The sequence below is a fragment of the Lepidochelys kempii genome, chromosome 7, assembly GCF_965140285.1.
Source record: "Lepidochelys kempii isolate rLepKem1 chromosome 7, rLepKem1.hap1, whole genome shotgun sequence".
In the NCBI taxonomy this organism is placed as follows: domain Eukaryota; kingdom Metazoa; phylum Chordata; order Testudines; family Cheloniidae; genus Lepidochelys; species Lepidochelys kempii.
This window is the reverse complement of record NC_136386.1, coordinates 18,494,233-18,782,590: the sequence shown is the minus strand read 5'-3', so window position 1 is coordinate 18,782,590 and position 288,358 is coordinate 18,494,233. Positions and strand designations below refer to the sequence as shown.

At 43.7% G+C, this 288,358-nt stretch overlaps 1 protein-coding gene across 3 annotated transcripts; it reads left to right on the top strand.

Annotated features, from left to right (window-relative positions):
• Positions 1 to 58,692: 58,692 nt before the first annotated feature.
• Positions 58,693 to 285,273, top strand: SRGAP3 (SLIT-ROBO Rho GTPase activating protein 3). 3 transcript variants are annotated; one of them, XM_073351215.2, is made up of 22 exons: positions 58,693 to 59,356; positions 179,717 to 179,912; positions 197,826 to 197,988; positions 212,414 to 212,476; positions 223,471 to 223,656; positions 225,310 to 225,438; positions 245,666 to 245,887; positions 246,383 to 246,484; positions 246,780 to 246,977; positions 248,652 to 248,736; positions 253,411 to 253,438; positions 260,471 to 260,501; positions 261,183 to 261,243; positions 262,252 to 262,329; positions 263,560 to 263,694; positions 267,717 to 267,822; positions 268,061 to 268,288; positions 270,228 to 270,307; positions 273,523 to 273,703; positions 277,098 to 277,247; positions 277,639 to 277,966; positions 280,941 to 285,273. In XM_073351215.2, exons 1-22 carry the CDS (start codon positions 59,290 to 59,292, stop codon positions 281,355 to 281,357), a joined length of 3,234 nt encoding a protein of 1,077 aa, XP_073207316.1. In that variant the 5' UTR covers positions 58,693 to 59,289; the 3' UTR covers positions 281,358 to 285,273. The 3 variants fall into 3 exon arrangements, with proteins under 3 accessions (XP_073207316.1, XP_073207315.1, XP_078709701.1); XM_073351214.2 differs by lacking the exon at positions 260,471 to 260,501 and adding an exon at positions 257,777 to 257,879; XM_078853575.1 differs by lacking the exons at positions 179,717 to 179,912; positions 260,471 to 260,501 and adding an exon at positions 257,777 to 257,879 and having other exon boundaries at positions 59,341 to 59,356.
• Positions 285,274 to 288,358: the final 3,085 nt, after the last annotated feature.

Below are 288,358 nucleotides of genomic sequence, written 5' to 3'. Positions count from 1 at the left end.
GTCAGAGCCCTTGTTGGAGGTGGGGTGATCTCTGGTAAGCTTGTTGGCATGCATATAAGTTCCTTTGTTGTTTTTAGTATGTTTTCTCTCTGCTTTCACCTTAAGAATAAATGTGCTTGCTTAGAAAGAGCTGTGGAATAATTTAATTGTGGAGAATTATGCTGTTTATAGCCTCTCAGGAAGGCTGAGCCAGTCTGCATTGCTGAGGAATTCACGTGTAGGCAGGGAACAGTGCAGCCTAGAAATACTCCGATCAGGAGGGGGAAAGATGCGTGTCTCCATGCAAGAGAGGTGATGGCTGGGAGCTGGAAGGTGAGAGTGGGTACCCTTGATGGGCCATGGAGGGGGAATTCAGGAGCCATTGCCCTGAACTGTGAAAACCCTCATCCCACTTTATTTCTTTCAATTTAGCAGATTGCCTCCTACATAAACTGCTCCCTCCCCCACAAAAAACTGAAAACACCAGTGGGTCTAACATGACATTGCTACTATCACTCTGTTCACTCTGCTTCTGTGTTATACCCCTTCTCCCACCCTGTGTGTGTCCTGTCTCTTCAGATTGTGAGCTCTTTGGGGCAGGGACCATTTACTACTCTGTTTGCACAGCACCTTGCACAACGACTGGAGTGCCTAGATGCTACAACAATACAAATATGACTCTCCGTCGTTAGTCAAGAGTCTGTTAGCTTAGTCAGATCCTTACTGCATCACTCAAAACTTCCTTTCCTCCTCTCTCAAATCTCCGTAGCAGGAAAAAACCAGTGTGGGCTAAGTGCATTTCTAAAGACTGAATTCAGATAAATGCTAGTGGTAAGAAGGGGGGCAGCACTCAAGGCTTATTAACCACTCCATGTAAAATTCTTGATTCCTCAGTTAAGAGCTTTACCAATTCACATTAGCTGGTGCTGTGTATATATAATGAAGGACTGTAGTAATAACCCCCCAAAGTCTCTGAGTGTGGCTGTGCTCCGAGTATAAGCCAGGGCACCTCTTGATATAAAAGTGAATGCGATGTGCTGGTGAGCACTTCCAGGAGGCTATGGTCTGAGTTTCATTCCAGTGTGGAACACTATATAGATCAGCTTGGGTGTGCTGTGGGTAGCAGTGTGTTTCACATTTAACTAAGTGGAACCAAATGGAACTATCTCTGAGCCAGCATGATGACTGCAGCCAAACCCAGACTTCAGGAACACGTACCATAAAACATATCCTGTTGTTTACATGTTATGAAGCCTGCATCATCTAATGGTGCCATAGGATTGTCTGTACCACCTCCTCCCCCTGCCCTTGTCTGCTTTAAGCCCTCTGTAAGTACACTGACCTGTGAATAGGGGAGTTTGAGAGTATGGAGTGCTGTCACAAACTCCGCAGGTGCAAATGCTTTAGCGGCCTCTCAAGTAAAGGAAACTGAGCGACCTCTGCTCAAGTGAGACTGACTTATTCCTTGAGAAACTGATTTCAGTTTATTTTACATCTAGCTCTTTACCATTCTTTTGTCCAGTTGATTATAAAGCACTTTACATTGGTGGGTTAAAATAGTTATGCCTATGTTATAGACATGGAAACTTAGGTACCCAGAGGTGAAGTGACTTGCCTAAGTTCGCAAAATCATGGGAAGGCTGAGACTAGAAGTGGAGTCTCCTGAGTTTAAATCTAATGAGATCCTTCCCTTGGACCTCACTTCTCCTTTCTGAGAGTCTGGTGTGACAGAACATGACCAGTGGTTGGATGCTTAGCATTTCAGTTGCCATCAAACAGAGCTTGAAGTTAAGACCAGTTGACCCTACGCAGGTACTTCAGAGGCTGCAGAGAGCCATTCCCATCCCACAGCCAGCAGACAAGTGTCGGGGGCAGCACTGGTTTGGCTTAAATCACTGGGGAGCAAACTAGGGAGGAGGCAAATAGTACTGTTGGGAATTAGATTGGGGTGTGTATATGTGTTTCTGGGTGGAATGGGGGCAGGATCATGATCCTTCCCCTCTCAGGCCAGCTGGGCAGCCCTACCAGAGTACTGGCTATACCTTTTAGAAAAGACATTAGACCTGTTCCTCAGCATCTTATCCCCCTTCTTCTGGAGGCCTCCAGATATCATTGCACATGTGGAGCTCCTCCTCCTAGTCCCCAGTGCGCCTCCACTTCTGTAGTGGCATAATTTGGTCCTTCACATCCAGTGATTTTCATGCAGTGGACCACCTCTGTATAATAAAACTATCATGCTCTACAGAGAAAGCGTTCAAGTCAGAGCCACTCTTCAACATCCTCTCCGTGTTGAGTGAAGGTGCTGGTGTAGTTGCCCAAAGGGAAAAATAATCCTTGAAAACAAACTACACTGTACACATGTGTGTGTTAAATGTTACAGCCTGCTCAAGTAGACCTGCACAGGAGCAAGGACTGCAGAATCAGACCATTAACTTGACAACAAAGGGAAGCAAAAGCTTCTGTTTTTCTCTTTACCACTTTAAGAATGTTGCTCAAGTGGAGGGTAATCATAGTAATGGAAACTAAGAATGGAGTCTTGCTTTTGCCCCAGTTAATGCTGTTCAGATTGCAGTGTCTAGCTGTTTGATTAATGCATTAACTATCACTTGTCATGTGCACTTCTGAATCCTAAATCTGCTTCACTCTTTTGTGGCTCTTGGCAGCTCTGACAGGAAGGTTTCCATTGCTGGCCCTCACAGCTGGTGTATAATATTTGTTGCTTAGATTACAAAGGACTGTAAATAAAATGCAACACAACCAGAGTTAAATTATATTCTTTACATTTGGTGCTTCCAACTTGGCCTACTGTAGGAGGAAGGCTTTTTCAGCACTGCTTTTCTCCAGCAGACTAGAGGATTACTTCACTGGAAAATAGGGATTGCCAGCCTGGATCACACCCAAGGTCCATCAAGTCCAGTATCCTGTCTCCAGCAGTGGCCAGCACCAGATGCTTCAGAAAAAAGTGCAAAAAAAAAAATCCTAATCCCTTATAATTAGAGCCCGGTTTAAGCCCTGAAGCATGAGCTTTAATATCTCTTAAATTTGTTAGCATCAATTATTGTAACTCGGGTTATTCTTGTTAGTTGTACAAATGTCCAATCCCTTTTGGAATCTTGCTGAGTTTCTACCCTAAATGAACCTTTTGTGGCACAGTGAGTTCCACAGTCTAATTACATGTTGAGTGAAAAACTATTTTATCATCACTGAATTTGTCATCTTTCAATTTCATTGAATGTCCCTTTTTGTTCTTCTATTATAAGATAGGGAGACAGAAGCTCCTGATCTCCTTTCTCTAGTCCAGTCATTAATTCTATATACTTTTATCGTGTCCCTTCTTATTCATTTGCTTTTGAAGGTAAACAACCCCAATCTTTCTTCATGGGAGTTTTTTATTGCCCTTGATTATACTCTTCATCCTTCTCTGAATCTCCTCTAATTCTGCAATGTCCTTTTTAAGATGGGGTGACCAGTATTGTACACAGTAATCTCGTGAAGCCACACCATTGATTTTATTTTCTGTATTCTCTATCCCATTTCTAGTGCATCTTAACATCTTATTTGCTCTTTTCACTGCAGCTGCACACTTTGTCAAGGCCCATAATGAAGCCCTGGACCCTTTCTTGAGTTGATAGGGTTAATTTAGAACCCTGCAAGGTAGATAATGAATAACTTAATTTTTTCCCCTCCAATGTGCATTATTTTGCATTTTATCAACAATTAACTTCATTTGCCATCATGTTGCCAAGTCACCTAGCTTGTTTTGGGACCTAACCAGTTGCAAAGGGCAACTGAGCACAACAGAAATTATTGAAGAAGATTCAGCTTTCTATTTTCTTATGTGTATTAATGAGTGTAAATGCTCTGCATGTATATTAGAGTAGTGCCTTTCATCTGAGGTGCTCAAATAACTTTACAAATTATTTTACTGAGTAAATTGACAGATACAAATTAAGTGACTTGGCTAAGGCCCAGTGGAATCAATGGTAGAGTCAAGAATTGAACTTGGCTTTATGAAAAAGCCTGTAGAATTTTATAGTTATATCATCTTCTCTACGAGATTTTTAAACCATCCAATAAAGTTTCATAGACACCTTATAGAATTCCCCTCCTCCCCCCCCCCCCATTTCAGACTCTCATCTCTAGGACCAGTATCTAGTACACAAAGTGATGGAATGTCTATCTGTGCCTTGACCTCTTTCCATCTCTAAAAAGTCGTAATAAGCACCTGTGAATAAAACTGCACATAAAAGTTGTTTGAGATCTCTCATCATAGTTAATTATTTCCAACTCATCATTAGTCATTTGTACTGTAGAAAAAGGCAAATGTCTCTGATGCAGTTCAAATGCATAACTACAACACTTGGGGTGCTTTGTATATTTAGGATTAATAAATAGTGATTACTGTATACAATGGTGTGGGAAACATTCACTGAACATTTGGAAACTGAGGGCCTAATCCTCAGCTGGAGCATTTTGATTGACATCACATCAATTGGCTACTTCAACTCCTTATACATGTCCAGTCACCTCATACTACTGAGTCATTACAATCAATAGAATCATTGCATTCAAATTAGCTGTAAAGGAAGAGTGGTGATAAATGGAGCTATTGTGACTTCAGAAGTAACTAAAATTAAGAGTTACCTGAGCCTGTCAATAGCCTATATAGTCATATCAATGAGTTACAATAGTTAATAGCTTTGCTTAACTATAACATGATTTCTTCACATGTGGCCGATGCACAAGACTTCAATTTTTAATTATATGGAAATTTTGAAGTGATTGCATTATTCTGTTAAAATAATTTCAGACAAAGAAAAGACTGACAGATGCTAAACTTCTTAAAGGATCCAGGTTTTTAATTAATTTAAACTAATTTGATTTACTTGTAAATTCTCAGAGAATTAATTTCGTTCTTGAAGAGCTTTAAGTTGAGGGAAGATTTGTTCTATATTTTTATACATAACAGAGGTTGAATCCCTGCTTTAAGTGCAAAATGGAACTCATGTTTATTTATGGAATTGCAACCACAGCCTCCATGATATGAAATCAAAAAGTATACACAAAGCATACAAGTGACTGAAACTATAACTCACATTGACCAGAAAGCTGGTTTTGCTGAGATTCATGTGGAAAGGGAGTTTCAATGCAAAAAGCTTCCTACTTTTTATCATGATCTACATCACTGGTTCTCAGACTAGGGCTGCCGCTTGTTCAGGGAAAGCCCCTGGCGGGCCGGGCCGGTTTGTTTACCTGCCGCATCCACAGGTTTGGCCGATCGCAGCTCCCACTGGCCGCAGTTCGCCGCTCCAGGCCAATGGGGGGCTGCAGGAAGTGGCAGCCAGCACATCCCTTGGCCCATGCCACTTCCTGCAGCCCCCATTGGCCTGGAGCGGCGAACTGCGGCCAGTGGGAGCTGCGATCGGCCAAACCTGTGGATGCGGCAGGTAAACAAACCGGCCCAGCCCGCCAGGGGCTTTCCCTGAACAAGCGGCAGCCCTAGTTTGAGAACCACTGATCTACATAACTTATGTAGAACTGCAAGATAATAGGATATAGCATTTACAGTCTAATATCTATCCAAAATGCATATATGGAATGTAGTGGAATATATAATTTAAAAAATATGGAATACACTTTTTAAAAAAGCCACTCTGATGAGCTATGTACACTTACTAACAAATTGTGTTGACGCTAAAAGCACCAGAGGCCACACATCAGATTAGTTTAGGAAGCTGGATTCCAAATTGCAAAACCTTCTGAAAAAGAGACATTGAACTTGTTTAACCAGAACGGCACAAATGTATGAAAAAGAATAACTTTGCTGTGAATAGGGTTGCCAGTTTTGGTTGGACATGTTCCTGGAGGCTTCATCACATGCAGTAATCTTTAATTAAAGATTATTCTTTCATTCCTGGAGACTCCAGGACAATCCTGGAGGGTTGGCAAAACTAGCTGTGAAACCAGCACCAAGGAATTTCTGAAATGACTTGCATGGGAAATGCATCAGGAATAACTGTCCAAAGGATCCAGTTGTCTTACTGTTTTGAGATCTCTGGATGAAAACCTCTGTATCAGTGCAAAGAATTATTACTGGGTAAATGGATGAGGGAGCTATGAAAGATAACCTGGATCAGATGTGCAAAGTTGCCCCAACCTAGCCTCTAAATCTGCATGGCCAAAAATGCACATCCAAGTTTTTGCATGCAGGGAGGAGAAATTTGGATTTGGGGGGTACAAGCCAAATATTTTGTGTCTGCATAACTGAGATTTAGAGTGGGCAAAAATTGGTCACCCAAACTAGTGCATCCACAAACATTGAGAGTGAAATTCTGAGCATTCAAACTGACAGGTCATTTTCAAAGTTTGTCTCAGTATATTTAGGAATCCACCAAGTTTCCTTCCCAATTCCAGATAGCATAAAAAGAGAAATAAATGAGGGGCATTGCTAAGTTTGAGACTGTTACTGGAGTGAAAAGGCGAGTAGAAACCATCTACAGCTCAAGTCACTTAAATTCAGTTGGGAAAAGCACAATGGGGAACAATCCTGACCGAGGGAATATGTTGTATAATAAGATGAGTGGGACTGGAGAAAAAGGGTCAGATTTCATGCGTGACGGAGATAGGTATGACACAAGGCACAATGGAATGCAACCAGAGGCCAAACTGCCATCTCTGCCATGCCACTCAGCATATTTAATAACCACTGCTAATACCAGGCTGTTGTATCTCACTTTTCATCATCCGATCTCATTGTTTCACAAAGGAGGTCAGTATCATTATTCCCATTTTACAGATAGCTGATTAATAATTAAGTATATAGTAAAAAATAATTTCCCTACAACTCTGCCTGCTTGTTACTTTACTTATTACTAATGAAACAAGTTAGATGACACATCTCTAATGTCTCTGATTCTATATTTCACTCCACCTGCACCTCCCCCATAATCTTATTCTAATCCATCTAACTGCAATATCCATCTCATTCTTGTGGGGTTTTTTAAATCTGATCATTTTGCTCTCCCAGTTCGCATTTTACATTAGCCGTGTCAGATTTGCTACTGTGTAAACTCTGGCTTGACAAAGACACAATTTAAAAAACAAACAAGCATTGCCTTCTTGCTTATCTCCTCTTGAGTGCTTGATAGTAAACGGAAAAGAATGGATGCCTGAACAAATTGCATCCAGGAAGTTACTATTCAACCTCCCTGCAAAATAAATAAAAAAATAAAATAAATAATGTTCCATAGTCCTGCTGGATCACATGACCAATATCTGCAGGCCAGATGAGAGCTACTTACAGGGCCCAGCTGGAAAGCTATCTGAGAAAAATTTGTGACTTTTCCCCCCCCTCCCATTCCCTCTCAGTTGTGCTTATTTTAAGATTCTGGCAACTAATGCCTGAATCTACTGCCAGACTGTGCATATGTGCCCTGCTACTTGACTCTTTTCCCAGAGCAAGCAACCCTTTTGTCAATCCTATCTGGTTATATTTTTATCAGGCAAGTGCCTGTCTAAGTGGTAGGACTCTCTCTCTTGTAAGTGCTGGAAAAGAGAGAATTATGTGCCTATATGACTAGAAATGGCCATGTGCAAAAGTGATGTTTACGCCCTGTTTATTTTACTAAATGCAACATTTCCTTAGATACTCAGTGAAATGTAAAAAAGTCAGGTAAGTCACAGACAAGTATGTGCGTGTTACACTCTGATCTGCCAATCAGTGTATCTTCTCCCTTCAGGCAGGTACACGCAGTAACTCATAACCCACAAATACAGTCACATATCCTAAATCTACCCTTTGCCTCCCAGTTCAGTAAGCATAGAGGAAGTCAGTAATAAATGAGGTGAAGACTCAGAAACTTGTGCCTACATCCACACAGGTATCTAGGCTCCTAACTGTGATGGGTTGGATCACAGGAACCCCCTTGGGACTGCCAACTGATGTGCCGAGACTACCTCTAAGCCTGTTTTCTCTGGCATCTTGGGACTTCAGAACCCTGCCTGGTTGTGCCAGATATGCTAGCCTGCTACAAACACAGACCCAGGTCTGAACTACGTCCCCGACAAACTGCAGGCTTAACTGAAAACAGCTTAAGAAGTGTTCCTGTCTCCAACACTCGGGTACCCAGCTCCCAATGGGGTCCAAACTCCACATAAATCCATTTTATCCTGTATAAAGCTTATACAGGGTAAAATCATAAATTGTTCACCCTCTACAACACTGACAGAGAGATATGCACAGCTGTTTGCCCTCTCAGGTATTAATACATACTCTGGATTAATTAATAAGAAAAAAGTGTTTTTATTAAATACAAAAAGTAGGATTTAAGTGGTCCCAAGTAATAACAGACAGAACAAAGTGAATTACCAAGCAAAATAAAACAAAACACGCAAGTCTAAGCCTAATACAGTAAGAAAACTGAATACAGATAAGAACAGGAGTACTTGTGGCACCATAGAGACTAACAAATTTATTTGAGCATAAGCTTAGTCTCTAAGGTTCCACAAGTATTCCTGTTCTTTTTGTGGATACACACTAACACGGCTGCTACTCTGAAACCTGAATACAGATAAAATCTCACCCTCAGATGTTTCAATAAACTGCTATCACAGACTGGCCGCCTTCCTAGTCTGGGCACTGTCCTTTCCCCTGGTCCAGTCTTTGTTCCAGCTGAGGTGGTAGCTAGGGGATTTCTCATGACTGCCACCCCTTTTGTTCTGTTCCATCCCCTTATACATCTTTTGCACAAGGTGGGAATCTTTTGTCCCTCTCTGGGTTCCCACCCTTCTTTCTAAATGGAAAAGCACCAGGTTAAAGATGGATTCCAGTTCAGCTGACATGATCACATATCACCGTAAGACTTCATTACTCACTTGTCAGCACACAGGTATACAGGAAGACTTACAAGTAAACAGAGCCATCTACAGTCAATTGTTCTGGTTAATGGGAGCCATCAAAGTTCCAAACTACCATTAATGGCCCACACTTTGCATAATTACAATAGGCCCTCAGAGTTATATTTCATGTTTCTAGTTTCAGATACAAGAGTGATACATTTATATAGATAGAATGACCACACTCAGTAGATTATAAGCTTTGTAATGATACCTTACAAGAGAACTTTTGCATGAAGCATATTCCAGTTACATTATATTCACACTCATTACCATATTTTCATAAAATCATATAGAGTGCAACATCACACTAACTTCCATTGAAATCCATGGAAATACCCCTGGGCCTTAATGACTAAGATGAAAACTTTTAGTTTGAGGTTTGACCTGTGGCCACAAAGCAACAGCTGATGACATTTAATTTTTTTCATGTCCACAAACTTTGGCAAACTTGGATATAAACTTTTAGCACATACAGGCTATGAACACATCAGGGCTGTGGCTCACTGCTGCTTACTGAGTCTGAACCATGTTTGCTGGAAAAGATCTATGAACTACTTAGCACACTTTGGGGCATTTAAAAATACCATATTTTAAACTACAGGGGAAAACTCAAATTGTATCTACCAATCTGACCATTAACCTCTGAACCAGGCCAGTGGGTTAACAATTAAATTCAACCATGAGAAATCTAGGGTCCTTTTGAACTAACACCATTTCTGACATTAAATAAATTAGATGTGAAGCCATTTTGAACTGAGATTGGAAGGAGTTGTATAACTCTACTGGGAGCTGTTTTTAGAACTGAGGCCTGGACTACATTTAAAATGTAGGTTGACCTAGTTACACCACTCAGGGATGTGAAAAAATTCACAACCTGAGCACTGTAGTTAAGCTGACCTAAAACTTGGTGTAGACACAGCTAGGTCAAAAGAAGAATTCTTCTGTTACTTTAGCTACTACCACTCAGGGAGGTGGATTACCTACATCAATGGAAAAACCTCCATTGTGTAGTGTAGCCGTAGCCTGTCTCAAGGTTTAAATTCACGCCCTTGTTCATTCTGTCCTGATGAATGCATAATTGTTAGAAGTAGATTTTTGTCATCCAATACTGATCATTTGAGTCTTCACTGTAAATCCTGGCTTGACAGTCTTGATCACTGGCAATCTCTTATTAATCCCTCTGCAAAGACATCTAGCATTCTAGCTTCCCAACTCTGCCCTACCACTACGCCTCATGCAATTTCCTTTAGGTCCAAGATGGTAATTTAGCCTTGGTCATAACATACTAAGCTCTTGGCTGCCCTCTGATCAGACTGTCACCAAGGGTGCTTGCTAGCTATGGTTATGACTTGAGCCCTGCAAATCTGTGAATATCCGCGGACCATGTTTGCAGGTAGCAGATTGGATGTGGATACAAATTTTGTATCTGTGCCGGGCTCTACTTATGACTTGTTCTGTGGAGATTGGTGATCTTGGTGCAAATTCCAAACTTTTTCACACTGGTCAATGAACTGCCATCACATTGTGACAGTTTTGATTCACTACTCGTGTAGATCGAGAGTTGGACAAGTGACCTAAAAGCTTTTGTATCTTATCCTGTATCCCCAGAGCCACCCTTCACCTGCTGTTTTTGTCTAGGTAGCTGCTTACACTTCTAATGGTGTTTAATGGTGTCTATACTTGGCAGAGCTGAGAAGTTTCTCTCATATATGCTAATGAAGAAGGACTACTCATTACCTTTTTGTCGTCATGTAATTTAATGGAAGAGGAAGGACTAGATTTCAAGGGAATGATCCTGTATCTCATAGATGAACAGTTTTCCTCTAAGCTATTAAACAGTATCATAGCCATACAGGGAACAAAATTGCTCGTTTGTTTTAATACCCAAGGATTTTGTGAAGATTAAAGAATTAATATTTGTGAAGCAACTTGAGATCCTTGGATGGAAGGTGCTACAGAAACACAAAGCATTAATTATCATTAGTGCAAGTATTGAATGAATTCGCTAGAAGGAAAGAAATCTGACAATATAGCCGCCTTTTTTTTTAAAAAAAGCAAGAATTATATTTGATTTTTTTGGTTATAATTTTATTGATCTTGTTTTCCACTCATTGATGCAGTACTTAATGGTGCACTCATAAAATGTCTTAGAATTAACAAACTGTATATTCCCATTTTGTAGTTCTCTTTCAACATTTGATTTAATTGTATTTTTGTAATTAAAAAAAATAACCTAGACGAGAAAACAATTTTAAAACTGTCCATAGAGATAAAGCCCAGGCAAGTCAAAATTTAACAAACACTAATAGGAGAAACCATATTTTCACCACCTAAAACCAACTGTGACTACCTCATTTCCTGTTCAGCAGCTCTTTTCCAGGTGAAACTGTTCTGACGGGCAGGCTGTATATCTGATTCAGATATCCCACCATGCTCCATATGCTTAAAAGCATAGTAATAACTTCTCATTTTGAGCACTTGGAAGAAGTGTTCATATAATCATGTCACTCTCTGTGATGGTAACAAAAAATTTTATTTATCCACTTTTCAGGAAAGAAAATAGGGGGGGAAATGACAAACAAGTAGTGAGAGGAATCTGGAGAAAGATTTTACTCATACAAGGTAAATGGTTTGATATTAAATGTTACCAAACAGAGTTAAAACAAGTATGTCCCATGGTTTTTTGGTGTCATGGTCTATAACATTATGTTAACCACTTTTCAAAGACTATCAGAAATTTTATACAAAGTATGCCTTGTGAGATATCATTTGAAAGCGCATAATCTGCCGAACATTATTGTCTTGGTAAAGTCAAGTGGGCTATCTCTTACTTAAGCAGCTATTCTCCAGCAAAGGGAAGGTGTGAATGAGACATTTACATTTCATCACAGGGATGGTACAATCCTCATGTCCGCAAGAGACTATTTGCGCATATACCCCAGCTGGGGGTAATCTCAAAGAATGGAGAGTGGTATAAGAATGAGAGACAGTTTCTGATCATGACATCAATGAAACCTGAAGGACACTGAACAAAGGGGGAAGGGTCACAGGCTGAAAGGAGACCCAGCCTGTGAAATTTACTGCAATGTGTGCTAAGACAAAACTTTTTGCTGTTAAGTTCACTTAACTTGTTAAGTTAGGTATTAGCTTGTATTTTACCCTTTTATTTTCTTTTGTAACCAATCCTGACTTTTATGCATCATCAATTGTAATCACTTAAGTTTATTAACCACAGAAAGATAGATTTTTATCTTTCTTACCCAGTGTGTTTGAATTGGAGGGCATGTGGAAACTCCATTTGGGATAACAAGGCTGGTGCATTATCATTTTCCTTTGATGAAATGATGGACTTTCTATGTGCTTGTAGTGTTCAGAAGGGTACTGAGCAGTACCCGACTGTGAGGGGGCTCCTGCCCCACATTGGGCTCTAAGGGGTTAATAGAGCCCTAGGGATGCTGAGCAGGAGGCAGCCAATCAGAGAAGGGCTGAAGGGAGCAGCCAAGCAGGGCCAAGCAGGCCCATATGTAAAAGGAGCTGCAGGCCAGAGGAGGGCAGTTCTCTGCTGGGATTCTAGGGAGGAAGGATTGTGTCTCTGGAGGGCTGAGAGAACTGCCAGCATCCTGGAGAGGGCATTGCTGCCATCAGGGACTGGGGGAGCAAGAGACAGCTCCTGGCTGCCTGCTGGGGTTTTCAGGCTGAGGCAATGGTAAAGAGGATGCTGGGACCATGAGGAAGTGGCCAGCCAATTCACTGCAGTTGCCACTAAGGGAAATGTCTGTGAACAGTGGACTGCAAGTCCCCTGGAAGGGAAGAGCATGGCATGGACGGAGGGCTGTGTTGCTGAAGAGGATGCCATGGTCCTTGGAGAGACATGGGTTCTACAGCAGGAGTGATGGTGGTCAGACACCACCTGAAGAGGGCGCTGAGCTAATTCCCAAGACAGCCAACAGGAGGCACCACAGTAATGAGTGAACCCTGTTACACAGATGCACATTTTTAGGGGAAGAAAGCTGAGACTAAGAATTTGCAGATGTCGGCCTGTATGTAATTTATGAGTGAGTGGTCAGAGTGCTCATGTCTTTAGCTGGGAATGAATTTGCATGCTAAAGGCTGTGTGAACAGGAAAGGAGTCAATGTTCTGACAACAAAGCAGTGTAAAAGGCACCCCAGGCTACAAAATTAAGGGGACACAGCTGTTCAATGGTCCAGACTGTACCCTGGGTAATGTCACATAGGGGTTCTTAGAGAACCCCTTCCCCAAGGAGGAAAAAGAGCTAGAGCCTATTCCAGGAACTTCACTTGTACAGATTAAAAAAAAAACAAATGATGTCATAAATTTGTGAGTGCTTGAGCCACAGCTTAATGGGCCTATAAGTTAGCTCTCACCTTTATTTTCTCCGACAAAATTAAGGAAAGGGAGCGTACCTGGTTTCTCCAGCTTCTGCTCTCAGAATGCTCTGTACGGATCTTTCAGCCCAGAAGACTATTCATTTCTACCAAAGTCATCCTTTTATTTCTGTTTTCCTTCAGTGCCCTATCTTCTTTCCTGGGCTCTGTGGCTTTCTTCCTGAAGATTTAATGGCAGCCACAAGCATCTCCCTTAACAATGGACCAGCCCTGATTTGCTTTTTTAACCAGCTGCGTTCAATATTAATGTTGCATGACCTCCTAAGATTTATACTTCATTCATTTAGCAATCGGAAGAGTCACTCTGTTTGCTTTGTGCCTTGTAGCTGCAGACTACTTTACTTTTCCAGTGCTTGGGAAATATTCTTCCACTAATTCTTGGATCTCTTCTGTGGTCAGCTTGCTTTGGAGCCTTCCCATTTGGCACATTCATCATACTTCTTTTACTCTGCTACTCTGTGAACTACAACCCATTGCCTGTTCCCTATGGGCTTTTCTCCTGACTGTTTTGAGGCGGGATTGTTGTACAACTAATGATCATGAACCAAAAGAAGGTGGGTTTTTAGCCATAAAAAAATCCAAAATATGAGATTTCATACCTGACTACAGCACAAGCTCCAGCTGCATCCAACATGACAAACCTGAAAAAGTAAAATCTGAGACAAATCCTAGAATGGAGCATCGCTTTCCTCTGAACACTGAATCACCTTCCCTGACTTTCCAGCATTTGAATGACCGATGTGGGTGGAAAGGAGAAATGATGCAAGGTCAGTTCTAGTCTTTCTCCCAGTGGGAGGAGATCTATTGCAGGGACTCTGCTTCCAGAAGCAGGGCTAAAAAGGGCAGTGAGAGCTCATCAGTTCTAGTACTGTTGTCCCAGTAAAATGTGCATAATCTGTCCTCCTAATATAGTTTGGAGCTGAGGGTTATCAAGGGGCAATATCGGAAATTAAAGGAACACATTCAACGTGAAATCTAGTTAGTTTTAGAAACCAAAAGTGGTTCCAAGTTCCCCATCTGCTCTTGAGTCTTGTTGCCAAAGACATTTACAATCACATTTTTATCTCTAGATCTCTCTTTTTTTTTTAATGCTTGTGTCTGTCTCCTGTTACTGTACAATAAATTTACAAAAGCAGGGGAAACTGACTTACAAGGAAAACAATGAAATTAACTATTGCAAAATGCTGTCAAATTCATGAGTTAAACAAGCTGTAGGAAATAAAAAAACATTTCCCCCTCTAATCACTCAATATGCTCTTCCAGCTTGACTGAATCACTGATAACTACTCTCTGGGAACAGTTTTCCAACCAGTTATGCACCCACCTTTTAGTAGCTCCATCTAGGTTGTATTTCCCTAGTTTGTTTATGAGAAGGTCATGCAAGAAGGTATCAAAAGTCTTACTAAACTCAAGATACACCACATCTATCACTTCCCCCTATCCACAAGACTTGTTAGCCTGTCAAAGAAAGCTATTAGGTTAGTATGACACAACTTGTTCTTGACAAATCCATGCTGACTGTACTTATCACCTCATTATCTTCTAAGTGTCTGCAAATTGATTGCTTAATTATTTGCTCATTATCTTTCCTTTAAGCTGCCGTTAAGCTGATGGGTTGTAACTGTTTCCTCCTCTCCCTCACCCCCTTCTCCCAAGCTGTTTTAGGGCTAGATATCTAAACTCTCAACCCTCTGTTGCTGCGAATCCTGCCAACATAGTAGCATGTATATTGAAAACACCACCAATCCTACCAAAACACTGCAATCCACACACAGTTCTCCACATGCAGATGAGAGGAAATCAACCCCACACGACAGATGTTAGTCATGTCACTTAATGCAGTACTGAGAGAGACTCATACTACAGTAACAAGGTGGTGTCTTGTACTGAACAGAACTGTACTGCTGCCCTCAGTCAGGATACTGTCAAACTCAAAGCCCTAGAGAAGCCAGAGGTGACCAGATGTCTACTAGTGTTGTGAAATGAAAGATGTGACTTGAGTAGTCTTTGTAGTTTCATATGGCTGAGGTTTTTCAACATCAGGACTGTGTTTGTTAAAATGCATAACATTCACCTGAGCAGGTGCCTCTTCCAACCTGTTCTCAAATGCTGTCCACCCTGTAGTGTCTAAAGGCATACTTTACCTGGGGTTTGGCTCTATTAACAATAAAATAACAAAATGCATCTCAAACCTTCTCCTCAGGCTTGGCTGCTCAGAGGGTGTGAGCAGCCCTAAGGGAGGAACCCTATACCTTCTCCAGAAAGCTACTCCCACTTCCCTTTTAATTGGGTGCGGAATTATTAATTATTGTGAATCATGACAGGTATAAGGTGAGTGGGAAGTCATGGCTGCACAGCCCAAGAAACATGGGAAAAGCAGTTACAGAAGGCTCCTGAAAATGCTGCCAACAATATTGAAAGCCTACATGGATGCCTTATGTACCAAAACAAAACCCCATACTCTGCAATATTTATTACCTTTTTAGATATATTAAAAAGCAAGCCTTGCCTTTAGTTCTAGCTGACCAGTTCCTGACTGGCAAGCTAATTGCAGCAACCAGTACATGCATAGAAATATTTTTGGTGAAGTGAGCGGCTTTCTCTGTAGTGAGAGCAAAGCAGGACTTCTTAGAAGAACATGGAAGTCTGGGAAGAATATTGGGCCAGATGCTCAGCTGATGTGAATGGATGCATTGACTTCATCAAAGCTCTCTCATTTACACTAGTTGAAGACCTGACCCATTGTGCTTATGTTCTATGGCTTTCTTCCCTTTGGAGAGAAAAATATTAAATTAAAAATCATCTTTGGAGGCAAGGCTGGGGAAGGGTTTGAATTACTAATAGATCAATTAGGGAAGTTTTCGGGGCCTCAGACTTTGCTGAGTTTGACTGTCTCTAGTGAGTGAAATTCATTTCAACCACACAAGGAACAGTCAGACTCAATGCAGCTAATAGGTATACCCACAGCCAAGACCCAAGACTGCATTTACCCTCTTTCTGAGCCACTACATCAGCCTTTGTGTATGGCCATAGCCCTCTCCGCATCACTTGAGGATCCCATAGACCAGGGGTGGGCAAACATTTTGGCCTGAGGGCCATATTGGGTTTCTGAAATTGTAGGGAGGGCTGGTTAGGGGAGGCTGTTTCTCCCTAAACAGTCAGTCGTGGCCCGGCCCCTGCATCCTAGCTGACCCCCCCCCGCTTCTCGCCCCCTGACAGCCCCCCCCAACCTCCCCAGGACTCCTGCCCCGTCCAACCCTCCCTGTCCCCTGACAGCCCCCGGAACCTCCACCCCTGACTGCCCCCTGCCACCCCATCCAACGCCCCTCCTTCCTGACTGCCCCCCCCGGGACCCCGTCCCATCCGACCGCCCCCGGAACCCCTGCCCCTGACTGCCCCCCGCCGTCCCATCGAACCCCCCGCCCTCTCCTTCCTGACTGCCCCCCCGCTCCCATTCAACCCGCCTGTTCCCTGCCCTCTGACCGCCCCAACCCCTATCCACATCCCCGCCCCCTGACCACCACCCCAAACTCCCCTGCCCTCTCTCCAACGCCCCCTGCTCCCTGCCCTCTTACTGCGCTGCGTGGAGCACCGGTGGCTGGGGGCGCTACAGCTGCCCCGCCCAGAGCACCAGGACAGGCAGCTGCGGCTCTGCAGCCCCGCCGCCCAGAGCATTGCCGCGGCCGTGCAGTGAGCTGAGGCTGCGGGGGAGGGGCTGGGGGCGAGCCTCCCAGGCCAGGAGCTCGGGAGCCAGGAGCCGGATGTGGCTCACGGGCCGTAGCTTGCCCACCTCTGCCATAGACCTTCCCTACATCATTTCCTAGTGCTGCCCTTCCCACCGAGCTTTGCAGGGCCAGCTCAGAGGCTGCAGGCGGCACCCTGTGTGGCAATTCTGTGGGTTCCTCACACCACTCCAGCCTACAACACAAGGCTTACGTTATGGGGAGGGCCTTGCACCTCTGGGTGAAATTCACCTGTACAGAGCACGTGATGCTGTGGTATAAAGCTTTTAGCAGTGTGAGGTTTGGGACGCTCGCATTACATTCCAAGGGTGAAACCACAGGTGAGACATGATGCAGGCAGAGTGCCACCAGTAAATCTTATGGAAGGCACCACACCACGCCACCTGTTTCTGTTCCATTTGATATGAAAATTATTTCAGAAAGGATCGAGACTATTTTCACAAAGATTCCTTGGTACTATTTTTCATATCCCTCCCCCCATAATGCAAAGATATTTTTTTTAATGCCAAGTGTTTAACTATAAAGGCTTTGGCGAGAGAGGAAAATTATAATGAGGTCTGTGCTTGGGTGGCTAGCCTGAGCCACCACAAAGTCCACATTTCTGTTTTTAGAGCTCAAGCTCCAGCAGAGCTAATGCACATCTGTCTACCTGGCTGAGAGGCCTGCTCCCAGCTGCAGTGGCGACGTATCGGGTGAGTGTTCACTTGCGCTTGGGGGAGCGTGGCCACTGTCCCTCCTCTTCAGAGGCTGCAGCATGTACTGTCCTTTGCAAATGACTAGTCACCCTGCTCAGTTAGATGGATATAGCGGGCAACCGCTCACTCAGAGGCCGGGTGGAGTCTAGCCCAATATTTCTGTGGTCTGCAAACACTTTGGGATGAAAGATAACCAAGCATGAGTTATTTCACTATTGTAGACCTGTCTCTGGCAGGCCTGTCAGGGAACGCATTCTTTGCTCTGGGTGCCAAACTAAATACAGAGTTTAAATGGCTAGTTTTTCCTAGCAGCCAGGTGTCACAGCCATTTCCTCTTCATTTGAAGTTGTAAAATCTTGTCGTTTTAAAATAAAAATAAAGAGAAGGTGCTGGCTGTTGCTTGGATACCTTGTCAAACCCTCAGCTGCAGCATTTGCAAAGGTGGGATATAAATTGTCCCATACTGCCAGGATTCCTTCCCCACTCTGAACTCTAGGGTACAGAGTGGGGACCCGCATGAAAGACCCCCTAAGCTTATTCTTACCAGCTTAGGTTAAAAACTTCCCCAAGGTACAAACTTTGCCTTGTCCTTGAACAGTATTCTGCCTCCACCAAGCGTTTTAAACAAAGAACAGGAAAGAGACCACTTGGAGACGTCTTCCCCCCCAAAATATCCCCCCCAAGCCACACACCCCCTTTCCTGGGGAGGCTTGAGAATAGTATCCTAACCAATTGGTTACAAAATTATCGAAGACCTAAACCCCTGGATCTTGGAACAATAGAAAAATCAGTCAGGTTCTTAAAAGAAGGATTTTATTAAAAAAAAAAAGAGAGGTAAAAATCATCTCTGTAAAATCAGGATGGAAAATACTTTACAGTGTATTTAGATTCAAAACACAGAGGATCCCCCTCTGGGCAAAACCTTAAAGTTGGAGAAAACAGGAATAAACCTCCCTCTTAACACAGGGAAAATTCACATAAAACAAAAGGTTTCAGAGTAACAGCCGTGTTAGTCTGTATTCGCAAAAAGAAAAGGAGTACTTGTGGCACCTTAGAGACTAACCAATTTATTTGAGCATGAGCTTTCGTGAGCTACAGCTCACTTCATCGGATGCATACCGTGGAAACTGCAGCAGACTTTATATACACACAGAGAATATGAAACAATACCTCCTCCCACCCCACTGTCCTGCTGGTAATAGCTTATCTAAAGTGATCATCAGGTGGGCCAATTCCAGCACAAATCCAGGTTTTCTCACCCTCCACCCCCCCACACAAATTCACTCTCCTGCTGGTGATAGCCCATCCAAAGTGACAACTCTCTACACAATAAGAAAAGGAGTACTTGTGGCACCTTAGAGACTAACCAATTTATTTGACACAATGTGCATGATAATCAAGTTGGGCCATTTCCTGCACAAATCCAGGTTCTCTCACCCCCTCACCCCCCTCCCAAAAACCACACACACAAACTCACTATCCTGCTGGTAATAGCTCATCCAAAGTGACCACTCTCCCTACAATGTGCATGATAATCAAGGTGGGCCATTTCCAGCACAAATCCAGGTTTTCTCACCCCCCCCCCATACACACACAAACTCACTTTCCTGCTGGTAATAGCTCATCCAAACTGACCACTCTCCAAGTTTAAATCCAAGTTAAACCAGAACATCTGGGGGGGGGGGAGTAGGAAAAAACAAGGAGAAATAGGCTACCTTGCATAATGACTTAGCCACTCCCAGTCTCTATTTAAGCCTAAATTAATAGTATCCAATTTGCAAATGAATTCCAATTCAGCAGTTTCTCGCTGGAGTCTGGATTTGAAGTTTTTTTGTTTTAAGATAGCGACCTTCATGTCTGTGATTGCGTGACCAGAGAGATTGAAGTGTTCTCCGACTGGTTTATGAATGTTATAATTCTTGACATCTGATTTGTGTCCATTTATTCTTTTACGTAGAGACTGTCCAGTTTGACCAATGTAAATGGCAGAGGGGCATTGCTGGCACATGATGTGCTGGAAATGGCCCACCTTGATTGCTCACGAAAGCTCATGCTCAAATAAATTGGTTAGTCTCTAAGGTGCCACAAGTACTCCTTTTCTTTTTATAAAACAAAAGATAAACTAATCCGCCTTGCCTGGTTTACCTATACTGGTTGCAATATTGGAGACTTGGATTAGGATGGGTTGGAGAAGATGGATTTCTGTCTGGCCTCTCTCAGTCCCAATAGAGAAAAACACCTAAAAAAAGAGCACAACAAAAAAACCTTCCCCCCCTGCAAGATTTGAAAGTATCTTGTCCCCTTATTGGTCCTTTGGGTCAGGTGCCAGCCAGGTTAGCTGAGCTGCTTAACCCTTTACAGGTAACGGGATGTTGCCTCTGGCCGGGGGGGATTTTATAGCACTGTATACAGAAAGGTGGTTACCCTTCCCTTTATATTTATGACACATACCATATGATATTGTGAGCAAATGGCAATGTAATGTAACGATCTCAGCCTTTTTAACTTCCTTGGAAGCTCAGAGTGTAATGTGTAAAACGTGTTTATATTACTGGACGTTTTGCCTAAGCACACACTACAGAGGGCCCTAGTATTCGGTGCACAGTTCAGTACGATCTATCCTGGGGTTTTCTGTAGAGACTAAGCCAATGTCTATGCTACAGTGACACAGCACAAAATTTTTCACACCTCTGAGCAAGTAGCTAGGTCAGGGGTCTCAATCACGTGGCCCGCTGAGTTATTTCCTGCACCCTGCCATAGCTCCCTTCACCCCCACCTTCGCCCCCATCTCACCCCCCCGAGCGTGCCACGTCCCTGCTCCTCTGCCTACCTCCCAGCGCTTCCCACTGCCAAACAGCTGTTTGGTGGCACTTAGCACTTTCCAGGAGGGAAAGGGGAGGAGCGGGGAAGTGGCACACTCAAGGGAGGAGGCGGAGAAGAGGCAGGGCCAGCGTGGGGATTTGGGGAAGGGGTTGGAATAGGGGCAGGAAAGGGGCAGAGTTGGGGCGGGGACTTTGGGGAAGGGGTTGGAATGGGGGCAGGGCCTCATGGAGGGGATGGAGTGCGGGCGGGGCCGGGGGCAGAGGCGGGGGCTTTTGTATCTTTGTATGAAAAGGTGTCAGTGATGCGGCCCTCGGGCCAATGTACTAGCCCTCATGTGTCCCTCATGGTGGTATGAGTTTGAGATCCCTGAGCTAGGCTGATCTAATTTTTAAGTATAGACCAGGCCTGAAGCCTGAATCATCTCTCACTAATAATGATTGCACATTGCTGCAACTTGCATGACTTCAGTGGAGCTATGTCTAAATAGAGAAATCCACCAACATTGGTCAAAATCAAAATGCTTCATTCGATCTGAACTGAAATCTTTCTCGAATCACCGACAATTTTTGTTTTCAGTTCAATCCAAAACTTACTTTTTTTTTTAGTTTTTAGTTTTTAAAATTGCTAATGAATCACACGGTCTGTTATCTACACAGCTCTACTCTCAGTCTGTATACAGAAAATGCACTGGTTTTAACTAAATGAGTTCCTACGTCGAGCTAGTTAAATCTGTGCAACCCTTGTGTGTGAGCACTGGGTTTAAGACTGCCTTATATTGATTTAGCTTAATTCTGTAACAAACTGATATTCACCTCCAAGCCAATTTAAGCGACTCAGGGTGGCATGTGACTCTGGACTGGGAATCTGAAGTTCTGGGTTCTATTCCTGATTCTGCTACTGATCTGCTGTATGACCTCAAGCAAGTCACTTCACTTCCGTGGGCTTCTGTATCCACTTCCATTTTCTGTCTGTCTGGCCTGCTTTGTTTGTCATTTCTTCCTGACAGGGACTGTCTCTCACTGTGTGTTGGTAGAGTGTGTATCACAAGGGGGCCCGGATCTCAGTTGGTGCTGCTAGGAACTATCCTCATAATAATAATTAATAAGGCACATCAGGAAAGCAGCCTGTGGAAGTTTGCACTGCTGCTGCCTATGCTGGTCTTGCTCAGTAGACCAAGGACATCAGCCTCCAAGGCTGTCAGTTCACCGTTTTCCTGTGTGCGCATTGTCATGCAACCCTCACAAAATGTCACCTTCTCAACCCAGTGGCATTGGACCTGATTCCTTGTTGTCCTACAGCTTGTGTTGCCATTTACATGAGTGCAAAGTGGGCGTAGAAATGCTGCCATTATCACTGGATAGCATTTTACACCCTCTTTATCCTAGTGTGAGCAACTTCACAAGTGACAAGGCAATGAGAATTGGGCCCACTGTTTTCAGGCACACCTTGGGCCAGATCCTCAGCTGGCGTCAATTAGTATAGCTACAGTCAAAGAAGCTAATTGACACCCATTGAGGATCTGGCTCTTTGTCTTAAAAGCCAATGTTTTGTGATGACTGCCCGATTTAACGAATGCTAGTCGCTTGGGCTATATCTTCACCGATAAAAACGTGAGGGTATTATAATACTCTGATAGCTAATTCGAGTTAGCAATCTCGCTGTGAAATCCTAATGAAGACAAGGCACAGGTGGTTTTTTATTTTTATGTAGTCAAAGGTCAAGGTCAACACTCCCCCCCTCCCCCCCGCCACCTGGGGTTTATTGTTATGAGTTTGTAGTGGGGCAGTCACCCTGCTCCGGTGTGGAATGGGTAAAAAACAGCCCTGGGAAAGGGCTGCCCCGGGGCAGCCAATCAGGAGTGGGCTGGGAGTATAAGAAGGCCTAAGGGAGGAGCTGGCATAGAGTCTCTCTCCAGCTGCCTGGGAGAAAAGGATACCTGAAGCGGAGCAGGGCTGGGGAAAGGCAAGAGGAGCTGGGGAGCTCCAACCTGGCAACTCCCCAGGCTGCAGGCCTTGTTAAAGGCCCAAGGCAGGTACTTGGGCTAAAGAGGTGCAGCCCGGGGATAGGCAGAGGCAGCTGGTCCAACCCCCTTGCCGATGATGAATAGCCATTACAGACTGCAGTTTGCCCCAGTGAGGGGGGCTAGATGACAACTGCCAGTAGCCACTGAGGCAAGGTGGGTATAGGGGGAGGGGGTTCCCCTGGGAGGGGACACCCAGAGTAAGGGGTACTGCGATGGGCAGAACCCCAGGGTAAGGGGCACTGGGGTCTGGGAGGGACACAGGGGCCTGAGGCAGGCGAGACATGGGCTAGCAGAGGGCGCTCCGAGGCTGGAAAAGTGCTAATTCCCAGACGACCAGCAGGAGGCACTGGGCCAGTGAGTCTCACGTTGCTACAGAGCTATATTGAGGTTAAAAAACGCTTGTTTCCACTCAGATTTAACAGCAAGAACGCCAGTTAACTGTCCATCTCAATGTAAAAACACTCCCAATTTTTTTGCAATGAAGACGTAGCCTTGATTTCAAATAGAGAAGTCTACATTTTGGAAACTCTAAGTAAACTGAGACTTTTTTTCCCTGTTAGAAGCATTGGAAACGCTTCTGTGCCTTGGGAACGCACCGTCTGTTGTGTTTTATGTAGTGAGTTATTTTTAAATTCCAGGGATTTTTATACTTTTTTTTTTTTTGTCTAGGGGAAAAAAGTAGCGTCACTTTTATGAAGGAATTTTCAGAAACGTTCAATTCCTTTCTCACTGCTCCCACTGGAGTCACTGACTTCAATGGGAGCAGACTTAGCGTAACACTGAGCTTTTGAAAATACCATTTGGAACTCAAAGGTGATGATGACTCTTTGACAAAGAGTCAGTGGCAAAGCTGGGATGAGAATTCCAGAATTTCTGATCCCAGTCCCATGCTCAGATCATGGGTGGTATTGGTCAGCTGACTGTGATGTCTCATTTGTCTATATAGCAGCTTTATGTGGATTGTAAACTCCTTAGAGGTCAGGGATCTGGCTGGTGTACATTTGTTAAGCACTCATTTAGTGCTACAGAAATAATTAATAATCAAGTTTGAAATCCCCATGCTCCTGGATCCAGATGTTCGAATCCCAGCAGGCCTGACTTGGCCTTTCATTCTTCCAAGGTCGATAAACCGAATACCATGCAGTTTACTTTGTGAGCTTGACCATTCATCTTAGGCCTTCAAAACCAGGATCCTGTCTCTCTTCCATGGACACTAAAGGTGCGTGGCCCTTTTTGTAGGAGCAGGGTTTTGCCCTAATGTTGTTTGCCCAAACGTGCCTTCCCGCTGCTGTGTGCTGTGAAACATCTTTTGTCTTCCTCCCCAGAGGTAACTGTTGTGACATTCTATACCTTGGGGGAGCGTAGTGTAACCCCCATATTCCTCAGTTTCATATAATCATGATTTCACATATAAAGCGTGCCTTGTAAGGTATCAGGGGAAAGGTTATGATCTGCTGAAAGTCATTTCTCTATCTGTATATGTATATCATTAATGAATATGAAGTTATGAGAATTGTGTTGTATGGTGGTCACTAAAACATGCTGTAAATTAAAGTGGGGAATCAGCCAGATATTAGCTCCCCAGAGGCAACAGCAAGGAAAATAACTAATGCCCGGGCGGGGTGTCAAATAGCCCATCAACAGCCATTGTCCAGCAAGGGAGCTACAATGCAATGACTCACTTGCATGAGGCCACACCATGGGAATTGCTCAACCTTGCTGGGTGACTAGCAATGCCCCCCAGACATGCCTGGACTTGTGCTCTCCAAGCACCTGGACTGAGGGTATAAAACAGACAGAGTGGACACATGCTGGGCCCTTCTCCTCCCCCCTCCTATACTGCAAGCAACCAAGACACCGAGAAGAAGACAAGACTCCAACAGAGGAGATTGGCCAAGGTTTAAGGAACAAACCTGTATATTAAGGACTGCAATATCCAGTGGGGTGAGAAAAACTGCTTAATCTAGATATTGCCCAGTCTAATAGGGTTGAGAGTTTAGACTGCGTGTTTTATTTTTATTTTTATTTTTGGTAACTACTCTGACTTTTTGCCTATCACTTAATATCACTTAAAATCTATTTTGGTAGTTAATAAATTTGTTTGTTCTACCTGAAGCAGTGGGTTTGGTTTGAAACGTGTCAGAGACTCCCCTTGGGATAATTTCTTCGTTAAATTGACGAACTCATATAAGCTTGCAGTGTCCAGCGGGCACAACTGGACACTGCAAGGCAGAGGTTCCTAGGGTTGTGTCTGGGACTGGAGATATTGGCTAGTGTCATTCAGTTGCACAATCGAAGGAGCAGCTTACGTGCCAGAGGATGTGCGTGAACAGCCCAGGAGTGGGGATTCTCACAGCAGAGCAGGGTAAGGCTGACTCCCAGATTCAAGAATTGGAGTGATCTTGCAGATCACTGGTCCAGATAACACCAGGGGAATATCACAACTGTATCTATAAAAATTTAAGTGATTTCAGTGGAGAGGCCCTAAATAAGTGTGAAAATATTAAAGCACATACTGCTATCAACATTCCTTTCTGTACCAAGCCCAAGTGGGAAAAGGCTACTTGATCCTGAATGCCACAATGCTGGCATGCTAGAAATGCCCAGGCAGATTCCAGTGCTAACCAAAACTAGGGCAGCTCTTTTTTTTAAAATCTCTAGCTAGATCGTTACCAAGCAGTTACAGTCACACCTTCAACACACTAGAGCACATTCTTAGCTGGTGTAAATCGATGTAGTTCTACTGAAAATGTTGATTGACATCATCTAAGGATCTGGCATACTCTATGTAAATGAAGCGAGAGTGCATTTCTAGCTGTTTAGAAAAAATATATAATGCATTTCAGACGACTGTTGGAACAGATCTTCAGGGACATAAATAATAGCGCTGATTCTCAGCCCCACTTACATTTGACGGAGTTGCAAAAGCAGCACAGTCAGTTGACACATGGCAAATATTAAAAAAAAAAAAAAAGAGAGAGAGAGAAAAAGAAAAGATGCCATGGGTCTAGGGTGTAACTGAGCAACAGAAGTGTTGCTATTTTTGATGGAAATCTTTGAGCCTTTCTGATACGAATCCCACACAGTTGCATGTCTTGAGTAAACACAATGTTCCTTCTTTGCACAATTGAGATCTACTACTAAAAGGAACTGATTTGAAATAATATTGTTGGCAGTGCTACTGGTAAAAGGCCCTGCCTCCCTGTGAGTCTCAACGTTGTGAAAAGCTTCCTTAGTTTATAGATAAAATACCTTGTACATGACACTGTGTCTTTAATCTGGAGTTCTGCTAGCCGCTGGTAAGCATGTCACTCACATCGCAGCAAAAATCTTCCTTTAGCGGGGTTGGAACAAAAGCCTAACATAGTGTTCAAAAAAGTGTGGGGTGGGGGAGAAGGGAGACAATGATGACAATTAAATTGGATTTGCTGTGTGTACAAATTCTCAAACCAGAAGTGGGCTGTTGCTGGGAATAATGGGAGCAAATAGGATTTTTAAAAAGAGCACAACTTTCCTTTTTCATTTCTTCTGGACTGCCTCAAAGTCATCTTTGCATCACTGGTGTTCACAGCCATATCACCACTGTCATATGTCTCAACACTTGCTGTATAGCAGAGGTTGACTTACACGCTCCATTTGAAGAGGGAAATTAGCTTTCTTAGAGGAATTGTATCTGCCAGGACTACTGAAAATCTCTGCTTAATTTTTGTATAATAGATCAGTCCACAGCATTTGTCATGTGCTAATACAACAGAGTCACAGCAGTGGTGTTTTGTAGCATATATTGCAATGTATCACTAGAGAGGGATGTCAAATGTGTACCTGCCATAGGTTAATTTTGGAGTTGGGTGGGAGCTTGCTTTTTCCAGCTGTGCCCAACACCTGTGGGCTTGAGGGAGCATGTTAGGCCTTGATGAAAATTTTCCCAGTGCACGCTGAGGCTGGTTCAGAGCTGATTGAAATCTGCAAGAAGATCCATAGAATTCATTGGGTTTTCCATCCAACCCCTAAAGCTGGCCTAAAAAAGAGGTTGAACTTGTCATTGTAAGACTCCACTGCTACTATCACTGAAAGAACGTTATGCTACACGGTTTGGTGTTGCCTGGTTGTTGTGATTCTGGATTCTCCTTGGCCTTTTACTATGTTCCTTCTCACAATTGCCCCTATATATTTTTTCCAATCCACTTTTGCAGATGCTGACCCAGAATGAGGAAGGGTGTGGATAGGAAACAGGCAGACATTCCCAAAGCTGACACAGATTCTGCTTTATAGATCAATTCTTCATCAACCACTGTCATTGCCATCCAGAACCAGTGGAAAAGCATGAAGGAAACATGGTCACACCCAAGGATCGGTTATTATTTGAAGGACATAAGTCCACACTGTATAGAGGTCAAGCACAGGAGTTTATTACGTACAGCGTTGACGGAGTGTCACCTCGCTTATTAGGCTCAGAGACGCTGTCAATCAATTGATTTACAATGGAATATATGGATCTTCCATGGGCGGGGGAAAGTGACGGGGTAGGCAGTCCCACACCCCTGGATAGGTTTAGCTGCAAGACATGATAGCACAGTAGCCAATGGTTACATAATGTTTCCGCCCATGGTCTCAAGTTGACAAATTAACATTTAAGTAGTACTTTAATAAATGTATTAGTATAAAATATATATATTGAATTCTGATTTGGGGTCCATAGGAATGAAGTAGCTCCTTTGATTGTTCAACAGATACGTATCTAGGGGTAAAAGCAAAGAAACAGTGAAAGTACATGGCAATAAAGATTGTCTTTCAAGTTGTTCATCTGTGTTTTAAGGCAGGCATTGGTCCCTGGGAAAGGGAGGTGGGAGGAGTCCATATCTTATACTGACATGCTTGAACCTTTCATAAACTCAAGGTTGGATGTGGGAAGAACATCTCCCTACAGAAGAAACTGACACAACAGAAACAGGGCTTCTTTGTTCTATTTGCAACTTTTGAATAAGACACAATTATTGCCCCCAACATCTGGTGTTTGCTCACCAGGCATATCTTAGCAAAAGCAAGGTTATCTTTGGTTATTCTGCTTGCTCTTAGCTATTGCTAGGCCTCTGACCTCTTGACCAAACTCTGGACTTTGGGCCTGTACACAAATCCATATACCAGGTTATTACATCAGCAATGAATTTTAACCCTTCAGTCCCTCCTCTTGACCCTAGAGTTACCTAACCCGCCAGGTCAAATATACCAATTTAAATGTACCCAATTTATTTCAGAGTCGCCGGTAAAGCACCAATACTATTAGGAATGTTAGACTAGACACTCCCCACATAACTTGACAAAATAGCACCCAGATCCATCCCCAGGGGACCTTATCACCTGAGATGGCATTGCCCATGATCATCGCTTTAACCTCCACTGCCTGGTTCCGCGCCTTTGAGTACTTCACATTGTCCTGGTCCACAGTTTCCCCTATCAGGGTGTACAGCCTTCCCCAATACGCCTCTGGGCCTCGGTCACCAACTCCTCGATCTTTGCCTGCAGGGCCTGTAGACCTTCCTCTAGATACTTACTGCCGTAGTGCCATTCCGGATCCCATGTTAGGTTACCCGTCATTGGCGGAGTACGGTGGAGCCTCGTCCCGTCAACAGTCAGGGTCGCCCTTCGAGGAACTGTCATGCATGCGGATGGATGCCTTGAGGGGCAGGGCTTTCCATTTAGCTCAATGGAGTGGTTCTGGGCAGTCACACACCAGTAAGTACCGTTCATCTGGACCAGCTCCATGTGCGCCAGTTTCTCAGTGATGGCCACTTCGAACCTAGACAGATTCATTAGAATATTATATGGGCGTGTACTCAGAATTTCCTTATCAGAGTGGGTGCAGCATTCACTAGGATACAATGCTCTCTCAGTGACTCGGAGTATGCAACGCCTTCTATCTTAATAACATGACCCCTCCTCCATACTGGCAGGGAGGTCACCACCCTGGCTCGCTGTAAATGAGGGATGCCCAGAGGTACCAAAAGGTTAAAGAGTATACTGTGACCTGTCCAAAGTGGTCTTTGGACTCTCATTGATTCTCTGTTTCCCCATGCGCACGGATGGGTACTAGGGAGATAGGGTCCCACCACTTCCATAAGGGCTGCGTGGATCCAGCCATCATTATTAAATGTATCACTTGAGCAGTTTCTGTCTATAATCTGCCTGCATTTTGTTTTTGGAAGCAGCTGCCTTATTCAGTCAAAAGAACAGCTTTAATTCCATATAGTTATAAGGAGAACCTGCGGATAGACAATGTTAAGGGTCTAGGTCTATTGAGGGTCTCTCTGTCCTGTACTTGCCATGTTGTGCCAGAGTAGGTGTGATACTTTAGTCGTAGCTAGATTTGCTTGTTTGGGTGAAGGCTGTATATAAATGTAAAAGTAACACTATTATTTATTATTATGGACTAAGGGTGTAGTTAGTGAATTTGAAGTTTTGCATAAAAATCTTTGCCTTTAAGCTTAGGACAATTTCCCACCTCCTCTAAATTCTGCAAAATTTGACAGACTGCTTATTTTTGCCTCGAAAACATTCGCAACTCCATATTTATAAGCAAGATTTTTTGATGCCTTTTTCTCAAAATGGGTCTGGCTTTCTCCAAAAAGGGCCCATTTCCAAGTAGAAAAATTTGTAAAATATGGTAGATTGGACTCATTTGAGAATTAATAGTCAAATGCAAAACCAACAGCCTGGTATACACCTATGTTACTCCAATTTCATACTGGTGTAACCCCACTAAGGCCAACAGTCACTCCAGTTGTACACTGGTGTAACACGGGTGGGTACCAGGCCCTGTATTAGTTGAGTTTTGCATTTCACTACAAACTTCCATATGGATGGTCAATCAGACCTGCGCTGGTTGGCTGTTTGCTCCAGCCCTTTTCCCCCCCTTTACCTCGCAGTCTCTTAATCCCGGCCTCACTCCACACCTGCCCCTCCTACCCTCTTCTCCCAGCCCTGTTCCCCTCTCCACTCTTCCCTTCAAAATTTCCTTTCCCTTCACTTATCTTTCCATTTAGCTGATCCCCCTCCCAACTAATTCCATCTCTATAATCATGGAACTAACATGACATTTTTTGCTGCCATCACATTGTTCACTCCACTTGTGTGTTCTGCCCGTTCCCCTACCTTGTGTCTGTCTTGTCTGTTTACATGTAAGTTCTTTGGGGCAGGCACTGACTGCTACGCTGTGTCTGTACTGTTCCTAGCACGGTGGGGCCGCAGTCTTGGCTGGCCCTTAGGCACTGCCATAATAAACATGATTAATAAGAATTTAAAGTATTTTAATCTTTCACTGCTACTTTTCTGCTCACCCCTATTTGTAAAAATATACATGACACCGTCTAGTTTGTCCAGAGGGCCAGCTTTTCCATACTTGCCAATGGTCTAAGCCCTTGTGGTAGTGAATATTTTGGATAACAAAACATTTAACAATTGTTTTTTTTGCAACACAGGGCCTTTGGGATCAAGACACTTCCTAGTTTGCCTATGTAACAAACCTCTTCTGTGAGCCCTAAATGGACAGTATATTCTCCTTTTTAGACTGGTCCTACAGTAACACAAGCTGGAATTGTGTGGGATAATCACTACTTCACATTCAACTGAGCTAGTGAAGAAACTAATGCCTGGAAAATTAAACAGTGAGGCAATAATGCTGGGGTGCAGCTGAAAACTGGCAGTGTTGCAATTTTATTATTATGGAAATCTAATCACATGTAATCCACAGTATGAAACATTAATGAATAACTCAGCAATTTCAAGCCTTTCCTTAGTCCTCAAAAGCTTATTCCTCCAGGTAGGCTACCTACTGTGCTGGTCAAATTTCATGTGCTATAATCAACAACAGTGCTTAGATTTGTAGCAGTAGAAACATGTGGGTCAGATTCTCTGTTTCCCTGTACCTTGTTTAGTCATTTCCATCAGTGCAAAGTGAGTGTCAAATGCTACTCTCCTTATCTGGTAGTGTTTTACATCCACTTTGCTCATTGATGTCAATGACTATGTAAAATGCAGAGCCATGGATAATCAGGCCCTTTGTGTGCAAAACACTCACGCAGTTGTTGACCTGATATGAAACCAGTTTTGATTATTTAGGTTGAGCCGTTTTATAAGCTATACTCGTGTGTGCTACAATTTCCTGCTATACATATGGCCAATACCCCTCCGTCTACCCCATCCAGTTTGCCAAATTCTTTTGGATACCTTCAAACCTAGTAGTGTTTGCCATGATCAAATGCAATGTGTGACAGATGGCTGAAATGTGGAACACCTTTGTTCAGTTGTGTCTCATTCAGCAATTGACAGATTATATGACTAGTCATGATAAAACCTCTTGTTAAGGATGGTTCTTCTCACTGTTTGAACTAAATATACGATTTAAACCCCTCCCTACTCTCCCGGAAAAACAAATTTGATCAAGGGCCATCAAAAAGAACCCTCACATGGATCAACAGGAGGGTTTAAACTATGCACCTTCATATCAACAAAAGAAACCTGTAGAGTTAAAGGAGTAACTATTATGATCTATGTGGACCAGCCGCTAGGGGGGGGATGTGGCACACTCTTTGCTAGTGGACTTCCCAACTGTTTGGTAGGCAGAAGCAAAATGTTGGGGACTGGGACTCCGGGGAACAGAGAGAATAACTCCTTCACCTAGATCTGGCATCTTTGTTCTGAAGGGCAGTGTGGCTGGGTCTTGAATCTTACTTATCAGGTTGGACCCAGGGTCTCCCAGAAGTCACCTTGTGCGGCCTCTCAGTTATCTTATTTGTAATGGGAACAGGAAAATAGTTGCCTGCCTCTTAGGATAATTAACGTTAATGGATTTTAGCCCACAAACTCTGCACTGCTGTAAAAATCTCCATTCTACTTTCCAGGAGAGCTTTGACGGTGCTTGGTCACTGCTGCCTGGGAGACTGTTCAGAGACAAAAGAAAGTGGAGAGACAAAGGAGCGGTCTGGAATGAAGTTTGGGTGGAGCACAGGGAGAGGGCGTAGGAAGAAGTGAGGCCATAGGTGTTATTTATACGTACCTGTATAATTTTAGTGATGTGAGTGCAATTGTGCTTATCCCACTTCCTCGAGGGGCTGCAGGGTGGGGGAGTGGGGAGGGGGGACACTGAAATGTCTGGCAGGCTCCTTTGATCCCATTTTTCCCGTTCACTAGATCCTAGTTTAACCTAGTCACTCTGTCCCATCACCCTCCAACCCCAGTGTCACAAATTTGCTGCTATGAGCAGTGCACAGAACTGTGAGGAGAACAGAGTCTCTTTTACTTTAACAGAGGCAAAATGTAACAAGAACAAAGGAGGGAAAAAAACCCTAAGTGACCAGCCACTCCAAAGAGCAGTGAACATCTGCCCCTGCCTGTTGTAGGAACTCTGAAGGGTAAGGGGTGTGTGTGTGAAAGGGAGGGAGGGCTTCCAAGACAGACCTATTTCACCGGGGGGAGAGAGAAAAGTTTCCACTTTGTGTTTCAGGAAATGACATTGTCGTGCTGGAATTTACAATTAAGTTGTGAATGTGGCTGAAGCCTCTAGATTTTGCCATGAGAAGGCCCCTTTCACTGGCTTCATTTGGCTCTAATGAGCGAACTAAATTCTCATTGAAAAGCGTGTCTTCCATTCGGCCCCCTTTTCTTCTTCAGCTGCTGTCACTCCAAAGAAGACCCCCGCGTGTAGCTTCCCTTCAGTTTGTGTGCGTCTCTTTGGCAGAACTGAGCAAAGGGTACACTGTGGCCTACTAAAAGGAATCGCTGAACCCCTGGAACAATAGAGCTTTGTGCGTTTAAAAACAGTGAAGTCACAGTTTCCCAGGCTTTCTTTTTTTGTACTTTCCTCTCCCTCGCCTGGAGATGCCTAGCAATGAGGGGAGCAGGGGGGTGGGTTGCAAGGACTTACTGGTAGACAAAAGGGACAGAGGCCTTCCAAGGGATTCAGAGGCCATCCTGAGGTCTGCAGCCAGATTGCACTACGTTCCCCGCCCCCAACAGCTGGGTTTGGTTGCAGGTGCTTGAAAGTCATCAGGCTGAAATGTACCAGAAAGGATAATTTCACCAAGAGATGAAAACCAGGGTGAAAGCAGGTTTCATCTGACAACTTGGAAAGCTTTCTAGGAACATGTGGCTTTTATAAAAGCAGGAAAGATTACTAGAATGCACACAATTGATTCTGGGCCATTGCAAGGACTAGTGATGCAGTGCATTTTGGGTCTCTTCTGTTGAGAGGTTCAATGCTTCCCGCAGCATGCGGTGCACTCCCTAATTTCCACGGGAGTCAATGGGGCCCCAAGGACCCCTGGCACTTTGCCAAAATCAGACCCAGTTTCTAAGTTTTATCAACGCTTTTTCTATAGCTATTATTTGGCATTTAATGTTTGGGGTGGTTCAAGGGGCTTAGAACTAGGAGTACTGGGGCAAAATGAAGGGAAGGAAAATGTAAATTGGATCCAAGAAAACTTCCTGCTGGTGAAGATCTGTTCAATTGTAAAACAGTCTCACAAGTAAAGGAGTGGAAGCCCCATCACTTGAGATATTTAGAAGCGAGGAGAGACAGAACTGGAGAACAGACTGTTGAAAAGAACCCTGCACTTGCCAAGAATGGAATAGATGTAGTAGGTCTTTATCATCTCTAATTTCTATGCAATGTAACCAAATGAGAAAAAGTGCAATGGTGAAAATGTGTGAATAAGGTAACAAATCTGTGGCTACTGAGTAGCTCATTATTGTTTCTTTGCTGCAAGCCACGGCAGTTTTGGAGTTTTGTGGTGGCAATAGGCCTGCTTCCAAAGCCCTGGCCCCTGCCACTTGAGTGTAAGGAGAATTGCAAGAGTGTAATGTCAGAGAAGCATTTGAGTAGTTTTGATTCTCTCCCGTGGAAGAGGCCAGTAGCACACATTACACACTTGCCAGCTCACTACAGTAATAATAATAGGATACATCCTTAAGTTCTTACCCTGTGCTTATGCAGACCAAGCTCCCATTGAAATTGATGGGAGTTTAGCCTGCGTAAAGACCAGAATATGACCCAGTCATACTTGCCACTTGTGGATCTCAAAGCACTTAAATATGGTTAGTACCATTATCCCCATTTTCCCATCAGGGAAACTGAGACAGGATGGTTAAGTGACTTGCCCGCACGTGTGCTGCAAAGCACTGGGTTGGGACCCGATTCAGGAAAGCACTGTAAGTCCTCCTGATGTTTTTAAGACTTTCTCTGACTTCAGTGGGACTTAAGCACATGCTTCAAAGTTAAGCACATGCTGTCCTGAATAGGGATGCTTTCCTAAATTAGGGCCAGAATCCTCAGGCTTCCATTCCCATGCTGTCTCCTCTGGCCCATCCTGCTGCATCTTCATTGCTGGTAAAGAAAGCTGGAGGAGAATGTGCCTTTATTTATAGGATGTTCAGTGCAAAACAATCATAATTTGCATATGCAGATAAGTCCCTGACTCTGCAAGGTGGAGAGTGCCTGGGGATGTAAATAGGAATCAAGGGACAGGAGCACCTGGCAGGATCAGGCTCACTATCTACATATACAAAACAAAATTGCTTATCCATATCTGATAGATAATGGAACATCCTCCTAGACGCAGTGGGAGTTGAGGGTGCTTAGCAGCTTGCAGAAATAGGTCACTCCTTACATCAGATTATTTAGTTCTGTAATATATAGTCCACAGATGATCGAATATTCTCCTATACAAAGGGGGAATTAAGGGTATTTAGTTCTTTTCATGATTTGCTTCCTCCTTTGCAGGATTGGGCTCAACATCTGCAGTCAATGATATTGCCACATCTGATCAATTGCCCATAAATAGTCATTCAGAAATGATTAAAGTGGCCTGGTTAAAGGAACAGTGAGCTCCTCCTACTCTAGTGCAAGTTGTTTGTTTGTTTGTTTGTTTTGGTCTGTTGCTACAGCAACTATGTACTAAGAACAAAGATGACAGCAAGATACTAATTTTTGCAGCAATTCAATTTTCTACTGATTTCTTTGTCTTCAGTAACTGAACCCTACTCCACTAATTGTGTTAGATTTCAGACAGAACTATGTGGCGTGAGCTCTGTGTTGCTTTCTCCTCCTCCCTTTAGAAACCAGTTACATGAAATTGCCTTCTTCAATGTCTATAATTGCCCATTGGATCTAACTATCTTGGATGGCTTTTATCGGGATATCACATATTTTTAACCCAAACTGATATTATGTGCTAGAAACCAATTTCCTTTAGTATTCTTTAAATAGAAACAAACGCTTTCTGCACATTTCCGTTTGTGCCAATAGTACAGAAGCAAAATCATTGTAATGGAAGATCCCATTTGATTATGAAGCAGTAAACATATTTTGTAAAGGAATACTGGTTTGGGGTGCCACTGTTATCTTTCTGCTCTGTTGGATTTTATAGGCCATGTCATCAGAGGGCTAACTCATGTCTGCCAGACTTGCAGGTTCATCTGTTTTGCACATGCAAATGTAACAAACTGTGGTTGCACACAGCATGTCAGTGCAGTACTTGACAGGGACTCACCAAACCTGGAAGGGTCACAGTGAATACCACAGGCCCCTACTACTTGAGCTAAAGGAGAACTCCTGTGTGTAGGAGACTGTAAAAGTTCAGCCACTAGAGGGAGACATGTTCACACCTTAACCATGAGTATTGCATGAACACCATATATCTGTGTGCCTCTACGGTCATTGCACATTCAGCGGCTGAGCTGTTCATGTCATTTGCACTAATTATGGATCACTTTCTACTGACTTTGATAGGAGTAGGATTAGCTGCTTTGCCACTCTTGCACGTGCAAAATGGATGTGCCCATACATTTTGGGGTGGCAGAGGCCCGTTGAGAAAATGGCCTCTTAGTGATGAGGGGGAAGCTACCTTGGCAGGATGAGGCATACAGTACTTAAATTTCTGGGACTCCACTTCTCAGTGTATGCTTACAATCTTCTCCACCTGCTCGTTTCATATGACTGCCCCCTCCTACACACATACACACCTATGTCTTGGAAGATGAATCCTGCTTGCTTGGTGACAAATACTGTGATCTAATTCCTTACTCCCCCTGGCTGATAAAATCCGCTCTGCTCCCCCACATACCAGTGACCAAGCATCTCAATTCATACTTCCCATTGGGTGAGCAGAGTTATTATATATCATGCTGCAATAGGGGCATCGACCAATGCAAATAGCAGTGGTATTTCTCATAAAGCTTAAGGCACAACTATTTTTGCTTTTCTGTTTCCTTTGTTTAAGTCTCTCAAGGTGTTTGGAGTGTGCAAGAAATCTGACCATGTGGCATGGTTCTGCCACAAGACAGCCTTCTCAGGTCAAATTTACAATGGCTACTGACAGCAAAAGGCATGCCAACTGCTCTCTTAAATTATAAAGCCCTCACAGAATTGTCACAGCAGCTACTGAAAAGGAGGCGATGTCCACAGGAAAACAAGAGCAAATGAGAAATAAGTACTCAACCTGTAAGCCTTCAGATGGGTTGAAATTATTAAGGTAAATAATACCAGAAGAGTCACTATATCTCTCTCCAGCTCCAAGGTTGGATAAAGAAACCCAGCCAAGCCAAACAAATGCATGCCTAGACCCTGAAGGAAGCACTCAGTTGGGGCACTTTTTGAACAGATCGTCTTTTCTGGTGAGATTTTCCCTACAATAAAGCCACAAGAAAAATCAGTGAAGAAACACAATTCAGTGGGCTCAGAGGCAAGTTATGGAGAGATTGGATGGTAGACTGTATAAGCTGGATGGGACTAAATAATGAAATTATGTATTTAATGTATAAATGTACTCATCTTTGTGTCTTGTGGGTGTACTGAATATAAAAAAAGGCCTTGATGTGTAAACATAGAAGGGAAGATGAGAGCAGATTTGCCTTAGATGCACCCTTCTTGGGAAGGTAACAAACTTGTGCTTTAATGGACCCTCAGGAGTGGGTCCCGTTGCTGTGGACCTTCCACTAACACACCCTTCCTTGAGTCCTCAAGAGCAAACAGATAGGGACCACCAGTAAAAGTATCTAAGCCTTTGTAAAAGTGAAAAGAGGAGAGAGGCAGGCTTCTGAGGTAGTCAGGTCCAAACCCCTTACGTCTTTATAGGTTCAAACCCACACCTTGAATCGAATGGGAAGGCAGAACAGTATGTGGAGCACAGGTATCATACTCATATCAGGCATCCCCTCTAAGCAGGTGGACCACTGCATTCTGGATTAGCTGCATCTTCAGAGAGTCTTTCCAGAGCAGCCTCAGACAGAACTCATTGCTAAAGTCCATTTATGAGGTGACAAAGGAATGGATGGCTGGAGACATCCAAGATCAGCCAGGACAGGCCGCCACCTCCTAGCTAACAGGAGACACCACTGAAGTATGGAGATGCAAGGATCCAAAAGCATTCTCAGACTGCTCACCTCTTTCGCGACAGCTGCGCCCTCTGCAGTGGCTGGTGGGGTCAGATTCATAACTTCAACCTAATGGGAGTTAAGAGACATTGTTTGAATGTTTATTTATGTACTTAAAGTTACCTGACAGGATGATAAAGACAATATGTGGGCTCTAAGGAGCTATTGTTTCTAAATGCAGTTGAAATGAAGACTATCAATTTGGACTGCTCAAAATCCTTATGATCTGCAAATAGTCCATCCATGGCTTACAATTTTAATGTGAGATTGATGAAAGTAAAGGACTGACTGCAGGGCCAGAAGCAGAGATAGGCTGGCAGGTGTTGTGTAGTCTTCCCCAATACTGCTAACATGCTCCTCGCTGTCCTGATTTTAGATAAGTAGTGTAAGTCTATGGTGACACGCCTGGGGATACTACAGTTATCAGCTAAACCACAAACACACAGCACAGAGAAAACAACTTGAGGCATTTGTGTTGAAAACATGGATTTTTAATCAGCTGAGCTGAAAGACTATCTGCATTGTCTAGGTTCCACTGGTGCCTAGATACCATAATAATGGGTGCATTATAAAGGCCTAAAATAGATTAGCTGTCACTGGGAGTGGGCTTGTAGCCTTTTTATAGGCTGTTAGCCGCTAGAGAGAGACAATTACAAACACTTGAGCAGATCTGATGTGCTACCAAAGAGAGTGCAGTGATGTATACACATGTGAAAGCCAGTATATCATCCTTTTCTCATTAATTCAGTGCTGGCCTCCATAGAACAGAGGCTGCCAATTGTACTAGTAAACCGTATGGTGTTTTTTTCTGGAATCCTCCCCATTTGGATCAAACTTATCAAAGTCTTTTGACTTGTGACCTAAGCAAGCTTTGAACTATGTTGTTCAGCAAGCCTAATGCACAACCACTACCTCCTGGCCTTGAGTATAACCATCTTGAGGAAAAGAGAGTGATAGCAAACATTCCTGCTCTGAAGGCAAAATGCAGTGTTTTCAAGGTGGATATAGAAATAAGTTTTTTCTGTGGGGGATGTTATAAGGCCAAGGAGATAAAAACCCCAGCTTGGGGCAGACAGTAAACTCATCCCCCGGCCGAGAAAACAGCTATAGTTAACTGAAATCTCCTTGCCACAGCAAGGAAAAATACTGAGGAGGAGACCTTAGATGCTGATGGCCTGTGTTCTACCCAGGATCTGATAGCTGGGAAATGAACAGATATGACATGCCTGCAGACCTAATAAACAGCACCTTTGCAACCTCAGTGCAAGACAAGCAGCAGCTTGTTTTGCTTTGTGATGCTCCCTCTGGCCCGTGTTGGAGTGAGGTTCAGGGCCTCCAGAGTTAATCCTAACCAGTCTCAGACTGGATCTAAGTTGGCCATGATGGGAAGAATAGAGGCTAAGGGTGACATCCCAGAGGTCTTTCTCTCAACCCACTTCATAGAACAGGGGTGGGCAAACTTTTTGGCCCGAGGGCCACATCTGGGAATAGAAATTGTATGATGGGCCATGAATGCTTACAAAATTGGGGTTGGGGTGCAGAAGGGGGTAAGGGCTCCGGCTGGGGATGTGGGCTCTGGGGTGGGGCTGGGGATGAGGGGTTTGGGGTGCAGGAGAGTGCTCTGGGCTGGGATTGAGGGGTTTGGAGGGTGGGAGGGCGATCAGGGCTGGGGCAGGGGGTTGGAGCATGGGGAGAGGCTCAAGGGTGCAGGCTCAAAGCAGCGCATACCTCAAGTGGCTCCCGGAGGCAGTGGCATATCCCTTCTCCAGCTCCTACGCGGAGGCGCAGCCAGGCAGCTCTGCACACTGCCCCATCCACAGGCACCGCCCTTGGAGCTCCCATTGGAGTGCGTAGGAGCTGAAGCAGGACTATGCCGTGGCTTCCGGTCTATAGTTTGCCCACCCCTGTCACAGAAGGCAAAAAACTCTACTATTCTATCCAGGAAATGAAAAGGTAGATTCCTCCAACCAGTGCACTTCCAACTGGCTGAGCTGAGAGTTGGGAATATTTTAAAATCTGTGTTTGCATCTTCACTGGAAATATGAGCTGTGGCCCCCCACCCATTCTGGGTGAAGTACTCAAGGTGAGATCCTAGTTTGGAATGTAAAAAAGAGACCTTGCTGTTTGGATCAAGATGGGTCACTGCATGGTAGGAGCTGTAGTCTCCACAAGCTGCACCTTCCTCTTAAAGATGAGCCTTGAAATCTGCTTCATTGTATGATGTGTATCCCTTGGGCTCCTTTCAAACTGCAAATCCAGCCCATGAACGGGCAAAGTTTGAGTGTTTGGAAATCAGCCTAGAAATGAGTAAAACTGAAGGGGAACAAAGGCCTGAATGGATCTGCTGGGAAAGGGTAAAGGTCCCCTGTCAAGACACACAACTGTGTAAGACATTGGGCCGAATTCTGCCCTCACCTTGGTGTGACTCCACTGAAATCAGTGACGTTGCACTAGTATAACTGAGAGCAGAATCCGGTGCATTGCCTGGGGCAGAGCTGTCTGTCCCAGGAATGCTAAAATATTCCATCCCCTGGCAAGCAAGAGAGCCAGAAAGAGACAGACAACAAGAGAGAACGGGCCAAGGGAGAGAGAAGAGAGAGTGACCATCTGGGTGGCTAATTATTTTCAGGGCAAGGATGGGGAATTAGGGAACTAGCTCTCTTTTTTACGGTATGCTCCTTCAGCGCTGTGATGCAGAAATGCTGGCTCTGGGGGTTCAGCAGTGCAGTGGGGGATCACTCCAACCTCTTTGTGGATGGGTCTTGAGTAGCTACTTGGATTTCCAGGGCAAACCTTGGATATTAATATGCAGATGGTGGATGCACAGGATATATACTTTCCAAAGAGCCTGGAAAAGCAGCTTTCCTCTCTACCTTGCTTAAGAGCAGCTGTAGATATTCCATTCTGCTTGTTTACCTTGAGAGCAGAGATAGGAATTGGTCTGGGGTGTTTCCTTGCTAAAGAACTATACTTTTAATCACCTTTTTGTTATTTACTTGGTTTCTCCAGCCTCCGTGCAATTAGAATTTGGATCCATTTCCTTGGAGAATAAGCTATAGGTACAAACAGTAATTTTAAACATAAGGTTGTATCCGAGTAATGAGAGCCTGAGTTTGACAGCATGGTCTTTGTAACCTCCCCAGGAAAATAAAAGGGAAACAATAAACATGAGACAATAAACATAATCTTTAACAGGAAACAATAAACATGAGATTTCTCAGAAGCACTTAAGCAGCATGTACAATATCAACAGTCATTTTGACCTGCAAACCTAACCTTGGTTTTGCATATAATTATACCAAACTCAATAGACAGTGACCCTTAACAGGCTGTAATGAAGTGTGTGTGGGTACCTCTGTCAACTACTGGAAGGAACTGTTCAACTGTGTGTCATACACACTGTACTGCTAACGCCAAGTGAAAAATCACCTGTAGATTCTCCTTTGGTGGTAGAGACTTGTATTACTGGACCAGGTGAGGCTGCTCTATCCCTGCTGTTACTGTAATGTTCTGAGAGGCTATAGTGATAACCGTGAGAGATCAGGCTGGTGAAACCCTCCCAGTTTTTTCTGGTATAGTTTTTTTTTTTTAATATTAAAGGAAATATCTTGGGAACCTTCATGCTTTTAAAAGACACTGACATTGCTCTGCTTATGGGTATCCTGCTAGAAAGCACAAGGGAATATATAATTCAGGAGACTTCAACTGAGGTGTGAACACAGTCCAAATCACCTCCAGCCAAACAGTTTGCCTAGGAGGCAAAAAGGCCCTCTTTGTAAAGAGTTTGCAGTAGGATTATGTCCAGCTGGGCATCAGTGGGAAGATAAAAACGCAGGACTACACAGTGGAACATGCTTACAGAGAACTTGGCCACTGTCAAATTGCTTTTAATCATGGCTACGTTGGAGAATTGTGTCAAACTATCCCCAGTGTTGCTAACCCATTGATTCTGCTCCAGTGGCATTGGGAGCCCTCGTGCAGATGGATTTCTGACTCCTTTTCAGCAGTGTGCTAGTTAAACCTTCTCTGAGCAGTGTTAATTGACACGGAGCTGAAACTGGCTACGAAAGCCAGAGCGTGGTCTGTTCTGAAGCTGCCAAAGTTGCTAACACTGGTGATGCTGAGTTGAGGTTCTCCAAGGTAGGAGTATTTTGAAAAGCTCCTTAATGTAGAGAAGGCTTTAGAGTGAAGTGGAGTCAATATCCCAGATTGTTTCAGGGGAGTGCAGCTTCACGCTGCTTATGAGGAAAGTCCCCCTCTTCGGTCTACCAATATTGCTTTCTCCCATGCTTATGGATAGCATGGTCTAGTGTCCAATTCTTATAATGCAGCAATTATTGCCTCCCAAATAAGTAGTAAGTGCTGCACTCAAAGGAGCATGTCACCTCCCCCTCCTCTAGTGTTCTGGCTGGCTGGAGAAGGACTGGGAAGTTTCCACTCTTTCACTAGGAGAAGGGTAGAAGGAATCCTAAGGTCTTGTCTACTCTGGGATTTTAGCCACTGGTGCAAATTCCTAGTTTAGACATGCTTTTCACTGGGTGAGTTTACCTTGAGTTAGGTCTTGTTGTAGCGGCTATCAGGAGAGGAGAGAAGAAAAATTAGTCTGTTTTCTCTGTATTGGCTCTTGACTCCATTCCCCCAGCTTCCAATGTCTCTAGAAACGGCAGGGGGGTAAGGAGAGAGCTGACAACCACAGCACTTTGCAGTTATATAGAACTTTTCATCTGAACATCTCAAATAGTTTAAGAAACCTTAAGTAAGCCTCTCAACATGTCTGTGAGGCAGGCAAATATTATCATCTGCATTTTGCAGATAAGGAACCTAAAGCACAGAGAGATTTAGAGCTTGTCTGTGCTTTGGGGTGTGTTTTTTGTTTTGTTTTGCACAAGTGTAGCTACACTGACATAGCTGCACAAGTGCAAACCCTTGTAAATTTACTGCACCAGAATAAAAAAGGCATGGAGATATAGCTGTGTCTGTATAGATCGTTAAAAGTGTGCCATCTACTAGCACAAAAGAATATGTAACGTTCATAAATGTGTAGAACCAATAAAGTTGCTGTTGTGCACTGCAACTGGCTTCTGTATTACACATCTTGTACCAGCATACTTTCTACCCTGGTGCAGTGTGTCTAAAGGAGGGGATTTCACCAGTATAAATACATTGGTGTAGTGCAAAAATCCCCAATGTAGACAAGCCCTTTCGGCTAGATTCTGATTCCCTTACTGACCCTGAGCAGCACTTTTCATATGACCCTACTGAAGTCAAGTGCTATTCTGCATGTGTAAAGGAATCAGAATCTGGCTTTTAGTGATTTACCTCTGGTCACACAACAAGTCCGTGGCAGAACCCAGATCTCCTGACTCCCAGTCCAGGGCTGGACTAGAACACTGTCATGCAGTGGGTAAAGGTAACTTCAAGATGGATGGCAAAGGTTGGAAAGCACATCAAAAATAGAGATTAAAAAAATGAAGCCAGCACAAGACTAGAACCGGGAAGTTCCTAGCTTGTGAGACTACTAGAAGAGAGAGAGAGAGCAAGGAAGATTAGGGTGACCTAGCGTGAACTGTCATATTCTGAGACTGAGAGTGATAACCAGCAGCAATGCTGCTAGCTGTTAATATTTGCATAAAGATGTGAAGAGATTTCACAAATAGTTGAATGTCTGTGTCAGTTGAGGCTTGACATGACCATCAAGCATGCCTTTGGGCCTGCTCTACCAACCCAGTCAGTGCAGGAGTTGGCATGACTGGAGGGTTGACCTGATGTGCGTCTGTATGCATGCAAACAGCATCTGCATGCTATTCTGAGGCAATAGCATGTATGTTAAGCAAATCATGAAATACTTACAGTCTGAAGTCATAAACAAAGTGTGCAAGACAGCTACTGCCTAAGGAATTTTCCTTAATTTAGGAATTGCTTTGAGCAAACATTATCTCTGCTTCCTGAACACAAGCAAGGCTACTGCCCTGGAAGTAATCTGTATTAGCCTTACTGGAGTGACCACGTTGCCATAGTTACTGTTGGTTTCTGTATACCTAAAGCTTTAAATATTTATTATAATTAAATGTTTTCTTCCCACCACACCCCTCATTTAAAAATTCTCTGTGAGATGTGACATGAATTGTAATCCTCTTTCCCACCCCCTTTTTTATTGTTTTGTTTTGTGGAATCTCTACCTATCTTAGATTCTGAAATATTTAGCCAAGATCACTGATTCACGCAGAGATTTGTTCTTCGGATGTTGCTGCTTCTTTTTTTTTTAGTGACGTCTGAATAACAGCCAGTCTTGACCATATTATATAACCCTAACTTCACTTTGTTTTTATTTTGTTCTGTTTTATTCTGAGTGTAATCACATATACGATGGAAGATGCTGACTATTCTCAGATATTTAACTTTGCACAGAGAGAGGATCTTACCTGTTTGAACTAATCTGTCAAAGCAATCAAAATCTGGGCGGTGACACAGCTTGTTATCTGGGGAATTTGACACTCATTCTCACAACCTTGATGAATGTTGAAATGAAAAGCAGCTGCCTTTAGAACTTGTATTTTTCAATTTGGTCATATTCTGGAAATGTAACAAATGCCATTGGGATGAATCTGTTTAAAAATGGCTTTTGCTGCTTTTTTATTTCAGTTGGAGTAAAATGAGTTAATCTATTTGTAAGTTTGTTCTGGACTTTCTAAAAACTTCCAAAGTCATCTGGTTGGATTTTTATTTATTTATTAGGGTATGTCTACACTTACATTTTATAGCGCTCTAACTTGCTTCACCCCCCTGAGTGCAGCAAGTCAGAGCGCTTTAAAGCGCTAGTGTAAATAGGCTCCAAGCGCTGGGAGCTAATCCCCTCCTGGAGGTGGATTACCAGGAGCACTGGGAAAGGTCTCTCCCAGGGCTGGCGCGCGACCACACTCGCACTTCAAAGAGCTGCCATGGGAGCGTTCCCTCGACAGCGCTTTGAAGTTTCCAGTGTAGCCATGTCCTCAAGGCTGTCAACTGCACTTAATTCACATGATTAACCCCAAAAAATTAATTGTGATAAACAAATTAATCGCTATTAATCACACTTATAACAATAGAATACCAATTGAAATTTATTAAATATTTTTGGATGTTTTTCTACATTTTCAATATTGATTTCAATTACAACACAGAATACAAAGTTCACCGTGCTCGCTTTATATTATTATTTTTGATTACAAATATATGCACTGTAAAAATGATAAACAAAAGAAATAGAATTTTTCAACTCACCTCATACAAGTACTGAAGTGCAATCTCTTTATCATGAAAGTGTAACTTACAAATGCAGAATTTTTTTGGTTACATAACTGCACTCAAAAAAAAACCAGTGGAAAACTTTAGAGCCTACAAGTCCACTCAGTCCTACTTCTTATTCTGCCAATCGCTAAGACAAACAAGTTTGTTTACATTGATGGGAGATACTGCTGCCTGCTTTTTATTTATAATGTCATCTGAAAGTGAGAACAGGCATTTGCATATCACTTCTGTAGCTGCTATTGCAAGGTATTTACATGCCAGATATGCTAAACATTCGTTTGCCCCTTCATGCTTCGGCCACCATTCCAGAGGACATGCTTCCATACTGATGATGCTCATTTAAAAAAAAAAACGCATCAATTAAATTTGTGACTGTACTTCTTGGGGGGAGAATTGTATGTCTCCTGCTCTGTTTTACCCACATTCTGCCATATATTTCATGTTATAGCAGTCTTGGATGATGACCAGCATACGTTCATTTTCAGAGCACTTTCACAGCAGATATGACAGAATGCAAAGAAGGTACCGATGTGAGATTTCTAAAAATAGCTACAGCACTCAACCCAAAGTTTAAGAATCTGAAGTACCATCCAAAATCTGAGAGGGACGAGGTGTGAAACATGCTTTTTAGAAGTCTTAAAAGAGCAACACTCTGATGCAGAAACTACAGAACCCAAACCACCAGAAAAGAAAATCAACCTTCTGCTGGTGGCATCTGACTCAGATAATGAAAATGAAAATGTGTCAGTCCGCCCTGCTTTGGATCATTATCAAGCAGAACCCATCATCAGCATGGAAGCATGTCCTCTGGAATGGTGGTTGAAGCATTAAGGGACATATGAATCTTTAGTGCATCTGGCACGTAAATATCTTGCAGAGCCAGCTACAACAGTGCCATGCAAATGCATGGTGACATTGTAAACAAGAAGCAGGCAGCATTATCTCCTGAAAATTGTAACCAACCTTGTTTGTCTGAGTGATTGGCTGACCAAGAAGTAGGACTGAGTGGACTTGTAGGCTCTAAAGTTTTACATTGTTTTATTTTTGAATGCAGTTTTTTTGTACATAATTCTACATTTGTAAGTTCAACTTTCATGATAAAGAGATTGCATTACAGTACTTGTATGAGGTGAATTGAAAAATACAATTTTTTGTTTTTTGCAGTGCAAATATTTGCAATCAAAAATAAATATAAAGTGTGCACTTTATAATAAATGGTATTCTATTGTTTAACAGCGTGATTAATCATGCAATTAAGTTTTTTAATCACTTGACAGACCTACTATTCATTCATACATATTCATACATTCATGCCAGTTCCTTTCGTCTCCATATGTCCAACCACTTATGGCATCTTGACTGATGTCTCAAAGTAGTAGCACAATGTAGTTACATATTTTAAAATGGTTATATGTACAGAATGCGTAAGGACACAGTGGGATTTAAAGATTTCATCAGCCTGACTTGGATGATCATGTTGCTGACTCATGCCAAAACCATGGATGAATTAAGCATGTCATCCCACATGAGTGCCAAAAAGCTGTATCACATCACACCATTATGTATTTGATCTGTGGCACATATATTACAGAAAAACTATGTTACATGTTTCAAAGAGTTCCTAATTTATTTTTACTAGAACTATTTTTTGTATCCCTCCACCTTGTGCTCCAAGCTCCATTAGTACCATGAGATCAGCCATACAGGACTTTGTTGGAGAGAGAAATTATAATTACTACTTTTTAGAAACCTTTAATTATTATTTAAATTAGCTTTCTTTGCCTTGAGAAAGTATATATCAGCATCTGTTTCATTTGTCTGAGCTGCTATGCAGACTGTCAGAAAAATCTCCACCATTGTGTAGGGACTTACCAAGGAGAGGCAGTGTGGTCTAGTTGACAGAACACAGGCCTGGGATCTAGGAAGTCTTTGGTTCTATTCCTAGCTTTGCTACAGGCCTGCTAGCTGACCTTGTGCAAGTCACTGCTCTGTGCCTCAGTTTCCCCTTTTTACAAACAGGGATACTGATATTGCTCTCCTTTGTAAAGTACTATCAGATCTACTGATTAAAAGAGAAAAGTATTATTATATGTATTGCAGTAGAATCTAGAGGGCTGAGCTGAGCGAGGGACTCTGCTCTGCTAAGCATTGTACATACACACAGCGAAAGTCCTTGTGATGAAGAGCTTACAATCTAAATTGACAAGCCAGACAATGTCTGGGAGAAAGGAAGTATTACTTGTCCAGAAGGGGAATTGGGGCACAAAGAGATTCTGGCTCCATTGAAGTCAATGGGAGTTCCACCATTGACTTAACTGGGCGAGGGTTTTACCCAGAGAGTCTGACTTTCACAAAGCATCACAGGAAGCCTATAAAGCAAGGAATTGAACCCAGCTTTCCTGGGTGTCTGTCCAGTGCCTTAATGACAGGTCCTTCCTTCCTCTCAAGCCCTGAGCTATGGATACTTTTCTTCTCCTTGCAGTGTGGTCTCATTGGTTTATTTGCGTGGTTCAGTGGGTTGGTGAGCAGTAACTTTCTTGAGTTGCTAATATTCTTGAATTCAGCTTTTTGTTCTGATGCTGGAGAGGGAGCCTCTCTGTGCCATCACTTTCCACTCTATGCACTTCCTCTACAAACAAAAAATGTGATCCGGACCAGACAAGAATTCACAGGCAGAGTCACTGGCAGATTCCACAATGTCCAAGCTATAAGAAACAGCTGCAAGGTTGGTTGGATGAGTTGCTAAGTGCTCAGTATTAGCTCTGCTTTGTCACTGGAGTAATTCTGCCAGACATTAAATTTTTATATAGAGCAGAATTTACTCTACCCCCTTGTTGCTCCTGATGCTGCAACTAAATGCCTGGACTAAATGGCACAAACAAGCAACAGATTAACCAACAGAGCAGGGTCTGCAGAGATTTTTAAGAACGGACTGGTATTTTTCTGAGCTAAGGGGGTTGAGGTAATATCTTTTATTGGACCAATTTCTGTTGGTGAGAGAGACAAGCTGGCAAGCTTACACAGAGCTCTTCTTCAGGTGACCTGAAGAAGAGCTGAGGAAGAGCTCTGTGTAAGCTTGAAAGCTTCTCTCTCTTGCCAACAGAAGTTGGTTCAATAAAAGATATTTCTTCACCTACCTTGTCTCTCTAATATCCTGGGAGCAACACAGCTATAACAAGACTGCATACTGTAATGGAAGATAATGTATTTCTCTGAACATTTTGTTTTGTTGGCAGCAGACACAGATAACCCCTATGTATTGCTTTGTGTGTTCCTTACCTCCGCAATTGCATGGTCCAGCCAGGGGGTTTCAGCAACTAAGCAACTACTCCGGTTGGAAATGGGAAGACAATTTCATGTCCAGCTAGTTCCCTGTGTGCTTTCTCCCAGATGGTCTCTATCTACCAGTGACAAGGCTGGGCTGATTTCTGTTGCTTCTGTCTGTGCTGCAAGCTCCTTCAAGGAGTCTTTTGGAATAGTAATTCCCTTGTCTTGCGTCAGTGAAAGGCTCAGGCATTCAACTTTCCTGTTAACCTTTAGGCAGAGCTGAGATGTAAAACAAGCAGTCTGGTAACTGCTTAGCAAAAGTTTAAAGCATGATCTACCTGCAGGTTTTTAAAAGGTATGTAAGCACTGAGCAGTGGGATGCAGAAAGCTCAAATTAGCTCCTCCCCATGAGCACTGAATGTTTGCCCACTCCTATCCCCTCTCCTACACATCCTGGACATCTGTTCCAAGGGTTAGGCTGACCAAGACATGGGCCCTCCCAGCTATCAGTCCCTCATTATGAAACAGGTGGAAAGCTCATGAGAAGTTTGTAAATTCCCATGCTCAGTTGGAACGTGGGGGCCTTACAATACTCTGTGTAGAACGCCAGGCTTGCGATGATGCCAGAATACCAGGTTAGTCCTGGTCGCTTACATGTTAACTGATGATTTATTATGACCAGCACAATGCTCAAGACAGCCCTGTTTTCTCATTTCTTTAACTACAGTGTCTTGCTACTCTTTTTTACTCCACAATTGCATCTGTCCACAGTATAATCAATTCTACCTTTCCATCTTCTATCTTTCCCCCAGTTCTTTGCCTATCTGCAGCATACCACCACATTTGAACTTACTGATGGAGTCCAGTCTACAAACCCCCCCATCTCTTTCCGTGTCCCCATGCTATGCTATCTCATTTAACCATCGCTCTCCACTCTAGCTCCATTTACCATAATGAGCCATCATCTGGCTCCTTAATTATTGGCATCATCCCCCATTTCCGCCCCCTCCCTACAGTTGTCACATTACTCATCAAAAAGTCCTCTTTGATGTAAGCACCCTCAGCAGCTACTGCCCCATATTCAGCTTGCAATTTCTAAGCAAATTGCTGGAGACAGAATAATCTCTCCAACTGTCTCCATTTCCACAGTATTCTTGACTCATTCTTAGCTGCTTTGTGCATCGCTGTGAGACTTACTAAATGATGTGAGCTGAGTGATAGTTGATTTATTGAAAGAAGTCAGTTGCCTTTTCCAGTTTGCTGAAGGCCTTGGAGTTGCTCAGGCCAAGGTAAATTTTGTGTTGAAGTATCTTTAGCAAATGATAATGCAAATCATGAAAAACAGAGAGAAGCAAGAACAACATGCTTCCTGCCTGGAATGTCATAGAATATTTACAGTCAGCAACAGACGGTTTAGAGTAGGCACATTCTTTTGTCTCCCCCATCCAAATATATGGCTAGTAGTTCACAGGGTATCCTCATTGGTCTCAGTTCTGTGCATGACACTACTTTTATCTTCTGTCACCTTGAACACTTTGTTGGTGTCTCTGGATCCCTTCTTCTCTGATTTGCCTATAACCTGTTAACTGTTCTTTCTGTGTCTCTGGTGCCTGTTGCACCTGGGCCTCTCAATCGCTCCTCTCTGGAGAGACCTAGAGCTATTCTCAGACCCTTTCCTTCTACATCTACCTCCTCCCAACTGAATGCATCACTTCACAGCACCCAGCTCTCTCCTTAAAATCCTCCCCATCCCAGACTCTGGCCTACCAGCTCTCTCTGTGCATAAGTGCCTGTCTCCATCTGAACTGGCATGTCACAAGTACTTTTTTTGTTTCCCCTCAGGTATGTCTAGCTGTCCTATAACACTTCTCATCTCAGACCTCCCTTTCACCTCTCCGGTCTGTAATGATGGAGGCCTCTCAACCCTATGCTCTCCTTTGCACCTTGGTGTGCTACACTCTGCAACTCTGCCTGCTGTCACTGTCACAACATGGCTTCCTTTGAGTTAGCTCTACTGAATCACTCATTCACGCAGCTGTCACTTGGCTCCTTGATTGCTGCCATTCCCTGCTTGGTGACCTCTCAAAGCCACCTGTCTCGCCAAACTCCTGACTGCTCAGGACAGCAGCACAGCTTCACCATCACGGCACCTCCATTCTCAGAGACCACAGCTGGCTCTCTATCCACTCCTGTATCTGCCACAAAAGTGCTCTCATCATCCTCAAGGCCATTCATATGGACACCCTCTTCTATCTCATGATCACTTCACCCTCTACCAACTTGACTTTATCTTCTGACTTCTCTGTTCCCTCATTCCCTTTTCTTCGTTGGCCACAGTTCCCTAGCTGCTGCTGTACCAGCTATCTGAAATTATTCACTGCCTTCCCTCTGCCTTGCAAACGACCCAATCTTGCAAGGCTGAAGTCAGAGGGAGTTGTGGGTGCTTAACCTCTTACAGTCTGAGGCCCTAATTCCCTACTCTCCATAAAAAATCACCTCCACCCAAGGCCCCGTCTCATTTCACCATCAGTCTCCACTCTGGCTCCTCTTACAACTGCTCAAAACTCACCTCTCCAATGTTGTCCACTAGGGCTGGGTGAGTAACATGCAATGAGTAACTTACTCAGTGTTTAGCCTCTTTTTCTGCTTGCAGAATATCTGTGAGTAGATTACAATCTCCTTCAATGTATTCTACAGAGAATCTAATGAAGGGATCAACTGTGAAGAGTCAAAATTTGAGTTCAGTTGGGATTGGGCATATAAACCATCTCTTCCCAAACCCCCATGCTGTGCTATCTCATTTCATCAGACCTCTCCACGGGAGCTCTGTTTGTCGCAGCCATCACAAACAGTTCCTCCAGCACAAATACTTGCACATATGACTTTAAAAATGTGGAGTTAGTGAATGTGTTTTTTTTGTTTGTTTGTTTTCTGCAACCCAGGGATGCTAATTGTCAATATTATTTGACTCAAAAACGGGAGAAAAAAGCCTGAAAAGGAACTGTTCACTCCAATATAAAATAGCATTTTTACACAAGTCTATTTATTGTGTATATTAAATATGAATTAAATATTTTAAAGTATAGTATGTATTCAGAATCATCTTCCACTGGAATCAGTGGAAAAATAAACAATAGAAGGAGGACCAGTCCTTTAGCATGCCAACACCGTTTCTCTCCTGTGTATTTCCTTACCAGTCACCTGTCGAGTTAATACCCTGATCCTGTAATGAACTCCATGTAATGGACCCTTGAACCCATACAGTGCCCAGCTGATTGATTAGCCAATCAGGAGCAGGGCTCTGCCTATGCAGAGCTCATTATGGGATTGGAGCCTAAATTTGTAAAATGGTTTTGCTTATTTCTGGATTTTATTTGCTTTGGATGATAGGCTAGTGAATTCTACTTTGGTTTATAGTGAGTTTCACTTACCGGACATAACTCAGCACAAGGTCTGAGTTGCAAACACTGCAGGGGAATGTTTAATGCCAAACAAACAACTATTTTCATTGGTATGTTTTTAGAAAAGCACGGAAATGGTTTATTGACATTTAGGTTTTGTAAAACCCTACATTTAGGGTCAGTCTTGACCAGAGTATATCCTCTTACATCACACATTTACCAAACTTTATTTTCCCAAATTACACTTATTGCATGAAATGATACGAATCAATATGGCAAAGGACAATTATTATTGATGAATTAACAGAAATTGTGACAATGCATTGTAAAGGGACATATCTGTAATTTAGATTAGTGATGCTATGTCATGATTTTCAATGTAAAGAGGGAAGGTAAGGTCTAGGCAAGGCAGTGAGCTTTGGGACAGAGCTGAACTGAAACTCAGGAACTCCTGACTTCTAATTACAGTGCTGCAAAATGTAGGGTATAATTTTTTCAGAGCTGTGTTTCTGTGCCTGTAAGACCTGGAACATTCGGGATGTGCGGTTCAGAAGAGATTGCTGGGTGGAAGTTGTTGGAGCTAGAGCCAAATGGTGTGTGAACATGAGTGAGCTGGTGCTGGATGTTGCCTGTACATTTTTTTTTTTTATTCTACTAACTTGATTCATTTTTATTGTTGTGTCCCAAGGAATACATTGGGCCTGATTCTGGTCACTTTAGATAAGCTACTACCAGCAGGAGAGTGAGTTTGTGTGTGCGTGGGGGTGGTGGTGGTGAGAAAACCTGGATTTGTGCTGGAAATGGCCCAACTTGATTATCATACACATTGTAAGGAGAGTGATCACTTTAGATAAGCTATTACCAGCAGGAGAGTGGGGTGGGAGGAGGTATTTTTTCATGCTTTGTGTGTATATAATAAGATCTTCTAAACTTTCCACAGTATGCATCCGATGAAGTGAGCTGTAGCTCACGAAAGCTTATGCTCAAATAAATTGGTTAGTCTCTAAGGTGCCACTCCTTCTCCTTGCACAACTGTAACTTGATAAAGGTAAATGGAATTACACTGGTGTAAGGGGAAGGTGAATCAGGTCCATTGTAGTTTATTTAAGGCATGAGTGGGATTTTGGGTTCTGGAGAGACAATGCCAAGGAACACTTCTGTGGCCTTGAGCATGTAACACTGATGCTTCTGTTCCTGTGTTGCATAATTTCATGATTTGATCACCAGTCTCACAATATTTATAAAGTTTTTCATAAAGTGCCAACTGCTGGAGTCATGTGATCATATGAAAACCTCAGCTTTTTTTGCTCTGCATGGTGGTGGAGAAAGGCTTGAAAATATGATTACCAAACAGTTTAAAACCCCAAAGATACACAAACAGACTGTGATGCTGTATGGAATATGGGAGACACTTTATGATATTGTTGATACCAATATTACAAAATTGCAAGGAATCTTACCAGATATGCTATGTAAGGTATCTTTGACAATGTTATGCTTTGCCAAGTATGATGATCTTGTTTATGTGTCTGTATCACCTTTATATTGTGAGTTATAGATATGTATGGTATTTCTGTATTTCCAAACTTGTGCTGTGTTTCTGGGTGACACCCCCAGACTGCCTAGCCTTTTCGATGGCCCATCAAGGGTCATCAGCTGTAAAATGAAACCATTGAAAGGAGCTAGGGGATACACCTGCTGAGTCAGCAAGACATGTAGGGACATGCCAATGAACAGAACTCTAAGGCCCTGTCTACACTGGCAGGTTTCTGCGCAGTAAAGCAGCTTTCTGTGCTGTAACTCCCGAGGTGGACACGCTGCCAAGCCACTTAATGCGCAGAAACTGCACAGTTACAGCACTTTAAAATAACCACCCCAAGGAGAGGTGTACATCTTTCTGCGCTGGGGCTACAGTGCTGCGGTGCCAGTGGAGACACCCTGGGCGATTACAGCGCACCGATTGGCCTCCGGGAGGTGTCCCACAATGCCTGTTCTCGCCTCTCAGGTCATCGGTTTGAACTCTATTGCCCTGCCCTCAGGTGACCAACTGTCACCCCCGCCCCGTAAATTACTTTGGAATTTCGAAAGTTCCCTTCCTGTTTGCTCGGTGATGCGAGCAGTGGTCTCAGTGCATCTTTCCAGGTGGCCAGGCCGGCTCCACGCACCAGGCGATCCCCTGCTTGGAGCGATGCTGAGCTGCTGGACCTCATCAGCATTTGGGGAGAGGAGGCTGTCCAGTCCCAGCTGCGCTCCAGCTGTAGGATTATGATACCTATGGACAGATTTCACGGTGCATGACAGAAAGGGGCCATGACCAGGACACACTGCAGTGCAGGGTCAAAGGGAAGGAGCTGTGGAACGCGCACCACAAGGGATGGGAGGCAAACCGCTGCTCTGGTGCTGCGCCCACGAAGAGCTGGACATGATACTCGGCGGCGACCCCACCTCCGCTGTGGATACTTTGGTGCCTCGCATGCCACTCAAGAGTGGACCGAGCCAGGAGGAGGAAATCTTGGATGAGGATATGGAGGGGGAGGGGGACCCAAGGGCAGAGGATGACTTGGAGGTCAGAGATGCAGGCAGCCAGGAGCTCTTTCCTACCCTGGAGGAGCCTAGCCAGTCACAGTAGTCAGAGCTTGGCGAAGCGCAAACAGGAGAGGAAGCCCCTGGTAAGTGGATTTGATTTTGGGAATCGCTGAAGTGAGTTGTTGGGGGCAGGAGGGTTGCAGAAAGCAGGCTTGTCTGCCATCTCATGCCTAGTCTGAGCAGTGGAACAGGCTGTTGTTTGATTCCCTCACTTCATGGGAATCTCCCTCTGAGATCTCCAGGAAACTCTCATGGCAATACTGGACAATCTGCTCCCACAAGTTCCTTGGCAGAGCTGCTTTGTTTCTTGCCCCATTAAGGGTAACTTTCCTGACCCACTGTGCCGTCACGGCAGGGGACACCATTGCTGCACACAGGTGAGCCACATAGGGGCCAGGGCGGAAGCTGCAGTCTTGGAGAAGACCCTCCCTTGATTCCCTGCTCACCCTCAGCGGTGAGATATCTTCCATACTGATCACATCCGGTGGAAAATGTGGAGACAGGAATGATTATCAGCCCCCACCCTCCAGTGCTGGCTCTCCCCAAGAGCCACGTGCCCAGTGTACAGCAGGGTCTGGGAAGAGTGATTTACCCTGCTGCTGTGGCTACTCACCATTTTGGGGGTCTTGTGGCTCATGTGTGCTTGCCTGGGGTCAGCGAAGTTAGTGACAAGTGTATGAGTACTGGCTGTGTTTTAAATCACGGAATCAGTGTTCTGTGTGTTGCGAACAATACTGCCTCTGTAAAATGTTGCATTTAAACTTTACAGAGATGACCTTGGGAGCCCAGCCTCCCTCTTTGTTATCGGCAGCTAAATGGCTGTACAGAATTAGAAAGCGGCCAAGAAGAACTAAGAGGACTTTCTGCGTGATGTTATGATGCACTCTGCCACTGAGAAACAGGAATTGAAAGAGTGGTGGGACAATGAGAAGAGGGACCAAAAGGAGAACGCGGTATGCCAGAATGAAGCTATGGAGTGGCTCTTAACAGTTATGGAGCGCCAAGCAGACATGCTCCAGGTGATACTAGCTCTGCAAACTGAGCAGCTCTGTGCCTGCCCTCCCCTGCAGCCGCTGTCACAAAACTCTTTCCTATCCACACCCTCCACACCACCAACACACTCTTATCAACCTCCTGGCTCCAGCCTATACCCGCGGCATTCCACTCCTCCCCCATCACAGTGCAGCACTACAGACTTCCAGTACCCACTGCACTCAACACCCGTCCCTTTGCAGTTTGGCCCTGCTGAAGTACAGTACCCGCTGCATTGTATTCCAAAGGAGAAGGTTGGATATGATCCTTGGACATACACAAATCTTTAGCCATCTTGGGACCCCACCTCCTCCTGGGACCTTCCCTTCCCCCATCCCCTGCACTGCTGATGGGTTTTTTTGTTTGACTCTCTCCTCCGGTTGTTGTTTTTTAATAAAAGAATTGTGTTGGTTTGAAAGCAATCTTTATTCTATTAACTGAAAGCAAAAAGAGCCCTGTAAAGCAGACTAGCCTGTGTTAATGTCTGTGAAATGCCCACAGTGATCCACAAGCGCCCGGAGAACCATTGAGAAATGAACCCTTGCAATTAACGTATTCGGTGGCTAGGTTATTTGGTGCCAGAATTGGAATATGCGTGCCATCTATCACCCCTTCGCAGTTAGGGAAGCCCATTTGTGCAAAGCCATCTACAATGTCATGCACATTGCCCAGAGTCATGGTCTTTTGGAGCAGGATGCGATTAATGGCCCTGCAGACTTCCGTCAACGTGAGTCCAACAGTAGACTTTCCCACACCGAACTGGTTAGCTACCTATCGGTAGCAGTCTGGAGTAGCCAGCTTCCATAGTGCAGTCACCATGTGCTTTTCCAACGGCAGGGCAGCTCTCATTCTCATGTACTTGCACCGTAGGACTGGGGCGAGCTCATCACATAGTCCCATGAATGGTTTCAGAGTATGGTTTCATGAATGTGGCTTTCCTCATCTGAAAGTTCTGTAGCCACTGCTCATCATCCCAGACATGCATCACAATGTGATCCCACCATTCAGTGCTTGTTTCTCGAGCCCAAAAGCAGTGTTCCACTCTGGTCAGCACCTCTGTGAATGCCACAAGGAATCTCATGTTGTAACTAGTACGCGTGGTGAGATCAATGTTGTACACCTCTTGCCTTTGTAGTTTAAGGAATAACTCCACTGTCACTCATGATGTGTTGGTCCGAGCGAGCAGCATACTGGTCAACAGTTCGGGATCCATTCCTGCAGCCCGAAGAGGCAAGGTGCGCAGTACACAAACCTTTGAAAGATGGTGCCAAATGCGGACCGAAGCACAGGGATTTCTGGGATGCGAAGTAATCCATCACAGGGCATTGGGACAGGATCCAGAATGCCCCATGACCCCCCTCCATCTTCCCATAACTCTTAGCAGCAGAAGAGGAAGAGATGCTCTGTGGGATATCTGCCCAGAGTGCACCGCTCCGAATATCGCTGCAAGTGCCACAAGGGTGAACACGCTATTGCGCAGGCAGCCGACAGTGTGAACACACAACAGCGGTTTCCCTTCTGCGCGTTCTGAGCGGCGCTGTAACTCCACCAGTGTAGACATACCCTAAGGCTTTTCCATTCCATGTGCTGTGCAGCTTGAGTTTGGGACAAAGGAAGTACAAGCTCCATGTCAAAAGAATATAAAAGGCAGCAGCGTCATCTCCATTTTGTCTTCATTCCTGCTTCTTACCTCTGGAGTAACTTTTCTACAAACGAAGCTCGGAACAAAGGAAAGAATGACCCATCCAAGCTGTGGATGTGTTCCAGAGGGACTTCCAAGCCAGCAAACTCTCCAATACTGTTAAGAACCTGATATATGGGCTTTGAAGTCTCTGTATGTATCTCAATGCTTTATCATTTAACAACTCTCTTCTTGTTCTTTCTTTTTCCTTATAATAAACCTTTAGTTTTAGACACTATAGCATTGGCTGGCAGTGTGGTATTTTGGGTAAGATCCAAACTAATATTGACCTGGTAATGTAGCTGACCTTTTGGGGTCAGGAGAACATTTTGTATATGTGAGCAGAGTTTTTAAATAACTTCTCACTGTACTGGACCTAGGTGCTGATTGGGAGTCAGAGAACTGGAACGCAAGAAAGGGAACTGTGTGATTTCTTTTTTCAGCTTCTCTATAACCAGTGTGGGGGATCAGAAGCACAATTTGTAACTGGTTGGTGAGTTTAACTTCAGTGTTAACTACTAGTTTTGGGAGTATCTGCTCTCCCTTTTGCAGCCTGTCCTGACCGTGGCATTTTCATTGAGGGCTGCCCCAGGAACCCCACATCAAACAGACCCAAAGCTTATTATTTTAAAAACTATTGAATTTAATATTTAAAGATATTGAAGCCAGTCTAAAAATTTTGAATGCTTGGGATTGGCAATGCTGAAGTTTTTCATTTGTAATATGGGGACAGTAATGCTCACCAATGTCATAGGGTATTGTAAGCATTAATTAATTAATATTTGCAAAGTACTTTGAGTAGGCAAAATGCTTGGTAAGAGCCAATTATTAAGTTATCAAACACCACATTAAAATTAGGAATGTAAAATGTTAACCAGTTAAGCGGTAAGCAGTAGTCTTACCAGTTAACCAGCTGTAACTGTTCACCTCGGGTTGGCTGGCCCCAGTGGCCCCACGCCACCCGGCCGGAGCGGGTCCAGCTGCGCCGCCTGGCTGGAGCAGGCCCAGCCCCAGTCCCAGCTGAGCCGGCTGGATGGGCCCTAGCTGCCTAATCAGTTAACCATTTAAACAAAATATTTTTAATAGTTTAAACAGTTAACTTTTAAAACGGTATTTACATCCCTAATTCAAATGTTCCATGTATCAGAGAAGCCCATTAGGGGAAGAGCAATCAACAGAATTATTAGGAACAAGACAATGCCATTTACCATTGTTTTTGTAGAGCTCTTTAAGCCTTTGATGTTGGGCTCTTTTACATCTAGCAGTGAATTTCCTTGCTTGGATGGGCTTTTATGAGGCAGTGTTATTTTCTTGCTCTCTTTGGTTTTAAACATTTAATATAATATCTGTGTGCACAAGACAGGGGGTGGGGTGATGGAATTATAAATATGACTATTTGTGTATATAAACAGATCCTATAGGGAGGGACACATTAGAAATGCATGGAGTGATATTGTATAGATCAGTAATGTTGCCATCTGTGTTCTATATAGGCTATGACAGTATATACTCTACCTGCTTGTTAGGAGATTGCTATTTTCGCATTTGGGGTTGGGAGGGAAATGTGTAGGAGGACTGAAGTGTTCCTTTTGGTTAGTCATAAGAGTGAGCTAGGACTCCTATGTCTTAGTCTTAAGTCCGCCACTTGCTCACTGTTTGACCTTTAGCTAATTACTGTGGCCCTGATCCTGCAGTCTTCTCAGTCTAGGCAAACTCTTGCACCCCCTTGAAGCCATAGGTCTTGTTTGGGGGGTATGCAGGGTGTTGCTGCAGGCAGGCATGAAATTTGGTCCCCATCTGTAGCCCCGTTGGCTTGGATGGAGATGCCCCAACAGAAGTCAAACTACACCGACGCTGGAAGCCCTATTGATTTCGAGGATGTAAGGTTCTGCCTGTGCATAGGGGCATTATCGGGGTTTTTTATACCTCACTTTACCCAGCTCTAAAAGGGGTACCCTAGTCCTCACTCCCAGAGGATGGAATGAAGTTTTAACAAATGGCTGCACAAGCAAAGCCCCTCTTCATCAGTGGATCTCAAGGCACTGCAATTGATTTTTGCGACAACAAAATCCTTTTTCGAGGCTAATATGGAGATAAAAATACTGGCGTCAATACTACAGTCAAGGCAAACAAAAATCTCTGTGTTATCTGTCCGATCTTTTCTGCTCAGCCCTTCAATTCTCTTTACCAATAGCATTTAATTAAACGAGCAGAGGAGACTTTTCCCAGCGCTGTTGTCCAAGGCAAATGCGTGCCTCTCCCGCTGCAGAGTGGCTCCATTCAACAGAGCGAAGTTCTGCTTTACACCTTTTTTGCAGAGCTCATCGCCGCCTCTTACAGTGAGTTATGCGCTCCTGTAGGCTACAATGTGTCAGTTGTTATAAAAGCTGGGGGGAGGAGCCAGCCTGCGTGACGTGAGGAGAGCTCAATTCAAGCCTGCAGTAAAAAGCAGGGCTGTGCACAAGCTCCAGGGGAGTGAGCAAATGCATTTCCCGCGGGCAAACTTCTATCTCTGGGTTTTAATCCTCTCGGCTCGTCAGACGTGCTGAGGGGTGGGGGTATGAGGAAGCGAAATGAGAGCCCCTTTTGCAACCTGACCTTCTTGGATTAAAGCCAGGGCTTTCCTTGCTTGCTTTGGGTTTGACTACATGCTGCGAAGGAGGAGTCCTTGCGTGTGTGTGTTGTTGTGCTAGGCTGCTGCTAAACTGTGATTAATATATATATTTTTAAATCGCTCTGAAGATTTGGGTGCAGCTCAGATTCCCCCACCCCCACTCCCACCTTTTAGTATTGTTTCCACAAGGGCAAGCTCCCAAGGTTCCTTTCTGGTGCTGCAGCCCCTGGGTTGTTGCAAATGAAGGGAATTCTTTTTGCAAAGGGAGAGAAGGAGGGATTTTTATCTTTGCAGCAAAGTGAAGCACACACGCTTGAAAAGCTGCGAAACTGACTCTCTGTGATCAAATTGAGCGGAGCAGACGGGGGGACTTAAAAAAAAAAAAAGAGAGAGAGAAAGGATCCTGGGATCTTTTAGATCTTTCAAAAGATGTCATCTCAAACTAAGTTCAAGAAAGACAAAGAGATCATAGCAGAATATGAAACTCAAGTAAAAGGTTAGTGAACGCTTTACCTTTTTGACTCCCTCCCCGCCCTTCCCTCCTGTTTCTCATTGTCAAATCTTCTTATGCATCAATAATCTTATTGTGAAAATCCTGGATAAGCAGCCCAAGCCCGGATTGTTTTATTTTCTGCTTTTGGCCATACAGAGAGAACGAGTGGTTTGGAGTGTGGATTATCCGATGGATGGGTAGTAAAAGCTGCATTGCAGTTGTAGGAAAGCTATATGGCTGGCTTTAGGAGTGTCAGTTTTAGTAAGATCCATACTTCCTCTTCTTGATGGTGATAAATCATTCTAAAGCCATTTTGATAAATTTCACCTGCCTCAGATAAAGTAAAGTCCTTTTCTAGGTGGCTATGAATATGTTTTCTAGGTGGCTATGAATATGTATGCATCAATCTGTTATATACATAAAGTAGTTGACATTTAGTATGTATTCTGTAGGCAAAGATGTATACCTCCCACATACAGCATTTTCACAGATATTCAGCATATTCATATTAACAAATATTGAGGTATAAGAATACTATCTATTCCATGCAGTAATATTTAGGATATATCTTAATGCTGCTAAAACCAAGGATGTTTAAATGTAGGACTAGCACTCCATCCTTAGCTCCCAGGTCACACAATATTATGCCTAGGCATCGTGGTAGAACATATGTTGCACACACCCTCTGCTGTGAAACCTCTGCAATAATAGGGTGGGTTCTGCGTGGAATTTCTGGCATCAATGTATGTATTTATTCCTGATTCAGTAGCTCTGCGTTAATGTAATGTTGTTTGTGTCCTTCCTCCCTTCTTTTAAACAAATATTTAAAAAAATAATAATTCTCATTGAGAAATTAAGGCCCAGTGCCTGGGTGACCTTTTAATCTGCAGATTATTGACACGATACATTGTGCTGTCTGGTGTGGAACCAATATCAATGTCTACTTATGGCTTTCTTTAATCTGTGGATTATTGACAGGATAATCCAAAGATCTGTTACGGTCTGTTGTGTTTGCATGCTCTCACCATCTGCTGATAGGCACCAATTCTGTGGACTGTTGACAGAAATAAAATCACTGGGAAATTTTGGATGCGAAGTCGATAGTGAGCAAGTGCTATGCATTAAAACGGAATGGTCACCTTCATTGTTTTTTTTTAAAGTGATAACTTTCCCATGAAATTAACAGTTGAGACCCAGATCCTGCAAACACTTAATTCATGTTCTTAAGTTTATGGGCATGAGTATTCCTTTTGAGTTCAAGGGGGCTACTTGCACGCATAGGGTTAAACACAAGTGCAAGTGTTTTGCAGGATCAGGATCTTAAAGGGTAAATGAGATTATTGATGTATTTTTGGAAGTAAATAAATAAAGTGTACCTTATTTTTTTACATTCTGGTAATGTAGGCCCTGATCCTGCAAATACTTTTGCAAGTGACTTTATGCCTATGTGTAATTCCATTTAATTCAGTGGACTACTTGTGGACATAACAATTGTGAGTAAGTGTTTTGCAGGATTGGGTCCTTTAAGGCAGACTGCTCTATTTCTAAATTTTACAGATAAAATGCAATAAAAAATTCCTGAGTTGAGACTACTGAATGCCAAATTTCAGACACTGAGCTTATTTTTATTACAGCTGGATTTATAATGGAAAAGTTGGCATCTTCTAGTCTAATGAGAGTACAAATGGCTCTGGTGTAGTGAAAGGAGGGGTGGATGGCTGTGTGTGTTTATAATTGCACATGAATAATGTGTGTTTTGTGTATGGTTTTATTCTGATTGTTAAAAATGTGATTTCTAATACTGGGCCTCATAATTGCTCTATTAATTGTTCTTGGATATTCTGGAATTCTGTCAGAGAACTCCTTAATTTTGTTCATAGTACCATCATTATAATAATCTGTAACTTGGATTATTTTTGTTGATGGCAAAAAATTCTTGCGCTTGTAATTTTAAACTATTCATTGTTAATGTGTTTCCATTTAAAGAAAATCCAGATTATATAGGTGGAAGATTATATGGAACAGCTCCCATGACCCTATAATAATTTTTTGTTATATAGAAATTCCATATTTCGCTGTTTCTAAATCTCTGGTTAAAGGAGAAGCCTTGTGTAGACCCTTTATATTAGCAGAGTTAAAAAATGTAAAACTGTGTGAAATGCCTCAATGAGGGAAGACTTGTGAACACTTAAAGTTAAAACTTTATTTATTTTATTCTCACTAAGGGTCAATTAGCTTGTGTCAGTTTCTTCCTGAATTCAGCCATATCTCCCTCCCCAGATACATCATTTAAATTGAACTGCTGCTTGGATGGCTCAAACCAGTGCCAGATGGGAAGGATTTTGAGGAGGGGGTTGTCAGTTGATTTTGTGCCATTGTTTACTCTCTTTTGCATTTCAGCCTTTTGTAGCCAGTTTTGAAGAATGATAGAACAGTCACAACATATACTGCTCGGTGCCAATTACCTTTCTCCTCATGTATAATTTGGGCAAAGTGATGTTATTGCACCCTGCAGTTAAGCAGATGAAATACTCTCTTAGCCTACGAAATCTCTCTGCTTTAAAAGGGAGAGAAGGGTTTGCTTTTATTCCTAAAGACTGACCCATGCTTATACAGTATTTTTTTTTTTAAAGATGGATTGGGCCAAATGTGGCCCGTGCTTCTACCCCTCCACCGCTGACATCACTAGGGCTGTGGGAGGATTAACTGAAGATGGGGTAATGGGTTACTCTTTCCAACAAGTTTTTCCATGAATATCTCCATACCCTTTTGTGGTGTCTGATTAGGTTCAAAATATTAATTTGCCATGATTGTTCATTGTCTGACTTCAACAAAATGGAAATGTTGAAGCTGTAGGATCACTGGCACTGGGGCGGTACTCATGGAATGTATTCACCTTTGATGCCCTGTTTCATCAGAGCAATTGGGACTTGGGCCAGGCCACTTTTCTGGGTGGCAGCAACAAAGAACGGAGGCTCATTTTACCCATTGAGTTGGGATAATTTTCTTAAGGTTATTCCATTCTTATGGTGCCTTTTGTAGTAACAGAAAAGTCTGTTTTCTGTTACAACCACCTGATCTATCCTTTAATCTGACTGTATGTTAATTTATGCGTTGCTGAAGATTGCAAACAGTGAGGAGAGAGGATTTGTTTAGGACGATGCCAAAGCATATGACTAGGACTAACAAGATGAAATTAAGAAAAGGGGAATGTGCACAGTGGGTCTGGTTCTGGTTCACCGCTGCCCCACTGCAGGTTTATGCTGGCATGATTCCTGTGAAATCAGTGGAGTTACCTCTGTATAAAACTGGGGCTAGGATGACCAAATCAGGGCCAGAATTTTGTATCAGCAGAAACTTCCTAGTAGATGCATTTTGGCTGGTGAGTCGTCTCCACAGGTAGTGGTGGGAGCTCCCCTGGTTGAGACATTTAAAGAAAAAAAAATCTCATAGATTGGGCAAAACACTAGAAAGTGTACTGTAGGGAATAATTGTGCACTGATGGCTTTCCCCACTCTGGCAGGATGGATGTTCTCAACTTTGGGGGTCACGACCTCCTCTCCTTCCTCTCTTCCCCAGTCTCAGGTGGTTGGGGTCACTCTGCCCTTCACATGTTGCTCAGTGGTCAAACTAGGCGTACAATCCTGGCTTTATTGAAATCCGTGGCAGAACTCCTGCCAAATGCATTGTGGCAAGGACTTCTCCTATAGAATCAGAGCGGTCCCTTCTGGCCTCTAAAATCTGTGAAATGTATGGGTCCAGTACGGAAAAGTCTGGGAACTCCTGGAATAGATAAACCAGTCCGTCTTTCTCTTAGCCGCTGTGGTTCCATGAACAGAATGGCTACTTGCATTGAATGGCAGTGCTCGCAAGGCTTAGCTTTAAAACGAAGCCAACCTTTAAGAGGGAAAAATTATGCTTGCGCAGGAAAGTTTATTTAATTGTCTTTGATCATGTTTCATAACTGTGCACCCAAATGGTGATGTAGTTTAGAGCTCCAGATGTTGAGCACCACTGTGCAGAATACAGGAAGGCCTGTATAGGGAAGCCTGAGTTTGTCCTTCAAGGGAGGGCATGTTCTGTGAAAATCATGCACCTCCTACGTGAACAGAACGGAGTGAGGTGCTTTGGATTCCAGCAAATGGTGCTCTAATGTGCAGGATTTATCAGTGTACATTTATGGTGCAAACAAGTTCCTTCACTAAAGCCATGATGGCAGCCTTCCAACATCTGTTTTCTCTGTCTCTTTCTCCTTCCCCTTTGTGACGATCAGGTCTGTAACCAAACTTCCCCCATGTCTTAGTGTATTTAGATCCATGTATTTGGTTCAGGCCTATCTATATCTGACATATAATCTTTGCAGTTATTAATCCAATTTGGCTCTCCTCCAAACCTGCACTACCCTTTTGAAGGCAATGGGTTGCATGGATGTAAGCTTGAGGAGAACTGGCCTTCTGTTTTTCCTTCCAGCTAGCCTAGGTCTTGTCTACAAAATCTCCAACGAATGACTAAAATGGAGAAAACTAGTAAGAGAAAGAGACTAATGGAAACAAAATTCTGGCATTGGAACAGCTGGCACATGACTATAACAGGAGAAAATTGAAGAAGCATGTCTTATTATGGAGAAGAGGCTGAATTCTGAACACAGGGCTACAAAGTGTTCCAAAAGGCTAGATGAAAAAAGTGGGGGAGAGCAGAAAAAATTCACACATTTATTTCCACCTGGGGAGAGAGAAAAGGAGTTTGCTGTAGTGGTATGTTAAAATTCCACCTCCCAAGAAAAGACCCATGATCCATTCAGGGACGGTGATTACTGGCACGTACAACATCAGTTTATTATAGAGGAAGTTTCTGAGACTTGTAATACAATGGTGACCAAAATTATGGCTATATTAACTGGTAGTTTTCTCATCCAATGTGTCAGAGGCCAGAATGGAGAGAATCTAATTCCCACCTCTTTAACCCATTAACAAGATGGGGATAACTAGGCTAGAAACAGCAACCCCTCTTGGAGAAGAGACCACCATGTGATTATATATGGTATCTCAAAAATCAGAACGGTTTACTTCCAAAAACAAAACCCATGATTCCAGACAGGTCATTGCATGTTGCATGCATGTTAATGTGCGTGGATGTTGCTGCTAACAGCAGTCATTTTAGTAGTCTAGATGCATATCATGGAAGCTGCCTTTAGCGGAGATGAGAGAAAGGGACGAATATTAAAACACTAAAATTGACTTGGTGGGGAAAATATGTGATCTAAACATCGCAACACAATACATCAGGGAAAAGCTAGGTGCAATAAAGAAAAACAAAAATGCTTACCAGAAAAAAAAATCACCGGCATACTGAAAGAGATAGAGGTTGGAGAAACACAATGAATTTTAACAGTAACCCTAGCTAGCAATAGTAGAAACAATGTAGATGAAAGCCAAACTGTACTTCCAGTGAGGTTACTAGGGAATTTTGCCTTTGATTTCAATGAGAGTGGGTTCAAATCCAAAGCTTTCTAAGGTGTGCAGTTAGTTGAAGAGGAACTGAAAGAATAAAAGATCGGAATAGGTGTGGAAGTGACGCAAGATGTAAACAAACTGGAAAGAGCTCAGAGAAGAGGGACAAATGGTTAGTGTGCTGGCTGGTTTGATTTGAGGAAAGATTAAAAGAGCTGAATGCCAACTAAAGGGAGTATGGGGGGGATGTGATCATATTTCTAACTAGAAGGTAATAAAGCTCTGAAATAAGCTCCCCCCCATTTCCCTCTACCCCCACAGGGGTTGTGGAATCCCTCATCACCAGAGGTTTTTAACAACAGGTTGGATATCAAGGATGGTCTAGGTTTACTTGGTCCTTTCTCAGTCTGCGGCCTGCACTTGATGACTTGTCCAGGTCCCTTCCGCCCTTCATTTCTGTGATTTCGGTCTACAAATACCTGACGGGTAATAAACACAGAGGATGGAGAGGAATTATTTAATGGAGTTTGAGATGGTTGGACTATGGATAATGGGAGGAAACAAAGGAAAAAGAGCATTTAGGCTGAATATCAGGAACCTTTTCCTGACTGTGAGATTTCAGTTGTCCAAAGCCCCACTACTGTGCCATTTCAAAAATAGACTGGACAGAACACTAGATAATATACTGAACTGTGTGTGCGGTCTGACGAACTGAGCTCTGCCTCGATTTTGGTCTTGAGCAATTTGCTTGCAGTGACAATCAGCTCTGCCCAGTCTCCAAATAAGGAATATGCATCACTTATGTCCCATTTGAGGCTGAAATGGGATTAAAGTGATATGTAGTCCTTGGATGCAGGGTGATTTTTCACCCCTAATGTCTGTGTGTGGCTGGCTGTCTCTCTCTGGAGAATGAGGATAGTTATATTTACTTACCTCATGGTGGAAAGGGGGTGGTTGTGAAGATTAGTCAATACTTGTTCCACACTGTTGAAGGTATAAGGTAGTTATATGCATATACAGATTATTATTAGTGGGGGTGATGCAGGGGGTTAGGACTAGGTGACCTAAAAGCTCTTTTCCATTAGTAATGTCTATGCAGTTGGATAAAATGGACATACTGGATGATGATATATGGCTTGTATTTCTATGATGCCCATAGCTGAAGGGTCCCAGTCTGTTGGGGAAATTGCTCGTAGATCCTTAGGGCTCTCTTGTTTTCTGTGCAAGAAGAGGCATAATCTGTAGTGCTTTCAGTATGCTGATGAAACTCAGCTTTGTCCATATCTTGACTGGTTCAGGAGAAGCAGTGGGGTCCTTTACCTAGTGTCATCTGAAGACTGGAGCATGGCTGAGAGTGAGCTGTCAGTAGCTCGATCCAGATAAAATGGATGTGATGCTGTTAGGCTGGGAGAATACAAAGATACAGCAGAGATTACATTGACCCCCCATGACTGATGGTGTGTGCCTGCTGGGTATTGCCAAGGTTCATAATTTGTGTGTCTAGTTAGACAGACAGCTGCTGCTGAACAATAAAGTAGCAGTTGTGGCCAGGGTGGCGCACTTCCATCTGCACTTGGCTGGAAAGCTTTGGGCTCTTCCCTTCAGATTCAGATCTCACTACCCTTGTCCATACTTTTTGTCATTTCACGATTAGACACTGCAATGACGTTGCATCTTAAATCTCCTTGGCACATCTGGATGAGGGGAATGTCTTAGCAAGAGCATGACACAGCACTCACTGATCTGCACTGCTTTGCCATTTGACTTCTGGCTAGGACTTAAGATGTTGGTTTTGATCTGAAAAGCCTAAATGGCCTGGAACTCTCCCTACCTGAATGACCACCTCTCTCCATGTGCCACAGTGCCCCAGCTATAATCCACAGAGACATTCAAGCTAGAACTCCCTCCATATACAAGAGAGCGGTCTGCATGTTCTCCATGAGGTGCTCTCACGGGGGCCACTTGACTATGGAATTTACTCCCAGCTGGTTCAAAATAAGCAGACTTTGTTGAGCTCTTGGAGAGGAAGGGAGGGTAGAGAAAATAGGAGAGGGTGTGTGGCTGAATGGGGTATTGGTTAGTTTGTGATTGCTTGGTTCCCACTGGGTATCATTAAGGAGGGGGTGAGGCTGATTTGGAGGCTCTGTTATGATGTGTATATGATCATCAGTGATGGCAGGGCACGTAGAGCTATGGATAGGTGCCCTTTTATTTTAGAAATAAATAAATAAATTCTGTTTGTCTGCCTTTTGTCAGACCTTGCTGTCCATAATGGTCTGTATCTGCTTTCAGGACCTTTCTTTCTCACCTCTCTGGAACGCTCATCACTACTGTCAGGCCATTTTCTCTCTTTGTGTCCTCTGCTGTCAGTTAATGGGTCTGAGGCCCTTACTTTTTACATTCTGCTGCTGCCCTACATCCCTTTTCAGTTGCCAGAATATGAGAGATGGGCCTAGAAATAGCGCCAGGAAGCTTCTGCTGGTATTCTTCAGACTTGTTTTCTGGATACACATTTCAGGATGCAAGCTTTCTTCTTTGCATTTCCCAGATTTTTCAGAGGCAAGAATGGATGCATTAAAAATAAATGCTAATCCAGCTATAGGCGCATATTTATTACATTCCTGTTAAAGCTGCTTGTACAATACAGGAGATCCTCCGATGCACAGTTTAAAATGAGCATTTTCAGACATAAAATTTTAATTGGTCTGTCTGGCCAGAAAGATAAATAAATGTCTCTTCAGCCTCATTACTGTCAAATGAATGATTTGTTGTTTTAAATGTGGCAAAACTAACTACTTTTAATTATATAAATGCAAACGTGGATGATTCAGTGTTATAAATCTTGCAGGGAATTAGGCATCCTGGTGATAGCACTGTTTAATTTGAAACTGCTTGCTGGGGCTTCTGCTAACCCTGGCAAAATACAGGTCAGCAATACCCTGTTGGTCACTGTTGAAGCTGAGACCCCACAATGCTCTTTCATCTCCTTGTTCTGCTGTCTGTCTGGAAGCTGAAGAGCATCCTCCTTGACCCATGGCTATGGGAGATCTCCTTTCACTGGTGGCTTTGGCTCCATTGTGGAAGAATTGCTTGGGGCTCATCTCTTGTACATTGAGGGCTCTTAACAATTACTATATGAATTGGGGGTAAAACCAGCATTTTAGTGGCATTAGCACATGAAAGTGATTTCTGCGTGAAGAGGGCCTGCAGAATCCAGGGCCGCCAAGAACCAAAGCATCCTCTTAATTTTCACTGGAGAACTGCACTTAAATTTTACATTGTAGCAGCTAATCCCTTCCCATTGGTCCCACTTTGCTCAGGAAATGTAGAGTATTTCGATATGAAAAGATTCTCATTGTCAGCAGCCATAGTTGAGAAATGGCACGTTGCCCTAAACCCAGCACCTGCTCAGAAGGCCAGGCCTAAATTCATCCTGCCAAACTCTGGCATGTTAATGTGTATGGATACCACCATCCTATTGCCAAACCTGACTTTGGGTGTTGTAGATACTCCGGCTGCAATTTGTACTGATTTGTAAACTAAAGTGAAATGGGAAGGGGCCAACAATTGTCTGCCTGGATGGAACCAAGAGATCTCACATGGTGAGCTTCTCTGATGTGACTGAATGAAAGTTTGCTCCCTCATATAGGCTGGTGGGAACTATTTTATTTATGGGGCCAAATTCTGCTTTTGGATACACATATGCAATTCCCATTGATTTAACTGCCTTATGTTACCAATTTTGCTGTAAAATCTAAGGGCCACAGCCCCCATTGGCCTGGGACAGCGAACCGCGACCAGTGGGAGCTGTGATTGGCCGAACCTGTGGACGTGGCAGGTAAACAAACCAGCCCAGCTCACCGGGGGGCTTACCCTGGTGGATAGCAGGCCAAAGGTTGCCGATCCCCGGTATATAGGATCCTTTGACTTCAAGAGAGCTTTGCTGATGTGTACCAGCTGAGACCCAGGCCCTGAGTCTGGTGTGAGAGCAGACTTTGTGAATCCGATCCAGGTTGTGAGGCCTGGCATTCAGACATCAAAATGGACAAACAGTGTCTCCTTTTCAGTTAATACTTTTTCTTGTGGGGTGTGGATTATTATTTTTTTTTAATCTAGGTCTGATGACTTGGTCCAGGCACATGGGTTTTGCATGAGAGAAAAATCTACCGACTGAGAAGGCTGTGTGTGCAGAGCAAAGCACTGCTCAGAGACTGAAAGAGAGTGGTGCACTTCTGTGATTATAATAAAGATTAATTGATGCTCTCTAATGGAAACAAATTGAATCTATTATAGATGCTTCCTGTTAAACTAACATCTAGAACACTTGTGCATGAAGGCCAGGATAGTTCAACTAAATCAGCAAGTTCTTGGAAACAATTGACCATCAGAAGCCATTTATGTTTATCTTCAGGATAGAGGCTAAATGGACACCCAGTGAAATACCCTTGGAGCGGGCTTCTTTCATTTAGCCACTGGGAGGAGTTGGACAGGGCAGCTGGCATCCTACAGGAAACGACGGGAAGAGTAGTGCGTGTGCGCATGCGGGAGAATTTGTGGGAGAGTGGGCTTTGGGAACAAAATTGTGCATGTTTCATCTTGTTGCCAACGGGGTGCTGTTTGCACAGGGGCATGGAGTGTTTGTCTCAGAACCACGTTATTCAGTTGTCTTGTAGACCAGTGGTTTTCCACCTGTGGTCCACAGACCCCCTGGGGGTCCGCACAGTCTGTCAGATTTCCAAAGGGGTCTGCACCTCCACTCAAAATATTTTAGTGGTCTGCAAATGGCAAAAAGGTTGAAAACCACGGTGGTAGGCTAACCTGAGGCATAGTCTAAGGCTCCCCTGCACAGCAACTCTTATTTGGCCAGGACACCCTGGGTTATAGGCAAGATCATGTCCTCACCATGGTTCAGTTTGCCTGCGTGTGATGGGATCAAGCCCCGATTCAGCCATGACTGTAATACAGTTATAAAAGTTTGGCCCAATGAGCACAGGGAAGACCCAAAAAGTATTATAACACGGCCCAGTCACTACCATGTTATACACGGTGACCAGTAAATTTTGCTAAGCCATCATGGCTCAGACTTCAAAAAATGGGAGCCTAAAGTTAATCTCCTTAAGGCCATATTTAGGCTTTTGGCTAAGAGGCCTGATTTTCAAGAGGGCAAAGCACTCCACTGGGAGCTGCTGGGTGCCAGGATGCCTGTCTGTACCTGATTTCCAAAAGGTTGCGATTTAATTTATTTGTGGAAAAAAAATGGCTGTTTTTTAAAATACCTCCTGCCTATCATATGTATTTCTTTAGTTCTTTCCATTCCAGGATCGTCAGACACTTCACAAACGATAGTGAATGAAGCCTCCCATATTGCTGTAAGGTTGGGAAGTGTTACCTTCATTTTCACAGATGAAGAAACCGAGGCACAGAAATAGGTTAAGTGACTCGCCTGGGGGCACACGAGTCTGCTATGGAGCTGAGACAGAACTCGGCTCTCCTGACTCCCAGTCCTGTGCTTCAGCCTTTGCTGCTTCTCCCTGTGACATGCAGTGCATTTGTGCTGGTTGGCTCTGGGTGCCATATTTGAGGTCGTGATGCTCTTCAGCCCGTGATGAAGGAGAAAGAAACCAAAGCCACACAGAGGTTTAAAATGGAATGCCACCAAATTCAAAGCCCGTTAGTATAACCTTACCGGCCAGAGTAATGGCAGAGGCAGCATTTGAACAGAACTGTACTTTAATCCCTTGGGTGCATATGGAAGCATTTTGTTAAGACCAAAGCAGCTACTTCTCCAGCTGATGACCCTGAGGGAGTGCCTGCTGACGGATGCTGACTCAGTGGTCTTTCCTTCTCAACCCTTCCTTCCCCATTGAGCTGTTAAAGCAATGAAAGGTTCCTATTTTCATATTCCTCAGCCCCTGCTGCATAGCTGTGAGGTAGAAGATTCCCCCCCCCCCCCCCGGCCCAAGACTCAAAAAAGGCCAGGATTTTGTTTTCCCCTTAGGTAAAAATCCAAGTGCTCCTATTTACTACAATATGCAGTTTAAATCACCACAAGCATTTCTTTCTCTAGCTTGCCTTTAAACTTGGACTTGAAGGTTTTGCTTTGCTCTAGGTTGAGAAGCTTTTTGTCCCTGAGCTGAGGGACTGTAGTTAGGAGTGGTACACCACAAATATATAACCAGTGTAATCTGTGTATAGACATGCATTGATCCCTGTGGGGCTCTGAGCTGGCCTTAAACCCAGCAGGTCCAATTCTCCCCATGTTGATTTCAGTGGGAGTTTCTTGGACCCTGGCCCAAGAAATGCAGGTTACTGCTTGTGATACCAGGGAAACCAACCCGATTTCCCTCTCTGATGCTTGGGCAGGAGAGAGAAGCTACTGTGTTCTAGGTTCTGTTTCCTACCCTCTGCAGTACTGGGATCCTGATCTGACCTTTTCTCCCACCCCTGCTCCCCTTCCCAGAGCTTGCGGCGGGGCATGTCATAAGACCAGTCCTAACGAGATTTGATCTGCCTGAAAACAGATTCTGTTTACAAAGTCCTGGTTTTCCAGATCTGGGAGGGTTTCACTGGCTTGCTAGTTGTTCTAAACCTGCCTGCCCTTTGTGTCTATGCTGTGAGGTGGCTGAAGCTGAAGTGTCTGGGGCAATCTGTTCCCCTTGAGGCACTGCAGGGATAAACCCTTGATTACAAGGGTAGTAACTCTCATTTTGCAGTTGTGTATTTTCTGCTGGGAAGGTTGGAAAAAGAAGGGCAAATACCCGGGCTTAATTTTTTTTTTTCTTTTTCAAAATCCCGTTCTGTTTATGCTCTGGGCTTTGCCCTAGTATTCTTGCAGCCTGCCTTTGCTTGGTTCACTTGTGGTGGCGAATAGAAGGATGGGGTGGGTGAGCTGAGGCAGGGATGTGTAGTGCATATGAGTTTGGATGTTGGTTGGATCATTCTCTTAAGCTGATTATTAGCCTTGTGACTGGTTCTACTCAACTGGCGTCCGCAGTAATGGGAAAAGCGGGAACAGCCCACTTCAGGGCAAGGGCATGTGAGAGACATGTAAGTCTGAGAGAGGGTGTGGCTTTCAGGGTGTAGGATCAGATCTTCCCGCCCATTGGTCTGAGTCACGATTTTTTTCTCACCAGGATGAATTTCCATCTTATCTGCTAAATTAACAAATATAAAATACTGAATCCAGTCTGAACTGATCTGAACAGCATTGTGGCTGTGGGGCTGGGGGAGGAGGTGTTTCTCTGGCTGGGTTTTGCTCCAGTTTGCTAAGGGATGTTGGGTGTGTAATATTTAATTTGATTTATAATAAAAATTCCAAGATCCCTATGCCTCCTATGCCCTATTCACTTGGATGGAAATGAGGGAGGTGGGGGGGGGGGGGCGCGGATTTGTTTCATCACCTGTGAGCTGGGCCCTTGCTGCAGGTAGCTGGAGAAGACCAGCCAGGAGGATTTGGGCCATTATTCATGAGGTTTGTTAACTCTGTCACGTGGGGAGCTGCCCTCATGGGAGGGGTGGTAAAGCCCTTCCCAAAATACCATAATTTAATGCTGACAGCTTCTCTGTCTGTTACGGGTCTATTCAGTCTCTGGTGCCTTGTTCTCTCCCAGCCCGGTTTCAGACACGTCTGTGGTATTGTTTCCCTTCACCTATCCACTAGAGGTAAGTGTCCACGGTAACTTTTTATTGGACTGGTACCAGTGACTGACTGTGGTGCTCTGTTGACTCACCTGTGGAGCCTTGTAGGAACGAATGGAGAAGGCCTTCACCGGGTGTATTTCTTCCTCTCTGACAGGTTCTAGTCTCCCTATGACTTCTTGCAGAAGATGGGGGAGACAGGAGCACTTTAGCATGCAGTATCCTCATGAGTATATGGCTAAGCCACTGATCCACAGCTTCTTTTCTCTTAAACCCATATGTTATAGTCCCATTTGGTTTCCTGGCCTCAGGCAGAGGTACTGTATGGATCAGGATGACAGTGGCGTAGGTTCAGTCTGGGTAAGACAGAAGTGTTGCTGATAAGCAGGAGAAAGCCCCTAGAGAAAACCAGCTCAGGCTCTGACACACCAGCAATTAAAGGTGCAATGTCCAGATTTTGCTGGTGCAGTTGAATGGTTGAGTGTCTCGCTCACTTTGGCACCATCAATGCTCCTGGGTTCTCTGGCGGAGCCCCTAGCTAATGCTGCCATTTCTACATTAGGCTCCAAAGAGACTGCAACGGTTTGTTTTTTACTCTGATTTGAACCCTCACTACACTGACCAACACCTTGTGTATGTTCTTGGCTAGTTTCAGAGTAACAGCCGTGTTAGTCTGTATTCGCAAAAAGAAAAGGAGTACTTGTGGTACCTTAGAGACTAACCAATTTATTTGAGCATAAGCTTTCGTGAGCTACAGCTCACTTCATCGGATGCATCGGATGAAGTGAGCTGTAGCTCACGAAAGCTTATGCTCAAATAAATTGGTTAGTCTCTAAGGTGCCACAAGTACTCCTCATTCTTTTTGTTCTTGGCTAGATAACTGTAGTGTGCTCTGCTTGGGGCTATTCTTAGAAAAAAGCTGAAGCTTCATAGAGCGTGGAATGGAGCAGCTTCTCCCTTGAGTCAATCCAATTGTTATGAATGGATCCCACTAGCGCCCATTGCTCCTGCGCTTCCTTCTTGTTTAGTCGGAGCACAGGTCACTATGATCTATCCAGCCAAAATAGCCTAAGCCCCAGCTGTCTACTCCCTGTATGTGCCCTCTTGCTGCAGCTACGGTCAGCTAGGTGGCTTTTGCAGCAAGTTCCTGGCTCTGCAGCACTGGTAGCAGGTGGTCCTCAGCAGAAGCCCCATCATGGTGCTGGGAACTGCTCACACTGGTGGTCTTCAGGAGCTGGGGTTTGGCAGCCTCAGGAAGCAGCACCTTGACCAGACCTTTCATAGTCCTGGAACTCAGTGCTCCAGCAGGCTGCTATTTTAATGTTGGTAAATCTAGTTTTCTTTCTGCCTCTTTCTTCTGCCTGGTGCCTGGGTGCTGAGGCAATGGGCACCATTCATCAATCTTTTTAAATAAATTCCTCTTGTAACATTTATCCAAGGGCTGTCGCTAGTCCTGATTCCAGGTGAAGAATTTTTAGGGCCTGTAAGAGTCCAACACCAAATACTCTTACTGTGTTGAACTGATATTGATAGGCTCCTGCAAGGGATAATATTTTAAGTGCTCTGTGCATGGTTTCAGCATTTGTCAAGAGCAGAAGTTACTCTCCTGTTCCCTTGGCCTGTTGAAGGGGAAAAGGGGGAAAAAAAACCTTGAGCTGTTAATTCCCCCCCCCCCCCGCCCGAATTTGGCTTTGTCTCAGTAGCTGTTTGTTAAACTACCACCCACAGCAGCACAGCAATCGCCTCCTGAAATGCATTTACCAAGCTTTTAAGAGGCATTTGTGCTCCTGACATGTGGCCAGTGACTGAGCAGTTCAAATAAGTAACACATGGCTTCAGTTCAGAGCTGAAGAAAGAAGTTGTTACATGTTGGATTCATGTTGCAAACTGCCAGGCTCTAGTAAATATGGCACACAGTAATTTCCCCTTTCTTACAGCCTGGCTGACTGTTTTAATCCTGAATTCTGATTTAATTCTGCCGTGCTTTTGTTTAGCCACCAGCAAAATCATCCTGTTTGAAGAAGAGTATTCCTTACTAAGCATTATTGTGCTGTCTCCCTCCCACCGCCATTGCACCCCATGTATTATGTTATTGGCATGTATCATACCAGCTAACAAGGTAGGAAATGGAAATGAGTAAACCGTGGTAATTTAAGGAGCATTAGTAGTAGCAATATCTCATATTTATTACTTCTTTAAGGATTCCAAAGTGCTTTGCAAACTATGGGTCTCATTAGCAGCCCAGACTTAACTGGGACTCCCTTTTTTGCACTTGCTGCATTGCAGGTGAAATTTTGCGCCTACAGTTATTTATGGGTGCAGTTTAAGACGTTCAGATATGCCTTAGGTATGTGCTGGTATCTCTCCAACCCAGAGGCAGCTGCATTTCAGAGGCGAGGGCAGAGAGTAGTAGCTGCTTAACAGCACCTTCCAACACTACACAGTAGTCTAGACAGGAAGTGAAGAAGAATATTGTAGTTAAATAAAAGGACAGGAGTAATTAACATAGTTAAAATGTAATCCCCCAGATTGGACTTTGTCCAATACAATGAGGCTAACTGTGACACTGCACCCTGTATTCTTCATAGTGATATTATTATGATATAATTATAGCATAATTATAATGTATTTTATGCAAGACTGGTCGTGTAAGGTGTCATTGGAAAAGTTATGATTTGCTGAATGTGATTATTCTATTTGTATGCATGTATCATTTTTATATCGGAAGTCATAAATACTGTGTAACCATACTTCAAAAGTAGTTACACCTGGGTAACGCCCACTAGTCAAGATGCTTTCAGTCTAGATAGCTGGTTGGGAAGGGCCTATTCAGGGCAATGAACCATTAGGGAAAACAGTGGGCCTCAGGAGAAGCTTATCTCCCACCTGGTGAGCCTTCCTGAGAACATTTCAGACAGGCTGTCAGTAATGGCTGCTATGAGTCTACAAGGATTTGTGACCAGACCACATGATTCTGGACACCATCTTGAAATGTCAGTATTTTTCCTCAAAACCGGCCTGGGAACCAAGTTTTGAAACAAAGTATTCCTGCCATATGCTAAAGCTATATCAGCCAGGGAGTGACATCATTGGTTGTTCTTCACTCCCTCAGATGTTTCCTGGAGTCTTCTTGTGTGGGAACAAAGACTGTGCTGGACCCAGGCTAAAGGAATTTCTAGCCTGTGTATGAAGACCTGAGAAACCCAAGCTGTAAAACTAATGCAGCTTGTGCCTTTAAGAATCTACAGGTCTGCCTGTATCATCAGTTTGGATATGAATTAGCAGATTCTCACCATATCTATCTAGTATGTTAAGCTTAGTTTGTGTTTTTGTTTATTTGCTAGATAATCTGCTTTGATCTGTTTGCTATCCCTTATCACTTATTAACTACAAAAGATAGATTTTTAAATTTGTTTTATGTTTTAATCTAAACCAGTGAGTTTGGAATGAAGTGTGTGGGAATCTTAGCTCAGAGGGGGTATTGCATATTCCTCTCTACGATTGGGGTGTGTGTGAACTCTGAGCGTACGCTGTACAGTTCCCTGTGCAGCGCAAGGAGGTATAATTTTGGGTTTATGCTCCAGAGGGGGTGTGTGCCTGAGGAGCTGAGAGTTACCTTGGCTTTAGCCTTGCTACTGCACGAACCAACAGCATGGTGTGAGAGAGAGCCCAGGTTGGTGGGTCAGAGGGCTCAGTGGTACCCCAGTTGCAGGTGGCTCCCCAAGGGGAACCCATCATACCTACCCATGTGAAAGTGTTATGGATCTTTAATTACCAGAAGCAGTCAGGACCTTGGCTTTACAGTTCATCTTAAACATGGTATCTCCAGCAATTCAGCAGCTCTCGAACACCATGATGGGGAATATCTGGCCTTTGATTTTATATATATGGCAGTCACTATATGATCCAAGTATTTATCAGGATTCATCAACAAGAGAAAGGGATGGCAAGAACACCTACAAATAATTCTAACAGATACATTGCATGATGGGGAGAAAGCCTGACTTGAATAATTCCTCTCCTTTGAGAATTAAAGGGATGGAAGGATCTGTAATGTGAGAATTCCATTGCAGTAATAGTGTGTTAATACAGGTTTCAGAGTAACAGCCGTGTTAGTCTGTATTCGCAAAAAGAAAAGGAGGACTTGTGGCACCTTAGAGACTAACCAATTTATTAGAGCATAAGCTTTCGTGAGCTACAGCTCACTTCTTCAGATGCATATCGTGCAGTTTCCACGATATGCATCTGAAGAAGTGAGCTGTAGCTCACGAAAGCTTATGCTCTAATAAATTGGTTAGTCTCTAAGGTGCCACAAGTCCTCCTTTTCTTTTTGTGTTAATACAGTGGCTCTCAACCTTTCCAGACTACTGTACCTCTTTCAGTGGCCTGTTTTTGTCTTGCATACCCCCCAAGTTATATATCACTTAAATTACTTGCTTACAAAATCAAATATAAAAATTCAGAAATATCACCGCACACTATTACTGAAAAAATTGCTGACTTTCTCATTTTTACCATATAATTATGAAATAAATCAATTGGAATATAAATATTGTACTTACTGACAGAGCAGTGTAAACAAGTCATTGTATGAAATTTTAGTTTGTACTGACTTCGTTAGTGCTTTTTACGTAGCCTGTTGTAAAACTAGGCAACTATCGAGATAAGTTGATGTACCCCCTGGAATACACCCCCCGGATTGAGAACCACTGTGTTAATGTATCAGAAGTGAATATAAGAAAATGAGATCAAGGAATCAGGAGAAAGAAACAGCAGGAGAGACTGGCTTTGAAAACTCTTTGCTTGTTGTATTTAAATAAAAGGCTGTTGTAGAACTATTTTAATGTGCCCTGCCTCCTTGCATTACAGCGGTTAATAGCTGTTTGCAGTGTTGCTGTAGCTGTGTTCATCCCAGGATATGAGAGAGACAAGGTGGGTGAGGTAATATCTTCTATTGGATCAACTTCTGTTGGTGAGAGAGACAAGCTTTCGAGCTTACACAGAGCTCTTCTTCATGCCATTAGCTGTATTAAAGCATTCCCTCCCACAGCTAGGGAGTCCAAGCCAGAATTTAGGCAAAATCCTATGTGAAAATATTAAGTAGCACAGACTGCTCTAGCCTGGGAGCTATGAGAGAACTGTAGGGTTTATCTGTGTCCGGCAGCCTCAGTAAAGAATCTTTTTTTATAGTCACCATCCCTACAATATCCAGGAAGGAGGAGTTTGCTCTCCCTCCCTGGTTTCACCTTTTTTGGGGGGGCGGGGGAGCTGTCATGCATGTGGTGAGGATTTTCAGTCACAAATGGCAACCTTCTCCACAAAGCAGCTCTGCGTGGGTTTGCTCTGCACTGCAGTATGAAAGCTGTACAAGTTTGGCAGACCTACCTAGCTTGAAAGGTGCAGTGTACCTATGGGAGCTGCACTTCGGAAGAAAAAATATTCCTCCATAAAACCATTATTAAGCTCTATCAGAATACCGAAGTATTAGAATCGCTACTTTGAGTGAGCTTTGATTTTAAAATAGTGGTTTGATCGCATGGTGCTTTCAGTGACTCCCCACCGCCGTTCCTCCTTTTGGAATCCAGGAAAGAATAATGCAGATTATTTAAACCCCAGTTTCAGGCTATAACTGATAGTGTATGAAACTGTTAAAGTTGATACATGGTCACATTAATATTGAAGGCAGGCAACGTGGGCCAGTGGCTAGGGCATTAGCCCTGGAGTCTTGACAGAATTACTTTGCTGCCCTGTGCCTCTCTTTCCCCCTCTGTATTATCTATCTCCAGGCATGAATAGTATGATATAAAGACCAAAGATTGCCTTGTAGCTATGTCTGGGGACTGGACTCAGGCAATCTGAGCTCAGTTCCTGATTCTGTCATAGACACTCTGCTTGGGCACATCCTGCATCTCTCTGCCTCAGTTCTCTGTGTGCAAAATAGAGAGAATACTTTTTGTCCTGTCTATTTGGATTGTAAGCACTTTGGGGCAGGGATTGTTTTAGGATGTCTGCTTCTGACCTTATGGGCTACTGAGTGTGTTGGGGTCTCTAGGCACTACCATACTACCACTGCAGTAAGGTAGGCATTATTAGATATGTATCCAGCTCATACATTTTAAGATGTTATTTTGGTTACTACTCTACACAGCAAAGTAAAACTGAGATAGGTAGGATATCCTAATGTCATTTTGGCAATAACTTGCCAGGATAATTCTTAAATGTACATATTTTTTAAAAAAATCTTGTTAACTACTGGAATAAGAGCTACTAGCAGACCAGCATTCGGAAGAAAGAGATGGAGTTCCCTCCTTTGCCTCCCCCAGAGTAGTAATGTTCACCACCTCTTGGGTCTAATATAAACTAATCAGCACAGTCTTATTCAACAGACGTTCAGGGTTGATTGAGCAGGGACACTAAACTGCTTTGTCCACTTCTCTCCTGTAGAAAGGTGGGCTGCACGAGTCTGGCTAGGGGTGAATTCCATGAAGGAGCAGAGTATGAACAGCAGTTAGGAGAGACTCTGGCGAAAAAGTGGCCTTCCTTTTCCCAGTGTCATCTATAAGAATCCTGAAGAATATTTTTAATTGATTCGTGTTTGTTTCAATAACCAGCCAGATGCTTGGGGCTGTAATGCAGTTTCTTGGCTAAAGCCTAGAATGCCTTTCTAGCATTGTTGTGTAGGCATGCTGGTGTGTTGTAGAGATGGTCTTTGGTCCTGGACTGTGACTGCTTTGTTGTTACAGGGTTGCTTGTGATTTCTAGGTTTCTGGCATTATTATTATTATTTTATTTACTTAGGGGGAAAAAGACCACTGTGCTTCTATCAAATGCATTGCTTAATCAAGGATGACTCTGTATAGCAATAGGAATGGATTTTTACTTTTCAGAGACGGCCACTGTTGTGGTCTCATTTGAAATTGATGGGAATATTGTCTTTTGTCTGCAATGGGAACAGGATTTAGCCCTTGCTGTATGAGAACTGGCATATCTAGTGATACAAAATGCATGCATTGATACAGACAAACAGAAAATGTCTCAAAGTTCTATAGATAAATAAAGCTAAAATCTGCCACATCTCAGGTTTCTTTGGCTTGACAAGGTTGAATAAGTGATCTATGATTTGTATTGTGGTAGAGCTGAGAGGCCACGGTCGTAGATTGGGGCTCATTATGCTAAAGGCTGTACCAACATAACAAGAAGACAGTCCCTGTTTCAAAGTACTTACAGTACAGTACTAATGATTTTATGGATTAACTGACCTAACCCTGGGAAGAAGAATGTATTCAAATGACCATTTGTCACTCTATGAAAATTTAACTCAGGTCTGACGCCATAATTTAATCAGACATTGAGATTATAGAAGACTCTACTATAAAGTGTTAAGGACTCATGAACACACTCTTGTCCAAATAGTTTAAAGCTTTTATGTTTGTAAAAGCTCCAGAGAGAGTTTAAGATTTGCTGTCATAAAGAGAAGAACCTAATGAGGTCTCACTCAAGGTAAGACTACCTAATTTTGAAACTTTAAAAATACAGATCTGATCTGGAAACAAAAACTACCTTCATCCTGCAGAATTGCCAGTATAGGATTGATTAGAAAATGGTGATGAGAGAGAGATTTTATACAGGAGAGAACTGTTTGGGTGTGTGGGCTGTAGTGTGTCATGAGAAGCATCACTGCTTCATGGATAGAGTGCTGGACAGGGACTCAAGACACTTGGGTTCTGTTTCTGGTTCCACCACTGGGTGAGCCTGGGCAAATCACTTTACTGCTCTGTGCCTCAGTTTCCCCATCTGTAAAATGGATATAATGATACTGACTTCTTTTGTAAAGAGCTTTGAGGTCCACTAATGAAAAGTGTTATACAAGCACTAGGTGGAATTATTATTGCTATAATGAGAGGCTACGTTTACTCAGTCAGTTACAAACTGAGGAAGTACACCCCACCAAAAACAGAGAACGGATTTCACTCCATTTGTTAAGCCACTTTGGGCCATATTCTACTCTCAGTTTCACTAGAAATCAGTTATTCCAGTTTTATGCTGTTACAACAGAGGGCAGAATTTGGCCCATTACCATTGTGGGGTTGTCTTTAAGCACATTGCAAGTAAAATGAGGAAGAAGTTCTGTTGTACAATTGTGAACAATTTGTCTCTGATCGCCTTGTATGATATTGACCTCCGTTGGAAGGAGAGAGCCTGTTTAATCAAGAAAGACCAGTTAAGTATTCTAGGAGAAGGATGCTTTGGGCAGTCAGGAAGTTGGAACCTCTGTGGCTCTTCATGAGGGTGTGTTGAATCTTCCTGAGTCACAGAGCATTGTAAGGCAGGGAACTCTCACCCTGGCCAAAAGATTTGAGAGTTTTGTTCAAGAGTTTGAGTCAAATGATGACTAATGCAACAAATTCTTTAAAGGCTTAATCCAGCTAATTGAAGTCAGTGGTATATCTCCCATTGATTTCAGTGAATGATGGGTCACGCCCAAATGAACACATGCCAGGATCTCTGTAGTGCATGTAATAGGAAGGGCATAATATTCAATGCAAAGACCTAGAAGATGGCAGCATTGAGAACTCCATGTTTGTTTTGTGTTGTGTTTTGTTTCCATATTGCAGGGACTGAAATAGCACTGCCCAAGATGACCTGAGACAAGTGTCTCTGGGGCAGGCAATCCATGGAATGCAGGAAAAGTCTTTTAGGAAGCCTGACTGGTAGCTCCTTCTCTAATATAAACAATACTACAGTCTGCTGGAGGTAATGGACCAAAATGCTGCTGTAATGGTATTGTGTGCAATAGTGAGATGGATTATTACTGCAGAACATTATTCTACTTTGCTTTTTAATAAGGGTTCATCTCTACACCATATTGGTTTGACTATCTTGAGTTTTTAGTTGTAATTATGCCATGGTGAAATGTCATGCTTCAGGGCATGAGGTGATTTTTCATAGACGTCAGGAAGGAATTTTCGAATCCTTTTCCCTTCCCCCAGGTACAGCATTGCAAATTTGGCTAGGCGCGTTATTTTTCTCTTCTGTCTAAACCATCACATCTCAGCTGCAGAGAGAACACTAGATTAAATAACGCTTCACACTTCTATAAAGCTTCCTTCTAAAGATCTTCAAACTGTTTTTAAAATACTAATGAATTAAGCTTGACAGCTCCCCTCAGAGACCGTATTATTACCCCAATTCCATTGTTGGGGAAACTGTGTGGCCCAGAGAGGTGAAATGACTTAGGGCAGGTCTACACTAGAAATTTGCACTGGTGCTGCTGTAATGTGTCCGAAGACACTCTAAACCGATGCGGGAGAGCTCTCCGGTCATCTTAATAACTCTACCTCCGCAGTAGGCGGTAGCTCTGTTGGCGGCAGAAAGTCTCCCGTTGACATAGCACTGTCTACACCGGCGCTTGTGGCGGAATAACTGTGTTGCTCAGCGGTATGGATTATTCATACTCCTGAGGGACGACAAAAGTACCCTTCCTCCCTGTGCACCAGTGGTTTGGTTTGCTAATCTTGTATACTGTATTAGCCATAGAAATTGGGTGTTGCATCCACTGCGTTATCCTCCTTTGGATTTTCTCCTTAAAATCCACTCTTGCCAGGAGGCCTGCAAAGCCCTCTCCACAGTTAAGCAGCAATCACTACGGCACAGTCTTCTGTTACACCGTTCCTAACATTTCCACCCCGTCTTGTGCTCCCCCTGCCTGTTTGTCCCAAACAACTGTGGGCTCCAGTGCTCAATTTAGATTGCAAGATTGTTTTGGGCAGGGCCCCAATGTTCTCGGTTTGTACGGCCTGCAGCGCAAGGGGACTCTGATCACCACAGTGTAAATAATAAATAGTTTTTCACTCTAGAGCTTTCCTATGGCTCCAGGATGGAGAGGCAGGAAACAGAGGTTATGTTGTGTTGGAACCAGAATGACTGGGAAAGTCTAGGGGTTACTTAACATTACCCTACAGAAGTATGATGCAGGGCTGAAGAAGAGCTCTGCATAAGCTTAAAAACAGAAGTTGGACCAGTAAAAGATATTACCTCAACTGCCTTGTCTGTCTCCGGAACTACTGAGTTTAGCACAGCGAGCAGTGTTTGAATGGGGCCGAGTTGCCATGGACACCAGATCACTTCACACCTATGGGGAACAGAGCTGCCTGTCATAGCTTGGGCTGTGTTTATTTCCACCAGATATTGGTTGGTGAAAAGAAGAATTTAGTTGATAAGACTGTAAATTAGAAATAAAAGCATGAGAGAGAGAGAGAGAGAGAGCGAGCAGTGGGGAGGATGGGCTCACTTCTTGGTTGTAAATACAATATAAGTGACCTGGAATGTACATGCAAAGATACATATACATTCAGATTACAGTGCCTCAGCATGCAGTTCTTAAAATATTAAGGGCCTGATCTCACAAGCCCTGCATGCGAGGAACCCTGGTTGGAATGGCTGAAAGTTGTGCATATGGAGGGTTTGCATAGTGGGGCCTTAACTTCTTTTACCAGTCACTCTTTAATTTGCCTTTCACTCTATTCAGTGGATGTTCTGTACGGGCACACAGAAAAATGGGGATAATTCCATGTCCTAGGCAGAACTAATTAACACATGTAAAGAACTCTGAGGTCCTTGGTTGAAAAGTAGCTACTTTACTGGGGCAAGAACAGGCGGATATAAAGTGGATGGGATTTTTTCATTGAATTGAATGGATGCAAGATCAGGCACTCTACATGCACAGGATCATGATTATTATAATTATATTTTTCTACTGCTTCAGAGTCAGAGTTAAAAATCCCTGACAAATGGCTTCCATGAGTAATTTCAAAAACTGAAAACAAAACAGCAATGAAGGAAACCACAAGAATGAGTTTGACCAAATCATGTATTGAGTGAAATGAAAAACATGCTCTCAGTTGGAAGGTTCTCAAAAGCACTTTTTGTTTCTTTCAAGCCTCCCTGTCTGGGAGTATTTGGAGTGATTCACGTTTTTTTTAAAAGGCATTTTCCAGAGCAGTGAACCTATGTTCTTGACCTACTCCTTGCTAAAATCCCTAAAGAAACAGTAAGCAAACATAATGTAAATGAAAAATGTCACATTATAAACTCCTGAAAGTGAAACCATATTAAAAGGAGTACTTATGTAGTCGTCGCTTTTGTCCAATGGTAGGTTTAGTTGCTCAGTTGGAGAAAGAATAGTCTTTCATGTAAGAGGTAAATTCCAAATTGAGAGTGACAAGGGAGCAGAGGAGAAAACGGACACGTTGTGTGCATTTCCTTCTGATCATCTTACTCATTCTTGTACATTTTGTTGATGCAGCTTTTTAGGAAGCAGAATTGCCTTGGAAAAAGCAGCATATTCAGTTACTATCCAAAACCAACAACAACAGAAATACATTCAGATAATGTTGTAGCATGATGATATCTTTGTCAGCTGTGAGAGAAATGTGTAACAGATGGTTTATCTCTTTCCCAGGACATGGAAGAAAAGGGGATAATTTTGCAGGTCACAAAGCCAGAAAATAACTTCTTTAGGATTTTAAAAATATTTCTTAAAAGTTAAAATATTCATGAACCTTTCTTGGAGACTACTTAGCACAAATATGGAGATAAAAACATTGATGTGCAGCTTTTCATTTCCAGACCTAAGCATGCTCACAGTCCTCTCTGAAGATATAATCCAGACATTCTGACAGACTTGTGGAAAACATCCTCTTCTGTTACTTTGGAACGGAGATAATTATGTCCAAATAGCTATGAATCTTACTGCTTCGGATCTATTGTGTGCTGCTTTTTCAACCACATCACCCCTCCTTCTATTCTGTCTAGTGCTGGCATAGAAAGCAGTAGTGGGCTGCCTGATGGCATGGGAGAACTTGATGTCAGGTGTTGTGGACCAGAGAGACTGAGTCAGAACTCTGTTCCCATCTTGACTGCTGACTTGTGTTGTGCTTTGGGCGAGTCAATTCATCTTTCTGTGTTCATAGTTTTTTCCACTTGATGTTTCTCACTGAAATTCTGGAAGTGCTTGGGGAGCTTCTAGATAACTTTAGATCCCTATCCTTCTTGGCTGGTAGAATCAGTTGTGGCAGATGTTGGTTTTCTTACTGGAGAAAATCAACTTTGCCCACAGGGAAGGGGAAGAGATAGCAGCATCATAGTCTGAAATTTTATGAAACCAATAGACAGTATATGCTGTACTGTGATTTTAATGCTGTGTCTACACTTAAAATGCTGGGTTCCTGTAACGCTTCAGTGTGGACACTCACTAAAGCGACACGGCTGCAGTTAAGCCTCCTCCCCACGAGGTGGTGGCTAAGTCGACAGAAGAATCCTTCCGTTGACATAGTGCTGTCTGCAGAGGGGGTTACATTGGCTTACATTGGATTTTTCACACCCCTGAGAGATGTAGCTATGCGGATGTAAGCTTTCAGGGTAGACCAGCTGTTAGTGTGTCTAATGTGAATGCAGAATAATGTTGTCTGACTTTATTTTTGGAATGTCTGTGGTAAAACCACGAATGAGCGGGTAGTAAGAAAAAGAGAACTCCCAGCCAGATACACAGGGAGTAAATGAGTAGTATGTTATCACTGTGCTGGGCTATTTTTTCTGAGTGCTAGAGACAGATGAACAATATGTAACTTACAGAAAAGAAACCAGAAAGGCATATGTGCAAATTGGATGGCTGATGAGAAGCAATTGATCATGGGATGTAGAACTGTTCAGTCATGGGGGGGCCTCCTTAGGTCCATGTGAGAATACATGATAGTCCTCTGATTGCGTATCCTTGGTAACACTCCTCCATAGTTGACAACATTATAAAACCCAGTCAGAGTTGCACATTGTGGAGACCCTGTTAGCCTTTTAATTGTTGTTTGTTATCTTGAAGGCTTGTTCTAAAACCAATTAGAACCTGACAAAACTGATCCGTCTTATTAGTAAATATACCCATATGGTTGTGGACTCCCTGGCAATGCCAGAATAATATTGGATGAACATCCGTAACGACTAATGAGTTATTCAGGAGTTACCAGCTGGCAACATCTCCCCTTTCATAGCTGTTTGCTACCTGCTGTGTGTTGGGGGCAGAGGGAATCCAGGCTTTCAGTAATTAACTCTGTAAAAGTAGCAGAGAGGTAACCAACATACTTAGAATTTTGACTCTTATCTCAGCCAGTGAAGTGTCTCTGCAGTATGGTCAGAAGGATGCTGTATGATAAAATTGATTAATCCATCTTCTAAAGAGTCATTCCACTTGATGTTAATACCTGACACTTCAGAAATCCTCATTAGAGACAAAGCTACCCAGTCTGTTTTAAGGCTTGAGATGGGTTGCTGAAATGTATTTGTAGTTGGCTTAAAAAGGAGCGTGTGAGAGAGCATAACACAGAATTTTTGGGGAGGGATTGGATTTAGAAATCATTGTGCCACTTCTTTAATTGGTTTCCGCTTCCCTTTTTCTTTTGGCTTTGGACACACAAATGCTAAACATCTTTCGGTTTTCAATTGTTTCAATAGCTCCTTTAACTCAGGTTGCAGGTTTTGAAGGGACGTTTTAATTCCTGGTTTTCAAGTGGAGTTTCAGATAATTGAGGTAGTGCTGTACTTTTACCTTGAAGTCACAATCCCCTGGTAGAAATATTATATGAGGAATAGGCAAGAGGAGCAGATGAACTTCTGGAATAAAGCTCATGTTTGCCTGAGAGTGTCCTTGGTAGTCAATATGAAGGATGAAAAACGCCCACCCAAAAATGGATCAGTGTCACTGTTACAGGATGTTACAGCTCCAAGTCCATCACAATCTGTGCGCAAAATTATCTCAAACTAAAACTGTTTCCAACGTTTTCCATGAGTATTCAGCTGTTCTTTGAAAAAGGCCACAAAAATTATGAATTGGTACTAATTTCACCCCTCAGGCAGCAATTCAAAGCTGAATATGGTAGACTAATAGAAGCATTACACTAAAAACATCTATTCTTTGTCTTCTGTGTTTATTATCCACAAAGATTTGAAAATCCAAGTTCATACAAATAGATGCGTTATGACAGAACTCAGGAGGATTGGGGCCTAAATGCACTAATTTTCAATAAGTATGGATGGATTTTGGTATACAACTGAAGGTGGTTGAGTGAATCACTGTGAATAATTTATATGACAAGTTTGGCCCGAGTTTCTGCTTGAGGTTTATCTAGGAAGAAGCTTTGTTTTGCTTTTCTTTTCTTTTTTTCTTACTTTTTGTTTTTGTTTTTTATTATATAAATTTATAAATTATCATTCAAACAGTTGATGCCAAAATATTTGCTGTAACCTGTACACTTGACTATTATTTACTCAGGATATGCGAGTGGTCACCTAAGTCACATGATCCTGTTTTTGCCTCCTGATCAAATGAATGAAAATTTATAAACCAGGAGAACAAATAGCGAATACTGCTGTTTGCATATGAACGTCAGTATCTATCTAGGCTTATATATTTTCCCATCACCGTAGTAACTGAACACCTCCGATACAGTGATAAATTTATCCTTGCAACACCCTTGTGGGGTAGGGAAATGTTATCTTTATGTACAGGGAATCAAGACCCTGAGATTAAGGGCCTGAGCACCTGCAATTCTCATTGACCTCAGTCAGAGCCGTCCCTTGGGTAGGACAAATTGGGGTGACTGCTCTGGGCCCCACGCTTTGGGGGGGCCCTGCGGGCCGGTGTGGTTGGTCCCAGAAGAGACTAATCCATTCCTTCTGCCCTGGATCACAGACCTCCCTAGGGACAGCCCTGACCTCAGTCATAGCTATTCAGAGCTTGTGAAAATTGGGTGAGGAGTTCTGATGGCTTCCTTTTGAGTTCACCTGGAATTGTCTGCAAATAAGGCCTTAAATGACTTAGCCACATAGGAAATAAGTGACAGTGCCAGGAACTGAACCCAAATCTTCAGTCCCCTCTTCGTCTCTTCAGAGTCAGTCTCTCATCCAGAGAATAGGAAAAAAAGCTATTCCTCAGATATTTAGGTAAACAAAAATCTGTTTGACTAAAAGCTCTCAAAAAAGAATCCAGACAAGGTTGCCCTTAACAGTTGTTCAGAACTTGTATGTCTGTGAATGCTGTTTTGCTGTAAGAATAGCAGTGAATTTCCTGGTTTCTTGTAGTTTAGATCAGACTCTTAGTATCATGTTAACTTGAATCAACTTGGTTACAAATACTTTTTGTGTTTGTTTGTTACAAATATATTAAAAGTAAGTTTTCCTCCCCTCCCCAATTGTTCTTTCTAACCTAGCAGTATTTTTATTGCTGAGAAATGCAAAGATTTGGAGCTGTCTAAAAAATGCATTTTAAGCAAGTGACAGCATATTATTATTTTATAGTAATACAGAATGAAAATATACATAGCTTGCAATTTAACAAAAATTGGCAGCTTGATCTGAAATTGTTAACAGCAAGAAAGACAGGTGTGACGGATGCTAACAAACCCATCTAGCTATTTATAACTGCAAAATAACAGTACAGAAAGAGATCTTGTCTTGTCTTTAATTCATAGATTATAAAGTCAGAAGGGACCACTGTGATAATCTAGTCTGACCTCCTGTATAACACAGGCCATAGAATTTCCCCAAAATAGTTCCTAATCTTGATTTTAAAATGGTCCATGATGGAGAATCATGACCCATAGTAAATTGTTCCAGTGGTTAACTCCTATTTTTTTTTTTTTTTTAAACAATAAGCCTTATTTCCAGTCTGAATTTAACTAGCTTCAACTTTCAGCCTTTGGAAGATGTTATACCTGTCTCTTCTAGATTGAAGAGCCCATTAGTACCTACTTGTACCCCAGGTAGGTACTTATAGACTGTAATAATTTTAGCCCTTAACCTTCCCTTTGTTAAGCTATTTAGGTTAAGCTCTTGGAGTCTGCCAATATAAAGTGTTTTTAATTCCTTTAATCATTCTTGTGGCTCTTCTCTGAACCATCTTCAGTTTATCAGCATCCTGCTTGAATTGTGAGCACCAGAACTGAACACAGTATTCCAGCAGTAGTCACACTAGTGCCAAATACAGAGATAAAATTATCCCTCTACTCCTACTGGAGATTCCTGTGTTTATGCATCCAAGGATCGCATTAGCCCTTTCGGTCACTGCATTACACTCGAGGCTCCCGTTCATCTGATTATACACCACTACTCCCAAATATTTTTCAGAGTCACTGCTTCCCAGGATAAAGTCTCCCCTTGTATGTATGGTCTACATTCTTTGTCCCTAAATGCATACATTTACACTTAGCAATATTAAAATGCATATTGTTTGCTTGTGCCCAGTTTACCAAGCAATCCAGATTGCTCTCTGCCAGTCACCTGTCTTCTTCATTATTTACCACTCCTCCAATTTTTGTATAATTTCTAAATTTTATCAGTGATGATTTTGTTTTCTTCTAGGTTATTGATAAAAATTGTAGGGTCAAAAACTGATCCCTGAGGGACTCCACTAGAAATACACCTACTTGATGATGATTCTCTGTTTACAAAAAGAAAAGGAGTACTTGTGGCACCTTAGAGACTAACCAATTTATTTGAGCATGAGCTTTCGTGAGCTACAGCTCACTTCATCAGATGTTTACCGTGGAAACTGCAGCAGACTTTATATACACACAGAAATCATGAAACAATACCTCCTCCCACCCCACTGTCCTGCTGGTAATAGCTTATCTAAAGTGATCAACAGGTGGGCCATTTCCAGCACAAATCCAGGTTTTCTCACCCTCCACCCCCCCCACAAATTCACTCTCCTGCTGGTGCTAGCCCATCCAAAGTGACAACTCTTTACATAATCAAGTCGGGCTATTTCCTGCATAGATCAAGGTTTTCTCACATCCCCCCCACCCCCATACACACACAAACTCACTCTCCTGCTGGTAATAGCTCATCTAAACTGACCATTCTCCAGGTTTAAATCCAAGTTAAACCAGAACATCTGGGGGGGGGGGTAGGAAAAAGCAAGAGGAAACAGGCTACCTTGCATAATGACTTAGCCACTCCCAGTCTCTATTTAAGCCTAAATTAATAGTATCCAATTTGCAAATGAATTCCAATTCAGCAGTTTCTCGCTGGAGTCTGGATTTGAAGTTTTTTTGTTTTAAGATAGCGACCTTCATGTCTGTGATTGCGTGACCAGAGAGATTGAAGTGTTCTCCGACTGGTTTATGAATGTTATAATTCTTGACATCTGATTTGTGTCCATTTATTCTTTTACGTAGAGACTGTCCAGTTTGACCAATGTACATGGCAGAGGGGCATTGCTGGCACATGATGGCATAGATCACATTGGTGGATGTGCAGGTGAACGAGCCTCTGATAGTGTGGCTGATGTTATTAGGCCCTGTGATGGTGTCCCCTGAATAGATATGTGGGCACAATTGGCAACGGGCTTTGTTGCAAGGATAAGTTCTTGGGTTAGTGGTTCTGTTGTGTGGTATGTGGTTGTTGGTGAGTATTTGCTTCAGGTTGCGGGGCTGTCTGTAGGCAAGGACTGGCCTGTCTCCCAAGACTTGTGAGAGTGTTGGGTCATCCTTTAGGATAGGTTGTAGATCCTTAATAATGCGTTGGAGGGGTTTTAGTTGGGGGCTGAAGGTGACGGCTAGTGGCGTTCTGTTATTTTCTTTGTTAGGCCTGTCCTGTAGTAGGTAACTTCTGGGAACTCTTCTGGCTCTATCAATCTGTTTCTTTACTTCTGCAGGTGGGTATTGTAGTTGTAAGAAAGCTTGACAGAGATCTTGTAGGTGTTTGTCTCTGTCTGAGGGGTTGGAGCAAATGCGGTTGTATCGCAGAGCTTGGCTGTAGACGATGGATCGTGTGGTGTGGTCAGGGTGAAAGCTGGAGGCATGCAGGTAGGAATAGCGGTCAGTAGGTTTACGGTATAGGGTGGTGTTTATGTGGCCATTGTTTATTAGCACTGTAGTGTCCAGGAAGTGGATCTCTTGTGTGGACTGGACCAGGCTGAGGTTGGTGGTGGGATGGAAATTGTTGAAATCATGGTGGAATTCCTCAAGGGCTTCTTTTCCATGGGTCCAGATGATGAAGATGTCATCAATATAGCGCAAGTAGAGTAGGGGCTTTAGGGGACGAGAGCTGAGGAAGCATTGTTCTAAATCAGCCATAAAAATGTTGGCATACTGTGGGGCCATGCGGGTACCCATAGCAGTGCCGCTGATCTGAAGGTATACATTGTCCCCAAATGTGAAATAGTTATGGGTAAGGACAAAGTCACAAAGTTCAGCCACCAGGTTAGCCGTGACATTATCGGGGATAGTGTTCTTGACGGCTTGTAGTCCATCTTTGTGTGGAATGTTGGTGTAGAGGGCTTCTACATCCATAGTAGCCAGGATGGTGTTATCAGGAAGATCACCGATGGATTGAAGTTTCCTCAGGAAGTCAGTGGTGTCTCGAAGGTAGCTGGGAGTGCTGGTAGCGTAGGGCCTGAGGAGGGAGTCTACATAGCCAGACAATCCTGCTGTCAGGGTGCCAATGCCTGAGATGATGGGGCGCCCAGGATTTCCAGGTTTATGGATCTTGGGTAGTAGATAGAATATCCCAGGTCGGGGTTCCAGGGGTGTGTCTGTGCGGATTTGATCTTGTGCTTTTTCAGGAAGTTTCTTGAGCAAATGCTGTAGTTGCTTTTGGTAACTCTCAGTGGGATCATAGGGTAATGGCTTGTAGAAACTCGTGTTGGAGAGCTGCCGAGCAGTTTAGATGAGCTATTACCAGCAGGAGAGTGAGTTTGTGTGTGTATGGGGGTGGGGGGGATGTGAGAAAACCTTGATCTATGCAGGAAATAGCCCGACTTGATTATGTAAAGAGTTGTCACTTTGGATGGGCTAGCACCAGCAGGAGAGTGAATTTGTGGGGGGGGGTGGAGGGTGAGAAAACCTGGATTTGTGCTGGAAATGGCCCACCTGTTGATCACTTTAGATAAGCTATTACCAGCAGGACAGTGGGGTGGGAGGAGGTATTGTTTCATGATTTCTGTGTGTATATAAAGTCTGCTGCAGTTTCCACGGTAAACATCTGATGAAGTGAGCTGTAGCTCACGAAAGCTCATGCTCAAATAAATTGGTTAGTCTCTAAGGTGCCACAAGTACTCCTTTTCTTTTTGCGAATACAGACTAACACGGCTGTTCCTCTGAAAACTGATCTCTGTTTACAGTTACACTTTGAGACTTACAAATTGGCCAGGTTTTAATCCATTTAGTAACTCGGGCTTGCAGTATCCCTCTGATGTAAACTATCCTGAGCATTACCAGCTGTAAAATAATGACTTATTTTGCATTTCTCCTCCATTACAAAGTAACAATGAGTCTAAAGGGGATATTTATCATTGGGGGCTAATTAAGATTAAGGAAAACCCATCAAAAGCCATGAAATCTGGGCTTCCATCCTTTTCCCAATGACTGATTACCTTGCTTTGATTCAATTCACCACACTTTTGGAAATTAGCATTTTTGTTGGTGTTTGACGTTAATTTTAAACTAGGAGAAAAATGCACTGCGTTGAGCTACTAGAAATAAGATTAAAGTCCTATATTTTAGAGTTTGGGAGTTATTTCTGTTTTTAAGTTCTGACCAGAGAATCATACATCCATGGCTGTTTTTCCTTTTTAAAAGAATAATTAAAACAATAAATATTATTCACACAAGGGTGTTGTATAATGAAGCTACATAACTGGGCATAATTTGTGTGGGAGAGGATTCAGTTTCATTGACTGTTTTTCATATTAAAAAAATCTTTCAATACTTAAGTAAGACAGTCAAGGTAAAACTGATGTATTAAAATTGTTCTTTTACCTGTAACTAGTAATAACAGCTTTTGATTATGTGTACTTGTCTCATTCTTTGGCAATTTCATTCCCGTTTAGAGAGACTGGACAATTTCTATTTTGTTTTTTAGTCAGTTGCACTTCCAGTTGAAATGCAGTAGAGGCCTGGTACTCTAATTTCAGTAGGCATTGGGAGTCTTTCCATTGACTTCAGAGGCTTTGAATCAGGCCTTATAATGAGACAGTGTTGTGTTTAGATTTCCATCACTTCATTGTTATTTTTATTAGCTTTTATTATTTGTATTATTGTAACACTTAGGAGCCCCAGTTATGGACCACAACCCCATTGTGCTCGGCTCTGTACAAACAGAACAAAAAGACAGTCCCTGCCCCAAAGAGCAGTAAGTGTAAGACGAGAGATAGCAGAAGGACCGAGACAGATGGGATAATGCAAGGAAACAATGAGACAACTTCAGGGAAATGTTTACATCTAATCCTGTCCCCTTTTAACAGAAATAAAATAAAATAAAAATTATGACTCTTTTCAAAACTAGGCTTTGTTGGAAAAAATCTTTAAAAAAAAAAAAAATGTTTTGCCCTAAAACTACTTCACAGTGTTCCTTTAAAAATAAGATATTTTTTTTTTTAAAAAGGTTTCCAATATTTTCTTTCATGCATTTTGTCTCCCTTGGTTTATCTGTCCTTAGCCTGCTGCTTTCCACTGCTTCAGAATGTTACTTAATTAGTTCCCTAAAGGCCACGAAATGTGATTTACCCAAAAAGGGAATGAGCACAAGGCCATCAAAATGAATGCAGAGAAAAACCCTGAGTGGTATTTTTTGGTGTTGTATTAATATATGAATAAGGGTTTTTTACCTACACTTTTTCTAAAATGCAAAATATGACTCTGGAGATGTTTTGTTTTTTATTTCACTAAAATTATCCAGAGACGTAGCTTATTTGCAAATATCTATTTTACTTGCAGCTTTCTAAGGAGCCCATTTGCTGGTGTAATCATGTAGACTAGCAGAGGAATACAGACTTTTTAGCCATGAAGGTGCAGAATTTGTAGTTGCACGGCACTCGGGGCTAGTCTACTCTGGCAACGCTGAATGTGCCTTGTGTGGTCGTGGCGCGGTGCTGGGAGAGAGCTCTCCCAGCACTCTTAAAAAACCACCTCACGGAGGGGCGCAGCTCCCAGCACTGGGAGCACTGTTTACACTGGCGCTTTACAGTGCTGCAACTTGCTGTGCTCAGGGAGGTGTTTTTTCACACCCCTGAGCGCGGAAGGGGTAGTGCTGTTAATTGCCAGTGTAGACAAGCCCTCGGATAGCATGGTGAATATGGAAACAGACTCCATATAGAACAGAATGTATCTTATTGCCAAAACGGAGTGGCCCTTGGATTATTGGCTCTTTGTTTTATGCTTCCTTGCATCCCCCCCAATACAGTTTGTGTTTTTGGTGTCCCATTTTGTTTCACTGGAAGATTCACAGTAAAACTGTTACCACTAGTTCAGTGCAGTTGGTGCAAACAAAACAGACAAGGACAGTATTGTGTTGGGTTGATAGTTTGGCTATCTGACAAGGTAAATGCTCAGGTTGGCTCCAGTGAGATGGAACCCTGCCAGGCCTAGATGAGTGGGTATCTCTTTTATTTCAAAACTGCTCATCCATTCTTTATTCCTCTGCCCATTACCTCATATATTTCGAAACACTGGCAAACTAACCACTTTCCCTTCAGTGGGCCCATTTATCATATGAATTATTATAATAAGAAGTCACGCGGGCACCAAAGACTAAAGAACTGAAATTTCTGCGGGCATACAGTTAGGCTTTGTCTACAGTGGCAGCTGACAACTTTTCTCATTCAGAGGTGTTAACTTTTGTTTTTCGGGGTGTGTGGTTTTTTTTCCCCAATGAAAAGCTCCGAAGAGCTCTCTCCCGCCGACAGACAGGGGTATGCTGCGCCCCTTTTCGTGGCACGGCTGTAGCGACATGGCCGTGCCGCTAAAAGCTGCGTAGTGTAGACAAAGCCTTAGACTTACGCCAGTGAGGGACAGGGCTGATACCAGCCCAACCCTATTGTTCTTTCTCTGCAAGCCACACTGGTGTCAGTATTTGCATGTGTTAATGGGCAGAGTAGCCATCCTTTGCAACACTGTTGTTACTTAGATTAAAACACTATTAAATTGTTTAAAAAAAATAAAAATCCTGTAGGATGCCCTAAATCTCCCATCACACTCATTATTGCCTGTTGAATGAAGAAGGGAAGTTCAAGTTCTTATTCTGTGCATGATGAGTAGGTTTCATTGTGATGGATGGCGGGTGATATATCCAGAATGCATCATTCATCGTGGCACACAAATGGGAAAAATAGGAATGCCTTGGCTCATCAGTCTGTGCATTTATCATATTATTTACAGCAGTGGCAATTAATTACACTGGCTGTTTTGCTTTATGTGCTGTGGATGGAATATTGTATGACGTCCGCAACTAGAAATTGCATAATAAACAGAAACTAGTGGCTCTAAGGATAGGCCGGGGCCTAAGGGAAAGTGCAGAATGGGGAAGCAGCTAGACACTAAAGTGAAAATCTGCTACAGAAAACACATTCATTTTTCTAGAGTCCAGTTATGTCCAAAGATGATTTACTGTAGAAGTTCCATTTCATTTGGGATTTCTCCCTCTAAATAGCTAAAGTGTTGGACAATGGACCAAAGCTGGCTCTAATGTGCACTGGTGTAGGCTCTGAAGGTGCATGAGGTACTCCAGACAGAGAGAGATAAGAATTTGACCTCCTGGGCTTAGTCAAGGGGACTAGGGCTATCTAATGCCTGCTACTGACTACAGGAAAACCACGCCATTGCGTGCATTAGCTTGAATCCTGTTCTAGTTCCTGTAATGTCTGTATTCTGCTCTGCTCCTAAACAGGTATGCTGGCTTGCATGTGGGTGGGAGAAAAAGCTCCCTACATTCTTTCCTGTTCCTTGCCCCTCCCCCCCCCCAAATGCACCCATTTGAGACAAGCCAAAATTACACCATGTAGATTTGATCCAGTGCTTAGTGAAGTTAATGGAAAGACTCCCATTGACTTCAGTGGCTGTTGGCTCATACCCTATGTTGGTGTTCAGGCATTCCTATTACAAGAAGAATGCAGGAATCTCTGTCACAAGTCATCTATGTGAGTGCTCTAATATCCTTGTTGTCTCTTGAGAGAGAGCATGTTTTATAGACCGTTACAAAGTAATCCCTCTAGTCCAGAAGACATTGGGGTAAACTTATTTTTACTAGTTATCAAATAAAATGTGTAAATGAATATCGGGGCTACTTTGTGGCTGATCCAGACTGACTCAGACCTTATCCTGAGCCAAATATACATTGACAAAAGCAGTTCTGCAGCCCAAGTATTCTGTTTTCAGGGGCTGCAACTGAGATTGAAGCCCCAATAATGGATGAGTGTGACGTTACATCCCATATTCTTCATGGAAATATGCCTATGATATGGATATGGCATAACTGAGATACCTTACAAGACCCATCTTGCATAAAATATATCATCGGAAAGGTTATAATTTACTGAATGTGATTATCCAATTTATATACATGTATCATTTCTGTATCTAAAGTTTGGAATGTAGACTATGTATCAATTACAACTGTGTGTGTGTTTGGGAGGCACCCACCAGACAACAGGTCATCAGCCTTGATGGACCATTAGGAAGAAACAATAAGATTTTGGAGATACTAATCTCTCTCCTTCCTGAGAGGGGTCCTGGGAGGTAGCTGTGAGATTAATACCAGGTGACAGTACCACCTGACCTAGTAAACACCGTTCCACTAAAAAGAGGGGGAGGTCAAGACTGGGAAACAAAAGATTCCCACCTTATGTAAATCTTATTTAAGGCTGGGGAGTAAGGCAAACAGGACTCTTCTCCATTGCCTTCTTGCCCAAGAAGAAAGACTACTGAAAGTACCTGAAGAGACAAAGGAACTGAGTGGTGGGAAAGGCAAGGGCTGAGTCCAGACTAAGACAGGAGTCTAATCTGTAAAGAGAAATAGATGGAATTCTAAGCTACATAAACTCTGCAACTTTTCTAAAACAACATATAGAGTGAGAAATTTCTTTAAATCAGTCTTAAGTTTGGTATGCATGTTTTGTTTTATTTGCTTAGTAATTTGCCTTGTTCTGTTTGCTATCCCTTCCAATCGCTTAAAATTTGCCCTTTATAGTTAATAAACTTGTTTTTGTTTATTATTAAGCCCAATTTGTGCAATTTCTAACAGGGGGGAAAGAAGTTGTGCATATCTTCCTCCACATTGAGGGAGGGGGAGAATTTATGAGCTTACATTGTATCAATTTCTCTACAGCGCAGGACAATATTATTTTGCATGTACTTTCCAGATGGGAGCTGCACGTGAGTGCTGTGGGATTTCCTAGCTGTCTTCTCATAGAGAGCTGTTTTCAGACTGTGTGTGATTCTACCGCTGGTGTGTGTGTGTGTGTGTGCTGCCAGAGGCCGGAGAGCCTAATTCACCAAAACAGGGAGAGGGAGCCCAGGCTAGTGGAGCAGGCAGGCTCACTGAAATCCCAGTACATCAGGTGGCATCCCAGAAAGGGGGTCCAACCTGTCACAGAGAGTTTGTCATCTTCTTACAGGAGGCTCTATTAGGTCGGTACGGAAGCATGAGGGTTCCAGAAGTAAGGGAAGACCTGGGCCTTGCTTAATTTCTTGTCATTTGGAGGAGGAGGATTGTGTGAGTGTGAGAAACTAAGCTCAAGGAGCATTTCAGCTATGAACAAACTAATTCACATTTGATTAAAAATTTGGAATCAAACTTGAATTGGACTATCATCAAAAATGCATTTTCCTCCTAAATCCATTACATGCTAAACATGTAAAAGAGCATTAATAAAATAATAATGTGCTGGACTAAAATATACTTCACATAATGCACTAATGTCTTCTCTGTTATGATGCCAGGATGTCTAACATGGTCCTGAAGAGGTAGCAAATGCAATTCTAGTAGGGTTATAATTTTTTTTCCAAAGAGGTATCTCCAGATTTGTGGTTTGAATGAGTATCTTATTACTTGCTGAGCTTCCCTCTATTGCTAAGAAGGCACTTAAATGTTTTTTTATCGTGTTCCATTTAATCTGATTAATGTACTGCAAGTCCCTCTCAACAGTGTTGTGTGATGTTATTCAGCTTAATAAAACTTAATGGAAATTATAATGCAAATGCTTACTTACGGCCAAATGCTCTGCTTGATCCGCAATGTAATCCAACCGATAATTGGAGTGGTGTGTGTGTGTGTGTGTGTGTGTGTGTGTGTTCAGTGTTTAGCTGAAGAGTGTTGCATATTTGGGGCTATACTGTCTCTTGGGGTACACATCCATGCAGGGGAGTAAGAACCTGTCTTTCACCACTTAGTGAGCTACCTGGATCTTGGTCACTGGTGCATAAGAGTAAGGGTGTGGTGTCCCAGTGTGTCCCTCCCAGAGGTGCATTTTACATACCACCCCTTGTATGCTGTTTTGCTGTAGCCATGTTTGTCCCAGAATATTAGAGAGACAAGGGTGGGTGAGGCAATGTCTTTTATTGGACCGACTTCTGTTAGCGAGACATACAAGCTTTTGAGCTTACACCGAGCTCTTCTATAATGCCATGCCTTGGGCGGACAGGGCTGTGCCTGAAGCCACAGGGTAACCCTCACAAAAGTTGTTGCAGTGGAGTGGTCATGTTTCTAAATGGCATTCCCATGTTTTCTGGGTAGAACAAAACAGAAGAATCTGATTTTTCATGTACCATATTTTTACCAGAGGTGTGTCCAGCAATTTTTTCTCTCTTAGAGGTGTGAATGACTCCCTTCACCAGGATGTGTTGAGTATAAAGGACTGATACGTTTGTATTTGGGAACTCAGTCTGCAAATGTTAACTGAGATAATACCAAAAAGGTGGGTGGAATGACACAGATGTGAATATTTCGGGGAAAAGTGTTACAGGTTTCACTTCACAGAATTGCCCTCCCCTTTTTCGTCAAGCCTGGGCTTAATCCTGTACATTTTACTCATGAGTGTAAGTGACCCTTACTTGTATGACTAATCGCACTGATTTCTACGAGACTACTTGGGTCAGTAAGGGTTAGTCACAGAACAGCTGCAGGATTGGGGCCTTATTATTATTTATTATTTATTATTTTTATTAAAAACTTAATAAAGTGCTATATTTTTTTCATGGCACTGTGCAGACAGGTAAAGAGCCATTCTTTGTCCATGCCAACTATATACCTTAGACAAAGGCAAGGCCGGACTCTTATCACCCTTACTTACAATGAGTAGCGCCATACTCTGCACGTAGTCCCTGGGACCTGGAACACAACTCTCCCCCTTTTTCCTTCGTCACTGTACTGCAGATGCCCTCTTCATAGAGAGCATGTCAAGAAAAAGACCTATTAGTCTAGACCGGCATTTTGTCCTATTTGCATTTATTATTATGTGCTAATTATTCATAGAGATAATTACCCTTTACCAATTCACATTAATTTAGATTGCTTTTGAAAAGCAATCAAGGGGAGTAGTGAGCGATCATACATCAAAGTGATTCAAGATAGAGCACAAAAGAAATCTGATACACTTTTATGCAACAAACCATGTAAAATAACCACCAGCTTTTTTGCCAAAGCTGTAATTACTTGAACTCAATTTGATGGTTGACACTCAAGTCCATCAGTCAAATATGTTCCTGTCTTACAGCCCTTTAATGACACTCATCTTACTTATGTATCTTTTAAAATAAGGAGGAGAAATGTCTTGCTTGAGCAAGTGGTTATGAAAACAGGTGCAATGAAATGACCATTAAAAAGCTAGCTGTATATTCCTGGACAAATATGTTTAAGTTCTGAATTGCCTTATTTATCCTAGAGCCGCTGGAATTAAGAAGTACACCAGCCCTTTTGTCTCCTCTTGATCTTGGAATGGTCGGTGGCTGGCATGAGGCAGGAACCAAATGAACTTTGAAATCTATTTTATGATTTTATTTTAAATTTATCTTAGTGACGAAAGAGACCAGTCTTTCTGTTGTCCCAGAAAGGAGGGCGGAGCCCATCTAGAACGAAATGCCCGCCACCTCAATCAAGGGAGGAGCCACAAGATCACGGCTCAACTAATTCTGTGGTGCAAATTAAAAAAATAAAAGAAACAGGTGTGCAGGTTGACACTGATATTGCAACCCCATGAAGTAATTTGGGGGGGCCATTGTATTAAATTTGAGTGGTTTATGTATGATTGTGCTCTGCTCTATATGGGAGGGTTACTGCAGCTCCTACAGGAATTAAAAACAGTATGGGGTGATTAAGGTGATTGACAGATACTAAAGAACTCTAGAGAGGTACTACCCCTTGGACTGGTTCACACATACTGGTTCAAGTTGAGTTTTCCAGTGACTAGGACATGAAGAAAGGGGTGTTTATAAAAGGGTGAGTTTGAAATCTCACAGACCTTCTTTCTAATCCAGCAAAGAGAGACAACCTTTTGTCCAAGGGAAGCCCCAACCCTTTCGAAGGGTTGGAAAGACTTTGGCCTACTCACGTCCCATAAATCTGAGGGACGACTCCTGGTGTATTTAGTGTGCATTTATATCTGTGTTTTATGTTTTTTCTTTAAGGCTTTTGCCTTAGGAATGAAGATGCTTGGTTAGAAAGATCTGTGCAGTAAGTTGTAAGTGCTGACAATACACTGTTCATAGCCATCTGAGAAAAAGCAAAACACAGATGCTGGTCTTTAGGCTTGCTGGGGATATCACCGTGTATATCAGGGAGCTGTGCTCCCTTAAAACCCTTCTCTGGAGGGATAGAGCTGAGGGTCTTGACCCAAGAGACATGATGGCTGGGAGCCAGAAACCTTAAGTGGGTGACCTCAAGGGCCAATGTGGTACATAGGAATACAGGTGCAGTTATCCTTGAACTGACACACAGCTCAAAAGTTTTAAAATGAGGGAACTGGATGGGAACACCAAGCAGAAATCTCTGGACAGCACCCACTGTTCTGCAAAGGAATCCAAGGAGTCAGCGGACCCTGCCCAGATATGTGAGACAAGTAAGGCTCCTGTCGAACTTCCTCCTCCTGGTCTGATTTATGACCATCTTGGCCAGCGCCAGGAGGAGGCTGATGAGGCAGTCCCATGACTTCATGGGGATACAGTTGAGGAATGCATAATGAAAGATACCAGATCAACAGCTGCAGCTTCCTCTAGAGGGACAAACAATGGTGAGGTTTCCATGGTCCAGAAAGTCCTTGGATTCTGAGAGACTGCCAACAAGGGTATTAATTACTGCTAGTGATATGGACACTTGTCCACTGGGAACTGGATTGTGACCACACAATGTTGTTGACATAGGATACCAAACAGCCATGAGGTGGTAACCATTTTAGGTTACTATCATCTATGCTGTGACTGAACTAGCAAAATAAAGGTGAAAAGCTCTATATCACATCAATCACATACGGTCCGCTAAATTAATACATACTAATGCTGAGCTGAAGTAGATTGCAGTGGGCGAATGATGATGATCTGAAAGGCAAATGCAATGAGATGAAAGCAAAAAAGCCTCAGAACACACAGATATGGCATGAATAACCCTAGGAAAAGGGCAGGGATGGAATCAGACAAGCTTTTATGATTAAATCAAAGAACAGAGAGAGCAATAAAGGAATTTTGGTACAGTTTTAATGCTGCAATGGCCATGCGCACATCAGAAGGGAGGAAAAGACATGCTTGTATTGTTCAAGCACACAATACATTTAAGAAGCCAAGAGCCTCTGTTTTAAACCCAGTGAGATAAATCTCCTCAATTTTTTGCATGAGTTACAAATTACCTTTCTAAAAGATTTCTATCCATGTTTGGTGAAGGACAATCATATCTGGAAATATTGACCAATGTTGGCCATTGACGGAAAGCACAAATCAACTTTTATTGTGATTTGAGCAGACAGATGACTCTTGTGCATAATGTAAAGGCTCGAGTCAGACCAGATACAGTTTCCTGATTAATTTTGCTGGAGTTGATGAGATTCCGGTAACTGAAAATAAGGTTCCCATTTTCAAGTGAATGAGTGTGTTGGTTAAACATTTTACATGCAGGGAATCCTTCAATTCAATGTTGCTTTGATTAGTCGCAGATAATGTGGTGTGTCAGTAGATACAGAGTGGATATGTTGCTCGAATTGGTTCAGTGTACTGTGCTGCAAATCATTAATATGCTGTAATATTGTAACACATTCCACATTAATTCCTGGCTGCTAAATAGATAATCCCCCTAAGTTTAATTGTGCAGTACTTCATCTTTCTTCTGTCAAATGCAAATAGGAAGTTGAGAGAGGGCTTTCTGAAGCTGTGCATTTTATACCAGGAAATGTGCTTCTTATTCACCCATCGTGGATTTAAAAAAAAAAAAATCAGATTACTATTGAATGCTTATTCCTTTTCTCCTAACAATCCTACCACTAATGAAGGTTTGTAAACAAGAAGAAAATTGCAGACATGTGAGGTTCAATCATAGCCTGTGTTCCAGTTTTGTTGGTATAGCACCTAATATTAAAAAAAAAAAAATTTACAGAATAGAATGGGAAGAGAGAACTCAATTTCCTACAATAATTCACAACTCTAAAAATGCTATAAAGTTTAAACTGTTGTTTAAATGACAGAGAGACAAAAGGGGTGGGAATTATCTTTTATTGGACCAACTTCTGTTGGTGAAAGAGACACGTTTAGCTGTTCTTCTGGGAAGGGTACTCAGAGTGTCACAGCTAAATACAAGCTGGAACAGATTGTTTAGTGTAAGTAGATAACACATATTTCAAGTGATCAGGAAAGTTAAGTGGCCGGTTACCACTTGTCATGGGAGGAAAAGGAGAGGGGGAAAAAAGGCGGGGTGGGGGTGAGATTTAGTGGGTTTTAGGTTGTTTAATAAGCCATAAGTCCAGTGTCTCTTCAGTCCATGATTTTTAGTGTCTAGTGAAGTTATGAATTTAAGCTCCCAGATTCATCTTTTGAAGGTGTTTTGCAGGTTTCCTTTGAGTTGAGGAGTCAGTTTTCTCAGTCCTCATCCTCAAAAGAAACCTGTGGTTTTGGGTGGGCTGCAGTTTTCCTATCTGTAGAATGAGTATAATAATATCTACTTCCCTCACAGAGGTATTGAATCTTCATCAGTTCATGTTTTGAAAAGTATTTTGAAATTTGTAAGTGTAATAAAACAGCACCAAGATTTCATGGAATGCTGTCTCTCATATTATGGTCATTTTTATTGAGGTGTTCTGTATATCAGCTGCTGATTTTATCATGTGGTGAAGATTATTTCTAGCCTTGCCTGATCCTTATTAACATGTAGAGTCACAGATAAACTTTTTTGTTCTGATCGCTGTCCAGGACAAGTGCTTAGAGAAGTTTCTGGGTCTTGCAAGCCTGTGTGTTGGATCACCAAAGTGTTCCGAGCCCTGGAAGGTCATGGGTTACTGAACCTTACAATGACACCATTCTGATTACTATCTTACTACTTCAGTTCTGCCTTAAGTTTAGTGTAACCCACCGATGGGCTTGCATTGCGGGATTTAGAGGTGTAAATAATGAAAGAACCAGTGGGGAGAATACATAATTCTAGTATTTGTTTTGGGGGGGTGTTCTCTGTGCTTGTGAACTTGCTGGAGCTGGGCCAGGTGACTCTGCTGGATGGACTAGAATCACCCAGAATTGAAACAGTGTGTAGCAGGCACTGGGCATGCTCAATAGCTGTTTGAAGATATTTGGGTGATTTCCACTGTGGGAAAGCAGCCTGCTAGGACACAACCAAAGTCACTCTCAGAGAGTAGAACCAATGGGAGGCTGAGTGGAGGAATTTATAAATAAGAGTAAGAGCCAGTCTGAAGGACTCAGTGGTGAAACAATGCGAGGACCAGAAGAGTCTTCTGTGAGGATTGTGTTCAAAGGACTCTGCCAGTTCTATTGGCTTTAGATTGCGGGCTCCCTCACCCTACTGGAGAGGAGGAGGACTAGAATTGTGGCTGGCTGTGCAAAGTGCAGACTGTCCTTGCAGAGACTCAAAGGGAGTTTGAAGGAGGCCGTGTGACAGCTACTTGTTCCTAATCTTTAAGAAGCTTGTGCACCATGTAGAGGGTTTAGATACCATTCTGCAGAGACTGAGAGCGGTAAATCCTCCTAGTGAAGTGTGTGGTCATAACTGTATTTTACATTTCAACTTGGGATAGTAACAAGTAAGCAAACTTCAGAATCCCCCAGGAAGTGTTGTCTTTAAAAGAGTTGTTATTGACACTATTCGTAATTGTTTCACGGGTTATAAGTAAACATATATATTTATATCTTTAAGATTTAGAAAAGGTTTTCCCTTAGAGATTGTGTCGCTCCTCTCGGAAATTTAACTCTGTATAATATATTTGTATCTCAAAGTCCTGAAAAGACTCAGCTTTGGTCTGTGTCACAGCAGAAAAGTGTACTGAGGTATTGGAAAGGGAAAGAGATACTGTGCCTGATGTTAACACTTTGCTTTCTCCAAATCCATTACATTGGCATCTGACATCTTGCAAACCACTAGACCAGAGTCTGAGGCTTTATGCTGTCTGGAAGCTGGTTAATCAAAGTGCTTTCATAGGGAATGAAGCATCAGATTTCTAACTAGCCATTTTCAAAATAGCAGCTACTAATATCCAGCTGGAATTGAAGTAGAATATCACAACATGGTCATCGGAGTGGTGAGATTTCAAGGTATCACTTGATGTGCCCTACCTAAAGACAAGGGGCCTGTTCCCGCAGAATGTGAGCACTCTCAACCCTCCCTTAACTTACTTTTGGAGCTGAGGCCCCTCATCACATAGCAGCATCAGGCTGAAAGATTGCATGCCATAGGAGAGCTGGGACTCCCATCTTTTTTGTTGGTTTATGAGACGTAGGGCTTTTTAAACCTGTCACGGGTCCTTGAGTCTAGAAGTGGTCTTTTGGCACTGGTCCAGGGCTGAATGTATGGTAGTTAGGCCCAGACTGTCAGACCAGTGTACTTTTTAGTCTGTTATAGTACTGTATTACTATCCATATATGAACAAGACTAGCTGTGAGTCTTCTTTACTCTTTCCTTTGGATTTCCATGGTAGCCATAGGTGAGGAGCCATTTCTTATTCTGAGGGTATTCATAGAAATGTATGGCACCAGAAAATACAAGGAAACCATCACCCACCCATTCATTGTTTGTTCATCAAGCCACTGATTGACAAAGACACAGTGGGGAAAGCAGTTATGCATATCCGCTTGAGACAGGATCAGAATCAAGCATCAGTAAAAACAGATCACGAAGAGCCACCAAACATTTGATCAACTGGCATAACTTGTTGACAGGATTGGGTGACCCAAAGAACCAGGGCCATAGTAATAAGAACTCTTGCTAATTAAAACTGACTTCAGGTACTGTAGCTGTCACTCTTAAATATGCAGAATAGGAGCTGAGATGTCAGCATCTCATTACATGACATGTGATGGAGATTGACAGCATGTGACAGAATGCACAGGGCTCCAGCTGGCAATGACCACTGACAGAATTCAAGAAGATAGTCTCACCTCCACCTTTAATAATGTGAGAAGGGATCGCTCCCTTTATGGGGCCTGTAGGCATAATTATGAAATGTTTGTGGGTTTTACCAGGTGGTAACAGCTGGGAGATAGATATAACCATAATATAAAGTACCTAGTTTGAAAGAAGATTCAAAGTGATCTGGAAAAATGGAAAAATTGATCTGAAATCAATAGGATGAAATTCAATAAGGACAAATGCAAAGTACTACACTTAGGAAGGAATAATCAATTAAACAAATACAAAATGGGAAATGACTGTCTAGGAAGGAATACTGCAGAAAAGGATCTGGAGGTTATAGTAGATCACAAACTAAAATAGGAGTCAACAGTGTAATACTTTTTGTGTTTAAAAAAAAAAGCGAATATCATTCTGGTATGTATTAGCAGGAGTGTTATAAGCAAGACAATTGTTGTAAGCAAGACGTAATTCTTCCAATCTCGACTCAACACTGATAAGGTCTCATTGGAGAACAAATGGCCATCAGGAAGTTTAGATTTGAAATTAGATGAAGGTTTCTAACCATCAGAGGAGTGAAGTTCTGGAACAGCCTTTCAAGGGGAGCAGTGGGGGCAAAAGATGTATCTGGCTTCAAGACTAAGCTTGATAAGTTTATGGAGGGGATGGTATGAAAGGATAGCTTAATTTTGGCAATTAATTGATCTTTGACTATTAGCAGTAAATATGCCCAATGGCCTGTGAAGGGATGTTAGATGGGGTGGGATCTGAGTTACTACAGAGAATTCTTTTCTGGGTGTCTGGCTGGTGAGTCTTGCCCACATGTTCAGGGTTTAGCTGATCGCCATATTTGGGGTCGGGAAGGAATTTTCCTCCAGGGCAGATTGGCAGAGGCCCTGGGGGTTTTTCGTCTTCCTCTGCAGTGTGGGGCACAGGTCACTTGCTGGAGGATTATGTGCAACTTGAAGTCTTTAAACCACAATTTGAGGACTTCAGTAGCTCAGACATAAGTTAGGGGTTTGTTACAGGAGTGGGTGGGTGAGATTCTGTGGCCTGTGTCGTGCAGGAGGTCAGACTAGACGATCATAATGCTCCCTTTTGACCTTAAAGTCTGATTCTGTGATTGGAATACTGTGTCCAATTTTGGGCACCACAATTTGAGAGAGATGTGGACATATAATTGGAGAAAGTCAAGAGGAGAGCAGCAAAAATGATTTGTGTTCTCAAAAACGTGACCTATGAGAAAAGACTGAAAAAACTGAGTTTTCTTAGTCTGTAGAAGAGAAGATGGAGGGGGAACATGATATCCGTCTTCAGGTACATAAAAGGTTGTTATAAAGTGTTCTCCTTTTCCACTGAGAACAGGATGAGAAATGAGCTTAAACTGCAGCAAGGGAGATTTAAGTTAGACATTAGGAATAACATCCTAACTATAAGGTTAGTTAAGCACTGGAACAAATTACCGACAGAGCTTGTGGAATCACCATTATTGAAGGTTTTTAATAACAGGTTAGACAAACCGTTTAGATAATACTTAGTCCTGTCTCAGTGGAGGGGACTGGACTAGATGACCAATCGAGGTCCCTTCCAGTCCTATATTTCTATGGTTAACAAAGACAAGTTTAAAAAGTCAGTGGGTTTAAAAGGGCAGATGACTGCTTCCAAGGAGAAAATCTACAAGACTTACAGAAAATATTGGCCATCAGCCACTGACTAACCTGATCTAGAGGGCCTGATCAAAGCCCAACTCTGAGTGTATCAAAACTTTTTTTTATATTGGGGTCTTAGACTTTGTGCTTGTTTGGAGTTAGGATTTCCATTCTTGCACCCCAGTGATCCCATGGCATTGGGGAGCAAGGATGCATGCAGGGGCTGAGTTCTGGAAACAAATGCAAACTGGAGTTCTCTTAATTTTGCATGTTACCCCCTTGATGCACGTTGTGGGGAAACTGGCAGGAAGATGTGTTGTGGTTAAACAGACAGACCTCACTCTCCACTCCACAGTCTTTAGAAGGCTGCTCTTTCCAGACACTAACCTGATAGGTGCTTTTTAGCCTCAGAAATATGCACTTGCTGTTAACATCAAGGGATCTCAACTCCCAGTGAGGCTGGAGGGTGCTTGGGGATATAGGCAGCAGTAATTTATTTATGAAACACTCCTGCAGGAGCATGGGGGAGGAGTAGTGAGCCACACAAAGGTCTCAAAGCAGCAGACTGAGGTCAGTGAAGTTTTTTGTAATATATTTACTGAATGATCATACAAACCACAGGAGAAATATGGGGGTGGAGAGAGGAGAGTACATTCCCTGGGTTGGCAATTTATGAATTGTTTAGTGCCAGGGAATAGATCGTTTAGAGGTAGGGAGGAAATTTCCCTGCTTTATGTGCTAAAGCTAAATCATTGCTGACAGGGATGCTGACCTGAATTTCAAACAGACCTAGTAGGTAGCTATAGCTATATATATAGCTATAGTAGGTAGCTCTAAAGAGGTGGGTATGTGACATGTTATACAGAGATGAGAATACAGAAGGGAGAGGCTGAAGTGGCCAAATTCAGAGATTACACACTTGGCATTCTAGTTTGTTTGGATCCAGAGTTTTGGCTTGCTCCTTCTAAAGACAGTCATGGGAACCATTTGTAAAATTCCCCACTGGGTTTGTATTTCGAATGCCCCCAAAATTCAGTGATGTTGAGATTTAGGGCTTTGGTTCAGGCCTGTCTCGAGTATACAGTAATGATGATCAACAGGATTCAGATTTTGGATGCCATTAAGGTGAATTCAGGCAATGTGATTATGGAATTAAGTGAGGAAAGTTTATGGAGCAGAGCAGGAAAATGATGGTGGTATGAGGCACCTTGAGGATATGCAGTTCCATAAGTGGCACTCACCCAGTGGGAAGGTGATCAGTCTCCCAAAAACAGAGATTAAAGATGGTACTGGGAGAGTTGGCAAGTTTGCCTTGAGAACAGGGACTGAGCCTTTTGTAATTCTGCTTACTGGAATATATGATAATAGAGAGGCAACCAGTGAGACACACAAAGGAGCTCAGACTTCAGGTCAGAGAGAAGAGTTGTGAAATGCAGTCTTTGGGGAAGTTTCTACTTGTCAGTAGAAGTGAAGCATTCACACAGAGGATCTTGGGGTGACCTTGGCCCGTCAGTATCAGTCAGAAGGTTTAGGATTACTAAAAATGTGGGTGATGATGATGATTTCTAGGGGACACCTGATTAGTATAGAAAAGATGGGCTGTATTTCCCTTACTCTTTTTTTGTTTTTTGTTTTTTTTTTTAAAAAAAAAGAGAGAAGATTTTCAAACTAGAAGAAAAAAATGTTTTGGCCTAGGGGCATAGAGATATGCAAACAACTGTTCATACAAATAACTAGCACTGGTGGAATATGAAATTAAAAAACACTGACTGTTTTTGCTATGAATAGTGCTTAGCTTGGCTTACTGTTATTCACTAGGTCCTACTCCTGGGTATTTGACAACCAGCAACTATTCATAAAATGTTTTGTGAATCCCCAAATTTCTTGACCCTTAACACACAAATGATTATAGTTCAACAGAATCAGGCACAACTGGAGGATTCATGTTAATATTATGTTGATTAGCTAGGAACAAAGACAAAATGCCTACAAAGGAATTTGACTGACTTATTTTTCATACTTAATGTCTTCTCCATGTTTGCTAAAACCCCCTGTCTCTTGCCACACAGGTGGAGGAAAAGATAAATTTTCTTGTGGACTGCAGTTAGCATACCTACTCCTTAATTCTGCGGGATAGGGACATGGGACCAGATTCTCTGCTGGGGAGTGAGCAGGGAGGGGAGTATTAAAAAAAAAAAAATACTTACCCAAATTCTTTTTGCTGTCCCCTGGACATTGTTCTGCTCTAACAGGTGCTAGCTGGAAACTGCCCCAAGGAGCAGTCTGCTATTTGAGAATAGCTGGAGTGCAGCAGCAAGCTGGCCACACAACCTCCTTGCCCAGCACACCCCGCAACACTAGTAGTGGTGTGAAAGCAGGGTACCCCAGTTCTACATTAGCTGAGGTGTTCTCCCCCTCCACCCCCCCCCCACCATGATAGTGAAATTCCTAGCTGGGGAGATTCAGCCAGTTTCTGGCTACTTTGTATTGCTGGAGTGGCAGAAAGCGGATGGATCACAAGGGAGAATCTAGCTCCTGAAATGCAAAAGGAAAGTGCAAGACAAATCATTGTCCAAGACAAATGTTGGAAGCATACACTATGTAAAGAGGTTGCTTAATGAGTCACATGTTTGACTGATAAATATGGTATTCTTAGAAGCAAATAAATGTGGTTGATCCAGGAACATGGGTTTTTAAATCAGTGAGGGACAATGCTGAGAGAAGAGAGATAAATGTTGTGGTTGATGCAGTGGATATTAAGGTGTGAAGAAACTCCTTTTCAGATTGAGAGGCCCAGAACTGACAATAACAGGGACATTACCAAGATATAAATCATATAGTTAAACAAGTGTTTTCCACGCCTGTGATAACTTATTAAAACAATGAAACTGTGGGAAAATCAAATTTACTAGCCCTTCCCTCAGCTTGGTCAGTTTCACTTTCTGGTTCCAGTGCAAGTAATATTATGATATTGTTGTGAATGGGTTCCTAACATTGCAGGGGAATGTTCTGAATCATAATAAATCCCAGGTTTTAATGGATTTTTAAAACACAAAATTTGATGACAACATTTCTAATTATATAATTTTTAATACAGAATCTAAATGCTGAGGCTAACCGACCTGAGGGTATGTCTACACTGCAGCTGGGAGCATGCTTCACAGCTTGAAAAGGGAGCTTGAGATCGTGTGCTAATGGTAACAGTATAGTGGGGGTAAAGTGGGTGGCAGGTTGGGCTAACCACTTGAGTATGTACTCGGTGGGTCTGGGTGGATTCGCACTCAGACAGTAAGTCTGAGCTGCCGACCTTGCTGCCCCTGGCTGGCTACTCTATTTGTAACGAGCTTGCTTGAGCAGATCTAGTTCATGCCTGTCTACATGAGCTGGGAAGCACACCCTCAGCTGCAATGTAGACACATCCTGAGAGGGAGCCAGAATGTGCCCTCAGTTATAGCCATGTTACCTCAGTGTTCATCAAGTGTCTCTCAGATATTGACTGGAAAGACAATACACAGCTGATAAGGAAGGTGACAGGTTTCCAAGTCACTGCTGAATTGAAGAGGACCCTGTAGGCCTATTACTGTTGTGAATCTAATCTGGAGAAACAGAACAGAATTTGGATCACTTCACTATTCTTGATGAGTGGATAATGCTGAATGAGGTTGATGTGGGAGAACGCTCTACACTGGAATACGTGGGATATCATCCTTCATTAGCTGTGACTTGCTCACCAGGGCAGCACTGTTTGCAACAGCAAGCCACGGAAGAGTTTGACATTAGAAAGTCGGGCTTGCTTGAAGAGCATGCAAAGGGGGATACTGAACACTGAGGGATGTTGCAGAAGAGCCTGAAATCCATCCTGGCTTAAACCAAAAGAGAAGACGCGCAGTTTAATGGCACTGGGTTCTGCAACCTCGTTTCTTGAACAGAGAGAGTTAGTGAGGCTACTCATGTGAGTGAGCGTTGCAGGACTGAGTATTCCATCTGTAACTTGTGTCACTGCACAAGTGTACTAAGCCCAGATCCTCAAAGGTACTTGGGTACCTAATTCCCATTGATATGAATGAGAGCTAGATGCCTAAGCATCTTTGAGGTTCTGGGCCCTAGATACTCAGTGAGGAGTGCTCCAATCGCCTGTGAAGTGGTTAGTAGTCTGCTGTGGCGTAGACACTATGGCCAGACCAGCAGGGAAAAGGATAAGTAGGGCTGTGAAAGACAGTAAGCAGGAGGTTAAAAAAAAAAAAAATCAGAAACACTAAAGGAGAGGACTGGGAGATGCATGAAAGGAAAAAAACAGAGCAGCAAGACAAGGTGGCATATTGAACTCTAGATAACTGGGAATATTTCAACAAGCCTTTTCCATCTATCTTTGCCGCAAAAAAGAAGGCAAAGGAGCTAACTGCTCCCCTGTAAAAATGAGAGTGGGTAGTTGGAGGCTGTGGATAAGGAATGGTAGAATTGTGATACATTTTGCAGCTGTCTTTATAGAAGTCTGAGAGCTGCCTTAAGGGATAGCTCATATTTCCTGCTGTAGTTGGGGGAAGGAGTCTGAAAGCAGAAATGGTTTTGAAAGAATTTCTTAAGCAGGCAAAGCACTGGGCCCAAATAGCAATAGGTCTTGGAGTTCTTACTGAGATTAGGACAGCAGTGATTGTAATTAGGGATGTAAATATCGTTTTAAAAATTAACCATTTAAGCAAAATATTTGCAATCGGTTAAACGGTTAACTGATTAAAGGGTCTGCAGGGCTGGGGCCAATCTGGCTGGCGGGGCTGATCAGCCCGGGAGAGCTGGAGTTGGTGGACTGGCTGGCCCAGGGGTTAACCGTTAAGGTGGGTTAACCGGTAAGACTAATGCTTACTGGTTAATCTGTTAACATTACAATTAGGAATGTAAAATGTTAACTGATATTCTTGGAAGGTCTATCCCCTATGTGAGGTAACTGAGCCCTGAAAAGCTCAGATAATACATATGCAGATATGTTTCCTCCCCTCCTCCTTCCTCCTGTACTGGAACTTCATGTTTAGGAGCTTGCTGTCTGCTGAAGGCGCCGGTCATCTTGTGATCAGTTCCTGTTATAGTGCAGTGCTCTTATGAAAACTTGAGTTTCATTTTTTTGGTCATTTTGTTGTTTTTCCCTAAATCTAAAAGAAGTCATTCACTATCTGGCTTATCTTTATGCATGGTAGTGCATACTAGAAAATGGTGCAGGCAAGGCAGGCTAGCTTAAAGCAATCACGTTAACAATGCTGGTCTTCTACTTAAGGCACAGAACTGGGAATCAGGAGATTTGGGTTTCCTTCCTGTGTCTGTCATAGAATTTCCCTTTGACAGTGCGAAAGTCACTTACGGCCTGATTTTTAAAAGTTTTAACAGCATCAAATACACCTGTATTAGCAAACGTGTATAGTGCATAAATTGTGTGTACGTTTGTGCGGCCAGTCTGAGTGTGCTGTTGCTGTGACTGTGATGATAATTGCATCTGCAAGTACAGTATCTGATTTATGCATGCGGTCATGGTAAAGCCTGATTTGTGTGTGTGTGAATACTTTTTGTGCTGACATCTGCATGTTTACTTTTTGAAAATTAAGGCCTCTGTGCTTCAGTATCCCCACCTGTAACATGGGGACAAGAACACCTGCCTCAGAGGGATGTTGTGAGGCTTAACTAATGTTTGGGAAGCACGTTGAGCTCCTTGGATGGAGTAGTAATGAATATAGTGTTTTTTGGTGGAGCTGAGCACATGCTAAAAACAAGAACCTAAGCAAAGACAGCTGGTGGAAAGGATATTGGAGAGTGGAATCGTGGACTGCTGTAAGCTGGTGGAGCTCTGGGAAGTTGTGACAGCAATAGTTGGCAATTGGGGAAATAAAAGAAAAATAGCATTTGATAATTGTCCTCGTTAAAGATTATCTGGGTGAACAGATAAGGAATGTAGGGTGTCCTGTCTGTAAGAAAGTTTATTGGTACAATCATTCTCTTTCCTCTCCTAGGTGTAGAAATCTACAGCCATATCTTATTAATAAGGATACGATTCCATGACTTAAATGTTTGTTTATTACCCGCAACATGTCTGTGACTTATACTAAAAATAATGACCATCTTAACCTTACTTATTAATGAATCGTAGCAACTAGAGACAGGAGTCCACCCATCCCCTTAGCCAGTGCAGGGATTTCCTGGCAATGTGCGTCCTAGTGCTTTGTCCAATCTAGTTTTAAATGCCCCAAGCGATGGGGTTTCCACCACTTCCCTTCAGCCTCAGTTTTCATTTCTTTTCATTTTAGGCCATAATCAATCTATATATTTAAAATAATTATCATGAGGCCTCTTCATTTGCCTTCATCTGTTCCTACTAGTTCCTTCTCCCCTAGCTATTAGAAATATTGGATGAAATTCTGGCCCTGTTGAAGTCAATGGGAAGGATTTCACCCATTGGGTAGAACAATCAAACACTGACTCAGTGGTCCTTCCCAGTCAGCTGCCGATTCTTTGTGCTAATGTTAATTGTTTTTTTTGGAGCAGGGCCAATCACCAAGATTGGTATCTCCCCCGCTCTTTCTGTCCCCTCTTAAATGTAATGCTGGCATGTTGGACTTTAGCCCACATTGGGCATTTGCCCATGTTGGATATTTTGCAAAATGATAGCTGACGTGACTCAGCATTTCTAATTCTCTGCCTTGGGTGGTACTCGGAGTAATCCTAATATTGAGGTGTAGGAAAAGAATGGGCAGTTACTTAGTTACTAACAGAAGTAGATATGTAATGATGGTGCTTCTGTTGACATGCAAAAGGTTAAACTGACTGCCAGTTTTGGGACTGGGTAGGAATTTCTCCTTCCTTCCCAAGTCATTTTGGCAGGTTCCTTGAGTTTTCTTGGTTTTCTTCTGGCACTCTGAATGGGATCATATGTTAAAGAGGGTGGGGCACATGATCACCCTTGATTGGTGAGGGGATGCAGGTTGGGTTAGATCTTTATCCCTCCTGTCCTTTTCTCCCTGGTTGAATGAATTTCAAATGGTGGTCAGCTCTCACTGCAGATTCTCTTGACATCTGTGTAGTTTGCATCTTAGGTTTATCTGATCAGAGACAAAATCAGGAGTAATGAGTAATCTGCTACAAGGAGGAGTTTGGAGAAGGTGCAGACCGGATACAAGACACACACGAGATCAGATTCTTCATTGATTTGCAGATGGTGCAGCCTCCATTGTGACCCATGAGTTTACATAGGTGTAGAATTTAGACAAGCATGTGTGTGGACAATAAGCAGTCAGAACAAGGCAGTTGCAATGAGCATGGAAGTTCCTTGGATTGTTTTCTTCTGCCTTACTTTAGACGCACAGTCCAACTACACTACCTGAAAAATAGCCTAACTAAAAAGAGAGAAGGAATGAGAGAGATGAAAAAGGGAGGGCCTCTGTCTCAGTACCAAATTCCAAGCCTACTTTTATGTGTGTGGGGCTCCCACTGAAACTGTGTGTTGAGACTCAAGGCAACAATTGGAATGTTTATATGGTGGGCTCAGATTTTTTTTTTTCTTTTTTTAGTGGAACTTCGTTAATTCCTTGACCCTTGTTGTTAACATTTGTATTGCTGTAGTGCTTAGACAGCTCAATCAAATTGAGGGCCCATTGTCTAGGCACTGTACAAATAAATAGTCCATGATAGTCCCTTTGATACCAAAGAATTCAGGGATGAAGAGGTAAATCGAGGTTAATTCTGATCTATAGCTGTGCAGAAGTTCTCATAAGTGATCAAGAAATTCAGGTTTAATGGTATTTTTCACACTCAACGTATCATAGGCCATGATCGACAAAAGAAAGTGGGTTTTCTTTTTAAAGCAATAGTTTAACAAGATAAATAGTACCTGGCAGATCCTGTCTTCCTCACTGAGTGATACCAAAGCCTGTTAGCAATAAACGGAAGTGACAAAGTCCCCTGAGATAAAGTATTGTCAGAATTTCTGACAAAGTATAAGCAAGTTGAATGCAATAAAATAATCAAGGGCCTGTCTTTAGAGGTGCTGAACACATGCTGCTCCTGGTTATTGCACCTGGAGATGGGGGTGCTGAACACTTTGGCAAGTCAAGCTCTTAGTGCCTTCTAAAGATGTAACTCTATGCAGCACCTTTTCCGAGTGGCCTCAGCCCAACCATTGAATTTGTACATCCAATTACAGCTAGATGCACAACTGATTTACAACTGCAGTTCTGAGCATTTTGAGCACAGTCTTGGATGGATAACATTTCTTGCTGAAAAACATGTGGGTTTGGTGATTTGGGATGTGGAAAGTTAGAGACTGCTTTTGGAAAAATTTTTTACACTGGATAATGTATCAGTATCTTTATATACGGCATATGTGTTGATTGTGTATTTGTATACAGTGTGTGTGATTCCAGTGTAATGACACAAAGATACATAACTTAGGGCCAGATTGAGACTTAGTGTAAGCAAGTGCAACTCCACTGAAGTCTGTGAAGACTTCTGTAACCTGTAGAATGGTAGCACAGCCTTCATTGCTTTCTGTTTAGCCAAGCTTGTAGTAACAGTAAGTAAATTGGTACAGATCAAGTGCACTTGCATGCTGACTCATTCCTGTGCTTGGCTGCCTTCACACCTTGGTAACATTTGATGTAGTCCCACTTATTAACAGTCTTTATTATTTTGGGGTTGGGCCTCTAGCACTTCCCTTTACTTTGGGTGCTTGTTTGATGGAGTCATAATTTAAAAAAAGAATTAGACTGTGTATCGCAGATTGGGGCATGTTCAGACCTGGATCCAGATTTCAGACATGCCCAGATTCATGGGTGGAGTGGGGATATGTAGTTTTTTGCTTGGCCCACTTCTTCTGTGGGCTGCGGATCAGTATAATTGATAACTCACTTCATTCCAACCTGCTCAGTGTTTGGTCAGTCACAGTTTCTATTGTTTCATTCTATGATAGCTCTTCAGCAGCAAGACGAGCATCAAGCTATGTGTGATTGTCTCCCAAATAACTACAGAATTAGTCTTGGAAGGGTTAGATTTTTATTGGTAATGATTGATAAATATTGATTAAACTGTTTACACACTAACTGATGAAAAAATATGTTAATCAACAATAAATGAAATTTATACATCAGCAAAGAAAGAAAAATGCTGCTTGAGAAGTTACTACAGTTTGATTTTAAGGTTCTTTGCTTTATATATTTTGACAGGTGATGTTGACAATGTGTTTTTAATGGTTATAAAGCTTTTATCAAGCAACTACTGTCTGCCTTCCCCCCTAATTTCCTGCAACTGTGAAAATTTAAATGTCTAAAACTTGAAAAAATTCTTAAATTATCAATATAATATATAAAAGTCAAATTCGGCCAAGCCTTTTCCTAATCACTGTCCTTGAACTCATCCTATGCCTTCTGTGGCCCCTTCTTGTGTGGCAGCTTCCTTCTTTTGTCTTCATTTTAACTAAAGGCTTGGGGTTACATTTTCAAACAGGCGCTTAAGTACCTTTTGAAAGTGTGACTTAGCACAAGTCTCAGTGAAAGCCAGTGGTAGAGCTGGCCAGAAACTGGAATTCTCACTCCCTGAGAATTTTTGAAATTAGAAAAAAAATCATCATTCAGAAAAAGAACAAAACACTCAATTCCTGCAGAATGGGAATTCCAAAAACTCACTCACTCAAAATGACCTTTCACTTTGACCTTTTAAAAATGTTTTCAAGGCTTCCTGGGAAGCCTTGGAAACCAAGGAGCTGAGAGTGTGAGATATGGGTTTTCCAGGCTCCCAGCTCATTGGGAGCAGCCCAGCCAGGCTACAGAGGAGCTGGGCAGGTGAACTGGCAGGAAACGGGCCAGGTTTCCATTGGAATTTTTGCCTGGTTTCCCTCAGAATTTCAGTAAAAGGGTCTGTCTGTACCCATGCAATGCTTTCACTTTTGAGTCAGTGTTTTCCAAACAGCTTTAGTCAATGGGGTTTAGGCTCCTAAGAGTCTCAGTTTTACCCATGGTCCTGTAAGATGCCACGTGCCTCCTCTGTCGTCAGTAGAAGTTGCAAGTGATCATCTCTTTGCAGGACTGGGCCCTGAGACTATAAGCCCCTCTGGGCAGAGGATCTGGATTTTTATCAACCAGGCAAAGGAATTTTTGCTGCTGTTTAAATGTCAGCAATGTAAGCTAAAGAACAAGATGTTGGCGGCAGCTTTTATGAACGTGGTGGTGTCATGCTATGGGACAGAGGGGTAAAAACAGGAGGCACATGAATGTTTGCTTATGAAATAGTGTAGAATTTGTGTAATATGCAGCTTCCTTTCCATCCTGCTCCCAGTGAGCGTCATTAGTAAATCAGTCTATTTTGTTCTTCCTCTTAAGAGTTATGAGGTACAAGTGTCTTTCGAGGCATTGTAGCCATCTAGGAAATATTGTTCTAGGAGTGTTTTCACTAAATTCAAGAATAGCTGGAAAGTGCAGCTTTCTAACTGCATCATTAATCTGAGTAGTTAAGTGAAACCGGAGGACAATTGAAGAGATTGAAAACCATTAATAAGTGCAAGCCTCTTACTTAGAAAAAAAAATAACCCAAGTGTGTCGTTGTCTCCCTTTTCTGTGTGAAAAAGCAGAAGGACTTCCATAGATCTTAATTTTAATTGGAAGTGCAGTCACACCTAATCGCACCGACACTTCTCTATGTCCCTCTTTATTCCATTTTATATAGAAATATCCTTTTAATGAAGGACTATGAGCTTACCCTAAAATTGTAGTAGTTTTCATTAGGGATGATTATAGAGAACCTGGAGAGAGGGTGTGTGCGTGTGTGTGTTTTTGAGAGAGAGAAGGGCGCACTCGCACCATATGACAATGAAAATCTTTACTGCTTTATGTGGTTTGTGTCAAAGGAATTCTCAAATTGGGCCACTCGTAGGCCTGATCCTGAGAGGTGCTGTACTGAGCACCTGTAGCTCCAGACGAAGTCAGTAGGAGCTGAGGGCACACTGCACCTCTCAGGCTGGACTTTTTTTGTTCTTTTGAATTGATCTACTAGTGAGGAACCTTGCACGGAATTCTTCCTACTTCATATGAAATGAGAACTGGATGCCAATCGCTTCCCTTTCTATTAGTTTTCTGATTCTTTTTGACCCTAGACTCCGCTCCAACCCTCTGCAGCATAATGACATTAGGTGCATTTATGTGTGCTTGCACCTCACTTCCTCTGTTGGATGGAAATTAGACTTTGCCCAAGTTACCCTTTGGTGGGCTGGTCCAAAGAGGATCAAAACACTAATACACAAGTGACTGGAGAGTCTCCTGCAGCTGAGGTAGTAGGACCTTTGTGTTCTTGGGGAAATTCCTTGTCATTAATGGACGAAGAACTCAGGAAGTCTGTGGTGCCATGAGATGACTATGCGGAATAGCTAATGGCCAGGAAGCTCACGTGGCTGAGGAATCATTACAATATGCGAGTGTTTATGAAGCACTGTTGGCTGTACAAATCTGTTGTCTATCAAGCTGTTTAATTAGCTTAAACTACCAGCATTTGTTTTCTCAAGAAAATTAAGTGGTGAAACATCATTTGACAGAATGAGGAAACAAAGATTCATCTGATATCATAGATAGAATATCAAGGTTGGAAGGGACCTCAGGAGGTCATCTTGTCCAACCCCCTGCTCAAAGCAGGGCCAATCTCTGATTTTTGTCCCAGATCCCTAAACAGCCCTCCTCACTGATGACTCCTCTGCTATAAGGAAGGGGACTAGTGGAAGTGGGCACAGTTAGCTTCACCCCCATTTCTTCATGTTATTGCTGTCCTGGTTGCCTCTAAGTCACATTGGGATCTGTTGTCCTCGACATCTGTGCATAGCTGCTGTCGGTGTTGGTAGGCATTGCATGTGCAAATAAGAGGAGTGTGCTCTTTGTTTTTATAAAAGAAAATAGAAGAAAAATAAGCATGGAACAAACTTCATAATTTTATCAGGAAAGAAAAATCTAACAATACTTAGTGCTTATGTAGCATCTTCCAGGCAAAACTTGGAAAGTGGTCTACAAATAGCAAGCTTCAGAACCCCGCTAGAAGGTAGAAATTATTAATATCCATTTTATACAGGGGAGGAAACTAAGGCACTGAGATATTTTTGGTGGCCTACAATGAGTCAGTGGTAGCGTTGGGAATGGAGCCCAGCAGGCCCTGACTTTTTCTCTGATCTAACCATAGACCACATTCTCAACAAGCTGTTTTTCCAGTTGCAACACGAAGTACCATTTTGTGTGTGTGTGTGTGTGTGTGTATATATATATATATTTATATATATAAAATAAATAGTATACTCTACCTAGAAGTATGTAGTCTTAAACCAGCTTCACATGGCCTAGCACATCACCAGCAATTAGACTTGAGAGGGTTACATTGATAAATTTCAGATTCAGTGAATTAGGAGTGGAGAAAATCCTCTTTTGATTAAGATCAGAGTTTTCTGCTGGTACTTTTTCCCTGTTACTCTGGAAGATGGATTATCAATAGAGACCCTTTTAACTCAAGATAATTCCTGTTCTTTTGTGTGTTGTTTTCCCCTTTTTAATCAGCTGGCTTGGTACCCACTAATAAATAAAGCATGACCCCTTGGGCGGTTGTGTGCTTTACACTGTTCGTGTTACTTCCTTTAAAAAAGAAAGAAGGAAATCATTTCATGGCAGAGGACAGTATCAACTTAATATAACTGAACCAAAGGGAGAGATTATCTATCTATTGTGTGTATAGCAGCTGCACAACGAAATGAACTGCATATTATTGGCCTCGTTACCCTAACTGCAGCCTGGGACGTGGTCAGTATCTGTAGCAGATGATGGGTTCATGATGAAATTGTTAAGAATGTGGTTCAGATACTATGTGGCAGGAAAAGCCCTTCTGAGACCATCTCTCCACACCTGTTGCACACTTTATCATGCATTCTTTACATTCCAAATGGTTTATACTTATTCCCTGCTGCAACATACTAGCAAATGGAGACTTAAAATGTCTAACATGGCTTTTTCACCTAAACCATCATGCATGAAACCAGATAAGAACAACAAACCAGTGTATGAGGCAGAGGCACCTAAACTTGGCCCAGTTGAGGATTGAATTGCCTGAGTGGGATCACTATATTGGACAGATTGTGACCAGTCTAATGTTTACTATGCTGGTGCAACTTGCAGAAGACTATAGGTCTCAGCAGGCAATTCCAAATGATTTGACTGGCTTGACACTATCTTGATCCATCTGTCGGAATTGGTAAACTTGGTTGGCTGAACCTTTGTATTAAAGGCTGCATTTTGGAGCTCTGTGGGCTGGATCTGGCTGTTCTGTGGATTCGCCCTGAAACAGAAGATTGGCCAAAGCCATAACCACATATGTCAGTTCTCTCATTCTTCACATAACCCTAAGTGTAAGAAGCCCAACCTGGAAGAGGCAAAGAGCAGAATCCTTTATGATCAATTCAATTGAAATCTTAATGACGGTAGATGGCAATTCAAAGTTTCAGGTTATATAGGGTGCTCATTGCTGAAGTATTGAATACTTTGGGACCCAGGTCCAAGCTGAATTTACATTCTACTTCTACTCTCCTTTGCCAGAGACAGTTCTTCAGATAGCTGGAAGATGAACTTATAAACATGCTAGAATCATCATGAGAAAGCAATGCCCAGGTCAGGCTCGTTCCTATTTCAGAAAAGCTATGAGAAGTGAAATTACTCCTCGTCTCTATGCTTCTCTTCTCTAGTTTCGATGCTAGCCTGGACTCAGGAGCTTGTGCCTCCTGTTTATGTGGAGGCAAAGTTCTTTTCTTTTGTAGTAGGTCGCTGGTATTTTTTTTTTCTTGCCTTCTGTTCCTGACATTATGTTCTTTTCTGCAGAAGAAAGGGTAAGAGGTAGGCAGGCAGGCACAGTGCTGGCGTTAGGATGATTTCCTCTGAGAAGCTTTGCTGGGGGAAAACCCATTGATTCTACAGTATACTCGCTCTTGGAGAGTATATAGGAAAACATAAAGGACTATTGCTAATCAAGACAGTACACGGAACATGCTTTACATTTCCCATCAATATGTTTAGTCTTAATATTACAGAACGTGCACAAGGGGGATAATTAACCAATAGCACGTGAAAGGGAGAGTATTTCTAGGTGATTAGGGCACGCTTCAGATGAAGTACGATAATCCCATGGAAATGCATAGGCCATTTTGGTTTGGGGGTATAATTTTTCTTAAGTGGGTCACTCGACACCATCTATAGCTTTCCCTCTGCTTATGTCTGTATTCAGCAGTTATATTCCCAGATCATTTGAGTTAACTCTTGCCAGACAGGAGTGCCTATTACCTTCACTTCTAATTTGTTTATGCATCAGTGCCTCCGATGCAAAAATTTCAGTCATTTCACACTGAAGATGTTTTAATCGAATCCTTTTGTGGAGGAAAATATATGCAGTGACCTTTCCAGCACCCCCACAACTCCTATGTAGTTGAAATCAATAATATCCTGTTGAAAATGACTTTTTTATGACTCTGACACAGGGCTGACTAAAGCAGTGCCTAGGATCATGGGAGATCTGGAGTGAAGGTCAAAGTGCAATTCTTTTGGATGATGGGGAGGAGATTAAAAAGGGGAAGGTATTGGCCCTATTTTCAAAGGTACTGTCCTACCAGTCTATTTATATACTAATATTAAGGCCAAGGATCATGACTGAAATCTGTCAAGCTAACATTTTACTTGTTGGCATCTAGTTAGCTGTTGTCCATTCTTGGCGTCTGTTTTGGATTGTTCCTTGTCCTTTGAGTAAACACTTTGGAACTCGGAAAATCCCAGATTCAAGGGCCAGTGGAGCCAAATGCATATATTAAATCAGAAATTCATATGTCTCCTTATGATCCTTCATAGGGCACTGGCGCTTGAAAATTTTAAATGGGAAGACTTTTTTGAACCCCTTGGAGAAAATGTAACTATCCTTATGTTCAGAATTAGAGGTGACCTACTGTGCAAAGCATTCATTGCTTGTCACAGACTCAGAAATGTTTTATTATTTATAATTTTTATTAACTTTTTTCAAATACAGTAGATATACCAAATTCATCATAATATAGAGATGATCTGTCTTGATGTGCACTTTGCTTTGGGTTTATAGGCAATACATATTCAGTGAATGCATACCCTTGGGGAGGTGTTTGTATGTTTGCAAGTTCATTCTCTCTCTTACAATGGGAAGTGTTAGGCAACCTTACGTATCGGTGGTGGTACCATCTCTACCTGCATTATGAACAGCTGTGTGTTTGTGTGCATGTGGTGGAGGGGTAAATATTATAGGCTACAAAAAATAAGTTCCTAAGCATTCTTTTGGCTGAGAATCTGGAATAGGTCAACATTCTCCAAGGGTTAATTGTTCAGTTGAAAAATTTCAGAGTAGCAGGCGTGTTAGTCTGTATTCGCAAAAAGAACAGGAGGACTTGTGGCACCTTAGCGACTAACCAATTTATTTGAGCCTAAACTTTCCGATGAAGCATCCGATGAAGTGAGCTGTAGCTCACGAAAGCTTAGGCTCAAATAAATTGGTTAGTCTCTAAGGTGCCACAAGTCCTCCTTTTCTTTTTACAGTTGAAAAATTTACTCTGAGGCAACCTTTCCCATCCTTTTTTCTGCACCATCTTTCTCAACTTTTCCTCTCACTCGGATTGCATGTTTACTTTCCCTGCTTTTATCTCCCTTGTGAGTAATCCATTGTAGTTGGCTCAGCCTCTGTAATTGGATCTTCATATCAGCATAATGCTATTATTCCAGGCATTGTTTTATTGTCTTTATTATGTTTCAGTTCTCTCTCTGTCTCTCTCTTTCTCTCACTGTTTTGGTTTATTGTCTGGAATTGTTTTTCTTTAAACCTACTAAACCTCTGCTCCTCAGAATAAAAGAAGCTTGTATGCTGCCAGACTGGCTGTGGCCACTGTAAGCCTATGATGTGCAGGCTCTATGCACCACTACTCAATGAGGCTGCTGTGCATTGCAGGTCTGCTCCCTGTGGTGCTTTTTAAGCATCCAAGAATCCTCATAACTACTAGTTAAATCTGTTGGGCCATATTCTCAATTGGTGTAAATTTGGCTCTGAAGCCAGTGGAGCTATGTTGAACCTTGTGAGAGATGTTTCAGCTGTATCTCCTCTAGAACCAGAATATAGTCCTCATTTGGTTCTAAATCTGACCCAGAACTAAAATGTCAGAGGCATGTTTGGATCCAGAGCTTCGAACCTGATCTTCCTCTCCCCCACTGTGCCAAATATGAAAGGATTTGAATCCATGGTTCTGTTTTTGTTCATCTTTAATAATAATAATGTCTTGTGTTTCTGTAGAGCTCATCGTCCTTGGTTCTCAAAGTGCTACACAAATGAATACTTGTAATTCCCTCTTCTGATCATGCACAGGCAGACTGCGGAGGGGCAGGGGGCAGCATTAACAGCAACTCCTACAGCCTGAGATTTAGTGGTGGAATATCTGGCATGGCCTGGAAAACAGCCTAAGTGAGGTAAATCTCATTAGATCAAGTCAGAGAAGAGGTATAGGATGCATCTGTTTTGTACGAGTCCATAGTCTGAAAGTCTGGTTCCACTTGCTCTTGCAGTGTCCTGCTGAGCTACAGCATGGTGTTCATAGATTTTTGTTAAGCCCATCTCACTTTCAGGCCAAAGACAGTCCTGCATCCCACCACCTTCTTTCCCATACGTGCTCCCATGAGACCAATTTTGCGTTGTTCAGGGCAGCAGAACAAAAGACTAAGAGGAACACTATTGTAGAGCGTGAACAAGGATGTTTGGAATGGGATTCACACCTCCAAAGAGCAACACATTGGATGGGAAAGTAGGGTGCTGTGGGCTTTGGAAAGAGTGAGTCCATCTGCCCTTGAAAAATCTAGTTACTTTGCACTTAAGTAACAGCGGCAGGTGGTGTGAATGCCACAGTTGAACATTTCTCTGTGCCTATATTCTTTAAAGAACCACTTCCCTATATTGGTTTGTACTCTGAGAAATAAGGGAGTTCAGGAAGTTAGGCAACAGCAGATTTAGCAGTTGCCTAACTCACTAGTTTATACACTAAGATTTGAATTTGTCTAATCTATCCATTTGTAAGGCACCCTTCCTTCTAGTACCCAGGTACTCTGTGTATCATGAGCAGAGATTATCAATAATGAAAGGTTACTGTCTACGAGAAAATTCACTTCCACTGACTGTGACACTGATTCACTGTGTGTTCTTGGGCAAGTCACCTGATCTCTCTGTTCTAGTTTATCCATCTGTAAAATGGGCATGATGACACTTCCTTCCCTGACAGGGGTGTTGTGAGACTTATGTCACTAGCACTTGTGATGTGCATTGAGATGCTTGATGGAAGAATCTAGAGTAGTCCAATATTATTTCAGTATTGGCTGCAAGTAGGACTTGAATCTATAGGCTACAAGACAATTAATGTGGCAGGCCTTACTTACATGGATGGATGAATAGATTCACGGATTCATAGATTTTTAAGACCAGAAGGCAGCATTAGATAATCTGACCCTCCCTGTATAAGCCCAGCAGTAGAATTTCACCCACTTACCCCTGTATTGAGCCCAATAATTTGTTTGTGTGGATGCATGAAGTTCACACTAGTAACCTCCTTCTGAAGCCCCTGTTCTTTTTAATGAATTTTAAAATCCAGATCAGCATTAAAGAACGTAAGGTGTTCGAATGAACCATTTAACAGGCTTCTGCTTGATTCCATTTTAGTGACTCAAGGCGTGACTCACATTCTCAAACAGCTCTAAGTACAAATAAATTCTCTTTTGGGTTTTAATAGCCCCTGAAACACTGAGAAGAAGTTACGTCATTTCAGAGCATTCACTGTATAAAAGGCTTTCTCTTTTCAGTCATAACAGCAAGACAGTACCCCTGAACTCAACGCGTTGTGTTTTTCACACTGGAAGGAGTGGGCAGATATGCCTTTGGAACGATTGCTGCCCACAAAGTTTGTAGCTCATGGGAGCAGCCAGAATATCAGTTTGTCTGGGAAAAAAAGACCATCTGTTTTTGTGAAGTTTCCTTTTGTTCTTCTAAAATCTTAAACATGACAACAAATGTTAACGAGAGAGAACCATGTAGGCCTACTGTATTAACCATTGCCAGTGAAATCTTTGCTCCTTCTTTATATCTGTGGTTGATTCACAAAACAAAATAGAGGAAAAACTAATAAACCCAAATGTCCCCCTGGACGTTCCATCCCAGCTCCCTCCACCCCACATGAAAAAAGAAGTCAATTCCCCGGTGTAAAGCTTTTGCTGAGGACTTGACCTTCTCTGGAAAATAGGGTCTCCCGTGTCGCACGCTTGGTGGTGCAGATTCCGTTTCTCCTTCCATTAGTTATGCAGGCCCATGCAATATTGCAAGAGCAGACAGGAGAGCCCTTTTTAAACTATCCTAATGAGATCCAAGACCTAGAAAGCTATGTGGGTGGGTGGTCCAACTCTCCATGAGTAGATTTAGCATTGGCTTTGGTGTCCTCTTCCTCGCTTCAGCAAGACTGCAGTCTGGTCCACATTGATTAACATCTTTCTGTTCCATTACCTCCATCCATTTTCTAGTTGTTCAGATGCTCCCTCCATGAGCTCAGTCACCCCTGGATTGAGGCACAAACAACTCTGGGACAGCTACTAAACCACTGCATCCTCCACAGGTGCTTTGGATTGATATGTGATTCGGCCAAACCAATCTGCAAAGTGTTTCTCCACATCTTTTTGCTGCTTATGTCTTTTTGTTTGTGCAGTTATTGAGTTGTGCTGATATGCTGCCATTCTTACTACATCAGCCCTCTTTAACTGCTTAAACCATTTAAAACATTAGGTACTCTGTTTCTTAATGCTTACTGAAGGGTTTGCCAGTATGAGACCTGCTTAAAAAATAATTAGGACAGATGCATCCTGACAGAAATTCTAACTCTGGTATGTGAGACACCGGCACAGATTACAATCCAAGATTGCCAATTACTTGTAGGGGATTTTAAAGAGTGTCTAGATGCTGGAGACTTGGATCCGATTCTTGCCCCGGAATTGACAACGTGGGTTGCTACCTGTTCTGCAAGAAAGCAGGATTATAAAAAGCGTTGCCATTTTTTTCCTCTGGCTAACTCTGTCCTCAGTCCTTAAATTAGTTTCCATTGTGTCCATATGGGCCCATAACATTGATGTCCGTCTATTACGGAGTGAATAAGAATTCCTTCCCTTGCCCATGGTCATACAAAATGCTGATACATATATTTTTTTTTAATTGAATTGGCAGAGTCTGTCTCCAGTCTCTGGTGTAACTGCACTGTAGTTCATGGAATTATAGCCAGGATGAATTTAGCCCATTTTGTCTTTGGGAAAGCTGGTACTGGATGTCAGCTGAGTGTGGCTGGTAGAAAATTAGAAGGAATGTTAGAGCTAACAGCACCTCAGCTTGCTTCATTCCCTCTAGACCTATTAATAGCTCATGTGTGTCACACTGGAGAGTAACTTGCTGTTACTAAGATAGAGTACACTTAGTTGTCAGTGAATGGTTGTGCTCTGGCAGGGTAGGAAAGGATCCCCCGGCACTTTTTGCAATAGTAGGGGTGTTTGCCTGGGGTCATGGTCAGGCTCTAATTTGGGTATCTCTGTTCTGACACCTTACATTGTTACTATAACATCAGTTAGACATGGTCTTCATTTTAGTTCCAGTTTGGAACTGTTGTGTAATAGAGGAACAAGCTCTTTGCCGGCGTAACTCCACTGACTTCCAGGGAACCGTGCAAGCAGAGAACTTACTCCACAGTGTCTATGCAGTGTTGCACAGCTAAAATGCTCCATTGCAGTGGTAGCTGTTCTTCCCTATCAAGTTGTCCCTCTGTCTGTGTATACGAGGGAGAGAGAATGATTATAACCTAGTAATAGAGATTGCAAAGCACTTGAAAATCATTTGGGATAAGAGAGGCTACTGTATGAGCATCAGATTATATTAATAATAAACAAAGTCCTACAGTGCTTAGGCATTGGCCCGATGGTATTTTGATAGTAGCTGCAATCTTCTTCCTCTTCTGTAGAGCTCAGGATTCTTGCTTTAAGAAATCACTGAACAACTAACTCTGTGTGATTGCGCCATCCTGGGCTTTTTCTTGGCAGAGGCTATCCGTTACTGAACGGATAGTCCTGTGGTTTTCTGAAGAGAGAGGCTTCCTGGTGGAGCGTTAGCTAATAGCACTAGGAAGGTTTTGTTTACTTCATACCTGGACCTGAATTTTGTTTTGAAAGATGGAAAAAGTGGAACTAGTGAATTCTCATTTATTTTATCAGCTGTCATGTTTCCTTCTGCCTCTGAGTTTTCTCTTCTTCAGGGTTGGTGTGTCAACTGATTATTGCTGGGGGTAAGTGAACAAATGGATCTGAAGTGATTGCATGTGATGATGTATCAATGGGGTTGAGAGAGCAGCTGATGGAAAGAAGGTATTGACGGCCCCAGGAGCCTCCATAGTTCATGGCCTCATTCCTTAGGATGGTAAAGGGATTGCCATAGAAAACCAGGATGGGTTCTATTCTGTCTCTTGGTGAACATGAGGGTCCACCAGTGTTCTTACTGCATGAGTTTCGCTGCAAGAATTGAGCCATCCAGTGTGTAGTGAGAGTTGTTTTTCAGAACAAGATGAGGAGGTGTGTCCTAGAGATCACCATTTTGACTACAGTTGGTCAGTTTTTGTGTAGTGGAGGAGTCTGGGGTGGGGGGGAGACTGGCATAAAGGACTGGCGGGGAAAGGCATCTGAGAGTTGAAAATGAAAACTGCATAATCTCTGAGATGAGCCTCCAAGAGCAGTGACAATTGCATACTTCTCAGCTTTCACCAGTTACCTGCAAGAATCATGATACTTCCAGTGCTGAACATGCCTGATTATGTTTTTTCATTCACTCTCTAGAAAAACAGACATGTCTCCATTGACCTCAATGAGCACTGGGTGTTCTCACTGTGTTTGAATAAGATGCTTTAGATCCCAAGACTTTGTTCTTGCTTTAGAGCTAGAGCTTGTTTTTGTTTTTGTTTTTTTAACCTTTGGAATGGTTCATTCCCTGTATCAGGCAGATGATTTCCAGGAGCAGGCTAAATATCTTTGATGGGAATTAGTACACTGTTGGGCAAGGTTAAAAGAGCAGGTATCTCTTACTGCATGTGTGTGATACAAAATGAGAAGCTAAGCTAAGCATAGGGGGAGTGCACGGCTCAGAGAGTTGGTAATGTGATCACCACTAGATCATCAACTTTTGAATTTGGTGCCAGATCAGTAGTAACTAGAGATGAAAGACACTGATGGAGGCCAGCTGCCAAATTTGGGTCTGGCTTAGAGTTTTGATTCTGAAATGTTCCCCCTCAATTCTCGCATATTGAGATCCACTGTTCTTGTATGGGCTCATTTCTAGTAATGACCCAAAGTCATTGCTGCTGTATCTTCCAGCAGAATGATAGCCTGTTTGAAATGAGTTCATGGGTCTCAGTCCATCTCCTAATGGACATGTCTACCTCACAAAAAAACTCCACTGCAACTGGCCTCTTAGTTTACAATGTTAGTAGAGAGGACAAGGATTATAAGCTCTCTGGGATACAGGTGGTCTCTTCATGTCAAGTTTAAAGGATTATGGGATGAAGCCGGAACTGTTTCTGTCTGTGCTGTAGCTGTTCTTTAGAGAATAGACTTCAGTCTCTGGGATTGTCAGCATTCTGAGTGTGGCTTTCAAGCACTTTGCATTTAGTGTTGTTGCTTACACCTGCGTTGTTCGGCTCTGGCAGTGTTTTAAGTCTGGGACATTCCAGAGAGTCTAAGGGAGTTTGGCACCCAGTTCCCACTGAAATTCCATGGGATTTTGAAGCCTAATGCCCTTAGGCTCCTTTGAAAATCTTAGCATCAACCCGCTTTGTACTCATGTTGCACAGGTGTTCAAAACTCCTTGAGGTACAAGGAAGGGGAGAAAGAGGCCCTTTGATTACTTAGACCTTCCCCCCCTTCAGACCCAGGGATATTTCTTGATCCTGCATGGAAGGGAATTTGTAATGTCTTGTATGCACTCTTCTAAAAGAATCCTGCTCTCTTCTGAACTCTGATCTTCATCTCTTAAATATGGCCTAAGGGTTTAAGATCCACATGGACATGCTTGAAACAGCACATTTTGTATGAACCATTGCCGCACTAAAAGAGGTTTTAGCTTAATTGCTTTCTAGCTTTCCTGCAGACATCTCTGTTTGAGGCCCAGCAAAGGAAGCTTTTGACGTCTGTTTGAGTGACGGTTTGTTGAACTTTATGCAGCTCTTTGTGCTGTCTTCCTTTAAAGATCTTAATGTGGAACAGAGAACCCTTTAGAAATCAAAGAAATGGAAAACTGTAAATGATTCCTTTTAAAGTGCAGTACCCATCACCGGCCCAACCAAGCCTTAGCCGCAAGAGCCACACAGATGACATTTGCTATCTTGTTTGTTTTTTGGTGGTGGTGCTGCATGGTTCTAGGGTTTCATAACCCGCTTGTGATTTGGCTCTTTAAGAAAAGCGAAGGTGACTAGCTGTGCCCTATCTGCAGTCATGGGTCTGCTGCTCACCTGTCTCTTGTACTACCACCCTGAGGACCAAATCCTGAGGTTCTGCCTCAGTTTTCTACTTTGGTTGATTGGTCTCCTTAGTCTGAAATGTGTTTTGTGCTGTTTAGTTTTAAATGACTACCGCGGTGGCACTTCCATCACTTTGTGCGATATGGGACAGTGGTCCAGAAGGTCAGGTTTTTTTGCGTGAAATATAGACTAGATTAAGGCAGGAAATTCCCCCCCATCTTTTATTCTACAGTGCACAGCAACAATCTTTGCCAAATTACTGTTTCTTGCTTCCTTCTTAATAGGCTGCAGATTTAAAACAAAAGGAAGTATTTTTTCACACAATGCACAGTCAACCTGTGGAACTCCTTGCCAGAGTTGTGAAGGCCAAGACTATAACAGGGTTCAAAAAAGAACTAGATAAGTTCTTGGAGGATAGGTCCATCAATGGCTGTTAACCAGGATGGACAGCGATGATGTCCTTAGCCTCTGTTTGCCAGAAGCTGGGAAATGGGCGACAGGATGGATCATTTGATGATTACCTGTTCTGTTCAGTCCCTTTGTGTCACCTGGCATTGGCCACTGTTGGAAGACAGGATCCTGGGCTAGATGGACCTTTGGTCTGACCCACTATGGCCGTTCTTATGTTCTTCTCGTGTTCTTGAGTATTTGGCTGTATCCAGCCGAGTGTCTTCCAGCTAGTTACAGTTTTAAAACTACCGCTCCAGTTGATGTCATGTGCCCCACCTTTGCCTCAATGGTCTTGAAGATTAACAGCTTTACCTTCATGCCCTGCTTGCCCCTAACTTGGATCCAGGAGATATTACTGTTTATGAATTATTTATTGATACATATGCACAGTGATTGACAAATAAATAAGGAGGCGAAGGTCCCTGTTCCAAAGAGCTTTCAATCTAAATAGACAGTGTACAGGTAAAGGGGTGAAAAATAGGGTGCACTGAAGAGCAATTGACCACTGACTCTTGGAATGCTTCTTGATGGCTCTACCTGTGTTACTCTGGTGTTTTTTCTGCTCTCTCACACTTGCAGTCACTTTCACTCTCTTGCACACACCCGTTTGGTTAACTGTTCTCATGTCTTCATTGAGGGGAAAGCCTCAAGCCTTCAGAACTCGGTTCTGCAAACAGATGGAAATTGAACATGCTACTGCCATGGACAGGGCCACTCAAAGGGAAACCCATTCTTTGTGTAGCATTCAAGTCCTTCAAATGGAAATGGAGAACATTATGTAGAGAGAAAAGGAGTACTTGTGGCACCTTAGAGACTAACCAATTTATTAGAGCATAAGCTTTCGTGAGCTACAGCTCACTTCATCAGATGCATATCGTGGGAGGAGGTATTGGTTCATATTCTCTGTGTATATATAAAGTCTGCTGCAGTTTCCACGATATGCATCTGATGAAGTGAGCTGTAGCTCACGAAAGCTTATGCTCTAATAAATTGGTTAGTCTCTAAGGTGCCACAAGTACTCCTTTTCTTTTTGCGAATACAGACTAACACGGCTGTTACTCTGAAACCTGTCATTATGTAGAGAAGAGTCCACTGAGCAGGGTGATGGGCAAGAACAGCTAACTAAGTCTCTGCTAGCTTTAATTTGCATAACACTGATTTGAATGCTATGCCTTTTTGACTGCAGACAATGGATGGATGTGTGCTAAAGCCCTGCAGGTGAGACAAGTGGAAATGAAACAGTTTCTAGTCCTAACATGCTCCTGTGTATGCTTTTTTTTTTTTTTCTTCCGCCTTCCTCTGAAGAATAATCCCACTTTTGGCTGTCTTCCTCCTGAAGCAAAAGGAGAAGCAATGAAACTGTGTAGTTCCACTGCCTAAATTTAGCCCCCAAAACCCTGGTTGGTTCCAGGAGCAACTATTGCGTTAAGCCACAGTTTGAAAATAAGGGTCAGCCACATTTTCAAAATATCCCTGGCACAGACCTGAATAAATAGCTAGTGACAGGATGACAGTCACATGTACACACCCCTGTTTTGGAACAAGAGAGCAAAAAATCCATTTCTCTTGTTCTTTTTTTTTGTTGGGATAGAATGAGAAACTGCACTGACCCCTAGGCAGTCTGAATTGTTTTGATAGCATCTGGGAAAGCTGAATTTAATTCAGTTATTAAATAGCATAAAAAGTTTGAATTCTCTGGTGAATATATCACTTTGTGAAAACAGGTTCTTCACTGTTGCTGCAGATATTTTTGTTGGCCAGTAAGAATCCCTGGATTTGGATCTGCTCTGAATTCATCCCACAACTGGCCCTGTGCCTGTTGGCCACATCCCCTCATGAGCTGCTCACTGTATCATTTTCATTAGAGCTGAAATCCTCACATAGATTCCATGTATTTTCCTTAGTCTTTGGGTTTTGATGTTGGTTTTCCTTTTTAGTTAGTTCTTTGCTGCTTGTATACATCCCCCTTTCACTAAATATGTGTATAAAAAGTACATGTACGTATAAATATGCTGGCCTAAATACATTCCTACTATAAATCCAATGATCCAGATTCTAATCTGAGGAACACCACTGTAAATTTGACATAACTCTGAAGTCAGTCGAGTTACCCTGGATTCACCTTGTGTCACTGATACTAAAATCCTGTCCAATGGGTTTACAGTAGGGATCAATTTGGCCAGATGTATTTTCACAGTATGAACTGATAGATGCTGGTGACTCTTAAGAGATATTAACTGTGCAATTAAAATTAAAACACTAGAGACCCTCCTCTGAAAGGAAGGTCTCCAGTGCATAGGAGGAACAGTGAATGGTCCAGGTGGGGTTCGAGATCCTGGTCATAGCTGGAGTCATGTTCCTTGAGTTTTTGGTTTTGAAGTGTGCTATTAACCATTTCCTTACTCCAAATGTTACAGGCTGTAATTCACTAATTAACAAAAGTCAAGTGATTGTGTTTTCCATGACATTGTGCTTTTGTCCTAATTTTGGTTTTAATTTCCTCTTCTCGGAACAGCCATGCTGACTAGGGACGACTACCAACTTGTTCTTGTATTTTGGGCATTGGCTCTCTTATATCCAGTGTATTTTCTGACATTTCTATCTGCTGTCATTATAGCTGCACTCCTCTATAGCTCATGCAACCTTCTGCTCTTTGGTGGGGCAGAAACATGCATCTTCTGTTGATAGCTTTTGTTAGTCTATTAACAGTGGGGCACTTGAATAATGTTGACCGTTTCTGCTCTACTTTCCCCGTGTTGCTAGCAACTATGCTAGCTCTGTGACATGCCTACTCTGTGCCATCCGAGAAAGCAGGAGTCCCAAGCTTGCACCTGAACCTATGCCTCCTGTATGGTACTGGAGCAAGCTCCAGTTAGAAAGTAAGGTGGGGCTATTATTGTGATATCTCACACGCTGTTCTTTATCAGCATGGCGGCGAACATTTTGCAGCAGCCCTAACATTTCAGTACTCACAGCCACTTTGTAAACCTGCGGGCAGCTTTCCAGTTCTGTCCTGTAGGATCAGATGTCTTGGCTTTTTCTTGTTTTCACAGTTGCAAGCCCGCACGTGCACACACACTCACTCTGACTATATTACAGTCTGGCCTTTTAGGCTCACTTTTTGTGCCAGAGTTTTATTGCAAACTCCTGAGTCATTTCTGGCTAACCTACACCTTCATTATTGCTAAGAAAGGACCTGCCCTCGGGAAAATTATTCCATCTGGTTAACGTAGAGTCTTGACCTCTGCTTTGAGGTATCCAGGGCTTGGTCTTTCCATATCGTGCCCCAAAACTTCTGACTGAAGTGCAATTAACGAGAGGTTGGAGTTGAAGAAAGAGGCCTTTTTACAGCAAAAGAAAGCCTGCTTTGAAAGAGACAATGTTTTCCAAATGGACAGTTGAAATTTGGCCTCTGAGGATGATCAGCTCTGGAGGTGTGAAGCAGATAGTTCTGATATTGGGCATGTCCTACTGATGAGCCCATGGATCCAGCCTATTTGGAATCAGGAGGTCCAGGTCCTGGCCACCTGCTCTCTTTGTATCCCTGCTCTGCAGCACTCTGGCCCGAGGTTCAGGGAGCTTTAATCTGCTCCTTGACAGCCAATCCACCTCTGCTATGGCCGTTGGGAAGCAGATGCAGTAGTGCATCTGGGTCAAGGCTACAAATGATTGAGCTCCTGTTGGGGCAAGAGCACAGTAGAGCTCAGCTAGTTAATGCCCTTGTATGATTTTCACTCTAGTCAAAGCTCAATTCTTGCAAGTTGCCTAAGGGATTCCGAGGCCCAGTTTCCATTAAAATTAATGGAAATTCAGCATCCAAATCCCTTAGGAAGCTTAGAAAATCAGAACAAAAAACCTGTTTATAGTCAAAGAAGTGAATTGCATTAGTGAAAAGGTTATTTTCTGCATAGGTGGCAGAATCCATATGTAATGTGAGTGGCCCAGTGGAAAGGCACTGAACGGGGAGTCAGGAGATCTGAGTTCTAGTTCTTTGGACAAGTGACTTTAACTTCTGTGCCTCAGTTGCCCCATATGTAAAATAAGTATAATGACAGTTTATTCTCCTTTGGAAAGCATCTTTAGGTCTTCTAAATAGAAGTGCTAAGTATAATTATTCTTCTAAAATATGGGATTCAGGGTGTGGTGGAAATATTATCTTTTGAGGAGCTGATCGACTCATTTAAGTGCTAACCTGGGAATATGGATGAGATTTTTGAAAATCAGAATGAAGTTGTGTGGGAGAAAATTTAAATAGTAGTTTATGCATACTCCAGATTTACTTTTTTTTTCTTTTTTCCCTCTCTTCCTAACTTCACCCTGCTTTTTTGTTTTTGTGTCCTTTCATTTTCAAGAGTTCCGTTTGATCTGTATACCCTTTTTCTTCTCCCACCTTTTCTTTGCTACTTTGTCTTTGCTTATGTATAGAATATAATTAGGGTGGCCAGATAGAAAGTGTGAGATATTGGGACAGGGGTTGGGGTGTAATAGGCACCTATATAAGAAAAATCCCCCAATATCGGGACTGTCCGTATAAAACCGGGACATCTGGTCACCCTAAATTTAATACTCTTAATAAATATAACAGAAAAACACAGTATATAAAAAACACAGTATATAAACTGCTAATTAAAGACACCAAACTAGAGATGGGCCAGAAACTCTAGATTTGAACATTCCCAAACTTTGGGGACGTTCAAGTCCAAACTAGCCCATAGATCTCAACTTCATGGCTGACCAAGAGCTACCTAGTCTGAAGGGCTTCCCTCTGAATAATCGCTTCAATTTTAAAATTTTTTTTAAATAACTTTTTTTTTTGTAGGACAAATAGAAACATAAGGATCCAGGATTGTATCTGTTAATCGACTGAACTGTGACTTCTGGTTCTGTACGTTTGATGTTTGGGAAAGACTGGATCCACATCTGAACTGTGTGATTTTGGCTCATCTCCACATCAGACTATTGTCTGCCTTTCTGTATATCTTTATGAAGCATATGGCACCAGCTCCTTTATCTCTGAAGAACACAGAAATTCCTAAAGTTATTAGATGGGGAGCTTTGAAATGACTACACTCTGCCTATTTTTTTCCCTTTCTTTCTCTCTTTTCTAAAATACTGGACACCTTGCCAACTTCTTGAGAAAACCATATAGTCATCAAAGCACTGAATTTCATTAGGGGTTTGCATTTAGAAACTCGGAAAGAGCTGCTGACACCCCATGGAAAAATTTGCAGAACAATTCTGCTTATATTTATCTTTGGGTATTTTTCCTTCCCTGGCCTTTTTTCCCCTTCATAATTATTAAGAATGTTTATATGGAAACTGGCCTGTTGGTTTCTTGACAAATCATTTCCTTCCGCTAACTTTAGTCACTACCTGACATCATAATCTTCTTTTTCTGACCGCATAATCATAACCATGACCACTAATTGTGATGTCACAGATGGAAGATGTAGATGACTTTTTTGGTTTCCGACATTTGTCCCCAGTAACAAGCAAAACAGGAAAAGAAGCAGAGATTCTGTGACACATCAACAGAAATGTTTCTAGATCAGAGTCAGTGAGGCCCAGTAGATAGAGACTAAGGTGCTGTGCCCAGCATTGCCTTGGACCTGACATAGCATCTTTCTGTTTCCCATCCTATGCCATGTCTGTTTGGATTGTAATCAGTTTGTACAGCCCCTAGCTTAATGAGCTCTATTTTCAGTTGGAGCTTGTAGATGCTGCTGTGGTGCAAATGACAAAGAACAGATGTTTTGGGAAGTTTTCCATGATATATTAGTGAGCATTTCAATAGACATAATATTCAATATCCTAGGAGATTGAATTAAATACTTAAAATATTATATCTTCCTATTTAAAAACAATGATACAAAACTTGACATAAAACCAACTAAAACCATGGCCACAGCAACTGCACATTCATACAAAACACCATCCTGGTCTGCAGCAATCTCTTACCCCATCCATTTTAAGTCAGTGGGAGTCTTGCATTTGCTCACTCGAAGCCTGATCCAGTGGAAAGTTCTATTCCCAGCTCTGCCAACGCCTAAGTCTGTTGACCTTGCATTAATCACTAGATCACATGAACTGCTTGCATACCTTCCTAAGGACTAGAGCTAGTAACCAGGACACTAGGGTCCTACTCCTTGCTGACTCTGATTGCACTTCAAGTCACTCAGCCTCAGCTTCTCCATTTGTGAGAGGTGGGTAATAACATTGCCTTACTTCCCTGGGGTACTGTGAAGCTTCAGTTAAAGTTTGTAGAGTGTGTTGAGATCCCTAGATCAAAGGTACAAATGAATTACAAAGTATTTCTATATAGTGAGAAGTATTATCTTACCTCAGATCTTTGAGTCTCTTTTTCTTAGCATGCTAAACTTTCCTTATTCTAATATGGAACTATTAGTCACAAGGAAAAGTCCGGTTTTTCTCCTGGAAGCTGGTCTGGCTTTGTCCTTGGTCTCATAAAGGAAAACCACAGTATCTCTCATAACACGTTACATCATAATGAAATTCATATGGAAAAGCCACAATTTTTTTGTTTTGTTGTACTTGTAAAACACAGGAGAAACCGCAGTTGAGGAGGGACTGTCTTGGTCTGTTTTATTTGGTCTGGATTCTCCTGTCTATGTCAGTTATCTGTGTTAGGCACTGGGCTTTCGCTTTCCATTGCACATGTATGTGTGTGGGAGTTTTTCTTTACATTTAACATCATTGCAAAGCACCATCATATTTGTTGTCAGCCAGTCTTTATCTATGGAACATTTGGTTTTGCAATGACACTGGACTGGAGTTAAGAATACACAAAACTTTTTTTTTTTTTTTCCTTGTGGAGGAAGGTAAACAGACCTTCCTGCCACGGTGAAATTGTCTCATCTTGGAAGTGCCTCTTGGGATCAGACTTCAGACTTTTTTGAGGTGGGGTAGGAAAGCTGGCTGTCATGCATCATTTGAAATGCTCATTAGTCTTTCTACCTAGATAAATCCTTTTCAGCATGTGTAAGTCCAGATACCTCCAGACAAACTGAGGGTCTGTCAATGGGAAAATTATCCCACCTTATTATTCTGACAGTAGTAGGTCTTGTAGTTGGGATTACAAGATGAATCTAGAACAAACAAAAGTCCCCTTGAAATGAACACAGCCATCTGTATATTTAACTAGTTCTTAAACCATGGTTTGTGAACTGCTGATAAAATAGTAGAATTTATAACTAGAAAAGGGATAGGATACAGAGGGACCTAGACAAATTGGAGGATTGGGCCAAAAGAAATCTGATAAGGTTCAATAAGGATAAGTGCAGGGTCCTGCACTTAGGACAGAAGAACCCAATGCACAGCTACAGACTAGGGACCGAATGGCTAGGCAGCAGTTCTGCGGAAAAGGACCTAGGGGTGACAGTGGACGAGAAGCTGGATATGAGTCAGCAGTGTGCCCTTGTTGCCAAGAAGGCCAGTGGCATTTTGGGATGTATAAGTAGGGGCATAGCGAGCAGATCGAGGGACGTGATCGTCCCCCTCTATTCGACATTGGTGAGGCCTCATCTGGAGTACTGTGTCCAGTTTTGGGCCCCACACTACAAGAAGGATGTGGATAAATTGGAAAGAGTCCAGCGAAGGGCAACAAAAATGATTAGGGGTCTGGAACACATGAGTTATGAGGAGAGGCTGAGGGAACTGGGATTGTTTAGTCTGCGGAAGAGAAGAATGAGGGGGGATTTGATAGCTGCTTTCAACTACCTGAGAGGTAGTTCCAGAGAGAATGGTTCTAGACTCTTCTCAGTGGTGGAAGAGGACAGGACAAGGAGTAATGGTCTCGAGTTGCAGTGGGGGAGGTTTAGGTTGGATATTAGGAAAAACTTTTTCACTAGGAGGGTGGTGAAACACTGGAATGCGTTGCCTAGGGAGGTGGTGGAATCTCCTTCCTTAGAAGTTTTTAAGGTCAGGCTTGACAAAGCCCTGGCTGGGATGATTTAATTGGGGATGGGTCCTGCTTTTGAGCAGGGGGTTGGACTAGATGACCTACTGAGGTCCCTTCCAACCCTGATATTCTATGATTCTATGAAAAGCCCTATAAGGGCTTCCAGTCTCTCTCTTCTCATTGGAGAAATTTTCCCTGCAGTATGGTCTCAAGTGCTTTGTCCAGGTCGCTTCTAGTGACTCCAGCATTTCGCTGCCCCAACCAGTGTCTCTCTCCGCCTCGTTTTCCAAAGGGCTACATCAAAGGGATGTTCAGTTTTCAGACCTATTCAGCCTTTAGCACCTTTGCTGAGACTGACAACAAGGGGGCCATTTGTATCTTACGGTGTGCACATCTCTTCACTAACAGGGCTGAGACCCACCAACTCATTTCACATAGGCCAACAAAGAACCATCAGTCTTGATATCCTTACTAAGGAGCCTCCGTCTGTCTGTCTTATTGGACAGGTAGCCTGATGGCAATGATTGTGCTTTATTTTTTCTCAGACTCCTTTTATCCCACGAAAGGGATTGTGTGAGGCCAGCTCATGCAGAGATGTGAATAAGCACACTACCAGCTTTAATGAACACCCAGCAAAAAAACACAGTATCAGAAGCCACCCTCCCTTGTCACAGCATGCACTGACTTGTGCAAAACCTGGCAAGATTCTTCAGGGGCTGTCTCTGGTTTCAATGTTACTGTGTCCTGGTGCTTTACACAGACTCGCATTATCATGAGAAAAGCAAACTCTGTGGGCCAAATTCTGCCTTCAGTTATTACACGTGTAACTCCACTGATGTCACTATTTTCTTCATGCCCCTGATAGGGCAGCTCTCAGTCACTTTTGGCTGCGGTTTACTTAACTTAAACCTGTATGTTCTCTGACACTTGAACCAGAACCCCACTGCTCCATAGGTAGGATCTCCACCTGCTGGACTGGTGAGAACTGTGGTAAGCTTATCTCAGCTGGAAGGCTCTGCTTGTATATCTTACTGACTTCTTTCCTGATCTAAGCCCTTGTAGATGACACTGAACTCTGAGATTTTCAATCCAGTTTTACCAGTTTTCTCAGGAAGTGGGGACTGTTGTTTGTGTGTGTATTTTTACTGGCTTGGTAAATACCTTCTGGAGCCATTTATGAGGCTGAAATTACGTGAGATGTGTTTTTGGTTTTTTTTTAAAAAAAGAAACCCCAAACTTTCATTCCTCGTAGTTGTTGGGAATTAGCTCGTCCAGCCACCGGAACGCCCTCTGCAGGCCTATGATCTGCCTTACCACGGCTCCCGTGTCCCTCCCAGGACCCTGTGCCCCTTTCTCTGGGGTGCTGCCCCCCTGGCAGTACCCCCACCCTCTCAGGTTCTGGGTCTCCCACCCAGGGGAACCCCTACCCTCTAATCCCACCTCTCCTCAGTCTGGGCTACTGCCAGTCCCCACTTAGCCCCTTGTATCGGGGGCGGACTGCAGTGTATATGCCACTCATCACAGGCAAGGGGGTTTTGGACCTGCTGCCTCCATGTACCCATGGGCTGTCCCTCTGCAACCCTGCACCTATTTGGCCTGTAGCCTGAGGCTTTCCAGGCCAGAGCTCCCAGTTCCTCTGGCCCTTCCCCAGCCCTGCTCCAATCTAGGTGTCCTGCTCAGCACCTTGCATCCAGGCCCTTCTCCCTCTACAGGCAGACGGAGACTGACTGGGCTCCTGGCTCACAGCCTCTTATAGGGGCTAGCTGGGCCTGATGGAGCTGGCCACAGCTGTGGCTGCTTCCTTAATCAGCCTGGGCTTTTCCCCACAGCCCCAGCCCTCTCCCAGGGCTGGCCTCAGCCCTGTCAGGGCCGGAGCGGGTAACCACCCCGCTACAGGGGGATACCACCAGATCTGATGCTGTCTAGAGCCAAAAATCAATCCCTACCTTCCTCATGCTCCTTAAATAAGCAGCTGGATTCTTCTCTGAATCGCATCCCTTGAAGTTTGCCCATCAAAGGTATTTCTCTTCTCCCTTCTTGCATAGTTCTTGATGAATGGCAGAGAGCATTGCACGAGAGTCAGAGGGAAAGAGAGTGCATTGATCCTTGTGATCAGTATTCCCCAGTGCATTGATCCTCGTGGTCAGTATTCCCCAGTGCAAGATAACTTGTTTCACAGTTGGCCCTACCAATATTTATTGTTCCAGTGTGGTGTGAAGACAGAGTTCACTTGCCCTCAAATGGCTGTCTAATGACAACTTGAGCCCCCCTGGGGACTAAGGATATTATCCCTCTTTATCACTGGTCTCACTGGGATGCAGTACAGGTTTCCACTCTTCCTACTGGAACAGGAGACCTCTCCCAGATTATTAGTTAACATCCTCACACAAGTGCACCATTTCTACACAGCTTACTTTTCCCCCAGGACTCAAACCCTATTGGTCTGAATCTCTTACAGCTTCACCCTATTTGTATTGTAGGTGAAGGGCAAAGGTCATGAACTGAATTTTGGTCCTTGAAAATGTGACTCACAATTGACTATGCGGGGGGTCCCCATAATGGTTTGTTGGAGAGGGTGAAAATTTCCATCGTGAAGAATTTCCCTTTTGCTTTCCTTGCTTGCCTTACCCTATGCATCCCCTGGTGGTACAGAATAATCCTGCTGCAGCCCATTTGCATTGCCATCTACCATCAGCGATGGTGTTTCAATGTCCACAAATCGGCTGCTGAGCTGATATTGTCATTTTGTTTAAGTAGATATTTTATAAAACTCTTTCTCACAGGGGGACTTCCCTTGCACTCTTGTTTGAAATCCTCAGTTTAAATATGAGAAGCTGTTGCAGGCCAGATCTGATGGTCTTTGGCATCTTCAAAACAAGGAAATTATGATGATTTTCCAGGATCCACTGATATTGGCAGCCTCCACAGTGGGCTCAGCCAAAGCTATATTTCTGGAGTAACTCCATAAGATGGGAAAGAAAAGTGCAGACACTTGCCCTTCTAACATGCTCCTTGCTCCGTTCCCTTTGGAGCAGTGTATTTCCAGTGACATGAAACTTAACTCCTAACATGCTAGGAGCAGCATGCACTCTGGGAGGCCACCAGATGTAGTGTACTTCAGAGGAGCTCAAAGATGCAGGATATGCATCTACCTTACTGGGGCGCTATGGTATTGGATGTACTTCGTATATCTATAGGGTGCTGAAAGTGAAGCAGAACTGAATGGGAAATTAGAAGTTGAGACTCCAGGTTCTAATCCTGCCTCTGCAGCTGACTTGTCATGTGACCTTGGGTAAGACACTTGGTCTCTGTGTCTCATTTCAGAGGGTATTATGAAGCTTAATTGATTTGTAAGGTGTGTTGAGATCCTCTCATGGAATGTGCCACACAAGCAGAAAAAGTATTCGTATTTTTTTTAATTATAATAAAGGGTTAAAGTCGAGTTATTCTCGAACAGAAAGAAATGGGCCTGACTTACTGGGAGGGCCTTCAATCAAGGCACTGACTCACTGTATTGAGGTACATAGCTAGAAACGTTATTGTTCATGGACAGGATTTTCAGAAGCATCGACTGTTGCCCTAACTTGTTCTCATTGGCTTTAATAGGAGCAAAGTTAGGCCTAAGCAGGAATATTTTTGGGCCTCCCTCACACAATACATAATAGAAAGTTATTAGGGGGCCCCCTTGAGCTGCTTGAGACCCTAAGCAATTGCTTAGTCTGTTTTATGCCTAACACTAGCTCTGCTGAGTGCTTTTGAAAATCCCACCTTGCATCTGCACTTCAAGTATCCTCGCAGAACTGACCACACTCCCAAAGTCCTGTCCCATCATTCACTGGGCTCAGTGTAAAATCTTGGATGGATATTTAAGAAGCCACTTCTTTGGTTAGAAGACCCTATCAGGAGCCTGGATGTTGCCAGAGCATTACAGATATGGAGGTGTGTAGAAAGAGGAATGTTGGACCCATACTCCATTTTGCTTAAAATTTCCGCCGCCTTAGTGTTTTCCCACTTCCCTCCCATAGGTGCTAGCTTCCTCCGGGCCCAGAGGATGCTCAACCCCCTGCTCTGCCCCCACCTACCCCTGCACCGCCCCAGACCCCGCCCGCATCTCACCCTTTTCCCAAGTCCACGCCCTGCCTCTTCTTGCCTGGTTCTGCCCCTCCCCTGAGCGTGCCCTGTCCCTGCTCCTCCTCCTCCCTCCCAGAGCCTTTTGCACGCTGTGAAGCAGCTGATTTGCGGCAGGCAGGAGGAGGAGGAGAGCTGGGTGCCAGTGGGTGCAAAACACCCACTACTTATTTTTCCTATGGGTGCTCCAGCCCTGGAGCATCTATGGAGTTGGTGCCTATGTTCCCTCCTCCCATAAGTCTGTGCTGCCCTCTGTGTCACTTCCAGCCTGGCCTCCCTTGCGCAGTAGTCTGACCTTCAGTGACTCTGTCTTGTAAACCTGTGAATCTCCCCCACCCCTACCCTCTGTCCTTTCACTTCAGTACTATAAATCTAAAGGATTACGCGGAAACACCTGGCTCAGCATTTCTAAAGCAAATAAATGAGAACTGTCTTCATTGAAAGCAGATGTCCCTCCTCCCCCTTGTATGAAATGTTAAGTTTTCAGCCCTCCAGGGAAGAGACACTCCAAGCTGATAAATGTTCCTAGAACAAAATAAGGAACCAGTCCTTCTGAAATGTGTGGACTTCCAGTGGGTGGTGAGATGGCTCTCAAGTGGCAGGGATTTAAGATGATCATGGTTTAAAATGTATTCCTGCACCAGGCAAGAAGCATACTATAGACCTTCTGTCAAGGTTCCTTCCCCACTCTGAACTCTAGGGTACAGATGAGGGGACCTGCATGAAAAACCCCTTATGCTTATTTTTACCAACTTAGGTTAAAACTTCCCCAGGGTACAAACTAGTTTACCTTTTGTCCCTGGACTTTATTGCTGCCACCACCAAGTGTCTAACCGGGAAAGAGCCCACTTGGAAATGTCTTTCCCCCACAAATCCCCCCAAGCCCTACACCCCTTTCCTGGGGAAGGCTTGATAAAAATCCTCACCAGTTTGCATAGGTGAACACAGACCCAAACCCTTGGATCTTAAGAACAATGAAAAAACAATCAGGTTCTTAAAAGAAGAAGAATTTTAATTGAAGAAAAAGTAAAAGAATCACCTCTGTAAAATTAGGATGGTAAATACCTTACAGTGTAATCAGATTCAAAACAGAGAGAATCCCTCTAGGCAAAACCTTAAGTTACAAAAAGACACAAAAACAGGAATGTACATTCCATTCAGCACAACTTATTTTATCAGCCATTTAAACAAAACCGAATCTAACGCATATCTAACTAGATTGCTTATTAACCCTTTACAGGAGTTCTGACCTGCATTCCTGCTCTGGTCCCGGCAAAAACAACACAGAGATAGAGAGAACCCTTTGTTTTCCCCTCCCCTAGCTTTGAAAGTATCTTGTCTCCTCATTGGTCATTTTGGTCAGGTGCCAGCGAGGTTATCTCTAGCTTCTTAACCCTTTACAGGTGAAAGGGTTTTTCCTCTGGCCAGGAGGGATTTAAAGGTGGTTAGCCTTCCCTTTATATTTATGACACTTTCCCTGTCCCATCTGGTTTGACACAAGATTAGCATCTGGAATTCTGGAGCATAGCTCGGCCCCGTTGCTACGCAGGAAAAGAGCAGGGCTGCGGTAGAGCTCTGCAGAAAGTACTTTGCCATGCGGCGTTTGTCTTGGCTTTGAAATGTTCTCTCTGCATCTCTTCTTCTACTGAATTATTTACACCACCTTTGGCTGCGGGCTGTACTTGCAGAAGTACTGGGACAAATTCAGACCTTAAGTAAGCATTACACCAGAACTAATTTGATCTGTGGGGTTCCCTGGGAAAAGGTCAATGCCTTGAAATTTTCAGTATATATCCTAGTAGGGGAAAAAAGTCTTCCTGACTGCATCAGTGTTTTATTTTTAAAATTGAACAGTGTGTGCAACTGAATAACTTAACAATTGCTGAACTTGTGTAGGTTGTACATAGAAACACACCTGATACAAATTTGCCCTGGCAAATCTCATGTATGTATAGCTTTCCCTTCATTTGGAACTGTGTTAGCAATTGCTTTTTGTCTTTAGTTGTTCACTGGAGCCATGAATGATAAAAAGAAGCCTTTTTGCTTTAGCTGGGAAGATATTTTCTCTCTACTACACCATTTCTAGTGGGAGGGAATTTCCCTTCACTAAAATAACCATGTTGCTTTAAATGAACAGTAACATGGGGATTTCCATATATTGGATCTAACTGGATAATATGTAAAGTAGATTTATTAGAAACAGAGTATATATCTCTCTGATGTCGAGAGGAAATGACTGGTCCATCTGTACTGTAAATCCTCCCAAAGCAATGGCTTTCTAGTAGATAGGTGTGAAAGGGTGAATGGTGTAGAGTTGGTCTAAAAATGCTGATTGAAAAATTTCAGCAAAATTTTGAGTGTCATGGGGGAGGAGGAGACAAAGAATAAATTTTCACTCCAAAAATCACATTTATGACCAACTATAGAAATTCAAAATGTTGAGGCATAAAAAAGAAAAACATTTTGACTTTTTTTCCAGTCAGCTCTCGTGAAAACATTTTTGTCACTTAAATCCATGTTATTCCTCAACTCAGAAAAGTAAAATATGCTGAAGTTTCAGCAAAATGGCTGTTTTCACACTGAAAACCTGCAAAATTAGAAATTCCATCCATTTTAATACACCTCACTAATGGGCAAGCTACGACATGTAGTGAGTTTTGGGTATGGGAGAGGATTTTCCCCATCCCTCCCACAAGTGATTAGCTATGCCCTGAAGCTCATGAGTCTTTGTCCTTGGTATCTTGTCATTTTTGCTTGCTCAGCGCCAACGTTATTAATATTCCTTATCCTTTTCTTGAATCCTGATTAACCTGTTGCTCTTGCTGTGGTGAGTTGCTGAGGTGGTGAAGCTGATTTATATGCTTCATTTGAAAGAACAGAGAGAAAGCATTTCCTTAGTTTTATATTTGACATGGAGCTACAAGAGGCTGGGAAAAACCCACCCTGGGAGCCCAAACAATGTTTATCTTGTTTGCTTTGAAGCTGAAGTGGCATATCTGTTTGTAAACTTTCCTCCATCTCTTTCAAAATAATAAATTGGAAGGCGTCTTCCCAAAAGAAGATCTCATTCGCTTAGGATGAAACTCACCTATGTGCAGTGGGCCCTCATGAGAACAACCTCCTCCTCCTATAGAGCTCAACTTTGGCCTTGTGTTCAGGAGTTGAATGGTGAATTTCCATTCACAGAGGGTGAATTTCCCTCTAGTTCAGTTGGAGACCAGACCAGATGGACCATTAGTGTGCTCTGGCATGGTAACTCCTCTGTTTTCCCCTTCTCTCTCTCTCTCTCTCTCTCTCTCTCTGGCTGCATCCTACCCCAAACCCCCCCACCGGGTTGGCTCAGTGACTTGGAGGGGAGTGGACAGGGGAGCTGATCACTAATGAGGGCAAGAGGCCTCCATTTATTCCTGGCCGTTCTCCAAGCCACTGTGGAGTTGAATTGATCCTATAGGCTTCTTGGGCCTCCAGTTTCCAGAGGGCTAGGTTTTGTTGGAGCAACTTAACGAGCAGAGGGACTTCTGGTTAGGAGCTCATTCTCTAGTCCTCTGCTTGAGCACTTGGAGACTGGTATGTCTCACGTCATACCATAGCTACCTGAGAAAGTGTGAGTGCCACCAGGCCAAGGTAGCCCTCTCTGCTCGTGTTGCATGATGAAAGTTTGAGCCTTCCATATCTACAGCTGCTCCTCCATCCGGAGCAGCACCAATCACACTCTGATGGACATCCCATTTGAGCCTTTCTGGCTGGAAGTGAATTATAATGGTACAAAGTTTTGCTATATTGGGGCGGATAAAGATACGGTGTAGAAAGCAGAAAATAAAGACTTTATGGAGATGCTGCTGCCCATATCTCAGTTTTCATATATTGGTCAAGTTTTCCCCACCACAGTTACCAGATCTTCAGCCTGTGGACTTTAAAGCCAGAGGCCACAATGTGGGGAATAGGTTGGGGAAAGACTAAATTCACACTTCCTATAAAACATTTTTAAAAAGCCGTTATAAACTCAATTTATACCCACACTATATCTATAAACTCCCAAGATAGACATGGCGTGGCACGAATACAACCAGTGCAGCTTGATCTAGGAACCTCTTAATGGAAGAATCCTGATGGAAGAACAAGAATATATGTTGTCCGATAAGAAATGAAATATTATACCCCATCTCATACCTGATATATGCCCACCTACGTCAAAATACATATATGTATCGTAAGTGTGGGACACTTGCTTGGTGCTGGAAATGCAGGTAGTAGACAGTAGTTTTGACTGATTTATTTATTTCAGCAGATGAGCTAGGTCTCAATGGAGGCTCATTAAGAAGAAAATATGTAGGTAACTGGAGAGATGAAAGGAGGGAGAAACATCAACTGAGTGGTAGTTAGACTATTACAGTTGAGTTTTAGCCAAAGTAAGCTGCAGAGTGCAATAAACTTCTGTCCAGCTGATGAATTACTGGAGAAGCAAAGATGGCGGGAAGGGAAGGAATCTGTAAAGGTTTGAGATTCCCCTCCCCAGGCTGTGGTTGTTGCTGCTACTGCCAGAGCTGTCTGGGCGATTGGTTATTTTGGGTAATGCAACAGTGGGATTATAGATTAGGTTCTATGGCTGCAGATGATTCTGAGTACCCGTTGTTCCAAAATTGCCCTGTGACTTTAATGTGCCCAAGGATAGCCACTTTGCTTACATCGTGTGTCTCATTGTTTATGTTGGAATTAATTTTGAAAGGAAGCGAAGTGGAGGATTTCTTTTGCTCTTGTGTCTTTTGTAATAGAACCTTTTAAAGTGGTGAAATGACTAAACAGAAGCTGAATGAAGGGCTCTGTAATGCACTAAACATGAAATGCACTAAACATGAGCTGAGGTATAAATGCTTGGGTACTAGAGTTGGCGTTCTCTGTCACTTGTACTTTAGAGTCTTGGAGGTGTGCAGCTGTTAATGCATGTGTGAGAAGAGGGACACATCAGATCATGGGTTAGATTTTGATCTCAGTGCCAGGTGTAAATCAAGAGTAACTTGGAGTTGCACTGCAGTCACTCAGATTAGAATCTGGTCCACAGTCCATATTTTCCTGTGTAGCTGAAGCTTTAGAGGGGAACAAGATAATACCATCCTAAAGAAAGGCAGCCAGGTTGGCATCTCTTCTGAGATGGAGGGTCAGATGTGCTTCTTCACTGATTGAGAGGAGTTACCAGGCTACAGATTCTAAAACGCTTTTCGCCAACATCTTTATAATAAAAATTCTGGCGGTATTCCTCAGCTATGTCCCAAACAGTGCAGAAACACTGTTGTAAGCATATGTGTGTAGGCCATGACTGTAGGATGCTGATAGTGCAGAATGTTTTTGTGAGTTAAATAGAAACCTAACATCACCTCTGAAAAGGGGCAGGGTTACTGCAATCTGAATAGAGATGAAGGATAAATCAGCAGAGTGGAATGGCTGGGTTTTCAAAAGGATCTGGGTTAGCAGTGAAGTGAAGCTGGCATTTGCTTAACCCTGGTTCTTCTGAGGAACTGCTCTGTATTTCCAAACCACACAACTATGGGTTTCTTCTCAGGGGAGCTGTTACAAGGCTTATCCATACCCTGCCTGTGACTTGATCCTGTCCCTGTACTTTTGTGAACAGTAAATTGGAAAAAGAAATGGCAAAGGGATTTTTCAGGAGGAAAAATTGGCTCAGAGCAGGATCCAATTTAATGAATTTCCATTTCAGTTCCATTTGAAGTATTGACAAATTGAGATCGTGCCTGACAGCCCAGGAAGTGATTTAAGGACCTCTAAAGGCTCAATGGAGATAAGAAGCTAAAAATGTGGCTGCTGCTTTGAACTTTCTTTGGTTTTGTAATCAGGCTGGAGAAGAGGCCTTTTCTCGAGATTCTCCAATTATGGGTAGTTAAAACTAGGAGGTAAAGAAATGAATGAGAAGAGGCTGGGGACTAGAAGCAAAAGTTATCTGAAATGTTTTCAGAATTCAGAAAGGTTTTGGTTTCTAGATTCTGACACAAGGTTTGGTTTTGGGTTTTTTGTTTTTTTTTTAGTCTGAGCCAAATCACTTGTCTCTACTGGGAGGGATGGTTAATGATGCCCTGTCTAAAGAAGGAAGGAATATTGTTTTTTTTTCTTTTCTTTACTGTGAGTTCCTTCTGTGCCTTCTTAGGAGCCTCTCACTTACATGCACTGTTCCTGGTTGTATCAGATGGGACGTCAAGAGATCCAGGTTCTTTAGTGTGTGTCATGCTGCAGAACAGACCGAACGCCGGTGGGGATTCTTTGTTCAGGATGCATGGTCTATATAGCTCCTATATAGTTGCATCTGAAGAAGTGGTGTTTTACCCATGAAAGCTTATGCCCAAATAAATCTGTTAGTCTTTAAGATGCCACCAGACTCCTTGTTGGTTTTGTGGATACAGGCTAACATGGCTACCCCCTGATACTATATAGCTCCTTTGCTCTTTAACTTGCAGTGTCCCCATTGACTGTCTGAGGGCAAACTATTAGTAGGATGTCTGAGGAACATGGGAGGCCTCAAGCAGACAGGCATCTATCGTGTGCATGCACACATAACATACTTACCTTAATATTCTTGCTTTCCCCAAAGACTTACCTCATACACCCAGTATGAGACATATAGGACAGGTTTAGCACTCCTCGTGGGCTGAGTTCACAACCGTGTTGCTTGAGGGAATTGTTTTTTGTTTGCTTGTTTTAAGAGCCCTATTGGAACCGTAATTCTGAGTACAGGCTAACAGTGCATTAGACAGACTTCAGAATAATCTTTGGAGGGAAGTGGCACAAACATTTGAAAATGGCGAGACAAAGCACTAGGAAATACATTGCTAGGAACAATCCTGCATTGGATGATGGGTGGATTGCCAGCAGGAAGTCACTGAAAAAACAAAGATTTAAGAGGTCAGCAAAGAACCTCCCCCAAAAACTCAATCAGCTGACCCTTGATTATATATTGCCTATTTGCAGTAGGATTCAGTTTTCCTTTTTTTGAGTACAAGTTGCCAGAGGTATATCTGAGGTGAGTTATTGGTTCTAATCTTATCTTCAGAATGGGTAGACCCAGGGCATATGTTAAAGGAAACCTGCACTACTGCCAAGGGTCTACCCATTCTGAAGATAAATAGAAGACTTTGGTCTCAGCGGCTGGCAATCCAGTTACTTCACAAGCACTAAATTTTATTTAAAAGTGCTCCATGTCTGTCACCAAAAGCAGTAAACGTTATTGCTTGTACAGGTCTGTGAAACTTTCATTCTTACTTGGGTACCTGCAGCACTGAGTATTTATATCCCTTTCTGTGCTCATTTGAAAACAACACAGCCATCTCTTAGCTCTAGGAAAAGAAGAAAGAAGAAAATACTCAGTAATCAGAGCACCAGCTGGAAATTTAGTATTTATGAATTCTGATCTCTTCCAGTTTAACTGCAGAGACCCTTTAGGGACTGTGCAGCAAATGTGTGAATAATAACCTACCATTGAAACTGATCATGGCAGAATTTACTGCAGTGGCCTGTAGACAGCAGGGTGAGGGATTACCTGTTCTGAGCTCCCATTCATTCTCAAACCCACTCCTTAAACCCTGCCTCTGACCCGTCAACCTTCTCTTAAAGGATGAATTGAGAGAGGCACCTGACCGTTTTCTTAAATGCTAGGGGTGTGTGACTTGCTCTGTTGGCTGAATGAAGGGAGCTCAAGTTTTAGTTATGAGGCTCAGCTCATAGGGACAAAAGTAGTTTCCCATAATTACTTGTGGTCTTTTCATTTCCGAGTGGCTCTCTTCAAGGATGATTTTCATGCCGAATGAATTGCTTTAAAGAAGTATCAAGCAGCTGGTACATGGTAGCGGGTGAGAGGCCAGGGGCTAGCCCTCAAGTTTCCATTCCTTTGTCAGTGGCTGTGACCTCAGCTGTAATCCTGTTAACTGAGATTCCATCTGAAGGATGCTGAGCTGGACCAGGTGTGCGAGCAGAGATCTGGGTGTGTGTTCGGTAAAGTGTGAACTGCAGTAGGAGGTGCTATAGGGATTCAGTTCTATTCAGTGAAGCCCTGGCAGTGTCTAGTAGCGGAGAGAGGAGTTGAGCTGTGCGAAATGCTCCCACAGAGCCTCAGATCTGCCCAGGCTGAGCCTGTAGCTGGAGGTGTTCATTAACCCAGCCCCTGCTCTCCAGTGTCTGGCAAACCCACACCAAGGTTCTCCAAGCAGGTGAAAGATAGTGAACCTCCCTCCTCCACCCACCTGACCTCCCTGTCGCTCCCACAAGCGACTCATTGCCTCTGGAGACATCGAGTGTACTAAAGGAGGGGCCCAAAGTCTTGCTGAGGCAGAGACAATTTGTATAGTGGGTGTGCTGAGAGCCATTGAACCGAACTGTAAACCCTGTATATAATGGAAACCATTTCAAGCCAGGGGGTGAGGCAGCACCCCTAGTTCCAGCACCCATGAAGGCAGAAGATGGCAATGGCTGGTGGAATAGGAAGGGGCTGGCTGAATGGGTGATTTTGTCAGCAGAGCCTGGAAACAGAGAATTTGCCCACATGCCAAAGGGCAAGGGGCTAGACTGTGCTTAGGGAGCAGGCTTCATGACCCTAAGGGATGCTGCAGCGTGTACACTCTGGGCAGCCTTCAGGGTGCTGGGATTGCAGAGCCCCTGTCCCCCTAGAGGAGGATGGCTTCACCCCCCCTCCCCCCACAGCCAGTGTCTGCAAAGCACAGTCTGGCCCTGAACGAGGTATTCCATTAAAAGAGATGCGCTCAGGCGCATTGCATTGTTATCTGTATTGCTGTAGCGCTCAGAGCTCCCAGACTTGGGGCTCCCTGGTGCTGGGCTCTGTACCGACACAAAGTAAAAAAAAAAAACACCTTGCCCTAACGTGTTTACAGCTTAACAACTTTTTTGTATGCAAACATCCTCTGGATACTGGGAAAAAACAAACATCTCTCAACTCTTCTGAAGTGAAGGCTCAGCAAGATGGGCTGGAGAAGGTGACTCTTTTCTTGCTGAAACCAGACAGCAACCACCACCTGTAGATTCTCAGCAGGACTGTTGTGCCCATCTTGGTAGCAATGCCAGAGTCACGTGCAATCACCATCCAGTTAGTGGTGCCTGGATCATGTGTTCGCCATCCAATGATGTGAGCAGTATTGTGTAGCTGGAGATGTGAGGGCTTAGACTGAAAAATCATGGTGGGTCTTGCAATACACAGCTCTGAAATCCCAGGAGGAAAGGGTGCCCTGGTATGCACCGAGGTGCGGGGAGAGGGAAGAAGGGGTGGAGGTGCGGAGGAGATAGCTCCTGGCCTTCCCTTGTTTCAGTCTCTTTCATCTTTGAACATCCCAGGGAAGAGTCTTGTGCTGGGATCAGGGGGTGGGTAAGTTAGCCTGGGAGAGGAGTAATTCCCAAATCTGAGCTGCCAGGTTATCTGCATGCAGAACCATTGAAAATGGCAGGAAATTGGAGGAGCAAGGCACACACTCCATTTATTCATTCTCCCCCTGACGCATTCTTGGGCACTTCTGTGTCTGATTCTCTGTGGGAGCTGTGTGAACGCCACAGTATTGAAAGGAAACCTGAGGAAGGAGGTGGTGTCTGAACGCTTTCATCCCATCCCCGTTGCTAGAGAAACCCCTTCTTTTGTCTGTGTATGCTTGCAACAGCTGCCTCATTCAGAGGCTGGCTCTTCTCACGGAGCTGTGGATTGTGTGGTGCTGACATGGGGGATGGAGGGGAAAGGGGAAACCAACTAAAAATAAAATAGCGATTGAAAGGACTGTTTTTTACCCTTCTTGGTTAGGAAGATTTGGGGATGTGGAATGTCTGTGAGGTGAGGCCTAGCTCCAGGCTAGCAATGCAAGGGCTGCAGTAATGCATGTTGCCTGTGTGGGGTGATACTTTAGATGTGTCTATGCTTCAGTTAAATACACGGGGCTGTCCTGTGTCAGTGGACTTGGGCTCATGGGGCTGTAAAATTGCAGTGTAGATATTCAGACATGGACTGGAGCCTGAGCTCCGGGACCCCACAAAGGGGAAGGGTCCTGGAACCTGGGCTCCAGCCTGAGCCGAATATCTAGGCTGCAGTTTTTTACAGTCCTGCGAACCCGAATCAGCTGACGTGGGCCAGCAGTGGGTGTTACGTTGCTGTGTAGACATAGTCTCCTCTTGTCGATTTTTCAGCAGAGATTTTAACAAAAATAGGCATCAGGTTTTACTTTAACGCCTTTGGCTGGACTAGTGCTGTATCATTTGTAGACAAGTGTCTCTTCTCTTTATACTTTTTTACTCACTATCCTACATTTGACTGCTGTGGTCCTTTACATTTCAGTTCCTAACCCCCTCTCCCCTCCCGCCCCCGTCAGTATCAAAGCAGAATCTTCTCTCAGCAGAGAAAGTTGGCATTGGGACTTACATACTGTTCTCAAAAAGAAAAGGAGGACTTGTGGCACCTTAGAGACTAACAAATTTATTTGAGCATAAGCTTTCGTGAGCTACAGCTTTATGCTCAAATATATTTGTTAGTCTCTAAGGTGCCACAAGTCCTCCTTTTCTTTTTGCGAATACAGACTAACACGGTTGCTCCTCTGAATACTGTTCTCAGTTTCTCCTATACATTGATTTGGTTTTACTTAATAAACATGTCCTAATCTTGTCCTGTGACAGTGACACACACAGTTTACATGTACATTTTGCAGCAAGACTGTTTCATTTCAGGCAAAATTCTGGGCTCCTTGCTCAGGCATAATTCCTGTTAGAAATGTTGCTTAATTAAGACCTGTGAGATCTGGCACTTAATGCTGTTTGTATATAAGCAGTTCTGTGGGTTCTAATCTGCCATGAGGATGGTATGTAGGAAAAAATCCTATTTAACCTAATCTCTTATTTGGCGTAGGATGATTCCCTCAGAGAGCCACATATCTTCTGCTGGTCGCTTAAAAGGCCAATTTTGAGCCTCTTTCTTACATTGGTGAGGCAGCCACCCTTTCCTTCTTGGGATTTCAGGACAAAGGGGTGTGGTTTTCAATAGAGTTAGCTCAGTGGAATTAGTTTATATATTAGCATAGGCTATCACTTAAAACCCCCCCGCCCCCATCACTGGCTGTGTTGTAGCATGAGCCGACACAGCTTCAAATGCATTAGCCTCCATCTTAACTGGGCTGTTCAATTGTCTTTTGCTTGCAAAACACACCCTTTTTGCCTGTTAAGACAGAGCCTAAGTGATTTCTCCCCAATGTGAGTCAGAGGCTCAGTCTGGGCCAAAGTTTGGGGACATTTGCCAACTCTAACAGAGCAATAGCGGGGGGAGAAAATGTAAAGAAAACAAATGGTGAGCCCGAGACTCCCCTGGGGGCAGAGTGGGAAGCCAGAGAGGACAGGGTATGTGTGCTTTGTTTGAATTTGAGGCAAGTGAACCTGTCAACACATCGCCAATAGCAACCAATTATTATTATTTTTTTTTTAAATCTCCTGCTGGTGAAGGTTGCTGGATTGACAGCCAAGGGGACTGGAGTTCTGTTTATCTGCAGAACAGGTACAGCCTGAGCAGTGACTCTGCAGATTTCCTCCATGCTGCAAACCTCTACCCTACTCTGGAGTGATCCTTCCAAGAGCATGTTAACTGCTTCACTGCAGTGGACCAGAGTGGGATGCTTTTTTAAGTGCCAACCTTCCTGACATATCTGGGGGACCATCTCAATTATGTGGGGCAATAGCATGCAAGTTTTACCGAGAGATGGTGCTGAAACAGAGCCCTGCGTCTGAACTTTGGGGTTATTCTGGAATTGGATTCAAACTTTGTCTGGCCCCTTATCTCTAATGGACCCAATCAAAATCCTGGCCCTAAACACTGCTGAACTTTGAGGAATGCAGGAACCGATCCTAACACTTGCCCATCTCTAGTTTAGCCTCATATGTCTAGTAGTTAAGTCAGTGCTAAAATTTACTTTAGATACTGTCGGAATTAATGGATTGCTATTCCAAACTACAGAATGCTTGATCCAGAAATCGATTGGGTATGTTACAATTGCCTAATGTTACACCATTAAGGTGAAGCTGGTTTCCAGGAATAAACCCAATTTTGTTTCTCTCCATCCCTATCCTGTTGTCTTCCTCAGAAATAAACCAATCACCCCAAAATTTCACATACAGCATCTAACCCCAGTTTAGAAATGTTTCTGAGAATGCTGGGATGGGGGAATCACAAAGAAATGTAAAAAATGAATGTGGTTTCCAAAATGGCTCTGCCCTTCATATTCTGAAGATACTTTTAGAGGAACAATGGTATGGACTGCTTGGTTATGAGGAACAATGGTATGGACTACTTTATTACGTGGTTAAGTGTAATAATGGAAGATAATTGATTACTTTTTGGCTTGCAAGACAGATCGACTACTTCTCCCAAACTTATTTTGATATGATTGTTTCAAGTGAACATGTTTTAAGGTTTATTAAAGCAATTTATTGACTATAATGACCATAAGTTACAGATTGTAGGCTGGTTCTGCATGGTGAATTCCTGAGAACCCTCAGCTAATCAGCACCATGGCTTCATGAGTACGTTTGTTTCCAGCATGATTGATGCCAATTAAGAGGCTTATACTGTGTAAATATAAAGATCTGTTTTTCAACATGGGTATCGTTATCAGCATTTGCGGTAAGATGCCTCCAAGGCAGTGGCTACCAGAAGAGGGGAAGCCCTACAACTAGTTTAAGGAGAACTGGAGTGTCTTGTTCACTCCAGTTACCTGCAAAGGATGAAATCCTGACTCTATTGAAGTTAATGGGAGTCTTGCTATTGACTTCATTGTGGCCAAGATTTCAGACAGTACATCTCCAAATTCAAGGTTATATTCTGCCTGGGATGCTGAATTATGAAAACACAGCTAACTGTTAAATTAACACTTAAGTAGCATCTTGCGATGGATTGAACTATTGCGATCTTTTGTGAAGTTAGGATCTGCTCATACATGATAGAAAGCTCAAGTGACGCCACGGATGAAATCTCAATCAATCTCTCTCTCTCTCTCTCTCTCTCTCTCTCTCTCTCTCTCTCTCTCTCTCTCTCTCTCAAAACAAAAACAAAAACAAAAACAAAAACAAAAAAACCAAAAGAACCCAAGACCTCAAAGCAAGAATCCTGCAGCAACTTCCAGAAGGAACTAGCCAAAGTGGCTACAGGGTTGGGCGACTAGTAACGTGTTGGAACTGAGCTTGCTATTAATTTCTGACATCATCTCCATCAGGTCATGTTACTTTTAATATAAATTCTCAGCCCAGCCACGATTTGTCCCGAGCAGGTTTGTCCTTTTACAAAGTACTTCATAACCAAAGTTATAGCAGACATGTTGTTTCAATGTGGATAATCTTATTCTGCCTCCGCAGTTCTCCAGGTCTGTTGGAGCTATCTTGGCTATGGAATGGGGCAAGTAAAGCAGTCTTAAATGAAATAAGTTCTAGCCCTGAACTGTTGCCCAAAATTTGAAGCAAGCCTGAATCAAAAATTTATTTGTCTTGAAAAAGTTGGGGGTAACTCCCTTTGGCCCACAGTTTTTTGTCGTCCCTCCCCCCCCCCCGCACATCTCAGCACTTCTTTTATTAGTGCAGTCAGAGATAGGAAGCCCTGAACATCTCTAGAGAGCCTGTTATTATGCAGCATTCATCTCCGATGTCCAGACTCCCAGAGGTTCAAACTGAAGATCCAGATTCTAGGTGTTTAACTAAATGTGCCTATCCTACAAACTGCAGTAAGCATGGATTTTAAGTGCACTCCTTAGGGTTTAACTTGCAGATGAGGTTTGACCTTGCATAGTTGAAGATAGGGCTGAGCTGTAACCATCAGATTTCTGAGAGAAGTTAGCTTCTATGACACTGATTTTTAGAAGTGCTAAACATCCCCCATCTTCAGTTGAAGTCAGTGGGAGCTTCAGATGCACAGTGCTTCTGAAAATCAGGTCCTCGATCTGTCAGATATTTTTTTCCCTGAAATCTTTCTGCCACTCTGTGCAACAGATTTCTCTCAGTTGGCATCTGCCACTGCCTACAGCAGCTAGCATCACAAAGCTCATTATCTTAATAGAAAATATATTCTACGTGACTGTAAATCATCTTGTTGCACTATTGGAGGAACTTAATGTTATAAAAGGCAGTAATGAAAGGGATCACTTTCCATGTTTAGCTTTTGGTGGTTAGCTAGAGAACCTCGGTGGCGTGCTACAGGTCTACAGTGTATAATTTATAGCATGTTCTGATTTTTATGCTTGCAATATAATGAGAAATAATCATTAATGCCCAAATATCTGCACTATCTGGCTCCTTCTGATTCAACACTTTTGAGAAAGGGTCTCAAGTTATTTTTCATACCTTTTTAAAAATCAATTTAAAAATACTGAGATTCATTTATAAATCCGTGGAAGCTTGAATGTAAAAATATATGTTTCCAGTGTCTCTACCGGCCTCAGAAAATGCATTTTACCACTTTATTATTGTATGCTGATGGAGCTACTCATACTTTGTTGTTGTAGGATTGCCCATGAGTGTTTAGGGGGTGCACACTGGCTGCTTATTGTCGGGTTGCTCATCAATGTTGGGCTATGCAGGCTGGTCTTGTCGTCGTAGGTCATGTGTGCTGAGCAGCTGGCATTGATGTCTTGCACAATAATCAGTATAACTGAAATGTTTGCTTTAGAAACAATACGTAAAGCATGACAAGATATCTGAAGATTAATGTAGATAAACTCTTTGTCCTACCCATCATCTTCACTGATACAGATAAGGATAGAGAGATTTCAGGGGATTGGAGCTGCTGCTTGTCCATCTCTGCACTTTGGGCATGAGGTTCTACCAGGGATTGGGGATTTCAGGACCAGTTGCCCTGCCTAAAGCTCTGTCCTGAGGGGATAGGCTCCCTTTTGGGGTACAGGGAGTCTTCGGAACCTAGCTTTACTCAGACCTTAGGGGGGTGGGGGTGGGAGTGGGATATAGCTGATCTTTGGTTAATCAATGTGTTTGCTGTATCGGGTTGTGATAATCTCAGTTTGGCTGTTAATACATGAGCTTTTGGCTCTGAAAGGTTCAGGGCTGGGGAATCTGAGGAGCTGATATGGGGGAAAACAAAATGCTGGTTGTAAAAGGGCCCAGGGCATCTATGCCATGGCCTTAGCATGGCCTAGTAGTCATTTTGTGTCCTTGTCAATTTCCCATTAGTGACAGTGTTCCCATTCGCTTGTGTCTAGCACTTCAGCTACAAGAGCTGAGCTCCTCTGCAGTACTACAAGGATGCTACACTCTTTGGCTTAATGCTGTGCTGTCCCTACTCTAGTCCCTGACTTTTTGTGCCTTCATAAGCCAGTGACTCCCATTCTCTCTCTTTTCTCCAGATAAAGAGATGGGATGTGAACAGCAGACATCCCTTTGATGGGACATTTTGCTGCAAATCTGTGGTGCTCATTGAAGCCACCGTGGAATCTGCTCCACCCTGTGGGTTGACATACACACAACACACCCATGCACATGCACAGTAGTAACCCACTGGCTAACCATGCACTCTTAGCTTTTTCCCCACCACTCAAAAACCACTTTCTTTTTCTCTAGTTACCCTTAAATTAAGACCTTCACTAAAGACAGGAAGGCCTTATAGTATTTAAAATAACATGCTTTTAAAATTGCATTGCTTCTCAGGCTGCAACGGGTTTGAGGCAGGACTCTGGTAAAACAACAGGGCTGCAGACTTTAGATATTTTTCACTGTAATGGTTTCAAAAATTCACTGTTGGTGGTGACCAATAATTGATGGCCCTTGGGACTGACATTCTCTCAAAATGAGTGCTGCAATGCAAGCTTTTTTCACATAGTCTCCCTGCCAACGGGCCTTGAATTGAAGGGTCCACCTCTGAGTCAGTTCATTTTCCATGCTCTGTTGGGCCTCAGCTTCTTTGGTGCTAACTGTGGGCTCAGCAGAGAACTTCCAGCCAGTCCTACCTGCCTCTGGACAAGGGAAGCAAAAGTGGAAAATTTACTGTGTGTGAACCACTCATATATTGTAGATATAACCTGATTTTTTTTTTCCAGAGGTGCCATTCACTTCAGTGTCTGCCAAGCACCTCTGAAAATTAGGTCACTTCTAACGTGCTCAGGTACCATAGTGATGAGTGTGACGTAAAAATGTAGATGGATAAATACATGGAGTTTTCTCTGGCATGGACACTCATCTGTTATGAATTGGACTGGGTCCAACAGTGCATTTTACAAAAGTAAGTGGTTGGATGATATCTGCTTTCAAAGCCTCCCAATATAGGTTGGATTCCCAGTGATGATGGAGAGATGAAAGAATCTGTGGCCCATTAAGATCCCCTTGAACAAGCCACTTCCCTCAATATCAGCGAGTCGGATATTTTAGAAAATTTCAGAATGAGTTGCCACTAGTTCTGTAATCAATCTCAAATGTTGTTTCTCTGCGTCAGTTTGCCAGGGCAGTCCTTTCCCTGCCTGTCGGTTCATGCTGCTTCTGCCATCTCAGTACAAAATACTGAGGGATAATTGCTTCTGCTTTTTCTGCCTCCGCATTTAAAGTAATAACAAAACTGCTTATGGAGGAAAGTACTTTGCCTGGTTTGTTTGGTTTGGTTTATTGGAAGGGGCAGCAAATCTATAAAGCCTATTGTCTAATGCAGTTGAAGGAAACATGAAGTAGAGAGGGCTTTGTCTTGTTTGTTTTCAGAATCTGTCATTTTGTTAAAAGAAAAGGAGTACTTGTGGCACCTTAGAGACTAACCAATTTATTTGAGCATGAGCTTTCGTGAGCTACAGCTCACTTCATCAGATGTTAGCTGTAGCTCACGAAAGCTCATGCTCAAATAAATTGGTTAGTCTCTAAGGTGCCACAAGTACTCCTTTTCTTTTTGCGAATACAGACTAACACGGCTGTTCCTCTGAAACCTGTCATTTTGTTGTTATTCAGTTTGTTCTGTTGCATGACTTAATGATAAAACTAGTCCTGTGAGTTAAATTGTGAAGGAATTTTAACCAAATAGAACTGAAAACTTAACCAGATCAACATTTTTTTTGTTTTTTTTTTTTTGCTTCCCGCTTTTGGCAAATGCCTGCCAAGCCTCATACAGTAGTTCAGTAGTTTTTGGTTTGTCAAAGTCCATTAGTGTAGCTTTAAATTTCAAATTATACCAGCAATTCTGTACATAAGGCGATTTCTACATAGATCTGTGGCATTTATGGTAACATCCACATAGTACGGGTTTGATAGAAGCCAGAGCTAGGGAGTTCTATTAGCAATAGCAAATTGGAAGTTGTTTGCGCCAGGACCTGTTTTATGCTAGGGAGTAAAGCTCCTGGCACACTGTGGGCATTCCAAAACACCTATAATGGGTGAACCACAAAAGGCTCAGAGGTTCAAATAAGTTTTCACCTGCATAGGGTTCAATAAATCTGAATTCTGACATTTACATTCCTTATCCAAACCTGGTCAATCGTTTGATCCTCCATGTTTTGGCTTGTAAATTTCACTCTAGCAGTCTTCCAGGTAGCATTCCAGTTTGGGACAGGTTTCAGAGTAACAGCCGTGTTAGTCTGTATTCGCAAAAAAGAAAAGGAGTACTTGTGGAACCTTAGAGACTAACCAATTTATTTGAGCCTAAGCTTTCGTGAGCTACACCTCACTTCATCGGATGCATACTGTGGAAAGTGTACAAGATCTTTTTATACACACAAAGCATGAAAAAAATACCTCCCCCCACCCCAGTCTCCTGCTGGTAATAGCTTATCTAAAGTGACCACTCTCCTTACAATGTGTATGATGATCAAGGTGGGCCATTTCCAGCACAAATCCAGGGTTTAACAAGAACATCTGAGGGGGTAGGAGGGGTAGGAAAAAACAAGGGGAAATAGGTACCTTGCATAATGACTTAGCCACTCCCAGTCTCTATTCAAGCCTAAGTTAATTGTATCCAATTTGCAAATGAATTCCAATTCAACAGTTTCTCGCTGGAGTCTGGATTTGAAGTTTTTTTGTTGTAATATCGCAACTTTCATGTCTGTAATCGCGTGACCAGAGAGATTGAAGTGTTCTCCGACTGGTTTATGAGTGTTATGATTCTTGACATCTGATTTGTGTCCATTTATTCTTTTATGTAGAGAGTGTCCAGTTTGACCAATGTACATGGCAGAGGGGCATTGCTGGCACATGATGGCATATATCACATTGGTGGATGTGCAGATGAACGAGCCTCTGATAGTGTGGCTGATGTTATTGGGCCCTGTGATGGTGTCCCCTGAATAGATATGTTGGCACAGTTGGCAACGGGCTTTGTTGCAAGGATAGATTCCTGGGTTAGTGGTTCTGTTGTGTGGTATGTGGTTGCTGGTGAGTATTTGCTTCAGGTTGGGGGGGCTGTCTGTAGGCAAGGACTGGCCTGTCTCCCAAGATTTGTGAGAGTGTTGGGTCATCCTTCAGGATAGGTTGTAGATCCTTAATAATGCATTGGAGGGGTTTTAGTTGGGACAGTTCTTTACCATAACCATTTTTGCCCACCCATAGCGTTTATGTCCGTGCTTGAGAAGTAACTGGGGAATGAAGCTTTCACAGGCATTCTGGTTTTTTTCTTTGATTCAACAAACTGTTTTTGTACAGTACAAAAGGGCTATGTTATCACTAGGTATTTTATGTGGCGTATTGGGTTATGGGGGCTATTGCCTACTAATGTTTCATTTATATGCTTCCACACCCCTTAAATTTTTGAAAAAGAATTATAAGGAACTCTTGAACTGGAGGGAGTAAGGCGGTCTCCAAGATTTGCCCAATGATAAAGTTTCACTAGACTGAATAACCCATTCTGACATTTTGGGAGACGGAAGTATTGGTGTGAGCAGATGGCAATCCAAACCTGGATCTGGATCTTAATTTTCAGCTGTGTCTCTCTCTCTCTCTCTCGCTAATGGATAAAACCAAACCCTCCTACCTCACTGTGACCTCTGAAAATGCTGCAATGTCACACAGCCTATAAGTACTGATTTTTCAAGATAAAATATACCATTGGGGCTTTCTGGTTTCTAGTTTTCTGCTTCATGTAGGGAAAGGGAAGTTGTATGGTTCAAATAATAGTGGCACTGAGAAGATGTAGACTTGAGGTGTGTTGTATCCCCTCCAGATGTATTTGCTATAACATTTCTTCACTGGTGTGCATGGGATTCCTTTCTGTAGAGAACAATGGCTGGTGGTGATGTCTGAAGTATCTCTCAGAGGCTGCATTGCAAAGGGATCGCGCTTTACTTTGGTTGGCAGCTGAAGAGCCAATTAACTCCTGGCTTTCCTGATTAATTGCTGTCCTGTTGCTGAATATTCCTAGTACATCTGAGTAAAATGCACCTGCTTTGGTGCTGATTGTACGCCTTGATGTCCCATCAGAGGTGAAAGTAAGCCGGTACAGTCAGGTACGGCTTACCGGCAAGAGCTGGTACTCCATGCCGGACTGGACTGGCTTCTCCGGGGGTGATTTAGAGGGCGCAGGGCTCCAGCCACTGCCGGGAGCCCCGGGCCCTTTAAATCACGGCCAGAGCCCTGCCGTTGCTAACCCGGGATAGGTAGTGGTGGCAGGGCTCCGGCTGTGATTTAAAGGGCTCGAGGCTCCAACCGCTGCAGGGAGCCCGGAGCCCTTTAAAGCGCCGTCCAAGCCTTAAATCTTTCAATCTTGATTTAAAGGCTCTGCCTCTTCCAGTTGAGGCCACGCCCCCCTCAGGACTCTGGCGTACCGGTAAGTTCTTTAAGTTACTTTCACCCCTGTGTCCCACTGAAATGAGGTATGCATGACAGTTGCACAACCAGTCTAAGAGAGAGTCAGGAGCAAATGAGCTAATGATGGTGGATTCATGATGCATCTGCTGCTGACAGTTGAGTTGTTAAAGGGCTCTCAAACTGTGGGTCGGGACCCCAAAGTGGGTTGCGAGTTCATTTTTATGGGGTCACCAGTGCTGGTGTTAGACTTGCTGGGTCCTGGGCTGGTGCCAAAGCCCAAGCCCCACTGCCCGAAGCCAGAGCCCCACCACCTGGGGTCGAAGCCGAAGTGGGGCTCAGGCTTCAGCTTCAGCCTAGGGCAGCAGGGCTCAGGCCTGGGGGGCTGAAACTCTTGGGCTTCGGCTCCCTCGCCACCCCCTGCCTGAGGTGCTAGGGCTCGAGCTTTGGCCTCCCTGCCTGGGGTGGTGGGGTCAGGAGAGCTCAGACTTCAGTCCCCGCTCCTGGGGTTGTGTGATAATTTTTGTTGTCAGAAGAGGTCGCAGTGCAATGAAGTTTGAGAACTGCTGGTTTAGAGGCTTTTCTTTGGGGCTTATCACTATAGTATCTGAGCATCTCTCCATGAACTTCCCAGGTAGACTTTGAATGGAAGGCCCTCCCAGTTGTCTGCATGTTGAGCCTGCCCCTTATTCAAGCCCTTTCTAAAGACCAACCTCTTTCATGAGGCAAACAAACCGAATACCTGAAAATCCATTCAATCTGTTCAATTATGTAGACAAAACAAATTACGTTCTTTGATGGGACTCGTTCCTTTGGGGTTTCCTTGTTTTTCTATCTGTCTTCCAGATTTTGGAGGCAGAAACTGCCTCCTATTTGTGTAGCATTAGGAATATAATTGGCACGTGATAGATGATAATAAATAGTAATAATAAAAGGCTTATTAATCCCCCAGTAACAGACAGAACTGATGAAACTCACACTGTAGCTGGCCAGAAGACACCACTGCTAACAGTGGGGCTTTGTTTTTCTTAATCGTTGATGACTGCTGGGCCAGATCCTCAGCTGATGTAATTTGGAAGAACTCCACTGACTTCCAGGAAGGAATATTGGTTTACACAAGCTCAGGATCTGGCCTTTTTGTGTTCTAAGTGGAGCAGCAGCTGGAATAAGGTTAAATTGGAGTGGAGGAAGTTAAGAATTCGGAACGAGCCTCTTCAGCAGCAAATGGCTGTTACTCCATCACAAGGACATCTGGCTGTCTGCTCCAGTGTGTGAGCGTGAGGGAGAACGGATGCCCTCCTGAACTCTCCTGCAGGTTCCCTAGGCAGCAGACACTGAGCGAAGAAGCCTTCTCTGCTTGGCTGGATCTTTTTGTTATCTGAAAAGGCTACTTAAGAGCCACTAGCTCATTTTTAATTGAAAGAAGGGTGAATGTTAAAGGCAGCAGGAAAGTAGCTATGGCAGCAGGAAAGTAACAATGAAGGCCCCTGCAGATGCTGTGTTTGAGTGAATGAGTGACATGCAGAAACCTCTGGAGCACTAAATGATGTCTTTTTTCTCCCTGTGTTTATTGCCTCTGTCTTCAGCATTACGGGTGCCACTAACCCTCAATTTTATTTTCTATGGCAAACTTTTTCCCATTCCAAATGCCCCAACAACTCTAGGGGTCACTGGCTGTGCCCATTAATTGTGTGGCTGCTCAGAGCTGAGTGCCTTCCGGGTCACAATTAGCTGGCTGTGAGACTGACCTTTGCCTCTGTGTACTTGGATGGAACTGACCTGGGTGAAGGAAGGAACCTAGAAAATGCCAAAGTGACACGTCATTAGAGTAGGGGAAATGAAGGTGCTTCTGTTTGATTGAGGTTGAAATGCTGCTTGTTCATGATGAGGATGACTAAGAGGCAAGGAGCTCCCTCTCCTTGCTGGGGCACAACGGCAGTCCGTATGCTCCCTTCAGACATTGCTCGTGTGGGCAGAGGAGGAGAGGCAAAGGAAAGAAGAGGTGGGCCCATGGCCTCACTCTCCTCCCTTCCAACACTGGCCAGCAGAGATTCTTGGGTGTGAGGGTGGCCATGCGCTGTACTTGTGATGGAGATACCAATGGGTGTATCCTGATCGGTGGAACTGGAGTCAGAGGGAGCATTGTTGACAGGAACAGGGAATGTGGGGAGTTAGGCTGGAAGCAGCTCAGCCACATGGACAGAGCAGTGCAGAGACGACTGGTGCCTCCCCATACTGAGGGGAGCACAATCTAAAGGGGAGGATGAGTGACAGTCCCACATGTCTCCCCTGCCCAGTGACAGAGGCCCTCTCCCTCCCTGCCCCCCGCAGGCTAGTATGGGGGAGGGGCGCTTGACGTTGCATTCCCCCCCACGCTTTGCCTCTGGAGCAGAGCACAGGCTTTATTAAAGTTCCCCATGTTCAACTTGCATTCAGCTTCACTCTTTGCCAGTGAGACAATGGGCACCTGGGAGGTTCAGTTAGGATTTCATAGAGCCACACCACTCCCAACACAGGCCAGTGGCTCCCTGTCACAGGTCAAACCTAATCCGTAAACTCCACTTACTTTGTGGGGGATAGTAAAAGCTAGTGACATCCCAGTGACTGTGCTCGATTCTCTGTGTTAGTCTGAACTGCAGTGAAGGAGCTCTGTGAGGATTAAGGTGAACTCCTGGTGCCGTACACAAAGATCAAATAAACTACAGCTGCCCAAACCTCCAAAGAAATAAGAAAAGGTGAGAAAGAGAACAGATGGGAGCCGCACCATCAAAACCATTCGTATGTCAAGGCACTGCTCCTGTTGTTAAGGACTGTTGCAGCAGCCACCTTGGGTTGTAATCCACTGTGTTAGGGCAGCCTGGAAGGCAAAATTGGAGATTATGTTAAAATAATCTACCAAGCTTGCTCAGCAAAGCAGGGATCTGTGCAGAGAACCAGTTTGTTGACAGCAGGAACACGAATGTAAAATCCATATGGGATGTAATGAAATCACCATTGGCCTTATGTGGGAGGGAAACTGTTGTCAGCAGGGGAATGCAAAGACTTTAAATATCTTCTGAAACTGGTATTTTTATGCCTCTGCAAAGATACCAGTGGTGCTTTTGTAGGGGGCTTTCTTCTAAGGCAATTACTCTCTGCCACCCTCTGCTCTAGTGAATGCCACTGTTAATCCTTGAAAATGTGTAATATACAAAATGCTTGGCTTCAAAAGCAGCTGGGCAGAATAGGAGCGCAATAATATGCCAGAAGTGCTATATCTAAGGAAGGTGTGCTCTTTCAGGCTATGATCGAGTCGGATTATAATAATTTATAAGGCTTTGGTCTTATTATTATTTGGATATGAGGCCTCCAAGAGGAAAAACCCAAGAAGTTGGAGGCAGTAGTGAATTAGTAGGTGGTCTCTTCTCACTGAAACCATAAGGAAGCAAGGCCCCAGCATTTCTAAACATCAGGAGAGTAAAGTTCTGGAACAGCCTTCCAAGGGGAGCAGTGGGGGCAAAAAACCTAACTGGCTTCAAGACTGAGCTTGATAAGTTTATGGAGGGGATGGTATGACAGGTCTGCCTACAATGGCATGTGGCCCATCAGCGACTACCAGTAGCAAAAATCCCCAGTGGCCAGAGACGGGACACTCTGAGGGCTCTGAGTTACTACAGAGAATTCTTGCCCATGTATCTGGTGGGTCTTGCCCACATGTATCTGGACTAACGGATCACCATATTTGGGGTTGGGAAGGAATTTCCCCCCTGGATCAGATTGGCAGAGACCATGGGGTTTTTTCACCTTCCTCTGCAGCATGGGGCACAGGTCACTTGCAGGTTTAAACTAGTGTAAATGGTGAATTCTCTGTAACTTGAAGTCTTTAAACTGGTGGTCTCCAAACTGTGGGGCATGCCCCACTAGGGGACACGGAAGAATGTTCGGGAGGTGGGGTGTGTGGTGGCGCGCACGCCAGCCCACACAAGAGGTGGGGAGGGAGCACATCCAGCCCAGCTCTGCTCCGCCCCTGTCCCCAGCTGCAGCCCTGGTGCCCGGCCCTGTGCCCGGTCCCAGCCTCAACCGCGGCCCCGGCTGCTGGCTTCTACTGCGGCTCAGCCTCTGCCCCACCCCCAGCTGCTGCCCCACCCTTGGCCCCCTTACCCCGTACGCATGCCCCCTGAAGCCGTGGCCCGGGCTCCCGGGGGTAGGGGTAAGGGGGGGTGCCTGAAAAGTTTGGGGAGCACTGCTTTATACCATAATTTGAGGACTTCAGTAACTTAGCCGGAGGTTAGGGGTCTATTACAAGAGTGAGTGGGTGAGGTTCTGTGGCCTACAATATGTAGGAGATCAAACTAGATGATCATGAGGGTCCCTTCTGACCTTAAAGTCTATGAACGTAAGGGATGCTGAGGTATAATTTTTTATGCGATTAAATTTGACATACTGGATACGTATGGTCATTAAAGGACTCTTCCCCCCCCCCCCCAAGTTGGGACTTTAGCCTACTTGGGTGGTGTCCTGGTCCAGCTTTCAGTTATGGTTACTAAATTCTACCTACCAAAATTCCTGCTGCAGTTCCAATAGAGCAGTGGTCTCAACCAGAGGTCCAGGGCCCCCTGAGGGTCCATGAGCAGGTTTCAGGATGTCCGCCAAGCAGGGCCAGCATTAGACTTGCTGGGGCCCAAGGCAGAAAGCCAATGTTCCCCCGCAAGGTCATTAAAGATCCAGGCCCTGCCACCCAGGGTTGAAGCTGAAGCCAGAGCAACTTAGCTTCATGGGGCCCCCTGTGGCTTGGAGCCCCAGGCAGTTGGCTCGCTTGCTACCCCCTAATGCCAGCGCTGGCTTTTATATGCAGAAAAACAATTGTTGTGGCACAAGTGGGCCTAGAGTTTTTATAGCATGTTGGGGTGGGGGGCTCTGAAAGAAAAAGATTGAGAGCCCTTGCAATAGAGTATGGTATTTGTCACTTACAAAACCAGTTGTGTAGACTTGCTGTGCATTGTTAAGCTTCTGTGTTCCATTTCAGAGGTTGCTCCATTTCCGTGGAGGATAAAAATGGGGGCGTGTGTGTGTGTGTGTGAGGACTGTGGCATATGCAGATTTTTGATCAGTGTCCTGGAATCCTTCATAATGAAAGATAAGGTAGAAAGGAGTTGTTTGCTAGCTTTAAGACCAAAACCCTTGGATATTGGTTTGTTCTGAGATCTCATTGTCAATCCGCATTTAGTTTGCTTTTTTTCATCCTTTAGGTTTTTGTTTTTGTTTTTTAAATTTGAATCGGGTGTGTGTGGCATAGCTTACGTGCCTCAAATGAGCTCCCCTTCATCTAGTACAATGGCTGGCTCTCAACCTTTCCAGAGTACTCTACCCCTTTAAGGTGGCTGATTTGTCTTGTGTACCCCAAGTTTCACCTCACTTAAAAACAACTTGCTTACAAAATACAAAAATGTCTCAGCACACTAGTACTGAAAAATTGCTGACTTTCTCATTTTTATCATATCATTTTAAAATAAATCATTTGGAATATAAATATTGTACTTCCATTTCAGTGTATAGCATATAAAGCAGTATAAACGAGTCATTGTCTGTATGAAATTTTAGTTTGTACTGACTTTGCTAGTGCTTTTTATGTAGCCTGTTGTAAAACTAGGCACATATCTAGGTGAGCTGATGTTCCCCTTGGAAGACCTCTGTGTACCTCCTGGTTCAGAACCACTGATCTAGTATATCTTTGTGCATTCTGCAGCTAAGACATGAGCTTGTATTCTCATTTTGTGTAGGCAGCTCTAGGTAAGTCACGAGGGAGTCTGTCTGGCTAAGCAGCCTCTCCCTGACTGAGGCGGGAGCTATTCAGAGCTCAGCTCAATTACAAGCCACTGTTTGTCTCTGATCCTAGAAACTCTTCGTTTTTCTGATCCTTGTTTGTAGCATTATTGTGTTTTATGTCAGATGTAGGTCAGATGTGAGCTGGGATGAGAAGCGGGGATAGCGCAGACAATGCATGCACAACTCACGCCATCAGGACACCTTTCAGGAATTGGTGTTATTATTTGAATAAATGAAGTGAACTGAATAGGTTTGAGGTACAGACATGTTGTTATTTCATATCCAATGGATGTACTATTCTGTTGGCCTCTCATCAAGGTCAGTGCTGTATAAGGAAGAGCTGTAGCAGTAATGAGCCATTTCAGTCTGAGTTTTGGTTGGGCCCATTATGGATACAGCAGCCAGCTGTCAAATGCTGAACTGAGTCTAGATCTGAATTTTTCCCAAAGTTCAGAGGTTGTTCACATCTAGGTGTTGGTTTTGAACCCTCCCTACCTATTTACTTTTCTTTGGTGCTCAGATATACTACATTTCATTACAATTAGTTACGACACCAAGAGTTATGGACCATGAAGTTTTGCTTTCCAGTCTCGGTTGCAGTAACATGCAGGAGACGCATGCAGTGAGCTCAGCTACTAGGTAGGGTGCTCTAGGAAGAGTCTTCCCTAGGGTCTGGCTAGCAGTTGGGTATGTTGCGTGCGAGAAGCAGAGGGGAAAATTCTTCTGGAGTAATTTAAAAAAAAAAAAGAGGCAGGAGTCTAAAGCAGGTGGCTGGCTACTCTCCTACAGAAGCCTACAATGGATCACACTTGCCCTCCTAAGGATGGTGCTATGAAGAGGGCACGATATAATGAGTGGACCAAAGTGAAAGTTGTTTTAAGAAAACCATTTAGAGTCTACTCCATTGTCTGCTGCAGAAGAAAACTCCAGTCCTGTAACTAATGTGAGCCAGCAACGTAGAATGGATTCAAGTAGAGTACAAGTAATTGGACTGCATTAATGAGCTTGCTCTTCTGTTTAGCACAAGGAGGATCCCACCGTAAGCTGCCTGATTTAACTTTGGGGTTACTTTTCTTTTTTGAGTATGCTCATTGTTTTTGAGGATCTTTTGCTTTTTCGGTGACCGTTGCTCAGCCTGAAGCCTCCAGTTCCATTATTGCAGTCATTATGTTAGCTGATGAGGTTTCTGCAGGTGTCCTTCTTCCCGCACAATCTTTGCAGCTTTTACAGTTCACCTGCCAGGCGTTTAAGAAAGTTCACACTTTTGAGATCTTTGCAATCTAAAGGGTATTATTGAAAAAGATCAAACTCTCTTTCTGGTTATTGAAATGGCCGTTTTAGCCTCCTCAAAGATGTTTTACTGGGGCTCTCAAGAATTTTAATGGCTTGAAAATTGTCCATAAAGCTGTGAACAGGAAGTTCACCTCTCAGCAGTACACAGCATATTTGGGCATCCTTTTCCCCCCGAATTTCTGACTGTTCTTTGCAGTATTGTTGTTTAATAAGATATCTGTTCAGGATCCAATAGAGGCAATTTCAAGTGAGAATTTCCATTCACAGTGAAACTTTTTTCTGCTTTCATTTTGAAGTTGTTTTCTTAGTGATGACCTACATCCAGTGTTTTACTGTATCTCCTGCTGTTCTTCGCACATACAGAACCCTCCTTTATAGTTGCCATTGGAGCTGTCCTCAGCCAGTCCTACCCATCCACGGTTAGATTAAAAAACAACACCACATATATGCACCATGTGTGTCATGTCTATCTCACATGCTTAGTCCACATAGAGGACAGGAGAGTGTTGCTGCTACCAGCTCAAGTGGTAAAGGCACATGACTTCAGGGCTAGAGACCATAGGTTTAAACTGTGCTGATGAGCAAGATGTGGAGAAACAAATAGTTCTGAAAACAATAAAATAAAGGAGGTTATCTAATCTAAAGTCTCCTGCCACTTTCTCAATGATATTTGCCCTAGGTCCTTGTTACTGAGAGTCAGAGGATAATGTAAGTGGAAATAGAACTGGGAATTACACTAATGAGAGATAGTAAGACTTCGTTACTGTTGTTGTCAAGGAGATTATTGGATGATAGGTCAACAGAGTCAGGAAAGAAGAGAATCTGTCACCCCAGATACCTGTAGACAGTCCCAAAATGGAAGGGTAGAAAGAGTAAGACAGGAAAAACTTAAGTCTGTCACTAATTACACCTTCCAGTTGCAGGAAATTGATCACGTAGGCTTTGTCCAGATGATCCCAGTGGATAGTGGTTGTAATGGAATGCTGAGCTGTTATACTATTTAGCCACTAGGTGGCACTATGTAAAGTACCTGATTTAAATGAACCTAAGCAGTACTTGGCAGAACATTAAAGGATCTTGTGATGAACACATCTGGTGTGTATAAGCAAGCTCTGTAGCCAGTCCATATCTGGCACAGAGAAACATGACATGGAGTCAGGAGTAAATGAAGAACAGCAACAGAAGTTGCAAACAGAAGGAACAAATCAACAAAGGTTGTAGGATCTCACCGGTGTGCCACTTTTCAGTGCCCCAGAGAACTTCAGCTTTGACAAACCTTCAGAATGAAGAGACTGGAAACAGTATTTTGCAAGATGTCGCATTGCTACCAAGCTGCACAAAGAAACTGGAGATATACAGATATCATCTTCCAAGTACGCTATGGGGAAGCTGGCAGAGCATGTCCTTAAATCCTTTGACTTTACTGAAGACACTCACAAAGATGACTATGTTGGATGTATACTTTATACCTCAGAGAAATGTGGTTGATGCAAGAGCGTGTTTCCAACAGAAGAATTCAAGAAGCAGAGGAAAATGTTGCATATTTTATATGAGCTTTGCAGACATTGGCTGAAAACTGATATTTTCATGTTTTGAATTCCCCAAAATCACAGAGACAGGCTGGTTATTGGGTTAACAGATGAAAAACATTTCACAGCAGATACAATTGAAGAAAAATTTAACCCTAGTCATAGCTATACAGCTAGCAAAACAGTCAGAAGCACTCAAACAACAGAACAAAAGGCAGGAGCAACTTGACAAACCTGAAACTAGCTTAGAAGCTAAAAATAGACGCCTGAGTGTTAAAAGTCATTATCAAAAACCCCTGAGGCAAGGCGAGAAAACTCCCAGGCTAAGAGGGACAAATTCCAACCTACATGCGCAAGGTGTGGAAAAAATCATATCCCAAGAAATGATGCATATCCAGCCATAGGCACACGGTGTAGTACATGCATGTAATATAGACATTTTGCAGTTGTTTGCCATACCAAAGCAGTCAGGGAGTTGACTCATATTCTGGACAGTGGACCACAATTCATTGCAGTAGAATTTAAATAATTCCAAATGAAATATGACTTTGATCATATTAATAGTAGCCCCCATTATCTACAAGCAAATGGAGAGGCCAAGAGAACTGTACAGACAGCCCCTTCCCTCCCCCCCCCCCCCCCCCCCAAAAAAAAGTAAGTCTAGCAGGAAGATCCATTCCTCACAGATCAACACCAATAGCGACTACTAGATATAGAGCAGCACAACTGCTGAAGGGCAGGCAACTCAGAACTACTATTCCGACTCTGGAAAAACCTGTTTCCAAAGTGGCCAGACATGAAGAGAGTCACCAAATCAGATAAAAAAAGATAAGAGTTTATGAACACTTTTAGAACAGCCACTCTGAGTACTGCCAGGTCTAGAAGCTGGTGTCCATCTTCATGTCAAATTGAGTGGAGAAAAAGGATGGACAACTCCAGCTGTTGTGAACAAAAAGCATAAAGCATCCGAATCATATGTGATCGAGACTGACAGTGGAGAGTTCAACAGAAACCATCAACATCTACAGTTTGTTCCTCAGAAAGAGAGCAGTCAACAGGGCCAACGCGGAACAAGACGACGACTCAAGGATTCCAAACAGACCACAACCAGTCATTGCAACTAATGGACAGCCAGATGACCAAGTTTGTTACATGTTCAGGTCATGTAATTAGAAAATCAGTATGATTCAGAGACATTTAACAGACTGATACGTACTGAACTTCAAAGACTGTGTGATAGTGTAAATATTGTAAAGGATAGGAATGTAGAACTTAAAGGGAGAGATGTAATGGAATGCTAAACTGCATACTACTGTTCAACCACTAGGTGGCATTGTGTATAAAAGTCTTTATTTAAATCAGGCGTGGGCAAACTTTTTGGCCCGAGGGCCGTATTGGGGTTGCAAAACTGTATGGAGGGCTGGGTAGGGAAGGCTGTGCCTCCCCAAACAGCTTGGCCCCCACCCCCATTTGCCACCTCCCACCCATCCAACCCCCCCAGCTCTTTGTCCCCTGACTACGCCATCCTGGGACCCCCCGCCTCCTGACAGCCCCCGCACCCCGGGACTCCCACGCCTATCCAACCGTCCCCTGCTTCCTGCCCCATGACTGCCCACTGGCCCTGGCCCCCTTACCATGCCGCTCAGAACAGCATGTCTGGAGCTGCGCCGCCTGGCCGGAGCCAGGCGCGCTGTCGCGCTGCCCTGCAGGAGCGTGCAGCCCCGCCGCCCAGAGCGCTGCCTGGGAGAGGGGCTGGGGGCTAGCCTCCCCAGTGGGTAGCTCAAGGGCCAGGCAGGACGGTCCTGTGGGCCGTAGCTTGCCCACCTCTGATTTAAATGAACGTCAGCCGTACCAGGCAGAGCATTCAAGGATCTTATGATGAACACATCTGGTGTGTATAAGCAAGCTCCCTGGCCAGTCCATATCTGGTACAGGAACAGGCCAGCAGAGATGCCCAATAACGTATGGGTTGGGTGTTGGATCCCCACAGCCGTTACTCAGAAAATGAGGCTGCAGGACTGAAGCAAATGTTGTTCCATCTACATTTCTCCGGACAGCCAGAGCGTGAGAGAGAACATCCCTTCCCTACTCCAGCAGGGACCTGAGAAAAGGAGATACATGACCAGAAATTAGAAAGGCTGCTTGATTGTGCTGTGGACCTTCTCAAATGAACCAGCCTAAGTCAAACAAATGGGCCATGGCATGTACTGCAGATGCATGTCAAAACAGCTGTTTCAGCTTGCAATTTCTAGCTAGCCAGTGAGCAGCAACTTAAATAAAAATAAATAAATAAATAAAAGAGCAGGTTTCCAGCAAATAAGTACAGAACTAGAGAAAGTAGGTGTTCCTGGAGACTGTAACTAATTCACCGTAAGAGGCTACAGGCATAAGCAAGAGACGCTGCGCTCACACTTGATTTTGTAGCTCCTTGGATTTTCTTTTGCAGCCTGGCGGCAGATCCTTAGGTGGGGAGTTAGACAAGCACAAGTAATTCCACCTGATACAAATTCTCTAGCACTTGTATGCTCTCCAGACACTCTTCTTTAAACACCAAGTGGTAGGGGTGAAAGTGAGAAGCCTCTCTCAGATCAGCAGCCAACAATAAATTGCTGGTATGAGGTGACTTAAATGTGTAAATGCTGACATGCTGAGCGTGTCATGTTCTAGGTTGACCATATTTCCCAGAGGAAAACCGGGACATTGTGTGGGGCTTGCCTGAGCTCCCCGACCCCTGCAGGGCTGGCCTGATCCCTGCCCCCAGGGGCTGACAGCCCAAACCCCAGCACCTAGGGCTACTACCTTTGAAATGCAAAAAAACCCCAGCAACACCCGCCTCTCCCCTCCCTGCACAAGGCAAGCCCATTGTAACCCGAACCACAAGGCAACTTTGCAACCCCTGCTTCAACAGCCACTTAGTGACCCAAACCCTCTCTCTCTCTCGCACACGCGTGGTGTGCTTGTGTGTTGGTGGGCAGACAGCTGCTGTATTTTCAGCAGTTTTGATCTGTTATCGCTTAAACTGTGGAAGAGGGAGCACTGCAGCATCTTCAGTAGGATGCAGGAAGGTTTAACATTGGATATCCCAGTGTACTGTGGTTAGTCGCTAAGGTGCCACAAGTACTCCTTTTCTTTTTGCGAATACAGACTAACACGGCTGTTCCTCTGAAACCTGTGGTGATAATGCAAATCTTTAGACCCATGTAAACAAGCCCCAGGAGATGAAATTTATTTTCCTGACAACTGGAAAAATCCATAAAAAACAAACAAACCCCAGCCAGGATGGACAAATACCAGCCAGGTGGTAACCCTGAATGTTCGTCCATGCCCCTATGGAGGTGCTCCCCACTTTTTTGGCAAAATTGGTTGGTTGGCAAGAGCAAATGGGACAAATGTCCATTTTTGCCAAAAAAGTCGGAACGTCTGGGACAGGGCTTAAAAAGGGGACTGTCCCGGCCAAAACAGGATGTATGGTCATCCTAACTGGTTCTGTGTCTAATTGTTTCAGGCACATCTGAGGCCCAGGAATAGTTCCATATGTTACATATGAATGTTGATTTTGGAGGCTTTTTATTGTGGCCACCACTAAATGCAAGTCAAGTTTTCTATGAAACTTTTAGAAGTGTTCTTTTGATAAACAATAACCCTCCAGTAACACTGGGCAGTGCACCAGAAGCAGAAGTGGTGGCAAACTCTCTTAGCTTGTGTTTGGTAAGTGACACGAAACAAAGCCAGATAGCCTGGGATGCATTCAGTACTAGTGGCGTAGGGAAAACTCTCTGTTCTTGTTGATCATTAGGATTAAGATAGGAGTTTGTTCCAGCCTTACAAAGTACTATGATTTTGTGATACTTCAAAAAGATTGAGGTCTAGCATACAAATACAAATATATACACACTCACGCTCATGTGCATGCTTATGGGCTCACTTCCATGTTGTTTGAGGTGTTGAGATGATATTATTGTATTATCTTTGTACAGATTGTGATGGTGCCCCTCATAAGGCTTTATGGAAATTTGCTTATGAATGTATATATGTCATAACTGGAATATGTTTTATGCTACATATGCCATGTAATATATCTCCGTAAAGGTTATGATCTACTGAATCTATTCTAATCGTATGCATGTATCGTTTTTGTATTTGAAGTTATGAATATTAGCTGTGTACTGGCTTGATTTTTAAGTAGCCTTGGTAAAGCATTTGGTCAGCTTCTTGAGACAGGAATGTGCAAATTAAGTGCCCAGTCAAGAAGCACTTAAGGGACAATGGATCTTGGAAGGCTCCAGTTCACATAAGAAGTCTACATGAGGACATTCAAGGTAGCAGGTAAGCAATGGCTGCTGCCTGTAAAAATGGAGTCATGCATGGACATGTGACTTGCCCATGTGACTCCAAAACTCCATCTTGGACTTTGCATAGGCGAGAGGAGGGGGTCTCCACCCACAAGAGAAAGTCTATTTAAGCCCGTGGGAGACCCCTCCATTTTGTCTTCAGCTGGCTAAAGAGAGAGCCTCTCCACCCCCAAGGTTACCTGAAAGAAACTGGAACAAAGGACAGTTACTACGGGGGGGTGAGTGATTACTAGACCCAGACTAGAAGGAGACTAGAGGAAGCTTACTGGAATTCCTCTAAGGGTGAGGATTTTATCTGTATTCAGTTATTTCTTACTGTATTAGATATAGACTGGCGTGTTCTGTTTTATTTTGCTTGGTAATTCACGTTGTTCCGTCTGGTATTACTTGGAACCACTTAAATCCTACTTTCTGTATTTAATAATCACTTTTTACTTATTAATTAACCCAAAGTATGTATTAATACCTGGGGGGGGGGAATGTGAGGGGGGGCAAACAGCTGTGCATCTCTCTCTATCAGTGTTCTAGAGGGCGAACAATTTATGCGTTTACCCTGTATAAGCTTTATATAAGCATCTGAGCGTTAAAGACAGGAACACTTCTTAAGTTGCTTTTAGTTAAGCCTACAGCTTTGGTGCGCTTGGTTGAGACCCTGGGTCTGTGCTGGAGCAGACGGGCGTGTCTGGCTCAGCAGGACAGGCTGCTAGAGTCCCAAGCTGGCAGGGAAAATGGGGACAGAAGTAGTCTTGGCACATCAGTTGGCAGCCCCAAGGGGGTTTCTGTGATCCAACCCGTCACACAGATCCTTGAGCTTCCTTTTTGTGATGTACTGATATCATGCTCTGTATGTTGGATAATAATTTTTAGATTGCTGTAGCTGTAGTCCTTAGTGATCTATCTTGCTAACCCCAGGGAAAAAGCCCAGTCTGCCCATCAAACAACAGATGTTCCCAAGTAGCAACTTTCCAAACCCAAGTCTGTTTATTTCCTTTTGAGTTTGGGCTGTGCTTTGGTATCATGCCGTCTGTGACATCTTAACACGATACAGTCTGGACCCAGTACATCTAGAAAGTACAGCTGCTGCTGCCGGCACGAAGGCATCCAGTCAGCAAAGTACCAAAGAGCCACGTTTTGGTCCGTATCCTGCCACTTCCTGCAGGACACTGAGTACCTTTAACTCCCATTGAAATCAGTGGAAGGAGAGGATGCTGACCCTATCACAGGAGGTACTCAGAGTTTTGCGGCATTGGGACACCAAGAGCAGATATTAAAAAAGAATCCCCACTGCCAGCCACAAAGGTCTCCTTGTATTAGTCTCTCCTTTGTGTGTAAGGTGGTGATGACCTTGCTAAAAATGCACTGGAGCTTACGAAATGAAGTTTACTGGAACTGGTTGGAAATTTTTCATTAGGAAAAATGGAAATGCCCTTTTCACACATAATTGAAAAAATTTTCTGAAAACTTTTGATTTTTCCATTGGGAAAATTTAAAATGACCGCTTCCCAGGCAGCCTGCAGAAGGCTCTTGCCAGGTTTGCTTTATGCCTGCTGGGGGAAAGCGAAATTGACAAGAGCCTTACAGGCAGGCATGAGGGAAGCTAAAATTTTCCATTTTAGTTCTACCAAAATATAATTTTTTTGGAAATCCCTTCCCCTTTGTGGGGTTAGTGCTGGCAGAACAAAAAGCCCCACATTTACGTTATGCATGCCAAAGCATTTGAACTCCAGAAGCATCCCAGACTATCAATCTTCCTTCGCTGTCTTGCCAACGTGCCACTTTGCTGATAATGAAGCCTGTGAGATGTGCTGTTGAAATGAAATTTCAGACCAGTCAGTTCAATGAGCCTTGATGCAGCACTTTCCCCAATAACGACAAATTGCATTTCTGGTCCCTTTGTGTGCGTGTGGGTGTTCAGATTCGCTTAGCGTAGTGCATAGGCTGGGACTTGCGATATCCGTGCGACTTAGGCTGTTGTCATGATGGAATGTAATATGTCCTGTGTTGTGGATGAATGGAGCAAGTTGACTCCTGGTGTTGTGGATGCAAGTGCACAACTTCAAAAGAGTAAACCTGCAAAAAGAAATTGGGCCAGATCCTCTGCTGGTATAAATCAGCCTAATTCTGATTTTATTTGCGCTACATTGATTAGATATTAGCTGAGGATCCGGGCTACAACATTTTTAAAAAATTCACATATTTCTCCCTAACATTAAGAGTAAATAGCTCTGTAGTGAGTTGGGTATTATTTATACTGCAGCAGCACCCAGAGGCAATCAGAATCAGGGGCCATTTTACTGTACTAAGGGTTGAATCACCCCTCAGCCTGCACGACTGCTCAGGGGCGTAAGGAGGAATAAAAGCTGGTTATCTGGGAATAATAGGGAATGTGCGGATCCTTGGCTCCATCCCCAGATGCACTGGGCTGCATTTTAAGAACCTGATAGATTTTTCATTGTTCCTAAGATCCAAGGGTTTGGGTCTGTGTTCACCTGTACAAATTGGTGAGGATTCTTATCAAGCCTTCCCCAGGAAAGGGGATGTAGGGCTTGGGGGATATTTTGGGGGAAGGTTTCTCCAAGTGGGCTCTTTTCCTGTTCTTTGTTTAAACACTTGGTGGTGGCAGCATATAGTTCAAGGACAAGGCAAAGTTTGTACCTTGGAAGTTTTTAACTTAAACTGGTAAGAATAAGCTTAGGGGGTCTTTCATGCAGGTCCCCACATCTGTACCCTATGCTCAAATAAATTTGTTAGTCTCTAAGGTGCCACTAGTACTCCTTTTTTTGTTTTTTTTTGTTTTGGGCTGCAGAGGTTAGCCACTGCAGGAGGGTTGGTTTGTAAATTTCTAGTCCTCTGGAGTAAGGAGAGAATTTAGCTAATACAAGGGGGAAGGGATGGGAGTCTTTGGGCTGGTATTAAGCCAGCAGCAATTTATTGCACCCTTTAGAGCAATGGAGGAGCAGGGAGGGAATTGTGGATCCCTGAATCATAATGCCTTCCCTAAGACGTTCCTGCCATGAGCTGGGTCCTTTTGTCACAATCTACACCTGAGAATGACAATGTAGGGAGATAAGAATTCCAGCTCAGTACATAAGATATGGAGGATACAGGCTTAATGCTGTACTTGGCTATTAGCTTTTTGCAATATACAATATGCAGACACATCCTTGGATGCAGGCAGCTAAATTGATTGAGCTTAAAAAAAATCTCAATACACAAATCTCAATAAAAATAAATTATGTATTTTTAAAATGTCCTCTGTACTTGTAAAATTTCTGCGGATGGTTTGGCTAAAATGGTTCTGGGTTGGCTCCTGCATCATGTAGGACATTTTCTTCACACCATTTGTACCGGGAAAATTATAGGACTAGATTTTGAAGGTTTAGGCACATGCAGTTGTCTGCGTACATTTGAGAATAACTGATATGAAGATACAAATTGGATATCTGCACAAGCCAGGTAAAGTGCCCAGCTGGCCCCGTGCATATGCATACTTGGCTACAGGCCTGTATGTTTATGTACACCCAGTTGTGTATGTCTAGCTTTGAAATTCTGGCCTCTTCGGATATGTCTGCACTGCAGCTGGAAGCAAGCTCCCGGCCCGGGTCAGGCAGGCTTGTAGTCGGGCGGCTAGCCTGTACTGCCACCCAGGCCACGCAACATCCATGCTAATTTTAGCACATTAAGCTTGTGCCGAGCTAGCAAGTGTCTGTCAGCCTGGGCTGGGAGGCATGCTCCCAGTTGCAATGTAGACAATAACTTTAGGGAGCAGTCTTGACCCCCCACAAGATAGGGAGCAGATGCTAATCTCATGAAACAAGTTTTCATCTTTAGCTTCCGATTCTAGCTTCCTTTGTTAGGTGCCTCCATTGTGCAGCTGCCTCCTTTAGATGTTGACGTGGCTGGCTCTAATTGTTATCACTCTTAAGAAATGTTCCTGTTATCTAGCCTGATTTTCTCCCCCACCCCACTTCGAGCTCTTTCTGTTTTCTCCTTCAAGGGCTCTCTCCTCCCTCCAGGCAGCAAGCTTAGTTGCAGTCTCTGAAAGAAAGAACAGCCACTTCCTGCTTACAGCCTTCCCAGATTTTTCACCCCTTTAAAAAACCATTAACAAAAATCCTTGGCTATAAACCTTTCAAACGTTTTAGCAGCAATTGGGAAGGTTTGCTTTCCTCACACCCACACCCAGTGCCACGGATGCCATAATGCTTGTCTTGCACTGAGAGGCAAATTGTCTAATAGGTTGAGTGAGCCATATTTTCCCTATGCCAATTCTGCTTGCTTAGCTTCCAAGAATCAGTCCTGTTTAAGAGATTTCTAGCCTCAGTTACATTATGTAAGAGGCTAAGAAGTGGGAGTTGGAAAAAATGCAATTGATCTTTCACAGCACAAGATAAAAGTCTTGTCAAAAGGAAAATGGTAAAAGGAAACAGTACTTCTCCAGCATATAAAAAGGAGATACATCATGTAAAACAGACTTCGCAGATAGTTCTGATTTGCTGAAGAGGATACATTACTTAATGTGGCTGATGTTATCAGCTACAGATAGAACTAGATCAGTGTCAGGATGAAAGCACGGCTTTATCTAATTCTTAAAGAATATTCATTTATATAGGATATAATAGGTGTTAAAATACCATTGTGATAGGTGTGGCACAGATACATTAAAAACAGAATTTTCTCTCTCTCTCACCCCTCCCAACCCCATTTCTGTTTAATACATTGTATATCAGTCACGTGGGTCCTGAAGACTCACATGACCACATCTCTGCAAATCATCATTAAGCTAACGATTTTCACAGGGTTCTATGAGCTCAAATTTGGAGGTCCTGAAAGGCTTTCTGAACCTTCTCCACTTCGCTTCCTTCTCAGCCAAAAAATTCATTTGAAATGCTAAGTGACCCAACAGTTATATTGGGGAAATGAACGAAAATAAGGACTTTGCATTTGAAGGGGGGCATTGTTATGTTTTTGGCCTCCTATTGTAGTAGCCATTAATAAGTCAACATTTGTCAATAGGTATCAATGTTATTTCCTATACTAAGTATATGAAAGTATTAGGAATATTACAAAAATAGTGGTACAGTTTTCGTGTTATCTAAGACAACTGGATGGCTTTTAAAGTCAGCCACTTATATACTTGCAATACTGTATATTCTACAAGGAATAATGTTCTATACGAGACTGATGGGTCAGATTCTGAAGTCCTTGGTCAGGGCCCAATCCAGTGCCAATGGAAGTCAGTGGAAAGACTCCCATTGACTTCAGTGGGCTTTGGATTGGGTGTTGAGCTCTTTAATGGGAGTTTTACCCTAGTAGGGGAAAGTAAGAACTGCAAGGCTTGGGGCAAAGCAAGTGAAGACCATTCTCATGTAGGGTCTGTTGCATTTTGCTTGTGTAATGCTTCTTTCTCTCTCCTCTTTTTTGTGCATGTTCAGAAATCCGTACCCAGTTGGTGGAACAGTTCAAATGTCTGGAACAACAGTCCGAATCCCGGCTGCAGCTCCTGCAGGACCTCCAGGAGTTCTTCCGCAGAAAGGCTGAGATAGAGCTGGAGTACTCCAGGAGTCTGGAGAAACTGGCAGAACGATTTTCTTCCAAGATCCGCAGCTCCAGAGAACACCATCAATTCAAGTAAGCAAGGACTTCCAGGAGCACGTGGATGCTCCAGAGCCTGAATCAATAACTAACTTTTGGTTGTGGCTGCAAAGTCCAAATGTTGACTAAAATTAACAGTAATAGTGCTACAGTGGCATTGTTTTGTGTTTTCAGCATGGAAGGGTTATGAGAAGTGAAATCAAGCAACAGGTATTGTACAGTACAGCCTCAGTTAATTTCTTTTAAGTCATTTCTCCAAACAGTGCCATAAAATATGTGAACCTTGATTTTTTTTTTCTTTTCCCAAAAGAGCATAAACTCAGCCTCCATTTTCTGTGTCTTCACTTCAGTTAATGCTAATAATGTCAGGTACATTTTATAGGACCTGATTTGTATATGACCTCAAGTCATTATTGGTTAGAGTGCTTTAAATTGCATTTGGAAATATTTTCAGACTCAGAATTGGAGGCAACTTCAGAAAATTGAGCTCACTAAAGTATTTGTATTTTTAAAATAATATTTGTATATTACACGCATGAAAGCACACGCACAGTGGGCTGAAGCTAGGCAAATTCATCTTGGAAATAATGTACACCTTTTGAACAGTAATTAACCAGTGGAATAATTTACCAAGGGATGTGGTGGATTCTACTTCACTCGAATTCTTTTTTAAATTAAAAGCCGATGTCTTTCTAGAAATATGCTTTAGCTGAACCAGAACTGGACTCAATGCAACAGGAATTATTAGGTGAAAGTAAAGCCTTTGTTATACAGAGGGTCAGACTAGATTATCATAATAGTTCCGTCTGGCCTTAGAATGTATAAATACATGTAGATTTTCAAAAGCAGCTTGTGAACTGTCAGCCCACATTCTAAACCTTGGTTGCAAAAAACTTCAGGCAGAATTTTAGAGTCTGGGGAGACTATTTCTTGGGTGAAGATATTTAGCCTGTTATGTTACAGACTGGCCTGTACCATCATTCCAAGGCCCCATTTAAAAATGTGGTTATGATTGGAAGAATGACTCCCTGTAAAATGGGGCTCTGTAACTTTTTCTTTTCTCATTGTCTCAGCAAATTCAGTTTTGCCAAAGATCTTTGGTTGAGCACCATAAAAGAGATTGCCCCAAATATGCACGTACTCTTGAATTGGTCTCATGTTTTCCCTCTAGCAATATTTCTGGTGTTCTTTATGATGATTAGCTCACTCTGGCTGCCTGTCTTAGCTTGGATGTCTTGCTTGGCAGAACATGAGTGATGCTGCGTAGTGTATAGCACTTTCTAATGTGTGCCTTTCAGGTTCTGAACTCTAAGTGAACTGCATATAAATGTGTGCAGTATGAGAGAAGGATATTCATACTGTATAGATCCAGTGCAGTTCTGCAGCTGAAATTCCTTTCCTTTCTCTTCCCTGGCCATAGCGTTTGTCTCTGTCTCTTTTCTGACAGCCACAGCTATGAAGTATCTTTCCCAAAATGATGCCAGTGTCATTCCATTCATAGGCCAAGGACCATCAGCATGGTGTAGCTCCCATCCTAGGGACTTGGGGCTCTACCTGTATGATACACTTAACTTTTCTAATTCCTAGCCCCTTACAAACCCTTTCTTTTCTCCAGCCTCATGTTTCTTCCATTACAGCATGAGAAGTTGCTGCTTCTGTTGCTAAATTACTAAATCCTATTTACTCCATATTACTAAATCCTATTTCATCTATTTACTCTGACTCTCTAGGCTTTCACTGTTTTATGGCCATGTCATAGATTGATAGATTCAAATGTACAATCCCATTGGTTTGCTTGGTGGCTTTGCTGACGTTGCTGTGACCTACATCAAGGATACCTGTCCCAGCATGGGAGGGAGTTTGTGAGCATTGACTACAGCAATGTGCTTGTGCTTTGTGAACTGGCGGCAATGGTGTTTTGTTGTATGTGCATCTCTTGCTGGCTAGTGCCCTAACTGGAGCACTGGGCAAGCTGTTCATTTGCCCATGTGGGTGTTGCATTTATTATGCTGGGATGATGCCCTGTAAGGTTCAAGCTGTGGGGGGAGGGATAATACTTATTCACCTTTGTAAAGTGCCTAGTAATGAGCTTCCAATGGCCACCTTTCAGTCGTCGGCGTGTACCTGAAGTTACCACACAGCAGGATGTGATAGCATGCTTCAAAGGAGGCTGTTAATTTGAGGTTAGTGTGTCTGGATGGAGTTAATGGGTTGGGTTCATATACAGCAGTGGTCACCAACTGGGCGATTGTCTGGTCGATCCTGGAGACTCTCCCAGTCAATCGCGATCTCTGGCTGCTAAAGTCTGGCAGTGGAGCGAGGCTACTGTTAATGCAGGCTCCCCTCCTTTGCCCAGCACCACACTGCTCCCGGAAGTGGCCAGCATACCCCAGGAGGGATGGGGGTGGGTGGGCAGGGGTCTCCGCGCGCTGCTCCTGCCTGCAAGCACTGCCTCCGTAGCTCCCATTGGCCAGGGGTGGGGAACTGTGGCCAATGGGAGCTGCAGGGGTGGTGTCTGCAGAGAGGGCAGTGCGCGGAGCCACATGCCCCCCAAGGGGTGCATTGGCCCCTTCCGGGAGTGGTGTGGGGCTGGAGCAGTCAGGGAACCTGCCTTAGCCCTCCTTCGCTGCTGTCTGAGGTAAGTGCTGCCCAGTAAGAGCCCCCACCCCAGCCCTGAGGTCCCTCCCGGAGCCAGCACCCCATATCCCCTACTGCTCCTGACCCCCCCCCCAGAGCCAGCACCCCATGCCCCCTCCTGCACCCAAACTGCCTCCCAGAGCTTCCAGCCCCAGCCGGGAGCACCCTCCTGCACCCAAACTCCCTCCCAGAGCTTCCAACCCTGGCCTGGAGCCCACATTCCGAATCCCTAAGCCCCAGCCCAGAGTGCACACCCACTCCCGAACCCCAACCACCTGCCCCAGCTTGGTGAAAGTGAGTGAGGACGGGGGAGAGTGAGTGACGGAGGGGCAGGGGGTGAAGTGAGAGGGGCAGGGCTTTGGGGAAGCTGTAGGGCCTCGGGGAAGGGCGGGGTAGGTTCTGGGTTGCACTTAAATTCAAAAAGTGATCTTGTGTGTGTAAAGTTTAGAGATCACTGCTGTACAGTGACATGCATGAACTGCATCATGAGATCTTGGGATGGGATGTTATCGCAGTCAATGGAGGGGGCGTGGTTGCAGTCACACTAAAGCCTAGCAAGACTGTGGGGCTAGATTGTGCTTCATTCTGTATATGAAGTGGCATATAGCTGCACCATCCCAAGAGCACTGAGAGCCCAGGGAATTAGCTATGCCCCAGAGAGGCATAATTCCTTCCGTACTATCTCCTTTCTTTCCAGGGGTGGTAATTTGCTACTGGTCCTGACTGGCTGACTAGCCCCTCTATGCACCATCTCAGCTGTGCGGGTCAATGCGTTCCAGGGGGGAGCCCAAGTTCCTTTCATTCTCCACCTCTTTCCCTCTGCTCCCTGCTTACGGCTGTGCAGGCAGAGCAGCCGCTGGCATGCAACCCCTGCTTTCCCTGCCATGCCTGCAGCAGAGATGTGGGATGGCTGAACAGGGCATGGGAGAGCATCTTGTTCCCCACTTACGCCTCAGTGCAGCCATGTGGGGCGGACTATGGTCCAGTCCTCGGTAATGATGGCTATTGTGGTGTTGCTATTATGTCTCGTTATTGAGTGACTGTATTTCTCACCCTCACGTTATCACACGCAAGTCCTTTATCACCAGCTAGGAGCACAGATTACTTCTTCCAGAAGCAACACCATTAGCACTCAGCTGATGAAGCAGTTGGAGAGTGTGTTGCATCGGTGATGCAATCAATAGCTCCTCCCTTAATTAGACACATCCGCATACAGACATCTGAGACTGTCCTCCAATTAAGAGTGTAACAGGAGGCAGTTCCAGGTCTCTGAGCTGCTACGCAGTGTACTTTCAATGAGCAAGAACCAGCTTTTCCACCCTTAGAACGTGATAGGTGACACAAAGGAGGCTCTAAAATCTGCCTGTATCTAAAATGTCCATAATAGAAATCATGTTCCTGTCCATGTCAGCTGGTCATGGAGTCCCACAGGGTAGAGTAAATCTACATGTCATATCTGTTCTTCTTCGAGGGCTTGTTCACGTCCATTCCACATTAGGTGTGTGTGTGTGCCGCGTGCACGAGCGTTGGAAACTTTTTCCCTTAGCGGCTCCAGGTGGGCCCCCCGAGTGGCACCACTGCGCCCTGCATGTATACCCCGCCGGCCCGACCCCTTCCAGTTCCTTCTTGCCCTCCATGGCGGCGTTGGAACAACCTCTCTCTCTCTCGTAGAAGATCATGCGGGGCATGCCACAGGCCCATGGCTTCAAGGCTTGCACCACGTGCTGCAAACCTATGCTAGTTAGTGACCCCCACGACTCGTGTCTACGTTGCCTGGGGGACGGACATCAAACTGAAAGGTGTAGGATTTGCAAGGCGTTCAAGCCAAGGATGAGGAAAGAAAGAGACTTTCGCCTAAAGCAACTGTTGATGGAGGCTGCATTGCTCAGGCTTCCTCGGTGCGTAGTGCCCTGGAGCTGTCAGGAGACCCAGCACCAGTGAAGCACCGTAAGCTGTCGGCCCCAGAGCGCCAGGCTAGGCCCCGGCACCAATCGTCCTCCCCGGTGTGGCCCCTGGTGCAGCCTAAAGGAAGGCGCGGTCGTTTCCCCACACAGGAGGCTGGCGTCTCCCAAGGCACCGAGCGCCGGCAAGAGCGGGAAGGCCGCGGTACCGGCGCTGACCCAGGTGGTCCTGGCGGCACAAGCCCCACGAGCCCAGACCTGAGCCCAGCTCAGTGAGCTCAGTGCGGACGACGGGCTCGAGGGCATAACGGATCAGCCCTCTACGCCTGGCACCTTTGAGGCCGCAAAGGACCTCATCGAGCTGTCGGCAGCGAGCCCCCTCCCGTATGGGGAGAACCCTCTGGCACCCATGCCTCGGGCGCCGTCGAGGGGTAAGCCGGCAATGGTGGGCTGCTCGAAGACACCGTCCCGGCACTGCTCCCGGAGTTGGTCCCGATCGAGCTCCGACTCCACAGACTCGCACTTGCCAGAGACCCAGAAGGAGGTTGTGGCACTGGCAGCGGGTCGACACGAAAAAGCGCCAGGAAGGGCACGCAGCTCTCCGGCACCACCCAGAGACCGGCACCAGGAGGAGTTGAGATGGCCCTTGCCAGAGGTCTCCCACAAACGGTCCCGGTCCAGGGAACGCCGGCCCCGGTCCCGGGGGTTCCGGTACCACTCCCAGTCAGCCAGGAGCTGCTCATTCTCCACCAGTGCAGATTGTTGGCACCACAATGGCCTTCGCGATCGGCCTCGCTGCAGTCTGGCGCCGGCTCCAGCCGCTGTAGCTACCGCACCGGGGCCCAGACAGCAGGGACCCTCAGGGGAGCTGGCAACCTCAATGGGGGCTGCCAGGCCATTCGTTCTTCTGGACCCCCTGGGCCTATCAGGAGCGCCAAGGGGCGCCGTCCAGGGCAAGTTACTCAGTGCAGCGGTCCCGGTCTCTGCACCGATGCCAGACAGTGCCGGAGGCAACAGTATCCAGGCTGCCAGCATCCCCCCAGCTTAGACCGGAGACTCTAGCACCGAGCCTGGCGCTGTCCCATGGACTCCCGCCCCAGCCTGAGCTGAGGGCCCCTGCCATGGGAGATGGGGAGCAGGAGGACCAACCAGAGGGGGTTGGGCAGCAGCTAACCTCCTCGTCTTCCCCCGATAAGGCGGTGGCGGGTACAGAGCTATCCGGCCCTCCGTCAATAGACCATAGAGCCCACCAGGAACTGCTGTGCAGAGTTGCCCAGAATTTGGGGTTGCAGGCCAAGGAGACGGTTGAGCAGGAAGACCCCATGGTATACATTCTGAGCCCTGAAGGGCCACCCAGAATAGCGCTCCTGCTCATTAAGACCATTCAGTCTAACTATAAGACTATATGGCAGACCCCGGCCTCCAGCGCTCCAACAGCTAAAGGAGCGGAGCGTAAATACTTTGCCCTATCTAAGGGCTATGAGTTCCTATTCTGCCACCTGAGTCCATGCTCCCTAGTGGTTGTGGCTGTGAACGAAAGGGAGCGCCATGGACAGCAGGCCCTGGCCCCTAAGGCCAAGGAGGCGAAATGCCTGGACCTTTTTGGCAGAAAGGTGTACTCATCTCGGGGCCTTCAGTTGAGGATTGCTAACCAGCAGGCCATCCTCAACAGGCACAATTTCAACTCCTGGGTGGCAGTGGGGAAGTTTAAGGACAACCTCCCGCAAGGTTCCCAACAGGAGTTCACGGCCCTGGTGGACAAGGGCAAGGCAGTAGCCAAGACCTCTCTCCAGGGCTCCTTGGATTTTGGCAGATGCGGCGACTAGAACAATCGTGTCGGGGTGGTCATGAGGCGCTCGGTGTGGCTCCAGGAGTCAGGCCTGCCCCCCGAGGTCTAGAATACGCTCCAGGACCTCCCCTTCGAAGGGTCCAGGCTCTTCTTGGATCAGACGGACGCGAGGTTGCATAGCCTCAAGGACTCGTGGGCTACGCTAAAGTCGCTGGGTGTGCACACCCCGGCGACCCAGAGGAAGCCCTTTAAGCCGCAGCCTCCCCCTCAGCGCCAGTACCAGCCTTGCCATAGGCATGAGCCTTACTGTAGGCGAGGCAGGGATAACAGGCGACTGCGCAACAACAATAATAACAATAATGCGCCAGGCCAGAACCAAGGCCAGCACAAACCCCCGCCGGGCACTAAGCCAGGCTTTTGAAGGTGCACTCAAGGACAGCGTACCAGACCAGTCATCGGATCTGTCCCTTTGTTTCCTGAACTGCCTGTCCCATTTCTCCCGTGCATGGTCCACCATTACGTCGGGCCGTTGGGTCTTATGCACGGTGCGGAATGGGTACTCGCTGCAGTTCGCCTCCCTCCCCGCCTCCCACCCCCCTTCCACATCCCTCTTCAGGGACCCCTCTCACGAGCATCTCCTAGAGGAGGAAGGCCGCTTGCTGCTACGGGAGGGGGTGGTAGAGGCGGTGCCTCACGGCCTAAGGGGAAAAGGGTTTTACTCCTGGTATTTCCTCATCCCCAAGGACAAAGGGGGCCTTTGCCCAATTCTAGACCTGCACGGGCTCAACAAATTCCTGGTCAAGGCATGGTTCTGCATGGTCTCTCTGGGCATCATCATCCCTTCCCTGGATCTGGGGGACTGGTATGCCGCCCTCGACTTGAAGGATGAGTACTTTCATATCGCCATTTTCCCAGCACATCAGTGGTTCCTACGCTTCACCGTGGGCCGAGAACGTTATCAGATTGCTGTTCTCCCGTTCGGTCTAACTGCGGCCCCACGGGTGTTCACGAAGTGCATGGTGGTGGTGGCGGCCTTCTTATGGAGGCAGAGAATCCGGGTGTACCAGTACCTTGACAACTGGCTCCTGGCGGGCTGATCTGAGGCAGAGGTGCGGGGCCATGTGGAGGTGACCTTGAGATTGTTCCGCGAGCTGCGGCTCTTGATCAACATCCCCAAGTCCATGCTCGTACAGAGAGTGGAATTCATAGGGGCGGTCCTGGCAGCGGGGCAGGCCAGGGCAAGCCTTCCGGTATCCCAATTCCGGGCTATCTAACAAGCAATGGCCTCCCTGCGCCAGTTTCCAACAACAATGGCCAGGTGCTGCCTTCCGGCTGCTGGTCCACATGGCAGCATGCACGCACGAGGTCAGGCATGCCAGACTGAGACTCAGGACTCTGCAGGCGTGACTCGCTCGGGTGTACCGCCCAGGCAGGGACCCCCTGGACTTGGTCGTGACAGCCCGAAGGGATGTGCTGGACTCCCTGCTTTGGTGGCCATCCCAGCCTGTGGTTTGCGAAGACATCCCCTTTGCCGCCCCACTTCAGGGCCTGACGCTGGTGACGGACGCGTCAGATCACAGATGGGGGGTTCACCTGAAGGACCTCATGACGCAGGGGTTGTGGTCCAAGGCAGAGCGGTCACTCCATATCAACGTGAAGGAGCTCAGGGCGGTTCGTCTCGCCTGCCAGACCCTTCACGCCATTCTGAGTGGTCACAGCGTGACAGTTCTGACAGACAACACTACTGCCATGTTTTATATAAACAAGCAGGGCAGGGCTCGTTCCTCGCCACTCTGTTGCGAGGCTCTCCTCCTCTGGGACCTTTGCATAGCCCATGCGATTCACCTCAAGGCGTCCTATCTCCCGGGGGTGCGGAACAAGCTATGGACTCCCTCAGCAGGTCGTACCACATGCACGAGTGGATGCTCAGGGTGGATGTCGAGCTTTCGCTCTTCCGCAGGTGGGGGTTTCCCTGGGTAGATCTGTTTGCCACCAGGGCCAACGCCCAGTGCCCGCGATTCTGCTTGTTCCAGGGCTGCAGTCGGGCTCACTCGCGGACACGTTTGCGATCCCGTGGAGAGGGGGCTTGATGTATCCCTTCCCCTCGCGCCCCTTGGTGCACAAGGTCCTGCTCAAGGTGCGCAGGGACAGGGCGGTGGTGATCCTCATCGCCCCAGCCTGGGCCCGCCAGCACTGGTACGCATCACTCCTAGAGCTGTCGGTGGATGCCCCAGTAGTCCTGCCCGTACACCGGGACCTCATTACACAGGATGGCGGGTGGCTTCTCCACCCAGACCTGCAGTTACCGCACCTGACGACGTGGAGGCTCTGTGGCTAAACGCCTTGGAGAGCCAGTGCTCATTTCCTGTGCAGCAGATTCTGCTTGGCAGTAGAAAGCCCTCTACCAGGGTGGCCTATATGGCCAAGTGGAAAAGGTTCCTGTGTTGGTGTGAACCCTGACAGGTGCGGCCGGGCCAGGCCCCGGTGCAGGCCATTCTGGAGTACCTCCTGTACCTCAAGCAGCAAGGGCTAGCCCTGTCCTCACTCAGAATGCACCTGGCGGCCATCTCCGCCTTCCATCCGGGGTTCTTAGGGGGCTCGTTGTTTTCTCACCCAATGGTGGGGCAGTTCCTTAAAGGGTTGGAGAGGGGGTTCCCGTACTCCTGCTCCCCAGTCCCTCCATGGAACCTTAACCTGGTCCTTTCTAAACTCATGGGACCCCCTTTTGAGCCTCTTGCTACCTGTTCTCTCCTCCACCTTTCCTGGAAGGTGGCGTTTCAGGTTGCCATTACCTTGGCCAGAAGGGTGTCCGAACTGAGGGCCCTCACCGCTGAGTCACCATACACAGTATTTCACAAGGACAAGGTGCAGCTCCGGCCCAAGTTCCTCCCTAAGGTGGTGTCCCAATTTCATCTGGGCCAGGACATTTGTCTGCCGGTGTTCTTCCCGAAACCCCATACGGACCCGAGTCACCGCAGCTTGCACACCTTGGATGTGCATCAAGTGCTGGCGTTCTTTTTGGAGCGCACCAAGCCCTTTCGCAAGTCCGTGCAGCTGTTTGTGGCTGTGGCCGAGAGGGTAAAAGGCCTCCCAGTGTCGGCGCAGTGGATTTTGTCTTGGATTACAAGCTGCATCTGGGCGTGCTATGAGCTCGCAGGTGTTCCGGCCCCAGCGGTCATGGCCCACTCGACCAGGGCGCAGGCGACATCCATGGTGTTCCTGGCACAGGTCCTGATCCAGGAGATCTGCAGAGCAGCCACCTGGTTCTCGGTGCACACCTTCACGACCCACTACGCGGTCAACCAGCAGGCCAGAGAGGACGTGGCAGTTGGCAGAGCGGTCCTCCGAGCAGTTGTTCCGTGACTCCTGCCCTCCTCCAGAGGTAAGCTTGTAATTCAACTAATGTGGAATGGACGTGAACAAGCACTCGAAGAAGAAAAAACGGTTACTTACTTTCTCATAGCTGTTGTTCTTCGAGATGTGTTGTTCACGTCCATTCCACCACCCACCCTCCTACCCCTCTGTCGGAGTCGCCGGCAAGAAGGAACTGGAGGGGGTCGGGCTGGTGGGGGTATATATGCGGGGCGCAGTGATGCCACTCGGGGGGCCCGCCAGCCCGATGGGAGCCGCTAAGGGAGAAAGTTTCCGATGCTCGTGCACGCGGCACGCGCACACCTAATGTGGAATGGGCCTGAACAACACATCTCGAAAAACAACAGTTACGAGAAAGTAAGTAACCATTTTTTATGGCTAAGGCTATGATTTTGATGGGTCAAGAGCAATAAATAAAAAAAAATCACTGAAGCCGTGACCTGTCCCTGACTTTTACTGAAAACACCCCGGACAAAATGGGGAGGGAGGAGGGTCTAGCACCCTGCCCCCCCTGCAGTGACTGGGAGCTGCAAGGGACCCCATTGCCTAGTGGCTGTGAGGGGTCCCCCTGCCGCCCTCCAGGGCTGGGAGCTGCAGGGGGTTCCCCGCTGCCTGCGGCGGCAGGGGAGCTGCATGGCGGAGGGCTGCGGAGGGCCCCCAGCCTGTCCGCAGCCACTGAGCAGCTCTGGGGTTCCTCTGCCGTCGTTGTCTGGTGGGAGCTGTGGGGTCCCTCTGCCACTGGCAGCGGTGGCTGGGAACTGCGGGGGAGGGGTCCCCCGCTGCTTGCAACAGCTGAGCCACTGCAGGGGGGACCCCTGCCAGTGGCGGCAGCTGGGCAGCTCAAGGGTTGCAGGTGGCTGGTCAATTGCGGGCGGGTGTCCCACCACCCACAACTGATATTATAATGAAAATGTTTGGCATTTCCATTCTGCCGTAGATTTTGAAATGTCAACTTTTGGTTCTGATTTGGAATGAAAACAAATTTCCAGATGTCAGAATTTCCCACAAAACAGACATTCTGTTTCTCGACTATCAGTAGTTGAGCTTCGGTCTCAAGTCTCTGAGCAAACTTGGATACCATCTACTGCTGGACAACCCATGGCAGGGACAGGTACTGATGTGCCTGCCCCAGAGGCATCGTGTGGCCCCAAGTGAGAGTTAATCTTTCATCATCTTAGAGGGTCCAATCCAACACCCATTGAAATGGATGGAAGTCTCTCCATTAACTGCAATGGGAGTTTGGTTTAGGCTGATAGTAACTCTTAACTATAAACTGGCATATTCACATTATGCAGAAATGTTTCCTATATGTATTAACACCTGATTTTAAGCACTGTAGGAAGCAAGTTTGCTCCAACAACACTCTAGACTTGGAAGTCCAGTCTGACAGACTGCATGACTCGTGGGATCTTTTCTGAAATTAAGTAGGCTTAATAGAAATAAGTGAAACAAACAAGAAAACTACCCCTCCATGTATAGCATTCCATAGTTTGCCACAGTCACAATCAGTCTGTTCCTCTGCCCTCCACCCCCAGTCTTCTTCTGAAGCATCAGGTTTGGGCAGGATGCTGGACTGGATAGATTAAGGATCTGGTCCAATATTGGAAATCTTACGTTGCTTGGTGTCATTGCTGGAAGTAAATAGAACCGGTCCAGAGGCTGTGAGAGAGAACCCAAAGGAAAGGTGGAAACCAAAGCTTTTAGAAATTGGAGCAGAACTCTGGCTCTGTGTCGAACATCACAAAAATGAATAAGAGACCTCTGTCCCATGTGTGCATGTAATGGCTCTGAATCCTTCGGAGATGGGTGATCTCAGTTGTTACTGCTGTTAAAGCAGCTCATTGTGGGTTCATTAGTTTTGGCAGACAGATGGAGGTAGGAGTAGCATCTGGCGGATGGACTGAGCAAGCCCTGGAACATACTGTGAACATCTAATTATTAGTAAGTTCCAAGCAAGTGCAGCTGGAGGGTGCCAATTGCCCTATGTTAATATAACTGCAAGGCTAAGATGGGATCAGGCTAGGGGAAAGGTTAAAGCTACTGTCCATCTTTGCCCTTTAAATGACATTTTGTTCTTTATTCCATATAAAGAAGAGAGTCCTAGAAATTTAGAGATGGAAAATTCCTTTTTAGATCCCATCTAGTCACTTTGCCTCTCTGTGCCTTGCTTCACTTCTCTCTGAAATGGATATAACATTGGAGGAGGGGAGCTACATAGTGGGGTCAGAACAGCTCTTTTTGTGATGTTGTTTTGCAGTCTACTAACTCTTCATCTTTCTGTCACCCGACAGAGACAGAGTCCAGTTTCCAGGGCTTAAATCAGCTGGAGCCATCCAGAGCAGAGTCCAGTAAATATTTTCAAACCCATAGGAGCCCCAGTGCACCCCACAGGGCTGAAGCCCTGAGCTCTGGGGCTCTGGGAAATAGTCTGTGAGAATTTAAGCCCTGCCAGTTTCCATTAGTGCTCCAAGGCTTAGCCATCCTGTCAGTGCAGCAGTCTGCTGCTGCGTAGTGCCGGGGGTGGCAGTTTAGCCAGCCATATTGGTAAAAGGTTTCTTCTTGTGCTCTTTGAAAAATGCAGGCGGGACCCCAAGCACCTGGAATCCAATACAAAAAAAATCTGTAGGGGGTAAGACTTGGTCTGGAACAGTCAGTGTGACTGAGCTGGCGGAAAACTGGTGCAGAAATCTTGGCGTGGAAGTTTAGCTGCCGCTACTCCTACTCTGAAGAGCGGTGGCACTTCACCCCACTAGTGGTGAGTAGAGAGCCGGTTCTGCCTGAAACATGAGTGTGGTGTTGGGAGCATAACCAGATTGTCCAGAGCATGTCTTGATTCAATACACCATGCCTGCAACTTCCACAGGTGGGGCTGCTATGGAGCTTGGGTAGAAATGAAACCTGAAGGACGGCAAGCACCTGGTGGTGAATTCCCATCTTCTCTTTCCCCTCAGGATACCTGTAGCTCCCTGTCATCTTGAGTGAATGTGAACAGTGAATAATGTAACTACTGCTTGGAGTTCGCAGCTTTGCTTTTCCAGGCCAAAATAAAAAATAGACTTTACAACATGATATTTTTTCCATTGAAATGGCTGGAATTACAAGAATGGAAGGACCTTCATTCCTGCCACTTGAGGGATGCAATGCACTTGGTGTTTTCCCTTGGCATCCTTGTCCAGAGCATCAGAGGGACTTCTCTTTGCTTTGCAAGGTGAAATGGGCAGAACGTGATGAGCTATGGGAGGCTATTGCCACCACTAGCAGTAGATTTGGCAAGCAAGTTGTCTTGGCTGCTCAAGTTACCATTGTAACTGGAAAAAAAAAAAGGAGTACTTGTGCCACCTTAGAGACTAACCAATTTATTTGAGCATAAGCTTTCATGAGCTACAGCTCACTTCATCGGATGTATTCAGTGGAACTGAAGGGAACAAATCCATGAATCATTACTGTGGAAGTCCAGAAAAACAGGCTAGAACATGTACCTTTCATCTCTAACAATATAACTAAGAAAACAAGAAGCAGCCCCATCACGGTAATACTGAGTGACTGGAAAAGAAGATCAGAGTGCAGCGTAGTGTCAGACTCCTTGGCCCATCTGAATGTGAGGAGACTCTGTCCGAAAATAAGTGCCTTCTTTGAGAAGCAAACCATCGAAATTTTATAAACCTGAGATGATTATTCCTATTGTAACCTATATTATAACCTATTGTGTCTGTGATGGAAACTCAGAGAATTGCGAATGGCAAACTTGAAGGAGAATCTAGGACTAGAAGAACAATAAAGGTTCCAGAGGAAAAATGGAAAATTTGTCTTAACAAACCAAGCTATTTATGAGCATAATGCATTATCTGTCCACCTTAGTGTTTCCCCCATTCACTTTTCCTAGTTTGGTCCTTTCCAACCCACATGGGTTATGCTGCCCAAGATGATTGGGGAGGGGTGTGGCCCTGTGTTTACACACTGAGGTGCTCGGTGCTCCACTTCTGTCTGGACCACATAGAGGTCTGTGAGTCGGCTGCTAACCAGGCTGGGAATTTGAATTTGGACAGTAGAAGCTCATGGATTTAGATCTAGCGGTCTCTGGTTCAACCCGCAGCCTGTGACCCACCCAAGGATGTCATGTTATGTATCTCTTATGCTGACCATGAGAGAACGTGACATGCTCCGAGCTCTGCCAATGCACGCAGAGGGTTCTAAGCTGCATCTCTCTATCTATACGTGGGCCATGTAGCCCTGGGCCAGGGGTTCTCAATCTTTTTCTCTGAGGCCTCCTCAACATACTATTAAAAATTCCATGGCCTACCTCTGCCACAACAACTGTTTTTTGGCATATAAAAGCCAGGGCCAGCATTAGGGGGTAGCAAGCAGGGCAACTGCCTGGGCCCCATGTGGCCTGGGGCCCCGTGAAGCTAAGTTGCTCAGTCTTCAGCTTCAGCCCTGGGTGGTGGGGCTCAGAGCACCGGGCTTCAGTCTCGTGTGGCGGGGCTTCAGCTTTCTGCTCTGTGCCCCAGCAAATCTAAAGCTGGCCCTGCTTGGCAGCCCCCTGAAACCTGCTCATGGCCCCCTTGGGGGCCCCGGACCCCTGGTTGAAAATCACTGCCCTAGACAATGAGGGATATGCCTGACAGTTGACCTCCTAAGAGGGTCTTTTTCCATCAGGCTGGACACCCAGGATGGCTGTGTAAAAGGTGTTTACATGACAGTGGCTGATGCACTGGGGATTGAATCAGGGACCTCCAGAGCTATAAACAAGAACTGCTACATTTTGAACTAAAGAGACAGGACTCTCTAGGTAGGACTGCAGCAAAGTCCTACCATCTGTTGATTGAGCACAGAGAGGGACCTGGAACACACATGTGTCAGAAGGTTACATTGGCTTTTAGCCAAACCTAGAGACAGATACAGGTACCTCAGTCTCAGTGGCTGGATTATCTGGGTATATTTTCCTTTGAAATTTGGTACTCTCCTGATCAGCCTGACAATTGAAGTCTTGGGCATAGGACCTCTCTGTGCCTCAGGTTATCAGTCTCTCAGATGGATGGAGTAATACTTTCCCACCTCGCAAAGGGGTTGTGTGAACCAACGGATGTTTATGAAGCGCTTTGAGACCCCATCTGAGAATAGCTTTTTAAAATATTACATGTGTATGCAAAGCGATGGATTGTGTGTTGGACAAAACATTGCTGGAACTTCCCCCACTCTATTTTTGGTGCAAATTTGCCTTAAAATAGTCATTAATCATGACTGTGTTAATAGCCAAGTGGAGCGTGAGGTTCAGAGAAGATTTAGACACAGAAATAATAAGTCTGTCTCACTTGCTGACTGAAATTTTGCCAAGTTGGTGCGTGGGGGGAAAAGAGCTGAATGCCAGATTTGTGTAGTTAGAAACCCTCCCAGCAAACTGACTGGTGTCTGCTTCCTAAACAATTAGAGAGAGCAGACCAGGCAGTCACTAGTTCACCATGACACTACTAGGGGTCATTATCAGAATTCTCACGTTATGAGATTATGATGTATTGTATTGGGAACGAACACTGATGAAATACATTCAGCTTTACTGTTATATCAGGCACACTGCTATGACCTGCACCTTTTGCTGTATAGACAGGCTTCACTGTGTTACTGAAGTGTAATTCTCCCCTTGCAGGCCACGCGTTTTTTTAAAGGCCTGAATATCATTACAACATTGGTCCCCAAACTGTGGGGTGTGCCCCCCTAGGGGAGCGTGGCAGGGCCTGGGCCAATCCTCATGCGGGGAGGGGAGGGAGCACCCCCCCCAGCCACTGCCCCCGCTCATTGCCCGGCTTGCGGCCTCAGCCACTAGCTGGGACTCCACTGCTGGCCTTCGCCCCTGGCCATGACTCCTTTCCCAGACCTGTCCCCAGCTCAGGGGAGGGAGGGGCACAGACCGGGGTAAGGGGCACCTGAAAAGTTTGGGGACTACTGCATTACAAAGTGACAGAATGTGCAAAATGTGGAGAATGACAGAATGCGCAGTCTGAACTCTGGGATGGACCTCGGTCTCTTTCCCAGGAGGGGAAAGGGAAGAAACTACTGGCTATATAAAACAGATTATATGTAAAGATGTCCCTATTCAGCTAAGCACAACCTTGTCTTTGGGGTCAATGATCAGAAAAGCTCCATTCCATGGAAAATTCTTCTGTTTCGCTGGCTTCAGGCAACTGTAGGAGGATAGTAAATAAGGACAAAGCTGTGGGTGAAGCTTAGAGAATCTGAGTTGCTCAGCTTGTGGAGATACTTAACTGAAAACTCTGTGTGTGTGTGTGTGTGTGTGTGTGTGTATACATGTTTATATTTAGGCTTGGAGTTCCTTCACTGATTAAGAAATTTAAGTCAACAGCTCCTTTCTTGCATTATCCTTTTTTAAACATGTGGGGTCGAGCCCCGAAGTCCTTACCAATATTGTCAGTGCCAAGCATTTAAAAGTCATCAGTCGGGCCTTCCAGAAACATGAGATTTGCTTTCAAATTAGGAGATTAAAAAAAATAATGTGCTCTTTCTGTCTTGTGGTTAACGTCTTTTGAATGTACCTTGGACACCTTTTCAGGCTTTTCTCCACAACCATCATGGCTGGAACATTTTTAATGAAAGCTGAGATTCTCTGAGTCACCTGCATCCAGGAACTGAGGCCTTAAGAAAAATGCTAAATATTCTGGGACTTGCAATGAAATCATGAGAGTTGGCAACACTGGCTTGGATTCTGAAACAATACTTCAAACATCACTCCTAGTTCTAAACGTGCACTTTTTTCTTGTTTATTTTTACAGTGCCTAGCACTGTGGAGCCTTGATCCCAGATTGGGGTCATACAGTAGTAATAAGGTCTGTGATGCAAAAATATGACAGGTGGCCCCTAATATAAACATTTTCTTGCAAAAACAAAAGGTTCTTGTCACTGGAGTGTGCCTACCCTGGACACCCCCTGATGAGGGAGTGTAGCACACTAAGCAATTTCTGCCCCAATTTCCTCCTTCCCAGGGTTTTCAGTATCTCCCAGGGGTTCACGTTGCTCAGCTCTCTAGCTGGGTTATGCTCAAAGTTCAGTTCCCTTTCAGGTTAACAAAAGTCCAAACAAACCACTTCAGCCCTCAGCTCCAGTTCTCACCTTGGAAGTCAGCAGGCAAGTTGCTCTCTTGTTCTCCTGTGTTCAGCCCTCTGGCTTTGGCTCTCTGGCTTGGGGAGGTCAGTTGGCAAATCCCTGTGCTGCTCTCCTGCCTTCATCCTTTCCCCAGGAACCTCCTCTGGGTTCCTTCAGGGATCTCCTCCCAGCTCTGATCGTCCCTGATCCTTTGTATCCGCAGATGCAGCCCTGACCTGTCACTTGGCCAAATTAGGAACATACCTGGTGGACCTGTTCGAGTCCTCTAAAAGTGTGTACATTATAATAGAATAGTGTAATAGAATAACAGCTGAGAGAGAAGTTCAGCAACTCCCAAATTTTATTGGTGTCACCCTCTTAAACATTTGTTGCGTAGTCAATTAATGGATGGAACATCAAGCACACATACCACAGATTGGGAGCCCCCACTGAAGTCTATCGCTCTGCCAATAGTGTTCTTAAAAGCATATAATCTGGTATTCCAGCATTGTATTTTGTATTTTTCATTTGATTTTAGATGCACATCTTGGGGGTCGACAGCTCTCTTCATGCTCGCTGAGATTGCTTAGTGGCAAACACTTGGTCTCATACTCTACTGTTCATTCTGATTTTTCTCTCCTTTGAAAAGCAGTGGTTCTCCGGAACTGCCTTTGTCTGGCTTCTAGGATTTGGGAACTTTCTGCTTTGCACTGTTGCAATTTGTGTTCCAATGCAGTGTGCAACCACAGACCTGAGGAGATTATGGATGTTGGTAACATGAGATGTGATGACCAGCCATCCCATCCACAGATCTGCACATGTGAGGTTTCACATTCATTTAGCTTTGGGTATAATAAATGCATACAACGAAATAACACTTTTATGGATATTTGTTATGAGACCTCACATTTCATTCTAATCAGCTGTGCACAGCGGGAACAGCTTGAATCCAGAACACATGCTATGAATGGCAATAAAGTAGTTAATCAAACGCTGCACTGGTTTTAGTGAAGGTTACAAGGCTAAGTTCAGACCTATTTTGTTAGGCGGAAGGGATAGTAGCAGATTTACTCAGCAGAAGATGACTGTATCAGTATCATTGATAGTATCCACTTGTGAATTCAACCCCTCTTTGAATTATTCATGTTTCCCCAGGAAGGATCAGCACCTCCTTTCCCCTGTGAATTGCTGGTATCTAGTTTTGACCCAGACTCGGCGAGAGAGCAGAGATCATGCTACCCTGAATGACATCTTCATGAACAATGTCATTGTCCGCCTCTCGCAGATCAGCGAAGACGTCATCAGGCTCTTTAAGAAGGTAAGCAAAACAATGGGCAGTTTTTATTAAGGAGCCATCCTTGCATTGCTCTGTGAAAAACTAACTTCCTATGAGATTGTGCACAAACTAGAGATCCGTTGAAGATGGGAGAATGATAGTTTGAACCTGCTTTAGATTTTGGGTTTGAGATCAGATGTGAAGTGGGGATAGTAATAGTCACTATGGTAAAGCAATCTGAAATCCTTAGATGAAAAATGCAAAGCTCTTAAAGCATATTAGAAATAGTGTGGATGTGGGAAATGTAAAAAATCTTGCTTTTGCAGGAGCTAAAGAAACCTGCAGTGAAATTCCAGCCCTATTGAAGTAAATGGAAGTTCTGCCACTGACTTGAGAGATCAGGGCTACACCTCTTGTTTCTGGAAAGTATCTCTGAGAAATGGAGGAATCTGGGAATTGAGACTCCCCAGTTCTCTTTCTAAATTCCTGGCCAAAATTTTCTTCAGAGCATCCATGGAACCAATCACAGATACAAATGCAAACACACTGGACCCGTCTGATGGCCTTCTGAAGAGCTTATAATTGGAGCACAAGTGTAGTATTTTATTTTCCATACTGTGTGGCTGGCTAATTGCATGTGAGTGAATAGGATCAGTTCCTTGCCCATAAAGTCTCTTCTCGCTTTAACAGAATTGGACTGCATTGACATTGCTCCAATCTCAATTTGGTTTCAGCTGGGTTTGAGGTTTCAGGCTAGTTATATTGTCAAGGTTAGGATTCAGGTTCAAATATTTGGATTTGACATTTCCAAAATGTCAAGCTGGGCTTGTGAGATTCCAGCCCAACAGTAATCTCATGGGATCAGGTGGTCTTGTGAGCTTTCTGACATCCTGAATGGTGGGAATCTGGTAGGATGAGCAATTACTATTAAAATTCTGCTGCCATGGACCAAAATCTCCTGAAAATTGGCCATTCTTATGATATTTCAGCCATATCTGGGTCTAAACTGTAACACTTCTGATTTTTGGATCTGACTTGGAACTGAAACCATAAGGGCAAAAGTTTGATTCTGGTGGCCTGAAATTGAACAGCCTTCTCCTTTCTCTGCCCCGTAACTGCCTTGGCGTTTGAAGGGGTTTGGATTCAAGGGTCCGTTTTTTGCCCAATTCAGAGTTAAGTAGGACTCAAAAGAAGCTATTTACATTTTACTTTTAAAAATTTCCCTTCTACCCAGTTGGTTCCAATGTGCATCTTTGGATGGCATATCTCATTTTAAACCACAGTAGCACATGTCTGTGCTTGAATGGTGACGAGACAAGGGCCTTGTGTTTGAAATATCTCAATCTCATACCAGGCCAAGGTGATAAAATATTTTGTTGACTAGACAATGTTACATTTCTTTGCCTTTTTTTAAACTTAATGGTACAAGTACTTACTGTGTGTTTAAATTGTTCCTCTCTGTCTCTCCTTTCCCCACTCTCTGTTCCTTTTGCCGACAGAAATAAAGTAGCATTGACTCCATCTGCAGCCTGTCAAAGTCAGCACTTGCTTTTAATCAGAAGGAAGCTGCACAATTGAGTTGTGGGGTTGTGTGATTTCACTTGCATTTGTCCCTGGAGGTTTAAATCACAATAGGGCTCACATGTCCCTAGAAATAATGACCAACTAAATCACTGAAAAGGCTTATTTTGTGTCATCATTTACCATTAACGTATATCAGGAGGCTGACCCTTTAGAGGATAAGCGTTATGCTTTAACCCCCTGTGTACCGTTTCAGACAGAAGCTTTAGAACTGAGTTGTTGTGGGTTTTCATTTTTGTCAGTGTTTTGATGAGGTAGTTTAGGCACAGATGAATTGGAGTATCCCAGAAATGAGAAATGGAAAATACCTATTAGATCATCCAATCTAGCCCTGCAGCCAACACGATTGTTCCCTAAAATGTATTTTCCCATGTTTTGTCCAGTGTGGTTTTGAATATCTCAACTGATGGCACTTCCAGTCCTTATCCTGGGGAGAGCATGTCATAGGCTATATTAATAGATGAGTGTCATGCAAATAGGCCAGCACCAGAAGGGTTAAAGGCATCCCTAATTGTTCTTCAGCTGTTTAGTTTTGCTGTAGATTGCTCTTTGATGATAAATTATGGTAACATTTGTTTCCAAGATGTCACTTTGAATCCCCCCAGTCCAGGATTTATTAATGGATTGTGACACACTGGGTGCATAGAGGAACTGGAAGGTTTTGTGACTTCTCCCATTACAAATGTATATTGAGTTCTCATTATGTAAATATAAACTATTGCAGTAAAGAGAGGGATGTATAATTGGTGAGCTATCAGGACCTGCATAATTGAGTTGCATTTGATCAGCACAGTGGTAATTTGCCAACAAAGGTCCTGAGAGGTGCTGAGTTCCTTCACCTCCTACTGACTTCAGTTTAGCTCCCATCAGGATCATCAGCCAGTAAACTGTGGCTTTGTATTTTGTTGTTCTCCACTGAAGATCTTTACCCTTCCAATGGTAGATAGGTTTCTGCATGGCTAGCCCAAGGGGCAGCCCACTGGCTTACCTGAGCCTGAGGGAAATGGGAACTTTGGAGAGACTGAGCTGGTGTTTAAAAGTGTTGGAGTAGGCAGGATTTAAGAGAGCCAATAAAGGGCTCAGTTTGACTCCCTCAAATGAACTGTCACATGGGAAAAGGGAAGTTTACACTTACACTTTTGGAACCTCAGGTAAGGTTTGGATTCTGAATTTGGGGCTAAGATTTGGGTTAATTTTTACTTTTGTCTGAACCGCTTTGTCTTTTCCTAATAAAAATGATTTCATAAAGGCTCATGGGGGTGGGGAGGTGCAGAATCAGTGTTAATATCCAATACGTCCTTTATCAGGGAGTATATCCTGCCCTTGCATTGGACCCACTCTTAGAAGCCTCTTTCATGTCTCACTACTATGATCCAATGATGCTTCTTGTTGTCATTTCCTCCAAAGATGGTTTCTGATTTCACTGCACATCTCTGAACTCTGGAGTCTTCTGGAGAAGTTCAATATCTTGGTTTCTTATATTTATGGCACACTTGTTCTCCTGCTCTGCAGTGGAGCCAGTTTCATTCTAACCTTTCTTGGTGGCCATGATGTTGTCATGGAGATGGATAATTTGAACCCAGTGAGGATCCATAGTTTCTCTAGGACTGAGAATGGAGTTGACTCTTTGATTCTCGAAGATGGCCTCTCAGTGTATTCCCATACAGTAACCATCAGCCTAGTCCTTGGTAACGTTAGGAGACTGTGCAATTCTGTTAGGCATGTCTCTCTCCCATTCCCTCCTCCTGGAACACTCCCTCTTTGACTGAAAGCACTGTCGGCTTTGTTAGCCTTGAATGACGAGGAAAAACTACTTTGAAATCATTCCCTTTCCCAAACCTTGATCCCCCTTTCTTCTTGCATGCGTGTGTGGTGCGTTTTGTTTCTTTTTCTCCTTACCGGGAATTATGAACCCGGAAAAAAAACCCAGATGCAAGCTGCTCTCCTCAGGGAGCTGAGTTATAGTGTTGGTTATATAAATCTGTTTGGAGCTCCAGGGACAAGGATGATTCCAAGCATCTTGGCTTTTGATAAGGCAGAAAATAATGAGCTTTTCTGCAGCTGGGCTCTGCACCCCCTTGTCACTGGGCGTTTTAGTGAGAGCCAGGGCAAACCAATAGGGCCAGATTTTAAGTTGGTGGAAGTCGACATATCTCCATTGAATTCAGTGGAACTACAGCAATTGTACATAAACAAGGTATATCAGTTTATACCAGCTGACAGTTTGGCTCAACATGTCCAAATAGGAGAATAGTCTCTGTTGTTTTAGGGAAGCAGCAGAAATTATTTATCAAAATCCTTCTATCATGCTAAAGAGAAGTCATATTTCTTGGAAAGCCATTGTTATTACTACAGTGGCCCCAAGAAGCAAAAATCCCATTAGCATTCTACAGTAATGGCCTGGCACTATAGCTTGCAAGAAGAAAGGAAAATTGGAAAAGAGTAAAAAAATTTAAAACAAAAGAAAAAAAGGAAATGAGGAAAGGCTTAAAGAAAACCAACCGACTTCAAAAAGGAAATGGTTAAAGGTTAGAGAGACCAAAATTGAAGTGTTAATGAGGAGGGATAGGAGCTAAAGGGGGTAAGGGGTGGGAATACAGCACACAAAATGCAAATAGGGTGAGTGTGTAAGTAAGTAAAAAGAATTGCATCCTTCCTGCCCCCAGTTTGTATGTTGTCTACTTAGATAAGCTTTTGGGGGTAATCCTCAGTCTTCTTACATGCCTGTAAAATATGTCACATACCCATGGTGCTAATTATTATTTTTCACTAACCTTTTGGAAATAGGCACAGCCTTTTTGCTCAAGCTTTCCAGAAAAAAATCAACTTGAGGCAGACCTCAATCATGGCAAATTTGAGCCCAAATGGTTAAAGTTTGCCAGAGTTATTCGCCATTGAAAAGAGGGGGTTAACATGGAAAATGTTCGGCAACCTTTGCAATAGGCATCCCCTGTAATATAGTACTTTGGGCCATTACTGTAGGATAATGGAGTATTTTAGTGGAGTGTCAGTTTCCTTGGAGCAATACCAGGTAGAGAGAATTACTCTTTCATCTGTAAATAGAGCCTGTTGTGAGCTATGTTGTGGTGGAAGCACCATAATTATTTCTCCCTGCTGCCACCTCATGTTCATTGGCTTCAAATGACATTACATCATTATATTGTGACACTTGCATCAGTACTCAATGTGGCACAGTCATTTGGGATGGTGTAAAATGGCTGCCATGGGTTCTCTTTGCAAAGGAAAGGGTTATAATCCCAACACGTTGGATGTGCGAGAAGGTCTAATCAGCACCATTGATCTCTGTAGTATGTGGCAGGTTTCACCCAGCTATTATCCACCCCCCTGTGTTTGGATTTTATCGCAGCAATTAAGTAAATTATGCACCCTCCTTCACTCGGCAATGCATTAGAATCTGGTGTGGAACCTACTGCTATAATCCTGACTGCCAGTTACAGTGCCCTTAGCTACCTATTTGAGTTGATTCAGGGGCAGGAAGGACTCAGTATCAAGTGACTCTCTTATATCCATGACCGCTTTGCTGTCCTTCTATGGGCCTAGTAATCTAAAGCCATGGCACTTGTTATAATCTTCACAATAGTTTACTGCAATCTTAAAACCCAACCTCGAGGCCTTTCATTAGTTACTCTAAGGCTTGGTAGTGTTATACTGATGACTTTTATGGTGAAGGAAAAGCCCAAAGGGATATTAAATGTGTCTTGGGATTTTATAAAAAGACCCAGTAATGATATCGCTTTTCTTATTGCACTCGTCTGTTAAAGTTACAATGACAAAGGGCAATTGTCCTCTGGTGGATGTGTTTCCTTGTTAGGTAAAATCCATCAGTCCTCCAAAACACACACATAAATTTCACTAGAATGGCTTATGGTCTGGCACACTGTGTGCTGTATAGAGCCGGTCGAAAATTTCACAAAGGAAAATTTTTCCATTGGAAAATACTGGTTTGTCGAAATCAACACGTTCCTGATATTCAGATGAAAACCAGGCAAGTTCTGCCTGATTTCCTGACAGCTCATCTGCTTGTGTCCTTGGCAACCTGCCTGGCAATCTGATGAGAAACCAAGAACCTGTGATCCCTGGATCCTGAGATCACAACTCTGTGGCAGTCCAGGGTTTTGAGGGTTCATAGCTCCATGGCTCGCTGCTCCAGAATCAGGGATCTCAGGGATTCCACTTCCTCAGCAGCCCCAGGCTGCTTGACTCCCCCAACAGCTGAGTCCCTGATTCCCCTGGTAACTTGGGGATCCAGATGAAAAATTCCATTTTGGTTCTCCCCAATAGAATTTTTCAGAATTTGTCGCCTGCAAAATTTTTTGACTCCACCTACCAATTCAGAATAATTTCCCTCCCCCAAAAGTTGAAATTTTTCATATCGGGAATATTTTGTTTTCCAGCCAGCTCTGGTGCTGAACACTGGGATTGTGTATTCAGGTCCAAACAGAAACATGAATACTTACAATACAAATATCCCAGTGCCACTACGAGGACTGTGACAAGGGCATTTCGGACATATGGGCGAGCCGTTTCAAAAGTGGCCTCTGACTATGGGTATCTCCATTTTTGGGTCTCCAGTGGTGAGACACAACGTTTTTTTTATTTTATATTTTTCTATTACTTGTGCCACTGGTTCTACTTCTCTCTGGCAACCAAAATATTTCCCCATTAAAAAAAAAAGGATTTGCAAGCATGGGCAATGTCAGATTAAAACCAAACCAAAAAAAGGAACTCTTTTGTGTCCAGTGTTCCTTTTAAAAGCTCAGAGGCTGCTGTTTTCCTGCTCCCAGGTGGCTACATTTCAGCTTGTACATGACTTTGGGATCTGACTGTATAAATTCAGTTTTTATTGATGGGTGGTTTTCAAAAGGTTTTGGTTCAGGTCATAAAGTGGTAGGAATTAGAGATGGGGAAAAAACCTTTTGGATCATCCAGTCCATCCCCTGCCTCATAAAGGTTTGTGCCCTGCAGTATAATTTCTAGTTCATTGTCAATCATTGTCATTGGGAAGCTATTCTGCAGTCCCCAAAATGTCTTCATCTGAACCTTTAGGAGCTGCAAACCTGAGCTGGATTCTTTATCAGGTTTCTGGTACTTCCTCCTTTGACTGAAGCTGCAAATATCATGAGAAAGGCCCTTATCTCTGTATTTCAGTGCATCTGGTCCATGATGAAAGCTGGAGGGGCATGCAGTGAAAATGGGAAAATAATAAGGGGTGGAGGGAAAATGTTAGCTGAACATTTCCGCACCTTCAGAATGGATGGCTGTGCCTCGTTCTAGAAACGGGCCAGGGTTTGAAGAACTCTGATCTGTTTTGTTTATTTTTAATCATCATCTTTGGGAGGTATGGGCATCATCATGTGGTTTAAGTGTAGGGGAGCCAGGCACTCCAGAGTTCTAATCCTGACTCTGAGAATGACCATCAGTGACTAGGGGAGGTCTGTTAACCTCTTTGCATCCGCTTCCCCGCCACGCATATGAAGACAACGGTATTTACCTCATATATGGGATGCAAGAGTCAACTTATTAATGTATAGAATACTCTCGTTTGGTAAGAGTCATCAGGCCAAATCATCCACTTGGCTTGGAGACAAGCTATAAACTAAATGAGTCCCTGTCTGGGAAGTATGCAGTCTCCGTGGCATCATCCCTCCTTTCCCGGATCCACTGGAATCTTTCTTGGGGAGGTTGGGCTTCATGCCTGGAGTGTGTGTTTTTCTCATCCCTCCGACGTAGTCCAGAGTGAGATGATCATTAAAGTGTCCTCTCTGTGCACTGTGGCCCTCCCTAAAGGGGTTGAGCCGTGTGTGTGTGGGAAGGTGTCCTGAAGCACTGTATATGCACGGGTCCCCTGTTCAGCCATCCCTGTCCTCTAGCTTATCTGTATTTGCAGAGATGAACTCCCAGCCTACTCCATGAAGGAGGCGAACCCCACCTTTGAGGTAAAAAGAGAGAGGAGACTCTGCTAACGAAATGTTCCCAGGCTTCTACTCACTCATGTTCCACATAGGAGATGGTCTGGGCCATTATTAGTATTACTGATAGCCTCTGAGTTTATTTCCTTCCTAAGAATGGTTATTGAAGATGATCCAGTTTGATCTCCTGTCCGTACAAATCGGTGTCCCCTCTTCAACCTCAGCACATTGTTTTGGTAGATGCCTATGGTGGTTGCTGTCTTATGAGGGGGAAGCACTACAGGTGCAGACCCCCAGAAGGGGTTCTGTTCTCCTTCCCCAGCTTCTCTTAGTTTGTTTTATTAGGATAGAAAATAGGGAAAAAACATAACAGACACACACATTGCTGTGCTTGAAATAATTAGTGCTATGTTATTCCCTGAGCTGGGATTTAATTACTTGCCGTGACAGTGAAGTGAATTTGGTTATGTTTTGTACTGCAATATTCTGGATGGAAATCTAATGACGATGTGGTGTCTGCAAATAAGGAACTGCCTTTTTTTTTTTTTTTTTTTTAATGCTCACTCTCTGTGTTGTCAAGGGGGCCGCACTGTATCTTGCTGTGCTTTTTTTTTCTTTTTCCCCTTGCAGCAGCAGTGATTTTAATAAGGGCTCCTAAACTGAACCCATCTTTAGCTCTCTCTTGCTTGCTCCAAGTAACTGCTTTCTAATAGGAATGGAAGGCATAAATCAGGCAGCTAAATTAAAGGTTGGATTTTTGCAGATGGTGCCGGTGAATTGGAACGCGCTGCCTGACATTTTGACTTTGTCTCTTCATAAATAGATTTGGTGTAATTTTTCTCTTGTTTAGAAGAGAGGGGGCAAACTCTGAAGAGATTTGAGTGTCCTTTGGCTTCTTGCCTAGCTGCATTTGGGAAAGGAGCCAACAGTGTGAACTAGTGAGCTGTTGTCTTTGAGATCCTGGCCCCTTTACCCCAACCACTCAGAACAGCAGGGCTTTCCATGCAGTGTAGAGCTGGTAAGCAACACTAAGCTACCCACTCTGGGGTGAGTTTGTGGGTGATGGAGGACAAGGGGCCTATTAGACATCTAGGGGGCAAGACAGCACAGTTCAAAGTAGAGCAATCCCAAGGGCTGTTCTGACTTGTGTTATAATAGGACTGCTCTGGTTCCCAGCAACCTCTAGAGTCTAGAAAGTGCAAATGAAGTGCTTCTAACTGAGCCAATTTTTAAATGTGCTGCACACCTGCAGCTCCATTTTCTTCAGTGGAATTTGTGGGTAAGCAGCACTTCTGAAAATCAGGCCACTTATATTTAGCTGGATTCAAGAGCCTAATTTTAGGTACCCAGGTTTGAAAATTATGGCCTCGCTGACTTGCCCGCAGTCACGCAGGAAGTCGGAGGCAGAAGCAAGAACTGAATCCAGGAATTTAGAGTCTTGTTTCAGTGTCTTAACCACAAGACCACCCTTCTCCATTTAGTTTGGGAGGGGTTTAGTTCAGGGGTTTTGGCTTGGCAGCTGCAAAAGATTAGAGGTCAGCTATGCAGGTCAGATCTCCATCTGAACTTCTTTAAACTCAGAGTATTTGGAGCTTGAATTTTGGGTTAGGCCTTTTGCTGGTGTGGGAAAGGCTAAATAGTTGAAATACTGGGTGTCTGGGTTGAGCTGTGAGTGAAACAAATCTTTGTTAACTCTATGTTAACGGAAGGCTACTGCTATGAATAGCTGGAGATTTTCACTGCCTCAATTTGGGGGCCCAATTTGAAACACCCTAAAGGAGCCTGATTTTCAGAAAGCAGGGCGTACTTAGCTCCTTCTGAAAATTCAACCTCTTTAAGGTATCCCAGTTTAGGCACTCAAAAAGCAAGGCACACCAAATTCCTAGTCACTTTTGAAAATTGTATTTTATTCTTATCTGAAATATCATTCAGAGTTAAATTGCAGCCTGTTAATTGGCTATCTTCTCAGCTGCACCCTGCATATAAAGACTAATTTTTAGTAATCTAAACTTAAACTTTTTGGATGTGCATAGGTTACCCACGCAGCTGTAATTACAGGTCTTCTGTCTGATGTGGGCTTCCTTGGTTAAAGCCATCCAACCAACAGACCCAGGAGATGTTGCTCATACTAACTGCATGCACAAAAATATATTGAGTTGTCTGAGGAACTCTAAAAGTGACTGCTAAGTGTTTTGGGGGTCTATACTTTATTTTAAACCTGTCTTCAAAATATAACAAACGTACTAAGGCCAAAAAAGAGTCCACAGAGAGAATCTGGATGTAATTACAAAAGAAACAGGAAGTAGTGGATGCACATGTGCAGTAACAGCCAACCTCTGGATTTTTAAGTGAGGATTTGACTTTGTTTGTGGCCAAGAATAAATCAGCATCTCCCTAAGAAATTCCCTCTCCTGTGAAATGTTATATTCATATTGTGGGAGCTGGGAGGCTATATCATGATTAAAAACCTCCATCTCCTTGCCTGGCAAAATAAAAAAATTAATTGATACTGGGATTTCAGCATCAGGGAGCACAGGATGCCAAGGAAAAATACCCATGAAACTTTACATTTACGATGGACTGTCCTCCCTAAGCTTTCTAAGGCCCTGCCAGTGCTGGAGTGGAAACAGAGGCCTTCATTATGTGGCACTGAAGTGGTTACTTTTGTAGTAAGAAGAAAAGGAGTACTTGTGGCACCTTAGAGACTAACCAATTTATTTGAGCATGAGCTTTCGTGAGCTACAGCTCACTTCATCGGATGCATGCCGTGGAAACTGTAGCAGACTTTATATATACACAGAGAATATGAAAAAATACCTCCTCCCACCCCACTGTCCAGCTGGTAATAGCTTATCTAAAGTGATCATCAGGTGGGCCATTTCCAGCACAAATCCAGGTTTTCTCACCCTCCACCCCCCCACACAAATTCACTCTCCTGCTGGTGATAGCCCATCCAAAGTGACAACTCTTTACACAATGTGCATGATAATCAAGTTGGGCCATTTCCTGCACAAATCCAGGTTCTCTCACCCCCTCACCCCCCTCCCAAAAACCACACACACAAACTCACTATCCTGCTGGTAATAGCTCATCCAAAGTGACCATTCTCCCTACAATGTGCATAATTAAGGTGGGCCATTTCCAGCACAAATCCAGGTTTTCTCACATCCCCCCCACTCCCATACACACACAAACTCACTCTCCTGCTGGTAAAACCCCTTCAAAACTGACCACTCTCCAAGTTTAAATCCAAGTTAAACCAGAACATCTGGGGGGGGGGGGTAGGAAAAAACAAGAGGAAGTAGGCTACCTTGCATAATGACTTAGCCACTCCCAGTCTCTATTTAAGCCTAAATTAATAGTATCCAATTTGCAAATGAATTCCAATTCAGCAGTTTCTCGCTGGAGTCTGGATTTGAAGTTTTTTTGTTTTAAGATAGCGACCTTCATGTCTGTGATTGCGTGACCAGAGAGATTGAAGTGTTCTCCGACTGGTTTATGAATGTTATAATTCTTGACATCTGATTTGTGTCCATTTATTTTTTTACGTAGAGACTGTCCAGTTTGACCAATGTACATGGCAGAGGGGCATTGCTGGTACATGATGGCATATATCACATTGGTGGATGTGCAGGTATACGAGCCTCTGATAGTGTGGCTGATGTTATTAGGCCCTGTGATGGTGTCCCCTGAATAGATATGTGGGCACAATTGGCAACGGGCTTTGTTGCAAGGATAAGTTCCTGGGTTAGTGGTTCTGTTGTGTGGTATGTGGTTGTTGGTGAGTATTTGCTTCAGGTTGCGGGGCTGTCTGTAGGCAAGGACTGGCCTGTCTCCCAAGATTTGTGAGAGTGTTGGGTCATCCTTTAGGATAGGTTGTAGATCCTTAATGATGCGTTGGAGGGGTTTTGGTTGGGGGCTGAAGGTGATAGCTAGTGGCGTTCTGTTATTTTCTTTGTTAGGCCTGTCCTGTAGTAGGTAACTTCTGGGAACTTATTTGAGAAGTATTTTGACTGATTCTCATACAGACATTGATCCACCCAAAGTGAAATAAAGTAAGGGCAGATGTGATCCTGTTCGTTTCTACAAGCTAAGCAGGATCACTAGCTGAATGGGGGATTTCCTGCAATCACTTACAAAAGATACTCCAGCACATGGTGTTAGTGACTCTGCAGGTTGCACTCTGCCCGCTAAATTGGTACTGAAGCGAAAACCCTGCATGATGTCTGGGAGTGCTCTGCTGCTAGGTATGCTGTCTTTCCTGACCGTTTGAGCTCGTTAAAGATGAGATGGCATTTTTTACAACGGTTAACCTTGGGATCCTGGTGAAATTTCCATATTTGGCGTTTTTATATACTTCCAATCTCAATCCCCTATGTACTTTCAACTGTATGCAGTATTCTTCAGTTATGCAGTTGTTGCTCTGTGCTGCTAGGCCATTACTGTGTTTCTCCCCAGAGTTGGCTGCATTTGTGTGGTGGATTAAGTGATACCTGGATATTAGTTTAGATTACAGCATGTAAAATTTGGGATGCCTCAGAATGAAAAGTGCTAGTTAAACATAAAGATATAAAATGCTATTGCAGCCATCCGGGGACCCAACTGCCCTTCTACCTTCCTGTCTCCTAACATTGGACAGAATCCCTGAAATGAGAAACCAGAAAAATGTTAGACCCACAGCGTTCAGTGTTGAATGGCATGAGTTATGTTAGCAAAATAATATTTCTATAAAATCAGTTTAATGACTGTGGATTCACAATGCAGAGAAATTACACCAAGGTCCTGATTCTGTGAGATGCTTAGTGCCTCCTGCTGGAATGGGAATGCCCTCAGCTCCTCCTGAACACAGAGGGAGCTGGGGCTACTCAGAACTTCGTAGGGTCAGAGACGTTATGAGAATTTTTTTCATCCAACTGTATAGACCTCTGTATCGCACTCATCACCATGGTGTCTGAAACCTGGTTTGGGTGATACAGGGGCGAATGAGGAGTGCAGTAATTGAGAGATGCAACGTGGATGTACAGGTCTGTACAGTGGTGGTGTTATTCACATCTACATTTATGGATTTTATTTGAATAAGGATTTTTAAAAAAAATACATGGAAATAAAAGTCTTGGTTAATTTGCGGCGGCCCCTTGCTAACATTCTAGGTGCAGTGAAAGCAGAAAACATCTGTATTTTGGTTTTCAAGTTTATAAATGTGAAAAACAGAGTCCTGAAGTGTATTGGCAGCCTACTTGATGGTGTCATTTCAGTTTCTGAAGCAGGAAGGATATGAGACAGGATTTGTAGAAGTGTTGTAAATAAAGCCCTGGGAGCATTCCCCACGCCACGGGGGAATTTAATTTCTAAAATACACACATAATTAAAGTCTACACATTTGGTTGGTGCTGAAGCAGAGCAAGGGATGGAAAATCTTGTCTAGGAAGCAAGTGGAAGCAACAGAGGGCAAATCTGGGTGGGGGCAGAATGTGTTTTAAAAAGGCATGGCCAGAAACCTTTTGTGCTGCCAAAATCTACCCACTCCTCTGTAAACTGAGAAAAGGAAAAACCCTGCAAGCATGAAAGTAATGTGAAAAATGCAGCTAGATAGCAGCGGCATTTATAAGTTGCTGTGTTTTGTTCTCTGTGGGATGGGTGTGAATGCATCTGCTAGGGATTAGCAGGATTCACTTGGACACAAGTGATGAAGGAGTTTGGAACAAATACATCTCATTATACCATGTTTCAGACCTTATTTGTTTAAAAAAAAAAAACCCCAACAAAACAGATAAACTCCCCCACCCCAGATATTTGGCATCCCTCCAATGTGGAACGCCCTCGCTGCTTCGCTGTGCGGAACCACCACCCAGCCCAAGCCCTCACCTCTTCCATTATGCCCGTGATCAGTGAGTCCTAAGAGTCACCATATTCCTGAATTTTAACAGCATGTTTGTAATCCTGTAACATGAATCCCTTCCCGTCTCTGATATCGATCTGCTGTTGCCCATCACCATATTATCTGAGCCCCTACCTTCTGTTCATCACCCTCCCCTGCCCCCCACTGATTATGTTGCAAGTGTGTCACATCATTGAAAGGGGATGTCGTCATCCCACAATCCTTTTTTTTTAAACACACTGAAGATGCATGGTTACTGCAGCAGAACTCACTGGAGTCCAACATGCTTATCAGAGGTTTGCTAGATTTTTGCCAGTGTTGTAATTGCGATGGCTTCTGTGCTACCTGCCTGGGCAGAACATTGAGTGCTTGACCTAACCTTGCCCTGATGAAAGGGGCTGAATAAACGTGCACTGTGGTGATGGAAGGAGGTGTTTGTTCGCATTCCATCAGAGTGCCGAGCTCCCAGCTGCGGCAGGAAGAAAGAACTGACAAGTTAGTTAATAGTTGAAGATGAAGGCCCACATCCCTGGCTACGGCTGAGGTGTATGCAGTCCAGCTCAGGATGGGGCATGTGGCAAAGTGCCTTTTGCTTTCCTCTAATCCTGGGCTGGCTGTGTGCCAGTGTGGTCCCTCAGCATAGCCAAGAGCAACCCAAAGGCTGGATTAATGTACACCTGCTAGCCCCAAGGCACCAGTACAGGCTCTGGGGATCAGCTGAGCCATGCCTTCTATCCCTGGCCGCACCCCCCCCCCCCTGCAGGGGCGAGCTGGCTCATGAATCTTTGTGCCATTGAAGGATCCACCTCTCCTAGGCAATCTTCTGGTGGTTGGCAGTGCTGGCCTTACAGGCAGGGTCTGCCAGCAGCACAGCAAAAAGCATCCAGAGCTCACCTGACAATGAGCAGGGCTGAAAACCATTAAGTATTATGTCATGTAAGCATAGAACCGTGCAAGGTCGCACAACTTGTTCGTTTATTCCCTCCCCCCCCCCCAAGTGTGCTGACCTTTGTAAGAAAAAGTAAATATTGTGAACATAACAGAATCTTAATTTATCTTTCAATGTTTTTTGTCCTAGAGTAAAGAAATTGGTCTACAGATGCATGAAGAACTCTTGAAGGTCACCAATGAGCTATACACGGTAAGTAATGTGTTCTTTCTACTCTTCTTTAAGCTGTGTAGTGAGGATTCCCTTATTCAGGATCAGAGTTAATGTAATTGGTTATGTACAGTGTGAAACAGTTACTTTTGGAGGCTCTCTCTATCCGTGTTACAGTTACTGCCTTTTTAGGTTTTTTTTAGTTGTTGGAAATACTGGGTTTTAAATCGGGTTTGACTAGGGCAGAGAAAAACTTACCAGCTGTCCTAGTCCTACAGTGGAGAGATTTTAAAAGCCATGGATTTAAGACCATATTATAGATCACATGATCTGATTCTTGCAGTTAAGTGGAGTGGAGGCCCCTCAGGCTGCTTTGGGTTAGATACAATATGATCTTTACTCATTGCTGTAACGTTCAAACCTGCTGGGGCTTTCCTGATGCTGCTTTTACTCCTGTTTTCTGTAGTCACTTTTAGGTGTCATCAGTGACTACAGTTTGAGCCAGGTTCTGATAGCTCAGTGGAGTCACTCTGAATTGGCACTGTTTAAGTGCAGTTGTATCTGGCTCTTCTGTGAGTTCTGCTGCCTGCCCATGTCCCACAGTTGATGATGGCTTAATCAGGCCTTCAGCAGGTAAATTTGGTATCACTTTTCTCCTGTAAGTGCTGTTCTTCCTGATTTAATTCAACAGTGGCAGTTTCCTCACAGACCTCATCTTCCTAGGTCTAAATGAAATCATGACCCTGTTACCTGAGCCCACTACTTCCAAAGTAGGCTTTCATGAGAAAGACGGTAAAAGTCCTTTTGTTGCTCCTGATCCTTGGCCATCAGGAGTTGGTTTTTCATTTCTGTTTGGGTTTAAGGATTGGTGATGCATTCTAGGAAGCAACAGAACATCCATCTTACCTAGGAAAAGTCAGGCAATTTAGTTGAGCCCCTCAATCCTATCTGTTCCCTGGACATAAATTGGTCCACAGCAGGTTTATTCCTACCAACAAGATGGATAATCATGTTGTTCCGGCACTTTGATAAACTGGCCTAAACAATAGACCATGAACTTTTTTTCTTTTAAATTTCTGCTAAAATCTTTAACTATGAATAGCTAGTTTCTTCATTTAACAGGCTCGTTTCTGCACAGGCTGCTGGAGGATTGAATTGCTCTGTGGGTTACTATGTGGGTGGGTGATCAGGAAAGATTAAAAGGGCCAGATTTGGGAGTGAGTTGATGTCTGGATGTCAAAGGTTTATTAGTGGCAGTAGGAGATTAATCTTAATTTCAGAAACAGTGTGATTGCTCCACCCTCATTTTGCATCTAACTTTAAACCTACCAATTGGATCAAGCTATTCAAAGCCCAGATGTAGGATAAAGACGCCAAATGAAAGACAGGTTTCAGAATAACAGCCGTGTTAGTCTGTATTTTCAAAAAGAAAAGGAGTACTTGTGGCACCTTAGAGACTAACCAATTTATTTTAGCATAAGCTTTCGTGAGCTAAAGCTCACTTCATCGGATGCAACACCGTGAATTCAGTCTAAGTCTCAAAAGTCTGTTGGGGTCTGAAATGAATGCAATTCTGTAAGACAAACTTGGAGTGAAATCCTGGCCCCATAATCAGTGACAAAATTTTCAACACCTTCAGTGAGATTTCGCCCGTGGTGCTTTTCTGCTCCCACATTCTGACCTGGGTGTGCTTAAATGAATAAAAAGGCGAACCACATTACTTTGAGTTGATCTACCTATAATGATGGCCAACGATCTGTCAGCCTTTTAGAAATGCGTGGCCTGGAAGAGGCATGCTCTTTACAGAAATTACAATGAAACCGGTTCAAGAACTGAGCCTTATTAGGCAGCCTGTTGTCTTAAGAGATCATCCCAAATGTACAGAGTACAAATCGTATTACCTTGGTTAAGCAACTGGCTTGTGTCATCTCTTGGGTGATTGTTTAAAATGTTGTAGCATATTTTGCGTGCAGGATGATCCAGCATGGCAGTGTTGCTCTGTGACTTGCCACCATCCCCATGATTGAAGTGGTGTGGTCGTATTCTCAGGCCTTGGCAATGTCTTGTAATGAATCAAGCAACTGCCCACATACTTAAACAATATTTGACAGCTAAATCACTGTTGTGTAGAAATGGGGATAAAATTTGGAACCATTGGCTCGAAAAATCAGTCTTCTCCCTCTTATGCTAATGGAGGTCCGTCTTAGCTGGCAGTAATACAGTAGTAAGTCATTTATCTGCTCTGTTGGACAGCCACTAGGTGTTAACATTATCACACATGCTGAGCTAGCACATTGCATGCTGTGTAGGGCTATATCAGCATTACAGTATTGCACTTCTTTACTGGACTAATGTTCATCAAGTGGACTGACTTCCCTGCATGTTTTCCAGCTATGCATGATAAAAGAGGAAGTTGTGAGCATCCCATGCATGTTTGTGCCCTGGCTAGGACCCTGGTGGGGATTGTGTGAGGAGAACTGTATAGAGCATGTGGAAACTTTTGCACTGTTTAACTTGCATCTCAGGGCTTTGCTACCCACAAGCTGGAGCCAAACTAACTAAATCTGTTTGAATTCACACCTTTCATTATTTTGATGTAAACCTGTGTGTATTGACTCTCCGGGTATGTGTACCCTAGAGATGGAAGATGTCAATTCTAGCTCGAGAAGACATACCCATGCTAGCTCTCCAAGATACCAAGCTAAAAACAGAAGTGTAGCTGTGGTGGCCCGAGCGCTAGGAGGGGCTAGCTGCCCTGACTACATACCTATGATCTCAGATGGGATTGTACTCCGGGCAGCTAGCCCTTCCCGCAACAACTGTCATTCTGTTTTTAGTACAGTAGCTTGATCAGAGCTAGTGAAGATAGGTCTCCTCAAGCTGGAATGTACATGTCCCAGCTATACTACAGACAAACCCTTATTTTGGAATGAATGCCCTATTCATTTAAGTAAGTCCGTAAAAATAAAAAAATTGACTTAAGTTGCATCAAAATTTCATCCTGAAATAAGAGCATCCACACACAGTCTTGCACCAAAGTAATTACGGTGGGAATTAAAATGGATTTTGTTGTTTTACTTCCAATGTATGTGTAGATAAGCCCTCAGAATTTGGGCACAAGTTGATGCAAGGTTCATAAGTAAAGGTATGGTGTCTTCACTCACCACTTGTTCCCTTTGTTGTATGCATTCATGTTTAAGGAAACGTCAGCCAAAATTTGGGTCAACATAAATAGCTTCAAAGTGAAGTTTCAATTTGTTTAATAGAGCTAATAGGCTCTATTTCTGTTTCTGTAGGCGCAGTGTAATTACTTGTTTTGCATGTGACAATGTTTGTTTCACATACTACACAAACGAGCACCCAGTTAGAGGCGGCATACTGAAAATTGTCAAAGCACTATGATGTATAATTAACCTGGGGAATTCACTGCTGCAAGATATTATTGAAAAAATTTAATTTTAAAAAATGATTGCATACTTGATATGTATTAGAATAACATCTAGAGCTATATTAAATTAGGGGGAAAATTATAAGAGCCATCAGCCCTTGTACTTCAGAGCAAAGCTGGTTGCCATTTGCAGTCAGGAAATTTCCTCCTGGAGTTATGTGCAATGCAGGTGATTATCCCTTCCTCTGTAGCATTCGGCTTTGGCTGTCGTCAGACAGGACCCTGACCTGCTTGGCCTTTTTTGGCCTAATCCAGCAGGCAGTTCATATGTTCTTAAAATAACAATAGGGTAATAACACCAGCTCAGAGTGGGACAGAGATAAATTCCAGCCTAGATTAGAGGTATGTCCCCTTCTTGGGCCTGATGCTGCACCTTTGACCTCAGTAACAGTTGTGTTATTGACTCCACTGGGAGCTGGATTTTGGCCTTTGGTCCTCATTCAGCAGAGCACTTAAGCCCATGCTTAACTCCGTCTTTGTTCAGCGAAGTGCTTAGCATATGTTTAAGTGCTTTGCTGAATCGGAGCCTTAATGAGGAACTATTTAAAAGCCTAAAGCGCTCTAGCTAAAGGCAGCAAGCAGCACCATTTATGACTAGTAATTTTGACTGTGGCCTTTATTCAGAACGCGATATTAATATTGCAAAACGCAACTTGTGGTGTTAAATAACTAATGAACATTACAACATATTTTTTCCTCCTTCCATTGTAGCTAATTAACTTATTTGCAAAAAGATCCCAGGGACACTGCTTTTCTTTATGACCCAATAGCTTAAGACAGGGACAACATGACTTTGTTCCAAGTGCTGTCCAGAAGGCATGAGAGGATTGCAGATTGGAGAGTAGATTGCTATAGGTAGACATCCTCCAGAATTAAGAGAATACTTAAAATAAATAGTTGTTCCTTTCAGCCTGGGAATTTTAAAGACCAGTTCATTCCTAGAGTATTAAGTGGCATCAGATGAGAGATAATGAGGGCTGTCGTCTGTACAGCAAACTTTCCAAGGCAATGGTGTCACTGACACAAACTTCATCCGTTTGGAAAGAATCAATGATATAAAATGATTCTTTTGTGCTGTCTTAGAGCTAATTAGAGGAGGTGCAAATTGGACAAGGAACAGTCAGTTGAAAAGCGCTGTGCTCTACTCTCCCAGAAATTATTTGTATTCTTGCTGCTTATGAGTGGGAGATGCTCTGCAAATCGGAATAAGCAGAGCCTATCCTGCAGTGAAGTTCCAGTCCTGTAGCCCCTATTATCCTCCAATCCTGTATGCGCATCAGGCTCAAGTGGGAGTAAAACATGGTGGGGAAGGAAGACTTTTAAGCAAAATAATTATGATAATGAGCAAACATGACCGTGAAAAGGGTGTAGAGTGACTAGGCTGCAGTGGGAGTAGGTTATGTTCTATAATGCTCTGTAATAAGGTATTTTCCTTTTTAAATCAGTCTTTCTTGCACAACAAATGTGAGGCCTGAACTAAAGCCCATTCAAGTCAATAGACGCTAGCTGACCACAGCGGTCTTTGGATCAGGCCCATGCTGAACACCATGGTAGGTACAGAAGCTCAAACACAGCTGACAAATAGTCGTGCTGAAAGTTACTGTTTGGGCATAGCAGTGTCCAGGTCCAACGAACACCTCACAACCTGGGGACAAAAACCTGGTTGTATTTAAAATACCGACTGGGCCAGGGTTTCACTGTCAGACCTTCTTGTTACACTAGCACAGTGCAGTTGTGTATGTTTGGGTCTCTGGAAATGACTGGGAGCCCTCTCTTGTGATAGCCAAATATTGCCCAAAGTGCAGCCATTCCATTCATCTTTTCCTCTCTGTTTTCAACAAAAAGAAGCGGGGTTGGGGCAGGGTAGCAGAGGAGGGATTGTATGAAAACCCAGCAAGTCTTTCTTCCCCATTGGTGTATGTAGCATAGGAGGTGTCGGTCTGGTTTGTCTTCTGTGATTTTCTTTAGGGAAACTGCAGCTGCAAACACATGTGGAAAGTTATGGACTTTGTGACATAACACAGGACAGGGCAGAAATGGGACTCAAACCTCCACTCGCTCTTCTTTCCATTCTTCTTAAATTATAAATCAGAGACAGCATGTTTCTGGGGGACTTTGATAAGGCATTTGAAGCTCATTTAGAGGCTATGTTTATGCTTGGCTGGGAAAAAGATCTTATGTTTCAGCCGAACCTCTTCCAAGCAAAACAGTAGGTTCTTTTTGACAGCCACAGCTGTGGAAAATGCTGTGTTTTTTCTTCACAGGGTCTTGTGCAAACTTCCTTTTTATTCTGCTTTTGCTTTCTGTGGATGCACACGCCTTGCAATTCACTGATATGCGCCCCCCTATCCCCACCCCACCCAGCAACAATAGTTTCTTGTAGCTTCCATCCAAAAATGTTACTTAGCCCAGCTTTGTTCAAAACTCTGGCAGAGCTCACAGTCAGCAGCGTACCTGACTCAAGTAGTGGGTTTGTTGCAGGGAAGCTGAGACTTTCCCAAGGTCATGCAGCGAGTCAGTGACAGAGCTAGGAATGGAGTGCAGAGGTGAAATGCTTACCTTACTAACAGTGGGAGTTCTCCTGACTCCAAGGCCTGTGGCTGAATCCCAGGGCCATCCTTTCCGCCAAAACATAGGAAACATTTTTATGCCTCTGCTGACAACTCAGCTGACATTTAAAAGGAACCTTTTGCCCAGGTTAAAACTCAGTTCAGAGGACATCATTTTGGTTGAACTATATTTGCTTTTAATTGAGTCAGGAGGATCTGTTTGCCAGCAGGTATTGATTATTACTTGACTTGTCTCTTGTTCCTGTCTTCCCCCCCACCCCTCACCAGGTACTTTCTGTCCATGTGAAAGATTGTTATCCTTTGACATTATAGATTTGTATTGCAAAGAGTTGGTGTTATCTTGGACGGGGAATATAAAAGGGGCTCTGGTTTGGAGAAAAGGCTCATTTAAAGAGTTGTCTATAGCCATTATGGAGAACAGTGGAAATGTTCATGAGAGCATGAAAGCAGATTGATTTTTGTTTGTGATAATTACGTTGGGCCAAATTGCCACTTACGTGGTTTATTGCTGCCTATGGGGCAAGAAGATTCTGAGAGCATAGACTCGTGGAACCTGATTGTTCTATCTGGCAGGGCTGCAATGGGAAGGAAAGGCTATAAGTAGGGCCCTACTAAATCCACAGCCATGAAAAATGCATCATGCACTGTGAAATCTGGTCTCCCCACCGCTCTCCAGCTGCCCAGCTCTGAAGGCAACACCGCTGCCAGCAGCAGCGCAGAAGTAATGGGAGCAGTACCACAACACCCTCCCCCCCCCACGCAATAACTTTGTGACCCCTCCCCCCACAACTCCTATTTGGGTCCGGATCCCTACAATTACAACACCATGAAATTTCAAATTTAAATAGCAGAAATCATGACATTTATGATTTTTAAAATCCTCTGGCTGTGAAATTGACCAAAATGGACTGTGAATTTGGTCAGGCCCTAGCTATATGGTTATATTGTTGTATTACCTCCTGGCTTGCCTCCACTGATCCCCATGGTAATGGCAAGTATTGTTGCCCCAAGTTCCCATTGGTAGGGGTGGGATGTTGCATATTGCTGTGGGGGAACAAGTGTAAGGTAAGAGGCCATCACTAGTTTGCTTTAAGGATCCTCACAGAGTTCTTGTGGGGTGGGGTGGAGTGAGATGGAGTCAATGCCATGGGGTAGTTGTCACCACCCTACCCCTCCACACCTCCAGAGCCTGAGCCTCCTGGAGCAAACCCTAGAGAAACTTCAGCCATGTTGCATGGGACGGGAGGCCCATTCTTTGGCGCTCCCCCTGCCCTGATCTATAGCCTCCATTTAGTTTCTAGTGCGTTATGGAGCAGTAAAATGTGCCCTGTTGTGCAGTTAGGAAGCTAGAACAGTACATTACCAATGAAAAGCAAGTGCAATGTTTACTCTACAGTCTCACAGACGTGTGCTGGTTGACAGGGTCAAAAGCAAAGCCCAAAGCCGTGGAAGATCTCAAAGGCCAGAAAGATCAAATCTAGCACATGTCCCTTTAGGGTTTGGTTTGGATTCTAGCAGCCATCTGAAGAGCCAGTTATATAACAAGGTGTGCTTTAGGCCAAAGCTGTCCCTCCATTCCATTTTTAGCCAGGGATACAGGGTTATTGCCCTCTGGAAAATCAATGGCTCAGAAAGAAAGTCCTTGTAAGTTTATTTTCTTTAACATTGCCTAAAGGGTGAAGGGATGGGGGGGGACAAACGGTCTGTGCTAATCTGCAGGAATATCAGGCTGTAGTTCAGTATCCCCCAACGATTCCTCTTTCCATCCCCATCCCCGAGTCAGACAATTATAAAGGGCTCTGTAATCACAGACAAGGGCTGGCGGGTTACATTCTGTCGTTTTCTCCTGCCTAGGGCTTCCCTCTCGCTCTACTTCCTTGTTCAAAGGATGCTAAAAAAAAATGCTTAGCACAAAAAATTTAGTAGATCAACTTGAGCAGTGTGGGCCATTTCCTAAATTGGAGTAAATCGGCGCGGCGCTGTAGATGTCAGTGGTGCTACATTAATTTACACCAGCTGAGGATCTGGCCCTGTGTTCGCTTGGGCTGATTAAAGGCACGGAGAGCTAATGTACTGCTCAGCCTGACAAGAACTTCAGGGAAACACTGGGATAAATGCCCAGAAAGGGGGACACCATCAAAAAGCAGAAATTAGTGTGGGATCAAAGACCAAGATTTCAAAGTGCCTAGAGATTTTAGGTGCCCAATTTGAGAGATGCCTTTTAAAGGGACCTGATTTTCTGAAAACCAGGCCTTCTATGCCCAAAATCCGCACCCCAAATCACTAGTAAAAATTGTGGTCAGCGTCTTTGCCATGAATAAAATTTCCTTTGAGGTAGATATCCTGGGCAACATCCAGACCTCATTGGAGTCCATGATAGTCTTGCCATTGACTTCAGTGGGGCTAGGATTTCAAACCTTGAGTCCAACTGATTTATGGAAAGCTTAATGGGGGAAAGGGAGAGAATGCAGGGACTGAGTGGGACAGCGGTGAATGTGGCTGTGAAGTGAGGACCACGCCTGGTCATGAGGGGATGGCTGAGAGGCAGCCAGCTCTGCCAGGTATGTGCTTACAGATTCAGAGAAAAAAAGAGCTGTCCTGCAAAAAGGCAATCCTTGTATTCGTGTTACAGATCCCCTGGCTGGTTCCTTACCTTGCAGGAAAAGTTTCTTTTAACCAGCCTGTAGAATTTAACACAGAATGATTTTCCAGTGGCAGTTCACAAACTCCTCATAAATCCATCCCCTTGTCACCTCCATTCCTTCCGATTCAGCCTCTCACCAGTGCACCTGATTTACTAGAGGTCCCCCTTACTTTTAGACTTACATGTGCCGATAGCCATTGCAGACTGGTGTCCTCTGGCTGTCTACCAACTGTGGGTGTAAAGATGCCGAGTCAAAGGGAAGCTTAATTCGTGTTAATGGTGGGAATGTCTCCCCATGTCATATGTGATCCTGTTAGGAGCTGAATGCTTTTCTGAGAGCAGCTGAGCCCCTCCAGTTATGTCTACACTGCATCTGGGAGTGAGCCTGCCAGCCTGGGTCCAGAGACTTGCGTTAGCGCACAAAAAATAGTAGTGTAGACATTGCAGCTCAGACTGGAGCTCAGGGTCTCAAGCCGGGGTTGGGGTGGGGCTGGGCCTGACATTGCTATTTTTAGTGAACTAGCGTGAGCCCCATTAGCACAAGTCTGTGGACCCAGGCTGGAGGCTGGCTCCCAGATGCAGTGTAGACATACCCCAGGTTCCACTGGAGCCAATGGGATGTGAGGTTTAGCACCTCCCAGAATTGAGCTCTTGGCATTCCCTTCTCTGCTGTTTTGGTTGCATCCTATATTTTAATGCCAAGATCATACTGTAATGTTGGTGCTTCGTAGGCGGAGAGCTTTGCTGGCATGTCTTCAGTTTGGAGGGTTTGGTGCCATTATAGCATTGGGCTTGAGGTGCAGAAAGGGAGAGATGCCAGGGTCTTTGCCTTTGCACCTGGGGGCTGTGGCCTGCTCTCATCCTTGTGTTAGGAGGTGCTCAGAGCTGCTTTGAGTCCCATTTTAAAACCTTACTTCTCAAAGCCATCAGCATGGCAGAGTGAGTTTGGTCTTTGTAATTAGTGTTCTGTTAGCTGCTTGCTCTCTGTGGTAAATGTCGTCATCCGTGTACGGGTCCCTGAGAGGTCAGATTAGTTCTGAATAACCCCCTTTGAGGAGGACTTTAGAAACATTCTTAAACCTTTAGAAAGTGGCATCAGCATGGGTCTGTTTGTCTGTCCGTCTGCCTCCCCTGCGCTGGGGGAGGCCGGCAGGGGCTCCTCGCTTCTGTTCCACCTAGGGAGCCGCTCACCCAAAACCAGGTGAGGAGAAAGGGGATAGAGCCATAGCACTACCCCAAGGGGAGCAACGTAAAGGCTGGTGTAAAGCGCACACCCACATGTAAAGGAAGAGATTGTGCTGGTGTGAGGCACAATCTTCCCCAGCGCTGCTCCTGGGGCCGTGTAGTTCCACACTGCACCCTATGCAGGGCAGTGGCATAAAAGCCAGAATCTGGCCCTTCATGATTAGCCATATTTCACAGCCCCATTGACAGCAGCGTCCAGACCATTAACATGTAATTCTGCTCTGCAGAGACCAATCCAGCATCTCTGGCCTCGTCAAGGCAATGTGAAATAAAACGTCTGAGTCCTGGAGCGAGCTGATGAAAGGGGACAATGCGACTGAAGGCATAAAGAGAGAGGAGCAGATGGGTTTTTCTTGCCAAGACTATTAAAACGATCACACTGTGCCCTCTGATCTTTTATTTTTTAAAATGTGATTGTCGAAGTGAAGCATCTGTAGATGTTTTCCTCGGGACACACAAACACCACACAACTCGAGCTGCTCTAGTTCCTAGTGGGATGGGCGTCCATGTTGTCAAATCCACCATTGCATTTGACGCCAGATAAGGCACTAATTGGAATGGGCACTGGAGATCAAACTCTGTTTCACTCTGAAGCAGCACCCCTCCAAGTTAAAGATGAGGCACGTCGGCAGGGTGGTGGAGGGTTGAGCTTGCCTCTGCCCAAGCTGCACCTGTTTCTATGGCTAGAGAATTTGAGCCTGGTTCTCAGTTACTCAGTTCCTGGACTTGGGAAGAGGAGGGTTGGGGTCAAGATAGTATCAAGCTACCTTTGCGCACCCCGTGTCCTGGAGCCATGCAAGGGCCTGTCTGGCCCCAGCTCAGAGCTGCTGTAAGCTATGTCCTGTTTCCCTGTGGCTCTGAATAGCAGAGAAGCTGCCGTGCCATGGCCTAACACTGGGGGATAGGGACATGGATGATGTAGAGTTACGCCAGCTCTGTCCTGGCTGTGGAGATGTTCTGTTTAAGGGTTAGTCTCAGTGGCTGACCCCAGCCCCCTTTAAGAGGTAGCATCAAACAGTCTTAGCATACCTGAGAATCCGGCCCATGGTCTCTAGGGCTCTCCAGCCTGCACTGTGCACAAGCACGGACGCTGTAAGTGTGGGAGACTCATTACCTTCTGTCTCTTCAGGTGATGAAAACCTACCACATGTACCACGCGGAAAGCATCAGCGCTGAGAGCAAGCTGAAGGAAGCAGAGAAGCAGGAGGAAAAGCAGTTCAACAAGTCTGGGGACATCAGCGTGAACCTGCTGCGGCACGAGGACAGGCCTCAGCGCCGGAGCTCCGTCAAGAAGATTGAGAAGATGAAGGAGAAGGTGGGTGGGAGGAATAATGAGCCTCCCGCATGGCTGACAGCTTCCCTGCTGATGGGTGCAGTAGTGGATGCCAGCTACATGTGTACTGGACTAGATGTGCAGACAAAAATCTCTCTGTGGCAAAGGTTTCGGCTCCAGCATTCATCACTCTCCTACAACCCTTTCTGCAGCCTTTGAAGGGATCCGGGAGGAAGTCTCCTGCTAGTTCGATGCTCGTGAATAGTTCGGCGAAGAGCAGTCTGGGGATGCTATAAAAAGTCTCTTTATTGGTTGTTAGTAATGGAGATGTGCCAAAGTCAGTAGGCAGCAAGGGTTTGATTCAAAGTCAGGCTGCGACCTTTGAGCAGAAAACGGGGCCTGGGGAACAACGTGCAGCACACATCCACAGAGAGGATAAAATACGTGGTTAGGGACTGATGGGGCCAACCATTAAATATTGCACAGTGCCTCAGCGTGGAGGGGGAGTTGAAAAGGGCAGTTGAAAGGGCCTCCCAAAAGCAATGGCTTTGAAAACCAAACACAACAAAAAAGGCTGAGGCAGCCAGCACAAACTAGAGCAAATGAAATGCTTATACAGGAGCTACTCAGACTGTGGCCAGTGGGTCCGACTGATTTTAATCACACAAAATCTAGGACCTGAGAGACTTTGTCGACTGCTGAGGGAGGGAGCCTAGCAGTAAATCTAGTCTGCCACGGTAATGCTCTGTCAAGTAGACAGAGAGGACACGGTGGAGGGGAGGGTTGTGGTCAGCTTGCAGACTGTATTTCACTGCTTCGTTTTTCATCTCCCAAATCTGTTCTTGTAACAATGAACAGTATATATTCCATGATTCATTAGATCAGAGACTTGAAGGAAGAGGCTTGGATATTCTTTTCACTGATCTGTGAGCTAATGGGGCAGCATTCTGATGGGGCTCTGAAGAAAAAATGCAGCCCTAGTGCTGGCAAAACCCATTACCTCTTTCTTCTCCAGGCTGCCAAAAACCTTGCATTCTGCAGATTCACAGAAACTCCAAATATTGTCATTCGGGCATTTTTTCTGATTTTCTTTTTTTGTGAAAATGAAAAGTAGCCTCCCTGGCCAGGAAACTGTTAGTTAGATGTGTGTTTACCCAGCTGTGTATGTTGCACTGGAATATGAGATAGCAGAAAGCCCCTTGCAAGGATCAGGCACTCTTGTTTAACTTCTTGATTGGAGACCACCCTGAACAAATGCCCTGAACTTGTAGGGGTTTGAATTCTGGATCCCCTTCTGAATTTTGCAGCTTGAGCCTTTGGACCAGATTCCACAGCCAGATGCAACTGTATAAATCTGGAGTAATTCCAGATATACATCAGTGTAACTGTGAGTAGAATTTGGCCCTCTAATCTTGACTGATGCCAAATCTTCCATGCATGTGCAGATAAGATAATTGTGCTCTGAATGCATTCTGTACATTCAACTTGAATGCACTTGCTGTGCTGTTGAATGCATCGGGTACGTTCAGATGGATTCACTTGTTGTACTGGTAAAGGTATATGCTGCATCCTACCAAGAGGGTGTTACTACGTGACACCAGCACAGCAGTGCACTATGGAGGACTTGTAGCAAGAGGAAATGTGAACCTCCTGGATAACTTATTTGTCTCTTTACATTCTATTTTGCTTTTTCAGAGGCAAGCCAAATATTCTGAAAACAAGCTGAAGTGCACTAAAGCCAGGAACGATTATCTGCTGAACCTGGCAGCCACAAATGCAGCCGTCGGTAAATACTACATCCACGACGTCTCTGACCTCATTGATGTAAGTGATCCTTCTCTCCGAATGCATCCGCCCCTCTTCCTGTTGGCAAGTAAGCAGCCGAGTACTAGACACTGATCCTGTTGCTCACCCTGGTGTGCGCTGTGGTAATAAAGGGGAGTTGGTTGGCATTTTGAACTCTGGCTAACCTGTGGGTCTTTTGCAAACATTACAGTTTTTTTGGTGTTTTTTCTCAGCGCTCCCCCCCACATTATACAAGGATAGTGACAGAAGCGCAGTAGTCATCATATGGGAGTTGGCCTTTAATACATTTCACGGAGGCCACATGAAAGCAAAGTCATTGATTCATTTTTAGTCAACATTTAAACCTCCCTCCTCAACAGTTGACAAAATATAGATTTTTTTTGTTGTTGTTATTGGTAACTATCAATACATATAAATTAGAGCAGGAAATGAGTCAGTCCTCCAAGATGCAAACACCCCAAATGGAGACGTTTGGATTTGGAGCCAGGTCTAAACTTAGTGGTCCAGGGCTATCTCTAAGATAAATCTACCAAGTACATATTATTTTAACACTTACGGCATCTTTTACGTCATCACACAAGAATCACAAGATTTTGGCTTCAGTGTGCCACAGTTATGGTTTCAGTAGAAATTTCCAGAGAAATATTTGTGTCTGGATTGGCATCTTCCTGTAGCCTGTGATAGTAGCCTTGTATGAAATGGCTAGAATACACTATCACCCCCTGTATGTGAAGGTTTACAAGGGCATAAACAGTTAGAGTGGAATTCACCCCAGTGCAAGAGGGCCTGGAAAAGGTACTGTGCATCATATAAACTCTTTAATAAGGAGCTTAAGTGATGGATAGGGTCTTATGTGGTCCTTTTGAGGTGGGGTGAATTTCACGCCAATGCAGTAACATGAGATGGTTGAGTGTTCTATAAAATGTTTTAGCATACAAGTGGGCACACTTTTATTTAAAACAGATATGAGTATCTGGACTGATAGTGAGATGGTTTTAGTGGTCTCGTCTGGCCTGCCTAAGAATCTGTATTTAAAATGGATGAAAGAGAAACCTCTTGAAAATTAGGAATCTCAAATGGTTCTTTATTATGGAAGGTTTCAGAGTAACAGCCGTGTTAGTCTGTCTTCGCAAAAAGAAAAGGAGTACTTGTGGCACCTTAGAGACTAACCAATTTATTTGAGCATGAGCTTTCGTGAGCTACAGCTCACTTCATTGGATGCATACCATGGAAACTGTATGCATCCGATGAAGTGAGCTGTAGCTCACGAAAGCTCATGCTCAAATAAATTGGTTAGTCTCTAAGGTGCCACAAGTACTCCTTTTCTTTTTATTATGGAAGTTAGACATTGAAAAACCTAATTGTCCTCACTAAATCCATAGCAGTTTCCGCTGATTTCAGTGAGAGCAGGTTTGGGCTGGGTGTCCCTGCTCTATCAATTTAGCATTGTTCCCCGTTATAGGCCTGATCCTGCAAACACCTATGACTGAGCCCAGATCCCAATTCAGAAAAGCACTTGAGTATGTGCTTAAGTCTCATGCTTTCCTGAATTGAAATACTAGTGCTTACAGTTGTGAATAGCCCCATTGCAGTCATTACTCATGGATGCAAGCCCAGTAGTAACTGCAGGATCAGATCTTATGTATTTCCTTTTGTTTCATGCTGTGTACTTTTAAGTGATTCAAGAAATGGGATTTCCATCACTTCCTTTGGGAGGTAATATCACAGCTTCATAGTTCTTACTATAAGGAATTTCCTCCTGCTAGTCAGTTTTAACTTGCTTCAGTTGCAGAAATGGTTATATAAATAACACGGATCTATCTGTGTGCTATTTGTCCTGGTTTAAATGTCACTAAAATGCATTATTTAAAAAACCATGGGAGTGTTAATTTCTTTTAATGAATTTACAGATCATATTTATTGGTCTAGTTAGTAATTTAAAGGGAGGTTTGAGGTAAGACTTACAGGAATTTCAAGATTTTAGTTTGATAGAAATGTTATTGGGTACAATTTTTGAGGCTCTTTTTCATTTTGGTTGTGTTTATTCATATTAAAAACAAACAATAATCCCTTGCCAGTGGAAGTGTACGAACAGAAGGATATGAAGCTGCCTTACTGATTTGCCCTTTGGGTTTCTGTAGGTTTTTTTGTTTTTTTTTTTAATTTTTTTTAATGAGAGTGACTTTTGTTTTCCTGGAGAGTTGCTGAATTCCAGTTTTAGCTCTAGCTGTTTTTATGTTGTTCCTCCCAAGTTTATTTCGTTGCTGACACTTCCGTTGGAGTCAGCAGATGGCTTTTCTTCCTCACTCCAGGAATCCCTTCAGGGGACTTTAACTAAAGCATCTTTGACTCTGTACAACTATATGTGCCTAATTATATATTCTGATTGCCAAAGAAAACAAAGTATTGTTAAGGATGCACGAGCCGTTCATGGGTGTCCTAGTTTCAAATCCCCCAGGAGAAGAGCAGTTTATTTGAACAGGCTTTTATACAAATCCAGTGTGTTTCACAGGAGCACTGGAGGGGAGATTTCAGTACACCCCAGAATAAAGGGATCCCATTCACTGTACCACACCCCATGTGTGTAACTGGTACAAGAAAAAAACTTGGTGCTGTGTGTTTTAGATGGAATGTTATTGTAACAGTTACAGATCTGGATTTCTATCATCATCTCAATCTATAGTTGGTAAAGTACACACACACACACACATGAATCAGTTCATCCACCACTTCAATGTAGCCACTTATGGGGCGGAGCTCAGCTGTTATTTAACAGCATGGGGCTGTGCTGCACAACTGCCTTGTATAAGAAAAGTGAAATTCACCCGGTGCAGAGAGCCAGCACAAAGCCTATGCATCCTAATTTGAAGGGCATACCTGGAGTTTGAGTGGTGCATGGCCTTTAGGCCTGGCCTCTCTGCAGGGGTGAGTTTTGCCTGAAGAGAGGAAGAATACCATATTCAGGTGAGAATTAAATCTGAGCAAAGGGCCTAAGAGGAGACTGACATTCTTGAAAGGGCTTCGGCTTGATGTATTGCAGTTATGATTATACTTCCAGCTGCTCCACCCAGCATCACCAAGAGTGATGATTAATGATGTAAAGGGTTTTCTCTCTAGAACATAATAGGGGTTATAGAAGGGCTCCTACAGGCAGTTCATATCCAGCACAAATTGCCATTTAGAGTTTTATGACTTGTATGCGTGTCTGAACCATCAGATCACTGGAACTGAAATTTAGCAGCATTTAAAAAAAAAATCCTGGCTGGGTAAATGTCATCTATTAGGCCCAGCTTTTACATTTCTCATGTTATCAGCGCCAAAGCAGAATCACAACTATGTCTGCTAAAGAGTTGTCTCCATTTTGGTGAAATACAGGGTCTCAGCTGCTTGGAGGAAGTGGAGTTCTTTCAGGACATTGGATTGTAATGAGGAAGTTAAAACTTGATCAGAGTAGTCATGAATTAGCACACATGACTGTCCTTTGTTTTGCCTCAAGTGGGCTTTGCTCCATCCTTCCTGATGGGGGTAAGGATTTACAACATAGAGAAAGGAGTGTTAGACTTTTTCATGTAAAGAGTGTCCTTGTGCAAATTCCTCAAAAGAAGCATGGATGTATTTTAGGACTCCTGGGTTCTTTTTTTGGTTCTGTTACTGATTCATAGCATGATCTGGATTAACTTCTGATGGTAAAATGTGGATAACACTATCGATGCACCTTTCCTGGGGTTTGTGGGAGGTATTTGTAAAGCATTTTGAGGTAGTCATATGAAATATGTCATAGGACTTAGTAGGTGGTAATATGTGGAAATACAAGTGCATATGTCCTTGCTGAATCGCCTCTGTATCCTGCTGAAACTGCATCTAGATATTAAAGTGATGGGTGTGTGTGTCATATCAAAGACAGACAGCTACATAGATAGGTAAAGGGGCAGTATTCTTAACAACCAGCCATTCAGAAAAATGAGTATATCAGGCAGTTTAATGTTGCACTCTATTGCCGAGTTGTATGGCACGAGAAAACTTCGCTGATGGCATTGCCATTTGTCACACGGTCAAATAATGCCCAGTCAAGCAGGGAAACAGAGATGCCAGTCAAAGTTATAGTGCTAAAAGTCCTCAAGCAAAGCGATTTGTTTCCATCAAAGCAAAATGTTTGGTGTTGCAAATATGTCAAGAGAGTACAAGCTCAAAAAAAATAAGACCCTCTAGCTGGGGTGCAGGAACAGGAAAATAGTTTCTTTCCTCTGCTATGGCAAGAGTTTAAAAGCAGCGTGTGGAAGGTGTAGGACGAGGAGCTATTGCTGAGTCTCAAGCCTGTCATTGGAGAAGTTAGAGTAGTGGTCTCCCTCCTTAACGAGGGACTAAAGTCTAGTGGCTAGAGTGGCAGATGGATAGTGTTAGGACTCCTGGGTTTTATTCTCAGATTTGTAACTGATTCATTCTGTGACTTTGAACAAGTCACTCAGAGCTCGATTGTGCAACATGGCCTTTCATTTTGCAAGGCCGAAACATTGCACCCCCAATTAATTGCATGCACCAGTGGTAGCATAGGCTAACTACCAAATGGTGCCCTGAATCAGGAAGTTAAATATGTAGGCCACAAATGTATAAGCATAGGGTAGGTGCCTAAATCCACATATAGGCTCCTAAATAAACACGGGCCTGAGGTTCAGAGGTGCTGAAGTCACCAGGAGATACTGATGCTCAATTCCTTGAAAATCAGCCCATTATTATTTAGGCACCCAGGGTAAGCATTTACAGCCAAAATTGCCATAATTTCCACCCACAATTAACTGCCTGGGCATAACTGTGCCTACAAAATCAGAAGCCAGGTCTCTTTATCTCACTGGGCTTCATTTCCCCCATGTTTATATGGGGATATTATCTCCCAGATGGCAGATCCTCAGCTGGTTTAATCAGTCTGACTCTATTGACTTTAATGGAGAGGCCCCCATTTGGACAAGCTGAGGCTCTATCAGAGAGCATATTTGTCCCCTAATCCCTCTATTTTTCTGTGGTTGGGACTGTTCTTTCCAAATACTGTGACACCCAGTTGTACCTCTGCCTATAGCTTCAAGAGATCTTCCTGGCTTTCCTGTCTTCCCAGGAATTTCACAAATAAATCACTGCTTCTGGTTGAGTCATAAACATACAAATGATGGGAAAAGGAAGAGATGCAAATCATAGCGGTCCAGGTTCTGATCTCAGTTACCTGGGGTATATCAAGAATTACTCGGATTTACACCAGTGAAGCTGAGCTCAGAACTGGATCCAACATGGTTTTTCTTCTCTCCTGTTTTTTTCACTTGAAGAAAGTGACACTTGGCATCAGCATTTTATTTCCCTTATAAAAGGCCTTTCAGTTCCTCTGAGCCCCAGCACCCCACTTAACTTGCTGGCCTGTGTCTCGCGCGCTCTGTCAAATGTCAGACGTCCTGAGGGCAGACAGAACAAGGAACGACTGGTCGTGGGTGCTGTATGCAAAGTGCAGCTTTAAGAACGCCATCACGCGTAGCATTTTCTGTAACTCAAAAGTAGCCCTCTCTGGGTTGCAGGTGCCTTCACTTCAGCTTGATATACTGCATGTCTCCAACTAAGAGATCTCATTGCTTCAGGGGGTTTCAAATAAAGTCAACAGCGTAGCAATAAAAAGAATAAACAGCGTCTCTCACGGGGAATTAGACTTTCTCAAAAGACTCAGTGCAGTTCTCGACAGCCTTTACTTCCCAGCCTGCTGTGTCCGTATTCTTCAGTTTCCCACTGAGGAGGCAATTCTGCAGTGCCACTGGCAATCCTAGCGCCTGATCCAGTCACTTCCTCTGCCACTGCGGGAGAAGGAGGAGAAAAAAAATCTTTTCTGTGAAAGAAAAATGAAGAAGACTTTGTCAGGCGGTACTAGAGAGAAACCTTCCTCTCCACTCCAGTCACTGAATGCCAGTTTAGAGAGCTGTGTACTGAGGAAATATGTGCACTGCAGGACCGTACAACTGAGAGTATTCATTCACAGTGAAAAAAGTAAACAGTAAGGCATGTATCCTGCATCATTTCATACACACAATGAATGGCTGAGAAGGACTTTTCTTTTAGAAGGAAAAAAGCTAGTCTCTAGATAAGCTTCAAAACATGATCTGAATGTAACCAAAGTAGCAATGGGTGTCAGAGTTTGGAGAGAGCCTGCAACAATAGCCCTGAAATATGAAGTGTCCATTCATTTCAGCGGGCACTAGCTCAGATGGTAAGGGTGAAATTTTAAATGTCAACATTAACTATTTTGCTATAAGAAAGGCGAGGAAGGATCATATTATGAAGATCCATCGCAAAATTTTCCAAGGTGTGGGGTGAGCCCCTGTATGTGAAAAAGGATTATCCAGGGGTAGAGGATGGGGTGCAGAAGATGTATATGTTTAACAACTAGTGGTTTAACAACACATGGTTGCGTTGCAGAGGTGTGCAGTTGGTTTCATTTTCCCGAAGGTGGGCTCTTCTCCGAAAAGTTTTGGGAAATACTGGACTCAAAGTATTTTCCCTGATAAGTATTTTTGTGATAGGTTCATCTGGACATTGCTTTTGTGAAGGTTTGATCAGGTACCATAGAATAGTCTAGCATTTGAATTAGATACAGTGACGTGGCTGGAATTGTTTTTAGTCTGATATTACACAACATACCCATGCTACACTATGGATTTATTTAATGCAGTGAACGAGGCAAGTACAGATTTGATTAATTGGCCATAATGGTCAGTTAGGTAAATTAGTACCTTTATGAATAAGAATCTTTAGGTTTAGGCTGAATTCTACCCTTAGTTATACCCTTGCAGCCTCACTGGACTAAATTCATCCCTGGTTTAAGTGTACAACCAGGGTTTGGCCCCTTGTGTTCAGTGAGGCTTCAGGGATATTAAGAGGACAGGATTAGGCCCTTTGGTATTTAAATAATGAAACTCAAACATCTGAATCAAATCCTGTATGATAAATAATCCCATGGATCATAGGGGTGGATTCTGCCATGTGTGCTCATGTTGACTGGTACCTTACTATGTGAGTATCCTCTTGGAATCAATGGGTCCATTTGTGGGGTAAATCACTACTCAGCTGCGGAAGGGTGGCGAAATTGGGTCCATAGATATTAAAGATAGAAAATGTCTGTAGATCCTCTGGATTATTCCTAGCCAATTAATTGTTCTCTGTAGAAAAATTTTCAGGGTTTTGGCCAGTCCAAGTTTCAGTAATTCACTTGATAGGATCCCTGCCTGTTCCCTTGGAAAACTGTACCACAGTCTAATAATTTCTCCCTATTTTCTTTCCAAGAGAGCAAAGGGGTGCTGCCTTCATATGTCAACACAGCAGTCCTTGGAGGTTTAAAGATTCAGAACACTGATTGATAACAAGGTCATAATAATCCCTTAGCTGTGTGCACAGCACCTCCTGTTAGTTAAAATGGAGCCTACTGACTGCTCTGTGCTGACCACAGAAGCTGATGTTTTGTTTGTGGACATGGGGATTATCCAACCCTTACTTTGGTAGGGATGATCTCTTTTGCTGTGAGATGGCTTAAGCTATTCCAAGCCCTGGCTTTAAATTGATGGCTTCTTGCTAGATATTTCTTGAACGTTATCAGATGGGGAAGTTTGTGGCTTAACTCCTATTCTAGGCTGTGGCTACCAAGGCTAAGCTGGGCATGCAGAACTGGGAGGAAATATTCAAGAAAGATAAAATGTATAAGCAGAGAAGCTTTGAGTCCTTAAATATGTTCGTGTGTTCCTGTGAAAGGGCTGTTCTTGAAATGTGATGCTTTTGTACAATTGTTTGCCCTCTCCCCTTTGTCCTGATTCACATGACAAGCATTTGTATAAAATATTACTTCATGGTGATAGAGAGTAAGTTCAAGGGACCCTCAGATACTGCAGCAGTGAGGGTCATATAAGGACCTAGACAAATAGGTGTCTGTCTGTCTGTGTGTGTGTGTCTGTCTCTCTCTCTCCCTCTCTCTGCAAGTCTTTCCTATATTCTGAGAAAACCGGTTTTACATTTCCAAAGGAAAAGAACAGGTAGCTTCATATGTGTTGTCATGGAATGCTGCATTGGTTTGTTGGGTTCTACTAGTAGATATAGAAACTGTGCTCCAATGCAGATCCCGGGACGAAGATATGAGAGCTGAGGACAAGCATTCCTAGTGGAGGGGATCAGCTATGGGACTCTCTTCCAGAGCTGCTCAGGCAAATCCAGAGTCTGGCCATCTTTAGCAAACATTGCAAAACCGTACTCTTTGAGAAAGCCTTTCCACCGTAACTGATGCTTGCAATAAGAACAGCCTCCTCTATCCCAAACACTTACCAGCCAGAAAAACCCTATTCTAATCAGTTTTGACCCCAAAAGGGAGATGTGCCAGAGACTCCATAAAGTCCTCTATTGATTTTACTTGGAATATGCTCAGATACTATGGTGATGGGCAGCAGTATAAAACCTCTGGACAGATAGGTAGATGGATGGAGGTGGGGCCAGTTACTTGGATTTATTTGATGTATCTGAGAGCAGAATCCAACATAAGACCTTTAAATAGAGCTCAGGACCTTCTAGTTCCAGCCCTGTGCTTAATCCAGTACGTTCTCTGGCACCATTTTCTTTTTTCTTCAGCTTTCTCAAAATTCACAGATGTGAGTTTTCAATCAAGAGCCTCTTTTTAATGTTTCCTAACATTCCAAGGGTGTGCAATTCGTTCCTGTGCAAAGGGCCAGCAAAAGGCCTGTGCACCACTTTGGTCCCGCATAAGCTCTGTAGATACATGTAAGTGGTTTGAAGGCCTTGAGCTAGTCCAGTTTCCACTCCTAGAGAAAGCAATTTTGCATTAAATTTGGGCAAACAATGTTGAAATCATATGAAATTGGGGCAATTTCACAGAAATTTTGTGAATTCAGATCTTTTGAAGGAGAAACAGTGTCTATTCTAAATATGCTGCCCAGTTCTCTTCCTGTCCACTCAGGAAAATGCAGAGCTCTGTTGTGATGCACTGCAGCATTTTGCTATGAGAAGTTACCAAGAAGCCAGTTTGATAGGTGGTGCTGATGATCATGCCTAGCTGTTTTTTGTAGCACTTTTCGTCAGCAGAGCTCTAGATGCTTTACAGAGGAGGTAACTATTATTATCCCCATTTTATAGATGGGGAAACTGAGGCACAGAGCGGGGCTGTCACTTGCCCAAGTTCACCGTGCGGCTCTGAACATTGATTGGGGCCTCCGTGCACTGCAGAAAAATTAACAGTAACTAGTCGTGCGTCAAAGTGCTTTTAGTTCCCATTGCATGTCAAGCCAATGCTCTTAATAAAGAAAGAAGATGGTTTTGACCTGTGTCCAGAGCATATTAATAAATTTAGTTAGAAATAAAACAAATGCAGACCTCTTCATTTTTTGAAAACTCTTGTTTAATAATGTGGCCAAAGTGCACATATTTTCTTTTGCCAAAGTTGGCACCTTGTAAATGATTTCTTCCTTGCTTGGAAAGTTCATACACTGGTCCTATTTGCCAATTCTTTTCTGTGTGCGTGCTGGTTCAGAAATATCATGGAGCCTGGAAATCATCATTGTATGAACACCATGAGGGAGATTTTGCTTTACCTTTGTGTGAATAGGGGTGGTAGTTTCCCTCAGAACAAAATGTGCCCGCTCTCGACAACTTTTAGTCCATCCCTGAAGCGAGGCGATGACTCGCTGGCGCGGCACCTCCTGCTAGTTGTCCAGGGAAGTAGCTCTCCAGCATATGGAGCACCCTCTACAGGCCGGTGTCTCTCCTGCCGCTGGCCCCGTGTCCCTCTCGGACCCCGGTGCCCTTTACCCCGGGGTTCTGCTCCAGCACTACTGCCACCAGGATGGAGCTCCTCAGCTCCCTTTGCCCTTCCCCAGCTCTGCTCCACTTCAGGTACCTTGCTCTTAGGCAGCTAGCCTTTCCCACTCCAGGGCTAGAGTGAGACTCCTTCAACTTCTGGCCCACAGCCCTCTTATAAGCACCAGCTGGGCTCTAATTGAGCTGGCCACAGCTGTGGTCAGCTGCACAGTCAGCTTCCCCCAGCTATTCTTAATCCTTTTCCCTGCTGCGGCCCTCTCCAGGGCTGCTTTTAACCCCTTCAGGGCTGGAGCAGGGTGAGTACCCCGCTATAGTCCCCCAATAGGTAGAATTGAAAGGACAGCCCCGAATTCATCAAATCCGTTCAAGGAACAATCTGCCAATGAATTAATTTTGGGGGTGTGGGGGGCGGGGAAGCTAAGAAAACCTGCATATATTGGAGATTGCTGTGGAGACTTTAGGGAAAAGAATGAAATCTAGGTTAAAATCCCGCAGAGAAGAACTACTCCAGAGACCACAGAGTTAATTAACTGTAGCTGGATTTTAAAAAGGGATGGGTAGTTGTAAGGCGAGTAATATTTGTTGTTATGTAAGATAAAGATATTCAGTTCATGCCGTGAAGCATTAATTTGATCACCGCAGGGCTCAGGAAAGATCTCTTCTCCTATTCCCTGCCCCACACACATCACTGCACATGTGGCTCGGAGCACAATAGGTAGATTTTAACATATCCTTTGAAGTATCAGGTATTGGCTACTGCCTCAGGCACAATACTGAACTTGATGGACCCAATAGTTCTTATGGGGAAGAGAATACTGGAATTAATTGGAGTCCAAGGTTCCAATCCCTTTGACTTTTTAGTGGGCGGTAAGGTTAGGTCCTACGTCTGGTGTGAAAACGTTACACGCTGAGTTCTAGAAGAAAAGGTGATAGCTTAGGGTTCTGTGTCTCCATTATCATTGTCTGCATCACAACACAGGCTTTCTGATTCTTAGCTTCAAGTAAGAAAATTCCTCAAGTCCCCAGTTAACATGTTATGACAATGTAAATATGCCATGAAAGTAATAGGGGTGGTTTTGATGTGAGTCAGAAACTTGGGCAGTCTCGTAGGGAATCCATAAGTGGATCAGGACTGTAGGGTATGTCTTGGGCTGCACCACGATATTCTGAAACCTGAACTACCTCACCACAGTGCAAATGTAAAGTTTCAGACCATCCTGAAGGTCTGGAACATAGACTGAAGCTAAAATAGCCAAGCACTTGGCAGATACCTCCTGGGGATGCTCCCATGCTTGGACAGTCACCAACTTCTAAATTTTGTTCTGCAGCGCATAGCCTTTGCCTCATGCCATTGAGCTATCTAGACTGAGATACCTTGCTGCTGTACTGCAGTCAGACATCTTGATGTGTCACCATGTGGTGAAGATGTATGGGCCCCAAAGGGTTTTCAGGATGCTTTCAGTGTCCTGTCAGGCTATCTGGCAAGAGGCAGGAACAACCCATCGAAACTGGAATCCAGAAAATTGTGAAGGGAGGTGACTGGTTGTTAAGGCACAGTGAGCATACTTCAAAAGACCAGTCCAGTTTCAAAGAAATTCCTTATTTAAAATTGGGATCTGGTAAAAATCTCTAGAACTGGGATAGACTTTGGGATTGTGCCCATTGTAATTAAATTACAGCAGGTGTTCATAGCACTCTGAAGAATCTGTTCATTTTCAGGCAGATGGAAGAGCAGAATAATTTACGGTTATTTTTACTCTCAGAGAAAATCGCCTTCGCTACTTCCTGTAGGAAACGTTTTGCCTCCTCACTACTGAAGTGGTTCACAAAGGTTTATCTTGGTTTAAAGGCAGCTTCATTTAGTGGATTGACATGAAGTAGGGAGCCAGTAAGCCTTAGATTTAATCCTGACCTTGCCGGCAGACTCGTGGTGTGTGGGCGAGTTGCTCGACCTTTCTGCCTCAGTTTTCTCATAAGTGCTCAAGGGTTGAAGTGACAGGTACCTTAGAAGTATCTTGGCTGGATAGCTAGAGCTGAAAATATTGGGCTAGTCACTGTTGCAAACAGTTTGGGAGATTGAGAGGTTACTGTTTCTCCATCTCTTTGAAAAGTATAAAGACCTGTATACATGGTAGGTATTATTATCCACATCAAAATACCATGATGGCTGGCTCTCTACAAATAGCTAGCAATGGGGAATAATTTTCATCAGTGAGGGAGGACTGTGTTGTTTACTATGCCTCCTCACTTCCTTTCTGAGGAAGTATCTATGGCAGCAAACCAGTATCTCTTCAATCCTATTAGTGTATTATAACTTCCCATACTGGCAAACCCACCCTTCGATCACATACTGCAGTGAGCAGAACAGCTTGCTTGTTAGGGTCAGAGATTTTGACCGCATTGATCATAATTGGGCTGGAATATCCTGTGTAATATGTTTATTTTGATGTCCCCTTTCCATTCAGAAAAAACACAAACATCGGCTATAGAAATGTTACTAGTCTGTCTTTTGTATTTGTTATAGATCAACACAATTGTTCCTTAAAAATTATTTTGTAACATTAACACTTTCCATTCTATATCACCATCCATCCAAGGATCTCAAGCAATTGCACATATTTATTACAAGTGTTTGCAGAGCACCAGTGCCTACAGGTTACAAAGGGAGGTTGTGGCATCCCTTGGAGGCTTTTAATAGGGGTTTGTCTAACCTGTTATTAGGGATGGTCTCTAGGTATATCTGGTCCTGCCTCAGCATAGGGGGATGGACTAGATGACTTCTAGCTCTGTGCTGCTATGATTCTATCATTGTGATAGCACGGTGCAAATATTAACTTTACAAACACTAAAGTAAGACATATTACAGCCATGTTAGGTATTTTATACCTATTTTACAGATAGGGAATCTGAGGCATAGGTGGTTCAGTGATTTGTCCAGGGTTACACAGTAAATCATTGACGTAGATGGGAATAGAACGGAGTCGTCCTGCCTCCCTCTCCAAATGGAAAAGTCCCAAAAAAATTAATAATGAATACTCATCTTTATATGGGTTTTCTTAGTCATCCCATAGAATTCTATCGCTGCTTCAAAAACCCTATAGAAAGAATCTCCTTTTCTATTAAATTCTATAGGTTTGTAGTGTTATTTATCTAGTGCCCTATAACATTTCTGTAGAACCCTTTAGTTGCTATAGGGCACTTTCATGCTGGCCACTTACCTGCATTAACTACTAGGCCGCACTCCTTCCCCATTGCGAGCAGAAGGTCTAGTTCATTCTGCTGGGAGCAATTTCTTTGATAGGGTGGGTACAACTATTCGTAATATGTTCAAATACAAGAAGAGGAAAATGGAGCAACTGAGCATTGCAGGATATCTGCCCGTACCATAACGTAGAGCAGTTCGTCTGTGTGACGGTGAAGAATGTTTTAAGGTAATTGATTATTAACAGAGCAGCTCACATATTTGCTGTCAGCTTAAAGTTGGTTTTATTTCTAAAATTCTGCTTCCTCTTTTGTTCTGTTGGTGCAACTTGTGTGCCTATGCCATGACCAGTGGGACAAATTCTTCTTAAATTAGGGGCCAGCCAACCACTTAAAACCATGTTCATGTTAATTGTGACCATCTGGCCATTTGTGCCACAATGGGAGCTGAGTTCTTTTGAAAACCTGTCCCTCATTTTGGTGCCCAAGTGAAGAAGGCTGAGGAAGGATGGCCCCATGAGTAGGGTAATCTAGGTCTCAGGAGACCCGAGTGCAGTTCCCTGCTCCATTACTGGTTTCCTGTGAGACGCTAAAGCTATGCCTATCACTGTACCGCCGCATGGGCTATGCAGAGTATGGAATGCAGAGTGCACCAGAATGCCTTGTGTGGATGTTGCTGGCGTGAGCTAAAAGGTACAGTACCTTGTTCATATTACCATAGAGCTCTTTGTCAAACAGTACTACATTAATTGTGTACCTTTTAGTTCATGCCAGCAACGTCCACACAGGGCTCTGCAGTTCATACTCCCATAGTCTGTGCTGCAGCGCAACCTAGACAGGCCCTTAATCTCTCTCTGCCTCAGTTCCCCTCTGTGAAATGGGGATAATAACACTTCTCTACCTCACAGGGATGTTGTCAGGATAAGTAAAGATTCTGAGGTGCTTAAATACTATGGTAATTGGTGCCATAGGTAGATTGAAAAGAGCTCAGCTCCCACTTCTAACTTTGGCCCCAATCATTTGAGCAGAGCACTTGAAAATCTGCCCCTGAGCTCTTCTGGAAAGTTTATTGTATAACATTTTGAAATAAACAAGAGCCTGAGAGTTCATCACAGAATCATGGAAATTAGAGATTGGAAGACTCGTTTGATCACCATACCTGTCTCTCAGCCAAATGCAGAATTGTCCTCTCCAGTGCAGCAGTGGGATAATTCTTGGTTCATTTTAGTATCTATACTATTTTAATGACAGGGAAGGGGTTTTGGTTAGAGTTGGGGTAGGGCTGGGACTTCATTGCTCTGTTCCCACCTCTGTTGGTGATTTACTCTTTGACCCTGACCAAGTCACTTAACTTCTGGTGCCTCAGTTTACCTCTGTTTTAAAAAAAGCAAATATTTCCCTACCTCACAAGGGTGTTGTGAAGCTTAATTAGTTAATATATTAAGACTTGAAAGTCCTCAGGTGAAAGGCACTGTAGAAATGCTAAGAATTCTTATTAGTATTTGTGGTTCTGGTTTGCTTTCTGTCGAAGGGAAGAACGGAGTTAGAAAATGCCTTTGTTCTGATCTGGGAGAAGGAGCCTGAAGTCTGGGTTTTTTTTGTTTTTTTTTTCCCCTTTATGTGTTTTTTTTTTTTAAAGTTTTTTTTTCTTTCTTTTCTGGGCACCAGAGTGTGAAGCACTCTGAAGGAGCTGTAAAAATGTTGTTAGTAAGGCTGCTGCCCTAGTTGTCAGTAGCAGCAGACTTGCTGGTTTTACAGTAACTGCTGGTTCAGTATGAATTCAGCATTAAAAAGGAGGTGAAACAGCATTATGGAGAACTCCCAGGTGTGTCTGAATTGTGAGTTTTCAGAAGTACTCGACACTGCCTTAACTCTTCTTCCACTGAAGTCAGTGGCTCTCAGTGATTTCCGTGGCAGCAGCTAGGCCAATACTGGATGCTTTGGAAAATGCCACCCTTAGGCAGACACAGATATTTTGGTTTTGTGTCTTTTGACCTGGTAATTGATGTGATGATTGTTGGGGATCCACAGTAGCACAGATTTGGAGACCTCTTCAGCAAAGACTTTTGAGAGCATGAGGCTCTGATCAGCTGATTCTGAAATAGGACAGCATTCTTCTGTCAAGTCAACACATGGATCATGGCTCCTCCATTCTGCTCTTCCCATATGTGCAGAAATCTCGTTAACAGGAATGGCATCCGCCTGCATCTAAAATGAGCAGATCATAGAGTCAAGATCCCCCTGCTGATCTGAGAAGAGAATTTTGCCTTTATTCCCCTCCTGCTTGGAATTTTATTGTGGCATTCTGAAATGCTGACTTCCTGGCACTGTGACATTAGTCTCAAAAGGGCTTCTTTCTGGAGGTAGTACTTCCTGTAACTGACATCATTGCCTGGCTGTTCACATTTTGAATATCAGAGAAGTACACTTATCTCATGAAAGTTGAAAGGCAATGGGTAGATTATGTTAATACTGTACTGAACTTCCACCCACAGTCCCAGAGTAGCTGGCTATTTGTTCTAAAATTGTCAGTGGTGAGTTAACAACATTGACATTTTGGATTGCCATCACTAGGTTTCAGTGTCAACGCCCATATGTTATGAATGAGAGCCTTTCCTACCGCTTTAAGAAATATTCTTTCAGTCTCTTTGCAGACTCAGGAAGGCACAGCGTATCAGTTCACCATCATATTTTTTCTTCAATTGTAAAGGCTAGAAGCTTATTTTAAGGAAAGCTTGAAATCTGCTGATGGGGCCTTCAAAGAAGTGTCAACATGGCTGACTGTTGGCAGTCTGATTTATTTAAATTAATCCAGGTCAGGATAAAGGATCCACTGTGACCATATCATTCGTGCCCCAAATTGGCTACTGCACATGTGGCAAGCCTGGGTTGGGGCAGGCTGAGTACGCTCACATATTGATGAGCAGGAGTCAGCCCGTCGTGTTTTTGCTCCCACTTTTAGCAAACAGTGACATACAAACATCTCCGTGTGACTTTATCGGAATTGAGGGACGTCTCTTCACATCAGTGGATAGGATGAGATGTCCTCTTTGGCTGGAGTTGCTTGTGGCAGTAACTGAGTTTTAACATTTCACTTTGAGTTTAGTGATGGTAACATTTTGATGCAGAATTCTGTTTTTGTTTTGTTTTTTTTAACGTGATTTAATTATTTTTTTCTCCCTTCAGTGTATTGCTCAGAAAGGTGATGGCAGATCTGGAAACTGGAGTCCTCTGTGTATCCACAGAACAGTCTGTTTTGGATTAATTTTGATTAGATTAACCAGGCCAAATTCTTTTTGTTTTATCTTAATCTCGGTTTTTGGGCTACACTGATCACCATGGTATCAGGTTTCAACAGTTACACAAGGACTGAATTTGGCCTACTTACATTAAATTAGGACCTGATCCCTTGTACCCACACCAAATCCCATTGAAGTCAAGCAGTGCAGTTGCTGGATCCGGGGCTTAGAATGTAAACTCCTTGGCTCAAGGGCTGTCTTAGCTTAGTTAAGATGTGTGTTAGGCACCTCACACACCTTTAGTGATAAAGAAGTAACAAATACTGTTAACAGGCACCGCATAATAGACATTAGTATGAACCTATCACTTAACAAATAAGGTGGCAGGTTTTATGATGAGCTTGAAGACTTGAAGTCAGCCACCCACTCCATGTCACATCGGTTACTTAATAGCTATCAAACCATAAAGAATCTCGGTCATGATTAAAGTTGAGTGAATACCTGATTTTTTGATTCGGTGGCTGATATGAAAAGTAAAATAAAAACGTTTGGTTTTGTTTCAAACCAAAACAGATTTTTTTTGTTTTGGTAATTCTTAACTAAACGAAAAACTTGAAAAAATTAGTTTGAATGGAATAACGGGTTTCAAATGTTGATTCATAACGACATTTCAAAATGAAATGTCAAAAAGGTTCATTTAGAAATTTGTTGAAATATCTACTGATTCCCGCCCCCACCCTCCAGTCAATTTTTTGAGCCAAAACTATTTGCAGAATTTGACCCAAATTCACCAATAGTTTTGGTGCACCAATAAATAAATAAATAAAAATGGTGAATTTTACTGTTTGACAAAAAAAAAAAAAAAAAATCACCCAGCTCTAGTCATTACTGACTTGGTCATGACTAGTGTTGGGACCAAGTGGTTGTTTAATATTAATGATCTAATTCAGGACCATGCTGGTAGCCAGTGCAACCCAGTTTGAAAATGCAATAGAAGCAATGTTGAAATACCACAGAGTTTTATTTTTTAGGAGTGGGTTTAATCCACCGAGAATTTTAGAAATGGTTTAATTATATCAGGCACTTAAATTGTTCCGATAGATCGTCCAGCTTTCTAGCTTTTCTCGGTTGCTGCTAGAACAGTGATAAACTTTGTCTACTGCTGTTTTGTTCATATGTAAGCAAAACTTCTTAACCTCTACGATTTGCAATTTGAAATGTGTATTTTAGACACACCGCAGTATGCATGTGTTGGAGACAGATGAATGTGAAGTTCCTTGCATGGGGTAAAGCCTGGAGTGGTATAAGCTCCCCAACACAGCTGTGCCAGTGCCCCTTTATCCTGAACTCCAGCCCCTCTTCTGTCCCAATGTTGGGGCCTCAAAGAGCTCTGCTCAGGGACCTGAATCTTTACCCACAATACCTTCTGTTTCAGTCTTGTCCTCCACAGGCCTGTTAAAGTGTTATTGTCATCAGGGCTGAGACATCTTCTGACTGTTCATTCCGGCTCAGTCCCCTTGCAGCTCTGCTAATGCAACTCACTGCTGATGTATAACAATCCCACCACTTCATCTTCCTTTCTATCTCTGCACACAGCTCCCTGCATTTTGGCTGAGATCCAAAACTGGAATGTCCCTTCACTCCCCATCTTTGCCAGTGCACCTCTGCCCTGATCCACAGCATCCATGCTCTTCAAGACTTGGTTCCCTTTCAAGTAGAGTCTGCCAACCAAGCCAAAATTACATAGTGGTTTTGCAGCATAGCCAAAACTCCCTTTAGGGATTGGGAGGAGACCATAAAAGTCATTTTTACTAGGTGGTAACTGGCCATTCTTAGCAGCGAATCCAATGCTGTTGATACATCTTACAAACAAGACTCAATAATATTGAAAACGTTTTTTTTTTCATGTACAGTATTTTGACAGCAATTAGCTTTCAGTTCTATCGTTTTCCCCAAGGAGGAATAATCACTTATGCATGAGAAACTGTTCCATCTTGAGTAGAAGAGAGGGGGATAATGGAAGCATCTTCATCGCTGTGATGAAAGAGTTTGATAACGGGGAGCGTTTGAATGCCAGCTTACTTTAACGTCTGTCTCTGCTAGCTAATTTTGATGAATGCATTTCTGTGCTTAGAAGGGGCTTATAGAAAAGTGCAGTAAATTGGCTGAGGAGGGAGGAATAAGCTAGGCACCGTCAGTGAACAAGGGGTACACATCTTGGAAACCCATGACCCAGGGGTGGGCAAACTTTTTGGGTTTCCAAAATTGTATGGAGGGCCGGTTCGGGGAGGCTGTGTTTCCTCAAACAACCAGGTGTGGCCCAGCCCCCGCACCCTATCCGACCCCCCTGCCCCCAGGACTCCTGCCCCATCCACCACCCCCTCCTCCCTGTCCCCTGACCACCCCCAGACCCCCTACCCCTGACTGCCCCCTGCCAGCCCATCCAACCCCACCTCTCCTTCCTGACTTCCCCGGGACCTCTTCCCCATCCAACCCCCCTGTTCCCTGCCCTCTGTCCGCCCCGACCCCTATTCACATCCCTGCCCCCTGACCACCTCTCCCCGCCAACTCCCCTGCCCTCTATTCACCCCTCCCTGCCCCCTTAACGCGCTGCCTGGAGCACCAGTGGCTGGCGGTGCTACAGCCGTGCCACCCAGAGCAGCGGGTCAGGCCGCGGCTCCGCAACTGTGCTGCCCGGCCGCCCAAAGCGTTGCGCCGGCGGTGCGGCGTGCTGAGGCTGCGGGGGAGGGGCTGGGGGCTAGCCTCCCAGGCCAGGAGCTCAGGGGCTGGTCAGGAGAGTCCTGCGGGCCGACCTCTGCCATGAGAGTTTGCCCACCTCTGCCATGACCTGTTCCTCCCAGGCTACCGTCCTGTGAAATTTGATCAGTTAGCAGAGTTGAGCCTGATCAGAATTTGGCCCAGGAAATTGCGGGGTGTGGAGTTCTGTGGAAAAGGACCTAAGGGTGACAGTGGACGAGAAGCTGGATACGAGTCAGCAGTGTGCCCTTGTTGCCAAGAAGGCCAATGGCATTTTGGGATGTATAAGTAGGGGCATAGCGAGCAGATCGAGGGACGTGATCGTTCCCCTCTATTCGACATTGGTGAGGCCTCATCTGGAGTACTGTGTCCAGTTTTGGGCCCCACACTACAAGAAGGATGTGGATAAATTGGAGAGAGTCCAGCGAAGGGCAACAAAAATGATTAGGGGTCTGGAACACATGACTTATGAGGAGAAGCTGTGGGAGCTGGGATTGTTTAGCCTGCAGAAGAGAAGAATGAGGGGGGATTTGATAGCTGCTTTCAACTACTTGAAAGGGGGTTCCAAAGAGGATGGCTCTAGACTGTTCTCAATGGTAGCAGATGACAGAACGAGGAGTAATGGTCTCAAGTTGCAGTGGGGGAGGTTTAGATTGGATATTAGGAAAAACTTTTTCACTAAGAGGGTGGTGAAACACTGGAATGCGTTACCTAGGGAGGTGGTAGAATCTCCTTCCTTAGAGGTTTTTAAGGTCAGGCTTGACAAAGCCCTGGCTGGGATGATTTAACTGGGAATTGGTCCTGCTTCGAGCAGGGGGTTGGACTAGATGACCTTCTGGGGTCCCTTCCAACCCTGATATTCTATGATTCTATGATTCCTTGAGCTGGAATTTACTCCTCCAGCTTGAAATGGCCACTGTCCAGTGAGGGTAATTGGTAGTATTTCCTTTAATTCCCCCAGCATCTTTGAGTGTGTCCTGTATGCTTGACATCCTGCTGCTGTGTATGTTATTGATGTATGTTATTAAACAGTTGATGTGTTCTCCTCCAGAAGTGGCTACATTTCATTGGCTGATAAACTGATTCCTGTGCCCATACATGATGCTCTGAGGCCCTTCGGGGTGAGGGGGATATTTAAATGTGAGAATTCTTTACTCATGTTACTCAGTCTGTGAACGTGACCTTTCTTCAATATTCTCCCCCTCCCTCAGTGTTGTGATCTGGGATTCCATGCCAGCCTAGCTCGGACATTCAGGACATACCTGTCTGCTGAATATAACCTAGAAACCTCACGCCATGAGGGCCTGGACATCATTGAGAATGCGGTGGACAACCTGGACGCACGGAGTGACAAGCATACAGTCATGGACATGTGCAACCAGGTCTTCTGCCCTCCGCTGAAGTTTGAATTCCAGCCTCACATGGGGGATGAGGTACTGGACCTGCAGAAAACAGCATCAGCAATCTGGCATAGCCTGAGCTGTGCTAGATTCCTCTCCCCCTTGTCTGTGATCTTTAATCTCTTTCCCACCCTGTTGCCTCTGTGCCTCTCTCCATGCTTCTTTCTTAATAGGCTATTTGGCTCATGTGGTCTACTTTTTTTATCTGCTTATTGCTCGGGTATTTTTTACAAACTGTTTAGAAAGCCTATGATGTGATTCCCACCTGATCAACCCAACTTGAACTCAGACTGCCACTATTTAAATACTTCTTTGTGTATCGTTTTTCAACTGCTATGTGATCAGTGCTTTGCTTAGGCCCAGATACAGGGCTTGCCAGTTAGAGATGGATTGGGGTACCCAACATTCCTAACATACCAGAAAGAGACCAGCTTGGGGGCGGGGGAGAATGATCTAATTGCTTAAAGTATTCCTATTTGTCCAGTGAATGTTTCAGTCTCCTCTCTCTGGTTTTGTTACTGCCATCAGGTATGTCAGGTGAGCGCCCAACAGCCTGTGCAGACGGAGTTGCTCATGCGATATCACCAGCTGCAGTCTAGACTTGCCACTCTCAAGATAGAGAATGAGGAGGTGAGAGCAATAACTGGCTTTGATCATTATTCCGGAGGACTGTGCTAATGACTTTACAGTCTGTGCCACATGACCGTCAACATTCTGTGCTAGAGCTTTCAGTCAGCTGGAATGTTTGGGTTGGAATCTTTTGCAATGCTGAGGCTTCTAGTGGCTTTTCTGAAGACTCCCACTGACTTCAGTGGACATTGGATCAAGCCCAGTACATAAGAGCTGCTTGATGGCCAATTACTGTGGCCAAAATATGTCATTCTCCCAGTTTGTTTCACAAGTTCTGTGCTCCCCATTTCTGCAGGTACGAAAAACTCTGGATGCCACTATGCAGACCTTGCAGGACATGCTGACAGTGGAAGATTTTGATGTTTCAGATGCCTTCCAGCATAGTCGCTCCACTGAGTCAGTCAAATCAGCCGCTTCAGAGACCTACATGAGTAAAATAAACATTGCCAAGAGGAGAGCCAACCAACAGGAAACTGAAATGTTCTATTTTACGGTGAGTCTCATCTCAAGCTATATAGGCTACGCAGCATTAATTGGTTGGGTTGTGTCCCATTTAAAATGCTTGTTAGTGAACAGCAAGAGCCAGTTTGGTCTGTTTAAATATTTGTCTTGTGTTTTGTTTGAAATTGAAATGTGTGCTTCTCAGCTGTAGGGAAATGTGCAGGGAAAAATCACGTATCCTTGTTACTTTAAAAAAGCAACAACTTGAAAAGCTATCTATGAAAGGAGACTTAAATAAATGAGCTGGGAGACTCAATAATGGGCAGTAGAGCCTTCCACTCCAGTTTGCTGATATGAAACCACCCCTGTCTCACAGTGTTCCTACCTCGGGGTCTGTGTGAGATGAGTTTGATGGTCTCTGTTCAATTCCCATAAGACATCACTCTGCAGTACTCAGTCCAGCCCACCTACCCTAAGCAAAAACTTACAGGCATGGCTAAATCTCCACTTTCAGATTTCTCTCCTATTGTTCTGTGGAGGGTATGGGATTAGCTCCGTCTGGCCACATAGAACAGGCCTCTCAATAATTTCCCATAACCCAGGGGGTCCACATGCATCCCGGGGAGTCAATAGGAGGCTAAGGCCATCCATGTGGGGAGCCCATGCCTCTCCTTTAACTCTTGGACTTCAGTGTTGTCCTTGCCCAAGAGACACAGCTTGGCATCTGCCCTGGGGACAAATTTAAGGGTAATATCCACCATGGAAAGATGGCTGTAGGAAGATACCCATAACCTGGGGCTGTAGCATCTTTCTGCAGCGAGCTCTGTGCAGATCCCAGGCCCTGTAGAACAGGCTCATTATTATTTCAATTTCAAATATAAGAGATGACTTCAAGAGAAATGTCCCCTGTTCTCAACAAGGCACAGGTTATTGAAGGTGGTTGGTAACATGACATGGCTTGTAGTGTCCCATGGTACATTCACATGTGCAGTAGGGCTTACAACTTCTCTGTGATTATTATTTTATGGTTCCCAGTCAGAGAGTTAGTTGGAATTTTATTTGTAAGGAGGTTGTTGTTTTTTTTAAGGCATTTTGCAAAAGTTGTCATCTCTCTCTCTCTCTCTCTCTTTCATTTTCTGTCCATTTCTCCCCCACTCCTGAGATGTATAAAGTTATTGGCCTCCAAGGCATTATTGGCTATGAGGCAGTTTCTAAATAAAATAGGAAGGTTATGCATTGAATGAGACTAGCTGCTTAGCATAAGTATCTGATCTCCCGAGCCAGGAAGATCTCATGCACTGGGAATTCTCCCTTTCTTATCGCTGTTTGCACAAAGGCAGAGCCCTGTCTCTGGAAGGAAAAGCTCATTGCTTATTGGGCCATTCCCAGAAGCCTGACAAAAGAAGGCTTTCTTTGAACTGTTTTCTTTGGGGTTCCTTGTGTTCCAAAGCCTTGACCTCAAGCACATGGCATAACACAAAGAATTCTGGGCTAATAAGATCAACAGTACTGCTGTTTGAATAGTGAAAAGTGAAAGAGCAAATTTTAACCCACCCTTGGTTCAGTTTTATGTATGTAACTGAAGTCTGGTTTATTAGAGCTTAACAGACTCTCCTGCTGAATCCCTTTCCAGCAGTCCACAGGCAAAAATGTATATCAATTAGAAAACATTTTCACCAAGAGTCCTTACCCATCTTGTATTTGTGTTTGTGTTTTTTCCCCCCAGAAATTTAAAGAGTATTTGAATGGCAGTAACCTTATCACCAAGCTCCAGGCTAAACATGACTTATTGAAGCAGACTCTTGGAGAAGGTGAGTCCTAGGGTAAAGTCCAGAGAGAAACCTTGCATCTCACATCAAGATTTCAAACCAGACCTTGAACTTTTCAAATCTAACCTGCTACTTTCCTTTCCCTGGGTGAATGCTAGCCTCTACAATTAGCTGCTTCTGTTAAACTTAACAGAAGTTATGCAAAAATATTCTTGACCTGATCACCTTTATTTTTGACTGAGAGTAGACTGTGAATTCAAAATGTAAATGTTCGGCTGCATTATTGCTGTTTACACTGCCAGGTGTACTGGGTGCCTCCAAGGATTCAGTCCAGAATTACAGCTATACCCAATCATGCTTTCTCCAGCAGCAACCAATGGGTTAACTGCACAAAATGGGGGGGTGGGAGGGAACCCAAAACCAATGGGAGCTATTTTAACAGGGATGCTGTATACTTCACTGTTTTCATTGGCAATTAAAGGGTCATTTTTCAAATACGTGAGGCTTCCAGATTAGGTTTTGTACATTAAACATTTTTATGAGCACTGATATGAATTGAAATGCTTGCAGAAATGTAATTTTAAATTAAATTCTCTGCAGCACTGGAAATCCAAAGCCAGCTGCAGCAGCAGCTCTGTGCTAAGCATGGAGACTTGGCAGTGAAACTGACTGGAAACACATAGTGGTTAACCTTCTGGTCTACTTTCACTTTCCAAGAAAGTGAAATGAAGAAACCAAACCAAACAAGACACAGGGTGAAAAGTAATTGGAGATTTAAAACCCTTTCACTTTTAGTAATCAGGGAGTTGTGATGGTGGTACAGTAAAGAAATTTAAGTACATTTATATAATTTTTTTTTTAAATCCTGGACAACTTTCCGGAGTCTGTGAAGTGCTGAGCACCTACAACTCTTGTTGAGGTCTGCAATTGTTAACGACAGGTGCTGACATCAAGTCAATCTGTGCTGAGACCCCAGCATCTTCCCTTATGGGAAATCCTACAGATTTCTATAGTTGGAATATAGAACAGAATAAAAAGAGACTTTTATCCCTGCCCTTATATTCCATTGGATGGTTTCAAAACTCTGTAGACAGGATCTTTATTCTTTAGTCAGTTCAGTAGGTCTTTTAGTAGGAACCTCTATTAAATTCACTAGGACTAGGATAACCCGGGGTAATATGCATTCCGGATGGTCTGTATTATTGAATTACAAGCGATTTCACTGCAGTTAATACCTTAGACAGACTAATTTCAGTTAATGTATAAATTCAATTTCTTTAATTGTAGGGACCTGGTCTTTGTGAAAGATTCCACTGGAAGAAATGTAGCCTCCTGAGTAGCCAATTGGGGTTTCCCAGGAGCACTAATGATATTGTTCAAAAAGGAAGAATTCATTAGCTTTATAAAGGCTTCTGAACTTTAGAACATAAGGGGACTCCTCATTTCTGATTGGCAGAGGAGATGCTCATGACCCACACATGCCCTCTGTGTTCATTCACGTTCACATGACTACATAAGGACACTGGGAACTTGAAGGGTATCTGCAGGCTGAACAGTATAGTATTTCAGCTACCCAAGCAATAGGTCTGAACTTAGTCATTGGACTGTGTAAACTGCAGGTTCATCCCCTCCCTGGGGCTTGGCTTTATTTACAAAACAATGAGACCCCATAAAGGTCAGCTCGCACCTTGTCCCCATCCCCAGTCTTGGCTGCTGCTAGAGTTCCTCCTTCAGGACTGATCCAATCCTGCCAGAGAGCCATTTCCACCTGCTTGTATGCAGATGGTCACCTGTCTCAGTGAGTTGGGGAAAACCCACTCAACTCTTTCCCACCTACTTAAAGAGTAGCGTGTTTCATCTACCTGCTAACAGAAGAGGGTGTTTCGGGCAAACATTGTTGGACTGTTACAAACCTCTTACACCACCTTGGACTTGTGGTTTACAGTCTGAATCTCCACTCTCTATGTAAGGGTCTCTGTCATCCCTTAGCTACAGTTTCGTTAGGTTTAAGGCTGCAACTGAGGAAAGCTCTTAAGCAGGTGCCAAAGCCTATCCCTATCCCGGAAAAGGCTTAAGCACATGCTTTAAGTTAAGTAGCTGCTTAAGTGCTGTCCTGAATAGAGACACTTTTCTCTCATTGATACCTAACACAGGGATTTTTAGGTCTATTGGGAACAATATAGATTTTTTGTGTCTTATGCCCTGTTTGCAGAAGACTGAGATGCTTTATAGCCCTGGACAGTTGTTCCACAATGGGAGAGAGGATACTTATTTTTAAAGTTTAAAGAATCAGTGGTCTCCAATCTCATTTTAGTACTACAATACGCGTACTGCTGATCTTAATGTAATAAAAAATAATTACCTTTTGTTGACCTTTATCACAAACATATTTTCTCCTCCAAGTTTATTGAGCTTTAGAACCTACCTTTCCCTTAGATCCTGTGATTTATTGCCTGTAGCATGTTTCTTAAACAGAACTGCATCTAAAGAATAACATTTTAACATAAGAAAACTGTCATGGACTCATAGGGCTCTATGAAAATACTTTCTTCTCCCAGAATTCTCAGTACTCTGAATAGCTGGATAGCCCACTAACACACCGCAGTAACAGAACAATAACAGTCTGTTTTACATCCTCATTGGGGTAGTCCCATATTTCAACTGAACTTGGGTATGGATCTCATTAGATTTAGTCAATCTCTGCACATTGCCAGGCAGAGCTCCCAGCAGCTGTTTCCAAATTCAGGCTTTGACGTTTTGGAGGAGGGAGAGGAAGGTGGAGCAAAGGGTTAGTAGAAATCTGACCATCTGAGCTCTTCCCATAGATCAGATCTTAATGCAGAGAACAGATAATAGTGCTAAGATGATACCATAAATCGGTGGGTAAAATGATTGGACTCCTGATGATGCATTGCTAATCATTGTTCCCTTAACTAGAAACACTATGGCGGTGCTTAGGAGAGAGAACTATAGTTAAGGTTGCAAAGAGTCAGTTAAAACTCCATTTTTTCCCCCTAAGAGCTGTGTGAAAACAGCCACAGGTGTGTCACAAAATTTCACGTGAAAATGCTGAGCATTTCATTCCAAGCTCTCAGGTGATTCCAACATTTAGACTTTCTGCAAAAAACCCACTAAATGGCCATTTTCACACTGGATATTTAAAATGGCACATTTCAGTGTGACCTGATTTTTATCTGAAGCAAATCTGGCATTTTCAAAACACTATATTTTTGGCTCAAAAGTAGGAAATTACTTGTTTGTAGGGACCTTAACTTTTGCATTTCTTGACTCTCCTTGATTTTATTGTACCACTTTAGTGTCACATTATTATGGGGTGTAACTTTTTTTAGAAGAAAACCAGTGGGATTTATCAACAGCTTTTCTACTGGGGGAGAAGGAGAGGTTGGAGTCAAAAATGCCATAGAGGTGGCAGGTCTGGGAAAGGATGGCTGAATGACCAGCTGTCCAGTAGAAGGGAGGTGGAGAGGAGGGCTTTTTCACCATGTTGAGTTTTAGACATATCTAGAAAGAGATGTGAGAGAGGCAGTCATGGGAGTCTGCACAGCGCAGGAGAGGTTCAGGTGGGAAAAGAGAGTTTTGCGAGTTGTAAGTGTAACCCACTGGTGAGTGTGTGTTACCGGTCCCCCTCTGTGTCCAGTCTGTCGGGGCTATGAGTCTGTTACAGCCCCAACTACAGAGCCTAGGCTTGTTAGCTCAAGCTGTAGCAGCTCATGCTTTTAGCTCTGGAGGTCTCCACTTGAGTTACAGGCTTGATGGGCAAGATGGTGGCCGTTGCACAAGCAGAGATGGTGTTTGAACTTGTGTGATTGAACAGTATCACTCAGGACAGTGTGTAGATGGCAGTGAGGAGTCAGTTGAGGTCTGATCCCTGGCAACATTGTAGCAGGAATGTGAACTTGAACGTTTTCTTTTATGTGCCATTCGAAATAAAGAAGAAATCAGCTTTCCAGGCCTTCGCAGAAAGGCACAAACAGCATGCGAAATTAGTTTACAATTTATCTGTGGAATGACATAAACTTATAAAAATGAATAGATCTTATCAGTGATATGCTGCCATTTATATAAAATCTGAGGACTATAAATACATGAAGGGAATAAGAATATTGACAGCCAGAATAGAGTCTGCCTGGATATGATTAGATGGTCTTTTATCTCTTAGGAAAAGCTGAGCTACTGAATACTTCGCTGTATTAAGATGCTATTAGTGGCCCTCCATGAGGCAGTGGGATAATCTTAGCTCACTCCCCAGGGGCAACAGTCCTTATCAAGATACTGCTTTCCTATTTGGTTTGGTATAATAATCAGACACAAGGGTCAGATCCTCGGCTGGTGTAAATCAGTGTAATTGCACTGGTAGCAATGGACCTGCACTGATTTACACCACCTGAGGACCTGGTTGGTTTTTATGAGAGGCAAGAAGACACAAAATACTATCTCGAGACTCAGTCCTGCAAATAAGCCATTGACATCAGTGGATGGTGAGGGGACTCCGTCACTCACAGGTTAGGGCCCTTGACTTGTAAAACTTCTTTCAGTGGAGGAGTTGTTAGTGGGGTAACATAGCAACAAGCTAGAAATCTTCTGTACCATACAGAACTGACAGCTTAAATATCGTGTGTGTGTGTAAAAACAACCCACATCCTAGGCACTGATGTGAAAATGAGATGGAAATTCATGTGCAATTTTTCTTTCTAGGTGAAAGAGCTGAATGTGGCACAACCAGGTAAGAAGGGTTTCGTCTGCTTTACCCGCTTGGGGAGGGGGCTGGCTCACTTTTTCCGAGGGACGAGACTCAGGGAAAATGTGGTTTGATTCATTAGTTATTGACACAGCACACTGGGTTTCAAATGTAGCTGTATCCTCCAGCTGCCCTGTGCTGGGCTATGCCCTGTGACAGGGGAGAGGCTGAAACCCAGCTCCCCACATCAGCGGCCTGCTCCTCTGCTGCATTGTCTAAGTGGATTAATTAGAATGATGACAAACAGGCCCTTGTTTTGCTGCAGTGTAATTTCCATCTGACTAGCTCTGAAGTGCCTGGAAGTGCTGTGTCAGCACGGTGCATTGCAGTGTCTCGATAAACGTATCTGAAGTTGTGCTGTATTCATAGCTAGCCTTAGGACTGCACAACACATGGGTGTCAACCCTCCCAACCCTGTCTCTAGCCCCTCCCAGTCGATCCACTGTTCAAGCAAGGGCATGACATGCTGCATGGGACTCCAGGTGACACTGGGGTGACCACCCAGATCCAGCCCTTGTAACTGGTGGTATGAAAAACACTGGTACTTCCCCATCCAAATAAATTGGTTAGTCTCTAAGGTGCCACAAGTCCTTCTTCTCTTTTTGCGAATACAGACTAACATGGCTGCTACTCTGAAACCCATCCAAATGAAGCAATTGATGGAGCTGAGAGTAGATGTAGGAGGGAGGGGCCTTTACTATTGCATTTTCCGACTGCTTGGTACACACAGCCATTGAGCTCAGCTTTAGCAGCTTGCTATGAATTTGTAGGATTTATAACAATAGGATGTGCGTCAGTGATGCTGCCAAACCCCTCTCCACAGCTAGTAGAAACCCCTCATCATCTGTTTATAGCCCTGTTTCGGTTTTTCATAAAGTTTTCAATACCAGCAGAAACATTTGATCTTATAAACGCTGAAACATGCTGGCTGCTGTGACTGCATTTCCAGACAGGAAAACAGCTCCACTAGTGCTCTGTGGAGCTCTCTCTTCAGCAAGCTATTCGGAAATGGAGGCATACTGCTGGAATTAACATGCCTTAGAACGTCAGCAAGGCTGAGAACTGACCAGGATTCTAAACAGAGGTGGCCGGGGCCAATCACACGAGAACACAGAGATTCCTTTCTCCCCTAGGCAGGAATAACCCATGGCGGAGACAGGAAGCTCTGTGAATTTGAGGAATCCTTACATCAGGGTTATCTGGGTTTGCCCTGCTGTGTAAGAGGTACATGGCTCAACTTCCTAATCTGCATATCTCCCAACATCCAATGGAGGCAAGAGGCATCTGCTCAACTGCCTGCTCACCCACTTGTTGCAGGCCCTGGATAGCAGATTCTTCAAGAGTCATGCTTCCAGATCCTTCCCGGGTTCTTCCAAGGCTATCAGCTACCCCAGGAGCCACTGATCACCTACTTACTGGTCCTAGTTGGAGCCATAGTTGGCTGATTGCAGGCAGAGCGATAAAGCCAATTGTTGTGTAGAGCATTGTCTCTACTGATGCCATGTTCCAGCCCAGACGGGATTGCATTTCAGTGGTGCTTTGTGATCCTTTGGATGAAAAGGTGCTTTTAGTAAAGGACTGATTGATTGGTGAAGGGCCACCAGAGTAACTAAAGGAAGATCAAAAACTGTACCTAGACTTTGCTCTTAAGGAGCTTCCTTATCTGGGGTGGAAGGGACTGGGACAGTATCACAGGCCAAAATAATCAGGGGAACGAATAACAAAGAGTGATGAGTGAGGGATGACAACACAGCACTCTGCTTCTTTTGTTGTTTTTGTCCCTGAATTTACTTGTGTATCACATAAACAAACAAATGAGAAAAATCTCCTCCTCCTCTGATGTAGCACTATAGGCACTGTCAGAATGGCCTTCCGACTAAATCCAGCTGGAGGCCAGAATGCCACAATCTTTTTCCTTCAGGGCCTCATCCAGCTAGAGGAAATCATAGAGCAACAAACCTCGGTCTCTTTGGTTTATATCACAGTCATCTAACTGAGAATCGGATGGGCTCTTCACTGCACTGTAATGATTTCTACTTCTGAATTGTCAGTTGAAGGAATGGCTATAAGCAGCAAAAGTGCCTGGAGTCAAATTGTTTCTTTTAATTGAAGGCACCTGATTTATGTGTCAGTGGCTCATGACTCTGTCACCTTTTAACAGATAGAGTTGTTTGTAAATTGTTCTTGTCAGTTCAGCTCAAGTCTCTGAGAACTTTTGCAGGAAGGCCCTTTGCACTGATTTTAGCCAGACTCATTAAAATCCCCTACTGTGATGTGTTACAATACAAATTTCCATAACATTTTGTGGCCTTGAGGATGAAGGTAGAGTGGAATCACGACAGTAGGACTTCATGTCATTTTTCTCTTTCACGGTCTAGATATTTGAGTTCTGTAGACTTGAATTTTAGAAGATATAGTCACGTTCTGAATAATGTCAATGAGAACCAACTGGCTAAATTTCTACCCAAGGCACTGAAATAATCCTCCTGTGCTTTCATGGGCTACATGTCCAGGAGTGTTGAGCACAATCTCCAGTGAAGTCAGATGGGGCTGCAGGAGCTCATTGCCTCTGAAAATCATGTCCAAACACCAGCAGCTCACAGGGCAGAAGCTAGCATCACTTGCCAGCCATTCCAACTATAAAGGCAGTGGGCCCAATTCCGCTCCTACGTAACTGTATTGTCTTCATGGAGTTGCTCATAACTGCCCTGGTGTAAGAGGCAGCGTGGTCCAGTGAATGGGGCACTTGCCTGGGACTCAGGAGACCTGGGTCCTGTTGTAAGTTCTCTGCTCTGTGACTTGGGTGAGTCACTTTTATGTGCCTCTGTTTCCTGTCTCGCCCTTTGTATATTTTTGACTAGTAAGTTTTCAGGTCAGGGACTGTCTTTTACTCTGTGTATATACAGTGCCTGGAATAATGGGTGCTGCTCTCTGTTGGGGTCTGTAAGCACTACTGTGATTCCAGCAGTAATAGTAAGTGTGAGACCAGAATCAGGCCCAATAGTTGCTTCACTTCAGATTCCTCCTTCATATACCGGCCCCTTAGGATGTCCTGACACTTCCCTGCTGTCTATCGGACACTCTCTTTACTTGACCATTGTCGACTTGAACTACGGTACTTTTTGTGATTTATTTTAAAACAAATCTCACTGTATAGAAAAACCCACTGGGAATTTGAAGCAAAGGGAATTCATTGCGACAAAGACAGAGCCCTAAATATGGGGTTTTTTAATCATTTTCCCCCCACACACCATTCCATACTCAATTTGGTTTGTTGCCAAAGGGTTGTATAGAGGCTGGGTTGTGCGCTTCAGCTTGTTACTGCTATGTTGTGCATGAGTGCTGGCCTCTGCAGGGTTGCATGGGGTGGCTGGAGGTTGTCCTGACTTCAAAATTTAAAAACTACATTGAAGCATAAATTTTGAAGGAAAGAAAATGACAAAACCCAGGAATTTGGACCTGCATTTTTTTTTCTTACAGCTATTTGCAAATTTTGGTCCTAAGCTCCCCAGCCTAGACAATGTCCCTATGAATATTTGTAACTGTAATATTACAAATAAAAGTTAGCTGTTGGTTCTTTGGAGGTGCCATCACTTTCCTCCTAATTGCTGAGTTCCCAGCACTAGGATGAGATCTGTTTGGGAATAAACAGTTTTGCCCCGAGTGTTTTCCGTAGGTTAGCATTGGTGTAATTGGGGGATTGGATTGAACTTTTCAGCCGCTCTGAGAGCTCTCTCAGCAAGACAGTGTGATGAACTGGCATAAGTGGCAGGAAAATGTTAAAAACCTAGCACAGGACCAACACTGGCCTTTACTTTTGTAAAAATGTTATCCCTGCTTCTAGCCCAAATGCCAAGCCGGGACTGTGATACATGTCATCTCACAAAGTGAAAAACAAACCACAGCTTAACAGAGGTAATAGACAATATCTTGACCAGAAATATTAAGCAGCTGTATTATTTTCTGGCATGGAGGTGACCGGTTGGCCATACATCCAAGATCTGTCAGCACACACAAGGATCTCCCCCTCCAGATGCTTAGCTAGGGCTTTGAAATAATCAAGTGTGGATTCCCATACAATGTGGGCATAATCAATAAAGGTCTCAGTGCCTTGATTTAAGTAACTCTCAGTAAGTGGAGATGCAGCATCAAGCTTGGTAGGAAGATGCCAGCGGGGGAATAGCTACAGCATCTGTTTAGAGCCAATGCACTAGTCTTTATAGAGGGTTCCCCATCCCCCCCCCCCCGCCACAGCCTTTGAGATCTTTCCCTGTCAATGTATTTATGTTGGTGTTTTGATTTCTTTTGTTCCATTTCTCCCAGGCCCCCATGTCTTCCCCCTAAACCACAGAAAATGAGGAGACCTAGGCCTCTCTCAGTCTATAATCATAAACTCTTTAACGGCAATATGGAAACGTTCATTAAGGTACTTGCTGGCTGACAGTGAGAGTCTATGAACGCTATGAATGTAATGGTGGTTTTTCTATCCTAATTGCTAACTCATTTCCTCTTTTGGACCTGGTCCTTCCTATCCACTGTGCACACTGTTAACATGGCTAGTATGCTCTCTGCCTCAGTGAAGATTTCCATCCATATCTGTTTTCACCCATGGTGCATTCATTACATTACTTGTCACGCTACTGTCCACACCAACTGAGAGGGATGAGATAATGGTAATGACCCTTGTGGTACAGTGTGGAGTCACCATGTCATTCTTGCCTGTCAGCAGGTTAATTGCAATGTGCCATATCTTATCACAACAGGCATAGCTGTGCTGGCTTTATAAGTTGCTGTTATATGAACACCCTGGAAGTAAACAGCATCACTCCCACCTGTCATAGAAAGAGAATTGCAGAAGATCAAGCAGCAAAAAATAAAGAAAATCCCCAAAGATCCTGGTGTTCCACTGTTCGGGGCCCTTTGTATCTGGGGAAGGAAAGATAGCACAAAAGGCAGCTATATATATTATAAAAACACCTAGATTTTTATTTTTAAGAGGAGTGTTGAGCAGGGGTGAAGCAACCTCACAAGAAAATACTGTCCTTTGAGGAGGATTCCCTGAGCAATGTCTGATTAGAAACTTTAAAAAAAATAGGAACATTTCATCTCCTGTTTTCATGGCTGCAGGCGGAGAGAAAATGATTCATAAACTCTCACAAATCTTCTCCCTGTTGTAGAGTATGTTAGCAAAGCAGACTTCTGCTGAAATGTTTTGTTTAGAGGGGGCTGAATGGGAGGATTACATATTCTATGCTTTTCTTAACTCTCCCCCCAAAAACAAAACAAAAACTAGTCAGTTAGAGTCAATGCCAATATGGATAGGTTCTGATGCCCTCCAGTCAAATCCAGCACTGGCAGAGCGGATGAGCCTCCCCTTGTAAGGTGTTTTACTCTAACACAGGCTGGGGAATGGAAGAACGGCTCTCATAGAAGTAATGCCCTTGTGTCACCATAGACCCTGCATCAGCAGTCCATCCTTATTCAGCAAAGCACTCAAGCTGGTGCTTACTTTCAGTCGTGTGCTTAAATGCTTTGTGAACTGGGGACTGTAGAAAACAAAAACTATAAGCAACACATGGGAGAAGACTGTCAACGTCTCCCTTTTATTACTCTTCCATTACAGGAGCAAACTGTTTCTCGAAGAGCCCTAGTGGCTTTGGCTCAGTGGCCTGTGACACTCTTTAGAAAGATCTAACTTGCTCTGGCAGTTGGCACAGTGTACATCTCTGATAATTTTTTGGATCAAATTGTTTTTAAATTACAGCGGTATCAATCCAGATTAATTTGGTTGATACCAGTGAAGCTAGGAGCAGAATGTGACTCTTGATTATGCATATAACTCAGGATCCACTTGGCCCATTCAGTCCTAATAAACCCTGTAGTATAAGAATAATAGTACAGATCTTTGAAGAGGCCTTCAAAGTCTTTCCCCTGTATTCCCCAAGGGTTAATCTAATTGTCTAACTGCTGATCCTCCAAAATCTAATCCTGCAGTACATTCTGTTTATGAAGGGATGAGAGCTCCTTTGCTGCAGACGTTTCAACCGAGACTGGAAAGAGCATGAGAGAAAATATGGTAGTGAACAGCACTTGGAAAAGCCTGGATTAGACGAACTAATGGGCCTTTTCCATCCCTGTTTTAGATTATTCTATTATGCTATTTTAGTGCAGCCATAAACCTAAAGGCAGTGTTTTTAAATTGGGAAGCGCATTGTCACAAATAATATACAGTCCAGACATACAAAGCTGTTAATCTTTTAATACTTGTAATTTTTCCATTCTTAAATTGATTTTTAAAAAGGCAATATTGATTAAAGTCCAGCCTGTTAAATATTGTTCTGGAGTAATTAGCTGCACTGGAAACCTATCTGAAAGGAGTAGTGTCCTACATAATAAGAAGAGTCCTGTGGGAAACCATTGTTCACGTATTTACAATCCTAGGGATTTCTGCACCAGATCAGACCCACAGTCCATCTAGTCCTGAACCTTGTGCCTGACAAAGGCTGGTACCAGATGTGTCTGCATAAACCCCCCCATAATGGACAATTATGGAAGTTCCTAGCAAACCCAGGGCAGTTAGTGATTAACAGATGCCTTGAACACAAGGGTTTTCTGTTCCCAGGAATTCTCTGTTCCCTTCTTTTTGAGAAGCCAGGGCACCACACTTCCCTCTGAACACCTGTGGGATGTGGATAAAAAATAGAAGCCCACTTTGAATACAGGGATGGGTGGGAGGGACTGGGCAGTTCAGTAGTGGAAAGGTAGAAGGAGGAGGAATGGCACAAATCTGGCAAGAGGCTTCTGAATTCTTGACAATCACTGAGGCTCAGACACTGCATACTAAGCAGGTTTTGGGGGGTGAGGGTGGAGGGAAGTTGGGGGCTTGAACTGGATCTTTCTAAGCTGCCATTGCATTTGAGCTTTCATGGCCTCCAGAAGATATGCTTACTTTAACTGATCTTATTCTTGCTTAATCTTTTCTTTTTCTCCTGCTCTGCTGCTTTTTTATGTTATCAGAGGAAGAAGGAATGCTCGAACAAGGAACCAGGTATTTACTAGAGGGCCTCCTTTCCGAAACCCAACTAAATCGACGTGAGGGATGCATTTGTATCCCTACTGTAAAAATGTCCACTTCTAAAGCCCAGCCTACCTGCAAACCTCCCCCAAGTCTATTGGGGCCCTCTGAGAAGTGGCTTAAATACGAGAACAAAAGCCAAAGTTCATTTTAGCGTGAGGCCCCTATTTAGGTCCATAGTTAATGCATTTCACGCATTTTTTTTGTCACTTTTGTGACAACGGCTTTTTTTTTTTTTTTTTTTAGACTAAAATATTCTTTAAATTCTGTAACCAGAAGCCTGTTTTATCAGACAGGTAAAATGCAAATCTTGATCTGACTTATAATGACGTCTTTGAAACTGAGTAGCTGTGATCCAGTTGCATTTGTCCCTTACGTTTTGCTTTTCAGTCAGCCATATAAGGAGAATTAGCTTTTCGCCCACATTAATAGAGTCCTTTTCCATGAATGATTGACTTCACACAAGTGTACTCAGCACTGTTTGATGGCTTGATGTTTTAGCACCTCCTTTTCTTGCTTATTCTCTTACTAAACTCAATGGCGCTCATCTTCAAACCTGAGTTTTTGCAATCTTTACTTGAATAAGCTTCCAATATGTTGTTGTCAGCAAGCTAATAAGCTCTTAATTCTTTATTGAATTAAATTTTTTTTTAGGATTCAGGACAGGCTATCCCACTTGTAGTTGAAAGCTGCATCCGATACATCAATTTATATGGTAAGCAAATTCCTCATTTGCTGATAGCTACAATGAAGGCTGTTGTGTAAAAGAAATCAAGTATTTGAAGTTAATGATGAAAGATAATAGAGGAGCCAGCTGCCTTGACCAATTGTATAGATGTGAGTTATAATGATATAAACTGTGATGTAATATTGTATAAATGACAAATATATGGGCCCTATATGGGTTTACTTGGGGTTAAATTGTTCACTTGGACCTTGATTCAATGGGAGCCGGTTGCAGTATTTGATCTAGGGGGGGTTGGAATAGAAAAGGCAAAGCAGAAATAAAATCTTAATATGGTATCCCCTGCCTCTCCCTTTCTTCCACAAAGAGACAAATGTAGCCCATGCAGAGCTCATCAATTTCTTTAGCAGCAAAACCAAAAACCAGTGGAGGCTCCTTGGGGGATGCTTTGGCTGGCATGTTTCAAGTCGGACACAGTGCAGTTTGTATAAGTCACTGCACGCTGGCTTTGGGCTGCCCTTTACCTGTCAGTTTTGCCTCTCGTCTTTCAGATCGCACCTGCCCCCACTTCAAATTCTTTTTTCATTGCAAGTGTTTGTGTTACTAGGGAAGGTGGCGGTTGAGGGGAACCCATGGGGCTGTTTTCTGGTTGAGATTTTGTCAAGCCAGGGCAGGAAGGTTTAACATCATGGTTTAATTAAAAGGTTTAATGACCATGTCTGTATAATGCTGTGTGTTGCCCAGTGTGGAAAATACAGACTTCTGCAATGTTTCTTTCTACGGGCGAAATGTAGGCTTTCTGGAGCATGAGAGTTGGTTCTGACTTTTTTTTAATCTCTCTAATAATTTGGGGGTAATGGGTGGGTCCCATCTGCTTTTACTTTCCCCGGGTATTGTTCTTTACCAGATTCTGTGGAATTTGGCATATTAACCCCCACCAGATTCCAGCAAAATAGCAGAACAAAACAACTGAAATTCCACATTTTGATGTTGATTTCAACACACTGGAACAAATCTCTCTTCCTTCCTTCCTTCCAGGTCTTCAGCAACAGGGTATTTTTAGAGTTCCTGGATCTCAGGTTGAAGTCAATGACATCAAGAATTCATTTGAAAGAGGTATGTGAGTAGCTTGTGGACCTGCCAAGGAACATTGATGCAGCTAAGAGTGTGATTTCTGGGACCTCTCCTCCTGTCCATCAAGGAGGCAGAGATTAAGGGTGGATTTTAAAATACCTAACTCCTCCCCTAAGGGCTTTAGAAAATCACACCCTAATGGCCTTTAGACAGCATACCATTTCCTGGATAACAGAAAACGGGGATGATGAGGACCTCTTCTTGTCCCTCTGTGCTTGATGGGGCCAATGCAAAATTGTGTACGTTAGCTATCCTTTATCACTCTTATACATAGGGAAAAGACTGACAAACTTCGCAAAGGCTCATCTTAACTCATAACACAGGGAGTAAATGTAAAATTGACCTCCAGATGACATAGTTTATTAAAAATGAATAACCATGAGCCTCCGCCTGGTCAAAAACACCCAGACATGTAAGGGTTGCAGGATTGGGCCTTATATTTATATAAAAATTGATCTGGGTGAAATTGTATGGCCTATGTTAGACAGGAGGTCAGATTAGATGGTCAATTTGGGCCATAGAATCCATGACTCCATAAATACTTTAAAATAGCTGTTGGTGGCTGGGGAAGGTTGTGAGCACATGACCACCATTGAAGGTTCCAGCTGGGGTTTTCCAAGCCAACCAGGGGACTTGGTTGCCTAATTACCATTCATTTTAATAGGAACTGGGCATCCAAATCCTTAGGCACCTTTGAAAATCTCCACCTACAGATTTATCACCATACAATGCACTTGTTGAGCTGGCCAATACTATTCCATTGATTTCAGTGTAACACAGGTGAACTGGGACATGATTGCATCATCCAGCAGGTCCCATCTTTTGATGCTGTCCCGTACCACTGTGTCTTTCTACCTTGAGTTGTCTGACACACTGAATGCAAAAGACGTATTGGGCTGAAAACTATGTAAAAGAACCAAATAACACCACTAACCTTCAGGAATGTTTTAAAACCCACACTGTGACAATTACCGGCATTCCCCTGATTACCATAGGCTGGACTATAGAATGTCTCGGCATGATGCTGCTTAACACAATATCTTATTAAGCCATTGACTTGCTGGGAAACTACATAGTGTTGCCATTGCATGTGTTGCTTTTTTTTTTTATCAATGCAGAGCTTTTGGTTTTCCAATTCTAGTTAGCTGAGTGGTACTTGCTGCCTAATTCAGCTAGGAAAGAATGCTGGAAATAAATCTTTTGTGTCTTCAGGTGAAGACCCTCTCGCTGACGATCAAAATGAACGTGATATTAATTCGGTTGCTGGGGTCTTAAAGCTCTATTTCCGAGGACTGGAAAACCCACTCTTTCCTAAGGAAAGGTTTCAAGATTTGATATCTACTATAAGTAAGTACCAGCAGTGAGACATAGATAGGTTCCTTAGATTTTGCAGCTGCAAGACCGTATCCTCCATTAAACAGAGAAGTAGCGGTAGATAAGCCCATCAGTACAGATAAGCATCAAAACCTCTTCCGAACCTCTTCTGTCTGCAAAAATTGGGCTCAAACAGCCTCAAGAGACCAGTCTTTCTCATGGTATTTGACCATTTGCATTTCACATCCCAAACAAATCTGGAAAGTGCTGAGGGTCGTGAATGGTGGGGGTGGGGTTGTTTCAGATACCTTGAACCTTACAAAGTTTTTGGGTTTGAATTTCAGGGTGAAGGTTCAGGTTGATTGTTTTTCTTCTCAAAACATTCCACCCTGCTCTTCTCAAACTAATGGACCCAGGGGGAAAAAACTCTGATTTCCCAGACTTAATTATATTTCTCCCAGTATCTCCTGGTTGCAGTGAATATGTATTGCCAAGTGATGGACTCTCTTAGTGCCCTTGAGGGAAAGGGCAACTGGTGGGATGAACCTGCAGTTTTAGAAATGACAGGGGAGCTTGGTGTGCATTTGTGCGTAAAATGCTTGCTCTTAGTTTTATTTTACAAAAGAAATATCCAGAATTTATAGACTTCAGCCCTAGTCACAAAGCACCTGTCGAAGTATGTGAATATTCTAATAGGAGTATTCACTTGCTTAATGATAAGCACACGTTTAAGTGCTTTGCTTAATCAGGGCCTTTACTGCTCATGTCTAATCTTTCCCCTCAATGTTAGTGTACAAAAATGCTAAAGATTCAGCAGAACCTGAAGAAATGGGTTACACCTAGGGGTGGGTGACATTCAAATTGGCCTGTTTCTAGTAAGATGTGTCGAAGGTATGCTCATTTTTTCAGCGACATAGGCTTGTGTCAGTAGGCTTAGAAAATTCATTGCCTCATATTTTTGTTGTATAAAATGACTATTCCTGTCAAAATGTTACATACAGCAAAGTCTGTGACGCAGAGGGTGTATGTGTGCAAGCATCCCACACAATGGAAGCGATTTTCATTAACAGTTTCACAAAATGAAAGTGCTGAATTTTGCACGGTTCTAGCATTCACGCACCTGACACAGGCTGCCTCTTACAAAGACAGTCGCAAGCAAGGCCGCAAAAGGCTTGATCCAGCCCCCGCTGAAGCCCATAGGCGTGAATGGGCATTGGATCTGGCCCAAGGTCCCAATTCAAAAAGGTAGGTACGTGTATGCTTAACCTTAAACACATGAATATTCCCACAGGAGTTAAGGTGACTACTTACGTTCTTAAAAGTTAGGCATGCACTTAAGTACCTTGCTGAACTGGGGCCAGTTAGCAGAATTATAAGAGCCTTTGGGAGTGATTCCTAGCATACATCAGTGGTTAATTTTCTGGTTCCTTTTCTTAGTGTTTCCTTTTCTTCTTCCTTATCCCCCTCTTTTAAAAAAAACGGTTTTATAGCTTTTCTTCTCCTCTATCCTACCTTTCTTTTACAGCAAGTGCTGCTGATGGTACATGTATACTAAATGTCTTCCTTTTTTCTGTCCAATAAATGTGTGCTATATAATGTCTCTCTCAACTTAAATGGGTTGGGAAAACGTCTACATCTGAAAACCACTCAAAAACAAAATGCTGTAAAATGATCAAGCCTTGTACTTACTGTTCTGGCCCACGAGCTTACTAAGGCAGAAAGGTTGACTCAGCCAAGAAGTCTCTCTGGACTCTCTACTGCAGTAAAACAGAAAGCCTGTTTGATTTCCCTTGGCTCACGCTAAACTATTCTGAGTGACTTTTTGCAGCAGGTGGCATTGCACATGTCATAGGGCCTTTGAATGCCCCGGAAGGCTGCAGTGCCATATAACTCACTGTTTATGTGATATGAGAGCGTCTTCCTTCCTTAACATATGAGAGGCTGCCTGTCACTTTTGCTCAGCTGGGAGATGAGAGTTTACATGGAAACCTTTCTCAAATGCACATGCCAAGGAAATGGACAGAAAAGGAATTCTGATTCTAGAGGGTCACAATTCACTGGTGTGCCCCAGTTATAAAGGGATGCAGGTATGATTACATCCATTAAAACCTCTCTGTTACAGCTGGTTGAAATATTTTTTATTAATGAACATTTTGAAATTTGCTGAGAGGGTTTTGTTCCACTGGGTTTCAATACAGATCATTCGTCATTGTCATCTTGTTTGGATTAAAAAATTCCTTTATTTTTAAATTTTTAAAAAAATTTAATTTAAATCAGCCCCCTCCTTAAGCAAAACCAAAACAACAAACACTGACCACCGCAAATGATGATAAATAAAGAATAAAATAATATTTTCTTCAAAGAATGGAAAACTTTGAGAAAATCAAAATGTTTTCTGCAGTATTTCCATGTTTGAAATCTGGCCAGTAGTCACTGAAAAGCGTTTGAACAAAAAATATTGACCAGCTGCGTGCAGCCTGTGTGTTTCAGCGTGATACGCAAACTTCAGCAAGGTTCACCATTTGACTAAGCACCTGAACATCAGGCAGTTCATTTAGGGTACATCTACGGAGCCTGCGGCAATGAGCCTCCTGGCTTGGATCGACAGACTCGAGCTCATGGGGCTTGCATTACTGCGCTAAAATTAGCGGTGTAGATGTTGCGGCTTGGGCTGTTTTTGGAGTGCTAGTGGAAGCCTTGGTAACCTGAGACAACTGAGGTCCACTGCTGTGGCTGTGTAAAACATACCCCTCGAGTATTAATCTCTCTTGGATCATCCAGCTTGGACAGGGAATTTCCTAAGAGTGTCTGCTCTCACAAAATCTTTGGTATTGATTGCTTCTCTTTGGATCAGAAATGCCCTGGAAGTCACTTTTCTTGTACCATTTTAGACAGAACCTGGGACAGCAGAGACACTCAATTTAAAAAAAAAAAAGGGGGTGGGGTGGGTGGAATATGGGATAAGCTAATTAAACTGTCACCTTGAGTAAAGGCTCTGCTCAGGTTGAGTCTAGTTCTGTGGTTGGGCCATGGAAAAGTGCTTTAGCTGCAGTGAAGGTTCAGGGAATAGCGTGGGTCATATGTAAACCAGTGCGCTCATCTGTATTCCCAACACTGTGCTCACGCTACGTCCCTGAAGTCACACTTCATAAAGAAATAGATCAGCTTTGAATACAGTATGTTAGCTTTGATTGTGTGCATAGAGGGATAAATCCTGTCCTGAGTTAGTGTACTCCGGCAAAACTCTCATTTGAGGTCGATGGGAGTTGGACGTGAGTAAAAACAGAGCAAGGATTCAGTGAAAGACTAAGGACTTGTCTACACTTGAAATGCTACTACAGCAGCACCACTGCAGCTCTTCAGCGTAGACACTACCTACGCCGATGGGAGGAGTTCTCAAGCTGGTGTAGATAAGCCACTTCCCCAACAGGCGATAGCTAGGTCAACAGATCTAATGTTGACCTCGGGCTGTCTACACTGAGCATTAGGCCAGTTTAACTACGCCATTCAGGGATGTGCATTTTTCACACCCCATAGGTGATACAGATAAGCCGACTTAATTTTCTAGTGTAGACCAAGCTTAAGTAAGGACCTCAGGATTAGGCCCATAAAGCAGTAAAGAAAATTAAAACAGAAGTAGGATAGGAAAGCTGAAGAACTTTTGTTATCAAATCCTTTGGAAAATGGCAGTAGCTGTTTAGGGATCAAATGTATAAATACGGGTAATAAAGATGTAGCCATGGAAATATCTAGTTTCAATTAGATGCAGAATTTAATGCATGCGCTGAATTTCTCCATGCAAATTCTACATTTACAGGCATAAATGGGCATTTGTACACACAGAGCTGCACAATTTTGGTAGACATGTTTCTATGTTTGGTCGTTAGTGTCATATTATAAATCAGATCTGTCTGGAAACACAAAGTTTTTTCCCCCTTACATGTCAGGCTATTAGATCTGGATAAAAGTCCATGCTTTACTATGTTGTTTAGCCACTAGAACCCTTCAGGCAAGTGCCTGACCATATAACTCTACCATGTATTCTTGTGTTCCAGAAATGGAGAACCCTGCAGAAAGAGTGCACCAGATCCAGCAAATCATCATTACTCTGCCCCGAGTTGTCATTGTTGTCATGAGATACCTCTTTGCTTTCCTCAATCAGTGAGTCTGTTTATCTGGTTCTTATTTAACTGAGCTGCTAGCTCCCCTCTTTTCCAGAGGCCTCCCTTTTCTTGTCAAGTCAAATGCTGACAGGCATTTTGTTTGTTAATATTTTGGTGTCTGTGCTCTGGTTTAATGTCTTTCCTAGGCATGACTGCATGAACTCTCTGTAGTGCTGGGTTTTGGCGCCAACATTAGACGGCTCAGAACTTTACCTGTGGGTTGCTTGTGTTTGCAGCTTGTCACAGTACAGTGATGAGAACATGATGGATCCCTACAACCTGGCCATCTGCTTTGGACCAACTTTGATGCACATTCCAGACGGGCAGGATCCGGTGTCCTGCCAAGCCCATGTAAATGAGGTCATCAAAACCATCATCATAAATCACGAGGGCATCTTCCCCAACCACAGAGAGCTGGAAGGACCTGTGTATGAGAAATGCATGACTGGAGGGGAAGAGTATTGGTAAGACATGGGTGATTGAAATAAGCAACTTTAGTGCTCTAAACAGGGCCAGACTTCTCTCTCTAGCTTTATCTTTTTCCATTGTAAGCCAAGAGTGAGTCTATGACAATGCAGGGCTACTAGTTGGTGCGTGATGAACAAGGGGTTAACTGCAGTTCACATGAGTTCTGGGAAATGGCTTATAAAAGCAGCTATTTAAGAGATTGGGATGGGCAGAATGCCTTTGGGAAGTTTGGGCCAAGCACTCAGGCCTTACAGGTCTGGGGTAAACCCCAGGTGGAAATTCATTCAGTTCTTCCTGTTATAAACATCATGGATCTGATTCTCAACTGGTGTAAATTTGATGTAAATTGGAACAACTGACTGATTTGGCTGGAAGGACATTCGTTTACATGAGCTGAGGATCTGGCTTTATCCCTTGCTACTGCATCCTTATCCAAACAGTAGAATCCCTGTTTGACAACTCCCTGGGAACAGAGGAGTTCATAAAATCACAAATGTCATGAAACAGAACATCTCAAACTTACAGTCAGTGCAATGCATACGTTGCAGAATGGTGCACAGCGGCATTTTCTTCTTGTCCTTCAAACCACTGCAAAGCCATTTCCAGTGCATTGAGGGCTTTGGGATGTGAAGGGATGTCGGCTTGTTCTTCATCAACATCACTTCCCACACCCTTGTTGAGAAAATGCTTTGTAGAACTGGTCATTTGTAAGTTTGGGGGTTCTAAAATCGAGGTTCTACTGTAACACCATAGATTAGTAAAACGAAGAGAATTTGACAAATCTGCTTTGCTTTTCTGTAGCAACTTGGTTATGTTTCACATTTCTCTCAGCTTTGCTAGTGACAATGGACTAGTTTGCTTATGGTTAGTTTCCCTTTCCAGTCCTCCCACATTAGTTCAGGACAACAGTTGGGTTTTTTTTTTCTAAAAATGTATTTGCATTTATGCTAAACAAAAATTCTCTAGGTCTAAGATTTCATACTTGTTAATCTTGTTAACACAGAAGCTGAATTTTAGGTCAGTTGTTGTGACCAAATTTCTCCTGAATTGGGAATTTTGATCGAAGTCCCATAGTTCTTTACTCAGTTGTTATGCATACAAAAGTTCCATTGACTCAAGATTATGAAGCCAGTGTTTGGCTTGGGACCCATCTCTCTATATGTCTTGTTCTGGCCTTCTCTTGTGAATGTTAAAAAGGAACAGTTGCTTCAATGGGAGTTTTCACTTCAGAGTTCTGCTTATCAGAATTGGGGAATGGGCAAGATTTACTGCACAGGTCATTTCTGCTGCAGAAAGAGCCCCTTTAAAGTCACAATTCAGAGGAAACTATAAGACATTAACCCAGGCTCAAACAAAGGATCTCAGTAATCGATACCAAGGAATTTTGGGGGTACTTGAAATCCAAACCTGGATTCAGATCTGAATTTTTACAGTGAGTCAGTGTTTTTATAATGGGCTCAAACAAAATTTTAGATCAAAATTCCTGAAGTTCAAGGTGTTTAAAGCTTTCATTCATCCCTGTGGGCCTCCCATGATTCGCACCTGCTGTCACAATGAATGCCTGTACAATAAGAGTGTGAAATGATACCACCGTTGAGACCGAGTGGGTGAATGGAGAATTTGTTTTGCCCCTGCTTTGCACAGGTGTAAGTGATGACATGAGGTGCTGGACAGTGGAGATTCAGGCCCTGTATATGAATTTCATAGAATGAAAGTCTCTGTCTTCTGAGAGCAAGTTCAGAGATGAGCCATTATTTGAAAACAAACAAAGGGTGAAATCCTGGCCCCTTTAAAGTCAAAGGCACAACTCCCATGGACTTCAGTGGCATCAGGATTTTGCCCCAAGAACTTGTTTTACTGTGTAGTCTGCAAGTAGAATCTAATTCTTCTTTTTTAAACTACATTTGTATCTTTTTTTCAACTGTTCAATGTTAGTGACAGCCCCCACAGCGAGCCGGGCACCATTGATGAAGTGGACCATGACAACGGCACGGAGCCACACACCAGCGATGATGGTGAGTGTAGACATAAACAGCGGAAAATTGAGTCTGAGTAGGAAGAGCCAGGGGAACATGTGTGGAGGAAAGCAATGTGTATTTTGCTCCTAATCAAATTAGCTTGGACTACCATATGGTTGTTTAGGGGGGAAGATGTTGCAATGTGCCTGACGGTGTATGTGCATATTAATGAACACTCTAGAGGGATCTAATCAACATAGACCATGGCCAGGGGAGTGCAGGAGGCCACAGGATACATTTCTGTCTCATTCCGTGGTATTGTGAGAGCTTTAAAACAGTGCATTCAGAACTGCCCCTTATACTCCCGTTAATCCCGACAGTGAGCTCTTCTCTTTTTAATTTGGAATTCAGGTGACCAGGCTGGCTTTTGGCCCCTGTTTTTACAATATGGTCACCACCTGATGGATATGTGAGTGGTGGGGGAAAGAGCAATAGAGACTTGCTGTGTGAAAGTGACCAACAAGTACAGCCTAGGGCAGCGGGGAGGGCCTGTTGTATTTGAGACCCCCTTTCCATTCACCTCCACGTTCTTGTGCGTACCACAGGAAGAGTCATGAATTTCAAGGGACTGATCCAAAGCCTACTGGAATCACTTGGAGTCTTTCAATTGACGTCAGTGGGCTGTGGGTCACACCCACCCAATGGCCCTACTCTGAAGAGAAACCTTAGCCAAAGTGGTTCCGTTCTTCTTCAAAACATCTGCTCCCTCTATTTATTCACAGTCAGGTCTGCTTTCTTTAGTGACACGAATAAATCTGAACTTTGTCTGACTCCTTTCAGACCTGTGGAGCTGAGGCAGCTATGATGGGAGGTGCTGGATTCTGTTCTGGCAACAGACTTGTTAACTAAATTCCACATGCGGGACCTAGTTATCCATCACTGAAATCTCTGCAATCTATGCTGATTGTAAGGGCATTGCTTAGGTGACAATGAGGGCAGAATCTTTCTTTTCTAGCTGTGATGCACAAACCAAAATAGAGCCCAGTTTGCTTTCCATATCCAGGTTGCATTTGCAGCTGTGGCTTTTTGGAAAAATAATTGTAAACTAAACAAATTTGTCTTGGGATTATTAAGAGATGATAAAGCCAGAGTCCCAGATGCCTTTTTAATTGAGTTACTTTGCAGAGTGAAGGTGCACTTTAAAATCTGTGTGAGGCACTGCTATGCACACCTGTGGTCTACTTTCTTTATTGCGGTTGTTTCCACTGATTTCTTCGACTGCTGTAAAACCCTGAATGCCTTTCTGACACTTGATGTGGAAATGGCATAAGTGGCCCTAATTGGTGCCCTGTAAAAAGATGGCACAAGGGGCAGGAAGGAGATGTAATAATTCATCTAATAATTCAGATGATTGGAAATGGGTCTTTAACAAAAAAGGCACTCTACGTTTTTGCAAACTGGAGCTACTGTGACTCAAAGGTGAAGGAGAGCAAGCTGCCATTTAGCCAATTTTATGCTTGGATGGTCACATTAATAGTTCTGATTGAGTTTCCGGGTGATTAACTGTGATGCAAGTGTGGAGAAGAAGAGCGGCTTTATTTGATGAATTTACATACTCTGTCTCTCTCTTTACCCCCCATGCACACTCCCTGCTGAAAAGCTCAATATTTTATCAGGGCTCTGAAAGCTCCTCTGATAGCCTCTCCTATTATGTTTCTCCAGTGAGCTTCCTCCATTGATCTGCCTTCCCTCCCGTAATAGCCCCAAATGTCACATCATTTGTACTGAGCAAAAATATGTATCGTAGGGTGACCGATCTAGCACAAAGGAACATCTCAAACAATGGGGGATGGTGTCACAAGAGAGAGAAGACTGGGGAGTCTGTCAATATATTGCAGATTCCCCCTCCCTAGCACTGCCTGCCTCATTCCTTCTTTGTTGCTAAGCAGAAGGGTAGGTCAGATCCTGATTACCAGCAGGTGCTGAGCCTGCAATTCAAAGAGGCAGCAGATGGAATGAAGGAAGTTTCCATATTTTAATGAGAATGGGGCAGATCTGAAAGATCAAGGTTAATTTGCCCTATTTAGCTTTGCTGCTGCCCCTGTCGGTCCCCATTTTTCTGCATTGCAGATAGGGCTTAAAAACAAGAGGCAGGTGTCGAAGAAAACCAGGCTACATAAGCTGTTCTCTTGCTGGCACCTACTGATGGCCTTGATAGTGGGCTGAGTGGTGCACACTGCTGCCTAAATCCAATAATTTGCATTTAATGTGAATCTGATAAACTGCTTTAAGTAATGCACTGTGCAGTCTAGCGCTCTCACAATCCTGAGGGAGATGTCGTCTCTGCCTTGCTATTGCAAAAACAGCTTTTCAGGAGAGTTGCTGGTCTGATTTTTCAAGTGCTCAGCGTTCACAATTGGAACCAGATTTTCAAAAGAGCTCTGCTACTTGTCAGGCACCTAAATAAAAGACAGCTTTTCAAAAGTGCTCAGCACCCAGCCCCTCCCATGGTGACACTCTGGGCCAGATTTTAAAAATTGCTCAGTGCACTGACTGCTGCTGCATGTTTTGGAAACCTGGCCACTTAATTTTGGTGCTGTAATGGCAGCTGAGCTCTTTTGAAAATCTGGCCTCTAGACACTGATTCTGAAATATCTGATGAATGGTGGCGCTCAGATTGGATGGGGTGCGGTGTGGCAGAGTAGTGGGGGGAGTCTAGAGAAGTGATTTGATGATGGATGGTGGGTATCAGCATAGCTCAGGTTTTATATTCACTCTCCCGATGGGAATCCTCCGAGAGTATTTGCTACCCATTAATAATTCAGACCAAACTGCCTCCAGAATAAAGAAAAGGGGTGAAATCTAATCTGAAGCAGTAGCCAAGTGCTGATTTGATCCCAGGGATGTGAGTGAAATGTACAATGTCCCCCACCTAGGAAGAATCGGAATCCATAACCAAAAGAAAAGACTTTATAAATATGGGTGGCCATGAATAAATATGGTGGCACAGCTGGGAACATCACTTACATGCAATGAAATTTTAATTACTTCCCATTAGCTTTGTAGCTTTTCTTTGTCTCCTCTTGCATGGGAGTCTGGAAAACCAATGAGAATTTAGCAGTCCTAGAAGGATGGACAGTACATAGTAGAAAATGTTGTCAGGAAGCATGGAGAGTCGTATCAATGTCATGTGGGTATGAGGCCTCTGATGGGGCTCAGGTGATTTCTGAGGAGACCATGCCTATATATGTTTTGTTTTCTCTCTTTTTCAGAAGTGGAACAGATTGAAGCAATAGCGAAGTTTGACTACATTGGTCGGTCCCTGCGAGAGCTCTCCTTTAAGAAAGGAGCCTCGCTCCTCTTGTACCATCGTGCATCGGAGGACTGGTGGGAAGGGCGCCATAACGGTGTGGATGGCCTCATACCACATCAGTACATAGTTGTACAAGACATGTGAGTGGGCAATTTAAGTGGGGCAAGAGTGTCAAAACTGTGTCTACAGTTAGGCTTCTACAGCCTTATTTAGCCACCTAAATGAGTGGCCTGATTTTTCAAAAGTGCTGAGAGCTTGTGGGGGGCCTGCACATCCCTGATGTCCAAAAGCCAGGATTTAAGCTGTTTGTGAAAGAAACAAAAGTCCTGTTAACTTCAGTGCAAGCCATTGGGTCTGCACACACTTGAAAATCTGCCCGTTTATTTAAGTATCTAAAATATGGGCACAGGGCCGGTGTTTCCAAAGGAGCCTAAGGGAGTTAAATGCCTCATTGAATTTCAGTGGCATTTGGGCACCTGACTCCTTGAGGCTTATTTGAAAATCTTAGCTAAGGCAGGTAACGGTAGGCTCCTGTTTCAGAAAGTCTTGGCCTCAGGCGTTAAATCTTGACTAATTTCTTTGTAAAATGCTGTTCAAATCGAAAGCCATCATGAATAATAACACTTGTAGCTCTGCTCATTTTCAAAACACTGCACAGACATTGACTAATCATTCAAAAGCCCTGTGGTGCAGGTGAGTGGGTGTCAAGCTCAGACAGATGGTGAAACTGAGGCAGAGAGGTCTAGTGTTGGAGCCAAGAATCAGGAATTCCTGGCTTTTGGTCCTGTGCTCTAACAATTAATCCATACCTCTTAAGCAAGACATTTGTAATCTACACTCACTGGATGAACTGTAATGGTTTTTTTTCTCCCCTTAATTTGCTTTGGGAGTTTGGTGCAAAATTTTCAAAAACATCCAATTCCCATTTTTAAAAGTGACTCAGGCATTTAGGAGCCAAAGTCTCATTGAAAGTCAATGAGCCACTCCTAAGTGCCCAAGTCACTTTTGAAAATGGGACTTGGGAGGCTCCTAAGTCACTTGGCAACTTTTTAAAATGTTCTTTTATTTGTTTTAAGAATTCTTCCCATCTTTGATTGCAAATAAATTTTATCTTCTTACCTTTGTTCTTTGCTTGAATGGCAATTATTAAACCACTGCATGTCTCTTTCAGCACTGTATTATTGAATACATACATGAAAGAGCTGAGCCAGCAATATAGGCAGACAATTTCTGACATGTACTGTTGCATTATTTTGCATCCAATAATTCTTTGAATACTAAATGAGAGCACTTTTTTTTTTCATTAGGTGAACTGTTAACCAGACGGTATTGGGGGCTAATTTATCTGCACAGCATAATAAATACAAATCAGAATATGTAATAATGTACCTGATGTGGCTGATTTTTACAATTAAACCTGCTCCCGGCATAGATACGCTCTGTGGGGTCTGAAATGGGATGAAGCCTGAAAAAAATCTTAGTAAATATCTACTGCATTTTTGTCCATCAACTGACATTTATTTTTTGCTGTTTTTTTGTGAAACAAACCTGCATGTGGACAACCCTTGCAGGGCATTTCTTTGCCAAGAAATAAAATGAGCAGGATTTGCAAGGATGGGCTCCTTGGGGCCTTTATCAGAAACTTGGGGCTCAGTCCTGGCCGGTGCTGAGTTCCTTTTGCAATGTGACTGCAGTGGGAGTTGAAGATGCTCAGCACTTTGCAGCATTGGGCCCTAGAGGACAGCCAGGGAGCTTATTTGATCCCAAATGGATTTCTCCCAGGAGCGATTGGCAGTCTCTCAGGTGCTCAGGCCTTTCAGCTATTTACACAGCCTTCATCACGCTTTTTCGTTTTAATCTGACTCCCTCCCACTCCCCCACTTTCAAGTGATGATTAAACATATTAAACTAAAAACAGTCCAGTTCTTGACTGTCTTCCAGCCCTTTTGCACCACTCCCGTCAGGTTCTCCGAGCTGGGAATTCCCCTGGTGCACAGGTGTTACCTGCACAGCATAGAGCAGGTGCAGGCAGCTCTTTGTCAGCCCCTCCTTGGATACCCTGGAACAGGGATATGTCAGAGGCAAGAGGGTGCATGCATGCTCCAGCTATTGAGACCACAGCGTGGCCTATAGGCAGCTGAGAAAAAGCCACAATGACTGCTCTAACTTACGTGGGGGCTGGGCTCTGGATACAGGAGGTGTTTAGATGCCTCTGTAGTGAAAGTGCTAGCAGTCATTGTACACTAGAACAGTGGAGCTGGGTGGGAAATTTTAGGGAAGAAGCTAATGCAGACACCAAAGGCATGTTACATACAGAGCTACCCTGGTGGCAGAGGAAACAAAAGAGCATTTGCTCTGAGCCTGTTCCCCAGGCCTGTTGAAGTCTTTCCACCAGTTTAATGGACTTTGGATCAGGCCATAAATGGTCAGTGACTACCAGATATTTCAGAGGGACGCAGGACATTCAGGGACCTTGTCCCAAGCTCCAAGTTTCAGCCTTCCACTGCACCCTCAGCTTCTGATGCCCAAAGGTGTGAAAGACCTGGGGCCTCTGCTCATGTCATGTTACCAGCTGAGCCTTTCAGGAAAGCACACATCTGAGGGTTTGGGTTTCTTACCATGAAAGGCTCTTCTGCCTACCAGAGCAGTTAGGTTGCCTGTCCGCTCCCCAACACTGCTCCCTAGTTTCATAAGTAACTAGTGTGAAGATATTTGTACCTTCCATGGGGTGGCCAATAACTGAACCGAGCCACGTGCTGAGTTTATTTTTTTTGTCTCCTTGCCAAGTTTCTAGCTGGTCATGTGTACCTTTCTCCTGTTACTGGCTCAGATGCTGCTGCTTGTTCAAGAGTAGAACAGCACCTAAATAATTAGTAAAGCTCCAAGAGGTTTGAAACATGTCAGTCATTGGCTCCATAAAAGAATAGAGTTGAGCAGTCCAGATTCACTGTTAGATCCTCGGCAGGTGTAAATTTGCACTGCACCATTGATTATCTTTGAGGCTTACACTGCATCTAGATGGCCATTAATCCAAGGATTCAAGTGCCCCGGACAAACACTCACTCATTGTGTCTCACCATGCCTCTGTGGAATAGGTACTGTACCTAGGATTGCATTATAAATGGCTAAACTGAAGCACAGGGAGGTTTGTAGAGACCAGGCCTGAGCCATGAAGCTTAGAGTCAAACTTTCCCTAACTTCAGGGGAGTTTGGATCTGGGGCTCGGGTTCAGCTCACTGTTAATTTTGGATCTGGTTTGAAGATGTTCAGGCCAAGATTTCGGCTTCTAGTTTAGGGACTTGCCACAGGTGACACAATGGCAGAACCAAGACTAGGACTCAAGACTGGCCTCCTTTTCTTCCGCTAGACCCCACTCTCTCCTTGTTGGGTGCTAATGAATGTTATTTCCCCCCCTGGTTGGAGTGGATGCATTAGGGTTCCAAAGGTATGAAAATGCTAAGAGGCCACACTCTTCTTTCATGTGTGAGGCACTCCGTTATCTGCCTGCCTGATGCAGAGTTTCATTTCTCATAGGGATGATGCATTCTCCGACAGTTTGAGTCAGAAGGCAGACAGCGAGGCAAGCAGTGGACCCTTGCTGGATGATAAAGCCTCATCAAAGAATGACATCCAGTCTCCGACAGATCATATTCCAGACTATGGATTTGGGGGAGTAATGGGCCGGTAGGGCAATTGATCCACTTTGGTATGGGTGGCCTTTTACTGTGAAAGACAAATATATTGTGACACACCATTGAGGGCAGGATAATTACAATGTTACGATGCAGTAAGAACCAGAGAACAACTTGTACTATTTATGCCATATTTAAACTAGAAGGGAGCCAAACAGATTCATCAGTTCGAACAGCCTTCAAAATATTATGGTTGCTGCTTCTTGGCACTCTCCAAAATTTGTAGCACCCCTGTTGGCTGGGTTCTTTCATGGTGAAAGATCGATATTTTGACTTGATATGGGCTTTCAGAGCTGATCCACTGGGGATTTCACAGCATGCAATCAAATCTGAAATGCCAGGTAATGATCTAATTTAACTGCTTTTCAATGAATTCTTTGCAGAGTAAGGTTGAGATCTGATGGCGCAGCCATCCCTCGTCGTCGGAGTGGAGGGGACACCCATAGCCCCCCAAGAGGGATGGGTCCTGGTATAGACACCCCTCCTCGAGCAGCAGCATGTCCTAGCAGCCCCCACAAAATACCACTCAACAGAGGCAGGATTGAGAGCCCTGAGAAGCGCAGAATGGCCACATTTGGCAGCGCCGGCAGCATCAATTATCCAGACAGGAAGGCCTTGTCTGATGGCCACCCACTGAGATCGACCTGTGGGTCTACTCGGCACAGTAGTCTTGGAGATCAGAAATCTCTGGAAGCGGAAGCACTTGCTGAGGTAAGAGGGCTGTTAGATGGCTCTGTGTGCTGTGGAGACTGGAGGTACAGTACAGAGTGCCTTTCATCTCAAAGCCCTTTACAATTATCTAGAGGAATCTCTTCACCCACCACTGCATTGCAGCCACCTGTAGGATGAAATCTGGTGGCTGTTCATGAACAGGACAGGAAGTTAAAGAGGAATACTGTCTCTATTTAGAACTTCAGGGGGGATTTAAAGAGACAGAACTTAATTACTCCAATAAGAATTTGATTGAGATACCCAGGGCTAACATCCCTGCTTTTGGAAAACACACCTTAGGTTTGTTAGTAACCATATGTGGCCAGACCTCCCATTTTATGTCTAATCCAAAAAATGTTCTCTCGCGCGACACAGTGCCCTCTAGCACTGTGATACGCAGTGGGTTCAATATTGATTCATTACTGCTTCCTAATTTACCAGCAACACATCCTGAAGTACTCTTAATTTTTTAACGGATGCCTCCTATTCAAGTACTGACCAGGCTACATGTAGCCTGTGAGACCTGTTGAAATCAGAAGCTAAGATCTTTCAGCTGCAGCTCCAACTCACAACAGGGGCAACTCTACCTCACAGAATTCATACCAGAGTCAGGGCACAAAACTGCAAGGTGCTTTGAGGTCTGTCGTGGGCCATTGATACACAGATACATACAAGATCAGAGAGTGTTGTTTGTGATCCAAACATAACAGAAGCCGCGATACCACCTTCCCCCTTGTGTAGCTATTGCCTCCTGTGAAAGTAGGTATAAAACTGTGCCATTCTCCACTGAGAGGAGAGAATCCGGAGTTTACCTCTGCTTTACACAGGTGTCAGTGATGGCACACAATGCAAGGCGGTGGAACGTCAGGCATGTTGTGCGTTTGAATTCAAGGAAGTTGGCATGCTGGGCAGTCTTTCAGAAAAATTGGCCGGACGGTGTGAGTGGGGGAGCATTTTCTTTCTCTGGACTGTTTGCATCCGATGAAGTGAGCTGTAGCTCACGAAAGCTTATGCTCAAATAAATTTGTTAGTCTCTAAGGTGCCACAAGTCCTCCTGTTCTTTTTTCTCTGGATTGTGCCTCCTCCCTCTGTGGAGGTTGGTGGTTGGGCTGCCCAGAGATTTTGTGTAGCTGTTTGGTTTTAATGAAGCGCTTCTTGAGCTTTTCACACCTCAGTCTCTTCCGTGGGGGCTGTTGCCTGATGCTCGCATGTTGTTCCTTTGTTGCTCATTGTTATTATGACACTTTTTTGCTACAGCAAGCCTAAGCCATGTGTCTGCTTTATTTTTAAAGGTATATGCCATATTTTTGTTCTCAAAAATGGATTTGTTGTAAATACCATTATTCCAGACCTGCTTTTTCTCAGGAAAATAGGGATTCTTTTTGTATTCCAGGCAGTTGGTCCACTTCACCATTCAAAGCAGTGAACCGTATAAAACATTATTATCTCGCGGATGCCAAGAAGAGCGCTTTGTTCAATGCTTCACAAATCACTACCATGAGAACTGGCCCCTTCCTACTTGAGCCCATTATTCCCAATGTAGGAAGAAATGCCAGCGGCAAGAGCGTTGGTGAGAAAGAAATAAGCTACCGCAGGCTATAGAGGTTAAGTGAAAAGCAGAGCCTGCCACAGTAAATGACTCAGCTGTGCCTTGTGCCACCTTTGCACCCCCCAGAGCCCAGTTCAGCCTCTGGAGTAAGTTAGAGCAGTTCAGGTCTGCTCTCTCCTACCGGCATTTTCCCACTGAGGTCACATGGGCGTGTGCTGGTGTATTTTCAGCCTGGGAATATTTCTAGTTGGTTGTTTGCTGGTCCTGGCAAACTAAAAGTCCAGCTAACAGTATATTTAAAGAAGTGTTCCAGTCTCATTTCCTCTTCCACCACTGGATTTTCTTTGTTTACTTCCTGCATTGCTGTTTGGTTGCCCAGTGCAAACAATCTGCCTCTGTCAGTTTCACACACTCATGCTTCTCACATGCTTCTCATGCACTAGCTCATGGAAGTGGCACCCGAGCTGCAAACACTGAGTTGGGGGGGGGAGGGGAAAGGAGATATATCACAACTAAGAACAGACCAAAATATCAAATGGTTTTCTTAGTCTTTTTTTAAAATCATGGGCCAGATCCTCAAGTGGTATAAATCAGTAATTCTATCAAAGTCAATGGAGCAATGTCAGTTTACACCAGCTTTGGATCTGGCCCTGTGAAAATATTGCTAATTTTGTAACTCTTTTATATTTAATGAAACCTAGCTGTGGGTCCTAACCTGGCTGATAGTGATCTTTTGACTCCCTCTTGTTGATGATAATACCTTGAACACTATCCAAAGACCACAAAACACTTTATAAACATTAGATAATTCAGACTTACCACACATCTGTAAAAGTAGATACAGCAAGGGATATGCCTCCCATCAGTGAAATGCAGCCGTCTCTAGAGCAGAGCTTGGTAACTGCTGAGAGACAACAACACTGCATGATAACTTAGGTCAGAGAATGGAGAAGAATATTGTATCAAACAAACTGCATAGGGGAGGTAGGCAAAAATTAATTCCCCCACCTGGAATTGCACTGGGTTCTGGGGGTAACTTTACATGATATTATAGGGTGTTTAGGACTTGCTGCCTTTGAAATCATTGCCAGAACTCCCATTGATGTCAAAGGTGCAGGATTTCAAAGATGCATGGTGCCTGCCTGTGGTCAGGACCTGGGTTTTACATCTCCTCTCAGAGCCAGCTCCTTCTTTAGAGGCCAGCTCATGAGAGGTGGTGAGCACCAGCACCTCATGTCAGTGCAGTCGCAGAAGCTCAGGAGTTCTCAGGATTTAAGGGCATATGGCCATGGTGAGGCAGAAAACAACTGCACTTAGGCTGAGACGGGGTAAAGCTCCATTGGACGGCAGAGTTAACTGCAGGAAAGCCCAAGCAATGCTAAAATGCAGGGATGCTGATGACACTTTTGCTTATCACATTGACAGGATATTGAGAAGACCATGAGCACTGCTCTGAATGAGCTGCGTGAGCTCGAGAGACAGAACACTGTGAAGCAGGCCCCTGATGTCGTTCTTGACACCCTGGAGCCAATGAAGACTCCTCAAGGGGGCTCTGTCAACTCAGAACCTGCCAGCCCACTTCACACCATCATGATTCGAGACCCTGATGCCGCCATGAGACGCAGCAGTAGTTCCACCACTGAAATGATGACTACTTTTAAACCAGCCCTCTCAGCCCGGCTTGCTGGGGCTCAGCTTAGGCCTCCACCCATGAGACCCGTCAGACCGGTGGTTCAACACCGATCAAGCAGCAGTAGCAGTTCAGGAATGGGCAGTCCTGCAGTGACGCCCACAGAGAAGATTTACCCCAATAGCTCCTCGGATAAATCAGGCACCATGTAGCTCTGCAGCAAGGGATTCTTAGTTGAGGGGTGGAAAAAAGTCAATATCTGGATTTTTTTTTTTTTTGAGTGGAAATCATAACTCTGCAAACAGTCTTGTTCTTTAAAAGGAAAAGATGGAAAAATTATGCTCTGAAGAAAACTTCAGTAGGAAAACCAGTGTGTAGGCCTGAGACCTAACAATTCCATTATAGATACACACATCGGTGCAGAAGCATTTTACCAAGATTGCAGTAAAACTGTATGGCAGAATAAGATGGCTGTCCTGCGTATTGTCACTGGAGAATAAACAATCTGTGTAGAAGTATATATATAAAGTGTACAAAGTTCAATAATTTTTTTTTTAGTAGATTTACCTCAGAAACTTGCCCTGAAATTTCCTCTCTAAAGTTGTTTGGTTGATTTTAATTTTTTTGAGAATACTTGTGTGTGCGTGCGTGTGTGGAGCAACTGAGCATCAAGCAATACAAGATCAATCCTGGAATTTCTATTCTGCAGTAGTTGGCATTTAAAAAAAAAAGAGAAGACATGCTGTTTTTGCTCAACTATTGGCCTACAGAGAAGAAATTGAAATGCATCTAGTGACCGTTCTCAACAAGCTGGGTGGATTTCTTTTTCTTTGCATTCAGTCTTAAGATTTCTTCGTTTCACCTCTGAATCTTGCGGCTGTTACCCAGCCAGTAGGTTGTACAGAATATGATACGGCCAAGTGAAACATTTTATTCCTTTAGTTTATATACTGGGATAAAGTGTATAAATATCTACTCCACGACATAGCAGTGCTAGGTGTGTACAAAAAGAAACCACAAAACTTAGGTTGTCTTGAAGATTTCAAAACCGACAAGGACTAGTAAGAAACCTGTGGTAAAAAATAAATAGGCTAACTTATAAAGTATTGAAATGTTTCATTTCCCCTTCTCCCCTGGCCTTTTATTAACTAATGACATCTTAACAAATTGGGACTAAACAGGCAAGGAGGCTTTGAAAAGATAACATTCCTTTATTTAAAGTTGCACAGCAGTACACGAGGGTCTTGATTCAGATTGTCGTCTTGCATGAAAAGCATGAGCCATATTTGACCATATCAGACGCATAACTGATCTGATGGGGTGATATTTTGCACTTTCTGTACTGTACTATATAATACAGCAGTATGAGTTTATGCAAAAGAAGTTATATTTTATTTTTCCTCTGAACATTTAACCTAGAGAAAAAATATGCAGAAAGAACTAGGGGTTGCATGATATTTTGTCTGATAACTAAGTCTCTTCTCTAATCACTGAATACAAGATACTCCATGTTTCTTTTTATTATTTTTGTTTTACTTCTTGACCAGCTTTTCATAGAGTTGACCTGTGGTTTAATTTTGATTTTTTCCATACAATCATATGTCATCTGAAGACATGAAACAGGTCTTGATGAGTCTCACTCAAACTCCGCACAGATGCTGTACTAGCCTTTTTCACACCTTAATTCCTTTTCCTTAATCTGATTTCTGCTGCAGTAGCGGTCAGTGAGCAAAATAAGTGAACAAACCTTGCTGCCTCGTTGGGAGTTGAGATTAAAATTCAGCTTCTTTCAGCATCCCATGGCATGTTTTTTAAGTTCTTTTGCTTTTCTATCCGACATCTGAGCCGCCACCACCGAACGCAGAATCCTTCACATCTCCAGGTGAACAATCCAATATTTCTGTCATAGAATGTACAGATGGAAAAGACCAGTGGGGTGATCTAGCCCTTTGAATCTTATCATGTTAGCACCTCTCATTTGGGAGTCCAATCCATAACTTATCCATGTGCATAAAACAATGGGAAACCCTATGGTTTGTGCAAGGTAACATTTACTTGACTGGATATAGAGGAATCTTAACACAAATCCAATGGAACTGATTAGGTGTTCGTTCTTATTCTGTGTCCAGTGCACAAGCATGTTTCACTTCCACATATCCTCTTCTCTTAACTGTCTCTTGCCTGTTCTAGTCTGTTATATATTGCTGTACTTGCTTAAATGCTGGAAAGTAACTGTTAAAATGTAAACTGTAAAAAGAAAATAGGTTAAAATTAGATGAAAGCCAATGCCACTCACCAAATCTTTGCACTTAGTAGATAGCTCAATGTAAGAAATAATAAAATAAAAACAAAAACACAAACCTAACCTTTCAGTGTACAGTGTGTGTGGGGGGAAAGTACTGTATGTAGTGATTCTATTGTTCCTCAATATAGTATTACAAGAGGAAATGGTGTTTACGTACTTGTCTATTAACATTGTTGACATTTGTAATTACCACAATTACTTCATATTGATAATTATTTTTGGTCATGATTTCCCCCCCTGCCCCCCCTTTCCTAACCCCGAGGTCATTGCCTTTGTCATTATGGGCAGCAGATGTTCAAATGGTCTGTCAGTCTGTTCTAGTAATGAACCAGCAAATGTGCTTTTCGGGGGAGTGAAAAAGCCCCCATTTGGCACAATTGTTGTGTAATCATTGCCAGTAATTTTTTCCACTTAATTCCTTGAGAACACTCACTTTGGTAGTCTGACTTTTTTTTATATATATATTTTCAACAATGACTTAATAGCAAAACCATCTTTATTCTCCCCCCCCCCCAAAAGATGTGGTATAAATTCCAGTGTCTTTTGCATTAAATTATTACCTTTTATTTTTGCTTTTTTTAATGCTTGTTTTCTTATCTAAGTGCCTTTTGCGCACCAGAACAAATGCTTGGAATTAATGTACTCGGAGCTGTATACAGATCATGATTTCTTACGTACTGTTATGTCGTGCTGTGGGTGTATTGCTTTTCAAGTCCTTTAAAAAAGACTATTAAATTTAAAGAAAAAAACTACCCCTTTTTAATATTGCCGTCAAACTGCAGTTTGGGGCGACTACTGTAAATTAAAAATATGTATTTTTCTGTCATTCAGCTCAGCACAAAATTAAACCACTTGCAGTATGCTGTACAAGCATCATAACTGGAACCTGCTCATGTTTTGAATAACTTAATCTTGATAATTTGTACCTCTCTATAGACTTCAACATGATCTCAGTTCTGTTCACGTAAGGGTACTGTGAAATTTACAGTTTACAAATTGGTCGAAGCAGCAGCTGGAAATGCTCACCCGGAAGGATCATTTTCTCTTGTTTCAAATGAAAACTGTTCCACCCATTTGATTATAATACAGAGACATCAACAGAGAGCCCAAGTCTCTAGGATGGGCCAGGAAAGGGCGCTCTTTAAGAAGTTGATTCTCTGCTGTGCAGAGCAAATTCAAAAGTCTTGAATCATCTCCCTCAGTTGCTGTGAGTCTTTGCCTCCCCCCAAAAATAACCTCCTTTTGCTTTATCAAAACTACTTCTGTTAACTCCCAGAAGTAGGTAGTCACTAGTCTAGCCATTCCTTTGGCCTGTCTCCCCCATGGCTCATTGAAGCAGTCTTTCTGTTGACCCATTGATGCATTTAACAATGCTGACTTTAAAGCAATTGCACCCACGCTGATATTAGTTCTGTATAGACGCTCCTAAGCAACCATTGTAATTGTGTCAGTCCCTTTAATGATAATGACAGTGCACTTTTCTTCCTTAGACTGAAGTATACCTGATAGATTCTTTTTGTAAATCCTGGACTGTATTATTTACTAGCAGTGTTGCAGTTTTCACAATATGTCAGTAGACCTCCTGATTCTGATCTGCTTCTGAGTGGCTGTTTTTTGTTCATGCCAGAAAACCTTAGAAACTGCCTTGTATAATGATTGTTGTCCCTCTATGGATATTGTCTCTGTAATGTATGATAAAATGCCATTCGGTTAGAATGTCTGATTGGATCCTCTGTCATGTATGCTGATGATGCCATGTAAATCAAGCCACTGGTTGGATGTGGACTCATCCTGTTGAATAAAACTGCTTAACTTTTCTCAAATATTAGTCATGATTTCGAAACACCTGGAATATAAACACTGTGCTTGGGGAAATGACTATCCTCTGGGCATATACACCTTTCTAGGCATTTATTTGATACATTAGTAACAAACAACAAGGATGGTTCAGTAGTGTCCAAAGACCTCAGTCAGCACTGGGCCTGTGTGCTGAGCACTGCACAAAACCCAAGATGGGCAAAAAGTTTGAAATCTTTGAAGCCATCTGACTGATAAAGATGGGAGGGAAAACACAAAAATAAACAACTTTTATGTACAAATATACTTTTTGTTTTTCATTTTCACCCTTCCCCTTCCGACCTGATGACAGGTTTCTTTGTAGCAGAAGTAAGCCTTAAGAATGGATTTAAAGGCGCAGAGGCTATGGTCTTGCTATAAATTATTGTGTGTGCATGGTGTATATTAATGTACACTATTCATTATTACATTAAAGAGGCTCTGTGTCTTTCGGGTATTTCTCTTGAGTTAGCCGTTCAGTTCAGAAAAATTGATAACCTACAACCGTGTCTTCAGGTTTGATTGTACTACACTGAACCCGAACACCATTCGGGGTGGGGTGAGCTGAGCTCATGGACTAAGAGTACGGAAGAGGCGTTTCCATCTCTATTGTTGGAAAATAAATGAGAGGGTGTGTGTGTGTGTGTGTGTGAATTGTTTGTGTTGCGAGGAGAAGGAAAGACTAGAACTGAAAACTGCTGCCACTTTACTGTGTTTGGCAGCAGAGATGAGCCCAGCTGGCTACATTAACTTGGAGTCCTACTGAATAGACAGATAGCGGTGAGTGTGAAAGCCAGGAACTTGCACTGACAGAATGCCATCGCTGCAGTAACATGGAATGTTGGCCAGGAATATGGTATCAAACTGCACTGTTATGAATACCATCGAACAGAGCTGTTTGAGGCTAGACCTAAGTAATGGTAAATTAGCAATGAGTCACTGGTGACTAGCCAGCGATCAGTACAGGAACAGACTATGGACCGTCCCAGTCAGCACACGGGGCCACAATTTTCTACTTGTATTTACAGTTAAAGGTCTCTGTCCCTTCCAGATGGAATTCTACTGATGTGAGTGACTGAGGCCTAAAATGTTTAAAGTGGCATTTTTATCTGGCGAGATTAGCTGTTGAAGGAGTAGATTAAACAGCCTCCTTTAGTCCGTGGCATGTGGGTAAAATGCAAAGAGAAGAAACATTTATGCCAGAATCGCAGCTGGTGTAAACTGGCATATCGTAGAATCATAGAATATCAGGGTTGGAAGGGACCCCAGAAGGTCATCTAGTCCAACCCCCTGCTCGAAGCAGGACCAATTCCCAGTTAAATCATCCCAGCCAGGGCTTTGTCAAGCCTGACCTTAAAAACCTCTAAGGAAGGAGATTCTACCACCTCCCTAGGTAACACATTCCAGTGTTTCACCACCCTCTTAGTGAAAAAGTTTTTCCTAATATCCAATCTAAACCTCCCCCACTGCAACTCGAGACCATTACTCCTCGTTCTGTCATCTGCTACCATTGAGAACAGTCTAGAGCCATCCTCTTTGGAACCCCCTTTCAGGTAGTTGAAAGCAGCTATCAAATCCCCCCTCATTCTTCTCTTCTGCAGGCTAAACAATCCCAGCTCCCTCAGCCTCTCCTCATAACTCATGTGTTCCAGTCCCCTAATCATTTTTGTTGTCCTTCGCTGGACTCTCTCCAATTTATCCACATCCTTCTTGTAGTGTGGGGCCCAAAACTGGACACAGTACTCCAGATGAGGCCTCACCAATGTCGAATAGAGGGGAACGATCACGTCCCTCGATCTGCTCGCTATGCCCCTACTTATACATCCCAAAATGCCATTGGCCTTCTTGGCAACAAGGGCACACTGCTGACTCATATCCAGCTTCTCGTCCACTGTCACCCCCTAGGTCCTTTTCCGCAGAACTGCTGCCTAGCCATTTGGTCCCTAGTCTGTAGCTGTGCATTGGGTTCTTCCGTCCTAAGTGCAGGACCCTGCACTTATCCTTATTGAACCTCATCAGATTTCTTTTGGCCCAATCCTCCAATTTGTCTAGGTCCTTCTGTATCCTATCCCTCCCCTCCAGCGTATCTACCACTCCTCCCAGTTTAGTATCATCCGCAAATTTGCTGAGAGTGCAATCCACACCATCCTCCAGATCATTTATGAAGATATTGAACAAAACCGGCCCCAGGACCGACCCTTGGGGCACTCCACTTGATACCGGCTGCCAACTAGACATGGAGCCATTGATCACTACCCGTTGAGCCCGACAATCTAGCCAGCTTTCTACCCACCTTATAGTGCATTCATCCAGCCCTTACTTCCTTAACTTGCTGACAAGAATATCTCCACTGATGTGAATGGAGCCCTGCTGATTTACACCAGCTGCAGATTTACCCTAAGCTATTGTGTTTACTTCTAAAATTGCATTTAACATTTGTTCATTTCCAACATAAATGGCCTGGTTCTCCTCTCACTTAGTTAGTGTAAGTCAGGAGTTCACTGTACTGAAGCCGATGGAATTAAGCTAGCATTAGGACCAAAAGTCTGTTTGTTAAAGTGCTCTTCCTCCCGCTCCAGGCTGAGAAATGGAAAGAGAATTGCCATGACTAGAGCTGTTCCACACGTCTGCTGCATCTTTCCTTCCCATACCATTTAAAAACTACAAGTGAAACTCCCACTGAAATGCAGCCATTTCTGGGGAGGAACATGGCAGCTGTTTGAAGTACACAGTAACATGACACTTAGTTATGCCAGTAAGTGATGGGAAACATGACATCCATTTGAAACCACAGGGGAAGTTGAGATAGGTAGAATGGAACTAACCCAAATGGCACCCAGGAAAATGGAACCAATGCCTCTACTCTTAATTATAGTTAATGGAAATTTTGCAATTTAGGCAAAAGAAAATAAGCATAAAAAGGAGCTCCCCACCCCCAGCAAGAAACCAAAGACTGAGGTGTCTAGTATCAATCCTTAGATGAAGAAGTTCCTGTTCCCTCTCAAGCATCCCATGGTGCAGCAACAGAAGATACGGATGTGGTTTCCTTTCAAGTGGTGTTAACATCACTCC

Bases quoted from the DNA above. Each gene is read 5' to 3' on its own strand.
- SRGAP3 (XM_073351214.2), top strand. From the start codon at position 59,290: ATGTCATCTCAAACTAAGTTCAAGAAAGACAAAGAGATCATAGCAGAA. The intron at 212,477-223,470 runs GTAAGTAATGTG...CTGTCTCTTCAG, and splicing joins TCACCAATGAGCTATACACG to GTGATGAAAACCTACCACAT. The intron at 246,978-248,651 runs GTGAGTCTCATC...TTTTCCCCCCAG, and splicing joins CTGAAATGTTCTATTTTACG to AAATTTAAAGAGTATTTGAA.